At 39.0% G+C, this 223,579-nt stretch overlaps 2 protein-coding genes across 3 annotated transcripts; one reads left to right on the top strand and one right to left on the bottom strand.

Moving 5' to 3' along the window:
- The first annotated feature begins 1,115 nt into the window (after positions 1-1,115).
- BANK1 (B cell scaffold protein with ankyrin repeats 1) lies at positions 1,116-133,840 on the top strand. Its single transcript, XM_041424495.1, has 16 exons — positions 1,116-1,272; positions 18,872-19,270; positions 27,142-27,207; positions 38,250-38,398; positions 39,572-39,710; positions 42,277-42,419; positions 49,230-49,350; positions 56,842-57,038; positions 109,285-109,381; positions 110,875-111,165; positions 113,960-114,247; positions 123,787-123,855; positions 124,981-125,165; positions 126,880-126,943; positions 131,464-131,513; positions 133,456-133,840. The coding sequence occupies exons 1-15, from the start codon at positions 1,260-1,262 to the stop codon at positions 131,472-131,474; spliced, it is 2,232 nt and encodes a 743-aa protein (XP_041280429.1). The 5' UTR covers positions 1,116-1,259; the 3' UTR covers positions 131,475-131,513; positions 133,456-133,840.
- A 31,642-nt stretch (positions 133,841-165,482) lies between these two features.
- On the bottom strand, positions 165,483-189,289 carry SLC39A8 (solute carrier family 39 member 8). 2 transcript variants are annotated; one of them, XR_005954093.1, is made up of 9 exons: positions 189,021-189,289; positions 182,068-182,236; positions 177,848-178,017; positions 177,317-177,439; positions 176,135-176,302; positions 169,985-170,192; positions 169,290-169,474; positions 167,847-167,991; positions 166,429-166,553 (listed from the first exon to the last, which is right to left on the bottom strand). XR_005954093.1 is itself a non-coding variant. In XM_041424528.1 (8 exons), the coding sequence occupies exons 1-8, from the start codon at positions 189,195-189,197 to the stop codon at positions 166,407-166,409; spliced, it is 1,347 nt and encodes a 448-aa protein (XP_041280462.1). In that variant the 5' UTR covers positions 189,198-189,289; the 3' UTR covers positions 165,483-166,406. The 2 variants fall into 2 exon arrangements, 1 of the variants encoding a protein (XP_041280462.1); XM_041424528.1 differs by lacking the exon at positions 167,847-167,991 and having other exon boundaries at positions 165,483-166,553.
- Positions 189,290-223,579: the final 34,290 nt, after the last annotated feature.

Genomic DNA, 223,579 nt, shown 5'->3' on the forward strand with positions numbered 1-223,579 from the left:
TAATCAAAAAGTATCTACCTGTGTAATGATAGAAACAGGAACAGCTCAGAGGGCTCAGTTTTCCAAGTAATTGAGTTGGACACAGACCCTGCAATGTGCAAAGTCTTTACAGAAGTAGTTCCCTGACTGAAGTCCAGCCTCCTGCAATTTGTTCATGTTTGTAGTTGATTGCAAACCATGAAGGTTTTGTCACACTAAGACATCTATGAAGACTTCCTCTATGTGAATTTTCCTTCCTCTACTACTGCTTGAATTCATTCTGCAGCCTTTCTTTCAGTTCAGGCAGAGTCACTTCATTTTGGACACCTGCATTCCTGAACCTGGTACTTAACAAATTCACCTTTGAGATCTTTAAAACCTTCACCATGTTTCACTAAAATCAGCCCCAAAGCATTAAAGTTCAAGTAGGGAAGGAGAACACAGGAGTTTGGGCGGGCAAGAAGCATGCATTTCTGCACAAAGTGCTTTGAAAAGGTTTGCTTCCTTTGAAAACTTATTTCAGAAGGTTCTTTCAGTTTTTCTGTAATCCTGTTTTATGGGGAAACTCCAACTCCTTGTGGTGGGTCTGGCCTTTATTTTGAACTTGGTAGAGGCCACCTTGATTGATATGTCCTAAATTTGGTAGCCAGTGCAGCAGAGAGCTGACGTGTTTGCAGTGTCTCTCATGGGCTGCTTGTTTTGACATTTTTTTAGATTTTTTTTTACTCTGTGCCACTCCAAAAAATAAATACATGGCATAATATCGTGGAGGTGCTAATCATACCACACCAGAACACTTGATCGCTGCCGGACACCTCCCAGGTGCCTTCTGTCCCTGAGGGGCTTTTCTCCACCGCATGAGTGCGAGAGAAAACCGAATCCCAGCACTCTCGCACGGCTGGAAAGGCTCGACTCCCTCCTCGTTTTCTGCCCCCTACCCCGATCACCTCGACAGAGGGCTCTTAGGGCGGCTGGCCGGGTGTGGGTGTGTGTGTTCAGCGGAGGATATGGGTGGGGCCCAGGGGACAGCGGAGCCCCGCGGCCGCAGCAGCCGGGGAGGGCCCCGCGCTTCCGTCCCGGCGGCGGCGGCCGGGACAGATCCCTCGGGCCGGGACAGAGCCCTCGGGCCGGGACAGAGCCCTCAGGACGGGACAGCGCCCTCGGGCCGGGACAGCGCCCTCGGGCCGGGACAGATCCCTCGGGCTGGAACAGAGCCCTTGGGCCGGGACAGCGCCCTCTCGGGCTGGGCCTTTGGTCGGGACAGCGCAGGCAGCGGAGCCATGAGCCCGGCAGGTCGGTGCGGGGCGGGTTGCGAGGGCGGGGAGGTTCCCCCAGGGTGTTGCGTCCCGGTGCGGTGTTGGGGATGGAGACCTTGCCCTTGAAAGTCGCCCTCGAGAGCAAGCAGGCTCTTGTCTCTCTCTCTGATGCATCTCTTGCGGTGTCGCGGTACCAGCATAGCTTTGCTGAAGAGGAGGAGATGTAGCGCCAAGAAGTTGGGAAATTAAAGAGTAAAAGTTGTACGAGCGATATTAATTCGGTCCTACATGTGTACCTCCTCTGGGACAGTCTGAATTGGCTAATCATGTGTTGTGTCATTAATTAAAAATTGATCATCCTCTTGCAGTCTCTCAGCTCTCCATATGGGATCCAGCCTACAGCAAAACCATGCTAGACTTTGCACAGGAATATTAATTCCTTGTTTGTGCTTTTATTGGTGTTTATTGCAATATCTGGGTGCCTCAAAACTGTTGTCTATTTTGTTATTCTCTTGGCAGTGTTGGAACACATTATCCCATTGACGGGTGGAAAAATTTGATGAAAAGTTAAAATGACTTCTGAAGTCCTCATGTAAATCAGAGGCAGCCCTTAATCTGAATCAGAAACCTGTGACTCCATGTCCCTGTGTCCCAATCATGTTCCCTTATTCACAGAAATGCTGTCTATTTATGGCTCCCATTTTCTTCATGTGTCTTTGCAATGCTCAGCAACCCTTAAATCAAGCCAGTGATTGCCAAGCTGGGCACTCAATAAAAAGGAAATGAAAGACATGTAGCCAGATACAAGAGGTTTGACTGACTTACTTGCAGGGAGCTCAGCTTTATTTTTGTGATTCTTTTATTAGGTGGGACAATATTTTATCCTCATTTTCTGAATGAGGAATCGAGAAAGAGAAGTGTGAGGGCCTGAGTCTGCAAAGGTGACTCAATGCTTTGCTTTTCTGTTCTGATTCATCATTTTAAATGACCGCTTCCGATGTCAAGACAGGTTTTTTTGCCAAGTACTTTATATTTTCTATCATTTTATAACATCAGACTAACCACATTAGTTATTAGTTATCGAGTGCAGCTTTGTAATGACATTAGCCTTGCCAGCCATCTTTACCTACTACTCCCATTATACAGATAAAAACACCAGGAAAGAATGGCCGAGTGAATTTTCCAGCTGTTTTATAATAAGTTAGTTGTAGGTAAAATATCAAAACTTAGTACTGTTTTGCTTTCTGCCTAGGACTGGTGAAATGGGTGTGGTTATTGTACTGGTTGTTTTCTGTCTAGACCCAACATCCAGTATTGCAAGCTTCTTTAAAGAAGAAGGCTGCATATATGAGCAAAACTACATTTAATAGCATTTCCAAATATGCATATGCTATCCCAATTATTAGGCAAACTGATGTTTGTGGATGTGAACAGTCAGCAGGACAGTATTCTGATAATGACAGCAGTATGCTCAGTGATCATTCTGTATCAATGACAGGATACCATTGTGCATGACCTGGGGGCATATCTGGAGTCTGGATCTTGGTGAATAAAGGCAGTCAAATCCTGAGTATGCATGTGAAATAGCTGCAGTAATTGCTGAGTAAATATGTAAGAACACCAAAGCGGGATGGCTGCTCTCCCAGCTGCTCACAGCCAGTTCCACACATTGGCAGGGAAACAAGTAACAGCAGGCTCAACCAGCAGAGGATGCACTGGCCTTCTACTCTGCCATCATTTGTCTCTGTCGTTTTCTCATGTACTGCTCTGCCTCATCCACCTGTGACCTCCACGCACAAACCTCTCTCCTGCAGGTTTGCCGCAGCATCAAACCTTTATTTTATAGAAAAAGGTCTGTTGCATACAGAGGTGCTTAGAAGTCTGTTTTCTCCTGATGGAACTGCATCTGTGAGGTACTGAGGTTGCTTCAGGTGGATTGTCCAAGGCCTAGTCTAGCTCAAATGTAAAAGCTGTTTGGGATGCTTGATGGGACAGACAGGCTTGTTACTTGTTAGGACTCTGCAGAAGACTAACCTAGATGAATTCTATGCAAATTCCATTAAAGCTGCTCTAGCCAGTAGAGATAAAACATCTGTAATGCATGGTCTTTGATGAAATCTGCCTTAATTTGAGACAGGAGGCACTGACAGGATAACTTCCTTGCTATGCCGTGTTGGCGTAATCAACTCCTCTCTCCACTCAGGAATGTAATTACCTTCATTGAGATCTTTCCTTGTGTGTCCTTTACTTACACAGTGTACATTTTTGTACCTTCAGCTGTTTCTGGGTCAATGTTTATGTAAGTGGTGTTCTGGGAGGGAATCTAGACAGTGAACAGACACAAGTAATACTTGATTTTTGTTTTTCTCAAGAATTAGGGAGCACTTGAATTTTTAGTAGTAAATAGTGTTTCAGCTCCTTCACTTTTACGGAAAAAAAGAGTTCTCAGAAAATGATTTGATTCAAAATCCAAGAGGTCTAGTGGTGGCCTTTTGAAGCAGATTCAGTAATACCATCATAATAAGAATCTTAATATTCATATTCAATATTAATTATTAAGTAATGTTAATATTATTAATAATGTATTAGTAATTTGAGTATCAAAGAAGCCAGAACTGAAGTACCTCAAAGCTATAATTTGCCTTTGGAAGTGTTGGGATGCTCATTCAGATTCAAAAGTTGATCCTAACAAGCTGTGTTGCTTATGCTGATCTTCTCCCATCTCCCTTCTGTTGCAAGCAGCAATTACTGAAGTTTGCATAGAAGCAATTGATCACCCACATTTGAAAAACTGTAGCATTGGTACCACTGATGTTGTGATAAAGGTGAAAGAAAGCAGCAATCTCAGTTTCTTAAAAGAAGAACATTTGTGCCCAGGGACTCAAAACCCACAGTGTGACTCTTTCCCTGTCTGTGTACCTCTTGAAACTGGGTTTTGAGGATTTGATTAGTTTCTATACTCTTTTATTTGCTTGTAGGTAATAAAGAATGTTTTATATCCTCTAACAAGCTTAAGCGCCCCAATGCAAACAGCAGCAATAGCTTGTGATATAATTACATACCCCAGGGAAGTGATTTCTGACTATTGTTAAAAAAATTAAGTTGTCCTGACCTTTTTTATAAATCAAAATCCGACTACTGCAATGTGAACTGTGATGAAAAAAAACCCTGTGTTTTATTAAATGTAAACAAAAGTAGTAATTTCAGAATGGCATTGAAAATATTTTTTTGAAACCACTGTGAAGGAAGATAGGAAGGAAGCCATGAATGCCAAGATTTAAACTGGAGTCTGTTTCATCTAATGATATTGATGTTCACTTAGTGTTTATTGGCTCCCTGCATTGTAAAAAAGGAAGGCTGTGTATGAAGCCACAGTGTATAATTTATGCTATCACAGGCCTGGTAGTTAAAGCAAATTGGTCTTGCCATCCCCATCATTACTTTGTTTTTCAGTGTCTCTGTGAGCTTTTATGTACAGTTAGGTAAGAAAGAGTCCTATACTTGTTTGTCATGGAGACTGCTCAAGCAGCAGTACAGCTGAGTTTGGAAAGCACCCGTTTACATTTGGATCACATGCTTAACAGATGGAAAGGACTTGAAACTTCACACAGGTGTTTATAAATAGCTGCAGTCTGTGGCTAAGGTTCACTGCTGTTGCTTCTGTGTAAGAAATAAAGAATTCATGTAAGACCATGAAACTGAAATGCAGTGCTTTTGTCAAATTTCATAGTTTTTTCTCTGTACCTATTGGTAAACTTACTTCAAGTGAGTTACTTAATCTTGCAGGTTTTCATAGCTGAAAAAATGTATGGCTGTGTCTGGTCTTTCTGCTGGAGCGTACCACAGCTTCTGTCCAGCCCTGCATCCTTGGCTTTCCTTTCTGGAGAAACCAACATCAGAATAGAGTCTTTCCTGGTTGTCAGAGTTTTGCCCTGACACCAAGTTCAGGTGAAACTGAATAGAGCAGCTGGATCTAAGAGCTAACACCTGGTCCTAGATCCCCTACTCTAGATGTGCATGAAAGAATTTCCTTACAAGAAATGATGTCAGACTAAAATATAAACAACCTCCTGTCCCAGAACCTGTCACATGCAGTTCAATTCATGCCTAAATTATCTTTACCCTTCACATTTCTCAGCGTTGGGGACATGCATGTGTTGTGTCTCTCAAACAAAGCAAGGCATTTTCGTATCAAAATACAATGAAGTATATTTTGTAATGTAATGAAGGATATTTTCACTCACTGTTTGTTGTTATACTTGCTTCCAATTAAAAAGAAAAAAACAAAACCCAAACCCAAAAAGAAATACTAAATTTTTTAGTTGTTCTCTCTACAGGGTGATTGTTAAGTCATGAAGAATAAATAATTCAAGTTTGTTTACTGTCGTCAGTAAAAAGTGTTGTTTGTCTATTTGTTTTTAATATCAGATTAGAGGAACAATTGAAATAGTAAGCTTTATTTATTTTCAAGTGGAAAATACAAAAAATTCTAGAAGCTTTGGGAAAAACAGAACAATGAATAGAATGACATTTATGAATTAGACTTTTAAGAAATAAAGTAATATATGCTAAACATATTTTCATATAGTGTACCCTTCTGTTTTTCATAATTGTCATTTATTTGTGAAACATTTGCAGTTTAAATAGATGAAAGAAAAAAATTATGGTATGCCTGGAATGAACTGAACATGGACAATTTTAAGTCATTTGAAGACTGAAAGTAAAAGCCTTCATGTTAAGCAGTGCTGTGCCCTCTCTAAAAAATGAAAGGCTAAATACAGTACAGGCTTCAAAGCAGTTTATTGCTAATATGCTAGTGAGCATTAAATGAAAACAAGCAGTACTTTAATCAGAAGCCACAAGTGTGGTATTCCTCTGATTTATTAAAATTTGTGATTGAAAAGACTTGGACACTTGCTTTTTGTTCAATTATAATATGCATGGTGACAGAAATAAATTTCTTAAATGAACAAAACCATATTAATAGCAGAAACCAGATATCTTCTGAGTTTGATTAGGTTCCCTTTAAAAATATGAAATACTTGGGAAACTAGTAAATATGCAGTTTTCAGTATAAAGCCCTTCAAGAAGAAATTATTTTCCTAATGTAATTTATTAGTAAGATTTTTTTGCAATGTTTGCTATAGCATTCCTGTAACTCAGTTGTGACTGAACCATGTAGTGCTGGCCAGGAGTGTGTGCTGGGGCTGATGTATAAAAACTCCCAAGGAGGGGACCAGTGTATCTCATGTTGTACAAGCAGACTGTGTCTGCCTCGAACACCCTGTTCCCATTGTAAACTCAGTTTAGAGGAGCATTTTAAGAGGGGGGGGAAAGTCTTCTGAAAAATGACTATTTGATCATTATTTTTCAGCTGCCTTTTGTTTGAGAGAACTGAAATAAACAATTCATTTGAGTTATAGTCTCCATTCAAGTTTACTTCAAACTGAGGGAGGGTGGGAGCCCACATCCAGCAGGGGCAGGGGCAGGGGCTGGAGAGAGGCTGAGCGGGCCCTTCCAGGAATTGGTTAGGAAGGCATCTCAGGTATACAAAAGATGTGAAAGAAGGGATGAAGGAAAGGTAAAGGTACAGGCAAGGATAATGGCATAGTTTTTACAACCCTGATGGGAAAAAGTGCAGGGACCCCCAGGACCAAAGGATGGACATGGGAACTTCTCTGTCTAATGTGAATTTCATGCCAAAGGGAGAACAATTTTTCAAATGTTCTTCTGGTAAGTGGGAAAGATGAGCAGGTGGATTTTATTCAACCACTATTGGTGAATGTGTGTGTGTTTTATCTTCAGAGCTGCCTTTGCTTGCCCATTCTCTTCAAACACATTGTACAGGGTTGGGAGAGGCCAGGAAGAATGAGACATGGACAGTAAGTTGGCTTGTGTCCACTGAGCTGTTTTGTAGGTACACAGTTTGTGGTAAGTGGGTGGCTGAGCCTCATCCCCAGTGGGTGCAGCTGTGAGCAGCAGGTGAGCAGCATTGACAGCAATGAGCCATGGAGTGCCCAGGGGCACTGACCCATCACCAAAGGGAACAGAGGACACACAGGGGCACCGCATGGGCATGAGGGGGATAAAAGGCTGGGCTGAAGGACAAGAGGGGCAGATGGTTGAAGCCTTTTGAGGTGATGTTACTCTGTATGGGCAGAAGCCTTCTGATGTGGTATGATGTTATTCTGTATGGGTGAATGCTTAAAGCTTTCTGAAATTGTGTGGTGATATTCTGTGTATTGTGGCTATCTCAACTCTGATGTATGCTGTGATGTTCTTTTATACTTTTTCTCTGTGTAACAATATTTATTGCTTTTGTGTTTTGTTTTTTTTTTTGTTTTTGTTTTAATCCAGATTAAGACTCTGTACTAACTGGCTGTAGCGAAACTGAAGGGCTACCGTGAGCCAGGTGACTTCTCTGGCTTACTCAGATCCTGCTGCTGAGGAGCCAGCTGCTTGAGAAGATGATGATTAGAGGGACCAGGCTGGGAGGGAAGCTATGGGAGAGTCTCCTTTGCATCCCTCACCAGCTAGCCTGGTAATGATGTGGTGCAGGGTGCTGCAGGCTGCTCCCCACTGAGAGCTGGAGGGGCAGAACATCAGGAGTTGCTTGAGGTTACACAGGTTACTTGAGATCATTTGTCCTGACTTGAGGTCATTGGAGGCCCTGGTAGGGGACACTTGAGGTCATTTAGGCTGACTTGGACAGGAAGCCCTCGTAGCCCCTTTGGCCTTTACTCTTCATAATGCCCAACCAGGATGGCAGAAACAGCAGCCAGGACAGCTGGACACAGGTGGACCTAGCATACTTGGTCAAGGTCTCTAACACCCTGGAGATTTGGCCTTCTCAACTGGAAGAAAAGGATAGGAGACCTTGGCCATCAGTGGCCACAGCAAGGAGCTTCAGTGATTCATGGACTAATATGAGTTGTCATTGTCTACTTTTTTCCCTTTATTTACTTGCTACTCCTGGTGCAGGCACCAGATGTGCAAAAGTTGGGAGGGGCTGTTTCAAGTGTTCCTGGTTGTTAGGAAGGGTTAAATTAATAATATCTAGTGTTTATAAAGACAAATTGAGAAATAAGAAGAGGAGTGATTGACAAGAATTCTGCTGTCTTTATGAACAGTAGCTTTCCTTGATGGGTGAAGGTGTGGGTGTGAACATCTTCGAAATGGGTCTTGGTATCTCTACTGACTCTGGGCTGCAGGTTGGTTGCTGAGCCCAGGCAGCTTGGTCTGTGAAACAGACAGGGGTCTGCACAAGCCTGAGTTTGTGAACTCTGGGGTAAAGAACCTACTCTAGTAGGTTCAAGGAGGGATGTGTGGTGGGCAGTTTGGGAAGGCTGTACCTTCCTAGTGCCTCAGCCAATGGGGGAAGGAAGAGGGCAACATGCGGCCGGGAGTTTAGGATCAAAGGACGCTGTGCCTTCCAAAACCTCAAGAGACAACCCCGTGGGCATGTGGGCCAGAGGACTCTCTCCCTTGATTTACTTATTCCAATAGAGTTGCAGGACTCCTCTGTCTCCTTTTTGGACATAAACCTCTGGCATTTGTGGATATTCCTTACTTGAAGGAAGGCCTTCAAGTAAGCCAGATAGACCCCAACATCTTTATAAGTGTCTAAATGATTCTGGTGCTGTCCAGAAAGTAAAGTCTAGCAGTTCAATCTTACTTGAAGTATCTAAAGGTAATTTGCATTTCAAATTCATCTGAATCTTTTAAACAGTATTTTTTAAAGGTAAGCTGATATTTTGAGAACCTTATAAAGATTTAATCAAATAGTAGAAGTAGTCTTGCTTGGAAAGGATGTTCTGTAGTATCTGGAAAATCTAATAAAAATGCACAAAACTCAATATACCTTCTTTCTTCCATGCTCTGAGATGTCTATTTGTAGATATTTCACTGTCTCTGGTTGCTGTAGACTTCCTACCTCTAAACAAGGAAAACTAATTCCCCAGCTAGTGTGTCTCAGAATAACTGTAATCAACGAAGCCTTGTTGCTGTGCACTATCAAGGAAATTTTGCCAGTGTTTTTAATCAAAACTTTAAGGTTGTTATACCTGCATTCTAGTTTTAACACTGCAATCTTATCATTAAAGCTTTCAGATGTGTTTCTCTCCCATATCAATTCCATTCCCTGTTCAAGACTATTTCTAGCTATTTTAGAGGAGGCCAAATCTAATTTGGCCTTGAATGAAATAGTCTGTAATGATTGAATTGGAGAAAATGTATTTTCAGTGAAGTTTAGGCCAGATCCTACATTTAGCCATTTGGAAACAGAGGAATTTTCTGCTTAAAGGGTACATTCAGGACAGTTTCATTTTAATTTTCTGCTAGTGTTCTTGCCAAGCTATTGTCAGCTGGTTTTCTAAGAGAGTTTAAAAACAGCTATGTTTCATTGGCAAACTTACAGCCTGTATTTCAACACTGATGCTTATAGAATTGATTAAAATGGCAAACCATGTTTCTATATCTTAGCTTGTAAATATATAATGTATACCATAGTTTTTGTACTCCCACATGCTGTTAAGTCCATGCTCATTTTGAACGACATGTCTAATAATGAATAGCATTCATTTTGAACACAACCATGACTTAAATAACATAGTTAGAAGGCAGAACTATCCTTTCAAACTGTGACAACTCATTCATTGGATGTAACATATTGGAGACTTCTTTGAAAAGCTGGTTCTTTTTATCAGAAATCAAGGGTTGAACATTAACCTAAAATATTATAAAAGTCAATTACACTATTGCACCATGCAAGGTACATTGAAGAGAGTTTATTTTAGACATGGTCTGGTCCTATAGCCTTTGCAGGCAGTGCACGTGAGGGGTGATTCTAAAGATTTGAGGTGTTCGTGCAGTTGCAACAATAATCTGCAGTAAAGGGAAAAATGGAACATGGGCAGAATAAACTCCAGAGGAGGAAAATTAAAACTGCACATTGTTTTTCATACCTTTATCAAATATGCAAGTAGTTATTGCTGAGCAGGTAGCACTTGGTAGTGTGTTAAACTGTGGGATCCTGAGGAGTCTTACATTAGACACTAATGAAATACAAGTACAATGACCATGGTGACAGACCTATCACAACATCAACCTGTTTTAAGATTTTTCTTTTTCTGAATGCTCAAGAGGAAAGTAAATATTTAGTTATACAGATTTGGTCAAACAACAAGGGACTTGATGTAAAAAGCAGGATGCTTCATAATTCTTTGATCCTGGCCTGGCTACCTCAAGCTTCTGAGTTTTACTGTATTTGAACTACACAGGTTCTCTGACTGTAGTGAGATAAGGTTTAATTTGGTCTCAAAAGAGGTTCAGGAGTGATTTATTTTCACTTTCTTTTCTGTACTTTTCTAACTAGAAATGGATGATAGTGTGCTTGAAAAGGTGGAAGTACTGATGGGGTACTTTTCTTGAAGAGTACATAATTATGTGGACATACTTTTCCTGTTTCTGTCCCAGAGTGGGGCTATACTGCAAGGACAGCAATGTATGGCAGATATGTATGTATTGTATGGTAAATCTGTTTGCAAGAACCTCAACATATAGAACTGGTTTATTTCCAGGAAGCATCCTTGTGGTCTAAAGCAGTAGTAGTTACGCAAAAATCTTTCTGCAAGGTCTTCCCACTGGAAGAGGACCCAAAATTGTTATGCAGGTAACTCTGCAATTTGTTCTTATTTTAGGACCAGTAATTTTGAGAATTTATTTTGCAAGTTGGGGGGGAGGGGGGAAGATAATTGTGTGTGTAAACTTATACTGAAGACATATTCTTATTGGATATGTCTTCTGAATCTCATGCAAGCATTTGGGCATCACAGTCAATTTTCCAGGTGCATGATTAAATTTGTGAAGGCAGGCTGGCATTCATTTAACTAAGCTGTTTGCTTTACCTGATGGACAGAAATACAAGTAGTTTCTTATATAGCTGGTCTGTAGAATGTGTCTTAAGGCAGTAGAGAGGAAGCAGAGGTGGGTTTAATATAGAGAAGTCAGCCTTCCACTGAAGTTGTCCCTGAGTGTTTTATTTTTTCTTGGTTTTTAACTCACTGTTAGCTCTGTCATTGCTCATTTTGTGAAACGGCACATTTATGTAATGATTTTCTACTTCATTTACTTCCTTCTGTGTGCAGCATTAGCATGAATGCTGTTAAAAAGGTCAAAACAAAAATATAAAGTGGTTGTCCAACACTGATGAGAGATTTGTCTTGGATTGTTCTGTTCTTAGTGTTTGGGTGTTTTTAGTGACTGTCATGTATCTGTCAGAGAAGGAGGAAAGAAATGAGCTGAAACTGGAGGACAATTTCTTCTACAGCCTCGTAACTTCGACATGTTATACATCAAACAAAAACTGCTTCTCTCACATTTACTTAAATTTCTGGATGTATGCTCAAGTAAATGAGTTGCACTAAAGAATGGGTTTAAAATCAGACTGCAAAAGCAGGCGAAGATCAAGCAATCTAATTTGTGGGGTCTCAGAAGCCCTCCCTCTGTACTCTGACTTGTGGCAAAGGAAGCAGTAGGTTTAGGAGCTCAAAAAGTGTGGATGATACACTGGAACAGGTCCAGAGAAGCTGTTGATGCCCCATAAAAGGAAAGATTCAAGGTCAGGTTGGATAGGCCTCTGAACACCCTGGTCTAGTGGAAGGTGTCCCAGCCCATGGCAGGGGCTAGATATGAGATGGCCTTGAAGGGTCCTTCCAATCCAAACTGTTCTGTGACTGCTCTGAGAGAGTTCAGCCAGATTTCTACAGATTTCTAGTGTCAATGGTAATCTGTAATTTAGAAATTGTTGGGATGTCATCTATGGTTAATTCCATGTATTTGATCCCATTACAAATTCAGGGAACACAAATCTAAGCATAAATTGCAGTAAATTGAACTATTTATTGATAAACATTGCCTGGTGATCAGTGTCTGTCAAGTCCCAGGCATACAAATTGGGCTACTTAATGTGTAGGACATTTTTCTTGTTTTGTACATCAGTTGTCACTGTGTGATCTTCCCAGACCATAGCTGTTGGAATCACAGCAGGTCACCCAATATTTCTTGCAACATCGTGGATTTTTGTTTTGTTGTGTAAGCACTATTTTCTGAAATATATTCTCTTGTGATAGAGGTAAATGTTCTGAATTTCGTGAGAATGTTTTCCATAAATAATATTGCAGAACATGTATTCCATTCTTTTTTTCTTATTTTGAAAAAATTAAAGTTAAGCACTTGTGAGAAATTGAAATAACAAGGAAATCAAGGGAGCAGATGAAAAAAGCAAGAGAAGGCAAAAGAAAAATCCAATGTTTTGCTTTAAGTCAGTAGAGTTTAAATGTGATAAATCAGAAATAGCCTGTACTATGTCAGGCTAGAGCATCTAAAGGCATCCTGATAAGAGAAACACTGGCAATAAAAAAAAAAAAAAAATCAAAGAGGCTTCTTTGGTCTGCCCTAACAGGACATTTTGAAACTAAGGGTTTTTAAATATTTCATGTTTATAAAACCATGGTTATAGTACAAGGGAAATCTTCAACTGGTGGTTGCTTCTGGTAGTGCAAACTCAATACAGCTTCCTCAGGTTTTCCTGTGACTTTAAAGACTTGTTCAGGTTTTCATGTGACCTTAAGGACTTGTTCCATGGCAATCATAAAAAAGTAGCATGTTACTCCAGCTCTTCATGCTGTCATTATGGTATATTTCTTTTCATGATTTGTTCATGTCTAAATCATTTCTGAACTACCTGATTGTTTTGTGCTAAAACCTACTGAAGGTGCAATTTGCTCTCAAAGAAGTGACTGTAATGACAGGAGATTTTGCCTCTTTGCAATTGTGGTAGAGGAGGAGGTCTGCCTTGAAACAGAGAAATGGTTTCTGACCTCTATATCCCATGTTTGTGTTTAGCCTTGCTCATTAGAAATGAGAGCACCTGTCCATCCGTAGGTGTTCAGCTGAAAGGATTCACAGGACGGATCAGAGAGAAAGGCCTAAACCAGGAAATAAGGCCATATTGTTTGATGAGAAACAGATTTTTGGGCATGTTAGCTTTGTCATGTTTGATAGTCAGGAATCTTTCTGGTCTACCTGTGCCAGGTTGGTGCTGTGAAAGACAGCCCAGGATTTTTTTTTTTTTTTTTTTTTTGGTTCTGTGTTCCCATTGTTACTGTAGGGAAGATCAATGGAATTGCTTTACAGGGAAAACCAACTAGATCAAGGGTAAACTGATGCCATTGTACAAAAGTGATTTCTCTCTGTAGAACCTAATTTTACCCACTCCAGACCTCGCTAAGCTTAATAAGAAGAAGGGTGAGGTCATGAGGCTTGGTTTCATACAGATAGAGCAAGTATTTGTTTTCACATACAATTTAGCAATTACCAACAGAAGGTACATAAAAGATGAAAATGTTCTTATTACATGCTAGTTAAATAGGCATTTGAGAATAGAAGTGCAGCCACTGCTGGCTGATACAGTGAGGGCAGGAGTGCCCTTTGTTTTAGGATAATTGCTTTAATTGAAACAGGTGTACCACAGCACTACAGCAATTTTGCTACTTTGTGATCTCACTCTAAAGTTTACAAGTGTCTTTTATACTTTTCATTTCCTTTACTGCAACACCTCAGAGAAGCAACATGAACTGCTTTGAAAACATTTTCCATTATCTGTAAGTAGTTCTAAAGTGCTTTCTGTTGTCCTTCCTGCGTTGAATGCATTTTGGCTTGCTTCAGGGGATTTGCCTTGCAGAATTCCAGAAACCAAGGGCTGGAGTTACATTTTGAGACACATTTACTGGATGTGTGTGAGGTGTGCTGAGTGGGAAAATCGGTGCTTTCTGGATGGGTGAGGGGCAGTTTGTTATGCTAAGGCCACTCATTAGTGCTGAATTAAATGTTCTCGTTCTGTTTCCAAATGTTAGACTGCAGGGGTTGTTTGAAGCGCTAGTGAAACTTTTTCCAGTTTTTATCATGTCACTGTTAGTGATCAGGGCAAGCAGTGTGAAGAGATGAATGGTTGAATCTTTGTCAAAAGGTTGCAAAGGGGCCAAGAGACTAAAAATCTTTAGATTCTAAAGTCTTATTTGAACTAGTATGTATGCTTGTCATTCTCATCCCACATACAGCCCAGATGGAAATGAATCTTCTTGAGATTTGAAGAAATGTTTTCAAAATCTCTGAGCAAAGAGGGGAGTCTGGGTTATTTTTATGCTTCCTGATATTTCTCATGCTCCATTTTTTTGTGTCATGACCCTCATGACTATATCCATAGGTTCATCCTACATGGTGAAGTAGGTGAGTGCAGTCTACTTGTAAAGCCTTGTACTGCGTGCCTGGAAAAAAATATACTGCTTCTTTTTGTGTGAGTTCTTATCACAAAAAAAATGCTCATGATAATCCTGGAGAGTGTAGTCTGCTATTCACAAAAGAATTAAAGATGCAATGGATGTCATTCCATATCACTTATGTTGCCCAGATTTTTCATCAATATATTATGAGAAAGTGAGCAAGAGCTTCAGTGCCTTTCCACTTCTCCTTTGAGATATTTAACTACTGTACTTACTTTAACAAATTTTTCTGATAGACAGTAGTTCACTGTGTACTGACAGAGTTCATACATTTCTTTCCTTTTAAGATTGATATTAAAAAAATCAAACAACCTTCCATGCCCCAAGTAAGGACATCTGTGACAGGAAGAAATAAAAATGACAAACTTTATGCTTTGTCTATCAGGTGATCCTGTCCTTAACATAGGAGTGGAGAACAAGTTGAGAGGGTGTTCTCTTCACACAGGTATCAAAGGCTCATGGGATTGAGGTGAGGATTGTAAACAGACTTTCAATACATTTTTGTTAGGGCTGTCTGTGGAGGCTTGGTATGTGGTTAGAGGAGTTCATGGGCAGCTGAGTGAACAGCTTCCATCGTTAGGCTCCAGTACCCGAACTAGAAAAGGCTCTGGACAATCCTGAGAAATATGGTGAGCCATCTTTCCATTAAAACTTGGGTAAAAGTTCAAACCTGACTTTTTTTCACCAAAATGTCTTGAGGTAGTGGGACTGTAGAGCTAATTTTTAAACCCTATCCTAATTGTAATCAGCCTTACTAAAGTCAAACAAAATCTGTTAGTGCTGAATTATGGAAACAGCTGTAGTATAATCCAGGTCAAAGATACCTAGAAATTAAGCATTTCACCTACAAAGCTTTACAAAGTCCTACAAACCTAAAAAGCCTTTAAAAAGATAGGGAATGAGTTGACACCTGTGCAGTGTCATTCTGTAAGATGAGCGTTACCAAGTGCTTCTTGATTATTTCTAAGCACACAGAAATTATCTTTTATAAGACTGCAAGATTCATAAATTGAGGTCTGTTAAAGACCAGCTACTAGACCCCAATATTCAATTAGTTTCTTTTGCCTTCCTGGTGTGTTTGGGCCATTGCAGAGTTCTTGAGGTTTCCTTTAACTCTGTATTATATTTGTGCTTTTTTTCCCACTCTACTATATCTTATAATTATTGCCATAAAAGACATGTTCTTTTCCCCTATATGCAACTTGAATTATATTTCAAGTGCAGTAAATACAAAGAATTATTCAGTAAAAGATGAAAATAATGAAGGGGAAAAACTCTGGCTGAAAAGTTGAGCATTGTTACTGTATATTCAGTACTGTGTAGTGTTGCAGTAAAGCTAGACTTGATTTTTTTTTCTTTTGGATAAAAATAATACTGTTCTAAAGGCAAAGTTTTGGTGGGCTTTAATTTTCAAGTTGCCCAGAAATGCATCTTAGTAGAATCTCAAAAGGCAAAAACACTATCACAGAAAAAAGGTACTAGTACATAGTGGATTTTTGATAGAGAACATCATAGCTATTTGTAGCATAAACTTTGACTTTGCATTTCAATTCAGCCAAGCATTTCAAAATACAATATTTCACCTTTTAACACAATTTGAAGCAAGTAAGATGCAAGCCTTACATTCCTGCTTAATAATGAAGTTAACTCTTAATACAGAAGGCAAATCAATGTAGAAAAAAAAATGCAAGCTTATAATTCAAACCATACCCTTTTGGTTTCCCATAGGTAACTTAATAGCACTTGCTGCTTGCTTCAATAAACATTTAACCAAACTGCAGTATGAAAACTTTGGTCAACAGCATGGCTCTTCCCTCTGTATATAGATAGAAAAGACAAATTAAATAGGGGAAGCATATTGCATTAGAGCTTTATGAGATGTGTGCTGCAGAGCCTTTATTCCATCAAGTGTGGTGTTAGATATATTTCATTCCCCCTTTCTTATACAAATAAAGCTTTCTTTCTCATATATAATAATCAATATAGTTGAGAAGAAATGCAGTTGAGCCTTCAATAAACATCATAAAACCCCTTTCTCATTCCTGCTTAGCCAAGATCAAAGCTGCAGAGTGGTGCAGATAGTCCATATTGAAGTGGAATTACTTTGTTGTCTTTTTCCTTTCAATGCATGCTGTCTCACTTTTATCTTTAGAATTTCTTGAGTACTCAAGCCTTGTACTTTCCATTTGCACAGGGGTGAATGAATGTGAAATTCATTGTTTATGAGCTCATGTGCATACCCAAGGTTATTTTTTTCTTCTCATGCACTGTATGAAGGAATCCCTATGCAGTTCTGGTTTTCTCAGTATTTTGAGAAGGCAGGAGGGTTCACAAAAGTGCAGAAAAAAAAAAGGAAGAGTTCTAAAATGTCCCCATTGTAGTGGGAAGAGTATTAATCCCAGTTTACAAACTGTAGTGAAGGCAAGGCTAAGAGTACTTTGTGGTAATCTGAAGATTTTAGGGGACAGATTTCTGAGAGCAGAAGAACAGATGCTCCTTTAGGATTGCAGAAATATGAAATTATATTATGGCTGGAAGTTAGAACCAAGTAAATTCAAACAAAGTGTAAAGAATGAATTCTTAAATTTTCCTTATGGTGTAACTATTGTCTTTATATCCATATTTTTAAAGAACTGTTACAGTGCTTTTAGTTAATAGAGACTGAAAAATATTACCCTGCTTTAGTGTGCTGGCAAGAGTTGGTTCACTTGAAATATCATCATCTGCTACAATGTTGAGCGTGGCCCTTTATGATTTCCTGTGACAAAACTTTGTGAAAGGGTGAGCATTCACAAATCTTGTCAAGATGGCAACAGTCCTCCAAGCAATTTGTAGACATATAATGAACTCAAGAGACTAAAAGGTAGAATCCCTATTCTACAAGTTTCAATCAGCTTTTGCTGGGTAAACTTTGTTTCACGTATCTCCAGGGTAAAGAATGGATGAAAAAAAAGTGTAGAAATCATTTATTCTAAAAGAAAGGGAATACAGATAATTTATGTGTTAATTGAGGACTGAAGATACAGGTTCAGGTGTAGAAAAAGTTTCTCCTTTTATAAGTGGACTTATGTGGAATCCTTGACAAGTTTTTTATTCTCCTTAGCTACATCTGTACTGTGCTTCTGACAATGCATCCCACTGCCCACGTGGTTTGTGTGCCCCAGAAACATTTTAACTCTGGGTATGCTCTCCGTTTCCATGTCTCCTGATCCTCCCAGTGCAGCCACTGAGGCACTCAAAGGAGCTGTGGTGCACTGCAGGCAAGTGTCAGTCAGGCTGCCTGACCCTGACCAGGCAGACACCGTGAAGCACAGTGAAGGTCAAGTGCAGAAGCTGTATTTATTCCTCACATTGTTGCTCCATGGGGCTGTGATTTTGAACTACAGTGGGGCTACTAAGCTACCCTGGCTTGATGTAGATTATTATTGTGTTACTCATCAAATCAGTTTTCGATGGTTTCACACAACCATCAAATGACTGAGGTTGGATGGGACATCCAGGAGCTCTCCTGTACATGCAAAGCCAGGACTGTATCCAGGCATCTTTTGAGTAGTTCAAGGAGACAGTGTCCACACCCTTTCCAGGCAGCCTGTGCCAGTGCTCACACTAAAAAAAGGCATTTCCTGATGCTCAGAGGCAGCCTCCTGTGTTTCAGCTTGTGCCTGTTGCCTCTGTCTCAAACTGGCACCCTAGTAACTCTGTGGAAGAGTATTAGTTGTCATCATGTTTTACATCTTAAAGGGAAAGAACTGAAAAAATACAGTTCTAGATTTATTTTTGTCAGGTCTCAAGTAATTTTCTCAGAATAAGGACAATAAGGAAGGAGCACAAATTGCTATCCTAACACCATGCTGACAAAATATCTTCAACATACCAATTCATTTTCTAATGAAGTCAGATCATGTTCATGTGTTCAAATAGATATTCTTTACTTCTGTCATTAAAAACTAAGTGGTCCATTTTTAATACTATGGCCTATTTGTCAAGACTGTAGGAAGGAGCAGAATGTGTGAATGTGCTCTGCCTCCTACACTGCAGTTTCAATACTTATTCTGAAATATTAGTTATTCTAAACATAATATTCTGAGCTATTTTTCCAGTATTTCTGTGGACAATCTTCCTGCCTTGGTCTTAGAAATAATGAGATTGTAATTTCAAGATTATGAGCTGATTTCTGCTAAAGATAATTTCTTCAGCACCCTAAGTTTTTATTGGGAAAAAACAATCTGTCTTCTGATGTTTAAAATATATTTAAAACACACTTGAAAAATTTTTAAAATGTTTTCTTCTCTCTAGAAAATACAAAGGATCTCCTCGTGATATATGAACAAGAAGCAGAAGAGTGGGCTCTGTATTTAAAATCTCTTTTTGGACTCATAGTGAACAAAGAAGGCATCTTACTCTGCAACCTAGAAAATTCATCTTTCAAGCACCAGGAGCTACTCTGTTTACTCTCTTATAAATGTAAACTCCTGATACTGTCATGTGGACTTCTTAACTGCTTGAATCAAAAGAGAAGTTATATTCTGGAACAAGTTCTAAAACCTCCGGATAATGTGGTAATTCTGCTTTGTGGAGTGGAGAATTCAGAGATTCTTTATGAGATACTGACCTTAGCTGGAGGCAGCAAAGAGATTTCTACTGATCAGAAACCTGAGGAGTATGTTTCTGTTGTTAAAGAAATTATTCAACCAGGTAATGTACTACTGCTTGTTTGTAATCCTTCGGTCTCTTACATCCCCTCAGCCCTTCCTATTTAGCCAGGATTTTGTCCAGCAAGCAGAGTATTGTGCTTCTCTCTGTGTTGCATGCAAGGTGCCATTTTATTGGAATGGGAGCTTGTGCTTGAGAGACATCCTGATGGTCAGGTTTTTTGCTCAGAGCTTAACCTAGTTTTGGATACATGTGAACAACCAAGAATGTTCTTTTGAACACGGGGATAGAAAGACCCCAGCTGAATGAGCAACCTAGCTGCATGTCCCTGCTGCCTTGTGCTTAAGTAGGTAAGCTTAAGTATGCTGTGGGGCTTTAAAACTGCCCAGAATGTCTATACACAGCCTGCCTATATGAGATCAGTTCATTCAAAAGTACATTTTAGACTCCTTCTCCCCAACTACCTTCAATATTGAATAACATTTTCCTCACTACATATCTCAGACTTGACGATTTGGGCTCATTTGGTTATCTGTTTTGGTTTCAGAAGGTAATGTTTGCAATTTCTGTCTGTGTCCAATATGTAGCTTCAGACTGAAGCTTCTTGGCCATTTTTTAATGGGATGAAAACAGTGGGTCTATACTCTGTGTGTGTGTCTATATGTGGGAAGTAACTGTGCTTAGATACTATCAGTTGACACATGCACAGGAAATTGCAAACCTTTCTGCAGCAATAAACAGTTTCCTAGAAGACACAGGAAAATTATTTGGTTAGGTCAATGCATTCACAAGAATACTTATTATCTGTGCCCTTGGGACTTAAATGTAAAGCCAGATGTTTAGTAGGTGTTCAAATGATCTTTGCTTTGACAGTGACCAAAATCAGCAATTTAGGAGATTAGGAGAAAGCTGAATTAATGAACAGTTGTTGAAGGCCTCAGTCTCAGTGTGTACATCTGTACTGGGGGTGCATAGAGTGTGGCTGGGATCAGATGAGTTCAGTGGACTGAGCCAGATCCGGGACTGGAAGTGGTGGTGATGCCTGGTGCTTGTGGGCTAAGCCCTCCTCCACACTCTTAAGCTTAGAACTGCTCTGGCCCTGTTTTTTTGTGTACTGGTGTGCCCTGGCCACCAGCCAGGCCAGCTTAGATCAGTGCTTGATAGGAGACCTCTGCTCTGCTCTCTGTTGCACAGTGAAAGTGTTCCAAGTAAGAGATTTGCTTTCATCTGAGTGTTGATTTAAGATGGTTTGTCATTATTTACCTTTTCTTAAAGATAATGGTGTCTGTATATATGATATTCTTCTGTAGAATCCTGTTAATCTCTTAGCCTTTGTGATACCTGTGACAGGGATTTTGACAGACTGCACATCTGGGAAAGAAGTTTTTTCCCTTGTATTTGAAATTATTTGCTAATGCGTTGTTAAGTATAGAGAAGGATTATTTTTCCCTTGGAGCATTTTTTTTTATTGCCTTTCATTGGGACTAGACCCACAAGATTTCCCATTTCTCTTCATATGGATCATTGTCTTCAATCCCATTTGTTTCCAGTGCTCATCTCTAGACCCTTATATTCCTGATCTTTTAGAGATAGTAATGAAAACACTTTTGTGTATATTCTTTGTGGTTTTCAGTTCCTTTTTTTCCCCACTAAACTGTTAATTACTCTTAACTTATTCTCCCAAGCACTTGTAGCTTCTTGTCTCCTCAGTATTGACAAGAGCTCTCGCTCTAAAAGCTGAGTCTGAAAGCTCAATAACGTGCTTTAATTATAATGGCCATACCACATGCCTTCCACTGCAACTAAATCCTGTTAATCCCATTGAGATCCTAGGACTAATGGATGCCAGGGTTGAGGAGTGGCCCCTGGGCAGTTAGAACAGCTGAAGATGGATGCTAAATCAGGTTGTTATCTCACAGATGAACACTGTCCTGGAGAATGTTAACAATGGCATAGCATAGGTGCTAATAGTCACCAGCCTTCCACTACAGATTTCCCCATACTCAGGAAAGCTCGTAAGCAAGGTGAGTTCTTAGCTGTCTCTTCGCTCTGAGGTGCTATTCTCTTTGCACTATCCCTACAACCTGAGATGGAAGAAGTGCAAAATAAGTCTCGTTTTATATGTCCCTACAGTTATTTCACCTCCCAGACAGTGCTGGTTTCATCTTCTTGTCTGTTAAAACTTCCTTCTGGCTTTAAAGTAGTATATATGCCAAATATACTAAGCAAAATTGAAAACTAATTAAAATGTTGAGTAAAACTAAATGAAACAGAAGATGCAGGGGGTTTTTCGCTCAGCAGAGAGCTTGTTTGTAATGTGGTTCAAACACAATATCTGAATGGTTTGTTATGCCGTTTGAACATGTTCTTGGAGGAGTAAAGAGAGAACTAGGACATGGAGAGTGATCTTCCTAACATGCATTTTCAGGATGCTGACAGACTTTATTATATTCATCTTCTGCATGAAGCACACAAATATTTTTATTGTTGTTAAAAGATCCCTTTTGCAGGATTTGTTTGTAAAATATTTCACTGTTTGAAAATGCCACATTCAGATTCTGAGTTGGTTTTATGTTTTGTAGATCCTGTGCCTATTGCCATAAAAAAGATAACCCCCAGAGAAGAAGGAGAATGCTCAGAAGTTTTCTTTTTCTATGTTAACACCTAAGATGGCCCAGTGAGACTCTAGAAGTCTGACTTTTCTTTATCAACTTTCCCCCATATCGTTGAAAGCAGAATCAGGAAACATATTTTGCTTGCATCTGTCTTTTCTTTCTCCTGTGTCTTTCTACTACTTTGTCCTTGGTCTGCTGAACTATGTACCCTTTTTTTAGATGAAATTGACATATTTTCTATCTATTAATTCAGTATCCTGGGGTACTAAATATAGCTGGGGTTTTTCTGTTTAGTCTGGAAGACTTCAAATTCAGGCAAGCATGTGTTTATCTAAAGGATCTGTAGATAGATATTTGCATCTGTAGGTAGTTAACTTAGATCCTTAAATGTCCTCAATTTCTCCTGTAGCTGTCCTCAGTATTAATGGTGCAAAAAAGAGAACAGGTCTTATCTAAAGCAAATAATTTTCTGTGACACCGTTTCCAAAGTGTGCTGACACTTTTATTAGACTTTGGTGGGACTTCTTGGTACAACTCAGGAGTCATAAGTATCCATTAGTCTGTTTGTGGTTTTATTAGGTTTCATTTTTTAAAGCACCACAAAAGCAACTCTTATCGCTTCCACTTCCAGATTTTTTCCCCAAGCACTGATATCCCTTTTTTTTTCTTTTAATGCCAAAATATGAAGAGAATTTACTTCTGCAAAATTTGATAGTTGAGAACAGCACATCAAATCGATATGTATCCATTAATTATCTGCTATTTTATTAAAAATTGAGCAGTACATAAAGTAACATAACCCAACTAGAAAATGGTACCTAGAGTCTTTGACAGCAGGAAAGATTCTCAGAACAAATTTGTAACTTTTACCTGAGTCAGCAATATGCCATTAATTTCTGATTGTTTACCTAAAAGGTATTCCATGTATCTGCAGGCAGTTTTAATATTTTGCAACTAGTAGTATGGTATAGATGTGGACAAATGAGATACTAGCATAGGGTGTTTTTCTCTAATAAGTAAATGTGGAGAAAGCATGCTGGGAGTTAAAATAGGGATTCACTCAAGCAGATCTTCAGAGCACTTCAGATAGCGAGGGGCTAATTTCCATTGTGCAGACCACAGAAAAGAGGAAGAAATAATTATATTTTTATCATAACTTTTATGGTATCTGTTTCCTATTTCTTTTCTAGTGCGGTGGCATCAATTTTGTGATTTCGTATGACATTGAATACTGAAGTAATGTTTCACATTTTGACTCCACTGCTTTGCTTGTTCTCCTGTAAAATCCTCTTCACATTGATATTCTAATACAAGTAATGAATGCCAGTGGATTTCCTTAGGCTGGGAGGAAGCCTTGTGCTAATGAGCTAAACTCCTGATTTAAGTGGGAACTTTACCATTGGCTTCAGTGGGCAAGTGCTTCACATAAATTTTGACACTGACTTAGAGTCTATGAGAAAATTCAGCTCATGTCCTAAAAAGCCCCAAAGTTGAAGAAGAAAATTATTAGAATTTTTGGTCTTGTTTGTTTGTGAATACTAAATACTGTGTGTGTATGTGTGTGACCTCAGTCTTGGTTGTGAAGATTTCTCCCCTGAACATGCAAGACTGAGTAAATAGAGAGGAGTAGGTGGGTGGTTCTGGCCTTGTTCAGTGCTAGAAAAGGTTTCAGTAAATGAGACTACATGGTTGTGCCTCTGTTTACTCCTTCCCCAAAGCATTTACATTCAGGCAGTGCATACTACTGGGGTTTTAAGACAGTGATGTGATCTGCTTATTGCAGACCACTTCAAATGTCAATTAAATTTTTATTGAAATGAAAATAATCTGTGTGACTGTATCATAAGCACAAGAGCAGAAGGGACATTTTATTAGTTGGTGTGTGCTGCAGCACGCTCTCATTTCCATTCCAAAAATGAGTCTTTGAACTTCTCTGTGGGGACTGCTAAGATTACCAGAGTATTGCATCTTCCTGAGATGCTGTGCTTCCCCTTTCCACTCAGAAGGGATGCCAGTGCAGTGATGGGGGTTGGTAATGGCTGCCAACAAAAACCTGGTTTGTGTCACTAACTTCTTTCATCTGACATGAGATCCTGGCTATTACAAAGCAGAAGAGAGACTCAACTGATTGTCTGGAGGTGGCAACCCTGGATAAGATGTTGTGACTGTCATCACCTGTCACTTTAACTGTTTGACTGTTTTTCCTATTTATTCTCTTTTTTTCTGCAAAATTCAGGGAAGACTTTACTTGTTAGGATTTATTTGTGAGGTTTTTTAGGTTTCTTATCAGCTCATGTTCTAATCTATGTAGCTAGTCATGGTAACCTGTACCCTTGGATTCTGAAGTGTCATGTATGTGATGTTTTTTCCTCTTATTTTTGCCAATAATTGGATGAAAAGTTCTTACACCCAGAAAAGTAAGTGCACTGATATCTTAAAGTTTTTTAGTGTGTCTTTTTAGAATTTTTTTAGCAGCATTTAGGACAAACTCATTAAAATATTAGTTAATAATAGACATCAGATGACTGGAACATAAGCATTATTGCAACAGCATGTACTAGACATACTGCAATTTCATTTGTTTATTTAGTTTATAATTTTTTATTTTAAAAATAAATTAATGGCTTTATCATTTTTAGTCTGCTCTTCCAAGGTTTGAAATGGATATCAACCAAATTTGTATTGTTTATGGCCCAGTCATCAGTTAGAGTCACACAACTGCAATTAAATACTTTTTCAAGCTGACAAATAATTTAAGATTCCCAGCAAGTGTATTTGCAGGTAATGGTGCAAAATGGCTGTGTGACTCTGTAGTCTTATATGTACTTCATGTAATGTATTATTGAGTCTTGCACTGTGGTTACCAGTCAGAATTACTGAAAAATTATCATTGCAAGGCATCTAGAGAAGACCTCTGTAAGGGTACCCCTTGTATATCTTTTTGCACACAACTGTTGTTATAGCAAAATTGGTATTTGTAATTTCACCATAATGCTACTTCTGTTAGATTAGTGCCATCTTCTTGGAAATGGGATAAAATAAGGGGTGTTTTGCAGTCCAGACTAAAGAAATTGTCACTTATCCCTGAAAAAAAATTGCAGTATAACACCTATTTAAGTTCACAATAGAAAAAACAAAATCATATTTTGTTCTTGGTAGGTCCCTGAAAAGGCTGAGTCCAGAGCTTCATCCTGAAAATGTCAATACATGTATTGTCGCTGTCATGTTTTTTGAAAAATCTTTTTGCTGGGATTTTTTCTCCTGGGAAGCTGAGAAGCATCAGGGAGGAATGAAAACAATTATCTGATTGCTTCTCCTGTTTTTGCTGCTTTAGGATGTGGTTTGGAGATTGTTTACCAACTGGTCATTGTTTGATTGGTTTAATATGAATTGTTTTAACTTAATGGCCAATCACTGTCCAGCTGTGTCAAACTCTGGAGAAGAGTCAGGCGTTTTCATTATCATTCTTGTTAAGCCTTCTGTCTGTATCCTTTCTCTATTCTTTTAGTATAGTTTAGTATAGCATTTCTTTAATATTATATAACATCATAAAATAAATTAGCCTTCTAAGAACATGGAGTTGGATTTATCATTTTCCTCCTCTGTCCGGGGATCCCAGAAGCTACCATACAGGATCTTGCAGGGCACAGGCTGACAGAGCTGGCCTTGAGAAGAGGCAGGGAGAAGGGACTTTAAAAAAAAGTCATCAATGTCTATCAGTATCTGAAGGGAGAGTGTCAAGGGGATGGAGGCAGACTCAGTGATGCCAAGCAATAGGACAAGAAACAGCAAGCAGAAACTGATGTTCCACTTAAATGTGAGAAAGATTTCCAGTGAGGGAGACTCCACAACCTCTCTGGCTATCTTTTCCAGTGTTCAGTCACCTGTGTAGAGAAGTTGTTCTATCTTCTTCAAGTGGTGTCTGAATGCAGTCCTCTGCCGTGTGTTTCAGGATGATCCTGCTTGAGCAGGGGCATTTGGACCAGATGAGATGCAATGGTCCCTTCCAAGCAGACCTATTCAGTGATTGTGTTGGGTGCTGTTTAACATCTTTTGTCGTGGCATTGAGTACACCCTTAGCACGTTTGCTGCTGACACCAAGCTGTGTGGTGCAGTTGACACTCTGGAGGGAAGGGATGCCATTTGGAGGGACCTTGACAGGCTCGAGAAGTGTGCCCACACAAACCTTGTGAAGGCCAGAAGGCCAAGTGCAAGGTCCTGCACATGTCAGGGCAAACCCAAGCACAAACACAGTCTGGGTGGAGAATGGATTGAATTCAGCCCTGAGGACTTAGAGGTGGTGGTTGATGAGAAGATCAATATGTGCATTACGGCCTATTGCATCCTGGGCTGCAGCATGGGCAAGCTGGGTAAGGGAGGGGATTCTGCCCCTCTACTCTGGTGAGACCCCACCTGCAGTGCTGCATCCAGCTCTGGAAGCTCCCAACATATGAACAACATAGACCAGCTTGAGCAAGTCCAGAGGAGGCCATGAAGATGCTCAGAGTACTGTAGCACCCCTCCTGCAGACAGGCTGAAAGAGCTGGCATTGTCCAGCCCACAGCCTAGAAGGTTTTGGGGATGGGATAAGGGGGAATGGCTTTGGACTGGAGGAAGGTAGGCTTAAGTTTGATGTAGGGAAGAAGCTCCTTACAATGAGGATGGTGAGGCGCTGGAATGGACTGCTCAGAGAACCTGTAGGTGCACCATCCCTGGAAGTGTTTGAGGCCAGGTTGGATGAGGTTTGAGCAGTCTGATCTTTTGGAAGGTGTCTCTGCTCATGGCTAATGGGTTGGAGCTAAATGTTCCTCAAGGTCCTTTCGAACCCAAATCACTCTATGATTCTGTGATGCTGTTTGTAACCAGATCTATTGTATTATCAAACAGAGTGCTGTCTTGTCTTCCAAACTGAAATGTCTGTATCCATTTCAGTTTCTTGCTTTACTGCCCATGAGTCTATTCTTTCCTTACTCCCAACTCCTCTCCCATTGTTTGCTGAATTGACTTCCAGGGAAATGTCTTCCTCAAGAACACATTTCTCACCAGCTCTGGTCAATTGAAAAAAATTCAGTCATAGAGACGCTTACTGAAAAAGGATAAATACAGTTGCATCTAAAGATCTCTCACTTGTTCCTCTATAGTAGCCCTTGGATTTTTTCTAAGATTTCTTCTTTCTGTCTGCAGAAAAACAGCTCTAAATAGCTTTATCTCACATTCAAAATACATATAGGTTTTAATCTTTAAAAAAAAGTGGAAATCAGCGTGATGTTATCTTTCTTCTTTCTTATTTTTTCCTAGATAAACCATGGGATGAAAATCCTGGAGATTCTGTGTCTTACACCTATGAAGCAGTTCTTGCAGATGGTGAGTTGAATTCCTCTTGCATTTCAGAGAATAAAGCCTGAAAATTTTTCTGAAAATTAAATTTGTTCTTTTAGAAGAATGAATTCCCTTGTTAGACACAAAAGGCAATAACCATCCCTACCATAGCATACAGTTGTGTAGGGGAACATGTCTTGTTCTCAGACATCCACCCCCACATCAATACTCACACAATCTAGTGAGGTGTGAAAAGGGGAGGAGATACAACATGGTTGGGTTTTTTTTACTGTGATTTCAGTGTAGAAAAAAAAGACATGGAGAGCTTTCATTTCCTTTTCCCAGGATGAGGAATTTTGCTTCTAAGAAAGAGCTGATTTAAAATTTCATTTACATCAGTCCTACTCACATCTCATTTGCAGCATCATTCACTGACAGCCAGTGAGTGGCTAGGAGAAGATCTGCATCACAGCTTCAGCCCCTGTTGACATTTGCCATTTTGGTTTATTTGTAGCTGTGAAAGTTTATAAAGAGTTTTAGTAGGAATTACAGATTGGCAAAATCTTAACTTGCTTTTAGTAAAGAGCTACATATCATGTTTCCTGTCCTCAGTTCTTACTCGGAGAACTTTATTTCTGGGTTGACACTGATGCAAATTGGTTTAATAGCACCAGCATGCTTACCAATGGAAAGGGATGAGTAAGTTATTCCAGAACTCCTGGCATAGCAGTTTTGTGCTGCTGGACTTGGAGGTTAGTGGCTCTCTTTCCTACTCAATCCCCTTCCATATTCTGCTAAGGGTCACTCTGTGAGTCTATTGGCATCTTGGGTGTAATGGTGTGATCTCAGAAGCAGAAAGCTGCTGTAAAGCTGCTCTGGTTTATCCCTAGAGACCCATTGTCAAGGTTTCTATGGATGTTTGTTTTGGTCCTGTTTTGAATGTGCCGTGGCTCAGTGCACTGAAGAATTGTCTTGGTATGAAGAAGGCTTTCTGGCTTATCATCCAGGTGCCAAATAAGTTGACCCCACTATTTCTCTCATTCATCACTGTTATGTCCAAAAAATGAGACAGTAAAATAGGGAATGGTTAGAGAAAACAGAGTCCCAAGAAAAGAAAGGACTGAGGAGATGGTCCTCCAAGCTACTTCTGTTTTCTTATCGCTGCTTCAAGGGCAGCTTTAAGTCCAAGTTTACTGTCACCTGAATAGTTGATATTGAAATAAAGTGATTTGGGGACTTTCCAGCAAAGAAAGTCATGCATTAAAAGCAAAAGTTTTGCTTGAAATCTTTGCAGAAGTTCCCTGAACAGCCGATCTCGGTGAGCTTTTGGAAGTCATCCTGAAAGCACTGATTGCAGCCTTTGCTGGTTAACGATGTGTAGTTATTGCTAAGAGGACCAAAGGGATATCCATTGTGATGAGTGAAAGAGCCAGTTAGGAATGAGGGATTCCCTGTAATGGCATCCCAGTATGTGAGGTTATGGCTGACTCCCAGACAAGTGTAAGAAAGTGCGTGGCAACATTCCTTCGGTAGTGATGCAACAGGAACAGTTACCTGATACCACTGCAGAGCTTTGGAGGGAAAAGTAGCCCAAGAATTGGAACGATTGGAATTTCTGAGATTCACTGTGTCAGTCAAAGCCAAGAAAGATAAGATGGCAGCTGCAAATTAGCCAGTGTTTGTGCCCTCCAGAATGTGGGTGGATCTTCAGAAGTAAACAGACAGGGTTTGACTTTGGAGAAATTGTGAAGCAAGTGTATGCAGTGCTAAATTGAATGAAACACACACAACAGAAGTGTCAGGAGAAATTATAAACCAATAAAGGGTTTTTTCCAGAACCCTATAAATTCCCAAAAGAATGGTGCTTTAGGTGAGGTCTGAAGTGGATAGTGGCTTGCTGAAGTTTGTTTTGTAGATACAGGCATTGTACAAAAGAAAGGATACGCTGAAAGAAGGTGGAATTTTAGCTTGAACTGGAATGAAAGTTGAACAGAAGTGTAAATCTAAATGAGAAATCTAAAGCAACAAGGGAGGAAAGAACAGTGAGTAGATGACAGGACATATTAAAAACAAGATTACTAAAAAAAATGCTCCTATATTCATTAAAACAAAGACAGGGAATGAGCAAGGTGCTAACAATCAATAAGAAGTGATTGACTAAAGTGAATTGTGCAAGGCCTTGAGGAAAAAGGTCAGACAGCACATTGGAAAATGGAAAAACAATATGATCACTGAACTCCTTTGGGGAAATATGAGCTACAAGCAGATGTGAAAACAATTGATTTGCTGCTGAGTGAGGGAATAGATCCAGTTGTGGAATGCTAATGACCATAATATGAATATATGAGGACTCAGTCCTGTAGGTGATAAGAGAATAAATCAGCTCTTCAGCCACTCACAAAGGTTTTTATGTGTTTTCTTTATTTTTGATTTCTGTATAAGAAGAGGACTTGTTGTAATTACTACAGAGCCATATTTTGAAAATATCCCTTGTGGTTCCTCAGGAAATTTTCGGTTCCCCAAAGAATCATTATTTATAATTTGTACTAAGGTAGAAAAATGAAGGAGTTGTACTAGGATCTGGGTATACAGCCCTGTCACCACAATATTAAATATGAATGCATTATAGTGGAACTGCAAAATAGAGCTAAACTCAGAATTAAACTCAGATTTAGGTACCCATTAGGTGATACTCAGCTTCTGAAAAGGCTCCTCCCTGTCTGTGAAACAGCTTTGTTTTTTTTAACATTTGCCACTAAAGCTTTTATCCTAGCACCAATTAACTGAAGCAATTAGGGGTGGGCAAGTGGAGCACAAAAGGTAATATTAAAGGGTGATCGTTGTCTGCCTACTAAGTTTAACAGCAGACATGTTTTGGTCCTGCTCAGAGGTCTCATGAAGGTAAGATGTACGTGCATACATGTGCATCTGTATCCTTTACCAAACTAAACTAAAGGACAGACCAGCGTTTTTTAACAAAACAAATGGCATCCACTCTGCAGATAAAGAGCTCTGAGTACCTCTGCTATGCTATTCTTTTCCTATAATGTTATCTAAAGTCCTATTTTAATAAAATGTGTCTATTCTGTTGGATTAAAGTACATTGTCTTAGAAAATGAAGACCTCAGATTACCTTTTGATTCATAACTCTAACAAAAGGGAAATAGTCAGGAGCTAGAAAACAAGCATGGTTTTCAGATGTCTAAAAATATCACTCTTAATTGTGTTCCTAGGAAAGTGGTGTACCTTTTAGCCCACTTTAAGGGTCAATAGATTTTAGCTATTTAAAAATAAAGGTGGGAGTAAATTTCAAAGCAACCTGTCCCCAGTGAGTCAGTCCTGCTGACAAGTCTTTTTTTGTTGTTTTTTTTCCCCTTCTTTAATACCAAACATGTCTGGAGTGAGTCTTTCTGCTGGCAGCAGCTGTAGCAGCATGGCACAGGAGACATATGGTCTCTTAGACAAATCCCATGTGATTTAGAGCTGTACAGATCAAGAACGGCATCATAAATTTAATCCAGACATTGATAAGAGCCCTGTGCAGGTATTGGAGTTCTGCTGTCATCCTGAGACTAAGACTCCCTCTTTGGTCAATTACCTGCTGCAGTCCAAGCTGGCTTCTGTTACCAGATTGATTTAAGGGATGCTGTAACATGGAGTGTATTGTCTTGTGTCAGTACACATTTGGATATTATTAATGACATGTCTGAGCAGGGTGAAGGCTGAGAATGCTTTCTACCAGTGACTCTCCCTCCAGCCTCTCCCACTGCAGTTGCGAAAGGACTCCAGTTGTGTTAAACTTCATGACCTTCCATCCATGTCCTTTTTTGATGACTTTAAAGGATAGTCTTCATGAAGGGAATAGCTTCAAACATGGCCAAGAGAAAGCTTGGCTACTCAGTCCTTGAGAGTGATACCTGTAAAAACTTAAACACCTTTTCAGCTTGAATGTTATGCCTCCCTGAAGTATGTTTTGATTCTCAGACGCTCCTCTCTGTGTCCTTTTATACGTGTGTATACATTTCTAAATGTAGCAGTGTGCCACTTCTGTGTCCAAGCACAGAGTGCAGTTTGAGCCAGGCCAGTTATGGAAGAATTGAATTGGAGTTTAGAGATAAAGGAGCCACTTGGCAGCTGCAACTGGCCCCTTTGCAATAGTAAGGAATTTGCAGGAGGATTTTATCAGACTAACAAATTTTGGGGGTTTTACAATCCTGGATGCCTCTGCTATCAGTCCTTTTGTCTTCAGTGGTACTTTAAGTCAGTAGCAGGAGGATAGCCTGCTCAGTTGCAGCAGTACATCTCATTTTGGGCAATGTTTAGTGCTTTATAATCCTTCACTGAAACAGAGGTGAGAGGTGTGTGTGCTGGTAGCACAGAGAAATGGAACAAAAACACCCAAGTGTTCTTACTGTGGTAGAACTCCAGTAACTCTGAAGTGGATGGAAGGCCTCTCTAATAAATCGTTAGTCTTCAATAACTGAGAGCTTCTGGTACACACAGAGGGGCAGACTTCATATTGCTTTTCCTGGAGAAATATGCAGACTCCAGAAACTGGAAATAACAGGCTTGGGCTCCATCAACAGCTCTGCTCAGCACCCAAATGACCTCAGGCAGGTAGTTGTTATTTCCAAACTAATCTGTACGCCTAATAGAAACTTTTTGGGACAGTCTTGCTATGTGTCAAACTCATCAGAGTAGTCATGTTCCTAGTGCTGCTGGTGAAGCTGAAAGTCATGGATTTCATTGCAGAAAAAAATAATAGAATGAATTGATATGCAGTAAAAGATAAAATCCCAAGGAGCATCTAAATACATCCATCCTAGCTAAAGCACTGACAAAATCAAAAATGCCTTTCAAATCACAGACCAGCTAGAACCAGTTCATTGTTATAACCTTAGATTTCCCCTGAATATAGAGTTACAATCATATGAAAGTATATATTAAAAGAATTGCCTACATTTTCATGCAAGTTATTTCTTGAAGATTATTGATAAACTCATGATAAATAGCCTTTTGCAGTTTGGGGAATTATTTGAAGACAGGATCTTTTGTTTTTACTATCAGATCCAAAAAGGCTACACGTAATAAGACTTTCATATTCTCTTTAGATGCATGCATGATGACTCCATTAGGCTACATCAGAGTGATAAATTGTTGTGTACAAAAACATACCTGATAATAAAAGAACAGGTGAACATGTATCTCCAGAGCAAATCAGTCTTTGCCTACATGTGTATAGTAACTCAGAAAATAATACATGTGGGGGGTTTCAGGGATTGCTGTTATGAGAGAGAAATATATGTTGAAAACTACAGCACCATTGGTTGCTAAGATGACATAAACACCAACTTATATATAATTTCAGAAAAGGAAAAACTGTTCTTGATAGCTTTTAAAGGAGCTGTCAGTTTGATACTTATTTGCAAGAAAAGTTGTACACCATAAATAAAGTAATAGAAATGTTTTGGAGATGTGGGCAAAATAGGCCAACTTACGGAAAGCTACTGTTTTTGACAGAAGAACTCAACCATGCAGGAGAAATTGGGGCTGAGAATGCTTTTGAGAAAAACAAAAATAACTGTCAGTGTATTTGCAAAAGATAGTTCTCTCAACATAGAGAGAAGCATTATTTAAAGCTTGTTCATTGATAAATATGTTTATCTTGGTTTGGAATTTATTAGTCATAGAAAAAAAGATGAAAGAAATTAAGGCTGAAGTCTAATGTTTTTGTGTTTGAGTGTGTATTAATAATTTTCTGTGATTTTTAAAATCTTTCCATTCATTTTTTCATTGTAAAAGAAAACTTCAGCAGAGAAGAAAAGGGCATTTGCTTTGAAATAATACCTTAGAGTGTGCTTATGGAAAAATGAGTAAATTCCATATTTATGCAAGGAACACAGTCCCACTGAAGAAGGCCCAGTGTGATGAATGTTTTCTGCCTCCCTGTTTCTTGCAGCCTTTCTCAGGTAATTTATAGAGCAATTTGTGCAGTTAGAGGCTCCCTTTCAATCCTACTCTGCTGCACTCTCTGCTGAGCAGAGAGCATATACAGCATTTACAGATACCCACACTTTAGCATGATTATCTTTTAGAAATGTCTATGATAAACTTATGGTAGATTGCAAGAAGAACATGATGTGCATATGTCTTTTTTTTCCTGTTTTTTTTTCCCCATGTTACAGGAGGCTACTTTTTTTCCTGGATGGCTTTTCTTTAATCCATATTTCTGCTGGGCACTAACAGAACCATTTGACTTCAGGCTTCTGAAATTGCAAGTCACTTATACATGGGAACCTTTTCAGTTATACCTCACAGAACCCAGTGGCACCACCTCTGCCTTTACCTCATATTATGCTGGAGAGTGCACCTACCATACTATGCAGGGTGCCTCCTGGACTTAAAGGATCTGCTGTAATCCCCCTTTTTTTTAATCTTTGACACTGGAACACCCCGACTTTTCTTTCAGGTGGCAAGGTGGCCACATGTGGTAGATTACCTTCCCATTCCTTGTCATCTGCCTAACTTGATTTACCCGTATTTCTTATTCTCTTGTATGATGTGTGATCTTTGGCTAATTGAGGAACTCTTTTGTATTGCAGTTTTAGTTTTTCAGCTGGCATTGCTTTTGCAAAACTTGATAAAGAGCTGAAATTTGTAAAGCTAGCAGGCATTTTGCTTTTGTGAAACTAGCCTAATTTTGACAGAGAGATTCATTTCATGGGTAGCCTTAGAAAACACATAAATCTTTCATAAGTTTGTTTTCTGCTATTTTTAATGCCCTAAATCTGTCACATACATTGTTGACTCAAAACATGTAGCAACTACCAAGTAATCAAAGACAGAGAACACTTCTAATTCTCATGTAGGCTGCAGTAAGGTTAACTAAAGAGTGTGTGTGAAAGGTTAGAATTTGGGGGTGAGGGGGAAGTTAGATATGGCAGGAGAGTTGCTTAGAAGCTGTGGTGAAGCATTAGTTGTTGAATACACAGGAGACTTGAGATGCATTATGAAAATTTCTCTGATTATGTATGTAAAGGAATAGAATTTCAAAGTCCTGCCATGAATTTAGTTGAAAATGTTAAATTGAAAGCAATAATGTGTTCCAAAGGGTCTTATGTAAAAGATACCAAGTTGATGTATTGAAGGTACATGAATTAGGATAGAACACTGAGGTGAAATTGAAAACATCTGCACTGTCCCCAGAGTTACAGTAAATGTGTGTTATTTCAGTATTTAAAATTATCATAAATGTGAGATCAGTCCTTTCAATGTGGCCATCAGCAGCAGATATTTGTCAAAAGTAAGCCAACAAAAATAATCTGATAGCAATTAAGCGTTACCCTCTATAATAGATAATTCCCAGTAATTCTGCCCTGTTTACTTAAGGGAAGATTGTAATAGATTTTTCCTTTCTTTTTAGCTTCTGGCTCATAATGTTGTCTATGCATGATTGGATATTATTAATAATTTCTTGTACTTTGATCCTACAAGAAAGCATCCTGCTTTATTTATCAATTATTTTGTTACTGATACATTTTAGAAACCTCACTAATAGGTCACCATTATAGAAAACATTAAAAGAACCCATTCACCAAACAACAAATACCCTTTAACAAATCCTCTTCTTATGTAGTTCAGCATAATAATGATGTTCCTTTTATTTTTCTTTTAATATAATCTTCACCCTCAGCCCTAAATTCTGAATTTTTCTGAAAGCCTCAGGAGTTTGAACATCTGGCAACACCTTCTGTCTACATAAAATAAATATTGTGTGTTATTGCTCCATTTGTGTTACTACAGTCTCATTAGTGTAGTATTAATACCTTTATGAGCTAATTGTTTCAGTTAATGCCAACAAGCCAAGGCTTGCTTAACCTCTGGTGTATTGCTTGTTGACAAATTGACAAATAACATTTCATGTGGTTGTATCATGTTCTTCATTTTAGGACAGATTGTGTGCTTCTAGGAATTTGAGGGCTGGAGATGTTGGCTCCAAACTTTGGTGCCTATATTGCAGTGATAATATAGATCCCTGTGGTTCTTGGACTGTTGTAAATGGTTCATTGATTGTCAGGTAGACCTTACATTTAGTGAAAGAGGTCTTGCTTGATGGTTTTTTAGCCAATAAATGGATAGCCGCCTTCAAGTCAGCAGGGGAATGCTAATCCTCTTAAATATCCAAGTCTTTGATATAAGAGCCACGTTTATTAGTTGTCTGTTGTTGGGATAGCTGTGCTATCACAGTAGTGACTGGGTTGAAGTTCTGATATTGCATTTAGATGTCACTAGGCATAATAAAAATATTGAAATGCAATCATTAACGGGAAAAAATGTTATCCTAATTTAAACCAACTTGTTGCCAATAGGATTTATGTTCTCAGTAGACGAATTTTTGGCATTAAAAGGTGAAAGTGACTGCTATCATCTTTGATAAATAGAAATAAAGTAGTCATGAACTTTACATAGATTAGAATGCATCTACGTGATCCTTGAAGAACAATCACTGACAGATGGCTGACATCTGAGAATCTAATGCCTTCCACAGTTGTAATTCTTTCCTTTCACTTTGTCTATCTGATTGTGGAATGTTTCTTGTCTCTGTGAGACTCCTTTCCCTAAAGTGATGGAAAAAAAAATCAGAAGCAACATGTACCTCATATGAGTTACTTCTGAAGTGAATTCTATGTGTGTAAGATTTATGAGTAACTTAAAATGTGAGTACATTCCCAAAATATGTGCTGTGGGTGTATATAATCAGAGGATCATAGGAAGGTTTGGGTTGGACATGACCTTATGGACCATCTAGTTACAATCCCCTGGCCATAAACATCAACACTTTTTATCAGACTAGGTTGCTCAAAGCCCATCCAACCTGATCTTGAACACTGCCACGTGTGAGGCATCCACAACTGCTCTGGGCAACCTGTGCTGGTGTCTCATCACCCTCACTGTAAGGCATTTCTTCCTGATATATCTAATCTCTAGATCCCCCACTCCGAGTTTGGAGCTATTCCTCCTTATCCTATCCCTACATGTCCTTGTAAAAAGTCCCTCTCCATGTTTCCTGCAGGCCCTATTTTTAGGTACTGTAAGGCTGCTGTAAAATATCATAACTGTTTTCCTCAGTAAGAGTTCAGGCCTTCATTTTTTCTAAAGGGCAATGCTAAATAAAGTCTAGTTTTCACAATGATAATCAGAGAAATTATTGCACTTGTATTCTGAGCTGGATTAGTTAAACTTCATTGAACTGTGTATGGCTTCTCATTCAGAAACAGAATAGCCTTTGTTCAGTGTATCCTATTTAATTTTTAAAGTAAATTAAAGCAAATGGAATTAATGCTACTTTAGTAAAGTACATCTACATGCAGGTTCAGTGTAGTTTTCAATCTACACTGAATTCACAGCTTTAATTCAGAATTATTTTGCCTTAAAGGCATGAGAATGTAAGCAGGAGAAGGATGGGCAGTTTTTACTAGCCTGCTTAACTTAGATTGAACCTGCTTAACTTAGATCAGATGTTGAAGGAAACTTCAGCTTCTTTAAGGAGCTATGGACAGATTCTTCCCTCCCTCCCTCCTTTCCTCCCTCCCGTTAACAATTATGCATGATGCCTGGATAAAAAAGATTCTACAATAGGACGCCATGGCACAGCTGCATTTAGCAGACACATTTATTATGGTGGTACTTTGTTAAGGAAGGCAAGATTGGTAAGGCAAGGAAACATTCTGCATCAGATGAACTGGTGCATATGGAGGAAGTAAAGGCAAGGGAGAATTGAGAAAGCTAATTGTAGATTGCCAATACGGACACTGACTGGACAGTTTTCTGTGCCACTTAGAGCACTGTATGCTTTGTGTACCTCAGCCACTCGGGCACCTTTTCAAAGAAACACAGAGTGGCTGTGGTACTTCTTTGAGCAAAGCCAAATTGCTACTGTTCTGTATTCTGCCCATCACTAATTTATTTTAATATTCTGTATCCATTTAAGAGGAAAATATGTACCTCAAAAGTTCTTTGTATCCTTGAATGTAATTGACTGTGAGTCTTTCATAATTTACAGTAATACAAGACAGTGTGGATGTCTCTCAGGACATTGTCTCACCAGCCAGTCTAGATTTTTACACTCTAGGCTGCATGAAATGATATCAATAACCTAACAAAATTACTGCAGTATACTGACTAATCCTCTGTGATGAAGAGCTGCTGCAGTCCTTTGAGATGGGTGGCAGGAGCGTTTCACACAGGGTAATAGAGTGTCTGGAAAGGAGGAGTGATGATACAGCTGAGACATAGCAGGTAAACGATACCTTTGCTAAAACCCAGGCTTAGTCAGAGCTCTGTAGATGTGGTTAGTTGGCAGTTCTTTTTCATGATTAAAATTCTGCCATGTGGTTAAGGATTCACTATATTCACTAAAGGCTCTTGGGCATTTTCTGGTACAGGGAAACAGAAGAGAAACTGATTACAAGCTACCTGTATAACTGGCATAGCATTTCCAAACACAGATTAACCTATTTAAAAATGCATGGCTTCCACACATCCTTTTGTCCATTAAGGCAGGCAAAGGCCATGGAATCTGTGCCAAAGAAATCTGTGCCTCCCATCACAGGACCACGTTACAGGTATCACTGCTCTCATGTAAATGCTTCCTCTAGGCAGGCGGGTTGATGTTGTAAACATACAGCATGTGCTTATTTCCATATAAAGAAAGCAAGAGTGGTAAAAATCCTGTTTTATCCTAGTGTATGAGCATTCTGAGATGACAGAACTGGGTGATCTCCCTGACTTTGCTGTTCACAACCATTTCAGTCTAAAGGCTATGTCCCTTTTTGTTTTAGGAAGACAAAGCATATGTGCAGAGCCTGTTCCTGTAAATCAAGGCTGCAGGATCAAAACTTCAGAGGCAAGCTCTATATCAAAGGAGGACACACATTTACATTAAGAGAATTTTGCCAGGCTTTCATATGCTGTCCTTGGTGTGACTCCAAATCCCAGATGAGTAATACATTGGAAACCACATCATGGCCATGTTGGGTTGGTTTAGTATTATTAACAGTGTTCTCATTTCACATTATTTATTTCAGATCAGCAGACTATCTCTGATAAGAACTTGTCAGATGTCAGGGGAGCAACAGAAGAAACACATCTCACTTTTAAAACAGAGGTACTTTCTGAAATATTAGAATGTAATGAGCAGTCAGTATTGGTGCTTCCAAGAAGAATATCATGTGAGGTAAGACTTCTGGATGCTAAAATCTTTGGGATAACAGTTATTGTTCTTCTCCTCCTGCTGCTGCAATCTCATTCATACTGTATCTGCTGTTTATTTCCAGAATTGTCAAGCGACCAAAATGAGAGTGCACCTAGACTGCAGTAGGATTTTTTTGCCTTTGCATTGCATCCACACTGCAGTCGAGAGATTTGGAAGTAAAGTCATTTGGAGATAGCTCTATTAGAGTTATTTAGCAGCTTGAGCTGAAGTATTACTGTCATGTGAGCCTTATACTTCAGAGGGAGCAAATAATCAGGCACTTCTTGAGAGATGTGGAATTTGTCCTGGCAAGAATCCAGGATGGGTGTATGTGTACATGCATATGTGCCAATACCATGAATTACACAGGGCTTGTGTCAGCACAGACCTAGCTTGAGTTTAAATTAAATCAGAAATATTTATATGTGCATGTCTGCATGCATGTGCAGTAAACATAAATGTTCATCTGTGCTTTTAATCAGAGTGACTGTGAGGAACATGTGACAACATAAACAGAGGAAGTAAAAAATCCAGCAGTGCATTCCTTCATGTGAGTGGCCACGGTCAAATATGGAGGTTGCAGTGTGCATAGAATGTCACAGATTTTGTTAGCTGACTGTCTTTTAAAGATGATTTACACACATTATTTAATTACTGAGATCAGTACACTGCTAAGGGAGTGACTTTGCCTCTAGCTGAGGAAGTAGTGGAGGGCTATTGTCTCAGATCACCTGCTGCTTCTCTCTACTGTCACCTTACTGGAAGAGGTTAAGTGGGTCTAAAGTATTTTAGGCTATTCTTATTAGGATGGATGTCATTCTTCTAAACTACAGAGAGGCCTTAGAAAATGTAACAATTCACCTGCATATATATTTAAAATACTGTTTTAAGATACTCTTATGTAAGCTGAATTTAAAATCCTACGATAAATTTAAATCTTACGTTCTTGGGTCTTTCATGTAAGAAAGGAAACACTAAAGGAAAGTTCACAAAATACTAAAGGAAGCTGTGAGATACCATCATATTTTGGTAGTACAATTTTTTTTGCATGAAGCTGTTGGTGAAAGGAAGTTCTTTCAATACACTTTCAATATAATGTTGCACTTCCAATATAATTTTCTGAGGGACTAATGGGAACATATTTTAATTTTGTAGAACCCTGGTGAAATATTCATTCTGTTGAAAGAGGAAATAGGTGAAGAAACTCTTGAAATTGAATTCATAACAGATAATCAACAAATTAGAATGCAGACAGCCTCTTGGAACAAGAAGGTCAAATATGTGAAAGCCCTAGGTAAGAAAAATGTTCTTTACCTTTAAGAAAAACTAAAAAGCTTCAACTCCTTCACTTTTTCTGATAAGTAGTTTCCCTTTCTGCTGTTTTGTGGGTGTTTCCTGTAAATGAGTTTTGCACACTTAACTGTTAATAATGCAGAGAAGCAAAACCTTGTGATTTATGGGAACCTAGGTTCTATTAGATTGGTTTTCTGTGGTTAAATGGCAGGTGGCAGTCATAAAATGTCATTGATTAGTTACAGATTAATATTCTCCAAAATTACTGCCATAAAATGCAAACCTAATATTCTTTTCTCATTACTCTGTTACTAAATGTGTCATTTTATATTTAATGCAGTAAATCTGGTTGTTCTCCTCTCCATAACTCTTACTGATGCAGGAAAGAGTTTCTTTTCTCAGTTCACATTCATGTAGTTTCTCTGTATCACTCATCTTTACTAGTTCCTAATGTTTTTTTCTATTGCTCCATCTATAACTAGTTGATAACAACTAGTTATCAACTATTTAACAGTTTCTCTTAGAAGATCTGTGCAGATTTAAGGGGCACATCTCTCCCCATTCTTGATGCAAGTTAAGAATTAAAACATTTCTCACCTATGTCTTCAGAATATAGTTTGCTACTTGCCTGTGTGCTGTGAATTGCCAGAGGAACTTACATAATATTTTATTATAAAATTATTGCAATATGACCTTAGATAGGAGGAAATACTACAATAATAGGCTACAATTTTCCACTGTGGCTTCTTGGAACTATGTTTTCGTAATTCTGTGACCTGATGATTTCTGTGACTCGGCCCTGGTAAGACTGTCCCAGTTGCATGCTGTGTCCAGTTCTGGGCCCATGCTTTGAAAAAGACACTGAAGTACTGGATTGTGTCTAGAAAAGGACAGTGGAGCCGGGGAAGGGTCCAGAGAGTAACTCACATGAGGAGTGGCTGAAGGAGCTGGTGTTGTTCAGCCTGGCGTAAAGGCTGATGACTCTCTAAAACCTACCTGAATGGAGTCTGTGCCAGGGGGGATTTGATCTCTTCTCCCAGGCAATCTCTGACAGGGCAAGAGGACGTTGCCTCAAGCTATGCCAGAAGAGGTTCAGGTTGGACGTCAGGAGGAATTTATTCACAGAAACATTTGTTAAACATTGAAACAGGCTGCCCAGGTTGCTGGAGGAGTCACATCCCTGGAGGTGTTTGAGAAATGACTGCGTGTGGCATGTGTGCCATGGTCTTGTTGAGAGGCTGGTGGTCAGTCAGAAATTGAACTCAATGATCTTGGAGGATTTTCCAACCTAATTGATTTTGAGATTTTTGTCCTGAACACTGTCCTGAGATGATGGCCACGTATGGGCTGAGAGTTCTTTATCATTGTGACAGTGCAGAGAGTTTGTGTTTAGAAACTTGACTGGAAAGTACGTAACAAGCAGGGAACTTCCATCTGTAGCTGAATTTCAGAGAACAAAAGCTACACTCGTGCACAGATCTTAAAAGAGTCTTCCAAATTTTTTTTAATTTTTTTTGGTGAGAACACTGTTGATCACAAAAAAGGTTTCTGTAGCAGTTGAAGAAATAAAATGTGAAAAGTTAATGAAATATGAAAAAATTGTCAGAGAGCTGTAGCTAAGTTTAATTATGTTTCATATATCATTTGTATTGGATGTTTATTCTGTTTTAAAACCTGGAAAACTGGGAATCTGGAAGTATCCTGTTTCAGGTCCGTCTGATCTGATGTTATAGGAGAAATGCTGTGTTTTGTTGTTTTTTTTTGGTTTGTTTTTTTTTTTTTTTTAAAGCCCACCTTTGGGCAGTTTCCATTTAAATGATTTAATGTGATGTACTATTAGTCTAGTTTCTCTGGCCCTATTCTTCTTCTCCATTTCCAGAATTGCCCCTTTTTTCACTGTTTTGTGGGCAGAGTTAGTATTTTAAGAAGACTGTGCTAGTGTGGTCCAGCAGAATGCCTGGCACAACAAGCACTAATGGATTGGGAAATGTGCTCATAAAGTAGGCTTGTGCTGCACGCACAGAGCAAATCATGCTGCAGTAACAGACTACAAGTGCCTCTCTCCTTGGCTTTTGCGAGGTAAACAACTGGAATGGATTAATTATACTGCAATTTCTGCAGCCTAGCTCAAATACAATTTTGAGAATCTTGACTGCAATTAAGAGAAATGTTTCATAAGATGAATAGCGATTGCTGTATTTGTGATAAATGCACTTTTCCTTAACATGTAGGCATAAGGGAGCTGATTATAGGTCATCAGCCTATCAAAGGGCAATTGGAAATTTTAAGCATTCTGTTTTCATCTCCTTTCTAATGTGAAGCAATACAATAGCTTTGCTTTATACAGATTTAAAGATATGTATTTTCTTTTGTCAGCTTTCTGATGTTATACTGAAAGACCTGAATAAAAAACTGACTACACTGAATCATCTGTGAAATGCAAATCCAGTCAGATCATCAATTCTATGTTTTTCTGTGATATTTTCTGTTCTTTTACTCATTCCCTGAGATCTCTGGTCTGGACTGTAAAATTTTTTCAGCTGGTGTTCTGATTTGTGTTTTATAAGATTTTCCTGCTGGCCCTGTATATGTAAATGTCTACTGTGGGGGAGTCATTAAGAAGACAGCACAGATTGAATACTATACTGCACTAGAGGAAATTGAACCCATTTTAAAGAAAGTGGCTGACCCAATAGCTTTCACTTGTCAGGTAAGTTGACGTCTCAAATTTTAATTAAAGAAAAATAGACTGTAAGTGCCTAAATGAACTAAGAGAGAGTATGAAATCTTTTGATTGCACAGTAACTTGTAACGGCTCAGTACTGGGCTCAGGGTTAAGAAGCCTGCCTCTGAGATGTCTGGTGGTAATCAAGTCAGGCAAGAGAAAACAAATTTTTCAATGTTCTTTTTTGTTTAGAGAGTGATGTCAACATACTTTGTGCTGTATATGCCCAATGAACAACATACTGCACTCCAAAGATTGAAAATAAGAACAAATATTAGTGAAGTCCCTCTCCATTTAAAGTGTAATGTTTTGTATGTTCTGAAACCAATAGAAGCAAGTAATCTTAAACCACATTGTGTTTGGAGGGTTATTATTCATTCACCATCAAACCAAATTTTTCTGGCGCAGCTTGTATGGAAAGCCGTAGGTTGCTGTTCATTAGAATCCATTTACAGCTGCTGAATTCTCATTCATGTGATTTGCTGGTTGCCATGCAGATTCTTTGCGTATTTAGAAAAAATCAGGTTTTGAGCCATGTTTCAGTCTGCAGTGTTCTGCAGCATGTTCTTTCCCAGTGGCACATAAGAAATAACAGGAGAAGAAAGCATATTTTAAGAAAGAACAGAATCTCAAGTGTCATTTCTTGAATGGTGGGTAGCCCAAGCAGACCTTGCACGATATCTATATCATAATTGCAAAGCCAGATTGTGTTTCCAGTGCAGACAATCTCATTTTCCTGTGACAAATATACCTTATCCACCACCTAAGGCATTACACTCATAACAAAAGAATGAATAAAATATGATGTATTGCATTATTAGTGTTCTATTAAGGATGAGGCTAGATTCCTTCCAAGCACAAGTTACTTCTGTTCTAGGAAAACAGGCTGTTGCACAAGAAAAATAGTGCAACTCAAAGAACAAATGTGTTCTTAAATTCCTTATGGTATCCATCATTTTTTAGCCTGTATTTTGAAGTATATCTAAGTAAGCCTCTAACAGGTTTCATTTAAACCTCTATGCATAAGAAGTGTGCCATAATGATTTAAAAATTTATCATTAACATGGTACCCTAGATGCCTGCAACACACAAGATATTTCCACAGTTATTTGTGTTATTCAGGAGTTTGACCCTTTGTTTAACCAGCATGACTGATATTTATTAAAGCACATGCAATTCAAATCATATTCAAATGCAAACATAATTCTGTGCAGAGCAGTAGTGCACACCAGGAAATACAGCTGTAGTGCTATGAAATATGTTTAACATTTCCTCACCTTTACTCCTCTGAATAATAAGCAAGGGTTTAAATGAGGTGCTGATGCTATATGCTGTTATTTTTATTGTTTTGGTAACTTTAAAACTGATGTAAAAAAAGTGTTTTTAATTGGGGAGGCTCTACAGTCCACACAATGGCATGGCTGCTCTGCAAAGTGTACTAATGCTAATTCCTCTGTAAGTGTACCTATGTGTCTCATTTAATGGCACCTGCTGGGCCTCAGAATGCAGTACAATAACTACCTAGGTAGCTAAATTTTTCTGCAAACTTTTAAAATGAGCTCCTGATTTAATGTCAACAAGCTCCATCATAAAGATGCAATTTACTGAACATAATTTAACTTAATCTTTAAAATATGTTCACAAAAGGAAAAACAAAACAGACTTGATAGTAATTAGAATTCCCATCAAGAAGCAGCAGTAGTAGTAACTTCTGTTTAACCAGGATAATTAAAACCTTTGAGACTATCAACTTGTTTGCAAAAGTATCCTGGGGCAACAGTCATTTATCTATGCAAAGTAACAATCAAACACAATGGAAAACAAAACTGATATAAAATAGAAAAGCTTACAGCAATTATTGATCAAAGCAATATGACTCTGTGATTCAAGGGAAAGTTCAAGATTTTCACAAATAGTTGCAATCTGAGAAGTATCTCCTTATTAAAATTCTGTGGTGAAAGCAAATGGCTGCATTAGCTCATACCAAAGACCCTGTGCTTTGGTAAAATGTTTACATTATTTTCTGTATTGCCTTGCCAACCTTTCCAGCTCCTTTGAAATGCTCCACTTTGTCCCCCAATAAAGCCAAAGAGACAAACCCCATCAAATAGGATTACAGCTATCCATTCCTTTTAGTGATGGTCAGATGAACTGATGGATCTTAGTGGGAGACTATCAAAATATAGCACCACTGCATTTATGTATCTGTTTTTTGAAAGCAGTTAAAGATTGCCATTAGCTATGGTTTAGATTAAACATAATATAATATTTTTACAAATCATGGTTTTGGATAAAATTCTTTGCCACGTCTGAGAGATTGTAATTTTCTGTTCCAAATTTTTTCTGAATTTGAAAAGCATTTACCAACATCAGCAAGACATTTTAAACAACCAAATAAATATTTAAAATGTAATTGAATAAATAAATAAAATTAAATTAGTTTCTTTGCATGAGTTTTGAAAGAAAAAAACCTGAAATGTTAAAAGCAAGAAAAGTTGGGATCATAGTAACTGAATTGTAATCCTGAATGGATTTGCTATGAGAATATAGGAGGGTGAAAGTTGGCTAAAGGTCTTTTTTTTTTTTTGGTTCTCTCACTTTCACAATTCTGCATTCAAGAAACTCTCTTAGGGAGTTTATGTTCTTACAGTAACCTAATGTACAGAGTGATTTTAAGTTTTTTGTAATTCATAATTAAACTTTTTTATATTTCATGTTTTACTTTACATCAACTAATCATTTCAGCATTCCGCTGGTTTATATGCTGTATTGATTTTTCTCTCAGAGTTTCTACCAAATGGAAATATTGATTCAATTATTCAGTGTTGGGGTTTCCTGGCATAGATTTATTGGGTTTCAAAATTAAAAAAACAATTGAAGCTAAGGTCATATCCTTATTACTGAAGTTGGTAAGTTCATGTTAGCTTGAGTGAATTAGAATATCTAGAGAGATTGAGGTTGCTTTGGTTGGTTTGGTTGAATAATGTTCCTCTGATTGTGAGATACTTGGTATCTACTTATCTACTTGGTTTTTATCGTAATCATTAAATAGGATTCCAGTTACAGCTGATATTGGAAAAGAAGAATGAAAACAAACTGCAGCCTTCTCTATGAAAACTTGTAAAATAGCTATATTATTTATGTGGTGATATTTTGTATGCATATCTACCTTATCCCCAGAGATACTTCATTTGAAACTGTATTTAATATTTCAAACTTCTCAGCCACATCAACAGATGTTATTTTAAAATGCTTCTTTCTTTTCCTCTAGGTATGAAAGCTTTCCATTTTCTGTCAGTGGCTAAAATTGTCAGAAATGCCTGACTGGTTTTAAACCTAGCCTGTTCTCATTGGCAGAAGCAATCCAGACATGGAAGTGCATATAAAGTAGTGTCTGATGTGTAAGAACTAATGAAGAAGTTCATCTTTATGTAAATGTAACCTTGTTAGTACTGCCAGAGCCAGTGGAATATGCTAATTTAATGGCTGTGGATGCTGTGTTTCAGTGGCACACATTTTCATTACTTGGTTAGCAGTTATTAAAGAACGTAGCTAATCTCATTCACAAAAATATGTTGTGCTTGGTGGTCTCCTTTTTCAAGGATGCTTTTCGAAGTCCAGCTGTGATGGTCAGCATTTGGGGCTTTTCTTTTCACAGCTGTGTCCTGTTGCTTTGGAAAGGAGTGAGGGAATAGGGACAGTGCCTACAGCTGGAGAGGTGGTGCTGGGACAAGCAGTGAGGCTTGTGGAAGGATTTCCAGTACTGGACAGAGAAGTTGACTGTGCTTCAGAGAGTATGGGAAGAATTCTCTACAAACTCACTAGCTTAGTTCTGGGGGGCTGCAAGGACATAGAGGGAAACTAGCACGATTGTGTATTTTCTCCAGGGTTGAAAATCTTTATTTGGTCAAAAGGTGGGCTTTCTCAAACTCTGAGTCGCTCAGAGTTCCCTTGCAGGGTGCCTAACTTCAAGTTCAACTTTAAATACAGTTCTGCTTCTGTTGGCTTTGGTGAAGCTTCCCCAGGAACTTCAGGTTTGTAATGTTGGTGAGATTTCTTGGGAAGATTTCTTGGGCCTATGGGGATCTGTGTAGGGTATGTTAAAATACATAAACACAGCAGACTTTGAGTCTGTGAATGCTCTGAGGCAGAAATGGGCAGTAAAGTAAAAGAAGTAAAAGTCTCTAAACCAAATTGTTTCTTGAGGAGAGCCTCTTTATGATATAGAGCTGGATAATGCAGAGTGGCCCTATTCTTACTTCTGCTTTCCTCCTGTTTTAGTTGCTGTCTTCACATAGATGCTGGAACAGGCCCTCCTGTATGTGAGATAAGACATAGCTGCCTTTTTTTTATTATTATTATCTATTTTTTTCCCTTTTGTATCTTTGCTATAGAGTAGCACAAAAAAGCTCACCATTGCAGTTCAGTAAACAGCATAGCTTGTTAAATCATTACTTAAGCCCTCAGATTTTACATCCCAAGACTAAGAGGAAAAACAAGAAGTTGAGGTGGTGGAAAACTTGAAGCAAATTGCATGGTTAAATTTGCATAAGAAGTGCATTATTCCTGACTTGTAATTCATAGAAATGGATGGGCTGGTCGTTGGAGGGAAGGCCTGTTGAAGTATGAGAAATTTTGCTACAGGTTCCTGAAGCTCGTCTCTGCTCAAGAATTTGTTCCATCTTAGGTTGTAAAGCACTGGTTTATGCCATGTAAATTTGGTTGTCTGAGCATGAAGTAAGAGCTATGTGTTCTTAAGGCACTTCTTCCATAGGTTTCTGACTGAATAAAAGGGATGAGGAAGGGTTTTGGTCTAAGCTCCAATTACAGATTTGTAGGCAAGATGTCTCAGAATGCTTGCTGAAAAGAGACTGTGTGGTGCTTATGTCTCTTGGATATACAGTGCAGTCTGAAATTGCTCCTCTGGAATTTCAGGACAGAAGATAAGAGGCAGGAATTGTTGAGGAGGGTTTTGTTTGTTTGTTCATTTTCTTTTGAACAGGGAGGTTTAGATAGAGAGCACAATGTGTAGGGGGTATCCCTGCCATTTTAAATGGAGGTTAAAAATATTACTTCAAGCTTAGTTTGTCTAAAAGCCCACTTAATTCTTATTCTGTGCATAGTGGGGTATTTACTTCACAGTTGCTTCAGTGAGTACCAATGGTTTTGAACCTCTTTATTCATGACAGACGATCTGCCATGTACACTGATCTGAGCTAGTTCCTGTGTTGTTACTTGGTTTTGTTCTACTCTAGATTGAACTCTGTTAAGGTAATGTAGTGATAATGTATCTAAGACCTATCTGGAGAGAGAATAGTATGGTTTCCTAACTGAATTTTTATATTATTCCTCTTAATAACTTGTAAACGTAGTGTTGTTTTTCATGTTAATAGTTTGGCGGTTTTATAGATATTTTTTAAGGTTTTGCATATGCTTTCTGAATTTGCACGCTAAGTCTTGTGCTCAGGTTAGATTTTTATTCTAGAACAAGCCTCAAAGATCTTTTTTCCTAGGTGGAGTCTTAATGCTTATTTTTCCTTATTGAAGATTATTGCATGTATTCATAATTATTGAACAAAAAATACTGAGGATGTAGTGTGACAGCACAGAAATGAAGTGAATTATGAAAAGAAATGCAATGGTTTTTAAGTATCTTAATATTGGAAGGGCCAGGGTTAATTATGGGGAAATAAACAATCATATTGTTAGCTTCCTACCTACATAAATGTCTCTTCTAGTTCTTGGTAGGAGTTGGATGAAAATTATATCCTGCCTCTGCATTCAACGTTTTCTGATCACACCATACTTACTATTCTTATTCCCTTTTAACAGCCTTGGGAATTAAACTTCATGTTTCGTCAGTACACCCCCCCGTCATTTTCTCCTCAGCATGTCAGTCATAGACTTTCTTTTTAAATTCATATGCTAAGCATGTCTGAAGATGTTCCATTTTAGTCATCCCAGAATCACCTTGACCAGCAACAGTCCAGCTGTGGGGAGGCAAACTTTAACAGAAGGCTACTGACCCTGAGCAGAGCAAAGCAACTCTCGCTGAGATCTTCTCTGCTGTGGCTGAGCTCCTTTTGGTGCCCAGCAGCACAGACTGGAGTACACAGCTGTAGTACTTGGTGTAAAATGTCCTTACTCTTCAAGTGACTACTGACTACTCTCTGTAGCCAGGCTGCACTTGTCAGGCCAGGCAAACAAATATTTAATTCTGGCTGCCTTGAAAATGTTAGGGTAGATCTCGACTTTCTGTCCAGAAAGAGGCACTCAAAAATCTCCTGGCAGTTAGTGCAGATTTCCCTTGTCTAAAGACTGTGTGCTTAGTAGGCAGCTGATCTATCTGGTTGATATTAGTTTTTTGCTCTGGCAACAATGTTATGCCTTGGCTGATGAAATTGAAGCCATTTCCTACCTAGAGAAGTCTACAATCTTAATGTAATAGTTTTGGGTAACAGAGAGCTACTATAATCTTTAAACTCACCCTGAAATACTACTGTAGTACAACATAGATCTTCCTGTCCTTACACTTCATCCAGAAGTTAAGTCATGTCTGAACTTCATATATTATAATGCATGTTTATGTACAGTTGGATCATGTTGTCATAATTCTTTTGTATTAAAGTATCTCTTCTATAGTTTTCAAAAACTGTGCTTCTCTTACTGAAAGAGCGTTTGCCATAATACTGTTTTGAGTAATTTGATTCACCAGCATGCTGAGAATAAAGTTAAAAATACATATGCAGAAAATGCACTCATTTTTTTTCTGTTTTTTTTCTTTCTTTTAAATAGGCATTGAAATTTTCTTCTGTAGAGAAGGTAGACAATGTTCTGACTTCATTACTGAAAAGCAAAATATCTCCTTATGAATTCAGCCTACTCCAAAGTGAAGAAGAGCGACATCACCAAGCTGGTGAGTCACTTGTTCTATGTATTGATTTTTATTACTGATGCTATGGTTATTACTTATAAATGTTAATAAGACAGTCCTTAAGTATTGAAAGCCTCTAGTGAAATGGAAGAATCCACAATAAAGACAACATAAGCAGAAAAAAAATGGGAGAAATAATTCTGTAAATCATTACGTTGTGACTCAGTACTTTGTATTCATACTTCTCTGGATTTTTGATCAGCTTTGGATTAACTGTGAATTGACAGCTTTGCAGCTGAGCAAATTCATACTTACAGAGAAAATGATCTATAAGAGTCATGTGGCGATGCCTGTACATTATGTGTTTTTTACTAATTGCAGTTCTGCAGTTAGTAAAATTAGTTTAAACTGCTCTTTTTCCAAGTATGGGAGAAATCTGAACGTTTTCTCTATCTGAAAATAATGGATGGCTTTTGATCTTAGAACAGCAGTAAACTTCTCCAGTCACTTTTAATACCTATGCACTTAATGGTTTTCATTACTTCTGGCAAAAAGATAATTTTGTTATTTTTAATTTTTAAAAGAGGACATCCCAGTGAGTTTAAAATAGGGTATCTCTATAAAGTAGATACATTATATGCACGATTCAGTCATGCATCAACAGAAGCTGTTGTTAGTACCAAATGGAGGGCCCTGGTTAAATTCATTAGCCACTTACCAGGGATTCAAACTGGTCTGCAATAAACCAAGATTGTGGTTATTTAGCTTGTGTTTTGAAAGCATCATTATGATGTTATTTCGAATGTGTATTAAACCTCAGCTTTTTTAAGAAACTTTTGGGAAAAAATATTACTTAAGAAAATGTGTTTCCCTTTGTTTGTCTTTGCCCCCCATAAAAGTATCCCAAACAGCCACTAGACACGTCCTGTAGTGGATGAGAGGAGTGCAAGTTTTCAGCATGAGGTATAGGGAAGAGAAACTGTATTGTTGTACATGGATGCTTTATTTGAACATTCTTGCACATCAGGATGCAGCTGATAAATTGCTGCACTTGAAAGATCTCAATATGACCTCAAAATGAACCAAGAATGAAGAACTTATGATTAATTTATTGGATAACTAATGAATTACATAGTTTTTCTTCTCACAAATTGTGCAGCTGTGTGATTAAAAACTTGGGAGTGTAAAAGTAAATACAAAAGGCATATGATGTATTGAAATCAAAATGCATTATGATGCTTTTCTGTACAGACAGTGGTTTAGATCAAAATATCATGAGATGCAAGCTTGCTTACATAATTTTTAAGGCACCAATCCCATCCCCAAAATGGCTGTTCAACTTTTTTTTTAGTATGACAATGCAGTATTTGGGAGCAGTCAGTGTCTAGGTTGGTAATGTCAAGATAGGTGGCAAAGGTGCAAAAGGTTAACTCTGATACAGATGAGCCAGCTAAATGCAGACTGAGTAGAAACCACTGGAAAATGTTGTGTTTTACAAACGCATTAACTGGAGACAGAGCTGAGACTTGTCTGGGATTTTTAGTGGTGGTGTCATCTCTTGTGAAAGAATGTGACTAAAGGTGGAAATACTGTCTGAAAAATTGTACATTCCATACTGAATTGTTTTCAGGGTATATTGTGTGCACATTATTCTTTTATATTCTGGTAATAGAATCCAGTCAAAGCATACCAACAAATCCAAGCTCATATTTCAAAATCTTTATTAAGAAATACATTTCTTTTTGGAAAGCCCTGATTCTCAGACTCCTCAGATGTGGGAAATTTTCATGCATTGTTTCCTGACCAAGAAATAACAATTTACTTGAGGAAAACCTGCTTAATTTTCCAGTATTAATTTTCCCTTTTTACAAGTTATCTATTGCTATTTCTCTAATTAAACTCAACTACTGACGTTTATGAAAAGTCCTGAACTTGCTTTATACAAAACAGTGCTTTTTGTTGCCTTAAACTGCTAGCAACATTGCAAATTCTGTCCTGATTTCTGTAATTCTTTTTTCCAAGTTGAAACATCTATCCCAAAAGAAGAAATAGAATCTGGGTTTTTAGCTTCTAGCAGAATAATGGGGGGAGAGAGAAGGTACTGGTATTGGCACTGTAGAAGTCATCTTAGGTGCTATTTAAATTGCTAAGAAAAACAGCCATGTCCTGTTTCAATAATTTGGGAAATAAAAGAAGGATGTCTTACAAGATGTGCAGAAATATCACTGTAGGCTGCTCTGTTTCCTTACTTCAATTTTATGAAAATTCCCACAGGCTAAGACAGTGCTACGATGGAGTAATATTAGATTTTATGCTTTGTTTTATCGCTGAGGTTTTGTAGAATTCTCTGCAGAGAAGAGAAAGGAATGTGACAGGGCAGAACATACAAAAAACCCCCAGCAATACCTTGTGTATGTCAAAAAGAACTTTAATTAAAAGCAAGCACTGGCCTCAGTGTAAGTTGAAAGTTGAAGCCACCTTAAAGCACTTAATAATGTGCCACTTCAGGACTTTCCCTTTAACCTTTCCTTCCAGCTTGTGATCATCTGCTAACTAGTTCTTAGTGTAGGTGCCAAACAGGCACGGTTTTTCTCTGTTAGCATTCTCCATTAAAGGACTGATAATGAGTAAAAGCTACTTTACCCCTACTACACCCTTACTGCTTTTGCTCAGTTCTGTGTAGTTAGCTGAAAGGTACGAGTTGTTCCAGTTTCACAGCAAGCAAAATTTCCAGCAATTTTCACCAATTCAGTGTGACAAATTTGCAAGCTCAAGAATGGTATTTTCTGCCTGAAGCACATTGGCTTCCAAATAATTACAGCCTCTTCCTACTGTGTGTAATACAAAACTTTATTTGATGTGGTTAAACACGGTATGATGGAATTTTCTTTACAGCAGAACATCTAGTTTGTCTTAAGAGCTCAGCTCAATTTTGAGAATTGGCAATTAAAGAACAGTTATAGTCTAAAAAACAAACACAAATGGATCTTGTAATGGGCTTTTTGTACCTCTTATTTTGACAGCGGGACCCATAGTTGTCATTGATTTCTGCTGTAGAAGCTAGTGGAAGGAGAGAAGTTCCTCACAATTTCTTACTGGGAGGGATTCAAACAATTAGCAATGTCACTTTTCACAATGAGGGCAAAAAACAAAGACCAGCAAGCTTCAATTGTCTCTTTTGAGGTCGTTAACCATACTGTATTTCATAATTACATATGGATTTGGGGGAAGAATTTCTGAGAGGCCAAGTCCAAGGACATATTTTCCCTTCATTTCATGGGAGGCAAAGCTATTAGCTTATGTTACTTGCTAATTATTATTAGCAGAGAGTGACTACTGGTACCACAGCTGCATGCAGAAATGGTCACTGAAATGTTGCTGAGGTTGCTGAAACAACAGCAGCCTTCTCCACTGTCACTACTGCATTTACCAAGACAACAATTGTAGCAAGACTGGGAAAGTCTGGCCCTTGAAGATTGCATCCTACTTTGTGTGAGTGCAGAGTACTGCCAGTTGAGTGCCTGAAAATCAGAGTATTGAAAACTGTCTGAAGTTAGTGAGGCTCAGTCATCTGTGGGTCCTCACAATGAGTTTTTGCCTTGTGTCACAACTCCATGCCACCAGGCTTCAGGTTCAAGAGCAGAAGAGACTAAAACTGTCCATTTGAACCCCTCATTTCCTTTTTGCATTTTACATAGAAGATCTCACTATACCACCAGTATTGCTTTTAAAGATTTCCTGCCTTTGCAACTTACTTGCTAAGCAGTCTGATGATTACAGATACATAAAGAGTAAACAACTTTATCCAATGCCACAGTAGGAGTGTTGCTGTAAAATATAGGGCCAAGGAAAACTTAAGGCTCAGTGCTAAGTGAATGAACCCTGAATGTAATCCTATTAAGAAATTGATTACAAAAATCTGAAATGAAATTGCAAACAAGGTTCTCTGTATGACATATCTCATCTCATCCAGATTAAGAACCAGCTGAATCCTACAACCAATGTAGGGAAAAGCAATTGCAAAGCAAACAAAGACAACAAACTTTCTTTTTCCTGCTTACTACAAGGAGTAGTATTTTTTTAAAAGTGTCTTAGGAAATTGGTTTATAAATTTCTTTCTTTTTACCATCCTCTATGGCTGGCTAAGGTATTTCATTTGTTAATGATGTAGTTTCCTGTAATGTTCAAAGTATGCAAACATAGGAGTCCAGTTTGAATATCAAACTCAGCTGGGGAGGAGTTGAGTGGTGACCAGGAAAAACAGCTCAAGTGCAAGGAGCTGAAGGGATTTCGGAATACATCTGTTCTGTGTCGCTTTAAGAGTGCAGAAATGCATTCTAGGCAGGTATATACCTGCCTAGAGCAGGTTTATGAATACCACCTACTCTTCCTCTCTTTCTGTTGGTGAAGAAATCATAGCATCCAGTCCATTGGTAATACAGACTTGCCTTTCAGATTTGTAACCTTTTTTTTTGGCTTTCATTAGTATGAGTGGAAATTAATTTGGACCGTGTTATTAATACTGTGTTAAGGCTCTTTCTACTGACTATATTTGACCTTCTGGTATTGCCTAACAGGGTGCAAACTATTGAGTACCTATTGCAATGCTAGACATCTAAAAAACTAAATAGCAAAAACCACAAGTACTAAGACAAGCAATTTGAGCATTTGTGGAAGTTTTTTTTAAGTATTAGCTCAGGTTTGAACACTTTTTTATGACAATCCTATTTTTTCTTACATTTAGAAAAATCTAGACAAAAATAAGTCAAATGAATTTATTCTGGGCTAAAAATGATAGTTCTTCAAATGATAGAATCAAACTTAGTTTGTGAAATTTTAATTAAAATGTTGAGCAATATTGAGTAAAGAAGTTGCACAGCATGTACTTGTCTCAGAAACTTTAGCTGCTATGCAGTTTTAAGATTACCTATTGTAGCCCAAAGTATTTTAAAGCACACTGCAAATGCAAGGGAATATAAACTACAACACATACTCTTGTTGATGGAAGTTCAGCCTGCCAAGGTTTCTAAAACAAGTGTCTTGATTTACACAGGTGCTGTGTATTTACAGTTTCTTTATTAGATTTTTCTTTGCCTGGTGGAAATAAAAGTCAGGCAACACTAAATTTGTTTAAAAATCAGTTTAGGGTTGTTAATGGTATTTTGATTAAATTGTAGCCCACTCAAATACCTTCTGTCACAATAGTATTGGAGTGGGATAGTGCTGCACTTGTCCAAAATGCAGTCAAAATTATCCTAACACTTTTTTCTCAGTTAGTATTTAGCTATGCGTGTTTCAAGAGCTGCTCTTGTTCCTTATATTTAATGGTGGGGTGAGATTTTACTCTCTCCCATATTATGATTCTGCTGGGGGAAAAATGGTGGGCAGGGGAAGTACGCAAATGAGCCAAATTTCACTATGCAGAAGAATGTAAAACTTAGGAAGTTTGTTAAAGAATGGCAGTGAAGAGATTTCCATAACGAGTTATAACTTCTTCCAGCACACTATGGGCTGAAAATGTGCTGGATAACCTGCAGGACATCTGATGACAGGAGTATAAAATAAAACTCAAGAAAAATAGAAGAAACTGTGTAAATTCCTAAGCTGTAGTCCCGGATGGGAGATGTGTGGAAAGCGACTGTCTGGAGTTTAAAGGACCATGAAGTTACTGCAAAAATAGGCAGGCTGAGCATAAAGAAATTACCAGGACTAACTGGCATTCTTCAACAGCTCTGAAGGAATTTTGAAGTAGAAAATCTGGGTTTCTAACAATGCAATATTTCATTTTTTAGTACTAGGAGGTGTCAACAAACCAGGAGTTGATGCCCAAACCCAGCTTCTCAGGCAACCCTGTGACCTAGAAGCAGGTTAATGTAGTATCATATCTATAGGACAAACTAATAGAAGTGTTAATAAAATAAGTCTTCTGTAATGTGAAGTCTGGCTTTATGAGTTTCTTGTAGGTTTTTTACAAGTCAGTGAACCTGGTTAAGTCAGTAAATGACTGGTTACCCAGTAACTGACTGGGTATGGTTGGATAACTGACCAAAGCCAGGAGACAGGCAATTGGGAAGAATCTTTTTTTGCTGGTCATAAGAAGTGTTCAGCGTAGCAAGAAAAAAGATTAGTGGGGGTGGGGAATGAGAGATTTAGTAATTATGCAGTAAAATGTCAGATTATATTCATTACAGATGAAACTAAAGTAGTGCAAGTGAAGAAAAGCAGTCCTATGGTATCCTCCAAAATGAGAGGATTTGAGCTGGCTATTAGTGCTGAGGAATAAGACCACACAGTTCCATGAGAACATCAACTTGTTGCTAGGCAGCAGATCACAAAGCTAATGAAATACTAGGAATTATTAGAAAAGGAATAGAGAACAAAACAGGACATAATTATGGCAATGCATGAATTATATGGCTCATCCCAAAGTTGAGTATCATGTGCAACTCTTCTCCTGTCATCTCAAAATAGTTACAGAAAAGCTGGGAAAGGTTGAGGGGAGAGCAGTGTGTGTGGTAGAGTTGGTTCTCTACAGGACCCAATTAACTAGACTGGACCCCTTCAAGAAAGAAATTATGGGGATGAGTAGATCACTGGAATTGCATAGAGGGCAGACAGTGATGGAGAATAAGGTGAATAAAGGACTGACAGTTGAACCGTAGCAGAAGCCAGGCTCAAAGCAAACCAGGGGGAGCATTCCTTCATGCACTGGGTAGGAAGGATCCTCAGGGTGCAAAAAGTTGATGGTGCCTGGGGCAGGCTGGGTGCATGCTTGGGGAAGAGACACACTGCATGCTGATTTATAGACCAGCTGGTACACAGCCAACCACAAGTATTCAGGAAGTAGAGTGTGAATGCAGAGAGAAGTATATTTTATCATTGAAATCTTTTACTTTGCTGTTGCTTGTTTGGTTGTTGTATGTAACTTGTGGTCACTCATAGAGTTAAAACATAGGAGGATGCTGAAGTGATAAACTGGATGTCCCAGTTCTCCAGTGTAAAAATGGTTTTTGATGGAAATTAATATCATGTTACTTCTGATAAATCCTAAAAACTTCTATTTACTTAATCTTTAAATTCTCTAATTTTTCATTACAGGGATAAGCAAATTTTTCCAGGTGTCTGGAAGCCCTTTGAATTTTCATAATTTTTTTTTTAATATCAAAACATAACATCATGAACCTGTAAAAATATCCCACTCAAAAATATTCTACCTAAGCAAAAGCATGTCTTGGCTATAAAATTTTCTGCCCTTTGCAAGGAAGCTTATTTCTCAATAGAACTGAAGTGCTTTAAAATCCCTCTGTTAGGATAACAATGAGATTTCTCATTTACACCAAGGGCTCCTTTATTGATATGTGTGTAGGCACTGTAAAACTGTTAATTGAAAAAATAATTCTTTGGCTGTTAGTTCAACAGAGGGAGCTTGATAACTGTGATTCCACAGCACTGATATTCAAAAGACATTTATAGAAGAAGGTGTTCTATGAAAGCAGAACTTTTGTTTCTTAAGACTTTGTTTCCATTATACAGATAGCCATTTGGAAGAATTTCCTACCCTGCTTCACTGTGCAGCCAGATTTGGCTTGAAGAGACTTGCAGCATTTCTACTCAGTTGTCCTGGGGCCACACGGGCTTGCAAAATAACCAATAAACATGGAGATGATCCAGAAAGTATTGCAAAGAAGCACGGGCACAAGGAATTGAGAAAATTAATCCAAGAATTGTCAGTAAGTCCATGTGCTTTCCATGTGTCATCTACAGCCAGGAGGCTAAGATGTTGTATTACTGAAATCCCATAGCATCACTTTTTATAAAGACTTAATATGTTGTAGTCCTTCTGTCTGAAAATATTGTTGTACTCCTGTCTCAGAAGGAGGGGTCAAAATGGGGTACAGCCACTTTCTTTGTGCACTGATGGTGAAGATCAGAGGTTTTGCACTGCTTGAATCTTAGGCATATAATGGAAAGGAGAACAGTGAGCCAGAAGTGCCTTATGTGGCCTGGTTAGATCGGTGCTTTCAGCACCCAAATAATGGTTATATTGTAAGTAGTCTAGACCAGCTGTCTAGAGTAGGAACTAAAGACTGCTTTAAAGGTCACTTTAAAAGGGACTGTGAACTCTCTTAGCACTGCTGTTCTTCACCATTCAAAGATGAGTTCTTTCCCTGCCTTGGTTGTTCATGCCACTGTGAAGGAAGGGTAAATTTTATCACCTTTTGATGGAATAAGTATTTCTTCAGCTGGGTATGCAGGAGGGGTTTGGAGCAATAGTTGCCCTTCCACGTGAAAGATAATAGTAAAATAAGGGTCTCTCCATAGTTCTACCATGCAAATTATTGCAAATAAAACCTAACAGAATTGCAGTAAAAAAGCAATGTACTATAGTGATATTTGACAGCTTTAACCTATTTCAACTCTTTTTGTACTAACTGCAGTATGTAGAGATATGATAATTTTACAGTTTTTGATACTGCAATTGAGATCAAATTTAACTCAAGAAAATATGTTCCTTTATACCATCCAGCATAAAGCTGTCCATAAAACCATGCTGTCTTCCTGGATCACCATGTTAGTAATTTAACATTTAACAATTTCTAACTGCTTTAGTTGTCCCACAGTCATCCTTGCACTGGTCAGGAACCTCCTGCCAGTAGCAGTCTGATGTGTAAGGTCAGGCTTTTCAGATCTTGGAGTTTTCCAGTTTGGCTTGAAGAGAATGGGACTGTATTCCCTAACCTCCCACCTATTTGGCTAGGTGCTGTTTTTGTATGGTCAGATACTCTCAGTAAAATTGTGTGTAAAGGATTGGTAAGAACAGCAGAATATGAAAAAGGTGATACTTAATTCTTCATGAAATACCTTGATTTCTTTTCCAAGATGACCATATGAGCTGAAGGATGGAAACATGAATGAAAAACCATTTGGAAACATGGTTTCCATTGATAATTTTTCATGTTTAATGATAATGATTAATTCCATAGGACATCTGTTTTTTACACTAGTGTTGTTGAAACTCAATTTCTGATGTGTCTTTGTTGTGCACTCCACATGGAACTGGAAGTTTCAGAAAATAGGCACTTTTGTTTTTATACTGATGCACTCATACTCTGGTTTGGGGCTTCTTCAAGGGAAGACAAGCCTGCATGGTACAGGCAGACTAAGGTGATACACAGAGAGTACATTGCAATTCTACAGTCTTTTCACATTTTAATAGACCTTGTCAGTGATGGAAGGCAGTGCTTGTGAGGGTGATTTATTTCACTCTGAAAAGTGTGTAAAGTGTGTGCATACCTCTGGTTAGCTTTTCTTTATTAATAAGATTATTAATTGTCTTAATAAAGTCTAAGTATAAATTTGTCAGTATAAAACGTATTTAAAATGGCAGTTGAGCTCTACAATGTAATTTTTCATTAAAACACTTCTCTAATGGTACATGCCTGCTATTGTTTGCACATAAACAGTTAACAATAATTGTTCTCTGCTTTCCCAAGCATGAAAACATGTACCAGTATTGAAGTAAAAACTACTCTATGGACACTGTAAACAACTGTAGTCTGGATAAGATAGGTAGTTGTACTACCTGTTTTCAGCTGATTCAAATGGTGTCGCCTACTAATGCAACACAAGTAAAAATCTGTGTGCTTCAAGTCTGCCAAATGTGTAATATGATACTATAGAAATGTTAGCTCCAACCACTGGAAGAAAAATGGCTTATTTGTGTCCCCTGTAATAGTGCACTTAAGCAAAAACACTTACTGTACCTCTGTAATTGATGGGAATGCGGAAAAGAAATATTTGCATGGCTCTGAGCCAAAAAGAATTTAGTTTAACCATCTTCCTGGAACTTCCCATTACAGCTGTAGTGTTGATATTACTTATTAGTAAAATAGAGGCACTTTTGCATTTGGCAGCGCTGTTTTCAAAGTGTTACTTGTGTTTGGTTGTTCCTGTAAGGAATAGCCCCAAAATGCACATAGTAAATCGTTGCTTCTATCTTAAAGAGCAGTAGGGTTCCAGAGAAATGAATGCATTAAAACATACATTTGATTTTTCCAAAATCCTGCAAAGTGTCTTTCATTTGCTGGAGAAAAACAAACAAAACCCAAAAGAGTGATTTTGAGCTGGAGAATTCTTAGGGGAGTAAGAATTCCCAGAGATGATTAGAGAGAGAGCATCAAAAGATGAAGTGGCAACAACTCAGCTACTATTTCTACCTTCCAGCCCAGAGGGCTGTGCAGGGCTGTGCAGTCTTTTTGGTGTCTGCTGAGCAGATCAGTGCTCCGGGCTTTTATTTGCTGCTGCTTTGTTGCTAAGGCCCTCCAGCTTCCCTGTCCAGCAGGCTTAATGGAAAGGTGCTCAGGGCTCTGTTGGCAAAGGTGAGCCATGGGAGCTGGCTGGCTTTCACAGGGGCTCATCTGAATGGCCTAAGTGCCCTGTCCCTGTTTAAAGGGAAAACCTCTTTCTGCAGCTGGACACTGACAGTGTCAGTGTGGGGAGTGTTACAGCCACAGAAGACAGATCTGGAGTGCCTGATGGCTGTGCTGGGAGCTGATCTCCTGATGTGTCAGAGCAAAGCACAAGGGAAGGATCCCACATAACGGGGCATGTTCCTCAGCTGGATGAACGCACACAGAAGAGATTTTTCTGCTTTTAGTACCAATGTTAAGTGCAGTGCAGGGTCATTAAATGCTAAAACCTCACACCCATTGGGATCCTGTATATATCTGTGCTTCTACCATGGTAGTGTCTGCCTTCTCTGTCAGAATTTCTGCATTTCAGATGCTCCTTGAAAATGTCTGTTCTGGTACACTACAGTAGAATGACTTGTATTAAAAGTACTAAATTGGTGAAACTGTGCCTGAAAGAGTCTTCAGTGAGGATTATAGTGAAACCCAGTTTCAAATGTGCCCGCAGTTTAAGCAAATTGTAATTTTTTGCATTTTAGCACAAAGCCACCTCAATGGATATTCATTTCTAATTTCTGCATGTTTCATTATAGTTCAGATAAAGTAATTCCCTCTTCTGTAGCATAATAGAGGGACACACTTAACATTCTGCAATAACATCCTGAATTATTAGTATTTTGATTTTTATTCCTCTATACTTTCAAGTATTTGAATGTTTTCCACAGTTGCCTATAGGCTGAATTGTTTGAATCAAGTGTGTCTATTTAAAACTAATAAGAGACATTTGGTAGGAATACTGGCAGGAGTCCTTGTATTTGAGCCTTTGAGGCTCAGTTGATCCAGCTGATGGCTCAAATGCCAGTAGGAAATGCTTTCCATTAGCCATAGGTCAAAACATATTTGCAGTCAGCTGTTCCAGTACCTGTGACAGGTACTTGTAAAGTGACAGCAGTTCTCTGACATATCAGGGCTCTATTTTAGGTGTTTGCCTTCTGCATATGCTCGGTCTCTGAAAGCTGCTTTGACACAAACTTGTTCTTCTTGCCACCAGCTGTGGCTTTCTAAATCTGTGTAAAAATTCTACCTCCAGATTATAAAGAAATCTCTGAAATTATGTTCTTATCCAGCACACAAAGGAAGACTTTAAAAATAATGCTTAGAAATAATCTCTTATCTAGGTGAGTAAGGAGGGGAGTGTGTTTCAATTTGTGACCTGACCATTTAAAATTGGAGGTCACACTGGTAGCCAGTTTAGGCATTCGTGCTTTGGCACAGGAGTAATTCTTTGTTCCAGCACTTTGGGTTTCTAATTTCTCCTTTATTTTAATAAGAGCTGTGTAGCTGAATGTGTCATAGCCAGGAAGATTACTGTGTACCACTGTGGTATACATCACAAAAAAACCCCACAATTCATAAAGTGTTTTATTGGCTGGTTAATACAAATGCTTTCTGATTGCTGGCTTCAGCCTTTAAAGCAGATTCCTAGGGGTGGTATAAACTTTATTTAAATATAAAAATTGAAAGGCCATTTCTTGTTGTCACCACACATTTGAGACAACAAAACTTAATTTTTATTTTTAAAATACCTTCTGACATTTCAGAATTGGTTATCAGAAGTCTAAGGCAAAAAAGGCAGGTCAATTGACCTTTTTTTCACCTGCCCTGTTGCCAGGTCTGTAACAATTTGCAGCAGAACAGGAGACTGATAGAAGAATTTTCTTCCTCTGCCACTAGCAAAACTCTGTCTGGATTTCTTGTTTAACCTAATTTTCTGTCTGCCTGCTCATGGCGTCCCTTAGGCAGCTATTGAAAATATAATAGGTATTTAATTCTGTACATACTGGTGGAAATTCCTTTAGAACAGTGTAGATTGAGATTGCCCTGCATGGCTGTTCAGAAGCTTGTTTTCTTTCCAGAATGGAGAGTTACAGCAATTCTAACTCATCTGAGCTACGTCCTGCAAAGTCTAGACCCTCAGTTACTGAGTTCACTGCTGTTAGAAGTTCCCTCAGTAGCAGAGAGAAACACAATCTTACAGCTGGTCATAATTTTCACTCAGAGCCTGTTTTTTGGAAGATCTATGTTTTAGATAGCAGGGGAGGGAGGAAAGACATTTTTCTTCTTGAAATGCCAAGACATATTTTTATAAATCATAGCAAACTTAAAGGATGGGCAGAAATGTAGTTTGAGAAGTAATTCATCATTGTACACCTCTCCCCTTTCATCTCTTACTTTGAAGTGCATGGTTGAACCAGAATACAGAATCTCTTGAACTGTTTTCAGCTTGATGAAATAGAAAACAGTCTACAGTAACAGGGTGTTGTGGAAATTGAACATACTTTTTGTCTCAGTTGTTTCATGTGAAAAGAATCTTACTTGGCTTTGTAGTTACTATTGCCAAATGACAGGAAATCTTTAGATTGCAGGAATCCCTTCATCAAGGATTCTCATAATTTGCTAGGGAGTTCTAGAAGCTCTTTAGAAGTCAGCACTTTTTGAACACAGAAGTATTATTCTTCCATTTATTTTTAGCTTTGTATTTCTGTAGAAGGCTATGTAATGTGGCAGAGCTCCTCACCAAGAAAGAGATTTTTACGTCTGTTTGCAACATCCTCCTCAGCTATTAATTTTCTGCCAGGGAAGGGTCACATATAGAAAGATAAAGAATCTTAGATTAATCTGAATGCTGTCAATAGTTCTTTAATTACTTTAAATGCTATTGAAGTATTGCACCGGGCCATAGCTCATTGCTTTCAAATAGCTGGTGGACTATGTGACAGAGAAGAGGTTTAGTCTGGTTTCTGAAATTCCTTCTAATCTACCAGTGAGTCTTTGGTAAAGCCTGCTGGGTTTAATTCTTGCCACAATATTCTAGTGGCTCAGAAATGTCAATTGCCTGCATTCTTTGGTGCACTGGAAATTACCTAGCTGAAATTAATAACTGACTCACTGATACTCTTTAGTGAGTGGATAGTGACAAATTGAATTCTTCAAGAGAGGCTTGCTATTATCCAGTCTTGGTGTTTTATATTTAAGATTTGGTTTGGGGAATTTGTTTTACTAGGTGACAAGATTTTCTTCTTTTCTTTCTCATGTGTTCTCAGAGGGATGTGCTCCCTGTAATAAAAACTTGCTAGCATATGCTGCCTTCTGAGGTCAGGCAGTTTATGCTTTAGTGAAGAGATAAGACACAGACTGAACACAGAAAATTTTGGTTTCAAGGAGAAAAGACTAGATTTTTCATTTTGAAAAACCAGCCATTACACTACTACACACATTTTTTAATTTTCTATATTGATTTTTATTCAGGCAAGAACCTTGCACCTTAACTGTGATTACATCTCCTGTCAATAGCTATGCAATTGAGGGCAACCTTCTTGCAAAAAGAATGATAAGTGGAACTGCAGATATGGAAACCTTACTTTTGTATAAGATGCCTATTGAAATTTGTGTGTAATTTAGAATGACTGAGAATGTTTCTTCCAAAGAATTGTCTGGTATTTTGTGTCATCTTTTGCTATTCTGTAACTATAGCAGTGAGACAGTGGAAGTCAGTTATTTGCAATTCACTATTAGTAAAAGCTTTTATAATTTTTAATGGAAACTTGAATACTAATGGAATTTCACACAAAATGCTTGCGAATTAGAAGCAGAGAAAATGCAAAATGATTCCATGATGATACTTCAGTTCTTAAATAAAAGCTAAAATATGGATTTTTCACAGGTTGTTCTGACTTTGTTGGTGTGAGATCAGCAAATACACATGGCTAGGGGGACCATTTGGAAAGGTGGGATGGGGAGCGTCCCATTTTTCAGAAGTACTCTATAGGCTGAAAAGAACCATTCTTATAAGCTACCTGGATTATTAAGCTCTGAATTTGTTTGAACATCTAAAAACATTTGGCTAGGCTGTTTATGTTAATGAAAAATGTAAATGCAGTACTTTATAGGAAAGAGAGAAAATAAGTGACCATGTTATGTTGTTGTAGAAATCAGTAGCGTGCCTATGTCAAATCTGGCCTCTGCGTCTACAAACACATGTGGATGTGAATAAATTGAAGTAGATAAAGACTGTGCACTAGCTTGAGGATGTGCTAGAAAATGAGCTGCTCCTGCCTAACCTGTGTCATGGAAAGTGACCAAATTGGACATGAAATACTGTTGTGTATAAGGTGTCATTTTTCTATGCAGCTTGTTTAGAAACTGCTGAAGCTAGAAGCATAGGAGGCTTGTAAAAGGCTAGAGATTTCTGTGGATGTTGAGAAGTTTTAGTCACTCTGTAGTGTGTTTTCATCATGAGGGCATGAGTCCTCTACCCAAGTTGCATGAAGTTAAGCAAGAAATTTTCCCAAGGAGAAAAACCCCAAGGTTTTCTATTTTAACAGATGTTCCTTTCACCTTTCAATCAACCTTCCTGCACTGACGATATCACTAATTGTATTATTAGGTGGTGAGGTCTTCTTCCTTAAATACAGACATCTCAGAAGCCCTTACAATGCAAAGAAAAAAATGAAGTTGTATATAATTGTCTGCTAGCCCATTTACTGCAGAAGGAAGGATTGCTGGGCCATTTCAATGGAAAGTCTAGAAGCAAGTTTTAGGTCTTGCCTCTGTCAGTTGCAGCAGTTTGAAGGTATATTTGTGGCTCACATGAAGTAGGTTTACCTTTACATAGCATGTGCTGCCAGCCTGATTATCTGGAATCTGCCCTTTGGCTGCCTCCCAGTGATCTGTGAGGAATCAAACGTTGTCATATCTTGCAGGTTGTTGAGCACAAAGAAAGATAATGTATTAGCAGTGCCTTTCTCCAGCCCCTCAGAAGGGAAAAACACAGAATTAAAAAAAAAAAAAATGCAAATAAAAAAGACCACCACAGAGAGAAGAACAGTAATAAGGCTCTTTCAATTTCATTGGGGAAAATGAAGGAAGAGTAGGAGAGGTAAGGAACTGTTAAAATTGTTGTGGTAATTGCAATCTGCAAGCCAAAACCACCTACATTTTGAGTGACATTGTGAGGACTGAGGAAGTGTTTTGATCTTGGAGCCCTAAGAAAAACTAGGTGGAGAAGCAAGAATTAATGAGTAAAGTTAGGTAAGAGGCTTGCTGAGTCCTTAGCAATCAGAAGTTTCAGTGCTCTGCACAGAACTAATAGTGAGTTACCAGGCTTTTCTACAGCTGTAATTTGTTGCTTAATTAGAAAAATTGTCTTTGGGCTCTACATCAATAGGATGACCATTAGGGAAAGGCATTTCTCAAAGCTACCAAGCCCATTATATGGAAACTACCTAAGAAAATCCATTTCTGCCCTGCATAGTGTTAGTTCCGTTTAACACAGCCCTCCAAGGTCTCAATTTATAATTCTGTCTGAGGACCCTGCACAGAGGCGCACTCTTTATTTTGCCTTTGATTTTTCCTGTCCCTATATGTTTTACAATGAATTATTTAGTGTTCCATTGCCAGAACTATAGGGTGTCTGGTAATAATAATTATTGCTTCTGTTTAATGAGAGCTTAAAAATGTTTCCTGAGTTCCCACACCCTACCAAACTCAAAAGAACCTGCAGCAGTTGACATAAATATGTCTCCTTTTGTGGGGAAAAAGCCAATGTAACTGCTAATAGATTGCTTTATAATACAGGTTAAATAACCATCACAATCACTGTAGTTGAAATTTATGCTCTGTATGTAGCAGACATGGGCAGACCTCCTCAACCCCATGAGCCACATGCCAGAATCATCTTCACACATCAGAGTTTTGGGAGTCTTGGGCAGTTGTTAAAGGCTCCCCACAGCTCTCACTGTGAATGTGAGGCACATAACTGGATCTTAACACTCTGTGATGATGCCAAACTTCAGAGCCATGTTGGTGTGATTTTACTTGCTCCTGAGATTTCAGATTATTTTGCTGCTCCTGTATAGCCTTGGGATGTGACTTGGGAGCCAATATTTTGAAATATTAAAGAACTGCTTAGGACCTGCAGTTGGCTACCTGTGGCCTTCTGAATTCCAGCTGAGTTCATCTGCTGTTAATAAATACAACTTTCTAAGAAGTCCAAGAATAAAAGTAGGCAGAGATGGCTCCTGTCATATGGAAGACACTAGCAAGTCCTTCTTGGGCTGCAGAGGAAAACAGAAATTAGGATCTGTGCCACCATGGAAGTAATAGAGTAAGTCTGACTCCTAATTGGATCATTCAATCAAGCCTTCAAAGATTCTTTTTCATTAGATGTATTTTTAAAAAATGCTGCCAGTTGGGAGCCTGCACTGTCTTACATAAATGGGTCAAAGGATTAAACAAAAAGTTTCCATGGAGACTTTATATGACTGCAAGGTGCTTTTCAAATTAATTAAAGTCTTGTGTTGCAAGGAAAATGGTTTAAAGGTAACAAAATCTAGTACAGGTACATAGATCTGCAGTCAGTTTTGGCCACTGTGTCCCAAGGATACTTTTCATCACTGACAACACAATCAGTGAAGTTTTAACTGTAAAAGCTAGTTAATGTTATAGAATTCTTTCTTTTCTTCATAACAATTAAACAAGACAGATCCAGGTGCAAGGCTGAGTTTATAATGCACATACAGGACAAGAAAAAAACCCTTCTGGAAAATCCAGAACATATAATTTCAGAATTCTGAAAACAGTCATGATTAGGGAGAACTGTTCATATCATTTTTTTCTAGATTGTTAATTAAAGACTAGGGTTTTTATTTTTAAATTTTTTTCTTTTGTGCATATTAAATGCACCGATGTAATGCAGAAAGATATTTCCTACTAGGTTTTTAGTAAATAAAACAACAAAGAAGCAAACTTGTATATACAGTACATTGGAACTGCATTGTGTTCATTACAATTCAATCAACATTGAAATGTTAATTAAATATTGCTTATTTGTTTAGATAGTAACTGTAGATTAATCCACAGATTTTTCTGATTGCAGGAAGTTTTGTGTTAGATTCGTACAGAGATTTTTGTGATGGTCATATCAGTGTTATTGATTCTATTGGTACTCCACCAAGCTCATAACATGACAGTATAGAGGATAGAAATGTGGTTTCGAATAGCCCCTGAGTGAGTAAATATTTCCATGGTTATTGATGTCTTCAATTTTTTATCTCAGCATTGAGAGGAAACATATATGAACATCCCTATATCTAAATTGGTGTCAATAGTGTGATTTAACAAAATTATTCTAGTCTTTGGCTCATAAAATTTGCAATTCTGTTTTTAGCAAAACACTTTGTAATTCTAAAAATGTCCTTCATTTTATCCTTTGAGTGTTGCTTTAGATATAATATTCACCTATCAGTGTACCTTATATGTAAAAGTACATGGTGATCTTTCCTAGAGATCAGATACATGAAACTTTAAGCACTAAAATGCGATATTATGAATTTAAACTAGAATTATCTCACATTACAAAAATCTGCCAGTGTTTGTCATCCTGTAGATCAACAGTTAATTTCTGAACTGTATACTAAATTTTTATCCCAGCTCCTGTATCTTTTAAGCATTTCATGTTCAGAGTATACTAATTTTTTAAGATTAAAGTTAGGAGCTTATTTGGTAAATACACAAATTAGACAGATTAGACACCCTCTGTTCCTGTCACCTTTAATGTTCTGCAGAAATGACTGGAAATCTAAGTTCAGAAATCCCAACAAAATTGTTGCCCTTGACCCATTCAGATTGTATATTATGTCTGGGTGCAGAAGAAGGATAGAGACAAATTATTTGAATCACAAACTTAACATGTTATTCCACAATTTTGCTGTCTGTAGCTGCTGAGAGGAGTCAATGTCAGAGCAGTGCCTTCCTGTGTATTTGCAAGCCTCTGAGTCTGGATCTGCCTCACTGTTACTCCCGTCTCTGCTATTCTCTGAAACAGGGCAGAGCCATGAGGATCTAACATACCTGCCTCAATAAAATGTCATATCCTATTTGGACTTTTTAATCTATTTCACAATATAATCACATGTTTTGACAGGCTGCAGATTAGGAGTGAGATGCAATTTCGTTGTAGGTTTTTTCCCATTAACACTAGGATAATGTTTATTTTAGCATCATCCATAAGGACTTTATTCTATCCAAAAAACCCCAATACCAACAGCATTCAAAATAATAGTGATGTGCAGCTTTTTAATAGCGTTTGCAGGAGCACAAAATTCTGTGTCTCTTTGTGTCTCTTTTGTGATGGTGTTGTTACTTTCCCTTTTTCTATCTGTACATGTTGATTAGACATTGTGGCTGAGTGAGGTTGGTTAGTTTGAGATGGAAGAGGCCTAAATGTTGTCCAGAAAAAGTCTTTATGTTCTGGGAGAATCCTTTAATAGATAGCATAATATTTTCTTGAAAACCCAATTTTGTGAAAAGGCTAAATTCTTGCTCAGAGTGTCTCCTGAAGACACGTTTTGTATTTTGACAGTCCCTTTCTTCTGTCTTTTTACAATTTAACTTCATGCACTGGAAGCTGGTAAAAAAATTGTTAATGTGTCAGGCATCTTTCAACCAGCTTCTGTTTCAGGTTAGTCTTAGACTGTGCTTTGCACTCTGGCAGACTTGTTCAGTCTTTCAGACTACTCAGCAAATGGAGCATTAGACCTCTGAACCATCACAGGTTCAATCGATGCCACTAGGACTTTGGAATGGAGAAAATCTTCTTCAGAAAAGTTCCTCAGTCCTTCAGAAAAAAACTTCTTTCCCTTACCCTTTAATAGGAAAAGGGCCAAAGTAAAAAAAAAAAAAAAAAAAAAAGGGGGAAAGCAAAGGAATTATTAGGTCAGAGTTCTAAAATTATTTGCAAAGGATAGTACAGTGCTGAGCAGAAGGCTAAATGTAGATGTGACACTATCCATGGGCTGTGCCAGGACCCATGGAAGGAGGAGGAATCATTGCAGAAATCTAATCTGATTTCTATGCTATCAATCAATTATATTTCACAGAAGTAATGTATGCAAAATTTAGGTTGGTAATTGATAATTTTGTTTGCTTGAATAGTGATGGATGTGTGAGCATCTACCCAATTCTTTATAATTTTGGCAAGTGGCAGTGCTACAGTTTGCCTGTGAGCTTATGTTCTTTGGGCTGAGCAAGTAGATGATTCTGTCCCAGGAGACTTGGTAAAGAATCAAACCCCAGCTGAATACAAAGTTATCAAAGTAACTGAGTAATTTTTTTGTTACACTTAGTTGCTATTTTCATTGTAGACCATTGTTTTGATTATTTAAAGTATCTGTTCAGTTTATCAATTTATTCGCAACTACTGCATTTTGCTATGACTTTGTTCCATAGTTCCAAGCCCTCAATAAATTTGTGCTTTCACTAAAGCACATTTTAGGTGCTTTCACTGTCATTTCCTCTTTGCCACTTCTTGTCTCAGTCAAAATTATGTTCATCTTTCTCTTAATCAGGGTAGTGCAACACTTATTAAGAAAAGGATAAACACCTTTGGAGCTGTTAGATTTTATTTTCTGCACAGCAGTAATGGGGGAGGGTGTTTTCTAGGATTTGAGAAAAATAAAGGCAATACAAGGCTGGAACTTTTGTTGTATGTATGCATAGATTTTTTTATGTATGTGAGTTTTTTGTTATTGCTAGTTTTTGTTATTTTTTGTTATACCTAAGTTCTGTATGCTAATAAAATGGTGGCGTTTGTATAAGATGCTGTTGTATTATGTGTGACACGTGGATATGTTAAGAAGATGTAAAGTTATTTTCGTCTACTGTTAATTTTGTCTGACTTAGTAGTGCTGACTGGTGGAATTGGAACATGACAGAGCTGTTGGTCAGCCTTACATGTTCTTATTCCAGAAAGAGACATGTTTTACACCTTCATATCAGAAGAGTTTCTTTTAGTTTGAGATATGGATCTCGACTTATCTCTCTGTTCCTCTTTGTAACTCCTCTTAATGCCCTCAGTGGAGTTCACAGTACATCTAAATGATAATACCCTTGAAAAGTATCCCTGAAATAGTTTCTAGGTCTGGAAAAAAGGCAGCAAATCTGCCCTTTTGAAATGATGGGTTACACTGTCCAATACTGCTTGTACTGATTATCAGCACACAAAAAAGAGGAAAAGAAGGAATGGCTGGAGCAGAGGTTGGAGCATAACTTCACTTCACCTGATGTTTTCTGTGATAGAAAGCTGCAGTGATCTGCTCCAAGAACAAATATATTTCTGTGTGTTTGCCACACTTGGAGGAATATCAAGGCAGCCAGGGATTTGATGTTCAGATCACAGAGACTTGATAGTTTTTTGAACACAGAGCACTTCACCTAGACAGTTACCTAACTGCAGGGCAATGCAAGTTAGAGCATTATTTCTGAAGAGAAGGAATCTGTATAACACATGCCATGTCTGGCTGGCTGTGGAGAGAAAAGCAGACAATGCTCTGGGAAAACAGTGCAGCTATCCTAGAATAGGGGAGAGAAAAAAAAAAAAAAAAAGAGGGAGGGGTTCTGTGGTTAATAGTGATGTACAAAGAGTGATAGGAGCATTTTGTTCTGGTTTTGTATGGATGTTGTCAAAAATTTTTCAACTGAACACATTCTCCAAGTGAATCAATGTGTTTTTCAGTAAAATTACTGGAAAAATTAACCAGCTTCACATCAAATGAGACATAACTGGTATTTTCAGAATTAAAATTCAAGTCTTTCTTTCTTTTGAGTTCATGGGGAAAACAGCCTTCTTACCAGAAATTCTTGTTTCTTGTTGCAGACGCGCTTTTTTGATCATACTGATTTTCTGAGTGAAATACATTATTCTCTAGGTAAACAGCAGCTGTTCCACATACAGGTCTTGTGATTAAACTTCTGTATCTTCACATCCTCACTTAGCTAAATAAACATAATATCCTTAAGAAATTATCTCTGGTATGTTGAAGCTAGCAGTGCCAGTTGTTCCTGTCTGTGTGTATGTACCCTGTACGTGTCCTTTAAAGAAAACTTGAGCACTTACATGACAACAGAGAAAATTAATTTTATGCAGTACAGGTAAATCTGCAGTGTTAAAAGCTGGAGGACAGGAAGACATTATTTGGCAACCAGTATTTTGTAGGTGTTTCCAAATCTTAGTTCTGCTGTAAATCTAGTAGGTTGGAGATGGACAGCTTGAGATGAGTATAGCTAAAATTACTTAGGCAAGCATCTGGTTGCAGATCAAATATATTCAAAAAGGATACCTGTGCAGAAGAGCTCAGATAAATAAAGAGTTCCAAACTTCTTGGTGTGAAAGACTGAGGAAGTAAAAACTGTTTTTTTGCAGAAGTAAAATTCATTTTGAAACTTATGAAGTCTAGATAGACTTTTGCGTTTGTTTCTGTGTGTTTTGCCTGGTGCAGTTTCTCTTTGTGCATTTTCCTGCCACAAAATCTGTGGACATGTAAGTGGTTTAAGCACCTATAGAATTCTCATTCTACGAATTCCACTGTGTATTATAGTTATAGTTTGAAAACATTTTTTGGATTAATTATGTTAAGTGTACAGTCACAAAATTCACAACTTTATTACAGGAACAGAGTAACTTCAGTGACAACTGAGCTGTGTTACCTGTTCACTTGCAAGTAGATTATTTGTTATATATTCTGTAATTTACTATGTCTTTATCTAAAAGCAAAGAGTAGCTAGATCTAGGTGATGAAAAACAGTGGCAATCTAGATACAAAATATCAGAAGGAAGTACTTCTGAACAAAATTAGTCCTGGAATCTATATTTTGCATCTGGTGGAAACAACATGATAGGGCTCCTCCTTGGTTTTTGTACTTACGTGACCAGTAAAACGTAGTCAGTAGAGAAAGATTTGTGCTTTTTTTGGCTTCTGAGTCATGTCCAAAATTGATTTGCACATTACCTTGCTTCTTGTTTTCATAAGAAACTGTAGGCTGTTCTTCACAAAACTGGAGGAAGTGGCTGGTGTGTTGTCAAGTATGTAGTGAGCAGAGAGGGGTTTTTGAGAGGTGAGACTGCATATGAGGAGCTTGAGGAGAGGCTATCACTCTCCAGTCTCCATTCCACAACTGAGTTGTCTATGTGGGAAAAAGTAAGGCAAAGGAAAAGAATTTCTTTCCCTGCCACTTTTTCTGCTTTTCCCCACCACTCTTCCTTCTCTGGATGATTTTGAAGGATCCAGGGAGCAGCAGATTGTGCAAGTCTATTTCTGTGTTTGCAGTTCCCAAATCTTGCAGCATTATTGAGATGTTTTGATTGGGACTTTCTAAGTAGTGTTTACTGTAGCTGATGGCTCAGTCACAGCTGTTTCAGTAACTGTTACTGTATAATTTATACATTTCATACTAAACAGACAAATAAGTTTGGCAGGGATTCTTGCAGCAGGAGCTCAAGATTTGTAACTGGTGCAGTTACAAATCCCTCTCGCTCTGATGAAACTGCAGGATAAGGAAGGGGTTTTCACTTCAAGGAGCATTATGGTTTTCATTTCTGGTATTGTGAATTTGCCATGTCTCCTACCAATGGAGCAATGGAGGGAGGAGTCTCCCTGTCCTTTTCCTTCTTCAGTGTGAGGGGAGGAATGGTTTGCTATAGATCTGGGCACACCTATTCAGAGCAGATTTCCTTATGTTGTAGCAAACACTCAGAAAATCCTTCTTGTCTGGGATCACAGGAAAAGGCCAGCATTCAAACATGGAGAGAAATTTAAAGACTACCTACAGGCAGACCAGCAGAAATTTTACCACTCTCTTTTGATGCTGATGAATTGCATAACTGAATTTGTGATTTTTATACTGCAGCAGTTTGGAAACAGACTGATACACATTTACTGAGAATTTCAGAGTAATATAATGGAATTTGTTAGTATCAGAACTGCCGGGGCTTGTGCAGAAAGTTCTTTCTGGCTCCAGTTTTGCATGCTAGTATGTGTATTTTTAATTCAGTCTAGAGACCAGTGCCTATCTCATTTTGCCAATCTGATGTTTGCTAATCCATATTTGGGGCTTGGGATTCCCCACTCTGTTCTGGGTTACTCATTTCACGAACAGAGTTGAGTCATACTCTTCTTGTGAGTCTATTAAGACTCTTGGCACTAGAAATGGAACTAAATCACAGAGGAGTTTCTGCAGAACCTTATGATAAGAAGAATGCATACCGGTTGTCACTGATTCAATTGCTTGGGGAAATAGCTATATCACTTAATGGTTCAGAATTGAGGAGGCTGAGAGAAGAAGGAGCTTGACAGATGTGAATTTAAATTCAAATTATTGGGTTTTATCCTAGTGGTAAGAATTACTGGGTTTTAGTTCTGAACCCACAATAATTTTAACTAATATAGCACCATGTTATGGCCAGTCACTGGTAATATGCTCTAACATTAGTGATGGTGCTAATGTATTATCCTTATGCTTTATTATTCATCAAGTTAATCCCTTGGATATTTCTTTTAATTTAGTTTCCCTCACTCCTCGAGTTAGTCTGTCTTTAGCCTGTTGTATGCAGGAGATCTGCCTGCCATTAGCAAATTTTGCTGATTTCTCAGTTACAGAGAATCAGTTTATGCTTCTCCAGAAAGGCCTATGTAGTAGCAGAGAACTTCCTCTTTATAAGATACTTTTTAAGGAGATGTTAGACATTCAAACCTGCTACAGATGCATTTCTGAAAAGAAAAAAAAAAAAACAGTTTTTAGGAAGAAAAAAATTTGCCGTTGTTCTTTATGAAGTGCTTTGTGTTTTCTCCTTTTTAAATTTTTCTTTTCTCTCAGTGTTGCAGAAAATGCTGAAACACCAGAAATAGCTAGAACTTGATGCAAGCAGAGTAAGGCTTTCAGAGAGAGTGAAATATCCCATTATGGAGTCGCCAGCATTATTTGCTATGGCGCTTTCATGGCAGATTTTAGTAGTGACTCTCACTTACACCCATATAAGAAATTACAGCTGAGGCAAATGGGCTGGCAAGGAGTGTCTTCTCTATAAAGCCCTGTTATCTTTCTCTGCTGTGTAACAATATTTAACAAAATGTCTTTCTCTGGATTCTTTAATAATTGCTAGTTGAGCAACTTCACTCCTAGTTTCATATTCGTTCATTGAGACTTTTTTCCTGTTTAATTATTTGTCTTAAGCTGTGAGCAAAACAATGCAGGGCTTCAGTAAAGCCAATGCAAAGATAATGGTGAACTTGTAATGAATAGGAGAGCTCTCAGAGAACATGAGGGTGTTCTAATTTTTAAGTTACTCGGCATTTTTTTAAATACTCTTATTGATTAGGGCCTGGTTCATTCTTGAAGATTCTCTGTGTACTTACACATTCTTAAATGCTGTATTAGCTGTGATTTTGAAAATGGTTTCAGCTAAAAATATTTTATGCTGACTGTCAAAATACTGCTGGGGATGAATCTGATTTCACAGGACTTGATGATGTTTTCTAAGCAGGTGTTTCCAGATTTTACAATAGTGGTGATCTCAGCAGCACAGTCTGAACTGGTCCAAATATGTGGATGCCTTATTCAGATGGCTTATGTATGTGAGAAGTGGTTTTGTCAGAATGTCTCTAGCATGCTTGTTTGAGAGATGTGTATGACAGCAGCTCAGTATTCATAGCTGAAATATATTTTAGAGCAGAGATTTAATTTGATTTGATGAGTGGCAGAAGAGATCTGTCATCTTTTTTTTTTTTTTATCAGCAAGGATTTGTCTTCCCCTATCCCTGTATTTTTAAAATAATAGGAAAATAGGAGAATATTAATATTAAAACTTTTCTGACCAGAAAGTATTGTCATTTTACTTTTTAGCCTTAGTACTGATTTCACAGAACTTTATTCAAGCCATTTGTAATTATTTTCATTTTAATTTTTTATCACTTATTGAAAAGAATTGTCTGCTTTTTGTGACTCCTGCATTGACTAATTTGATCCTAATTATGGAATTAATACCAGTGATACAGTTCTTTTCATTCCATCAGGCAGGCTGAAAGATTGCAATTTTCTGCATTCTTCTTTTTCTTGTTTTAGTAAAGAAGAGCAGTTATCACATTTCTCCAATTTTTAGAAGTAAAAGGATTTCGCAGAATCTTTCAACATTAGCTGGAGTAATTTCTCCTTTGGAGATGAGGAAGTTCCTGACTTGAGTCAGAGGTTATCTGAATAATGAAACAGTTTCCTCTAACCTCGGCAGAAGCTGCAGTATGAAAAGAAAATTTTCATAATTCTAATGCATATAACAGAGTATTGGGGTGCAGCTAGAATCTTATTCTCTTTATTCATGTTTCATCTCATTAAATTGGACCTGTTCATACAGATATATCTGGGATTTTATCACAAATATTCTGTATAAATGGCTGAGTGGGTCGGCTTGTGTCATGTTTGCTCTGTATTGGTTACAGTACTGTAAGTAGTCATGCACAGAGATGGAGAGAGACGAGTTGTACTCCACTTTACTTCCTCTCACTACAAGGATACCAAAAGATAAGACTAGAGAAGTGATAGATAGTGACTAGATAAGACTAGACAGTGCTGTTGTACAAAGAGCACTTTTTTTTTCTGTTTCCTGAAAAAAGCTTGCTTTGGGGGCATTAGACTCAGGAGTATAAGGATGAGAAGTCAGATATTCTCCAGTGTTTGAAATCAGATACTGTGTCATTCAAAGCCACACATCCATTAGGCTACAGCATGGTTCTCCTGAACCTCGGTGGAAACACTAAGGCAGAGGTTTACTTGTGTGTCCTCTGGCCGTGGACTTGTGGGCTGCTCAGTTTGGATGACGCATTGAGCATCTTGAGGAGTGTGCAAGAAATCTTCCAGTTCACACAGGATGTGATTTTCTGGGAAACATATGCAATGTACCCTGAATGTGAAGGAGGAGACCTCACCCTTTCACCCAGTGGATATAAATCACAGACAACATTCATGTAAGGCAGTAACTTAGTGGTTATGTTGTGGAGGGGGTTTTTTGGTAGGACTAGGCAACCTTCATATTTGAAGTTCAGAGGAAACCGAGTTCATTATGTAAGTACCTGAATTGTTTATTAATCTTGTACTAATGCTGCTGTGCTAACCTTTCAGCTCTGGAACTGTATGTGCATCCAGTTTCAGTTGTGTCTTACAGAAATACCTGTGCTAGAACAGTGCTTCCCATAAGGCCTGCAGGTAGAAGGAGAAATTGCAGTGTTGCATAGGGATGATTTAAATTGCTGAAAGCATCACAGTCAGAGGTATTAGCAAAAGTGGTTTTAATGTGATGTTGTAGGAGTGTAGCTCAATGGCAAAGTTCCCCTTTACTGCACAGCACAAACATTTGAACAATGATTCAAAGCATAAATGAAAGTTACTATACTACAGGGCTATGTGTGATATTGGTCACTTAGCACTAATTTGGCATAGATAAAAGGTCTCTGTCTCTAGGACCAAACTTGAGAGGTGCCCCAGTTCAAGAAGAGATCATCACCATGCAGCCATGGCTGCCTAGCAGGGAGAGCCCAAGGAAGGCTCATTTTGGATAAACTCATTGCCTTTCAGTCAGATTACATGCAATGGGAAAGGTGTGTGTGTATGAGACTCCTTGTAACCCACAACTTCCTGTGCTTCTTGATACATGAGTCTTGGAAAAGTCACCTGCTATTCTTGTGTTACATGCATGGTCAGTGTTCCAAGCTCCTGTGTACTGATGGTCACAGTGTCACTCTGCTCCTTGATGTGTTTTCAGAGAACATATTGAAACTAGAAGAGTTCTTGGCCTGGCTACAGCTCAGGCCTTTACCAACGTGGTTTTTGGCTTGGTTAAGGTTTCAAGTGCATCTGTCACACAGGGTTTTGTGAACTAGTGTATTTATTCCCTTTCTCACCTCCTGAGTCCCATAGAGGACTGGGTAACTCCCAGCTGTGGCAGAAAGAATATCCTCAGAAGTTGGACAATACAGAAGACAAAAGTCAGGGCAGAAAGAAGCACCATAGCTGCTTTGGATATTTTCAGATTTCATTCCTCTGAAGTCTGAAAATGGATGCTGGCAGGGAGTTTCTTTCCTTCACTTTTGAGTTTGTAGGTGGAGAGGGAACAAATGATGGACAGCAGCAGCTCAAATCTCTGTTCTAGCTAAGCAGTACAGCACCATGCTGGGCACTCATTATCAGTGTTGACAGCATCAGAGATGGGGGTGGACAAATGAATCTAGAATAACATGTACATCACCAGGAGGATGTAGTCCAGCAAATGTGGGAGCTATTTCTGCTTTTTGAGATGCTAGCCAACTCCTTACTTTTAATTGAGATTGGCTGTTCATTACCCAAGGGGTTAAGCTGTTCTGTGTTCAAGCCATTCTTTTACACTACTGTAGGGGAGTAAATGTCTGTGTTGCACAGCATTTAATTTCCTTGCCTAATTAAACTAGAAGGAAAAGGAGTGCTGTTGTACAAAGAGTAAATTCCTCAGTGATTTACTTCATGTTAAGTAGATTTATATAGAAATCCATGGTATGAAGCTAAATGGTTTCTACCTGTAGTGCCATCTGTCTATATTAGCTATTCAGGTTAACAGAGATCAGCAGAAAGGTGGCAGCTAGAATTTATTTTAGCTTTTGTTCTTTGTATTACTTTTGCAGAACGCTGTCACCAGTTCAGTTACTTGATGTCTTTGTTGAATGTCTCAGTGAAAGGGCCAAAGCATGTTCTCTTTGGACTTCTGATCTGCAGTTTGCAGGCAGAACAGTGAGAAAAATCTGTAGTTTTTCTCTGACAGCTAAACAAGCAAATAAAACAACCTCAGCTGATTATTTACTGGCTCTATGATACATGCACTGGATGTTTTTTAGATGTGATGTTAATAAAGTCTACAGCTCTTTCATCAGGTAACCGTGAAAAAACTTGAAGATATTACAAGGAATGCTATATTGCTGTAATTAATTTTTATTAATATAAATTTGTATATATAGAGCAGCTTTTCAGAACATTATTTGCCTAGTAACTTGACTGAATGGAAAAATGCAGTCATAAAGCAGAATTTTAAGGAAAGACAGGAGGCAGCATTGAACTGAAGAAATCACCCTGTATGGACTCATGGATTCAAGAGCAGAAAACATGTTTCTGGTCTGTGACAGCATGTAGGGCTCTAGAGCTCTTGTCCATGATTAGGGATTTTAAGTAATATGTGTTAACATTATGGTTTATTTTCTACTCATTTCATTGAGTAGAAAATAAATCATCTCACTGTTCAGCCTGATATATGGCAGAAAAGGACTTTTTTCTTGTTTTGATTTTCTTGACAGCAAATCTGTGTACTTTTCTGAAATTTCTGAACTCTAAGAGGCTTTGGGGCCTCTGTTCACTTACACTTGCACACTCACTTCTGCTTATAAATGATTGGGGCGGGGGATTATTAAAAAAGTAGGGATAAATACAAATACATGGAACTTAGCCTCTAATGGACTTATGTTTACTAAACAAAAACAGAAAGTGCAAGGTTTCCTGCAATTCATGGGTGGGGGGAAGCAACTTGGAAAGAGTTTTGATACTTGCAGTATTTTAAACACATGGTAGAAGAGTGTGATGCATCCAAGCACAGCATTTATTGCTAATTATACAGTGATGTAGAAGTAAAAATCAATAGTGTCAAAATATGGATGGACTGCCATGCTCAGAGGAGTGTTCTACTCCTCTAAGATCATACTCAGATGACTTAGCTACAGAGTTGTTTGGACAGATGGTCCCCATGAATTATTCCAATAATGAATAGGTAAAAACTTCATTACAAGGGTTCTTCACTGAAGAACTCCAAGTGAAGCTCTGCACCTGAAAGGCACTTGTGTGCTTGTCTGTTCCCATTCATGTCTGGATGGAGGTGATTGGATCAAGACGATGATGTAGCTGCTGTTCAGAGTTTACTTGGTGTTAGAAAGCAATTGAATAAAGAGACTCACATTACCTCCACAAAGTACATTAAGAAAAAAGAGCACTGAAAAAGAGTCTGTCAAAGAGTAGTAGACTTAAGAGAATTCAAAGCATCAGTTGATAAGTTGGGTAAGAGAACAACATTTTAAGCATGTTTAAAAACTTTTGCATTTGGCCAAGGGAGTGAATGCAGCTTGCTAAAATTATCTTTTCTCTTTCAGAATACCCAAAACTACTTTCTGCTTCACAAAATGATGATATGATAATTGCAGAATTGTATTGCATCTGGCAAAGCTTATATCAGTTATACTAGTGTGCTTTAACATATTGAAAGTAATGTTCTTCAAATCAGAAAGGCATGAGTCAGATTCCAGGGTGATACATTTCACTTAGATACCATTGGGAATTAAATAGCAGGCTTGAGTTTGAGTTTAATTTTCTCTTCCATATATTTGAAAGGCTTGTGGGCACTGATTTTTATGCACTAACACAGAACAATAAGCTGGCTGCCAGAAAATGATAATACCTCCAGTTCACTGATCACTGAACTCTCAATATGTCATAGTTCTGTGTACAGGTTAAGGTTTCATTACGTAATTTAATTTTTTCAGCTTCTCATTGTGTGTCTAGTCTTTTTTTTTTTTTTTTTTTTTTTTTTTTTATATCAGCTGAATGGGTAAACTGGTAACAGTAAAAATATGAAGTTGACTGTAAACAACTCTAGCAAACCCAATGGTTCCCAAATACTGGCACTTTACTGTTTTCTTAAAGGTAACATATGAAAAGAAGAAAAAGTTAAAAGAATAGATCACTGGTTTGTAGAAGAATAATGTGTTGTAAAAATATAGGGAAAAAGGTATTAATATGCATAATATGAGTTCACCATTTGTCTGCTTTGTTCTTTTTTATATTTCTTCTGTGAGCTGTGTTCAAAAATACAAAATGGAGAGCTTGTAGTCATAATTCAACAAACTAAACATAACTTTAGAATTTAACCATTCACAGAACACTTTGGGTCTTTTCCCATAATCTGTGTTGAGGACTGATTCAAGAGCATTGCAGAGACTGCACATCCATTTGGCTGGATTTCCTGATGTTTATAGAGAATACTTTTGGCTGTATACATTAGGTAGCAGTGGGTGATCTGTGAATCACTCACTGCTACCGAATGCATACAGCCAAAAGGTCAAGGTCGAGGTGAACAATTTTTGCCAGTTTTCTATTTTTAATATTGTGCTGTGACTATTACTTTTCTTTGTAGTCTTTTGAAAGCTCTCAGTGTTGATGTGGCAGGTGAACATATTTGACAAGCACTCTGACTGTTCTACAGCTCTCTGATAGGAGAAGTAGTGATAAATTTGAGGTATTTCTCCATTGATAAATTAACTTCATTATTTAGGTTTTTACCTTTGCATGTTATTGAGGAGTGATCTTGTAAGTTTTACGTTTGTAGAATTTTGATGAAGGCTGTGTGGAAAAGAGCCTGTTGTGAAACTCCTGTGTGTTATGAACACAATCCTGCATTTGCTCCACTCAGTGTGAACTAGTAGTATCTTTTTTGGTGTTAGTTTCTTTGAATTGTTACAATCCCTTAGGCTACCAAAATATTTTAGGTGAAACTTATTTGAGAGGTATAACCAAGATTTAGATATTCAACATCCTTCTTCCACATAAGCACTAAATACTTGCTTAGTTTTCAATGGAGCTAGTTTCCCCTGTCAGGTATTTGCAGATTGCAGCTTTGTGACTTACTTTGGAATCTGAAAGACAGAAGAATAAAGTCTTGAGAGGTTCAAACAAATGTCTTAATGACATGGTCCAAAGATACGTATTGTACAAAAATAGCAAGTATTTGCAAGTGGATTTTCTCAGAATTGTTTCTTATTATTATTCTGTAGAATGGCAAATACTTTGACGGTGTTATATAATCTAAAAAAAAAAAAAAAGAATACTTTTTAAAAAATTATACCTTACGTGTTTTACACTTACTTTACAAACAGTTCTACTGTACAGTGCTTAGAAGAAAAGCAACTTCATTTTGGATTGACACGAGAAGAACAGGTTGAAAAATAAAAGTCATCTTTAGATCTTGTGCAAAGAAGGTATATATTAGACAAACAATGCTGACCTATCCAAAAATTATAATGCATCTACCTTTTTAATACACATAAAGTGCCAGTGTTGTGAATTAATTTGTTCAGTGCATGCTGAGTGATAGTTTCCCACATCAAAGTAAATCCAGAAGCCAGGTCTGAAGAAGTCGTCAGTGTTTTGACAGGCCTCTTTGTGCCTGGCTGCTGGGAGGAGTGCTGCAGCACACCCAACCAGTTGTGACAGAGGAGAGCTCATGTGGCATGCCTTGTTTGCCTTGATGGTGTGAGAAGTGTTTTCTCCTTTCATAAAATGCAGAGCTGAAGAAACAGGGAAAACGACCTACCACTCTTAACACTTTTACATGCAGAGAAGACTTACATCTCAAATTTTTATTGCTTAATGTCACCATATTTTAGACATCAGTTTGGGAAAAGAAATTTGAACAGCTGAGCTATACGATAGCTCAGGTATATGCAAAGGTAGCATAGCAAGAATGTAAGAAATTGGTTTTAGTCATGTTATTGTAATGTATTACCAGTGAATATGTATTTCTGGAATTTTATTGTGTTCAGCTGGAAATACATAATGGATGGTAGCCACTTTTATTGTTGTATTATGTGTATTTCCAAAGTGTCTTCAGGATGTCAGTACAAAGGCTTTTTTCTGATCATTTGTAATAGTTTACATAGATGATTTGGTAGTCCTGAAAAAATGCATGAGCATAATCTTTTCCATGCAATTTTAACCACAGCTATAAAAGCAAGCCTGGTCTTAAGTTTAGCCGTTCATTTCCAACTGACTATGATGAAAGGTTTAGCATTTGGTGCAAAGGAATTTAACTACCATTGCCTTGTAAAGGTGTTTGCTTTCTGAAGGCTTTGGAAGAAGAAATGGCAAGTGTGGAGCAGAGACCTTTGGGATTGTATTCCAGGGATGAATTCCCATGTGAGCTCATGCCCTGTTACTCAACACACAAGTTGTTCCATGTGAATGAGGAAAAAGCTTTGCTTGGAGTTTGACTATACCAGATAGCGGAAAGTTCGCTCCTCTTTCCAACTGTCTCTGTTCCATGTTATTTGAGGCCAGTTCTGGGGAAGGTTAGTTGCAGATTTAGTATTGGTGTAATTAACCTTGCCTTTAGTTTGGTTGTTAAACCTTTGGTTTAACAACCAAATCCATTTCCACTTAGTATGAATCATGTACAATAAAAAGGTCACATGCCTTACCTGGGACCAAGATGCACACACACAAAAAAGGACAATTGTTACTGCTTCCCTGACCCCTGGTCAATATAATCTCATTAAGGAAAGTTAAAATCAAATGTATTTACTGTACAATTTAACAGACAAAACAGAATATAGAATACATTTAAAGGAGTTATACTGAAATATGACCTTTTTCCAAGGTGTCTTTTTTTCTCTTTTGTGACCTGTGGGGAAAAGTACATCATAGTTTATGTTCATTGCTATTTGTTCATTGTTATTTCCTTAGAAATAATAAGGCACTTGTTTATTTGTATGTGATTCCTTATCTTGGTTTATTTCAAATTGACTCCTTTGATCATTAGATATTTCATAAAATGGGAAATAGGTCTATACAGTGTCCCCCCAGGATTACTCCAGTGGTATGAACTTTGAAAGTTTTCAGTGGAGCAAAATTTAGGCTCAAATGTTGAGCCTCTTCAGTGGTGATTAAAAATAGTATTTTGAGCTGTTTATTTGGTCTGAGTGGGTCAAAACCAAACACAATAGAAGGATGGTGTGACTAGAACTGATTTTGCACTTATCATGTGTGTGTGAAATAAGTATCTTAGGTAGGGATCAAGCTCTTCTGCTTCTTCAAGCTCTGAAGTGAGCAGTGTTGTGTGTAAATGGGTGATGAAAAGATAGTATTCATAAACACATACACAAAATAAGGGCCAAAAAAATGCACAGGTGCAGCTCATTTCCTCTTCTATGCCCTCTGAATGTTAGCTCAGCTCAACACTGCTTATCTCACATCTATTTTCAACTCAGCTCCTGTCCACTTACAGCAATACTTATTTAGCCCAATTATTTTCAGAAAAGTTGGTTTCACTTGGTCCTAAGCTTTCAGCAAAGTGTCTCAAAATAGGTGCAGCTTCAAAATCTAAGTCTTAAGTTACTGTGATTAAAGGCTAAGTTGATGTCAGAACAACTTTGCAATTGTAATGCTTCTGAAGTGATCTCCCATGTGACCCATGAGACTAACAGAAAAACTAGAGAAGAGTCAAATATTGACATTTCCAGGCCAAAGATTAATTTAGATGGCCAGATCTGTCAGGTGCTGTGATCACGGTGACTGTATATGTTGTCAGCCTGAAATGATATTTCCATCCTTAGATTGTTAAGCCTATCAGAAAATTGTGAAACAACTGGAAAGTTTTGAATAATCTGCTCCCAATTCTTACACAGTTACTTTATAGATTTGCGATCTTGGGAAATAATGCGGTGGGAAAAGTTAAGAGACTATAACATGTAATAATTTGGAATTAACGTTCAAAATCACTACCATTTTCAAGCCATGCAATTAAAAGATTTTTTTTTTGTTACACCCTTTTCCTGAAGAAACACTCCAGCCTAATTAATGGAAAGTCATACATTCATTTTTTCAGTTGCATGGACAAAAGTAGTTGTCAAGATTTGTACAAACATGTATTAACATGTCTGTTTTGAATGGGGACTGGCTCTGAAAGCCCATTTATTCATTTCACTCCTCACAATGCTCGTTCTTGCCTCTCTTGTGATGATTTCTGAGCTCACTGTATGTCCCAGTGCTTCACTTCATTGAAGCATGACAAAGACCCAGGTTTCTGATTTTCTCATGCAGGGAGCTCCTAGCTGTGAAATCCATTTGCTGATTGTTCTGCCCTCCAGGGCCAAACTGTAATAGGAGTATTCTCACTGGGTGTGATTTCACAACAAAATGCTAGACTAATGCAATGCTCTGTTCTAGTGGAATGATATTTAATATTGTTTTGGGTACTTCAGCAGAAAAATAAGCTGGGGACATACTAGCACCAAAACACAGCTGCAGTGCTCACCGTGTTTTTTACTAATGAGCTCATTGGCATTGTCTCACGGTCACAGCAGGTCTCACTGTGGCAGGTAATTGCTGGGGCTGATACCACAAAGTCTGGACAGTGCTATGAGAAAATGGAAACAGGATTGCCAGCTTCCACTGTGCTCATTTGCAACCTTTTGACTGGCAGGCGTGTTTTGATGTCTCACTCTCAAAACCTGGATTTGATGCAGGAAGCAGCTGGGCATGTTAAAGTTTCATAGCTTTCCATGTTTTCTGGAACAAAATAAATGGTGTCCCTTTAAATGAAGTTATGGTACCTTGCTTAATGTCAGCTCCAAAATGTTTGTTCCTGCAAAATGAGGAGACCTGATTCAGCAAAAGTCTCTGTCCCAGATTCATTGCAGTTCACTGCTGAAATTGAAAGCAAAGCATGCAAAATTCATAGGCTCCTGTCTAGCTGCATGCCGTGGGTTTGCAAAAGCATCTATGACTCTAAAAAGTGTTTTTGATGGGACTTGAATATTTAAGTTCTTTGAATGAGAGTGATTTTTAAAAACTTTCCCTGATTTCATCCCTATAGCTGAGCTGTAACCTTTGTATTCTTTTTAACTGATAGGCTGCCAATAAAAGTGAAATCAGAACCAATTACATGTTTTACCTTAAAAGGAGCTCCTAACTTTTCAGAGTGGAATTGATAGGAGAAGTCCATTGACCCTTACACACAGTGATGGCCATTGTGGTGGAGATATTCCTGACTTATTTCATTCAAATTTGTGGGGAAAATTTGGTCTATAGAGTTCTCTGCATTTTCTGGGTGTTGGAGGGTGAAGAAGCAGAAACTGATCCTGCCTGACAGCTCAGTGGTGCGAATCGTTAAGGACTGGTGTTGATTTCATTACAACTCTTTGGTCTGCAGTGAAATTGCTGCTCTGTAAATCAGCTGAGAGTTAGGCTGAAACAACCTAGGCGAGTTCAATACACAAGTTTTTCTTGACAATAAAAGTGAGTGCAGACTAACACAATATTTGTAGAGAAACATTGAAATTATGATTTGCCCTAATCATTACTACCATGAAAAAACTAAGATATCGATTCCAAGTATGAGCTAAGAGGCCAAATCAACGAAAATAATTCTGTTATTTGTTTATATCACCCCACATCATCCTATTGAAATAAAAAGTAGAGTTTTCTAAGGAGTGTGTGGCATAACACAATAGATTTGCTGCCCTGTATGATGAGAAAGTTTTCAGTTAGGTGAATTTTATTGACAAAAGACTGTCATGCTGACAAAAGTTATTCCATGATTTTATGACTTAGAAATAAGTTGCTTTATAATCCAGGTCCCAGAAAAATAATTTATTACATCTTTTGAGCAGGAATTTTTTATGTGGGTAGAACTGAAAAATGTTGTTTGCATTTTTATATTTTATAATTCAGAAAAAGTCACAGGGAATTTTATTACTTTTTTTTTGAAGTTCACATGAATAAAATACAGTTCTGTCAAGAGCTTTGCAATACTGTTGAGAAGAGGTTTTACATAAAGTAGTATTGTTACAGATCTTTTTATTGCTTGGTGGAATTTACTTAGGAAAGTCACATCTCTCAGGGCAGGATATTTGTGTCAGCTCAAGAGTTTATAGTTTATTTTGAAAAATGAGGTAGTATTACATGAGCACTGAGACAGATCTTTTAATTGATTTTTAATCACAGTAAAAACTGTGAATATAGGTAAAATTAGGATTTCTTCATCAGTCTTGGGGCAATACTGATGCAGTTTTGTCAGAATGCATGGTTTTGGAAGAACTTGCTTTACATGAGTAGTGTTTTTCAGCAATGCATCTGTAGGTGGGGGATGGAGAGGTATGTTGAGGGGCAGGGAGTGGGCAGGTGGGCATCAGCATCTCTCTGGTGCAGGAGCCAGGAAGCACTGGGTGAAACTGCCAAGAGTTGAGTTTAAAACATTGCTTTTCACAGAGCAGGTATTGTACTTCTGAAAATTATTCCCACAGGGTGTTGTGAATGCTCAGAGTTTAAAAGTGTGTCCCTTAGGTCAGTGGGAGGTTGGGTTAGTACTTGGAAGAGAAGGTCATGGTTGGTTAATAAGTAGAGGAAAACAGGAAATCTCTTGAGCTAAAAAAATAGTTCATACAGAGAGTATCAGAGGTGTTTGTGTCCTGCTGGAACTGGTTTGAACCAGTCTGTTTATTTTGGTTTTCTAATGGAATTAAATGTTCTAAGACAGTTTGTTTGCCCTGGGGTTCCAGATGAGTTGGTGAGTAGTAGTAGCATAAAGGTGAGTGGTACACAGGGGTCTAACAGGGCAGCACATGGGGGCTACACCAAGCTGTCACAAAAAGGACTTGCAACTGGAGCTTACTTATGACCAGCCCCTTCTGACACTGACCCTTGACTGACTGTTGGATGGAAAAAGAAAGTGGGTTCAGACTCACTAAGATGCTTTGTTTCTGATGCTCTAACAGCAGATTTTCCTGTACAGTTTTACCTTCATAAACGTGATTACTTGATCCTCAAACTAAAAAGAAGCAAAGACACTTAACAGCATTTAAATTTCAAAGAGCAGAGCAGAATTATGCCTCTTGTGAGATACTAGTTCAGTATTTACAGCAATATTGACAGACATCCAGAAATGAGTGCTAGCTGTGGATTTTCATAAAGTACTGTGTCTTTAACCACAGGTCTCCTGTGGTTAAAGTTTCTTCCTGCTTTTTCAGGTGACTGTGTAAATTCTCTAGCTGGGCCTGTTTTCTGTGTAGTTTAAGTTCTGAGGCTTTTCTGATTTCCATCTATACAGGAACAAATGGAAGATCATAACTTCATAGTCATTTTTTGATCAATAAATTTTGGTGCAACGTTTCACTTGCAACATCATCTTTTGAAATACATGGTTTATTATACATTACCATTGTTGTGATTTTAACTTTGCCATTATTTCTTCTTGTCTGCTGTTTTTATGGAACTGTCAGATCCGTAGATTAGAAGAGCCTATTGGCTGGAATCCTCCTATTAATCATGTTTTCCTACTTGTTTTATTGTTTCTGATAGTTTATAATGGAATTTATTGGTTTAGATCAGAAAACTTAATTGAGCTCACATCTTGTAGTATATGTCTTTCTTGTTAAGACTATATTAAAAATTATTCTCTCCTGAAGAAAATGTGTCCACCAAATTATGAACAATGAAGGCAATTAAAAGGGTTGCAAAAGTTGTCATTATCAGTAGATGACACAAGCTCTTTGGTGCAACATTACTGGTACAGGATTCCATTTTGAGCATGAAATGAGGGTTCTATCCTGTTGGATTGTTATTTGACAGAGGGGCTTTGTTCAGAGCCCAGAGCATTTTGCTTTAAAGAGCTGGTGGTGAAATAGTGCAGTACAGGTCTACACTTTATTGCTCCAAAGTAGGATGTGAGAGTGTGTGCTTCACACATACATGCACCTCTTAAGCTTTACAGTTTTCTTCAGCTGTTTGCTTTGGCAAAGCTGAATTGTATTGAGCTGTGTTGACTAGAAATTGCTTCAATCCATGAGAGAAATGGAAAATGCAGCTTCCTTTGCACATCAAAGTAGGCACAGAGGTAGCCAGAGTATTCTCTAGATAAAGTCACCTGGGAGCTACAATTTCATCTCTCTTAACCTCAAAATGGGAGAGTGGCATTTAGTTCCCCCCTCTTCTTTAACAGTCCCCAAATTGTTCCCTGTAGGGTTCAGTGTTTCATGTCTATCTCCCCTTACCTGGAGTTTGCTACTCTTCAGGTTTGGGGGTGGGGGGCGGCGGTTCTGTAGTGTTTTCAGGGAAATGAGGCAGTTTCATTTTGGGCAATTGAGACAAACCCCCTGCTCTATTTCCAGGCTTTGGGAGTGCTGGTGGTCAGGGAGAGCAGGATGGCTGTGGTTTGTACTGTGCTGCATGAGCTTTCCATGAGCTGGTTTAGATGTTTTTGTGCAGGAGTGATGCTCCATGTGGCTGCTTCACATTGATTTTGAAGATTTAAGTGGCCTTGATTGTAGACAAAGCAAGAGCTTAGTAGAGACAACTTTATATCAGATAATATTTGCAGTTTCTTTGAATATTGAAAAAAAGAGAGACTAGAAAATCTCTTGCCTTAACTAGGATGCCACTTTTCTTCCCAATACACTCAATTGATATTTTGGTAAGAGGGGACTCTGAGTGTGTGATATAGCTCAAAATGTAGGCTGAATGCAAACGTAATCTGAGATCAGAAGGGAAAGTGAACAGAACTTTGAAGCAACTTCAGTTGATCAAAATCTGTGAAAGTAAATGCAAGGCGTATGTTTGACTGCAGCTCTGAGACTAGTTGCCCCCAAGAAGATACACACACCAATATTTCATGGAGTTGTTGCATTTGTTTCTCTTTGTTTTCCCCTAATATAGAGTAATTCAGGATAAAAGTGCATTTTTCACATGGAACGAAAAATCTTACTGGCAATGTGAATGTCATTCCACTGGGTCAGAATTAGCAGTGTGTGTGTGTGTGTGTGTGTGTATGTATTAGGGGGTTAATGTAACCAGTCAAGAAAATAGGGATGCATTGGGACATTGGGTTATACAACCACTTGTAAAAGTTGCATTATGTATCTCAGTTTCAAAACACTTAAAATAACACTCTGAACAATACCAGTAGCCATCAATATAGTCCATTAAATCCCCTGAATAATAATTGGACTGTTAGTCAAGAGGTACGGAAGTAAGTGCACTGGTATTCTCAGTTTAATAAAAGTGTCAGACTCTCATAAGGCAGCTCCTCAGATGACATAAATTGGTTTCAGGACTCCAAATCGCTATCTGAGGATCTGCCCCACAGAATATAATACAGTCAAGGGTTGTGTGCACAGTCACAAACTTTCAACGTCTTTAAGCTATAATTGTTGCTTAGAGAGGGCTTTCTATTTTAGGTTTGTATAGTATCACTCCTTACTGTGTTAACTTCCAGCTTTCAGCATAAGAATTTATGGCAATAGTAAGGTCTCTTGTGAAACTTTTATCTCTTCTCAGTGAAAAGCCTTATGGTTTTTCCTTTTTTTTTTTAATTATTCTTTCTTATTTTTTATGCTCTATTGCAATTTCATTATTGTTTCTCAGTGCTAACTGAGGTAGGATTTTGAGAGGTGGAAGCAAAGGTAGAACAGAGACAATACAATGTGTTGAATGCCACAACAGAAATACAAAAATGAATTTGTTTTCAGAAGGACAGCAAACTTTACACTCAGTATAAGCTCATGAATAACACACACTTTGCTCCACCCTACTATCCTTTTTAATGTCATCACCTTGTTGGTAATCTTGAAGAATCCTAACAGCAATAAAAAGGAAAAAAAATACTCGCCTTGACCTAAATTCCCACCTGGCACACAGTTCCTGCTGATGGCAGTGGTGGTGTGCTTGGATGCACACAGTGCCTCATGGCCCTCTGCTTCTGGGTAATAAATGGTTTTCCAATCAACCTGCAGACCTCATTCCCTTCTGTGACTGTGGAGACATCAGTGACAAATGCATGGCTTCCAGAATAAGAGTCTCCTGTGAGACAGCATCTGAAAAATACATAAAGGCTGAATTTACAGGGCAGATGCCCTGCAGGGTGTGTGTCAGTCTGGGCTCCCAGGCAAGGACTCTGGAAGTTCTCTTGGTGGGAAATGCGGATGTACATGTGGGAAAGGAGAAATTGTGCTTGTTTGTCCCCTCTGTGGTCACTGGAAGTGGTCTAGACAGATGACAAAAACTGCTTTCCAGGCAAAAATGGCCTCTGGAACAGCAATCTTGAAACAATTTCACGTGCAAGTTTATTCTGTTGCCTTCCATAATTTTTAGCTATTTTAGATTGCTTTTGTGTATTTCTGTCAGCTAGATTATTTTTAACACTTTTAACCCTGTTGAGACCAGAGTTTTCATGCTTTTATTCACTGTCAAAAGTCTTTTATCTTGCAAAAACTTGCACTGTAAAATACAACAATATAAAACTATCTGTTGAAATTGAGGCTGTTGTCAACACTTTTTACAGTAAAGATAGTCATTTCTGAACCTTGCACTTAATATCATGGCTCAGCTTACTGCTAAATTAATTTTCTGACTCCTTTTAAGTTTTTTGTTGGGGTTTTTTTTTTTTTAAGAGCCTGTAATATTTTCTCCTAAATTGTCCACTAAATTAATCTCTTGTTGCTGTAGGAGTAACATCAAATTCCTGCTGAAGACAGTTGAAAAACCCCTATTAAATTATTTGGTAGACAGGGCAGAAGCAAGATTTTTGCTACAGATCTTTAACAAGCAACCTTCTGGTTTTGTTTTATAAGTTATTCCATGTGCTTAGTTGGGAAAAAAAAGGGTAACAATGTCCATGTGGTTAGGTGGAGAAAAGAAGGCACCGGCTTTGTGAGGAACGCCTGTTGGGTGGTGTATCTGCAAGGTAAACTGGCAGCCAGTGTTCTTGCCATCCCAAGCAAGTAAACAAAAAGGGAGGAATCCAAAACAAAAGCAGCTCTGCTTTTTGTATTGCAGTTGAAAAATTCAAGGCTGGATGTAGGGAGGAGTTTGAAAAATGTTTTGTCGCAGTCTGGAAATACTGACAGCCTCTCTAAGAGCAAAGACTGAGACACGAGCCTAGTACTCATCAAATCTCCTGTTGTAGACAGTTTTTGCCTTCAGGAATCAAGGAAGAGGAAAAAAAAATATCTAATTTGCTCTTAATTTCTTGATTCTCCACTTATGGATGCTCAGGGACTCTAAAATAATTCCGGAGAGATGAGGGAATTAGCGGGGCTTACAACTAATAACTGGGAAATAAGAATCAGGCTGTAACTGCAGGTTTTAGGGAAAAAAAGATCAGGGAACTTTGAAAGATGCTGTGTAGGAAGGCCAAATTGTAATGGATTTGAGTTCTGATGGAAACAACAGAACAAATCCATACATACAAGTCCTTCCATTTGCTGCAGCAAAGTACAGCTGGCATGAGTAGCTTCATGTAAAGCAGAAGTGCCTGCCCTGAGCATGTTCTCCAGGTTTGTCTCATGCTGTTAAAATGGGAGGGAGAGGGTGGGCTCTGGGTTCACTTGTTGTGCAGCATGGGACTTCAGTGCTGGAAAGAATCTACAACAAGCCTGTGAGCATGGAGCTTGGTTTGTTTCTTGGCAGTCTTTTGTTCCTATTATACTATTTGTACTATTATAACATTTACCAGGGAGAAGAGGGAGAGTATCTGCAATGCCAGGGAGAAAAAATAACAGGTCATTTTAACTACAGTGAACACGTATTTAGAGTGATATTTTACAAAAAGTTGGCTGTTGCCCCAGACAGATCATTTTTTGAGTCTGAAACACAGAGGAGTAGTAACTTAGCAACAGATCAGCTGGTGGGACTTGGCTGACCTAAGGAGGCTGATGGAAGAGTCCCCAGGTGAGGAGGAGGGGGTCATAAAACAAAACTGGTTGAAGTAGTGAGGTTTGGAGAGGAAAAGAAATGGAAACAGATTGCCTTTAAAAAAGGAAACTGGTGCCCCTTTCTCTAGAAAAGCTGTGTGTTGAACCTCTGACCTAGCCCCAAGGAATGCTGAAATATGGCAAGGAATTTGGAGTGCAGTAGGGCAGGCAAGCATCTGTTGTTTCACAGATATTTGTAATTTTTCTGTATTACTTCATGAGGTAAATAGTCTAAAAACCTTGAAGAATTTAGAGATTGTATGAACTTGAAATTGTCCCCTAATGCACAAGGTTGGAGCTTGTGACAAATTAATGGCTGAGGAATTTCAGAGTCTCAGGAGCCAGCCCTGCTCCTACAGCCCTTATACTGCAGTCCTGGGAAAGCTCTCATAACCAGTCTCTACCAAGCAGCAGCACCAGAGAAAGAAACTGGAGGTTTTGTAGGGATCTAAGAGATCAAACCAAGCAGCCTAAACATTGGGGGGCATCAAAGCAAATATGTGGCTATCTGGCACATCTAATTTATATGTGGATATAATTTAGACCATTAGCACCTTGTCTAAACAGCTAAGACCTCTAGTTTTCAGAAAAGGAGTAGAATTTGATTCTTCTTTTCTTTATTAAGTTGTGGGACTTTTCAATGCCACACATTTCAGCTTCAGCTTTTTTTAAAAATCATCTTAAAATATGATAGGAGAAGAAAAAAAATCCATTTTCTCACTGTATTTACAAGAACTGATTTTTATATATCTGCAGTGATAAAAATGCAGGGAGATGGTGTCCATATTCTGAGTCTGAGTAGAAGATAGCATGCTTTTCTTCACCACTGAAGCAATTTCCCAGTGATAATTCTTGGTTTTGGAAGAGGAAGTTTAAGTGGTGATGTTTGTGGTTGACAGGAGATAAAAATGGCATCAGTTCTCTGTGCAAAACTTGTTTGCTTCAGTGGGTGTTAGGGCATGGTTTGAGTACTTCTCTCTATTTGTAGGAAGTTGCCTCCTGGTGTTTATACCACTGCTCCTTTTGTTGGTAAAGGAAGGTCTGCTGCTACCTTTTATTTTGTGTGCACAGGATTGTTCTTCTGCATCAAACTCGGTCTGTACATCAGGATGGCTCCTCTACTGCTCACTGGACCTCACACAGGATTTTCTCATTTCTGGTCTTTCCAACTCTTTCCCAAGGGTCACAGCAGCTATCTCCAGATACTCTCAATGTCTTTTTTAACTTTTTGAACCCCACAAAAGAAACAAAAAGCTTGTCTTCAGCTTGGTCTGCAAAGTGTAAAGCACTGGAGATGGCTGTGCTGTTCCACTGATATTTAAGGAATTACTGCATTTTCAAAGTACTGCTTGTATCACAGGAACCCTTTACCTTCAGCCATGGATGCCACAAGTGTCATGAACATCCTGTATGTGTACAAACAAAGCTCTCTTTCCATATGAAGAACATGAATTATCTAACTTGCCATATTTGAGGGTTATCTTAAGACTGCCTGAAGGCATAATATTCTGACTATTATGTTGAAAAGCAACATAGCTTGGTTTGAATGTTATTTTTTCTTTCTGGATAAATTGCTTTCTCTTTTTAATGGTTCTCATTTTTGTCTCTCTGTTTCATTTTCTCTAGTTTTGGTGGGTATTTATATTTTTTCTGATGAATTTTTCACTGGTTTGGGAATTCTTTTTTTTTTTTCTCCCTTTCTTTTTTCCTGTTTTTCCATTTTCCAGTTTTTCCTTTTCTTCTTTCCTTTCTTATTTTTTGAAAATGCCTATTCCATATTGACTCCTGTGCTTAAAACATTGCAACAGCTGATAACAGTGACAGCTTTACTACTGAATGCAGAAAAGAATTGGGTTTATTGAAATATTTTTACCTTAATAACTCAGTGAAAACCTATTCACATAAACCCCACAGAGACTTTTCTGTGACTTGGGTATCCCACATGATGTGGTGATGCAGATGAACTTCTGTAATTACAGTGCATTAATACTGTGTGTTGATTTGGAGTATGCACAGTAATTAGGATGTGATATCTGTATTCACATGGATTAATTTGACAGAAAACTACACTGAAAAACACAATGTCTTTGAGAGACTGGCACCCTTGCTGGAAGCTTTTTGGAACAAAATGTTTACACAAAGAATTTCTCTGGCCTCTTTTTCTGTTCCGGCTATATAGGACATTGCTGTAAAATCTACTGGGCTGGTAAAGGATATTCTGGTACACTGGTTAGATAAGAGACCTTCAAGGCATTAAACATGAGACAGCTCATTCCCTCAAATTTCTTTCTGTTGGTCTTACTAGGTTTCTCCTAGTTATTTGCCTCCATTTTAGCACAATGGGTGCATAGCTTGGGTGTGAGTTTTGGGATACACAGTCCTGCACTGAGAACTGTGAGGACAAATTATTTTTTTCAGCTTCTCAAGCTGTTTGGAGGCAAAAGAGCCTCTTCTCAAGCCCTTTTTTGTGCCAATATTTGGAGTTCTGCAGAGCTCTAGTTTACTCTTCTTTTTTCTTATGTTATCAAAAGCAAGTTGGATGTTGCATATTTTTTTAACTCTGCATTTCCATCTTGAACATTGACAGTGTTTTATTATATAAGGCAATCAAAAAGTTAAACTGGTGAAGAAGGGAAATCTGAATATCCTGACTAGTTCAACAGCTGAACATGTAGAGCAAAATGAAGTGAAATATAAAAATATAAATAAAAATATAAATAGCTGTCCCTAAAGCTTCTAAATTGTGTATTTCACTGAATCAGGCTGAAGAGTCATAGTTGCTATTTTAGTGTGAAGACATGGGTTATGATGAAGAACACCATCATATTTCCTTAAATAATATCTTGAGGCAACATTTCCATCTCAGATGAGTTTTTTGTGTTTACTTTGGCAATTTCCTTGATATACTACAATGTACAAGGAGTTTTAAGTAAGAAAACTTCCTCTCCCTAGAAACATCTATGCCTTGTCACAGAAACAAGGCTGTCATTAATCTGTTAAGGTTTTAATTGAGTCAGTAAACAACCATCCTGAGTTTCTGCAGTGGAGGACTGCTGAAGTACAAAAACCTCAGTTCAGTCTCTTATGTGGAATCATTTGTTGGTGGACCCTGAGTTTGGTAGCGTGTGTTCATCTGTTCTCTCATCCTTCTCGTAAACATTTTGTTGCCTCTTCTGTTCTGTTCACTCACATCACAGACAAACCTAGGTCAGAGAGGACTCCATTGTTTCCAAAACTGTGCAGGAGAGAGGTTTTTTTTTTTTCCAACTTTGCCTTCTCTAACGGGAAGAGAAAATGACGTCAGGTGTGTGTCCCTTGGGCTATAGAGTCCCATTCTTTGATTTGATTTTTGCAGCATGCTGGCAGGTTATGAGTCATATACAGATCTTGGGAAGAACTTCCCAAGCAAGAGAATCTGCTTGTATGTCAGTGCTTTTCTCCTGTCTTCCAGGTGTGCCACATCACTGTCATCGTTAGTGAAATGGCTTTTAGCAAAGTGTCAAGATTTAACTTATTCCATTGCATCAGTCATACAAAGCACTTGTATGTCTGCAGAACATGCAGTTCTGAAGGGGAGACATCCCATTTGAACTGACAGCAAAGAAATTATTAAATCAGCTGGGGTGTGCTCAGTACTTGTGAGCTTGTTTTCCTTTATTAATCTAAACTCTCCTAAAGCACAAGAAAACAACTGCAACAGTCTCAACCAGCCCAGGGTAAGAAGTGTGAACAAATTGCCCATGGAACACTGAACTGCAGCTGTGGCCAAGGGTCAAAGCCCCAATCTCTCTTGCTGGGTGGGGTTTGCTGCTCGCTGGGTCAGCATGAGTTAGCACAGTGCAGCAAGACGCTGAATTCATGACTCAGGCCCCAAGGTCCTTGTTTATCTCTCAATCTGTACCTCTCTCTTCTGTCAGCAGAAGTAGAGACGGCCTGGAAATTGCAAGTTTCACATTAATCTCTGATGTGACTTCCTGTTTTTCAGGCATGTTTACATATTTTTAACCAGTTTGTTAAAGCAAGACGTTTGGTCATTTGTATTTGTCTTGCTTCTTAGGTCTCAAAACAAAGCCAAAAAAATTAGGTGTGTTTTTTTTGTTGTTGTTGTTGTTTGTTTGTTTGGTTGGTTTTTTCTTGGGTTCCTCAGCCCTCACCTATGCAACAATTCAACCAGCGCTCAGAGAACACAAACCTTTCAAGCATTTTAGACAGCAATAGGAGTCCCAATATGAAATACACTTGGGTCTTGCTGGTTTTCATATTCTTTAAACTGTAATTCCCCTGAAATAAGATTGTCTCTTCTTTATGGTTTCAGTAAAGATTTTGAATTTCAAAACATACTGAATTTTAAGGTTTCCTATTCACACTGCTCACTCATTCCTCCATAACCTGCAAAGTTCTGTCAATGTTCTGCAATTGCCTGCTGTGACAATAACCTCTCTTCAGCATTAGAGATTATTTTAAAATAAATCCACAATAAATCCAATTTCTAAACATCCTCAGCATCACACGATGCTGCATGAAGTTACACATACTGTGAGTTTGTTCAGTGAAATGTGAATATCCAAGATTTACCCATCACAGGAATTACATGACAGAGTGTAGATGCCTTATTAAATTTCCACAAAAGTGAATTTGGACTCTAACATAAAAAAAATAAAAAAAATAAAAAAAAAAAAATAAAATAAAAAATTTTTTTTAGGACACTAAGCAGTCAATTGTAAAACAATACCAGAGTGTTATGGGCAACAGGTAATAAACACAGTGCCATCTCTCTCTCTTTTTTTTTTTTTTTTTTTTTTTTTTTTTTTTTTTTTTTTTTTTTTTTAATTCCTGCTTGCCAAAGTAACCACATTTCATAGCAGGTCAATTGTGACAAGTGACCTTCAAGTGAGATACCAATAGTCCATTTGTAACTTTTTTTCTCCACAGACTCATATTTGTAGGTGCACTGTATAGATCTTTAGATTCAGACATTCTTCAGACATTCTTCCTCCGCTGTTACACATATTTAGGAAAAAAAAAATAGGTGACAGAGCTTCGTGTAAAATGTCACAGTCCTTTTGAGGCTGACACAAATTTTACTATATGCAGAGATCTGTTTCAAGAGTGTTGCCCAGCATGCAGATGCAGCAGAATATGCACAGCATGACTGGCAGAATAAAAGAATAAAAGGGGGAAGAATAAAATGGGATTCCTTTTGTAACTGGCTGCTACTCTTCCTCCATCTGCTGCTTGGGTCCTTACACCTCCCGAGTTCTTGTAAAGTTACCCAGTCTTCCCACTCAATAGCTACTTTCTCTGTGGTGCTGGGGGCAGAGAAGATGAAGGGGAATGAGTTAATTAAAAATTGCTGTACATCCTATTAGAAAAAAAATCAGAAATTTGCTTTAAAAATCAAAGCGAAATGGTAGAATCCAGCTGCTTCATAGTAACTCCAATACCTCAGCTTGCTTAAATTGCTTTTCTGTTATATAGTGTATTATTGATAGTGGTGGCTACAAAGTGTCTGAAAGAGAGATGGGAGCAGGAGAAAAGCCCAGTCCACTAATTCATTACATCCTGGTTCATTAGCATCTCATTTCACTCTAATGCAGAAGGTGTGTCTGCATGATGCAAGCTTGGCCCACTGCTGTAAATGATAAAGCTCAGTAACTACACTTCTGGATCCTGACTGTGGATTAGAAACACACAATGAACTGAGCAGGTAATTGCAGCAGACTAACTTTGCTGGTGTTAAATAAGAGCATGATGCTGTAGGAAACCCCACACTGAGTGTCAGATGTAGGTTGCTTTGCCCTTTTTCTCTCATGTTTTAGTCTTTTTCCACCTTGGCTCTTTTTGTCGTTTGCTCCTTTCTTGTCTTGAGAACTGAAAGTGCTTACAGAAAAGGTAATATCTGAGATCTGTATTCATGTCAAGGTATAGTCTTGTAGCAGCTGCCATTAAAATGGCTGTCAAATACAGTTTTAGTGAACTGTGCTTGCTAAGCATTTCCCAATCGTGATGTTACTAGCATAGAAGCAGGCTGATTACTCCAGTTTGATTGGCTCCCCCCACCCTAAATTGAGAAGAAAAACTGTTACTTCTTTGAACAGAAATTACATAGATCAGAAATTACACAGTTATTTGTATGTCTCTCTTGAAGCAGACGTAGGTCTCAATGCATATCATACCATCAAAAGGGATTTTTATGGCTTTTAGCAGGTACTCATTTACCTTCTGCAAGCAGCCACTAATTGTATTTGAGTCATTAGTCAGGGAATATATTTCTTTCAGATTTATGCAAAACACCTATATTTGTTTAGCCTTTCCTCAGGTTAGACAGATTTTGATATATAGCACACAATTCCTTGCATTTTGTTGTTCAACCCATATTTGTTCATGTAAAATTCTGAGAGGATACAATGCTGAATATATTAATCTGTCTGCTTTGGGGGATTACATGTAAAGCAGTTATAGTTCAAATCAAGCTGTGGTGAAGATGGAAGGAAGACAGCATGAGGTCAAGTAGGATGGTGTTGTCTAGGGGCAGAGACCCTGTAACAGAGCAGGTTTCACAAGTCTGTGTGATCCCAGGTACAAATGCCAGAGATTTACTCTCAGAAAAACTCCAATGAAACAGGTGACTGCTCACTGTTAGTTTGTTACTGTTCAGAAATCAAACAAAGCTAAGAGAACTGGGTGTTTTCCTTAAGATATGGGAGCATTTCAGAGAGAAATACCATATAAAATTATAACAAATAAACCTCTGTTTATTTCAATAGCATCTTCTGATAACTCATGTTTCATGTTGTATAATTTTTTGCTCAAACGTCAGGGGCTTCTCTTCATAACCAACAAGATGTTTAGAGAAATGGAGTGCCTCTCCTGTGAGGAAAGACTTGAGAATTGGGAATGTTCAGCCTGGAAAAGAGAAGGCTTTGAGGCAACCTAATTCTGGCCTTGCAGTGCCTGAAAGGAGTCTACAAGAAATCTAGAGAGCCTTCTTACAAGAGCATGTGGACAAGGGGAAATGGATTCAAACTGAAATAGGATAGGGTTAGATTAGATATTAGGAATAAATTCATTATTGTGAGAGTGGTGAGATACTGGAACAGGCTGCTCAGAGAAGTTGTGGATGCCTCATCCTTGGAAGTGTCCAAGGCAGGTTGTATGGGGCTCTGAGCAACCTGATCTAGCAGAAGGGATCCTTGCCCACAGCAAGAGGGATGATCTTTCAACCCCATCCATTCTGTGATTCTGCAGTGGGAATATTCAGGTGAAACACAAGGCGAATTTATATTACAAAACAGATTATTGAAAAGAATTCTATTTTGCTGAGTTGCAAGTACTTTTAGACTTTTTAAAAGAACCTTGGGATTCTTTTTCTCTATTGCTACCTTCTTTTCTCTGTTTTGGAGTCTGGGTGGTCAGAGGGCTTGTAGAAGTCAGGAGGATGAACTTCATATTGCTTGTGTGCTGTATGAAAAATGGATCCAAATAAGATTTGATTTCTGTCTCTTTTAGCTGTAAATGCAGGGTATATTTCTGAGACAACAGATACAGTTTGAATGTAAAATGTAAATGTAAATACACAGCCATTGAATATAAGCAGCTGTCACTAAAACATGTGAAATCAGCAAAGCACCTTAAAATGAAATAATTTGTCTGAACACTGTAGAGTAGAGTCACTGACCAAATGCATGAATTGTCTTTTTGGAAGAGAGAAAAGAGCTTTCACTTAAATTGATGTCCAGAGTTCTCAAAGTAGTTTGCTGGCTGTTACCAAGTCCTGAAACTTGCTTACAGAATGAAAAAATTGTCATATCTGTTTTAGGAAAAAAAGAGGTAAACTCTCAGGTGGAACCTGTCATCTCATTTGCTTTATTTAACAACAGTATCACTTCAGCTCATAAATTGCAAGATGTACCTGAAGTGAAATGCAGAATGGCCAGAGTACTAGTGGAAAATTTATAATAGTTGAATCTGAAAGCAAATGCATGCACCATGTGTAGATCAATTTAGAGTCAAGCAAAAATAAGAGAAGCATCATACTTGGATTTGAAGACTAAATTCTGCAGAGGCTAATTATTTATCTGATTGACTAAGGGTGTAATTTACGTGATATCTGTTGCAGAGGGGAAAAGGTTACCTTTTTTTAATGTTTCTTACATTTACCTTTTACATTTTTCCTGCTTTTGTTGATTATTAAGTGCCTGATATTACCATGTGCTGTAGCAGTGTTTTCCCACAGAGTGCTTCACTAGATAATTTTTGCTGGTTCTGTCTATGGTCTATGTTTTAATAGACATGGTTGAATGCAGTACAGGTAATAACTGCTATTTCAAATGCTTTTCTCATTCTTTAGCTTTGTTATTGTTTAGGAATGCAAAGATTTTAAGAACTTTATAAGAACCATATCTCTGACTATTCTTAGCACATGTATGTAGAACACATTCTAGAAATACCATGGTATTTCAGATTTGGACACTTTATCCTATTCCCCTTTAATTCAATATATTTTTTAAAGTTGCCTAGATAGAGAAAAGATCCTGCTAATTTCTATAAAAGAAGAAAAATTTCTGACTGTTTACCAAGATTCAGGGCAGAAGAGCAGAATCTCAGAAGTCACCAGAGAACGTAGAAATTTCTGTTACTTAATTTTGAATTGCAATATTGTGACTCTTGGCATCTGAAATATAGTTCTCATGCAAAATACAGCAGCTGTTTAAATGTTAGGGTAGCACTCTGCAGTGTGCATACATGGAATACAGGATAGAAAATGAGGAATGATGATGTGTTAGTGCTGGAGAGCCTGAGACTAGCGATAAATCATAAATGTTCTGCCAGGAGCATCTCTGCAGCTTAGAGCTTAGAGTGCAGTCCATGACATCCTTGTCAGTAATCTGAAGCACAGATTTGAGACAAACAGTACTGAATGTTCTTTTCCTCAGCCAGACCATGTTTTCCTCATTACATGAAAAGGAGCTGAAAGTTGCCTGGACTGTGATCACATTCAATGCATTTCCTCAGTGCCTTCTGAATCCTATTCCCTTTCTTCCAGAGAGTCACTGATTCTTTCAGGAGCCCAAAACCTTGCTAAATGCCATTTTTTTTACTCTTCTTACTTAAGCATCAGCTATTCTGTTGTGCTAATCTTAAGCCTTCCACAAGTGTTGCTCTGCCACTTGCCCATTATACTTTCCAGTGTTTTTCTGTCTAGCTGTTATTCACTCTGCAGTATTTGAAATATTTCACACTAGTGGATAATATTATGGTCATCCAAAATGTATTTATGCTTTACAAAGGCAAAATTCCTACCTGCTCATATAATTTGCTAAGAGAATCGAAGAGATTTGCAGAGCCAATGACTTTTGCTTGTTTTGGATTTTTAAAAAAAAAAGCTTTCATGTGTGCCATCTAGAAGAAACAAAAGCAGAAATAAACAGGTATGAGATGTAAAATTGTTGTATTTCCTTTCAGTCAGTCCCTTAATTAATCAACCTCCTCTTCCACTTCCAGGGACCTGAGCATCTATGAATTCTCCTGCAGCTGAGAGTGTATCAGCACTACAGGCAGTGCTCACCAGCAGAAAACTGCCACTTGAAATTAGTATTTTAATGAACTGATCTCAGCAAATGTAAAGCAAAATCTCCCAGGCGTTAAAGAAATAAGTGGAGGGAAAAATAATAGCTGTGAATTTCACCAGGCAGGTGCTGGTTTGGCAAAGGAGTGGAGCTGGTTCAGGTTTTGGTCCCACAAGCTGCCCACAGCTCTTAGGGGCAGGGCCCAGTGGGACTTAGCAGTGTTAGTTTTGTGGCTGGACTTGATGATCTTGGAGGTCTTTTCCAACCTAAATGATTCTGTGATTCTCTCTCTGCTACTGCTGGATCTGCTAAGGGAGTGGCAATTTAGAAACTCCACTGAGTTCAAACAGTGTAATCACAGTCATCAAGTGAAAGAGAAGCTCTCTGGAGAATGGTTATTGTTTTGCCCAGGAAAAAAAAATCAGAAAAGCAAGAAAAAATTCTTACCCTTCTAGAATGAAAAATTAACCTGTGTGAGAGATAGGAGTGCTTTTGTGGAGTTTGCAATGATTACACAGCCTGTCAAACAGTAGTGGATATTTTTTTCAGCAGAATCAGTACTATACAACATTTGAAAGTCTTTCAAAAAACTGTGTGGTTGTGTGAAAAGTGAAGTAACAAGAATTGTCATTAAAGGAGAAATGAGCTAAAATGAGTCTGAGGAGAAATTTTATTTTTGAATGTTCAGAAGAAAAATCCCTTGATACTCAGTAGCTAGATTAGAGAACAGCATAAATGCACAGAAGAGGGAAAGTGAGCACAAATGCTTCAAATGCAGACTGCAGCAATTTGATTTTTAAGAACATATTTTTGTATATACCAGTAAATTTAGTTGTGTGATGAGAAGTCTCCTTTTGTTTCTCTTGCAGTAAATATTTCTCTTTCACAGCCATAGTCATGAAGGCTATATAATAATAAGTGAACAGTTATCAACACACCAAGCCTTTACTTACTCTGGGTCTTTTTTGTATATTTGTTTCCCAGTGGCTGTGAATTCCTACAAAGAGAGGGCTTTTTTTTTTCCTTCCCCCAGAAACTCACTGAAAAGTAGGAGTTAACAAAGTTGCAGAAAGTTTGCTATGATTTGATAGACAAGCATACAAACTAAGTGTGAAATTGCACCAAATAATGTTGCAAGTAGGGATGAGTTCAAGGATGCTGGCTGATATCTACTGATACAGTGCAGTAGATCTGCTTGTAATGAAGTTAAAGTAAACATGCAAATGAAATGGTTTAATAAGGGAGCCCAGAATGAAATTATTTAAGATTACAATAGATAATTCCAAGTGAAACAATTTATTTTGCTGTTATTCAAATCTCTGAGACCAAAGTTAGGTATTCATTGATGTTTAATTTGCTTAGTTTCTTAATATAGTACAAAGACTTTGTTTCAGTCATACTTTTGCTCCAGACTGATCACAAAATCATTAGATTTTGGCAGTGGAGCATTTTCTTTCTCATTTATTCTACGTAATCTCTTTTTTTGGTAGTTATGGACATTTCATGTACCTTTACCATAATGTAATGGGAACTCTAGAATTTTGTTATCTTTCAGTATTGCAGAAAACATGGTAGCAGTTGAGACTTGGGACAAATTTTATGCAGAGGGAATTTTACAAATTACTGTGAATGCCACAGTATTATTTTTACTGTCTTTCTTGGTTTTGTACTGTATTTAGTATGTGTTTTTTAAGCTCTAATTTGTTAGGATTAGTGTAATCAGCACGTAACTATGCTTGTCCACCAGGTCATGTGATACTCTTGATTTGAATTAACATGAAAAAAAGTAGAAAGTGTTGGGTTAAACTGAAACCCATACAGGTAAAAGAAGCAATTATGCACGCACATATGACCCCAAAAAAGAAATTTGGGGAAGATAATGCTGCAGTTTTGCACAGCAGGAACACGCCTTTGAAGGATTCAAAAATCTTGTGTCTTACTTAGGTAGAATCAGGAATTCTAACGATCATCTAGTCCACCCCATCATTTTACACTAGATTATGTTGCTTAAAGCCCTCTCCATCCTGACCTTGAACACTTAAAATTGTTGGAATTTAAAGACCTAATGGATGTATGTCAAAGGCAGAAGGGGATAGGGGTAATATATATTTAAGATTCAACAACACTACTGTGTTTATTATGTCCAGACATCTAATAAAAAGCCACATGGTGTAACACCTGTGTAAGCAGGGCATGAGAGGTTTGCAATAAATTGTATTGCCTGCTACTCTGAGAAGTCGTCCTGAGTAACAGATCAGTCATTGCCTTTTGTTCCTAGAATGAGCAGCTTTATTCAAAATCAGTTACTGATGTTAAATACCTGTTCTTTTTGTAGTCTAACTTCTGTGGCACACACGACAAGTCGGTTGCCTCTTGCCCAGCTGGCTAATGGATGTTAGAGACACTGTGAGATCTGACATGTGGTGTTGGTACTGCGAGGCCTCAATAAGGCACAGTAAACTGAAGGGAAATCATGGGAAACAACATTGAAAGGCATCAGTGAGACAACTCCCAGGCACTTCTAGTGCCCTCACACCTTTCCTGTGAACAAGCAGAGCAGGGAAGGGTGTTCTAATTAATTTCTGGGAGCTGGAAGCGCTGCTGTGTCTGGCTCAGCAGTGCTGCATGTGCAGCTCCTGGGCACAGCCTGAGGTGTGCAGGTGCGTGCGGGGCTGAGGCTCTGCCTTCTCTCCTGCGGTGAAGCACAGAGCAGAGCTGAGACCCAGCTGGGCAGCAGGGTGGAGCACACAGGGCTGGCTCAGCCGTGCTTCCTCAGAGGGCAGACTGCTTTGCACATCAGCTTGCTCTGACACACGGGGAGCAAGCAGATGGCAGCAGCAGTTTTGGCTGGAAGGGTAATGTATGCCATTCATTTTCTAAGACGAGTCTTTCTTGGGTCAGGCGGGTGAGTTCAAGTGTTTCAAGGGCTGGATTCAGCCCCTGGGCTGGGCAGCCCACACTGCTTTAAATCCCTGTTTGCTTCAGTATTACATGGCAGAACGTGTGCAGGAAAGCTTCTTTCCACCACTGTTCTTCCCACCTGCCCGGCTTTACAACCGGGCTGGTTTTTGTCTTGGGTTATAACACTGTATTGAATGGTTCATTGCCCTCATGCTTTAGGGTTTCCTCATGGTTTTTTGCAAGCCTGAGTTATCAAGCAAGCTAATAGGGTACTACTAAAGGTGTTTGATATTAATAAAGCTAATGAACAACCATGTTGGAGCTGTCCTCATGCATGTGATCAATTTTATGAAGCTCACGTTTTCAGTCATTTCTCCAGGTGCTCATACAGGACCCTGGGAAAAATGAGTCATAAATACTTAAACACTTCCAGTACTTTGATAAATATTTTACATTGTAGAATATGTGAATATTCGTAATTAATGCAGACTTGAGAGTTACAAAAATTTTTATAACCAGCATAGCTGGTCACTAGTCTCAGGAATGCAGTTGGAACTGAACAAAATAAAAGTTCCAACTTTTGCCAAATTGCCTGCTTGCAGTTCATGAAGACCTGAGAGTGCAAAGTATTTCTTATGGTATACTAGTTCTGACCTCTGCATTCTGGAAAGCTCTGGCAGGACAGTGATAATGAGCATAATGTAGGCTACAGTGAGGGTGAGAGAAAAGGAGCAAAAACTGTGAAAGTAGATGCCCAATGGAAACACATCTCTTTTGCTTCAGTTGCTGCACTGAGTCTAAGCAGACAGTGCTGGCAGGTCTGAGGAGTGGTACGAGCAAATCAGCTGGGGCTGGGGGAAAAAAAATCCAACTGCTGTGTTTCAGTCCTGTTTCTCTGAAAGCAAGAACATGAGAAAGCAAATCTGGTACACCTATGACAAAGAAATGGCGGAAACGTCCAGACACGGAAAACAATTTCTTCTGTTTTGAGGTGCTGAAATTACTTATCCTATTTACATCCCTTTATTTTCTGTGCATAAATTCACTCCTGGTGGAAGGACATTTCAGTGTGTTTGTTTACCAGCATGTAGGCTTTCACTGAGATCCAGGTTACCAGCATCTGCTTGGAAAGGAATACAGCAACAGACATAATCCAAAAAGTTTTTAATTGCATTGATAAGGTTTTGACTTTTTAAATTAAGGAAATGGCGAGAGGGCTCTTTTCTGTGTAAACAAAGAAGAGGAGATCATTGAAGTTGTCCAGACAAGGTAACCTTGGTGAGAGCAGTCTGAAATATGTTATTGTATCTAGTTTCTATGACAGGAATGAAAAATAACAACATAATAGCAGCATTTAAAAAAAAAAAAAAAAAAAAAAAGGCATATCCAAGTCCATACTTACTTCATTTTGAGAGATAGAATTGTAGCATAGACACTTAAGAATAATGTAAGAAAGACCAAGGCACAAAATTGAATGGAACTAACAAGAAATCAAAAGTAATAAGAAATGTTTTTTAAGGGTATTTTTCAACAATTCATTGTGAAAATAGAAAGTCTTATTAATTAGTATCATCCTGGTTCTTGTACTACTCAGTACCCTATTAGCAATTTAAATAATAGAAAGATTTTCAAATTCCTTCCAAGTCCATTATCCAGCATAGTGATTTATGAATAGACACACTCTTAATACAGTTACATGAAATTTTGAAGTGTTTGCAGTTCACATCAACTTATAAGTTTTCAAAGCTGTTGATTTTACTGTCCAAAGAGGACTGTTTGCCTCACTGAGATATGCACTGAAGAGAAAAAAAACAAAAAGTGCTGAAATAAAAAATGCAAATGAGACCATCTCCTCTTGGTTTTCTTCTCTAATGATATTTAGAGAAAATACTTAGTTTCTTTAGGATGCCCTGACTCCAAATACATAGATATCTACATACTGCTCAGTTGGTATGAGATACTTCTAGAAGCACTGCTGTGCTTGGATCTTGGCTCTGTGTGCTCTTGCAGCCTTTCTAGCAAGCCCATATAGACTGTGGTAGCTTTAACCAGCATTTGACAACTTGTTTCTTAAAATCCCAGGAGGATCAGGGCTCCATATCAGCAGAGGGACAGGGCAGCTGCTGGAATCTTTCGGACTGGTGTGTCTCAAGGAAGTCACATGGTAGAAATTGGTGTTTCCTGGTGATCAACACAGGTTCAGCTCCAGGTGGCTGGCAGTGACTTGAATGTTATCTTGTTGCTTAAGAGTCAGAAGAGGATGCCTAAAACTGTGCCTGTAAGACAGCCGTGCTGTAGTTGTCCTCTGCTCTGAAATGCTGAGCTACAGAGCAGTGGGAGACAGACAAATGAGCAATGCATTTCTTGGCAGAACTGCAAACTTTGAGTGTTGGGAGTGGGATAAGAAGGAATGTTGTGGTGGCATGTTATAAACAAATTAGGCAACCAGATTTGTCTCAGCCTTGGAAGAACAGGCCTTAGTGTGACTGGAGGGTATTTTTGGGATGTCTACTTGCAAACCTGAATTCTATCCAACAGGCAGCTGGAAATGCCCTTGAATCCAGAAGATCAAGCTGCCCTACACAAATCAGAAGTTCTTACTTTGTTTCTAGAAATATAATAGTATGGATATATTTTAGATATAGACATTTATATGTTATACATAAAGGCTAATGTGAGCTGTGATTGATATATTTACCTGTGAGTAACTGTTTATAAATGAAGTGCTGATGTCCAGATTCTTCTCACTCTTGCCATAACTTGATGTAACATCACTGTTGGGTTAGATTCCTCTGAATTCTTTAATGTTTCACTGCTCACTATACAATAAGGTAAATGCACATAATTTCAATAGTGTCAGCCCCTGCCAGCATGGATGACTGTCTCAGTTTAAAACAAGTGAAAAATCTTTCAAACGTGTGCCTTACAAAGATGGTTCTTCAGAAAAGCATTGTAAAAAATGCTGACAAGTAATTTTCCTAATGAATTCCTGAGTAAGGTACTGAGATAAATCAGTTCTGGCTTTGTGTAAGAGGAACAGTTTTGAAGCTATTAAAAAACTTTACCTTTTTGAAAGTCAATAATCAAGACGGTTAAAATACATGAGACAGAAAATTAGGTATCTACATTTTGACTTTGAGAGGTGGCATTTAATCTTAGGACTTGAAGCAATTTCAGTCTCTCAGAGGACTTTCGATGCATGCCAGCACTCCTGTAGCATCCTGAAATAAGGGAATTATTTTGCTAACTCATAAACTAGTTTCGAACATTCAGAGCACTTTTCCATAGTTCTTTGTAAGCAGTCTTGTGCTGAAAGCAACTTCTTTTTTTTTTTTGTTTTTTTTTTTTGTTTGTTTTTTGTTTTTTTTTTTTGTTTTTTTGTTTGTTTGTTTTTGTTTTTGTTTTTTGGTTTGTTTTTTTTTTTTTTTTTGTAATGCTGGTTTACAGTTGAGCTAGTTCTTCCTTTGGAAGGTGATTTTGACATCCATAAGAAATCTCTAAAGTAAATCAAAGATCCATTTTCAGCCAAGCAGGCTTAAACAACTTGGAAGTTCTGCTGTGCTACTACATTCAAGTTACATGACCCAGCCCATATAAAAGACACTTCAAACTTAAAAATCAATGAGCATTCATTCAGGGCATCATGGCAAGGTTTGCAAGCTGAGCCGTGGCATTATTTCAATTAGTTATGTTGATTTGCATTCTCAAATAAGGACACTTTCCACTTTGGAGACACTGCACGATTTTCAGCTGCATGGTGTCAACATGCCCAGTGCCAGAGGACACTTTTGTCAATAATTTATTTATTATACAGAATTTTTTCCTAGTGTAAACATATTTAGTTAAAGACTGTTTCCATCTGTTCAGCTTTTCTGTATCTCACAGGTCCAGGAGACTTTTAGAAAGTGTAGTCAGGGGCTAAACTTCTGAATTGCATCCTGAATTCCCTACAACTCAGCATTATCAGCAGAGCAGCTATAAACTAGCAGGACAGCCGACCTCCAGTCTTCTGAAACATTCAAATTTCACCTTGAAAGAATTTCCTGGGTGTGGTACCCCAGTGTTATAGCAGAAGAACTTAATATATCTAGATCTCTCCTTGCCTGGTTTCTTCTACACACATCTTCTCTTCACAGGAAACATATCAAAGTCCTTTTTTACTCCCACAATGTATGCTTACATTTAGCACATGCAGGCCTAAATCTTTTGAAAATAAATTTTCTGAAAAGCCCTAAGTTCAGGGCTTTTGAGAGGTATCCTGTTCCTGTGAAGCATAAAGGAACTACATAAATAATAGGGAAGTTCAAGAAAAACAAGATTCTCTTTCTGATGCACACATTATACAGGCACAGGAGCAGACATGAATCCTCTGTTGTTGGAGGTCAGTATAGCGCTGCAAAGATCCAGGAGTGTTTGTAAAGCAGCAAAGCAAGCCAGGGAAGCACCTGTTGCACAGTCTGGTGACTGCAGTGTCTTGAGACTGGCATTCAGGAGATGACTGTGTAAAACAGTAGCAGGGAAGAAGGTATTCTCAGTTCCCCAGAAAAACCTGCTATTTCTCAAAATATTTTCCTCTTTTATGCACTGAGAACTCTGTCCCTGGGCAATGGCTGTAGGTGCCAGGAGGCAGCAGGATACTCTGAACAAACTTCTTCAGGCATGAGCTCCTGAGAGTCATTTTGTGTGCCATGCAGAAGCGTGTAACTGCTTATCACTTCTTCCTCTTGACTTCATTGTCCACTGTTCTGCTTGTGACTGACCTTGCAGTCTGGATGATATATGGACCGTGCTGTTTCCCTACCTTCTTTGAGGGTGGTGTATTCAAACCCCTGGAGTTAGGATTTTATGATTCAAAACTCCTGATTAATTATTGAGGGCTTCGTTGTGTCTATAGAGGATAGTTTCGTATCATACTTACACAAGAATCAAGGTCCTGCTGGGTTTCTTTAAAAAAACTGACTCTTTTTGAAATTCCAATTGTTTCTGAAAATCACCAATTAACAAATACGTGTTCTGTATTCTAGACAGCAGAACTGTCTGTAGTTGTGTTACAGGTTTGCTTTTCACTGCAGAAGTTTGAGGAAATACACTGAATGTTTTAGAGAACCCGTTGTTCTGACCCTCCTTGGGCTAATTTTGCATCACGCTGTGTGAACGTAACAGCTTTCTAGAGGAACAAAACACCACTCTGCCACATTTGGTCACTGAGGTAGAACTCCAAACATGCTTTGCAGGCCCATTTCTGGTTTCTCCGTGCACACGTGGCTTTTGGTAAAAACCACTGTTTGTAATGAGCTCCCCAGAGATTTCTTGCACCCTTGAGCTCTGCAGTCATGCCCTGTGGACTTCATGTTTCTCTGTTGCTAATCTTTCTCTTAATCTTTGAGTGCTGCAGAGTTGGGAACTGTCTGGACAGCCCAGCAAAGCACTAGGGAAAGTTAATTAGCTTAAATCCTTTCTGTGCAGACTTGGTGTTTCGTGTCAGAACATGGTGTCTTTTCACTGTATCCAGAGATACACAGTCCTTTTGCCTGCAGTGTGTATACCACTACATAGCTGCAAATGCATGATGTTTCTGTCTTCACTCTCCTCCTAGCAGAATGTTGTATATTATATCAATGGCAAAATGTGAAGGCAGGAGATGGTGCTACTAAAACAAATATTCTCTTTTTTTTTTTTTCTTTCTAGAACTATGCAGCAAGTGATTTCACTAATTGCAAGGAGGAAGTGGAAGACCGCGACCCTTATGAGCTTATGTTGGGCTCAGAAGCTCCACCAGCTGTGGGTAAGTCATGTTAGACAGCTTTGTTGGTACTGCTCAAATGAATGTACCATGTGCAGTGTCACATCAGTGAGTTCATGGGCAGAGAGGGCAAGTTACTCTGACACTTTCAATTTCCACATGTTACTGCAACTTCCAGGGAGGGCAGATGTCCTAAAAGGAAAAGGCAGCTGAGGGATTCAGTTGGGATAACAAAGTTCTTGCTCATTAAGAGAGACCTCAGTGCAACTGCCCCTCCTTTTAAACTCTGTAAATTTGTGATCTCACTCTGAACCTAGAAAGCTGCAGAATTCTCCAAGCTCTCAGAGAAGAACCTTCATAAAAAGGGAGGCACTGCCTACAGGTGCAGTCAAGTTCTATGTGGAGGCAGATAGTTGACATTTTGCAGCTTGATGTTCTTACTTCCAAGCATAGATTGGTGACAAGCCTGTTGATGATCTCTGTGGTCGTATGCATTCCCCTTGAAAACTGCAAAGCTGCCTGTTTGCATTTACCAATGGCATATATTTTTGCATATATCTTACAGTATCATGGAACTGTGAGACTAAGTTTAGTCCTCTTTTTATCTTGTTGACAATTTTATTTTTTCAATTGTCTCATACATATGAAAAGGACGTTTCTTACTTGCTAAGTTCAAACTGGTTGCTTTAGCACATCGAGGTAGATGACAGACACTGAAAAAACAGGTTTGCTCTGATAAAATTTTCGCTATCTCTGTCACATTGTATATGGGAACACCTCAAGGTGAGCACCTGGAAAAAGAGCATGAATTGTACCACACTAGCCAGGTAAATGCCCTAACTTCCCATTTGAATCAGTGGTGAAAGGCAGGCTTCACCAAAGGATAACTCAGCATGGAACCCTACCTCGGTAAGATCTGCTGACAGATTGTGTAGTTTAGTCTGTTATCTTACTGAGGTTGACTACTAAAATTTTGATGGTGTACCTAGTGATTAAAATGTACACTTCAATGTCCCTCCACTTTGTTCTTGTTCTGTGGGTCACTAGAGACAGAAGAGCTCTGTTTCCACAAGACTACAGTCATGTCTCCCATGGACAATGCCTATTTCATTTTAGAGAGATTCAAATCAGCACCCAAATCCCATTGTACAAAAAGCAGTAACACAGATGTGTGAGCTAGGCTTTATTTTGAAAAGTGTTGCACTGTGCTGCTTTGAAAGTCAGGTAATAGAAATTCTGGAGGCAGGGAAGGTGTGTGTGATTTCAATCTGACAGCCGCTCTAGAAAAGTTTAACATTGCACACACGAAGATGGTGTGTATCAGAGTAGCAAGATACAACGAAAACTTCCACTGTTGATTTAGTAAATATTTAAAAAGCTCTTCACTGATGGTATGAATTTGACAGCTTTCCTGCTGTATCACTTCATAAAAGTTTTATTAGCTATTGTGTTGCTTCTGTAGGAATCCTTGAAACAAGAAGTGCTTCCAGATGGCAAATTTTTAAATGAAATAATGCTTTCTTTAATATTAAAAGCCAAGCAGAACTCAAGAGATCAATATGCAATTGGATTGAGATGCCGACAAGAAGTTGAGGTGGATGAGGAAAAGAAGGATGATCTGAAAGACAGCAGAGAGGAGACAGAGGATGAAGAAGAGGAGGATTCATACAGCCATCACAACAGTCCTGGCAGTTTGTATGTCAATGTAAGGGATGAGCTCAAAGAGAGCAGGAGAGATTACTTTTTCTGCAAGAGGCCACCCCCTCCTCCCCCTCGAAATCTGCCTGGGATGCAAAGACAGGACAATCTGCATCTCTCATCACAAGGTACGATCTTGGGAGGAGAGTAACCCTGGGTACAAACACGTGCAAGGGCAGACGGTGTGCTGCTGCAGAGATTGGTTTGATCACTTCTAGCAGTGGCTGGGCAGGACAGCCCTAATGCTACAAAGCATATGAGGCCCTAACTCTGCAAAACAAGCATCTGCATGTGACCTTTGCCACATCAAAATACTCATGACCAGGTTTGTCAGGTAATACTGTGGTGTGGGCTGCTGGGTTCAGATTTTCCTCACTCCACCTATCTCAGAGAGCTGCCAAATAGTGTATGGTGCACTAGATTTATGAGAGAGGCTTGAAACAAAGATGAAGCCTGTATTTTTGTCAAGTTGACTTCATTATTTACCATTTTAAAACATTAAATGTTATTGTGATTTTATATAAAAATATTTAATTATATTATATTTATTGTACAGCTTGAAGTTTCACAGGTAGAATTAACAGAAAATGGCCACACAGAGAGAACTAACAGCATCTTAATACATTTTAGCCAATGTTGTAGTTGTATAGAAGTAAAAAGTTATATTGCAGATTGAAATGAAAGGCAAAAATTCTGACAAATCCTTTTCCTTTTTTTTTCCTTTTTTTAATACATCTGCCCCAGAGTAAAAAGCTAAATTTTTGTGTTGTGGTTTGATTAAAGTGATGAGAAACTCAAAGTAGTATTGCATCTGTTTCAGGAGGGATGATCATCAATTTTTCTCATTGAAAACAACAGCGTTGCAAAATAATTCTAGCTTAAATACCAGTTTTAAATAGTTGCATAGGGAAAAAAAAAAACCCTTCTTATTTGTTATAGACAATGCTGATAAGTGTGCACACAAATTGCTTTTCAGCTTCTCCACAGCTTATTACTGTTAACTCTGTTTTCAAATGTGGTGTAACCTATTAGAGTCTTAAATTTCCATCACCAAGCACCCTGATGTTCACATAATTAGGCAAAAATAGCTTGCTATAGGTAGGGTTTTATCCTGTGTTCTACTGTGCAGGAAAGGAATAGCTATAGGTAGAAAGTCATAAGTGAATTCTAAGAGAAAGAGGGGCAGCATAAAATTAACATTAAAGGTGAATCTGTATGTGTGTATAAATGAGGGATCAGTTTTGGCACACAGGATTTGTTGGTGTAGGTTTGTTATAAATGCCTGTTTGGAGTAGTTCTTATACAGCTACATCACCACAGTAATGACCCTCTCTGCCAAATGCTCTCTGTCTGCATGTGGGTACCAGCAGAGGAAGTTTCCTGGTGTCCTGTGCCAACTGCTGTGCTGGTAAAGCAGAGTTCATCTGAATGCTCCTGTGGGAATAGCTCATTTAAAATGTGCTCTGAATTATTCTGTGTTTAGCTGTGGTTTCCTCACTGACAAATGGAGTGTCAGAATTCCTCCAGCTGAGGACGATGCTTCCTTTCAAAGAGGAGCTGTAATGAGTTACTGCTACATATTTTCAGCAAGCTGCTTGCTTTAGAAATTGCTGTGGAGTACTTCCGAGGCCCTTCTTCTTCAAGTTTGTGCTTTGGCAGTGGCCTGAGAGTGCCCCCTGTGGGAGTTGAAAGAAAGAATGTCCTACAGAGAAAGAAACAGAACTCATGTAGTGATCTGGAAACAAAATATTATTCATATTATATACAGCAGGTGTATTGATACCACTTGTGGTTTTAAAACATATATCTTAGCCAGAATGCATGTTAATAGTACATGCTATTATTAATACATCCCATTAACAAATATATCCCACTTAAAAAGGTTGTTTAGCCCCTCTGAACCCAATAAACAGGTAATTCTTTAAATAGCAGCCAAAGGATTGAAAACACCAGTAGTGACCCCAGCCGAGTTTAGCAGATACACATAGGTACAGGCAGTAAATTACAGCACAAGGGAAACATGAGTCAGTACAAGGATTCCAGGCAACAGGTCTACTGTTTTTGTAGGAAAGATGGGTAATCATGCCAAGGAAGTTATAAACATTTATGGGAACACCAGCCTCAGTGACAGCTCCTAACTCTTACCAGTTTGTGGGTGTTTTAAGACAAATAAATCAAAACAAACCCAGGTATCAGGAAACCAACAATGCCTTTAATGCTGTAAAGCAGCAAGAGAAAAGCAAGTTCTGAGTAGTTATATTATCAAGTATATGAGGTATAGGGAATACAGAGAGACGTGGAAGTTTTTGCAGGGGAGAGAGGGTTGGATAGTCTTAGCATAGATTGTAAGAGGTCATACATTTTACCTACATTGTAAATGGCTTTTCAATTTCTGTTTCACCAGGGCTTACAGTAGATCTGTAAAGCCCTCAAAACCCTGTGGGATACTGAAGAGGTAGGAAACACAAAATCCAGCATTTCCTAAATTAAGTTTCAATTCTTATGTCATTTTTTGCAACAGGTAATAAACAGCATGACTTTGCAGAATGCCAAGGGCCACAGGTACCTCTTACTTGGCTTAACCATGAGTTACATGTTAGTTACATGTTGGTGTAACTCTCATGAGAGCAACTGGGCACTCAGTGTTTCTGCAAATAAATCCCTTTATTTTGTGGCTAATAGCTTAGCATCTACATTTGATAATCTGGTGTGAACTCATGAGGAAGCCCTGAAGTTGGAATTATTCCTTTGGGACATCCTCTCTACTGAGTTAGATGATCAGAAGCCTCTGAAAATGAGTGTGCTGTAGTTTAGAAGTGAAATGAGGTCTCTGAGCTACTTTAGGAAGCTCTAAACCTTTAAGATAAATCATCATCTCCTCTCTTTATCCTGTATATGCAACACAGTACTTTCCTTTTTCAGAGAGAACTTTTGTGATGGACAGGAGTAAAAGAGAGCAGGGTGATGGACTCAGAACCGCCTGCTGTGGAGAAGACCAGGGATCCTGTGAGGAGGACAGCGAGGAGGAGCACCCCTACATTTGTGTGGCACAGGATGAATGTGTGTACGACCTCATCCTGGGGCAGGAGGAGCAGGAGGAGGAGAAAAGGAAGCACTGCAGGTCCTTTATCATGAACAGGCCGCCAGCCCCTGCGCCCCGGCCCGTGTGCTCGCTGGTCAGGGAGGAGAACACGCCCTACATTGTACAAGGTTGGTGCTGCTGCCACATAAATATTTTCTGGGAGAATGTAGACTCTTGTCTTGGTCTCTTCTCTTTGAGCAGTAACATTTCCTAAAAGACTAAGATCCCTGTTCAGCTGCCTCCAAACCAACACGTTGTTTGTTTCAGTCAACCTACTCTCACCCTTCAAATGAGCTGAGAACATCTCTGAATAATTTTCAGTTTGCATCAGAGTAAGTATCACAGTTTTTATTTAGCTTTTAAAAAATTATGACAATATGATAGAAAATGAAGAATCGCTGGGCTAGCTGTGAGTGTGTATGTTACAGCAATGTAGAATGTGCTATTTGAATTGCCTTTCTTTCCAGTTTCTTTATCAAATGGTTTTACTTTAGGCTGAAATCTCTCTCTTAGATTTTTTTTTTCTTCTGATAAAAAGAATGACCTTTTCTGGAAGAAAAGCCTGTATGAGGATTCCTCTTTCAAATACATTTTCTCCAATTTGAGATGCTAGGAATGGGCATTTCTACATAGGATCATTATATTTCTTGAAGGAAAAATTATGTCTTTTTACCACTTCTATGAAAACTGGGAAACTCTTTTGAGCTATTTCATGGAAATACAAGACCAGAAGGGATTTCAGATGTCTTAGTAATTCAATTCAGACTGAAACCAAATTTGAAAGTAGCAAAAGGAATTCAGTGGATATACTGCAGAGATCTCTGTGTAAGTCCCAAAATCCATCCTGCCTGCATCCCCAGCCTCTTCTACAGAAGCCTGCCAATTGAGAAAAATAGATGGTAAAAAAATAGGCTGTCAAAGGACACCATTAGGTTGCTTACCTCATGCTTTACATGTTTTACACTGGAACAGAATTAATACTGCCCAAAACATCTTACCAAATACAGAGTAGCACCTCCTCTTTCATGCCTATCTCAGGCAGTGGTTTCTTTTATTATTCCTAGATAGCTCTCTTCCTCCAGCCTGTGTAACTCCAGGTTAGGGCCAGAATGCATGGGCTAATGCTCTTTCTTCAGCATATTCAGGAGGTACAAGTATGAATCATTAAAGTGTAATCCAAGAATGGATGGGCACAGGGGGCCTGTTACAGCTACAGAAGTCATGAAATGGCTGCTTCTACTGAGGTTACTAGAGCAGTGTCACAAATCTTGGTCCACCATCATCATAGACAGACCACTGACTTGGGAACCCTTAGTGGAGATGTTTTATTTGGGAGATTGCTTTTACTGTCTTTTATTGTACTGCAGTGCTTCTGCTTTGTTTATTGACTAAGGTAGATGCTATCAGAGGAGCTGCTCTGATGAGGCTATGGTTCCCCATGTGTATGTATTCATATGTACACACACACCAGTTTTTTACCTTTGCTTTCATAAGGATGTAGTGGTAGACAGATTATTCTCCAGTAGTTCTGTGAAATCAGCCTCTGACTCATGTTCATTTGCTTACACAATTCATGAGGAAAAATGGAAACACTTCAAGAAAGCTTCAGCTGACCACTCAGGTCTCTGTTTTCCTACCTATCCTGCTGGTTCCAGACCTAGAATGTCCATTTTTGTCCAGGGATTCCTGAGATAGCTAGTGAAATTTTAGACAGAAGGGACATATCTTCAACTGAAAGATTTTTTCTTCCTGCTTGGATTGGCAGTGTTTTTCCTCTGCATTGGTTAAAAAGTTCTCTCTCTAGTCCAGCAACATCCCAATTTCCAATTTATTATTTTAGGACTGCTTATATTTGATTAAAAAAAAAAGATTGTTTCATCAGTATGAACAAGGAAACTTCATTCCAGTTCATCATTAAAACCTGCGGGTGTCTGCAGCCCTTCCTTTATAATTTAAACAGTGTGAAATACTCTAGTTATTGATATACACATTTTTCATCCAGCAAATAAGTTGGTTATGGTTTTGGGGTTTGTTTTCGTCTATTATATTAAAAAGAGCATTGCAGATACTGCAAAGTCAAATAAACAAAAGTTAGAATTAAGGTAGTTTTACCCTTTCTCCCTGCCAGGAACATTTCAATACAGTAATAAGTAGGTAGCCATATGCAGCTATTTATCTCAGATATTTTCTTTCATTTCATCTAGTGTTTAAAGTGGGTGAGCATAAAAATCTTTAGTGTTTTTCATTCTCGTTTTGTTTAAAATATAATTCATGCCTGCTCTGAGGCTCCATGTGTTGTTTCAAACCCTCCTATTACAAACCCTTTGATTCTGCATCCACTGAGTTTTGGGATGCCCAGTATGAAGTAACTAAGATTCTTGAGGTGAACAAAATTACACAACACTTTACTCATTCAAAGCAGAGACACCGTTGATTTCAGTGGCCACTAAGAGTTCTCTGAATTTCAAATTAAATCCTTAGTGTGTCTGGTCAGTACTCTGACATCAGGCATTGCAAGCTGGATTGCTGCCTTAAATGAATTGTCTCACCTTTTGCCAGGGCTTTGTTGGCAGAGCAACTTGTAGTTGCTTAACTGAGCCATCCTTCCCTCCTCTGTATTCACTTTTTGTTTGCTAAATACTTTTTAATTTCTAAAGCAAATTATTTGATATCCCTGTAAGAAACAGATTGCCTTCTCTGCACAATTCTGGTTATCTTCAGAGCTGTTCCCTTCTGGCATTCAGTAAGACACAGGTACTCTGGAAAACAGAACGGAGAGCCATGCACAGAGAGAGACTGTGTAAAGGCTGCACATTTGCTCACAGATGGATCCCCATGTACTTTTGGAGTTCATGGAAAGTGTCATGCCCCAAGGATGGCAGAGGCTGGTGTGATTATGCCATGCAGATATGCAAGAGGAGCATTTTTTTCTTGTACTTTATGTACCCATAGATGGGCTCATTTATTTGGTGGGGGGTAATAAGCACTGCATAGCAGAAATGCCTTTTGCCTCCTGGATTGCGTGCAGGTGACTCTTTTAAATTTATTTTTATATCCATCTGGAGAAATCAAATGGCTGAATTTCCATGAGTGTTTTCACCGCACATTGCATGAAGGCCATGTCATGACAAAAGAGTGATGTCACCTTTAAGCAAAAGTGGTGGTGCTTCCATGAGAATAGCAACCAAGAAGAAAGCAAGCAAATAGTTTTCTTTGTGATAAGCAGCTTTCAAATACATGGAATATCAAGTTTACACTGGGCAGAAAGCCTCCTCCCTGTACATTACCCCACTTGGTGTTCTGCAGAACAGGACAGGGAAACTGTTGATCTGTAGAAAGCAAACATGGACAAGAGTCACTTTCAGAGCAAGATCTACACTTCAAAACCTAGGCAGTAAACAGCCAGTGATGCAAGTTGTTGCAACTGAACTACCACAATTCACAGTTTGAGCATCTGCCTTGAATTTGCTGACACATAAATTCTGGGAAACATGGGGGAGTTGAAAGATTTAAAACATAAATGTTCTAATTGCTTTTACTCAGTTTCATTTATTATACTTTCAAATTTTAATGAACATTCAAACTGCTGTATTGAACACTGGTAAACAGACTGCATTATTAACAGAGAGTAGATTTGTTCTTTAATTTAGTCCACTGCAAGAATTTTATCTTGTGTGTAAAAGGCTCATCAACCAGTGGAGCTGCAAATGGATGCCAAGTAGCTCATTGTCCAGATGGTGTGCACTCTTACTGTGCTCCCTTACCATTCCTTAGGTGCTTAGTATTCCTCTGAAGGTTATTTCAGTGTTTTGTTCAATTGTCTGCTGCCAAAACAACTGTTAAATAAACATCTGAAGGTGTTGTGTTTTCAGTTTAGAGTGCAATTTTTAATGTTCCCTGTTGACACCAAGTTTGATTGAGCTAGAAACCAAAGTCCTCTGTGTAGTTGTAGGACAGATGCATGAGTTTCTGCAATGCCCCTGCCATTTCTGAAGCCTGACCTACTAGGACTCCCTCAGGGTTAAGGATTACATTACTGTCCTGGTTTAGTCATTTACCTCTCATCACAGACCATTAATATGAAAGGGTTTCTCTGCAGCAAGGATACCTGCCCTACAACAGCATAAATTTCCAATGCTATAGCCTTTATTTATTTGCAAACCTCTCACAAATCCATGAAGAAATGCATTTTCCCTCCTGTGCAGTGAAAACATTTTGCTATTTAAAGATAGCTGTCTGTGGGACTTCACCGTAGGTTTAAAAATTAGAAATGGAAAAATATATTTTCCAGTTACTATTCCAGTGGAGAATATCATTCTCATTGCTCATCAGAATCATAGGGTATGCAGAAGAAGTAGCATCCAGTGGATATTTTTAGAGAAGCAGAATATCTCACCTACAGAATAGACAGCATAAACCCACCGAAGTGAATAAATAAAATCCAGAACAGAACTGTTAGTGTCATGGAAACTTATCAGGCTGATTACTGGGAAATACAATGATCATACCCTGAGTCAGTAATTCTTATTAAGCCAATTGTTTAAATGCTCTAAAGCAGGGGTTTCCAAAGTGAAGCCTCAGAGGCCATGCAAATTGCAAAACATTTATGTCCCACAGAGGAATTTTGTAGTATTCTCCTACAGTGAGAATAAAGTACTGCACTGCAGATGAATTTCATTATGTATTCCTAACTTAAGGGTGTTTTTCCATGAATTAAATACTAGGAAGCACTGTTTGGCTGGCAGTTAGACTCTTTTCACAGACCTGGTTGGGAGTGATATACCAGCTTCACCGAACTGTCTTCATTCAGTCAGATTTTTTGCTATCTGAACTTTGGTAGATTGAAACAAGTACTGAATAAGGTGCAGAGAGAGAAAAATATTTGTGGGATGCTGTCTGGCTGCAAACCAAACTGTTCCAAATAGCATATTTGTAGTAAAAACATGTATAGAGTCCTTCCCCTTTTGCTTGTCTCTGCTCAAGAAAAATGGGACTAAATAAGTATATTCAGGTTTTACAACCTGGAGCAAATACTCCTTGAGTATGTCACTAAAGTCCTCCAGCTTCCATGGTGCACTAAGTTAAAATTCTCACAAGAGCAGAGATGTGAGATCTGTTTTCATTGTGTGTGGTACTGGGGTACACAGAACATTGACACCACCCTCTGAGCAGCTCCTTAAAGTAACCACTGGTGCCTCTTCTACTCACTCACTCACTCACTCACTCACTCACTCACTCTTCTGTAAGAAGGGGGTTCTGGTATTGTCTTTATTAACTTGCTTCAATGTAGGGGAGTCATCTCTGTAGAGTCTCCTGAGGTCCTTCTGTGACCAAAGTTGCTGGGATTTTAACAGATTTGAGCTCATATTTGTCAGACTCAGAATCTCACTGCAAACTGTGAAGGGAATTGCTGGTGAGCGTATGCTTATTTTGTGATTAATATTTTCACATCGTCATTACACTGTAATTCCTTTTAAAATCATTTTGCTTTTTGGTCTGAGAAAATGGAGTGGTTCATTCTCAGCCAACTAAAGAGCAGTGGGAGGCTGGCAATAGCCTGTAAAATTGGGATGACTGGATGTAATGCTCTCACTGAAAGCCCTGGCAACATCAAGGAGCAACATGGCAAGTTGGTATTTCTGCAAGGGCACTTGGCATCCTCTAGTCTTTATTCTGATAAAATGGCTGTTGTGCGTTCTCAAAAATGTCTTGAGTGTCAGGCTGCCCATTTAGGCCTGATCAGAATTCCTGTACCAGCGTATTTGTGGTCACTCATTTTCCTGCACTGAGGCACTTAAAACTGCTCAGTCTTTTTCCCTTTGCCTCGTCATGGTGTAGGTGTACCCAGACACCGATGCTGCATTTGTTACCTTGCCCCATACAGCCAACCCTTCTCCACGATGCCTGGACCTACCTAGGTCAGATTCTTGAGCCATGATTATATGCTTCTAATCCATGCCCATCTGCCTTGCCTTGTGAAAAGAGAAAAGTCTATTTAGAAGGTCGCATTTCCTTAGTTGATTTCATGTTATGAGTCACTGGAAGTTTTTGTTTTCATTTGGGATATGTGAAATATTTTGTATAAATTTTGGGAGTCGTTGTTCATCATCTCTTACAAAACTTACTGGTTAGAATTGCATTGATGACCTCTCTTGAGTCCTCATGCTGAGTGATGTTCGGTGTGTTAGCAAACAAATCAGACAAAAGGATAATAGATCTAAAAAGATGTGAACAAACATCTGCAGAGTTCTCTTCTCCTGAATAATAAGCATCATTCTACTGTATTCCTTCCTTAGCATTCTCTGTGTATTTGTCATCTCTTGCTGTGCTACATCTAATTTACAATCCAATCCTTACCAGAAAAAAAGAACTTGGAGGTTTTATTTGCCTAGGTGCTATACATACACAGTTTAAATGTTAAAGTGTTTAAACAATGTGGAAAAAATTGAATGGACAAAGGCAAGAGTCTCTCCCTGCAAAATATCCTAAACAGCAATTCACCCCTCCTTCTCCATTCTTCCATTAATCACGAATTAATTACATGACAATTCTAAAATGAATGAAGCAAAAACCTACAAAGAACAAGGAGGCAGCTTGCAAACCCACTGTAATTTGCAACTGAGTTTGTGTTACTAAGTGCAACCCTAGTGTACTAATTAATTTGAATTATCACTTAGCCATGTGTTCATATAAAGATTTTGTTTCCCTGTATTTAAATTTTGAATGTTTCCTAAGGAAAACAGTAATAGATAATTTTGTTTGGAACATCAGCTCAATGAAGCTGATGAATAAATGCATCTTGAATTTCCTAAGCAAGCTGAATTCAAAATAGTGATATTTATTGAAAGATTTTTTAATCACTGTCTTTTCTCCTTTTTGTTTGTCCTACTGAAAGCGTCAAGTAAGTAGGTATTAGGTATGATTAGCTCATATGTTCTTTCAGAGGGTAGGTCCATCGGTCCAGCTTTGAATCACTAGTGTATGGTGGAAACTCTAGAGGTAACGTTGCCAATTCAACGAATCAGGCAACAACCCTCATAGTTTAGATGAGTAAAGTAAAATATAAATTAGAAACCATATCTTCGTTGATCATTGCCTCTTAGCTTATGAGTTCTTCTCTCCCATGATCTAACTCTTCCCGTGTTTTGATTTCCTGTGTTTCTTAATTATGTTGCTAACCAATTTTTGAAATGTCATAGTGCGTCTGTGGCTCCTTAACATTACAGCTTTGTGTTAGAAATTCGATTAATTCTGAAAATCAAATTCCTGTCCATTTTGTCAACCTGCAACTGTTATAAAAACTTTCATTCTTTTTTGCTAGACCCTTCATACTCACCACAATTTCTGGCAGTTTGTTACTATAAAATGGTCTTCTTAGTTCAGAATTATACACAAAAGACTTAGATTTCAAATTTTTCTAACCCTTTTGTGGTGCTAAGCATGAAAATATTAAGCAAATTTCAAGCCTCATAGCATTATTTATCTGCATATGCAGACAGCCTGAAACAACATCTTTATAGTTAGTCTGAGATAAAACAGGCAATTCAGAGTTCTTGGATCCCACTCACTTTCCAACATTAGGAAATTTTCCACTCACTTCATTACATTAGGAATTTTCCCAGAGTTTTGCATATTTGCCTCAAAATTTGTATTTTGCCCCACTTCTTAAATGTTGCTTTCTGGTTTCATGTCCTATTAGAATAATTACAGTAATTTAATTCTCTCTGAGTTTGCTTTGCTGGAAGAATATTGGGGTCACATTACATTCCTAAAGAGAGGTCTTACTGCCTGAGACATAAAAATGTATTTAGGGCTTGCAAAGAACTGCATCTGTATCCTGTAGCAGCTGAAGAGAGGAGAGGGAATGAAGTGGATTTACCTGTTAGTTCTCTCAGCCTCTTTTAATTCTGAGAAACTGCAACAGAAGTTTGTTGTAGACAAAAACTAAATGGCATGTACAGGGTCAGGACATTTAATAAGTAGATTTTGACTGGTAGTTTAGCCAGTCACAACATGAGTAAAAATCCAAAAGGATTCGCTTTCTCATCCTACAGATGTTACTGAAGGGTCCACAGTAAGTATGATAGAAGTGCTGAAACATTTTAATCAGATTATCTGTGCTAGAGAGGCCCAGAAAATAAAAAAAATATATATCCTTACTTGAAGGAATTTGACATTCTGACACTTAAAAAATTTGCTGTATCAATATCGCTTTACTGAAGGACTATTTCATTTATCTTCCATTAAAAAAATAATGGAATATATCACTGTGCAAGATTACCTGTTACTTTTATTTCCCTGCTGTGTTCAAGTAGTTCATAAGTAATTGAAATGTGGGAATGAAAGGGTGAATTGCCAGAGTTCTCCCTAAACTTATGGCACAGTTATACAGTGGAGTCTTCCTGCCTTTCCAGGCATTCCAGAAGCAGGCGTTTGTTTTCACTGACCTCACCCACACTGAATACTTGCTGCCAACTAAAATCATTTCAGCAAGATGCAGAACATAAAGTGATTTTAACAATTTTACTTTTCACTGGAAGAGTAATTCCATTTCTGATTACTCCAACACTGCAAAACTCAGCAGAAATTTCAAAGCCTATCAATTAAAGTGCTTTCCAATCAGGCACATTGTTGAGTATGTCCCTTCTCCTCCTTATGCAGTAAAATTCAGGCTGCCTGCATTACCTCTGTGCTCTCATTACTTTAATTTCATCTTTAAAAGGAGAATACTGTTTCAAGTAGAGAAGAAAACACTGCAAATATACTTTGTAGGATTCTTTAATAATTACAGAGAAAAGTGTTTAAAAAGTTGAAATATATCAGTGTTTGGCTGAGCTAGGGATATAAGTGAGAGAATGCCTACGCTGCTGCTTCAGCAGAGCTCCCTTGGCCTGGGCCTTGGTCCCCAGGAAAATATTTGCTCCATTGAATTGGCACATTTGCTGCATTGCAGTGATGACAGAGGATTACTTAATTGGCAGGAATTATTCTAGGTTCTAGAATGTCAGTTTGTTTAGTGAAAATCAGAACTGAGACTTGAGAGAAAGCTACTGCCACACAGGCTATGTCAGAAACTGAGCAATTCCCACCTTCTGGGTGTTACATATGCTGCCAGCAAAAGTTTGAGTGCTGCATTTCAGGGTGTATCCAGGCTGGCTGTACTCTGGGCACTTCACAGGAGTGGGAATGATGGGCTGCTCTAACAGAGGGGTTGTGCTTTGCTGTTTCTAGTGCTTGAATAAAGTACACACAAATATACACACACTCTTTTCAGCAGTGTCACTATTGTCACCTGGTACTATTGGGATTTTTCTGCCTTAGCTTTCCCCATAAAATAAGGAACAGGCTACAGTGTGTGTACCAGCTGCAGAACTCTGCAATCCTACTGTTTCTTCCAGACACGTAATATGCTAGTGTGATAAATCCTTTTAATTTTCTTCAAAGTGTCTTGTAATGGTTTCTGTAACATCAGTAATCCTGCCATTCTGTGCAACTGAACATTTTTTCAAGTAATTAACGTTAGACTGACAAGTGGATTGAAAAATACTCTTAGACTAGAACAAAAAATATATTCCAGCCTGCTTTTATGAGTCTCCTTCCTTCATTGAGAATGTAATGGTTTTTATTGCCATTTTTCAACTTCCTTATATTCCTAATTTTGTTGCAGTGTTTCGGCAAAAGGCCTGTGGAGTGACCAGTGACAACAGCAGGACATACTGTGAGGCCAGGAATCCTGGTACAGAATTTAATTTAGCTCTTTAACTGCCATGATATTTTTCAGTAGAGCTAGCAGAGTTTTGCTGTGACTTGATTTTGGGTGATTTAGCATCTGTTTTGTCACCTACAATTTATATCCTCAATGGTATTGCAACATTAAGAGATCAGATTAAAGAAAGAAGACTAAAAGTTATAGTCTTGTAGGAAAGATTTGTAGAGTGAGAATTACTTTGCACTTCTCTTTTTCCCTTCATGATTGTGATTTTAAAGCCAAGACAAGGAAGGACAGGAGGGCTCAGCTGTGCAGTAATTCCAGCCATGGAAAGACAGAAGTGGGGGGAGCAATAGTTCTCTCCTGGGTACCCCAAAATGCATGTAAAGTTGATTACTTGTGCCAGTCCAGTTGTTATTTGAGTTGTAGCACATTACAATGTTGCTGCTATAGTTTCCATTTATGGTGCCGCTTTGACCAATCCTTCCTTGCTTGGAATGAAGATACTGGTGCATGGTGGAACAGAAAAACTGACCCAAATCATATTGATGGATTAAACTTTTATCCTGGCCACACTCCCCATGCAGTGCAACATGTGCAACAGCCCCACAGAGGGCTCAGAGCCCCCATTCCATGGCTGCTCATGTGTTCTGGATCAGCCATTCCAGTATCAGTATCCTGGGGAGAGGCAGTGCTACACCTCCCTGGAGCAAGCTGTCACTCTGATAACACACATCTCCCTTCAGCTGTGCACTCTGTCATAATCTCCAGGAACACTGGGCTGCAGTGTTTTCTTGTTATTAAATGTATTTAATAATCTATTTCCTTCCTTGGAGGAAGGCAATCTTTTGAAATTTCAAGATGCTTGCTGACCAAATTTTATCCACAACTTTTGAGATATATAATTTATGACATTGAAGAAGAAAGGGTAAAAAGGTGGATATTTTACACAGCAACCATTTCCTTTAAAATGTCAGTATTGTAACTGTAGTGCTAGAAGGAAATTATTTTATGAAGCAACACTAATGGAGAATCCATGGACCAGGGCAGTAGTAATGAAACAAATGTTTGGGATGCTGCTCTGCTGCCCAAGAGTAATGGGAGAATCCTCACTGATTTATTGCATTTCTCACTTTGTACATTTTGTTGTAGAAGCACACAGAGGCCACACTGAGACAGTAACTTACAGCACTGTGGTACACAAGATCCCTCCTGAACAGGAGGAACTCATCCACTTGCAGAAACAGGTGAAAAAGGGGGCAATTTCTGTGGATGAAGCCCTTGACAGATTTAAACAGTGGCAGAACAAAAAACAGAGGCTACCATCCACTCAACAGGTATGAGTTTGAAATTTGTTCCTTGATAGAAATCTTGTTCAGATGTTCTAAAAGCAAGTTCTTGTGTTTTGGTGCCTGCATATGAGGTCAAAAGTAATAATCATTATTATTTATTATGATTATTATTAATTATGATTATTATTATTATGATTTATTATGATTATTATTATTTGTTATTTGTATGCAAATCAGCTCCCAAGAAGCTTGCTGGTTATGGTTCTGAATCGTCTAGATACACGTTCCCACTGTTGTTTGAGAGGTTTTCTGAGTTTGGTTTAAGTCCAGAGTTAAATGGTGCTGGTCTCCTAAGACTTTTGTTTTAAACTGTTGGGTGATGTGCATCTTTCATGAAACCACAAACCTTATGTCACCAAACAAACCAAATGTGCTACTGAGCAGTCTCAGCTAACAAAACTTGACTATATCAAAACTATACATTTATTCTAGCAATTACAAAATATTAACTTACAGCAGGCTTTATGCCTGTCTGAAAGGGTTGAATATACTTAGTGAAATCCAGAATTGCTGGCAGTGCTCTACAGCTCTTTGTATTCAATGTATGGAGTAAATTGAGAGGCACAAAAACTGGATTTACAAAAGCCCACACACTGAGACACTGAAAGAACTGCATCAAAGCTGCAAGTCATGGAGAGGAGATTTATTAATGACTTCTAAAAAGACACATGGAGGAAGAGGTTATGCCCTCGTTTTATATGAGGTCATGCATTAATAAAAATAATTTCTTGTTGTCCTTTAGGTCATTTAGTAGAAAGAGGAAAAACAAAGCTAGTCTGCTGTTTTTCAGAGTGAAAGAGCTATCAGATGCTGCCAGCAAGGGGAGTGCTCTTTGTATTTGCATCTCTTGAAAATCTGAGCTTTGTCATCACAGTGGAACACTTAACAGCAAAAGTGCAGGAGCCTGGAACAGTTTGAGGGCCCTTTCCCAAGCTGGGCACCAGCAGCACAGCACTAGGATGCCACCTTCCAAATCCATCTGCAGCCAAGCATGCAGAAGAATTGCTGCTATTGCTCTCAGTCAGGGGCATTTCTTGTGGAGGAAGATCATATCTAATCTGTACCCTGATAGCAGCACCAAGTTATAAGTCTTTTTTTTCTTGGTGAATTATAAGATGCCCATATTTCAAGGAAGAATTACTTGGCCTGTTTTCAGTGCTTCAGGAAAAAAGCTTCTTTGTAGTGATGGTTTTTACCCTGCATTGCATGTCTGACTTCTCTTTGGTTTTGCTCCATGGAAAAGTCTTTTCTTCTTAGTGCTCTATAAACATCGTGAACTGACTTCATGCTGTCACTGCAGTTTTTTGTCCTTTACTTGGATTTTTGAGGAAAAATTGCTTTTCAAAACAAAACAAAAAAACCAAAACCAAACCAAACCAAACAAACAAACAAAAAAACCAGCCACTACCCCAAACAAGCAGAAAAGAACACCCAATACTCTATAATTTAATACCAGAATCATTTTAACTTACTGCTGGTGGGGATAACTCCACAAGAGTCTTAGGTAAAAATGCTAAAATTAGCATCATAAACATTTTTCATTCTTTTAAAATTATTTTCCATGAGAGAGATGCCTAGTGTTCAGAATGCTAAAGAATTCAGCTCTTTATAGTGTCTTACTATTTCTACAGCAAGCTTGCATTACAGATTTCTGCTGCTGGTTTTATGCTTGGTTTTTTTTGTTTTTTTTTACTTAAAGGAAAAAGTTCATCACCTGAGATACACCACAATCAGAAACAGACAAGAAAATGAACACCTGAATGGTAAGTTTTACTTTTTCTACCTTTAAGGACTCTGAAGCCTTGAACTGTAAGTTTAGAGCAGAGGTCTGATCCAAACCCTTTTGGATCGGACATTGAATTTGTGATGAACATATTCTGTATCTGACCACATTTATTTTAGCATAATCAGGCCTTCAGCAGTGTCAAGATTTCAGCCCAAAGATGAACTCACTGTGAGTTAATGGGCCAGAAAATTTACCAAGTCTCTGTGGCTCAGCTTTTCTGTAGCCTGTTTCCTACTGCATCATCAGAATTTGGGTAGATGGCTTCTTCAAAACAATTTGCTTGATGACTTCAATATTTTATTTGCAAACCAGCCATCAATTTGCAAGTTTTTGATAAACTTTCTACTGCTACAGCAGTTTTTGTGAGTATTGTGGTCATTGTTTAAAACTGTACCACTGGTAATTTAAGATGCTTTTTTCCTTTTTGGGAGAAAAAAGGGATTTTTGGGATTGCCCTGTGCAGGGTCAGGAGCCAGACTCTATGATGATTGTGGGTGCCTTCCAATTCAGAATATTCTATGACTCTTTGTGACTGAATGTCATCTACAATAGTATCAATGTAATCTATACAATAGTATAAAGTATCTGCTTTTTCTGCAAATGGTTTTCTCTTGGTGTTACAAAAAGAATCTATCAGAGGATATTGGTTTTAGGCCTTTGACTTCTTGTAAACTTCAGTATATATGCTAAATGGAAAATTGGCGTTTTTTTTCACATTGGACTTAGCACCATTTGTATATCTCTATTTTAAATTATCACCTAAATGCATTATTTCCTTACTGCAAGAGAAAAAGTACTGCTTTCATTATTCTCTTAGCACTGTATTTATGTGAACTTGTAAGGTACTGTAATTAATTAAGGGAAATTCCTGCTGGCCCAGCAGCAGCTTTGCAGGCCTGATATTTCAGCTGTAATATCTTCTGTGGCTGGTAGGGAGGCAGTGTCCTGAGCAAGAGCCTTCACAAGGTGCTCAGAGCCTGAGGGTTTGGGATCACTGCAGCTCATGAGAAGACGAGGGTGACTCTTGGGAAGTTTTTGTCTGTAGGGAAGGGTTTCATTTTAAGGCCACAGCAGGAGTCCTGCCTCTGTATCTGTCCTGCTTCTCCAGAGTTCATTATTGAATCATACCAGAAGAAATGTAGTATCAACACCAGAATTGTTAATTTTGTGGAATTATCCAGTAACTCAGATAATGATCACTATATTCCCTTCTGATCCTGACCTCACTGCCCTCTCCTACACTGTCATAGAGCTTGTGATGCATATAAATCAGCAGCTTTGCACTGCAGAAGTGGTAAGAATCATTATGTCCAACAACAGAAACCAAATATTTCAATGCTTGAAAAAAAGGACTTCGTCTAGAACTGAAAGCATATCAATGGCAAGAGTAAACAAGGATTGCAGAGGGAAGATGTCTGTGTCCAGACATAAATTCTCTGAAACAAAAATGATAATCACCACCTCTCTCCTTTGAAATTCCTAAGGAAAGCAGACCAGAGAGACATTTTGTTTCACATGTCATTTAGAAAAGTGGTATGTGTGAATGTCAGCAGTCCTCAGATTTACTCTAAGAATGCTAGTTTATACATGTAGATATAGACTCTCCTTGCTGTACCTTAAAAACATGGGCCTCCTTCTCTAGACTCCATGTTTGAAATCAGGGTTTGGATAGTCTTTTTCATAGACAGTTTTTGAAGTCTTGCTTGAGGATTTAAAGAGATCACATCTGAAGTCTGTTAGAAAAAGAATTTGATTTGATTTTAATGAGAAAGGAAAATATCTCCTAGAAACTAGTATGGAACATAATTTTCAGTTTCTTGATAAGTTTGGTCTTGCTTCCACCATAATGAAGTTATTAATGAGAGTGGCACTCATTTCGGCCTTCCATTATAACATTTGATGCTATCTCAAAGTTCATGTCTCATTTTGTGACAGTTTAGTATAGGACTGAATAATACCCTAAAAAAAAAACCCAAAAAACTACAAAGCAAAAGGTTCTGCCACTCCATGGAACATTGTTTCAAGAACAACTAAATAAGGCCTAGGGATGTAGAATGTTCATTTGTAGAAAGTACAGGCAGGGACAATGCTTTAGCTCAATACTGTATAATAAATACCTGGTCTGGCATGTAGACATTGATAGTATCTTTTTTTTTTTTTTTCCCAAGATGTTAGCCCACAGACCAAAACCACAAAAACAAATATCTTAAATAAAATCTCAGGGAACTACATAGAAGATTTCTGAACAAAGGCTCCACTTTTAAATCTGAGTAGCCCAGATTTTTCAGGGTGCACCACCAAAGTACTGAACTAGAAGGAGCCTATTGCCTGTGGGAAACTTTATCTTTGAGCAAGGCTCCTTAAGCTTAGATAAGGCTGGAGAGTCTTGAGTTTGTGCATGTCCACCAACAGAACAAATGGCAGCAGCTGAGACACTATTTAGGCAAGGATTACTAGACAAATTTCCTTTAAAGTCTTAAAAAAACAACACAGCTTTCATGTGTATCCCACATACTTACTTCCTAACACATGGGAATATTTCAAAACCTGTGTGATGCCTACCTACATCACTGGGTGTTTGAATTATCTATGTGAATCTCAGCCATTTCTGAACATGGAATTTCAAAATCTGCCTACTATTGCAGTTACATTATGGCACCTTGTGTGTCACATCCCACAGATTTAGTCATCCAGCCCCTAAAAATATGTACAAGCTTGCAGAAACTACATAAGATAGTTTGATTTGCTTGTTGTTAGCTATCCCCTCACAGCTAATCTCTGTAGAACCTTGAACTTGTTTGTTAGGGAGGGAAGTGCCAGGTTCCTCACCAGAACTAGGAATGACTGATGCTCTGGTCTCCAGGCTTGGCATAGCAGCAAGAGCTGACTGTTAGGTGTCCCTGCTTCATTGCTAGGTAATGAGCAAGGCAGAGGCCACAGGGGACAATCTATAACTCAGCTGGACTTCAGGAGACAAATACTGCATTAAGCAAATGTTAAGCTTGATTTATTATTATTGGTGGTGGTGTTACTACAACTGTTATTATTTCAATGCCAGCAACTTCTATAATGGTTGAAGGTAGGTCTTGGAAAAATGTTAGATGTTTTAGTAGTCTTCGAGTGACAAATATACCCGTGGGGAAAATGAGCAATTCAGTCTTTGTTTCATCTGTTCAGTCTTGGCCTCCCTGGCAAGACTAGCAAGGTAAGTGGCCTGCTGTGGAGAGGTCAAAGCTTTTTCCACAGGCTACTCAGCTGCAAGCATTTATTTCTGAGTTGTTAAAATCAGTAGGTACTGACACTGAAAATGGCCTTCCTATCAAGAAGGGCAACTTTACTAGCTGTTGCTGTAGACATTTTAATACTGACCAGCTCCTGTAAGGTCCTGTAAGTACCAGGTAATCCACTGCACTAAAGGCATCCTCCACAGAATTGGTGGCCACATTTTGATTTCCAAATCTGTAGATGCCCAGTTTGCTGCCAAAGACCAAATCTCTTTCCCATCTTCATCCAAAAAACACCCAGAAGAGCACTATGAACATTCTACAAACTGGCAGGTTATTGATTACATTTGCTATCCAAAATGTCTGGCTGCATTCCCCAGCCCTCATCAGTGCCTTGTTTTTAGTCCAAGTTGCTAACAGATTGCTTATTCATCAGTTGATGCCTCTCCAGCTTGCAGGTTGTGTCTAAGTAGAGTTCCCTGAAAACTATGAAAACACCTCTTTGTTTGAGGACAACCACCAATTTCTGTTTTCTCTGCCAAGTTGACAGGAAGATGAACAAAGACCCTAATTTTGGAATTTTGGCATTTGGATTCACAGGCACTAAAGCTTCTTTAGTCAGCTTAGCAAAGTTGAAATAACATGGGATCCTGAAGCACATACAATCTTTTGTGTGTTTGGACAGTGAGGAAGTAAGAGAAAAGCTGCTTTTTTCTCCATGGCTTCAAGAGTATTGCAGTCAGGACTTCTAGTCTTGAAAATACTTACTCGTTGTTAGTTTACAATACTGTCCATTGGACTTTGAAGGAACATCTTTAGCCTGGCTTATTTCCAAATTCTTGAGCTTTGCATGATGCTCAAAGTTTAAATCTAGAAAATAACAAAAATCAGTTTCCTGCCTATTTGTCACCAAGTCCGGTCTTCATGAGGCAAGCTCACAGTCCCACTGCTGACAGGAGTTCAAGACAATGAATATCCATGGATCTCTCACCTCTCCTAATTGTCACCAAGAGAGACCAGCCTTGCTGTTGGGAGTAAGATTTGTACAAAACCCACCTCATGTCATTCTCCCACACAACAACTGCTTATTTCTGTGAGTGTCTCTTGCTCCCCTGCTCCCAGGGACATGTGTTGTCTTCATGTTTGCAGTAAAGCACATAAAGGTGACTCATTGTAGGAATGTGTTTTCTGAATTATTCAACTTTGAAAGATATTTTGCACAAGCTTAACTTATTGATTTCAATGATTATTGATTGCATCTTTTTCTTTTTAGTCTACAACTAGGAGCCCCCCAGACAAGGAACAGATGCTTAATTACCCAAGGTAAGAGCAGGTATGGAGATGCACACACACATGGAAACAAACACTTGTGGATGTACTTTCCATCAGAGTGCATTTGTGTAACAGGAGGGTGGAAGACCATCTCAGACAGAGGCTCTGATTTCATAAGAATAAACCATTATCATCACACAGTCTGGTTTGTACTAGAGCTTCTTTTTTTATCAGCTATCAACCTATTCTTGTTTAGTGCAGGGCAGATTAGCAAGCAGTGAGGCACTGAGCTCACCTGTGGGTGCAGCTGAAGAGAGTTCCTGCCAGGTATTGCCACTAAGGCAGGGTGTGCACCTAAAAGCTGTATCAAAATCAAGTCCTGCATCCTGATTTCACAAGCAGGATCAAACATACTGAATAAAGTTGAAAACCATAGACACAACTATGTGTTCAGACTAAACACAAGACCAATGCTCATTTCAGTACTGGGAAGCTTAGAGGTGATAGTACTGTCTCCAAAAACAGCAGAATTTTCCAGTGGTGCTAATGAGTTTCTTGGGTTTGGGGCATCTAATGACCTCTGGAATAGCTGAGGGTTTTAATTATTACTATCTGCTACCTGTGTGCTTCCATTTATATCTCATTATATTACTATTATAGTAATAGTAATATAATGATCTTAATATATATTAAGATGTTGTTATAGCATTAATATTTTTGTTATTATGTAATATTATTAACATTATGAAGTAATATTAGCTCACAGTAGTAAACTAATAAAATTTATTCCTGAAGACAACTGTAATTTTAAAGGGTTTGTTAGCCTTTAAAATGAGGCTAAGTTTAGCCTTGTTTTTTTAGCGAAGTTACTGTGATTCAGTTTGCCTCTCCAGCTTTCCCAAGTGAGGGGGGTGCAGTGTGGTACTGTTGTTTTTTTTTAACTGGAAAATGAATTATCTTCAGTGGGGTCTCTTCTACCACCCTATTCTCATGTAAAGGAGAGGGAAGTTGCTTCTTGCAAGAACTGTGTGTCCCTCTCTCTCATTTCTGGAGCCAACTGCTCACTGGAGTGCAGTGTCCACACCATAAAACAACAGCTACCTCCTCTGCTGCTGCTTATCCTCTGAATCCCTTCCTCACATCCCCCCTCTTCAAAAGTTCTCATAAGAACAAAAAAAAGAATCTTATGGCTTGAGCTGAAAATGGAAAACTATTGCTCCTTCTTCAAGAGGCAGCTTAACTCCTACATGGGCATTCCTAATGGAGCTGTTTCCTGGAGTGGAGATGAAGTCACCTGCACTTAATGAGTAAAAATTTGAATTGAATTTTACAGGCTCTGAGGCTGGACAAAACTATTACAAAAAACTGGATAATATCAGAGATGCTTACAAATTCCAAATTGCTAAAGTAAGATGAATCATGCAAAGGGGAGAGGGGGAATTACCCCTGGGATCAAAATAGGTGATTTCTGTCACTTTAAGAAAATAATGATGTGGGAGGGAGATGAAGTAGATGTGGGAGAACTTGCAAATACAGTTTATCCAGAACATTCAATAAATTCTGTTTGTGAATTATCCACATCAAACTGCAAGGTTCTCCTCCTCTGCAAACTATAGCATCTCCATAGTTTTCTTGCTGTTTTCTGTCTTCAGATTAAAAAATAAGTGGTTTCTTTGAACCAAAGACTAATTTCAGGGAGATTTTTGAGTGTTACAAAAAATTGCAGATAAACATTCGAGACCAACCTTTCTATTGCTCATGTTTTAACTCTCCAGATGGTTGAGTTTTCAAATCCAGTGCAAAGTTCTTAGCTAAGAATCACATTTTCCTCACACAAGGTGGGAGGAGGATAAGGCAGTTGATATTCAGCTGGGGGACCTGAAGGAACAGAATGGTTTTGATTCTCTCATACTCATTTCAACAAATACAGTTTGATCTGTTCTAAACAAACCTGACCAATTGAATAACAGGCACTTTTCATCATTACCTGCAGTGTGACTCTCCAGCCAGCTGCACATCAGTTTCCTCTGCTTGGCATCCCACAGATGTTCCAGCTGTGCCCCGACAGCCTCAGGCTCCAGCCCATGCTTCTGTGACACCGCCATGGATTCACTGCTGCACTTCCTTGGATCCTCGTGCCAGGGACAGCTCTGGAAGAAGACCAGTATCACTAAAGCAAATTAGCAAGGTTTCTTGTAAAGTCATCACTGAATTTTACACTTTTTTCTTTGCTTTTTCTTTTTCCAAGATGACAGCTGACAATTTATATAAAGATGTATTGCATGCTTTGGTTAATAATTTTTGAAGTCATTTCAGTTTTTCCATTGTGCTTGATAAGTTGTTTAAAAGTAGATTTTATGCACAAAAGAGAAAGATTGTAAAAGGCTATAAAGATTATTAAGTGAAAGTAAATAAAATGTAGCTTTTGCTTTTTGTTGAAACATTTTTATATTAACTGTATAAAAATCTGTCTTTTCTAGGAATAATTGTATTTAATCATCAGTTTAAATAATTGTACTCACATGAAAGCTAATTTCTTCAGCCAAACTATGTAAACCAGTACTAATTACTTACTAATGCATTAAAGTGATTCCAAGAATTTGGTTTACAAGGAAATTATGTTTTGTTTAGTAAGTTGACTAAGGTAAATTACATCCAGAACAAAACCAAATTACTTTCTATGCATTAACACAGCAACAGTCAAGGAATAAATATGGTTAATGGGTATAATGGTCTGCATTCCCATAGCATTATTCTACAAAATGTATGTGAGCATGCCATGATACAAGAGTATACAAGATGACTTGCCCTATTTCATGCACAAAAACAAGAAAAAAAATCTCCTTAATATAAATACGTTTTCCTCCTGAACTACATGTTACAGTGACACCCAAATTTGGAAGAGGGGAGTGGATTTGAAGTTCAAGCCCTCAAGGCTCCTATTATTTTTCCAATCCCAATAAATTATTGTGCTAAATGAACTATTAGGAATAAAAAAAAGCCAAAAAGCCAATGTTCAAATTTTAAAATGGTGACAGAATCTCAAAAGCATATAGGTTTAGACTAATTAAAAGTCTATTTTCTGTTTTAAATGGGTTGATTAAACATTTTCAGTAAATTATTAGTTCTCTGGGGAAAACCTGCATTTCTGTTAGAAACACTCCCAACAAATACTGCAGATGTATTGTTATGAAGTTGTAAATATTCAGTGACTGCTGTATTAGTGTGGCTTTGTCTACCATACACAAAAAAAAGCCCTGAGATGTGTAATGTATTCCAGAGCTGGAAATACAGTAAGTGTCTGGGAAATGAGGGCCATGAGGCTGTCAGGCTTTATAGGGGAAAAGCAGGGATGTTTTAAGACTTACCTGGTTACATGGAAACGGGAGTGGGGAGAATTATTTGGAAATCTAAAGGAATATAAGCTGTTATTTCCCCCTTAAGAGGGCCTTCTTTCTCCCCTCAATAATATTTATATTATATATATATATAATTTATATTCTTACAAACCTAGCTAGTCAGTGTATCCCCTGGCAAGCATTCCTGAGCTGACAACATATAGATGGAGAAGTAAATGCAAAAAATGAAAAGGTTCTTCATGTTGGTACCTGCTGTCTTTTCTGCCATTTGTTGCTTGTTTCTGTAGCAGAGGAGATGAAGGGAGGAGGTCAGTCCTCCCAAAGCTCCAGCAGGATCTGTCTGGATGCTGTCTGTGCTGCCAGGGGAGAGGCTGTGGCCCAGAGGCTCCTGTGCTCCAGTGAGAGGGCACCTGGGCAGTGCAGAGAGTTGTGGTCAATGGTTAAAAACACAAAACTGGAAATTTGCAGAAATAAAGCACAGACAGTTACATCAAAGAAACAGTATGGTTTTTCCTGGGGAAAAATAGTGTAACAATACAGCAACACTGCCAAACACACAAAGCAGAAGCCTGAGAGTAGCTCCCCTCAGGAAATAGTTCACTCTGTGTGCATACATGTATTTGCATCTCTAATGTGACGCTCCACAGTTTCCAGCCCAGGAGAATTTAGGATTACCCATAACAACGCAGCAACTCCTGTTCTCTGCCTCATCCAAGCCCTGCTCTAGGCATCCCAAGCTTTGGGCAGCCCTGTTAACAAAAAGCAAGAGTATTTTCAGCTCTACTACAGAGTGCAGTGCAGTCTCAAAAGGATGCAGGACAGCAATAGGGGAGACATGCAGTTGTCACTTCAATGAATAAATACTTCTGCTGCACCACAGATTTGCATGGTTCATCACTCTGGTCTCCTCTGACTCTTGATATCATAATGTAGAACACCAAAAACCCAAACCAAACAAAATACTCCCCACCAAAACCCAGGTTGACTCTTGCCAGTCTACAAAATCTTCCTGAAAACTGTGTGTCATCCATAAAAATGCAATTTCTATGGTATTAAATTCCACAATGGCTAAGCAACAAGTTGAAAACAGGGCTTTTGTTCATTTGGGTTTTGTTTACACACACAGAATTCCCACCCACCCATACTTTGAGGCAGCCAGCCAAGACCCAGAGGAGAAATGAAGGGATGGATGCCTCTTTTTTCCTTCCCAAAGGGAATTTATTCATCTCAGCGTAGTTAACTATGTTCAAGCTACAAGTAAAATCATTACACTTCTGCAAAAAAAATAGCATCTGTTCCCCACCCCTCTCATATTCAGTATTTACAGTCGGTTTGCTGCTGCAGGATTTCCACAGCTTTCCTCAAGGGGTGCCACTGAACTTCAGATTTATTTCTAAGGGAAGTCCTGAAGTTTTGCTAACCAATGTGCTTCACTAACAGGGAACATCAGCAACTGCCTGTTAGGCAGTGCATGAACAATTAAGTAAATCACAGGAGCCTGAGAGCCTAACTGAGGCAAGATCTCTGCTGTAGGTACTCTAAAATATTAGCTAAAATATTGGTTTAATTTATAAAATATTAGTTTCATTTCATTAGTAAGCTAGAGGATTCAGTGGCCAACCCATCAGCAATAACACCACTCCACACTTCCAGCTGGCAACTTGTGTTCTATTAAACTTGAACCAATAACTCATTGAAAAATAAATACTTTTAACACAGTGGCATCCAAAAGAAAGAAAAACAATGCAGAGAGACGCACAGTGACTGCAGTTATCAGCAAGTTTGATGTGCCAGGGGCCCCATTACAGGAGAGGTTTCAGTGAGTCAGCAGTGCTCCAAGATTGCCCACTTTTGCTGGGGTAGCTCACCTCCATCTGGATGTAGCCTGTGGTCCATGAAGGGATGGCACGGCCTCGCTGGATTTTCACCCTATGAAAAAATACTCATAGAATTTCAACACCAGTGTAAGCTGCAGCAGGCTGAGAATAAATATCAAGTCCTACCTTCATTTCACTAAAGAAGCTGCAATCCGTGCAGGAATGTAAATGGTGCTGAAGAGAGATTTCAGCCTTCACAGGAAACATCTACAGTGAGAAGAGCAGGAGCAAAATGACAAGAATTGTCCTGGCAGTGCTCGGGGTGGGAGGTGAATAACAAAGAGGAGGCAGAGCCATGTAGACTGACTGCTCATCCCCTTCATTTACTGTAACCAGCTTTCTTCCTGACAAACTTCAGAGCCATAATTCAGTAATGCTGGAGTGAGTCATTCCAGAAACAGGCCCCAAGACAAGCCATCAACAGGCAAGGTGGAGGGACACACTCACCCACTCTAGACACACTGGGATGCAGTAGCTGAAATTAAGAACTGCATCAAGAGAGCAGGGAAGAGTTTAATGGAGGCAGAAAGTGGTCCCAGGAAAGCAGCAGTCAGTTTATGCCAGACTCCTAGAACAAGAAATCAGAAGACCTATACCAGCAGCACTGTCAGTTCTCAACAGTAATTTCAAAGGCTTGGATCAGCCTCTCCTTACAGGAAAAAAACAAAACAAAAACAAAAACAAAACAAAAAAAACAAAAAAAAAAAAAAAAAAAAAAAAAAACAAACCAGGAATAAAGCACTCAGGTTTCAGCTCAGTTCTGCAAAGACCTTCCATACACACAGAGAGGAGGGGTCCCACAGAGGTGAAGTATCCATTGAGGTGCCCAACACTGTAAAAAACACACAAATAAAGAGCAAGCCCTGCTCCATGCAAGTGACATACAATATTAAATGTTCACCAGAAAAAGCTTACTGTTCCCATCTACACAGAGAATGCGCCTAGTCTGGTTAAATAAACACAAAAAGCAGCATTTTTAATCAGTCAGCATTAAAGTCCATCAGTTGTAATGCTAAAATACCTCATTATGAATCAGTGTTTTCAGTCCTGGCAGAAGACTAACCAGCAGATTTCACCCCAGAGCACTAACTTACGAGGCTTGGTTGGCTTACAGCAACTCTTCAGAAAGAAACTCTGGATCCAGTGTGCTTCAAGGCAAGACACACAGGTCTGACAATTATCTGAAGGACTTTTTCCTGGCGTGGATTTGGGTAATTCGGCCACCTTCTCTGGTACTTACAATACTTTCCTTTGCTAGATTAAGTGCTGCTATCAGAAGTATATAAAGATATAAAGTATAAAGAAGTATATAAAGATATTTATAGATAAACTAAAAAAAAACCCAAACAAATGGAGATCACCAAGCAGACTTGTTAAACTTTGCTGTAGTTTTTGAGGTTATCATAAGCAGTTCTACCTGCAAGGCGTGGGCTGGCACAGGCCTTTGCTGTTTATTGCACCACAGGAACACCCACGTGGCCTCAGGCTGGAGATGAGGATCCCACAGACATCATATAAATTATATACAGCTTAGATTTCAGTCACACTCAGAAAATGAGAGTCAGGCACCACAAGGCAGCAGTAAGTAACTGAACATACAGCTTATGGCAGGTGACCTCATCCCTCTCATTTTTCCATGTTCGTGGGTTTATATGTCCTTTTCCACCCAAAGCTGATATCTGACTAGGCATCAGAATCTAGACAAAAACCTAGAATCAAATCCTAGACAAGCAAATGCCAGCAGCTGCCAGCCACCAAACAGAGCCCACTTCAGCTGCCACTCTCCCAAGTCATAGTTCTGGCTCACAGCACAAAGGAGGCATGGAGAGACACAGAGGAGATGGAGTAGGAAAGGATTAGGCAAGGGGTGAATTGCACCATTACCACAAGAGGGAAGCCTTCATTTAAGTTTAAAACTCCATCACAGACAATACAGTCAAGAACTTACATTAGTTTTCTATTTTAGGGTGGATTCAGTGAATCTATAACCACAGGAAGCAACAAACAAACTTCCTGATGCTGCCCCTACTGATCAATTACCTTTGGAGCCAAGCAAGCTTCCTCACTAAAACAAAATAAAGGAAGAGAAAAAGTATAAAATATTTTTTAAGTCACTTTTTCCAGCCCTAACACACTAAAAATTTTGGGATTGATATTACTACACAATGGCACATAGGTACCACAAACTGCAGTGCATGTTTTATCTTACACAATTCCCACTGCCTTCCTGTTCAAGAGTTTCAATCTCACTTAATGGATCAGGCCCAACAGTGATACAAATGCTCTGGTAAGGAAGAATGACCAAAAAGTGGTGAGACCAAAACAAGTGAGAAAATTCTACTCATCTCTACAGAGGATTCTTCTCTTCTAAATCCATCGAGTGAGTTTTAAGTTGCCGTTACGCCATACCTGACTGGCCTCAGTTTATTGAGAAGAGGCTAAAATCACCCTAACTCCTGTGGGAAAGTACTGAAGTGTTTTTATCTCTCAGTATCAGACACCTGTGGTAATTCCAGAAACAAGAGAAAGAAAGAAGTGGAGGCATTCCTCTCTGATAATTTCACTGAGCATTGTCACATCATTTCTTATTTTCTCCTGCCCACCTAAAACAGAGATTTACAAGATGTGAGCACACTGTAAAAGGAGTCTGAGGGAAAGATATGTCAGAACACTTCTCAGGCAGGATTATTTATTTTCTGGATACTTTTTGTCAATATCTCCTCCTACGTGAGCTTGAACACTGAACTCAATTGCCATCACTCAGTTATGTGTTCCCTCAATTTTTATGGGTTTGTTTATTTGTTTTGCTCAAGTGTCATTAACCAGATCTTTCATTCTATTTCTGACTGGAGATCTGAACACAGTTCTTATTTATTTTACCAGCCTTACATATTGGATGTCAGATTTGTGCCTAATTGTATGCCTTGCAAGATAAACAGAATTGTACACTGGAGGCATTTCAGAGTGAAAACACTAACTGCTTGCAAAATTAAGCTGAGATCAGGATGCTAACGAAATCAGCTCCCCAGAGCATGGGTCAGCTTCCCAAAAGAGTCCTTGAGAAAGCTACACTTCTGCTGGTGCTTGAAACAGAATTACTTCCTATAGTCCAGTGCTGAAAAAAAACACAATTTTACCTTGTAAAACTCATAATTTAGAGGTTTTATGATACTGCTGAAGAAAAGCAGAAAATTAACCTGCACAGCCTCTCTGATCACTGTGCAACTGAAGTCAAAGCAAAGTTCTAACAAATTCTGTATTATTACAGCAAGCTCCACTTCTCCAAGCTAATTTAAACAGCCCCTTTATGTTTCAGCAAAATACTGGAAAAAATGGTAGTGGAGTTCCTGAGGAAGCACATGGCTTGAATTGCACGTGTAAGAATGTGGGCATATTCTGGGACAGCAACAACAGGGTGAAAATAAACTGTTTTGCCTCGGGAGACTGGTTTAGTTCACTTACAAGGTTTTTAACTCTAAGCTTACAGAGTAAGCCCCAGTGAAGAGTTGTATTAACAGGCAGCTGACAGAAGGCATTTGAGATATCGCTCCATTTTCCACAGAATACCACATTTACATAAACCAAAACCAAAGTGAATGAGATTAGATAGGGCTGGAACAAGTTATGCACTACAGGAAAGCATCTAAGTCCCCTAGTTCAAAGGAAGTCACACAACAATAATGTTTGTTTCTCTCCTGCTCAACCTCACTCAAGCACTTTCTGCATCTGCAGGAGCAGCTGAGCCTCGCACGCCCTCCTCCCTCCATTCCCTCCCATCTCAGCTTGCTGCATGCCTCGAGGAAGAAAAGCTGAGAGATATCCACCCACACGCTTCTTACGTCTCCCTTCTGCTTGGTTTCCTTCCCAAAGGCCAAAAAGGACAGGCTTTTTCCCCATGGCATGCCAGCCAACCCTTCTGCAACCACACAGAAATTTCCTTTTTCATTCTTCCTTAAACTTCTGCAAGCCAGCTACAGCCAAACCACAACATAGTCCAGAGAGAAACCAGCTCAATGGTGGGAAACACACTTTTTTTTTTCCTCCCCATGAATAAGTCACAGATAGCATCAAACTGAACGGACTAATGAAACATCCTCATGTCTGTTTTACTTCACTGAGCTAATCTATTTGCTAAACACTTTGGGTTTTAGGATATCAGAAAATCCCATAGTCAGTTGCTTGCTCAGTCTCACACAGCCAAGCTCTCCTTATCTAGCAGCTTTCCATGGAGCATGAAGTTAAGCAAGACTCCCTGCACTCACCACAGAAGCTGCAGTTTATTTATTCAGGAAATTTAAGTACGTTTTTAAGAACACTGGCAACCAGGGCATTTTTCCCATTCCTAAAGGAGGCATAGAAGCAAAAATTTGTCCAAGACAAAACCACATTGTATTCCAACAGCTGGGGGAGTAAAGACCCCTCCATTCTCTTCTTGCTTGTATACCTCATTGTGAAGAACACATTAAAGTGGTGGGTGAGCTGATTCCAAGCCTTCTCTTTCCACCCACAGCTTTTATTGCAGTTGCCTCTGCTCAATCATTCATTCATGCTCCCTCAGCCACTCACCCACATCTATTCCTTGCTGACAGCCCAGATGCACACACACATTCCCCAATTACAAGAATGGCTTCTCTGTTCCAGTGCTGACAGAGCAAGAGAAGCAGTGGGGAGAGAAGGCTCTGGAAGGCCTCAGGATGGACCATCCCAGGTCTGCAGCACACACACAAGTGCCAGTGCTCAAGCTCACTCTTGTAAAGCCACTGAAACAGCCTCCAAGAGACTCTTTGCAAGATCAAATTGTTGCTGATTTTAGATGCAGAGGCAGCGCTGTTAACCATCAGTCATGGAAAGGAGTGTTTTTAAAGGAACTGAAGGCAGGTGAAATTGAAGAGCTTGAAGAGCTCAGCCTTAACAGCCACAGAAAAGCCAGAAAATCTCCCTGTTACAGTCCCTCAGTTGCAGGTGACCCTGCTCATCTTGTCACTGGACACTACTGAAAGCATTTTTCCCCACCCTCTTGACACCCACCCTCGAGATATTTGTATGCATTGATAGGATCCCCTCAGTCTTCTCTTCTCCAGGCTGAGCAAGCCCTGCTCCCTCAGCCTTTCCTCATAAGTGATGCTCCTAATTCTAATCAGTCATGTGATGCGTCACATCCTAACAAAGAGTCATTACTGAAGAAATTCAGTACAACAAAAATTTAGGAGAGAAAGCATTCATCTTCTACAGACACCATCAGAACTGTGACACCCAGGCACATCAGGCCTGCTCTTTTCTGTCTCATGGTTTTTTAGCAGCATTTTCCCCCTTTTCCCTCAGGGTTCAAGGCAAGCCTCAGGACAGTACAGTTGTGCCTCACACAGCAAAGAATGCAGCCCACCCAGCAGTGAGCCACAAGAACAATCCTGCTAGGAGTATTTCAAGTTCTCAGGGACCCTCCTGATGAACCCGAGCATTACCAGCACAACATGATGTATGCAATAGCAAAGGAAAGACGTGATGGGGCACAGACAAGGAGCGTAATAGCAGGAATGGCATAATTCCCATACTTTATCTTCATTATTTGACAGTTCACAATCTCTTCAGGATGAAACCCACAATCTTATCAGCTGATGTGCCCAGCTGATTGCAGTGACACACACTACATTAAATTCTCCAGCAACCAGAGTGTAATAGCCCTCATTGCCGCGACAGATTGAAAGTGCCATTTTAAATCTATTTGATTTTCTCAGTAGATATGGGTTTCTGATGAATCATTATGTCTCAGTGTAGCAGAGGGGATGGGTTCCAACCCAGCTAGATAACCAGCAGTGAAAACAAAAGATTTTTAGCAACATGAAATGCAAAGCATGGAAGAATAATGATCAAATGAAGGCTTTCAACCCTGAATGAATGAAAACAAGTTTCTAAATTATACAGAGCATTAAATAAGTATGCCAATTTCAAATGTGGTGACTGCCTGCTAGGACTGTATCCCAACATTTACTCTCACTTTTAAAGAAATGAGGAGAGAAGTGAAGGATAATGCTGTAGCTGTTCCAGCCCCAGCTGATATTTGGGCAGCAAGGTGCGTTGTCTGAGCACAGCAGCTACTGTGTGTAGCTAAAGTCTACTCTGGGATTGCAAGATGCCACCTGGATTTTTTCAGGGGGGCCACAGCCAGTGTGACTGTCACCACACTGCCACAGGGGCTTTGTGCCTGGGAGCAGCACTCTCCCAAGGACTGAGAATGGCAGGCTCAGAGACTCACCCCAAATCCAAGCACTGCACATGAAGACACCTCTGCCCTCTAACCTGAATGCTTTGGCATCACAGCCCCAATTCCAGCCCTCTGAGGCATTGAACTCCAGCTGTACTGCAGGAAGGACTGAACACCCACATCCCACTGAAGGGATGAAACACCCACAAGCTCAGATCTCGGAAGCTGACCATCATCAGACCTACAGCCATTTGGGAATCGGCCCTCTCAGGTCTCTTCAGTAAGCAGCTGTTTTAGACTTCTGAAAAGCATAGAGCTGCTCAAATAGAGAGCCTCTATCTGCAGGTTACAGCATGTGCTAGATGTCTTGCCAAGGACAGAGAATACCAGAAAGCTTGAACCAAAAGTTAAAAGCTTCATTTTATGATTATTCTACCTTGAATTGTTTACCAGTTGCTGAAACGTGTGGCACCTTTTCAGCTCAACACAGCTGGCTGTGTTGCAAGGATCACAGAATAAGTTGAGTTGGAAGGGACCCACAAGGATCAAGTCCAGCTCCTGGCACTGCACAGCACATCCCCAAGAGTCACACCCCGTGCCTGAGAGCATTGTCCAAACACTTCTTGAACTCTGTCAGGCTGGTGCTGTGACCACTGCCTTGGGGAGCCTGTTCCAGTTCTCAAACACTGTCTGGGTGAAGAACCTTTTCCTGACATCCAACCTAAACCTCCCCTGACACAACTCTCATGTGCCCTGTCACTGAGGACCACAGAGAATAGATCAGTGCCTGCTCTCCATTTCCCCTCATGAGGATGTTGAAGACCACAAGGAAGTTTTCCCTCAGTCTTCCCCAGGCTGAGGAGACCAAGTGACCTCCTCATACAGCTTCCCCTCCAGAAGCTTCACCAGGCTCATGGCCCTTCTTTGGATGCTCTCCAATAGTTTAATATCTTTTTTATATTGTGACACCCAAAACTGCACACAATATTTGAGCTGAGGCCACTCCAGTGCAGAGCGGAGTGGGACAATCCCATCTCTCACCCGGCTGGTGATGCTGTGCCTGATCCCACGCAGGACAAGGGTGGCTCTCCTGGCTGGATGGCCAAATTCATATTACCCACATCCACTGCAAGCCTCCTGGAGTTGAACTTTTCACTGTGAAAGGCATCTAGCAAATAGAAGACATTTCTGAGAAGCAGCAGGGGAAGATAGTAATGGGGAGAGCACTCTTCAGATGGTTTAAGATATTTAAATAAATGAGGCTTAAAAGCCATTCATTTTGAAACTACCCTTGCCAGTGATTAACATGTTGTAACAACTCAGCCTGGTGTTAATCTCTGTGGACAGACAAAAAACCATTAGCCTAGACTGTTTGTTCATAATTTTTAAACTGAAAATTCATAAGATGCTTTGGGATGCAGCAACCTCTAGAGGACCTCTGTAAATTAATTTTTTTCCAAATATCCACAACCTAAGGAGAGAGGGCTTTAAATTAGTACCTTGCATTAGATGAAACAGATTCTCATTGTGTTCACTGCAAAATGTGAATTAACAGAGGAACATCAGCAGCTGTGCTAGCAAATTATTTTATAAAAAATCATTTTGTTAGGAGCAGCATTGCTTTCTCTCTCCTACATTCACACAACTGCATTTTAGTAAAACCAGCAGAGCCTTGCCTCATCTGAGGAGCCTGTCCTTTTGAAGGCCATGCTGTATCAGGGTAATTCAGACATCTGCAAGCTTCAGGCAGGAGCTTGGGAGGAATGGAGGGAGGAGGGAGTTTGAAAGTTTGGGGTTTTTAAAGCACCAACAGATGAGGAAGTGGAGTACTTCAGCAGTGGGAGCAAACAATGGATGATGCCAGAAATTCTCCCTGTCTTAAGGGCAGTAAACTAAAGCCCCAAAAATACTTAAGTTATAGAGAAATGGAGAAGGCTTAACTCAGCAGCTATAACTGCACTTGTCAGTCCCAACACTAGATGTTAAAGCATAATTTATGATTAACATTTCAGCTGATACATTCTTTGTTAGCCTCAGTATTCATCCAGATAATATATCTGCTCAACATTCTTTCATAATTTTGGCAAATTGGTTTTGATCAATGGCATTCTTGCTGACAGCCCACTTCTTAATTGGCATTGCAGCATAGCTTCAGCTTCTTGTCAGGCTTGGGATGGAGAGCTCCTTCAGCTGCAGCTCTTGTGCAAAGCGCTCACAAAGCCTGCCTCCAATGCCAAATGAAGCCGCCTGCTTGTCCAGGTCCCACCTGCAGAGAGTGGCTGACACACATTTAACTCATCACCCCATGGACATGGGCAGAGCCATCTAGGCTATGTGGGGCAGCCTGGGAGTGCTGATTCCAGAGACTCAACAAGCTCATCTAACTTCTGACCAGCTGTGATGTGTTGATAACCAAGTCACACAGCAAGCCTGGAAGAAAGATCCTGACAAGCTCCAGGGCTGAAGTGACAAGGCAGCAAAATTCCAGGCCGAGTTCACATTCTGAAATCAGGTGCATTGTTGTTTCCACTATGAGTGAACCATAGATTCCCCAGGAGCTGGATGGGTAACTTGGAAGAAATACTTTGCAATCACTTTAAGTAGATCAATTCAGAGAGGGTCTGCTGAATCTGCAATTGTTGCTAAAACATCAACAAAAACCTTACACTGAAGTAAGAAAATGATGGAGGATAAAGCTAAAAACACATTGTTATTTATAGGGGGAAAAAAAAAATTGTTTCCTCTTTGGACAACACTGTTGAAGCCACCTCCACATACGGAGTTAAAAATCTGTTGTTCTTTTCCATGTCTTTCATGTGCAAATGACTTGCACGATGGGCAGATGTGAAAGACTGGGAAGGGTTTGCTACCCTTAAAATCAGAAAGTCAAGTGAGAAAGAATAACACCAGAATAAATCTAAAGATACAGAAAGTATTAACTTGACACGCCTATCACCTATAACTTCAAAATACAGAAGAGTGAGCCCAAAAGGCAAGCTTGATAGAAAGAAAATATGTAGAAATTAGTCACTGCAAATGTTGCTAAAAATACAGCTGACTCCAGGAATTCATCAATCTGAAAGCATATTTGACATGCATACATAGCAGGAATTACACATTCATAAACATACCTCAGGACATGCCTCAGCCACTGGACCTGGGGAAAAAGAAATTCACCTCTAATGACTGTTGATACCTATCTGCATCACAGTTCTTATGTTCCTGTCTATTCTTCAAAGCAAGCATGGGATCGAGCCTATGGTTATTCACCCCACCTCACAGAATGCTAATTCCCAGCTATCAGAAGGAAAAAGCCACTTATCTCAGTAGCAGGGGCTGCTGTACTCTGCTCTCATTTTAGTCTGGAACCAGATGTACACAAGAAAACAACTGTAAGGAAGGAATTCCAAATCTTGTTTAAATTCAACCAGAGGATTATTTATGATGTACATGATGTTTCAGCCTGATTTTTCAAAGATGGGGAAACAGCATTTGTAGACTAAACTAAAATTAGAAAGAAAGGAAAAAAGAATGCAAGAAGAAAGTATCAAATGAATACTACAAGCCCTGGTACCAAATGCAAACATTCAGATGCTGTTTTGAAACCCACTGGAAGGTCAGGAGTAGCAAGGGACTTTGTCACCAGGTATCAGTGATGCTGGGAGAGGCATCTTGAAACCAGCAGGAGCTTAAGCTCTCCTCCTGCCCCTGCTGAATCAGCAAAAGAAAACCAGCACTGCGGTGGCAGTGATTCACAGAGGGCTCCAGGATGCCCTGCTCCACCCTTTGGAAAGAATGGATCAGCTACTCATGTCTCAACAACAATCAAAGCAACTTCAGGAAAGCCAGAGAAAAGGCTTAGCAGAGCAGCACCGGCAGCTCCCACTGAAAAGAAGTGCCGATTTGCAAGGCTACCTGCCCATTTCACTGGATGCTTTATTGGTCAGAATATGCCTACGTTGGAATTTCTTTGCCATTTAATTTTATGGGTCATGCCCCAGAAGAAAACAGAACCGGGAAATTATTGCAGTGAAGTAAATTAATTAATTACAAGGAGTACCAGTTAAGCATTAAGACTTTTGTTTCTTCTGACTCGATGCATTTGTTGAGCAATGCACTCACACTCAGCCCTTCCTACCTGCTCCTCAGCACTATAAAACCTCGTGAGGCTGTCCTCATGCCAGCTCTCCTTAGAGCTACACAAGTTTGGAAAAGCAATATTTACTGTAGGGTAAAAAACCCCACAGCTGTGGTTGACAGATGTTCTTTTTGTTTTGACGTACTTCATCTAAATCCTTCTTCCTCCACTAAAACAAAATGAAACATATTGTTTGCACCTCAAGAATAAAAGACAGCTCCAGATGTTTGTCCTTTATGAAAAAAAACCTGCCATTTCCCTCCCCTTCAACTGCTATCAGAGCTTTACTATGATTTGGGGTATTTAATGATCATGCTTGGAGATACATACACAAGTAGTTGACTTACCTTCTAAGTAACCCATTATGCATTTGGTTTGTGTAATTTGTTGCAATAGGGAGGCATTGAAGAAATTCACTGTTTTACTCTACGTCTCCAAATCATGCCTGCTTTGCCAAGAGGCCAACAAAATCCCCAATAGGAAGTTTGGACAGATGAGTAAAACTTACCCTCTTTATAACAGAGAATCTGGCTGCTTGTGCACAAAAATGCTACACTGCTTGTGTAAAAGTGCTTCCAGTAAGAGTTGATGTGATTCATACCCATATTAGTACCCTTTGACAAAAGGGGTTTTTTTTAATTATGCAATATGTATTTGCACAAAAGTGAAGATCTGCTCATACCATTTTTTTTTCATGCACAAATATTTAACTATCTCATCCCCAAACTCTTCATTTGTTGGGTTTTATTGAGCTTTTCCAACTAGATTAGTCTTGGCATACCTGCAAGCCCTGCTTTTTCATTTCAAACCTGATGTTACATTTGTTCTTCCTATGTTACAATGGAGTACTGCAAACATGCTTTTCTTTTGAAAAATTTTGCCAAGCATCAGCCAGTGCACACATGGAAGTGTTTACCTGGAGCCTTAATACCAACTGTCCCCATCTTACACTTGGAATATTCATTTGTAGTTGTACAGACTGGCATAACAACATGGCTGTTTAATTTTAGTGCTGTATATGAACAGGAAGATATTTTTCTCTTTTTTTTTTTTTTTTAATGAAGATGACAAGTTGGAGGCATCTGCCTAATTACACTGGCAATTATCTATTTCAGCACAGGGACAAGCTCAAAAGGGCATGGTCCTACCTGATTTTATCTGGTTTAGAGGTTGCTTTTTTACCTAAGCAAGTGACAAAAGTCTCAGCATCATCCTGCAAGTGACGCAAGTGCTCGATAAAAGCCAGTCATTTATCCCATGCAAGGGCCACTGCTGGGATCAGACTCCACTAGACAGAGCTGTACTTCCAGGTGGTGACTGCCAGTGCCTAAAGCAGTTTACAAGGGAGAAGGGAGGTGTTATCTCTGTATTCACACAGCGGCCTTCAGGAAAAGGTAACATGAGAACACTGCATTTATTTATTTATTTATATTTTATATTTTATTTATATTAACTAGAACACAGACTTTGTCTGCAAATGTAGGTGCAAACTCTCACAATATATTACAAGCTTCATTAGTTAGAGGCTTAAATACATTTTTAATATTTATTTAGTTTTGCTACTAGTTGTCTTATTTTCTTTCACCTCAAAGTAAGAAGAAAGATCACTTCAGGTTTAAAATCAAGCACGCCTTATGACCCATTAGGAGCAATGTCAAACTCTCCAGGCTGGAAGAATAACTGACAGCAAACTTTATTCAGTATAAAAATCCCTTTCTGGAAAACAGAAAAATGCCTGCACTGTATGAATATTTCTGAATATTGTTTGAGATTACAGCCTGTAGACCAGAGTGCAAGCTACCTCTCTTTTAGATTCACAGCCCCTCAGCCAAAGCCGTGGCACTCGATCTGTGCCAGCTCTTACCCAGCAGCAGCTGAGGAACAAGTGATCTTTCATTTGCCAAGCAGTAAAACCCACACAGAATAATTACTGAGCAACAGCCAACGTGCTGTAAATCAAAAGTTGTTGCAGAGCCACCCTCTCAGAGGCAGGAAATTTTCTGGTTGTGTTTCAGAGGTCTAGACTAGTCTGAATTTGGAGGAGCCCACGTGATGGTACAAGCACAGGGCTCAAAGAATGTGCCTTCTCCCTGCTTGCTAGGCACCCCAGGTGAACAGGAAGTTGGAATGAATGGTCCTAAATTGTATTAAACCTCACTGCTCTTAGTAGCTCCCAGGCATTTAAGAAAAATGTTGAGCTCTCGAGCAAACAGATTTTCCCTTCTCCCCTTATGGTTTTCAAAGCCTGTGCTAGTGACAGCAGAAGATGCTGGGAAAGAGCAGGAAAAAGCTGGGAGAAACAATAGTAGGCACAGTGGGAAGTGGATGGCACAGGACAAGGCAGCTCCCAGGCAAGTCCTCTTTTCCAGGATCTTCACTTCCTTGTGAGCTTATGGCACTAAAGGCCAGTGAAAACAGAAGCATCCCACTAGACTGCAGACTAGGACCCTGCTACCTACACAGCTCTGCTGCAAGGCTGACATGGAATAAACCTTATTCCACAATCTACCCCAAGCAACATGAGCCACAGCATTTAGCATCCTTCCAAAAAGTATGGCCATCCAGTAGAAGACAGTGCTTTGAACAGTAACTAAACTCACATGGATGGCCCCAGGACTGTGACAGAATAGCCAATTCCCCAGTGGCATGGCACTTGGGATGGGTTCAGCAGGTTTGCTCATTGCTGCCCACATCCATCCCAGGGAAGAGCTCGGGCCTGTCTGGGGTGACACACCTCCCCAGCCCTCCCCACACAGCCAAGTACAAGTTATGTGATGCCTCTAATTATATCTGGCTTTTAACAAGGACCTGTTAAGACAGAGTCCCCATGCCAAACTTTCTTATCAAGAAAGATGCTCTACTTGATAAATTATTGTGTTCAGACCACTTAGAAATTGGAGAGGTACTTCATATTTACAGTTTAAAGAGATTCTATCACCACAGGGTCTAAGTCACTCCAGGCAGGCATAGTAAGGTGGCCACTGAACCCATTCCTGTGGCAGTCAAAATGTCTAAATGTCTCTGGTATGAACCACACAGAGGCCACTGCTGCCATAAAAATCCGTACTGTTTGTTCAACAGCCTTCATGTAAATCTTCCATAAAGGATGGAAGACAATTGCCTGCCAGAAGTTGTCCATCACCTCTTCACTCTGATCTGCACAACAGAACTTCTCCATCTAATAGCTGTAAAGGAAATAAACCCATAACTGATAGTAAACTAAAATCTTCAACAACTCCATTATATTTTTTCCAGGGAATGGCTTCACTTTGGTGTTTAAAAACTACCTGTGACTGAAAATGCCACTGTTCCAGATAAACCAGTATTACTTTTCAGAGATTTATTAAACTTCAGTCTAATGAAACTGAACTCATTGACACTGCTTTTCAGTGAGCCAAATTATTCCAAAAATTCATCTGTCTGTAACAAGCACTGACTAATGCCCTCTCAGTACAAAACACAAGCTAACTTGCAACAGATGTTACTTTAAAATCTCTTCTAATTGTGGCCAGCTCAAGAATATTGAGATCAATGCACAGCATGTGCAGGCTCAGAGTGCTGATCCACTCAGCCCTTTCTAAGTTCCATCTTGGTACTGCACACACACACACACGTGGCACACATTCACCCTGGAGCTTTTATCCACTAAAATCAAAGAGCATTCCTCCTTGCACTTATTATTTAATTGGCCAAATATGTGCAAGCGTATGAAAAAAGTTTATAGACCACACCAGCTTTAAATACAATTAATTAAGATGGTTTGGGGTCACTTAATCAGGACATGCAACTATTTGCACAGTTAGCATTGCTTTTAAGAGCAATTGTTCCATATTTCTCTTAAGAGTAATAAATTACAAGGTTCTTTCCTTGCCTTTGTAATCCAATTTCTTATTTTATCTCTTGACTTTTATTCTCTCTCCCACATGTTCCTCCCCTAATTACAATTTCAAACATTAGGGGAAAAAACTGTCACAATGAATCAGATGGTTAGTCCATGAGGTGTGATAATCTATTTTATACTGATGTCAGACTGGCAAATCACTTGGAAAGAACACTGCACTGCAAGTCAGCTGAAAAGAAATTCTCATAAGCTTTTTCAATAGTCAGTTGCTTTGGTTGGTTCCATAGTGGATTTAACCAGTGCAAACCACAGGAAAGCCAAAGAGACAGACTGCAGCAGTTGCAACACTTGGGTTTAAAATAGGTGTAATTTCCTATAGAAAAGGCACAGCAAATGGGTCTGCAAAACATATTTACACACAAAATTCAACTTTCCACCAAGGCAAGGTACTTCCCCTGTAGCATACTCTTCTGTATGCTCAGGAAGACACAAGAAATATAATTAATTTATGCATCTGTCCTACCAGGAAATGTTAATCCCTTAAGAATCACATTTACACTATCTTTTCAACTGTCTGCTTTTCAAGCAACAATATCTCCTCACACTGCTGGGGTGGGAGAAGCTAAGCAACAGAGTTAAGGTAACCTAAAGGTCAGCAAGTTCTGCCTGAAGTCACAAGTAGTGCCAGGTTTGATTTACTCTTAGGCTGAAAAACCTCCCAGTTCCAAGTTTGCAAGCTTTGAGTTAGAGTAACTGGCCAGAAACTTCAGTTTAAATCTACTTCAATGTTATCCAGTTTCAATAGCTTCCCCATAAGATTCCCAGAGCTACAGTTTTCAGATTGGTCCCTGGTGTGTTCCATGGAGGAGTAAGAACTACAGCCTGTAAAATTGGCTCTGCAGTAACTCTCCCTTCAGTGTCCGCCTTCATGCAAACTGGGTATTCCACATGGTTTTTTGAAAGGTAAATGCACATGTGAGAACCCTGAAATGAATAAGAGAACAAAGACAGAGATAAGAACTCCCGTGGAGATGCAGTTAAGACAAATACTGGGTCTCACAGATAATTTGGCAGTCTCTTCTAAACATCCTGTTGGGTACTCAGTGTGATCTCTAGAGAAGGTTTTAGATAAATTAGGCCTTAGTGCAGCATCAGGAAAAGCACCTGCAATCAGCAAGGTGTTTCCACTCACCTCCATGAGAGCAAAATGAATTTTGAATAAGCCCTCTTGTTTATCATACAGGCTGTTTACTTATTTAAAAGACTGCTCTCTCCTTCCTGCCTCGGCAGGTACTCAGCAATTGCTGAGCTCCTTTAAAACAGTTGGAATATTTGAAGCATGAATCAGAAGGTAATACTGCATATAGTGTTTTGTTAGGTATTTTATGATAGATTACACTCATTAAACCTGTGATTACTGTTTGTATTTATTGTGTTCCAAGGAAGGATTACAAAACCAGTCCTACAGACCTGCTAGAAGGCTTAATTGCACATTTGCTGTATTTGCACGAGAAATTAAAAAGCAAAAGTTATATTCTTTAGGCAAAATTAAAGTTTGCCCACATATATAATTTCTTTTTTCTAGTTGCTGGATTTCCCCATACTTTATTGTAGAGTCCTGACATATAAAAGGCTCTATTTCTATACTCTACATGATGCTTCAGGGATTAGAAAAGGAGAAATAAATGCAGTTGCATAAAGCTTAAAATTATTCACAGCAGTAATAGTTACTGGTAGTGAGACCTTAAATTATTTGAGCTGTCTTTTTTCATTTATCGATAGACTTGTGCTCAAAGTCCAATTGGATATTTTTCCTAAATCCCCAAAGTGTTGCACAGAATTATTTGTCTCCAATTAAATTAAAAAAAAATTAAAGCTGCTTGTTATCATATGAAAAACTTACAGGTCATGGCAGGATGGGGGTTGGAGAAAAGGATGAGAGAAGGAATACATTATAAAAAAACCCCACCAAACCCAGCCTTTTCTCCAGTAGCTAACAATGTGTCTTTTACATGTCAGTAAGATTCAGGCATTGTCAGATTTCATCCTTTGGTGCTGTTTATTCATCCCTTCAAAGGGATTTGACTTTGTTTCAGCCTCCAGCTGTGACCTCTGATATAACTGGAAGAAAACCACTTCAGATTTGCAACAGATTTTAAGCTTTTCTCCCTAGCACAGAGATCTTTCTATTTCATATGACAAGCATGGAACTGATCAATACAAGATAGGTAGGGACCTATAAGACTCCACTGAAGGGAGCTCTTTAGCAAAAACACTTGGAACACCATCACTTTTCCCTCATCAACTAACAGCCCTAAAGCCATGCTCCAAGGAAATGGCACAGAGATGTTTCCAGGGAATATACATGAGCAACACCAAACTCAAGTCTTCATAAACTGTGCAGTATGCATGCCCTAAACATCTGCAGTCTACCAAATACAAAAGTATTTTGCACACAACATGTTTAGCCATTGTTTGAATTGCTGGCAGACTCCCTGTCAAAACTCTGAAAGGTGGGTGCAAATTTTAACAACTAATCCACTTTCAGTTAATTCCAAAGGGTATTTTTCAAGAAGGTATTAACAGGAACTCATCACACCTGTGAAGATAATCAATGTCTTTTTCTGTTTGTGACTTCACCAAGAATTGGGGTGATGCAATTGACAGTGTTAACCCTTCACCAATACAGGCAGTATTTATAGGAGGGATCCTGCACAAATCCTCAGAACTGCTTTGAGCTCAAGGTGGATTTCAGCCAGGTGAGGAGCCCTCTCTCCCCTCAGCCCATATTATGCAGTTTCATAATCAATGTTACTTTTCTGTAAGAAAAACCGCCCCATACAGAATCCAAAATGCACAAACATTACAGACATGAACCAGGTATTTTCAGTGGCAATTCTCGCACAGAATCATTAGCCGAGTTGCCAGCAGCACTAAAGGCAATAAAAACACTACAGCTATTACAAAAGCAGCAACTGATCTGTAATACAGACAAGCATTATTCTTTGTTCTCAACAAAGATGAGAATATTGCAAAGAAAATGGAATTTGAGGCTAGGAAACGAGTTTCTCCAGCCACTGTATCAGTCACCAAGATCAGAAAGGCTTCACTCACAGTTGATAATAGCTCTTTTCCTCTTGACATTTCTTGGAAACTACAACTAAATGGCCAACTGTGGGAGGAAAAATAAATTCCCTGTATTGTTCAGTATTTCCTATATTACTGAGCTGATATCTCATGAGCAAGGAATTTTTACCTTTATAGAATCCATCCAAGTTTTACAAAACCATACTGAAAGTCCTATTTCTGAGTTTGCCATCATAAACATAATTTACATTTCCTTTCTTTCCTTCTTATTACTAGGTCGAAGGGAGCACTAAGTCAGGACTTGTCTTAAAAAACACCCCTTGATTTTTGTGAAGAATGTGTGTGCGAACCTGTCCAGCAGCAGTTTTAGGAAAGACACCTCAAATAGAAGAAATCTTCAAGATGCTCCAGTAATTCCTCTTCCCATACTACAAACAAGAACTTTGACAGCTTCAGGTGGCACAAGGAACTCACAGCACTTGCAGTACTATTTCCTGACACAAATGTTGCCATGATGGATGAAGTTTTTTATCTTAATTTCAGGCAAAAAGTACATCATTCAATTTTAAGAGTAAACAGGTAAGAATGGCACTGGTGATTTAACCAAAACTTTTTGCACCAACACTGAGATCAAACAGCTCCCCCAAAGGGAACAGACTAATAAATAGTCAAAATCCCCAGTTTGTTTTACCAAAGGGGCAAGTGACATCAGACACTCAAGGATACCTGAATGTAAAGTTACAGTGCATATGTCTGCAACAAGAGACTTGCCATTCCAATTTCCTTTGCTCCTATTTATTTTGCAAATGTTCAGTACAGCTCTGGAAGATTTTTGTAATATGAAAAAGAAAGTGAGGTTGCAGTATTTATTTTTCCATGCTTAAGTACAACAATTATGTAACAGTGCTGAGTTTGAACATATCCTCAGCCCCTTTTGCAGGAAAGCACAGTTGCACCCTGTTGCTAAGGCAGGACAGAGAAGTTGCCATTTCTTGCCCAGAAAAAAGCCTAAGCAAGCATCAGCAAACTGGCAATCAAATCTAGCTCTGCTTTGAGCTTCCAGACTCCAAACTCTCTCTCCAGCTTGCTGTCCCCACAATCACCTGCTGTATCCTTTAAACAGCTCTGAGCTCTCAGCTGGGAGCAGTATGGTGTAATGTCATCTGCTTTATTTCAGTCCAGGCTGCCTGTTCATGTTCTTCATCAAAAATATCCCAGCGCACACATCTTTGCTGGGATCTGAGCTTTCTGGTTTATTCCACAGCTCAACCATTCCTGCCTGTCCACTTCTGTCTGACTCAGCACTCATTTCCCCACACCTGCAATCCCTCTCTAGCCTTCAGCACCTTGGCTCAGGACTTCGAAGCTGTTCTGACCCACAGCCCACACAGGCAGGTTGTGCTGCCAAGGGCCTGGCTAGTCTCGTTATCCCAGTCTGCAGGAACAGAGAGCCACTCTTGGATTGGCTTCCAACTTTCTTTAACTAGAAAGGGCAAAACCAAGGTCTCATCTACTCAATGAAAAGGAAGTGTTCAAGGAAGCAAACAAAGTGCCATAAAGGATATACCCTATGTAATCTTAAAAGTCTTATGGGAATTATATTGATCCCAGCTCTCAAGTTAAGTCCGTGTATTTTTGATGAAAGGAGAGTTTTACTTGGCTGGATTCAGCTGTGAAATATATGGTCTTGCTAAAAAGGAACATTAGCTCATTTACCTTGACCATGATATGAACCAAACCATCAATCTGGACTTGGATCTAGATAGACCGGACATCTTTCCAATTTTGCAAAGCCAGTCAGGACTCCTGCATTTGTCCATTCAGGTTAAGAGAGGTTCTATGTTCTTTATCTCTTCTTTGAAAGAATAAAAAGAGTTTTAAAATTCAGCCTACACTAAGCAGTTTACTTTCATGCCACCTTGTCATCTTGGGTCTCAGTGTCTGGAATAGAAAAGACCCTTTAGTTAGTTTGCCAGACAAATAAATGGTAATAGCAGCAGTCAGCCATGCTAAATCCTACTCCTGGGGGGAAAACCCAGGATCTGGCTGCAGCTAATCACCACAGTAACAAATATTGAGTTCTGACTTTCAGAACTGTGCTGCATCTGTGAGGGCGAATTTCCTGCCTGAGGGAAAGCCATAAGAAGTCAGGTTGAAGACAGGGTTTTGATACCAAGTAGTAGAAACACAGAAGGGCAGAACTGTGAGAGTACTCAGTATCCTTTATAGTACCTCTTCTTCCTGCTGGCTTCCAGCATCTCACAAATTGTTTTGCCATTCTCAAGTCTGTACAAAGAGGGCTAAAAATTTTATATCTTTTTAATAACCTGAGCAACTTCCCTGAAACTTGCCTGCTGAGAAGACAGAAGCAAAACCTTGTTTTGCCTCCAAGGTTTGAAGCACTTTGGCTGGATTTGTGTATTTTTTGAAGAACGGACAGCAAGTAGGACTCCTGCCACTGTTATGACTGTCAAACTGCCACCCCAGGAACTGGCCTCAGCGATGTCAGGCCTAGGGTCAAAAGCAGATCTGAGGCAAGTTGACACTGACATGCTTTTATTTCTGTGGCAATAGCAGAGTGGCAGCTTGGTCTCACACAAGATGGCTATCCATTTTCTAAAGTGTTTTATAAACATTAATAGTTTTCAATGCTCTAAACTGATACACAGGATGGACCATTGTTCCATTATTGCCATTTCAGGGAGGCAGAGGAAAATTAAGGGAGATGACAGACTTAAGTGTTCTACACAAAACCACAGCAGTGCCTGAACTCAGACCCAACTTGTAAACCTTTGCGTGAAAGTCAGCAAATGTGCAGGTGGGATCACATGCCAAGGACTCACCAGTGTGATTTGGGACTATTGTAGCCAAGTTTGTATTGACTTATACCCTATTTAACCAGATACTGGTTGCATTACCACATGAATAGTTAGCCTTGTTATAGGCACATGCTGCTGCAGACCCAGGAAATTTGGGCACCTCTGTACTATTTTCCCCAGGCTTTCACTAAAGAATTACTACAAACCAAGCTGAATGCTTCTTTATCCACAGTGTCAGCAAGTTGCAGGGTCTTACTCCTCTTTGATGTCTTATTTTCCAGAGGTGAAAACAGAAAACATTTTAAATCAGTAGATTTAAATATTACATGTGATTTTCTGCACTACAGCCACTATAACATACCTATTTAGGAATTTTACTCATACCATTCCTGAAGTGGCAGATTTTCAGCTTACAGACCAAAAACACAAGGAGAGAGCTATCAAGTCCTTGCTTCTCTCATCTTAAATACAGTATCTTCCTTACTATTAATTCTTTTTGTTAATTAGTTTTCAGCTATTTGCTGCTCCCCCCCACCCCAGCCAACAGCGAACAGAGAAGAAGTGATAGAAGTTTTCTCCTAAACCTCTCTCCAGGCAATTACATTCATATCCATTAAAGTTAAGCAAATACACTAACATTTAAAAGGGTTTTGACTGTTTAAGCTAGCAGGCACCCTTGAATGTCCCTAGACTCCAGTGGTTTCATTCCCCATAGTAAACTCTCAGCAACTCAAAAGGTTATCACCCTCATGACAGAATCACAGAAACAGCCAGGTGGAAAAGACCTCCAAAATCAAGTCCAACTCTTGACCAATCACCACCATTTCAACTAGACCATAGCAGTAAGTGCCACATCCAGTCATTTTGTCAACATCTCCAGGGATGGTGACTCCACCATCTTCCTGGGCAGTCCATCCCAATCATTCCAATGTTTAACAACACTTTCTGTGAAGGAATTCCTTCTGTTGTCCAGCCTGAGCCTCCTCTAGCACAGCTTGAGACTATGTCCTTTCATCCTGTCACTGGCAGCCGACCAATCCAGCCTGTCTAGATCTCTCTGCAGCATTAAGGGGGAAAAAACCAACACACATACACACCAAAAAAAAAAAAAAAAACAAAAAAAAAACCAGCAAGCCACATAAAAGAAAAGCAATGACATCTTCATAAAACTTTGTTATGCTCAAATTAAAGCAACCAAAAACTCATTAACCGTTCTCAGAAATCACAGTTCACACACTCTTAAAAATAACAAGCCCCAAAAAAGAACAAAGATAGGAAATTACAAACTATAAACACATTGCTTTTAATTAGCCCAGACAGAGGAGCATAGCAACACCACTATTTCACTTACCCCATTCCTGGTGCAGCTCCAGTGGCAGGCATGTTGTGTTAACCCTGCCTACCCTGCTGAGCAACCCTCTGGCATCAGCACAGCCACGGCAAGCAGGGCAACAAACTTGGATTCAGGTACTCAGCGTCATCTTGGACTCAGCTGGACACTGATACACAGCTGAACATGTGGACCTGGAGAAATACAGGTCACCTGCAGCTACTTCCCCTGTCATAATTTGTATGGTGTTCCCAAATTATACCCCACAGCAAACACGTAACTTCCAGCTCTTTGTGCAACAACGTTGTATAAAGGCTTTGTTTCAGGATTCCCTTGGAAGCACTACATGCAGCAGTTACTACTCGAATATACATACAGTTGCTCCTGGAGAAACTTGCCACTAGTCCCTTTGCCTTATGCTTCCCTTGGGTTTTCCACATGCTGGGCTGGAGCACAGCTCTGTAGCCAGCATCCTCAGCATTTCAGAAAAGCAGCAGCAGCACCCAGTGCATGTTCAAAAAGGCAAAGAACAGCACAGCTCCACACCAACCACAATGGCAGAGGCTCTCCAGGTTCCCTGCCTCATGGTTTTCCAGCAACACTACCTTCTTACCTTCTCCTCAGCTCAAATCTACACAGAAGTCCAAAGCAGTTCAAACTCCTCTCCAAGGTCTTCTATTGTGAAGCAGATTCCAGTCACTTTCTTTCCAAAGCCAGGTGTTCTGCTTTCTCAAAAGCCTTCAGGTAGCAAAGTCTCTCTTTGGCTCACATTTAATCCCAACAGAAGCATGAGCAGCAGCAAGATGCCAGTAAAACCCAGGAGGAACCATCTGTTCTATTTCAAACATCCTTAAGAGTCCTTCTTTAATCCATTTGTGGCGCATCTCATCAAATTTTTTTTAAGTTTTACAGAAAATTGTTTCCTGGCCCTGCAAAAAGCCTCACTCTACCCTGCTAGAGAAGTTGTGAAGTCAACTACCACAGCTAATGGCTTCATGCAGCACCTGGGCTGGGGCATGGCCTGGCATGTGCTGCCTTCCCCAGCACTGGGAGCCTCTTTTATTAGGGTGCTGGTCCCACCTGCAGCCCACACCACAGCACGGACGCAGGGACTTACCTCACCTTGCTGATGTATCCCACATGGTAAGTCTTTCATGTGCCCAACCCAAGTCTTTCCCACACAACAGGGAATCTTTTATGCTACCGTCTTTCAAAATTTTACAGGAGCATGTCCTTCAAATCCATGTGGGGCTACCAGAAATCAGAGGGTAGGCATGACAAGCTGCAGTCACCTACCTATTCTACTCACCCTTTTCCAGTCTATATAAAGCATCAGCAGTTTTCCCATTTGCCTCTTCCCAAGACATCATTCCACACATTACCCAGCCCTGCATTCTCAGTATTCCTGCCCCCATATCTTCCAGCTGACTCTTCTTAAGAAGCACTTCCCTCCTCTCAGAAGCACACTGCCAGGCCCAAGCTTTTCCTTCTCTTCATTATTTGGTTTCTCAAGAGCTGGCAGCCTCGTTTTCAGCCATAGGATCATTTAGGATGGAAAAGACCTCTAAGGCTGTCAAGTCCAACCATTCACCTCACTGCCAAGTTCACCACTAAACCATGTCCCTAAGTATCTCCTCCTCAATTCCCCTCACAGCAGCAGCAGTAGGTGCTGTGCCATTCCCTTCCCATACTGACATTCCATCTTCTTCCCATCCTTGTACCCAGTGCTGGGGAATTCACCTTTCAGACTCTGGCTTGATCCTGTTATTGCCAGGAGCCACATTACGATTCCTGTTTATACAGTGATTCTCAGATGGTCAGCTGAGCAGACTTCTCCCTCCTTTGCCCTCAGTGAAGACTGAACAGTGCCCAGAGGAGCTAGTGCCTTCCATATGTTCCCATCCTTGACAGAGTTTTTTAAAAAAAACTGGTTATTCTTGTTTAAATCATAAAACTACAACATTTTGTAACTTTAAAAAGTAAGTGATTGTTCACTACACAAGGGGAAAGCTCTCTTTGAACCATCTTTCACTTCACAATCTAGAAATCACAGTGTGTCCATGACACTAATTACAGCATTAAGTGTAGAATTCAATTAATGTAAATAAAAGTAATTACAATAATTATTGCTACTGTGGTGCAATTATATTACTAATTGTGCCCTCTCAAATTATGATCACCCTGACTTGCATTTCTGGTATCAGCTATGTCTTTATATACTGCCTGCCTCCCTTCCCTTTCAAAGGGAGAAAGACCAAGGAATTTCCTTCCTCATGCACAGCATTCCATCACCTACCAGCAATCTAACCAAGCTCTCCTGCTCTGACCTGCTAGTACAGATATAATAACATTAGTTTAGATGTTCAGGAGACAAATAGAGTAGATACAGCTGGGGACAAAGCAGAAATTGTGTCTCACAGAATGCCTTCTACCATGCAGTTATGGATCAATTTTTTCTACCAATACCAGTATTTTCAAGTTTCTTGTAAACCACAAACTGGGATGCAGCTTTACTTTGAAAATACAGAAGAATAATGTTTTCTGAACCCTCTAGGCTGGAACTCTGCAGGTATTTCACACCCACACAGCACAAGTAATTACCAGTCAAATGTGGTTACAGCTCCAATTATTGCTCTATAACTATGTTTGTACCTATGTTTGTGCCTAAATCACAAGGCAAATATGCTCTGGAGAGGAAATCACAGTCTCGGGTACACCAGTTGCCTGAAGCAAACAGTTACACATCTACCCTTGCTAGGAAGCCACTTTCTTTCCAGAGGAAATAAGAGTGGACACAGAAGATGAGAGGGTGGAGTAAGGGATGTTACTTACGTGGGTGACATCTCAACACAGCATCGTGACGTGTCTGGACACCCACTGAGCTGACAGCTAAGAAGTGCTCTGAAGGTGCACTGCTGAGATCTGCCTTATAAATAGACTGAAACCTCTCTGTTGTGTCCTACTCTGTGAGCTTTCTCCCCAGCATGGCTAAGCAGTCAAGGAAACAGGATGTTAGTCAAGAAGTGAGGCTACAACCCAGCAGCAAGTGATCAAAAAGTCTTCAAGAACTGATGACATACAAAGTGTTGTAGAGAGCACACTGAACCAGTGTAACATTATGGTGTTCTAAGTGCCAGTGATGCCTAGAGAGGCTGCCTGGAACCCAGGCTGGATAGAGTGAAAAGAATAAAGTAGGTATTTATTAAAAGGCCTTCAAAGGATACACCTTGGGCAGTACAAGAGCCCGGCCTTGGCTCTACCCAAGATAGATGCAAGATAGATGACCAGTCATGAGTTTTCACACTTTTTGGTCTATTTACATATTGGGGTTAATTTTCCAATTACAGCTTCAGGTTATGAAGTCCCATCGTCCCAGATTGCTCTCCTTAATTCGCCCTTGTTTACACTTTTGGGCCCAAAGCTGCAACACTGTCCTTGGTTCTCAGGCTGGAAAAAATTGTTTTGTCTAACTAAACTGTGTAAAGAACTCACTCTTTATATAGAAGTTCAGAGTTACACACTAAGGCAGAATCTGAAAAATAGGAAAGCTAAAACTTAAGAAATCACCAAGGGTTATCACTTTTCAGATGAAATATAAAATGCAGGTTCTGCTTGCTGTGACCATTGTTAGCTTTTCAAAAGTCAGAAGCTATACTTTCAGTGCAGCAAAAGAGAGCAAAAGATCCTTATATCATCCATTTTTGCTGTTTAGTGGAATTGTTTCATACTAACTTGTAGCTGCATTCTATGATTAAAAAAAAAAAAAAAGCCAAAAAGATGAACATGCAAAACTAAAGAGTAAGGATGTTGGTCTATGGCAGTTTTTATCCCAAAGATGTTAGAATACAGTCATGATAGAATAATTTTTTAGTTGTAAATATACATTTAAGACAGAAAATCCTGTGCCTAAAATTCACCATGCAAATATATACTTTTACCACTTCATGGAAGTACACCATCACTGTGTCACAAACAGCTGCTGTAATTTTGTGACAAAGTAGAGCTTTCTTATTAGGACTGACTGCATGGCTGTCCTTCTTCCTGCACACATTGAAAATGAGCACACACTGCTGGGTTTACCCAAGCCTGTACAGATCCCTCCCAACACAGCCCTTCACCCAGGGACAACCCATTCCACCCCTCAAGAAAGAAGTCACACACATTGCAAGCCCAATTGTACCATGTAGGTTCCTAAGCTCACAAAACCATCTTGGCAGAAGGCAATTCAAATATAAAATATTGTGTGTACGATCATATAGAGAAATCACTCTATGCTGCCTGCATACCCAAGTTCTCCCTGAAGTATAGAAGAAATCTTTTACAAATACTTCAGTGAACAAGGCCCTTTGTTGTTATCAAAGGAAGTCATTCATTTAAGCTGCTATGTGATTTTTTCTTTATGGTAAGACAAGCAATCATAGGATTTGCTATGACTGGAAGAGCAATAAAAATAATAATTAGAAAAGGAGTAATTTTTATGGGTTTATTTTTGAAAAATAAAAAAGGGTCAGGGAACCTCGTCTAAATAGTTGCCAATTCATAAAAGCTGTGTCTTTGATTTCTCTAATATACCAATGAAATGAAAAGTTAATGAAACTCAGCTGAAAGAGGACAATTCCTCTGTTTCCACAGAGAAATATGTTCTTTAATACATCATCATTCATCATGACAGAAGAGTTTTTTTGCACTTGGGTCTGCTGTTTGTAAAAGGAGTTTTAAAATCACATCATAACTTACTTCTAATGAACACTTACCTATTTGAAATCACTACTAAGATTTTCTCAAGCAAAAGGGCACCTGTATTATTTTACTAATAGCTTATTAAAATGGTCAAGATCTTCCTGTAGAATAGAAGTTATTCAAAATAAGTGAGGTAAAGAGACACTGTGATAAACCTTACCAGAGCTAATTTCAGTATATGAAAACCTGAGAAATAATTTCAACTTCTTCTTAACATCACACACAAATAGGATTCTCTCAAAGAAAAATGTTCTAAAATAAGTTGTCATTCCAAGAACAAAAAAATTTACAAATCGGTGACATAGCAATTTTTTTTTGTCTTACAGAAACAACTTGGAAATTATTTACCTTTCTCCAGTCAGTTTTTTTTATTGTTGTGTTTACTGTGAGACAAGCACTTTATTAGCTTTTACCCATGAACTGGAGAAGTGCATTTTAAGCGCAGTTTATATCTCCTTTAGGCCAATGCCATCAAAGCCATTTTGTATTCTCTAGCTAACTAAATCTGCTTGACTCATATAATCTTGTTTCATGTTTCTTCTAATTAGATTGGTGTTTTCACTCTTCAGCACTAGAGAAATGCCTGCTGCACATCATCTTCTCAAGAACCAGCCCAGCCAGAGACAAGTGCTGCTGTTTCTCCAACTGAATAAGGCTAGCTGGATATAAATACATTTTCTTCTTGTCTTTGATTGTCTATACCACTACTGTTCTACATAAGAAGATATCTGGTACAATAGCTAAATGCTTTTATTGAACAGGATTACAAGTTATTATTTTTTTCATTTTAATAACTCAGGCATTGCCAAGAAAAACTCTGTAAAACACCAAGAGGCTAATTTTGGCAACTTCATGGGTCTCATTGTGATTTAAAGGACCAAAGAAAGCCAGAAAGCAGGAGGCAATGAACAGCTATCCATGGAGAGGGTCAAGGCAGAATGTTTACGGTTTTTGTCCTTAGAGTCAGGAACTATTATTTCTCTAAAGGAAATCAAATTTGGATCCTATGAATCCTTTAGAGTGCTTTCATCCAGAGCAGCAGTTAATAGCTGTATTATGGAGAATTACATCACTGCATAAATTCAAGCTACATCTTCCTTGCAGTTCACTGCCTGTCACATTCTGTATCTCCTATTTGTACCTCAATCCTTACTGTAGAACTTACCTTTTAAATGGAAGAAGATGCAGAAACTGTGGAAAGTATTTAAACTAGAACAAAGCATTATGATCATAATATCAACTACAACATATGTAATTACATTACCTTCTTCAAAAGCACTGTAATAAGGAAAACCAAACAAAAAGGAGACCATATATTGGGTACAAAGGAAGTGTAGTATGGATTAAACCCTAAAAATAGAATGCAACCTTGCCTTTGACAGGTACATTATGTCTACTGCTAGTAGATTTATGGCTTTCTCTCTAGTCTTCATTCCAGCTACCTTTGTCAGCTTGACACACCTGTACATTTTGAGCTGAACTGCAAGATAAGGAGAGGAGTTTCTTCTCAGATTGTAGAGAGACAACTTGTGCATCAAGTGTAAGAGCTGTTAAGGCAACTACAGCATTCCTGGAAAGGATGGGGAAAGGATCCCTTGAAAGGATTCTTGACTTTTATTTATAGTAAAATAAAAGTCAAGAACTACAATAGGAATTTGGTATGTATGCAAATATGAAATTATTTGCTGGCACCTACCAATCCAAAGAGTAACAGCCTGCAGAAGGAAATTCAAGTCAGTGCCCTGCTCTGCAAATCTTGGAAATCATAGGGAGTCCTAGAATTGGAATAGATGTATTTTACATGTACTAGACAAGGATATACAGACAAACAGGCTCTTACAGAAATCAAAAAGCTTTCTTATGTGCTCAATATCCCACTAGCAGAAAAGGCAATTTGGTTCGTGACTCAAACACTATACTTAAAATCAGACTTTGTTCCATCTCTAGTCTGCTCTGTGACCTAAAAGTAGGTTATTCCAATGATTTGCTTGTCTCAGTTTTTCCTCCTTAATGAATTAACAAACACCAAGTCTCCTTTGCAAATATTTGGATTTAAAGGTGAAAAGTACAATTCAGGCATATTATTAAAATAATCTGAAGAACTAGGAATGGTCACATTATTTCAGGAAGTCTATGAACATTCATAGTTACTATAACACATTATTGTCATGCACAAAAGCAACATTTACAAACAGCTTATATCCAAGAAATCAACAAAGAAAGAATTAAAGGAAAGACATGGTGGACTCTTCTTCACAGAAATTTAGAGAGCACAAAATGACTAATGAATGTTTTTTTTTCCATATAGCAAGTATCATTGGCTACTATATTTACATTTTAACACTTACAACATATTTTAAAGTATTATTTACAACTTCTGTGCAGTTTGCCTTAAAGCTTTTATTAAACAGACACTTAGATAAGTTATTTTATTCTAAGGCAATTACAGATCTGTGATTGAAATTGAATGTATTTTTTTATTAATTTCTTTGTGCTCATCTTACAACATATTAGTAATGAGTAGATGAATTGCTTATTTTAAAAGAACTCATAAATATATATATAAGCATGATTTTAGAAAGTTCACACGCAACAGATTGTGGTAAGAATTTTATTTATATTTTATTACCATTTCATTCCACCAAACTGCACACAAATAATTCGAATTATGAAGAAAGCATACCGGAATGTTGATTTTTAGCACTTTTTTTCCATACATTCTCCTTTGTAACACTAAAGAACTGATTTTTAAAGGGGTTATATAGGAAACTTAAGTATAAAACTTTATTATTTTCATAGAATACACAATACTTGAACATTTTTAAAGCACTCAATGTTTCTAAAATATTATGGAGTTGATAAACAGTCATAAATTTAACAAAGGTTCCCTCTAATTAAAAAAAGTGGTTCTCAAAATAAATCAACAATTCCCTAGTGCACTTATAAAGAGAAAAGATCAAAAGCAGGAATTGGCATCTTTCCTTCCAGTGTTAATTAGTAATTAAAAATCTTAGCTTCATTAGTACCTACTCTGAAATGGTTTGATTTTTTCTTTCTTTTTTTTGGTGGGGAATGAAGATGTTACACAGACAAATCCTGCAAGAAAACTCATAAAAATTAACCAGTTTTGAAACTGTTTGCCTTCATCACAATTAAAAAACTATATGAAACTGTATTATTTTCTTTTAAATACACATCTTCCTTGTAGACCTCAGCTTTCAGTTGGTCTGGAGTTGTGTGTAGCTGCATGTACTGCATAATTCTACTGGCCAAGTAACACCCTTCCTCCATGACAGTTCATCTACGTCTGATAATTTTAAGTAGAAATAAAAATATTAGCGTAATTTTTTTGGCATCACACAGAACTGACAGCTCCTACTATTTGGTTCAACTGCAAGTCCTAAAGAAGAATTTCATGTTGCTGGGGCAAGAGGGACAGGACGGGCCTTGCCACCATTTCAAAACTGAGTAGAATAAATGAATGTCCCTGTATGGATTTCAAGTGTCTTCCATTTGCAATTTGCTTGATGTCTCCAATCCTGATTCCGTTCTCACAGCTCGATGTTCCCTGCATACAGGGTAATCAGCAGGATAGCAGTAAACCCCGTTAGCAAACCAGCATTCTGAATAAGGAAAAATGTCAGATCCGTCTTTCTTCCTGTCACTTTCTCCCGCAGCATATCATTCATCTCTGGGAACTGAAAAAAGGGATATTTTTAGGGAAGTATTGCCATCTCGTGGTAGCATGCTTAATTTAAAGCATTAAGAACTGAACCATATTGCTACTTTGGACTGAATATTAGAACTAACTGGGGGTGAAGGCAGTCACAGGAAAATATCACCCTAATTACCCTGAAAAACCACTCCACCAGGGATGGTAAGATGAAATGGTGTTTTGCTCCTCTCTCCTGTGGCTTAATCTGGTTGTGTCTCATGCAAATTTTCCCTTTCTGATTCCAGCAGCCTCAGAGGTTCCAATTGTTTGTCCATGTGTTGCTAAGAGCAGCTGCCCGTGTATTGCTAAATGTTTTGTTTCTTCCTTCACTGGTCTAAAGAGAAATCCTTGTTTGGGAAACAGAAGATTAGGATTCTTCTTCTTTATCTAAAGGAGAATGAAGTGAAGATGAAAGCATGGGCAACTCCTCAGAAATCAGAAACTTTCACATGTGGGAGGGTCTGGTGGGCTCGCCAGGTCAAGCAAGGAAGAAGAGGAAGGCTACTGGTGTGAAACTGGTGGTAACAGATGCAATATGACATTATAGTGTCATCCACTAAAGGATTCCATTAAATCCATTAAATCCATTAAAGGATTCTTCATTCCATAATATACATCTTAATGGTTAACACAAGAGCAAAGGGTGACTGATCCACTGCTAACTGCAGAAACCAAGATACTGCCTCTGGAGCCAGTGGAGGCGATGGCAGAAGAGCACAGGTATGAAGTTCCCTGCATGGGATGATTCAGAGTTATGTGTTTGCTGCAGGTAAAGTCAGCTACAGTGGCTTTTGAGAAATAAGCCTTAAAGTATTCTCCTGTTCTGCTGAGAACAGCATAACCAGAATACAATGAAGACAGTTTATTTCAGCCCTAGTTAGGAAGCCTTCAGGCTGGGTAACTCCAAAACTGTATCTTTCTTTGATATCTATCATATCTATCTATCTATCTATCTATCTATCTCTCACAATACAAAAACAGCTATTGAAGGTAATGCAATTCTTGAAGAGCAGGTTAAGGTTAGTGGGAAGAGCCCAAAGCTTCCCAGAAATGGTTCCAGAGCTCCGTCACACTCTTGCACAACAGGACAAAACCAGATTAACTTCATGCCATACAGTAAGGCTCATTTGTGCACACACCTCAGCGTACATTCCCACCTGCCCACAGCCTCCCCACTCAGTGATCCTACTGGCAGAGGTTGGACTATGCCAATACTGGCAGAAAAAAGAACAGCAAAAAGAAAAGGAGGAAGGTATGACATTCCAGTTAATCCTACCTGCTTCTGGACAAGCAAACCAGAAGTGTGTGAAAATCGTAAGAAAGTGGAAAGCCAGATCTCTGTACAGAGCACTTCAATACCCTATTTCAGACTTTTCAAGGGGAAGAAAAATTCAGATAGGTAACTGATACAATCCAAAAACCTATAAAAAGAAAGAGAGGAGGGTACAGGGAGAGAGACAGATAGAGAGGAACAGAGAGAACAGAACAACAGATACAAAGAAAAGAAAGTTACCTACTTTGATGGATTTAACAATAAACTTGAGTCACTATAAATTTATGCCATGAATTTTACACATCAGATTTCAGTGCATTGCTATTCATTATATGAGTGAAGCTAAACAAAAAGCATTAGCAATTAAGGTAGTGAAAGCTTATAAAATAAACTACTTATATTGTTTATAACTCTAACAACATATTAAATCCTATACTATTACCTAAACTATAACATATTTAATGAAATAGTCACTATAAATATATGACAGCTCCTAAATGCACATGGAACCAAACTGGGGTCTCAAACCTTTTCAGATTTGGGCCTCACTCTTCCAGTTCTGCACTCAAATGGATTCTCATGTGGCAGATGCAAACACCTTTGCACCTGTTGCAGCTGTTCTTACAACACTGACTTAAACATAATAAAACTCTTGAAAGATCTCTCTTGTTTTGAGACAAAACATCATCATAAGAGGAAACTATGGAACATTGCTATGTGCCTGTGAATCCAATGTCTAAATACGATCTGGATTTTAGCACAATTTCTTTTCCTTATATCTTCTAGCACACTTTGAAAAAGAAACGGTAGACAGACTATTTTGAATAGAACTGAGCAAATTTTTTTGTCTGAGCCACGAAAATGAGGCTGGCACTCTTTGGTTTAAATCAGGACAGAATTTAAATCAAGTTTTTCATTATCACTGTGGTTACACAACACCTTTCATTCAACTCAAAACTTAATATTTAACTTTATTCTGTTTACCTTTCTTGTTTTTCTTTCACAACATGGTTTAAATAGACAAACAAACCTTTTAAAATAATAAGGTCAAATAAGGTGACAATTTAAAATGCTGAAACAAAGTGTTTATACCCTTTTTACTCTTTGATTAAACCAGGCCAAATTCATTAAAGGCTTGTCTCTGCCTAAAACCCCTTTTCAATAATCATATGATGAGGTGAAAGGCTTTAGTGTTTCATGAATAAACATAACTTGTTATGGATAGGTGAGGCTTTATAAAGCCTTACCTATCAGTAACAATAACTATCTGTGCACCTCCTGTAAGGGTTTAAGTGATTATATTCTATTATTATTAACATTATTTTTATTATTGTCACTGGTCACTGGCATGAGAAGGAGAAAACACTAAATTCTACTAGAGAGATTAATGGAGTATATGGCTTTTTTGCAGAGAAATACATAACTGAAAATGAAATAATATCTCACCATGTCTGCCAGAGAGATGTACAGGAACATTCCACCAGCTATAGCAAAGATGATGTTAGGAGCAAAGTTGTTGCCTACTAATATTCCAAAGGCCAACCCAATGTAACAGGAACATGCAGATAGGAAATTGAAAAACAGAGCCTGCCGCGTACTCATTCCTGCATTAAGCAAGATGACAAAATCCCCTAAAAGAATAAAAAAAGAGAAAACCATCTTCAGAAAATTATATTGTGGTTGTTTTCTGATGTCAAAGGAAGTCTGAAGACATTATTTGTATACACATTATAACCCTGTGTTGTTTTTCTTCATTCAAACAGGTGATGAGGATTTCCCTTCAATACTAAGGAAACTGAAATATTCTAAATAAATAGTGATACAAGATTGAGCTAAGAGCACAGGAACACACAACTACCTATGATGATTTTTGTGGTTTAAATTAATTAATACAACACCATATGAATCATATATAAACAGGATAATTAGTGCCTGTCCAATATATGCTCCCAGCTTCCGCCCACCTGCACTTGGGAACTTCCTGTGCCAGATGTGTGTTTTGGTGCTTGGTAACTTTTTGATGAATATTTTTTCTATTAATTTGTCTAAACTTTCTTTCAACCTCTGCCAACTTTACGCCAACACAACCACCTACAACAGTGATTTCCACAGCAAACAACATGTGCAATGAAGTTTCTTACCCAGTTCATGAGGAAACTCTTCACACAAGATGGCTATGGAGGTACTGAGCCCTTGAAGCAGAGACAAAGTGAAAGAAGCCCCAATAGCCAAGCCATCTATGAAATTATGTACAGCATCACTCAGTGTCACCATCCAAGCAATGGTCCCAATCTTGGACAGTGGACGCCCCTTAAGACACTTGCATAAGCTACTTTGGGTGGCTTCTTCCTGAAAAAAAAATAAATAAATAAAACAATTGCACTAAACACTGAATAAAGTCAATGAATCATACTTCTGTTTTTAAATGAATGCCAAGTATAAACTCAAGCACTGCTGCATAGCATAGAGACCAAATTGCTTTGTCCAAGAAGCAAATGGCACAACAGAAGCATCAAATGTTTTCTGTTTCAGCAAGGTGATGTGCGGGACCCAAGCACCCTTCTGACTGTGAAGTGTCACCTGGATGTCCTTCAGCTGAAAGACAAAGCAATTTAGGCCACAGTGGTCTGAATGTCTCTCTGAAGTCTCTGCAGATAAAGATGGTCCCAAGCTTCCTCTGCCACCTCTACATAAGAATGTATAGTCAGAAGGATCTGATCTCAGTGACTGATAGCATCTGTATTTAAAACAACTGGCACCACGTCATGGTCTCAGAGACACACTCAGCTACCACAGTAACAGAATTCTAACTAAATGATCTATATGACATGTCTATGCTGTAGAATGTGTCTATAGTTTAGACATATTCAGATATCCCATCAAGTTTATTTCTAATTTTGGGCAATGATAATCAAGTCCAGCGATTCAAATAGTTTCTACAAAGTGAATGTTTAATAAAAACAGCAGTGGCTAAATTTGACTGCACAATTAAAGGCTCAGAGCATAAAATCAACAGGCTAATATAAAACTGCAATGCCCATACCCGCCAGGGATCTCACTAATTCTCCCCAGAAGTGGAAGTAATTTATACATGCAGTGCCATGAAATTATGAAAAACCTGAACACGTATAAAAGGAACTGCCATTTTTACTGCAAGCATAAACTAAACTCCCCTAAAAGTTGCTGGTGATCCACTTAATGAATTTCTATACACACATACTGTATTTACAGAATACTTGCAAGCATTATAGTATTTCCCCCATTAAAAAAAATGTTTATAAAGCATTAACTAGTGCTTACTTACTGGAATATATAAGCAGTAATAGGAATATATAAGCAGTAATATATACATCTGTATGCCTACAGACACACAGAGCACAGAATCACAGATTAGTTAAGGTTGGAAGAGACCACAGTGGCTCATCTGGTCCAACATCCCTCCTCAAGCACATGGCACAGGATTGCATCTAGGCAGTTCTTGGACGTGTCTAGTGAGAAAGACTCCACAACCTCTCTGGGCAATCTCCTGCAGAGCCGTTTTCCAACAGATCAGCCCCCAGCCTGTGCTGGTGCCTGGGGTTATTCCTTCCCACGTGCAGGACCTTGCATTTGCCTTTGCTGGATTTCAGGAGGTTCTGCTCTGCCCATCTCTCCAACCTGTTGAGGTCCTTCTGAAGGGCTGCACAGCCCTGTGGGGTATTGGCCAGTCCTCACAATCCTCCAGATTCGTGTCATCAGTGAACTGCTCAGGAGAAAAGAAGTTCACCAAGTCCTTGATGAAAAGGGCCCAGTACTGAACCTTGGGGAACACCAGTAGTGACAGGCCTCCAATTACACCCTGACCCACTGAGATCTGCCACTCAGCCAGTTCTCAATAAATGTCACTGTCCACTCATCCATTCCACACTTCCTGAGTTTGCCTGTGAGGATGTTGTGAGAGACACTGTCAAAAGCACTGTTTAAGTTAAGGCAGGCAATACCCACTGCTCTCCCCTCAACCACAAACATCTCCACTTCTTGAAGCAGAAGGATATAGAGAAACATCACCTTCTCCTTAGGAGAAGGCCAAAGACCATTCCAAGTAATTTTCTTTAGTTACTACAAACATTGTTGCAAATTGATTTCATTTTGCCATATGCAAATGCTACCAGGCAAACTAAATTTTTAACTCAAGGAAATAAAATGATGAATAAATCCTTACAAAATCTTTACAGACAGAGCTATAAGGTCTGCCGCATTATTTGCTCACAGGCCTCTTATCTGACTACATTCTTGTATTTAGGAGCTGCCCTGGGACAGGACAAAAGTTCAGATCAGGAATTTCTGAGTCAGGTGCCTATTGCGCTGCCTGAAACTCATAGACAATAAAGCCTTGGCTGAGTAGTGCCAAAACCACCACAAAGCAGCTTGCATTCAGTTAACAGGAAGTTCTGAAATTACACTTTTATGATGCAAAAACGAGCAATGGTATCAAAAAGTCAGGAGTTTCCCTGCTGATTCAAACACATAGATTTTAGATTTGTACTACATGCTTGCCTTCAGTTTCTGAAGGCTTTCCTATCAACATTTCCTCTAACACAAGCAGTGCCAATCATTTTTTTGAGATTATTATTTTGTACCTGTACTATTTCTGCTTGAGATAGGATCACTTACAAGTAATAGATCTCTCTCTTAATCCATGAAGACAAGCTGAAAGTCATTTTAAGAAAGAAGTATTACAAAGTAAGCCACACAAAATACAGGAATATAAGAAAACCCAAATACAATTAGCAAAGTTCTTCCACCAATTCATCCAGTTTCCTGAGATAAAGACCCGTACTCTATATTTTTCTGTTCCCTGGTGATCTTCCTTCAAGTTGACTACAAACTGGAGGAAGCATTGTTTTGTACATCATCCTGATTTCTGCTTAAAGCACATCATCTTTGTTGCACGTTTCTAGCTTCACTGAAGAAAATTACTTTGATCTATTGCACACATTTTCTTTTTAAATAATTCACATGTTTTTTCCTCCAAAAAGAAAATTTTAAATAGTTGCAATTAATTTAGGGTACCAGTATTGATTTACTTCTAAAAATTACTTTATTGATCCAAACTTCCAAAATGCAGAAACAACTGTAGTTTATAAACTAGGAATCAGTTTCTGAGACACCTTTGTTTTATATCTATACCTGTATTTATATATATATGTGGCTATCTGCCATTTACATTTACTGTGTTGCTCTGAAGTATCATAATTCCTACATGTAATCCTCTTTAAATAATGTCTTGACAACTTCTCTAAATTATATAAAGTACAGTGAAATTGCCTTTCTGGATTTACATTCTGAAGTTTACTAGATCATATATCCAGTAGAAGTAGGTGTAATACATATTCTTCATGTTTAAGCTAAAGCAGACTACTGACAAAATACCCTACAAACACATAGGATTCCAAAGCAAAAAATTAGCAATGTCTGTCTCCTCTGGACTACTTCCATTTTGTCATGGTAGTTTAGCTTACATCAAAAGATATGCCAGCTAAGGAGATCTGTAATACCCAGCTGGACTACCAGGTTTAAGTTTTATTAATTATTAGTGCAGTTATACATAATTTGTATCTCCACAGTTTATGGTAAACCAAAGACATCCCTGGTATTTATGCTCTTCTAAACACAGGGGGCTTTTTAAAAAGTAATGGCCTCTCCTTCATTCTGAAACTTAAGAAATTATACAGAGACTCTCTTATTTTATCCTATGATATCTCAGATTACTATTGCTGTTTGCAACGCATGTCTGATTCCCTCAGACATGAACCAGACATGTCCTCTGGAAGAGCCCACAGGACCAAGAAGAAATCCTGACACTGCCACCAGGCAATACATAAAAGCACTGTAAAGTTTTGTTATACAACTCTAACAATGTGCACTCAAGAACACAGACGTTTCAGCAATCTGTCTCTGAAATAACTTTCCTTCAAAGTTTCTGCTGTCAAGCCATATTTCAATGCATAGTAGATACAAACTCTGAGTAGAGCACAAAGGTTTCCAAGGTTGCACTTACTGCTGCAAGTGAAAACAGAAAGTAGGTGACTAATTAAACATTTACTCTGACAGTCAATTTCTTCTGGCCTTAAGGGAGAGAATATAGCTGGATCCCCATGGCTGAAAACAGTTACCACACCTTGGCACAATCAGGCTTCAAATTTCCTCTTTAAAGCCTTCATTTTGACTTCTGACTACTCTGTATTTGCTCTCTTTAACAAGATGTTGATTATGAGGACACAATAAAATTCTCTTGGGTACACATTAGCTTATGCCACATAGTTTTGCCTTAAATAGTACATTCTTGTAAAGCTGAATGCATCCCTACCCTCCTGTCATTACCCTAACTGCCCAAAGCACCTCGGCCACATTGGCCCCCACCTGACCTGGCCCTTTGAACCTCACTGGAGGAGGACAAGAGCAATGATGGCTTTTTTGTTGCTACACAGTATCATAGAACCATTAGGTTGACCTCTAAACTCGAGTCCAACCATTAACCTAATTAACCAAGTCCACCACTAATCCATATCCCTAAGCAGCACCTCTATGCACCTTTTAAACACCTCCAGAGATGCTGATTCCACCACTTCCCCAGGCAATCTGTTCCAGGGCTTGACAACCATTTCCCTGAAGAACTTTATCCTAATATCCAACCTAAACCGCCCCTGGCACAACTTGAGGCTGTTTCCTCTTGTCCTGTCCTTACTATTGGAAAGAAGACACCAACCCCAAGTGGTACAACCTCCTTTCAGACAGTTGTAGACACTGATAGGGTTCCCCCCAAGCCTCTTTACTCCAGGCTAAACAATCCCAGCTCTTTCAGCTGCTCCTCATAGGGCTCATGCTCCAACTCTTTCAGCAGCTTTGTTGCCCTACTTTGGACATGCTCCAGCACCTCAAGGTCTTTCTTGTAGTGAGGGACCCGAAACTGAGCACAGGATTCAAAGTGCAGCCTCAGCAGTGCCACAGGGGAATGATCACCTCCCCAGTCCTGCTGGCTGCATTGTTTCTGTCTCCACAGAGAGCAGAGGCTTCTTTTACTTCTTTTATAAATCTACAAAAAAAACCCCTTAGGGACACTCGTAACACTAATTGCCTCCTGATGCCAACGTAATTTTAATAATTAAGTATGTTTCTTCTAGTTTTTAAGATGTTCAGTATCCACCACACTTCACCATATTTCTAGGGTAAGAACAAGTACAATTTTGGTGTTTTAAACTTGCGTGCATCAAATGTCCTGTGAGCCTGCAGAGTCAATGCAGAACTCCCAGATTTTTTCTTGTTTGTTAGGGACTGCCTCTGGCTTGCTCTCCTGCTTGCTCCTCTCTGCTCCCCACAACTTACTTAACTGGATAATAAAATAATAAAAATGGATAATATAATAATAAACTGGATAATATAATAATAAAAATGGATGGCAAACCACAAATCTCTTATATGGAAAAAGTCTGCCTTAAGACATCTAAAAATTTTACTATGTGTTTTTAATTTTTTTTAATAAGGCACAGTACTGGTCCTCCCTGCACAATATTGCTCCTCTCTACACAAGGAATAAAACTAAAGAAGCACAAAACTTTCTCTTCCTACTTCCATTTTCTTCTCAGACAGGAGGAAGTTGTATTTGCAGTATGAAAACAAACACAAAGAAACATAGAGAGCAAATCTGAAAGATAATAATACTTAAACCAGGAGGAGTGGCTTTTGTCCCAACATATTACCTCTGTGATTCCCACAGTACCCAAATACACTGTGTTATCACAAGCAGTGCTCACTATATACTGCCTGAAAGTTACTGTACTAGCTTTTCTCTTTAATCATTGATTTTGTAGAGCCAGGCTCTCACACTGAACACCTTTACGCATTCAGGAACAAAATACAGATCATTTTGTATGATCAAGATTATCACACCAGTAAAATACACCATTACACCACACTCTTTAAGCAAAACAGTAACAACAATACAACCAAAATTAGCCAAATAAAAATTTTTGAATTTTACAAATTCAAATCTGATTAGATACATCTCTCTGTCCAACCCACTCCAACACTGATACAACATAGCCCTTTCTGTTGGCTACAAATTGAGTACCTGATTCAGCTTTTTCAAGCTTGCCCCAAAACCCTGTATTTTTTCATAGGGTTCAACCAAATTATAAGCTGTAAGTCTACAAAAACTTGACAAAAGTAATAAAAATTCATATTAACTCTCCTCTCAGATATGCTTATATAATTGGCAGGGAAAAAATAAATAAATAGACACATTTTCATACCTGTGCTGAGATCACACTGATGCTGTCAAAACCCAGATTTCCATTGCTCTCTATGACAGCTGAATTTGCATAACATGTGCCCCCATTGCTGGATGGTGGTGGTTTGGGTGAGTTAGTCTTATCCTGAGAATGATTCTCTTCTCCATTTTCAAAGTAGTTGTGGCCAGTCTAGGTGAAAAATAAACAAGTAGGTAGCTAATTAAAACAAAAGCAAAATAAAAATGTAAGAAATAAAGACAAAAAAGAAGAGGTGGGTGGGAGATCATAGTCATGCTGCCTTGCTTTCCACACCAAGTGATTGCTGAAATGAGCAGCAGTGAACATTTAATTTTTTTAATTAACTCCAAACATATCTAAGTTCCTAACTTATCTCTTACTTTTAGCTAATCCAAAAACATGGGAGACTTTTAATTTCCATACCTTTATGTAGAACCTCCCAAGCCAACCTGACCAAAAGTGACCAACATTTGCTGGTTATTCATGGTCGCTTATCAAATAGAGCTCATTAGCCTTTGTTTGTTACATAATTAAAGAAAAGCAAATTCATTTTCTCTATTTCTAGCTATTGCAAATGAGGGACAGTTGATCATCACAATTTTCAGTATCAGCAACACTCAAGTGAGCACACAGAAGACAAGTACTCTGACACAGGGATAGAAAGCAGAGCCCTGGGCAAGAGGAGACAACTGCACTGTTCACTGAGCAGGTCTGTGTACCAGAGCTTGGGGAAACACAGAGCTGAATTTACTGAACACCAGTCAGCTGCACTTTGCAGATGACCAAGAAGGTGTATTTGTCACACTGATTTCTCCTGCCCAAGAGGATCACCATGGGCAGACTTCATTCTCTCCACCTCTGATATATTTCCATGTTTTTCTGATGCATTTAGCTACCACAGCAACAACTTGGCTGTGGAGAGCAACCGGAGTATATACTAAAGAGAGCAGACCACACTCACATCTGGATTCCATTCCCAGAGCTGCTTGTAACTCCCTCAAAAAAGAGAGATTTCTTGCCCTATTCATATGGGTTTTAAACAGATACATCAGAATACAGAGTAAGGCTGAATTCCTCAGGTAAAATAGGAAAAAAGCCCCCGTTTTATCCATCTAGCAAGTATCTCACAAAATATGACAGGTACTTTAAGGATAGGCTCATTCAGTTAGTGATAGGTTTCATTACCTTGTTATAGAGCTTTAGTATCACTTTAAGAATCCTTTCCACAAAGAAGAGAATATAGAATCCACCAAACACAGCAATAGCTTTCTCAACATAGTTATCTACTTTTGGATCAAATCCAAATGCCTAACAGTGAAGAAAAAAAGCAATGCAAATTAGTCTGTAATCTTAGCACATCTCCAGAAAAACAAACAAGCATCACACTACACAGATACCCCTCTATTAGAAAAACTGTCTTTATACCAACCTTCAGTTTCCATGAGCAGAAATTGTAAAATATTCTGATCTCATTACATTTTTTAAACTTGGACAATATGTTAATAGTGTAGCCTATTAAATTTCAATACAACTTTATCCAATGTATTTCTCTTTTTGTTTAGAGGCAGAATAGCCCTTGGTCCCTCCCAATGAACAACAAGACATAGATCTTTAGAAACTAGTATGCAAACCTATAATGATATATATCATTATATTATCAAATAATATAATGATATATGTCATTATTATTATCAAATAATGATTCCCCTTGCTTACCTCTGGAATGAGCTGGAAAATTGCATTAGAAAAGAGAGTACCAATGGCCAAGCCCACAAAGTAAGTTAAAACCTTGGGGAAATACGACTTCTTTAAGAGAGGAGTTAAAATCAATCCCAGAAGTGATGCCAAGTTAATGACAGACACAGCCAGGAACCCAAATCCCCAAACTGTGGATAAAGAAAAGAGAAATACAAAATATTTTAGTGAATACACTTCAGTCTGCTTGTGATTTCTCTAATTGCTAAATTGGTATGGAATTGGTAAAAGAGTAACTCCTTGGTTGAAATTAAAACTCACAAATATGAAATTCTTAAAATGCATAGGCAGTTAAGATGCATATCTGCAGAAAGGAAATACCTGAAAACACTTTCTGGAACAACCATATTAAAAATGGAAACCATGCTAGTAGAATATATGGGCTGGCCTAACTGCTGGGAATATAGATGAGCTCTGTCTACAGTCAATGAAGAGTAAAAATTAAGGCTTAGGCCAATAGTTGAAGCAGCTATAGCACAGAGAAAAGACAAAACTTCTTACTAGTTCCAGAGTCAGATCCAATTGACATTTACTTCTAAGAAACTCCATGACAAAAAGACTGTTGTCTTGGCTGTACCAGATATAAAAATCCTTCCTGATAAAGGATGACTCCTTCAAATCACCTGAGGTGATATCTCAGTTCCTAAACCTCCTCCCTCCTCCTGCCATTCAAAGAAATTCTGCTGGCTGAAAATGCTGCCCATCACTGTTTATCAACAGGTGAGGTCATAGCTGATAGTTGAGATAATTACAATAGAGAAATGAAAGTGCGAAAAAAAAGAGGTTCTAGGTTCAAAAAGAAGGACATGTGATTTAAGTATGCAATGGAAAAAACCTTTCCTAAGAATCAGTAAATGCAGCAGGGTTTAGCATAATTTTGTTTCCTTCACTGTAAGCATAATCTCAGATATTTAGTGTTCAGGCACCAGGACTCACACAAACCTGTACCATAATTATTCTGGAGCCTGAATTACAGGTTGAAGAGGTGTGGTTGCTGCTACTCGTAAGCACTTACAAAGTGGTGCATCTGTAGATAACATTTTTTTCCCCAGTGACATCTCAAATTCCTATGAGTACAGAGAAAAACTTTAGAAGTTGTACTAAAGAGGTCTACAAGGGTGCCCCAAACGATGCCACAGAACTACGAAGTAATCCAAACAGACAGAGAGTTTGTCTTTAAAAATTAACCACAAAAAATAATCAATGCCAACACAATATTGCTGAGATGAGAACAGTTTCATATAATCCAGAAAGTTGCATCATTATAAGCTTGTACGTATGTAGGGAAGTCAGCACAAATTCCTGTCTGCATAGCAGAAACTAACAGATCAGATTATGGTCTGCCATTATTTCCTGGGACACAACTAGCAAACACACTAAACTAAATTCCTCACCTGCAGCTGGGATGGCTCTACTCCGTACAGTGTCACAATGTTTTTATAAAATGAATTTCATACTATGTCAAGAACAGAAAGCATTAGAAACATCCAAAGCATTTGCAGATGTATCAATGCCAATTACAACACTCATTTGCCAATTTTGAGAGAATTACACAGAGAGAGGGAAAAACACACAACTAGATATGGGTAGATTCACTAAATTACATAGATTCATTTTAATTAAACTAAATGACAATTAAGATTGCAACTATATTGTTGAAATTAAATTTATAATAAACAAGTTTCCAGTGTCATCATGAGTCAGAAAACACTAAGTTTGGGATTACTAGAGAAGTACAAGAGTCTTTCAGTTTAGTGCATGGACTTCTACCCATATTCTGTGCAAAAATGTACATTTTAAACTGAGCTGAAAAAATTCCAAGACAACCAATGTTGCTGAAGCTCCTGCATTAAGGACTGTATTTCACAATATTATGTGCCTTAAAATGGTTTTATTCATTAGGACTCCACCCATACTAGTGTTTTTGTGAGCCCACACACCTCAGAAAGCTGGGTGGCCTGACTTTATGTACCAGAGCAGGGCACTCAGGTGCAGTGCTAATTCTTCCCTTGAGACTGATGGCTCAGTCAATTTTTGCTAACTACTATTACTCTTTCTGTCTCTAAACTGTAGCCCCAATAAAGAGACAGCCAAGATACCCAAATGCACAAGAAACCCAAAAAATAAAACTGCAGGAGTGCAAGTAAGATGCCCTCCTTAGAACACTGCTGTCCAGCAGTGTTCCTTGTAAGAACAGGCAGGCTCAGGCTCTTCCTTTACCTTGTCCTAGGATGAAGAGGAAGTAAGTGCATGAATACCTTTCTGAAGAAGTCAAGCAGAGAACACAGGAAATGTTTGTCTTGGACATGAGGAATGTCACTGGGCAGTTTCAGCTGTTTGATGCATCTCTATACACCTCCTATTATCTTTCAGAGAAGCAAGCAAGGGGAGGAGCTGAGTGTGGCCAAAGATCAGATAGTTTTACAAATCCCAGGACAAAAGACATTAACATTTGTTGCCTTCCAACTTCTACTCTGCTTGGGCATCACTTATTTTTTATTCTGAATATATGTTCCTAAAGCTCATTGGACTGGTTTCTTCTGCACATCTTGTCCATTAGTACTTTGGAAGACTTGTTAATGGAGTGAGCGTCCCTGGGCAGAAAATTCACATAGGCACAGCTGAAAACAGGCATGGAGGATTTTGCTCCATGGGCAGTAATTGAAATCATCTGGGCTCAACACTACTGACAGATGCACTTTGTGATGGGGTGGGGTGCAAAAATCAACAGCTGCATTGAGCACTGGGCCTTCCCAGGAATCAATTTTCAAACAGGTACCACTGTATGTTACAGTGGTTTAAAATGCCCTAACCATGGGCCTTGCAGATTTCTTGTGCTGCAGCCAAGGGAGGGGCAAGGAGAAGGCTGCCTTGCTTATCTGGCTATTGGACATTGCTTCTGAGCTGGACATTGCTTCTGAGCTGGCCAGATAAAAGAAAAGCAAGAGGGATGGTCTAAGTAGCTTAGGAGGTTAACTGTAGGTAAGGATTCCATGTTCAACCTACTTAACCAGCACCTCCTCCCAAAGAAAGAAAAAAAAAAGAGAACAGACCCTACTCTCCAATGCAGATCTTATGGTCCTCTTGGTAATATATGTCTCCATACCATACAAGCAATCTAGAGCAGTCATGCTAAATTGGTGCCATGGTTTCAGTCACTGATTACTCAATTAGAATTCTAATCTTTCACTGACACAGCAAAACACAGCTATGTTTTAGGAATTATCTCTAATTCTTACTAAAGATGATCACCTATATGAATCAGCATGTTATTAATACTAGCATTTCTAAAGTGACAAAAAGCACTTCTGTATCTCTTCTTATGAATACTGACATTAGGCAGTATTAGTCCAACATCTTAACTTTTAACATTAATTTGGATGATTTCCTTGGAACAATAAGTTCATTTGGAATACTGACTCAAATGAATTACATTTGATCCTTTTTAGTGCAACAAGTGATTTCTTTAATCAGATAAATGTTCCCTGTCTAATGCTTTTTACTGCACTGCATAGTTCTGTGCACAATAAACATAGAAATAAGAGTGAAAAAAAGAGGAAGGAAGATGACTAGGGCTACTTAACCATGTAACAATCTTCCTCATGGAGGGGTCATCACAGAAGATGACATGAAAGCAGGAGTCAGAATTTGGAAAGAATATGAGTATTTTTCCTCAGTAAACCAGTCACTGGCTTACCTGACAGTCCCCCTGCAAATAACTCCACCCCAATGTATCCCAAGTAATTCCAACTTAACCTGCCTCCACACACGCAGCTCCCACAAAGTTTAATTTCCCATTGCAAACCACCTGCACAAACTTCCCTTCTGTACACTCATCTTTTCTTCTATTAACCAGCTGTAAGTACGAGTCCTTATGTTTCGAGGCACAAACCATTATCCAAGTAAAACAAGTCAGAAAGACTCTTTCTTAAGTGGGCAAAATATTCCATAATTTTCTAGTCAGTTCTTTCACCTTTCTTACAGCATTTTAAATAGATCACTGTCAAGAGACACCAATTTTGTTTGGATAGTCTGCTGACCTAAAACAGCAGTTTATGTTCCCAGCTTGGAAACATATCTTCCCAAACAAGACATTCCTGTTATTTATAGATAAATGCTTACTGTTCCTCTAAGAAAACCCCACTCCAGTCACAGCTTTATTGCAAGTAATAGTAACTAACCTTGCAAAGAATGTGGTTTAGATGTGTCCACAAAGCTTTCCTGAGGATCACATGGGTGAAAAATTAGCTGTTGCAAAACTGCAGGACATATTGTAGAGAAGCTGGAATTTGATATGTGACTGTCGTTCGGTATCCCATGCAAAGAAAAGATTTCTTCACTAGTCAAGCACTGAAATCAAAAGGGATGTTGACAACTTAACACATTAATGCAAACCAAAAAATAAGACATACAGTGAGAAATCCGAGAATTTCAACATGGAAGTACTGTAATGAATTTTCAGGGAAGTCTACACAATGTACATTGTGCACGAAAATACTGTGATTGCTTGATGTGAAGCAGAAATGATTCAAAGTACTTTAAGTTAGATAAATCACAAATCAATATACCACTTTTTTAGGAGATATTTAGAGATCTTTTGCCCTGAGAACTCAAACAGATAAACCTCACAATATATTTGCAAAAATAGCTTCAAAGTACTTAAAACCTAATGTAATTACAAAATAATTAAATTTAAGAGCAGACTAGATACAGTTAAAATCTCAGTAACAGAGTATGCCAGAAAAGGACTGGTAATTCAGTGACAGCTTGTTCATGTAAGTGACCACTTGTCCTTTACAACAACACTTCTTATTTATCTCCCCAAATTAACTCCTTAAAATGGTCTAAAGCCAAACATTTTTCATTTGTCTTACAGCAATAACTCTTAAGGGCAAACATTGTCTTGTAAAACCATGAGATCAAGTCCTCCTGCTTGGGATCTTCACTTTGCCTTTAGCACAGGACATAACAGTGTCTGATGGATCAACAAATAAATGTACTTGGCAGTGCTAAACCAGGCCAGGGGCAAGGCAAGGCTGGCTCCTGTGTTTGTGATTTTCAACCAAAAAGATAAAATACAAACCACAAAGTATCACAAAAGATACATCTACAGAAAAAAAAAGACTTTTTTTTATGTGAAACGTTCCAAACTGCTGAAATCTTTGATCTAACACTTTCAGTTCATTTACATTCTTTATTTCCTACAATGATAAGGGAAAGCGTTCTTTTTCTGGGTGTACACAATAGCCTTGTGCAGTTATTGCTGCACAACAAACACATACCAGGGTTGAGTCTCAAGACCAAAAAAAATCAAATGTTTTCTTCTATTTGAGACATCAATTCCAGCATAACTCTCCCTGTAACAAATCTCAGTATGACTGCAAGCTGAGACCACTGGAAGCCTTAGCAAAATAAACACAAATGGTCACTCCCTGCTCTTCTCAGTTTTACCAGCCTTCAGATTACACAGCACGTCTCCAATAATTCAACATTATTATTTATAAGGCAATTAACTCCTAGAGATAAGCCAGAGAGATTGCAAGTCATTTATTTCATCAGAGCTGCTTCCACTTCTGTTAATAAATATTTTTGTTACTGTCCGAAAGGTGAAAGGCATGCACTCACCACCAGAATGTGACTCTCTTTGATTTGCTGGGAGGAAGAGAATATGCAGGCCAATTCAAATGACTTTAGCTAAATTAAACCCAGGATGTTCCCATCCTTCCTCTTTAACTCTGCCAGTCTAGCAGAGTACTCAGGCACATGCTTGAACTTAAACCTAAGTGCAAATTTTGTTAAGCCCGTGAGACCCTAAAGACTCAAATATACAGAAGCCAAGTGCATACAATTTCATCTTTCAATGCCAGGGTAATGTCAAAGAAGTATCACTATGAAATAAATACAGCTTATAACAGAAGGTAGTTTTTTGCTTTAAAACATGTTGCTCCATTTAACCTACATGAAAGTAGAGAATAAAGAAATCATCACTGAAGATACAGTCTTTAATAGGCCAATACACAAACCACTGGAGCTTTCTAAACTGGTTATGTGTCTAATCATTCTACTCTTAACTCTGCATTTTGGAATAATACAAAATACATGGCTAATATGCCCACAGCAAAACAAAGGGAGGAAAGTTGTGGTCTACAGGAATAGTTCCTGTATGGTGCTCATTACCACCTCACAGAGCCATTTCTGGACATCTGTGGTTAGAAAAATGAGCCAGTAAGAGCTGAGAATTTACACCATAACTATCTCTGAAAGAAATTTTCTTTAACTATTTCATTTCTAAAATACAGAATAGAGTATTAACACTTTAAAATACTGATACATTAGTATTAACATTCATTCACAAAAACCCAAACAATGTTTTAGGTAGGAAAACAGATAATGGAGTCAAACTAAATGAGACACAGCATAAATTAATACACCTGACAACTGTAACCTTGCCTACACACAAACATGGAGGTGAGAAATACCATCATAGAAAAGCTCTTTCATGTGAAATTGAGAAACAGCATTGTATTTAATTACTATTATTATTTTGATCAGGGACAAACCCAGAGGATAATGATTCTTATAAATGATTCATTGTTATAAGTCACCTCATACTCTCAGTAAACTCCTACATACAACCAAGAGCTAAAAAGCAAGCTTGCATGAGTTCACCAGCACAATTAAAGGATTAATTAAAAGACTGAATCTTTTTAAAGCCTTGGACTGCAGCAAGGCATGTTTTGCACACTGCTAAACTCACCATTTATCTTTTCAGGATAAATAAATACATTAAAACAGCCACACTGCTGTAAAAACATAAGATATTTACTTTGTAAAACTGATGGACCGTCTCATCAGAGAGAAAATTTAGCCTCATGGAACAGGGGACTGAAAATGATGTCCTGAGTCACCAAACCTGCTGTTGTGTCTGTCCCCTGCTGTGCACCAAGAACTTATCACAGTGATAAGGTGAGAGGATTTCCTGTAACGTGACTGTACTGAGTGTTTAGTAAAAAATTGCAAAAAATATATAACAAAACCGATCATCCCAGAACTGTTAAAAAGTAACTTTAAAAACGCTTTCATCAAAACTGGGGAGGAACTGAATCATGGATTTTACACAGTTACAGAATACTGAGACTTAAAAAAATTAAACTATCAACTAGGTTATTCAAACAGATGTTTACTTTTACCGAGGTAAGCCTCTCCCAAAAACAATCAAACAATATGGGGTTCCTCTAACTGGAGAAATTAACAAGAAATGCCATGGTAATAACCACCTTTTAAAGGCATCAGTCCCTTCTATGACCTTCTGCTGTGTTCTTATTGTTGCTCTACCTCTTTTATCTGTAGCATTCCACATGTGAAGCACTAAAATACTGAACAGCATCCTGCACTGCAATTTCTAGATGTTGCCAGATTAAATACCAGCCCAGCCCACCCCAGGGCTGAGCAGTGGGTCCCACAGTAGCAACAGCAAACAATAAATGCAGTGAATGCGTATTTAACAAGGCTTCTTTTCCCTGCCTTTTTTTTTTTTTTTTTTAACTTAGTCTGAGCACAGATAAGACAAAATAGAGACATGCAGCTGCACCTTCCTCAACTCACTTGCAAGAAATGAAAGTATCTAGTGCTGATGTGGTAACCCCTTTGTGTCACTTAGGACAGGTGAAAACTGGATGATGCAGATGACCATTCCTTCAATAAGCAGCACTCCATGAGAAAGAGTCAGATGGAGCTGCTCAAATGCACTCGTGTGCTTTAGGGATTTCACACACCCCAGGACATGTGCAAGGCAGCTGTCCATGCTGGGAGCTGAGAACTGTCCACAAATACTGAAATTTACTGAAAATATTGTAGAAATAAGACACTTCAAGGGTACCACAGCCTATTTAGCATCTCACTGGCCAGGCAACATCAGGTCATGGTGTCGGATCAAGACCCTAACTCTGTCACTCTTGTCTCCATTCTTTCAAAAGGACAAGTTGTAACTAGTGAAAAACTAACCAAAAAATCCTCAAATCAAAAAATAAACTAGCCTGGTTCTAGTCTAGCTACTAAACTTACTAGATTTTGACTCATCCTGAGATAAAAGGTAATTATATCTGATAACAAATATTAATTTTTTAAAAATTTAATTTTATCAAAATGTTTTGTTTAAAAAATAAAATGCATTACATTAAAACACAGTACTCAGATATTCCATCTAGACTGGCACAAATACAGATTTAGGAAAGCCAAAGAAGGAAATAGGAGCATGATTTTAGCACCTACCAATTACATCAAAGCACTAAAAAAAGGTGGCATTAAGAAGCCTTCTTTCCAATGCCCACTTACCTTCCAGGCATTTTTTGACCAAACATTTTGAGCATGTCATTTAGTCCTTTGGCACACACATGTATGGCTGCCATACGACAATGAATTCAGTGATAGAGGATCAAGTATGGTTTCATGGTTTTTACATCTTGCTAATAATGTAAAATGCAGAGCAAGTAACAAGCCATCATCTCAATTAGACTGCAATTGCTAATTTTATCCTTGTTAGTAGGACTAAAATGTGTGGCAATTCCACAGTAAAATGTGAAAAAAACAGCACTGCTCAGTATTTGTGCTTGCTCAATTACCACTTATTTCTCTGACAATGCCTTTTAGCTTACATATTAAGAAAATGAAGTAACAGAAAAATTGAAGAGCGAAGAAAATATAAACACAAAATAAAAATAATTATAAAAGTGCATGATAAAGCAAAAAGAGACCAAAAGCAGAAGAACTTGGTGACAGCTAAATCCAAAATTCAAAAAGGGTGCTCAAAAGATCCAGGTTTTTCTTCTACATTAAAAAATCAGCATCTCTGCAGACATCATAGGACACAAGTTACCACAAACACCTACACAAGTATACACTTAAACACTATCACCAACAAATTAAATAATTTTTTACTCTCTCTTTTCTTTTCAAGGCAACCTGGTATCAAAGGAAAACAGAAATCAATCAATCTTCTTTTGGCTTACACACCCAGACTTTTAATCTTTAAGAAAATGGATGAGCTTCTTGTGGATCTTTTAATGAGATTAATAGGCTTACCAAAACAGTTGTGAATGAGACATTAAAACTAAACACTAACACTGGGATAACATTACAGAGACTGTTCCTTCCTGGTGCTGTATCACCTGTCCCTTACAGAGCAGCTCTCCACCAAAAATTCCTTCAGGCTTGGGATGAGGGACTCTCTGAAGAGCAGGGGTATGTTATCTTGATTCCAAGAAAGGCCTGGGAGTCATCCCCCTAGGTCTGGACACAGAAGTTAAGAACTGAAAGTCTAAGATAAACCTGCCCTCCTACAGTCAGGCACTTATGCAGCCTGAATGGATTCAGACGCCTTGAGGAAGACCTGAATGACTCTCCAGAGTTATTCACTTTCCTCTGTCGAGAATTAGTAGAGCTTAGGCCCCTGATGCCTTCCAACACCCAAACTTGTATCAGGCCACTTCATGTTTCTGTCATAACCAGCAGGTGCTGAATTATCAGCTTGTAAGCACAAAGACTCCCAGTGTATAAAAACAGTCACATGGGATTTAAGTGGTGTGAGTATGCATCTGCATGTGCCACCTGCCCAAAGTCATGGACATACCTGACATCCATAAGGGATCAAAATGCATTTGCTTTAATGGTTCAAGCTGATAGAGCAGCCATAAGGCAAATTTAGGAAAGAATGCAAGTAACTCAGCAAAAAAGTAGTTTTCATTTCAAAAATCATTTCAGTATGATAACCTAGATATTATTCAACATGAACATAATTAGAACAGGCCTGTAAAAAAAAATGTTTCAGTTAAACATCAAGATACTTATGAGGAGCATGCATTTATAGTAATAAGAAAGAGCATTACATTTTTTTTCCCTTCTGTAGCCTGTGTACGAGAGCTACGTGCTTTTGCAGACGGAAAACCTGAAGGACTGAAGAATCTACTCATTTCTATGCCCTTTTAAAGAAAGCTGCTTTTCATAGCCATACTCAACACTGCTAACTTGTAGTTAGCATGTGTGGCTGAGAATGTTTATATTTGTAACACGCTGAGTTGGAACAGTGACCAGTTTGTGAGATTTGAAAGCAGCGACTCCTGCAAACATTGCTATGCTTATAGTGAATACTACCTTGATTTCAGGGCAATTAAGTCCCAATTAAACCTTTCTGAAACAAAGAGAGCTTTTTCAAGTTTGTCTCCTTCACAGAAAAAGCAGAAGAGCTACTACTCCATGTTAAAAAACAATTCTCAAGGCCCCTAGAGCCATCTCTCTTCTGTTTCTTAGGGAGTGGAATCAAACCAGAGAAAACAGTCCTTCAGCTTTCCTTTCATTTTTGTGACTAACTTTGTGCCTCTGATTTCTGAGCATATGGAAATCACCACCAACCTCAAAATTTTCCTTCAAGGAAACAAATTCAGTCCAGGATGGTCCCGGTAAATGAAATTACACAGATTTTAAAAGTAGCAGAGAGATCTGAGTTTCTTATGGTGACACTAAACAGAGCACAAATGTTTTAAAGAGAAGTAATATTCCAGTGATATCCAGTCAGTAAATTAAACATCAGTTTAAAAAGCTTTTGGTAGATTAATCGATGGGTGCACTCAACCTAAGTAAAAGACGCGAAAATTTCTGAAAAAGTTTCTTTATACAAGCAGACCTGTTTGTATAATCGAGTTTTTGCTGTCTCACGACAACTGTATTTCAACAGTTCCTGAAGATTTGCTTATTCAGCTCTCGGAGGGAAACACTACTGGCCCTCATACACTCCGCGCTGTTGGACAGATGCTATTTAACCGGGAAAAGACACTTTAAGAGCCGAGCAGCGAGGACGCAGAGCCAATCCCGGGGCAGCCCGCGCCGCAGCAGCTCCCTGAGGCGCGGCAGCTTCTCCCGTGCCTCAAGCGGCTCTCCCCGGCGCGCCGGTACCTCTGCCGAGCCCCGAGCGCCAGCAGACATTTGCTCCCTCCCTCCTTCCCTCCCTCCTTCCCGGCTTCGCCGTGAGGAAGCACGAGGGTGGCGAGACTTAAGACACTCCGGAGCTGCCCAGCCGGCCCGGCGCCCTCGCTCCGGGACGTTTCCAGCCCGGCCGCGGCCGCGGTGGCGGTGCCGGTACCTGGTTGTGGTGCAGGTGGGCGAGCGGCAGCGCCGAGCCCAGGGCGGGCGCGGCGCCCAGGCGCTGCAGCAGCGCGGAGAGCTGCCCCGCCGACAGGCTGTGGTTGGCCCCGAAGACGCGCAGCACATCGTCGGCGAAGCTCGTCGAGTTGGCCGGCCCCGGGAGCTGCCCCTCCATCCCGGCGGGACGCGGCGAGTGTGGCGGATAGCGCAGCCCCGCCGCGCCGCCCTCACCCCTGCCCACGGGCTCCGCGGGGCGGGAGCGGGGCCCGCCCGCCCGGCCCCTCCCCGGGGGGCGTACTGGGGACGCGGGGCGGGCGGCGGCGCCGCGGAGCTCCCGGCGGGGTACGGAGCCGCCGCTCGGTCCCCGCAGCGCCGTCGGGCCGGGCCGGGCCGGACCGCTCACCGAGCGCCGGCTGAGCCCCGCCGTCCGGGGGCTGAGGGCAGCCGCGGGCTCCCCGCCACCCTGTGCCACCACAGAAGGTGGCGCGGGGCCGTCCGAGACCGGCAACTGGGGAGGATGCAAAACTCCCGGTTGCCACCAGCCCCGGTCCAGTGGCCAAGAGTCACTCAACCATCAGGGTCATTGCCCCCGCTGCGGTTCCCAGACGTAGCCCCAGCTTGCCCGTCTGCCCCACGCCCAGCCCTGACCCTCGGGATGGCAGAAGGGATAACGCAGGCCAAGGTCCAGGCCCAGCCAGGCACGCAGGTACGGCCTGCCGTACACACCTCACCGGCACTATCTCCTGAGCCGAGGCTCCTGGACCTTGGAATGAGTCCTTCGGTTGGCAGCCACTTAGGCAACCTGCTCCTCTCAGCCCCCCTCCCTCCCACAGGCTGACACATGGATTTGTGTCTAGTCTACCTTTCTAGGCAGGATTAATGCACTAAAAAGCCTGTGATTTCATGAATGCTTTTTAACAGAGAAAATTGTGACTGGTCACAGGTGTATTCCTGGGGGCTATTGCTCAAGTGGTTTAGATAAAAATGCTCATGCTGCAGAACAGCAGCCCCAGCTCAGCAAAGATCTGTACTGTGAAGTTATCCTGTAACTGCCTTTTACAAAATTTCTTACATGTCCATGTAGTGGACAGAGACAGCATGATGTTTTTAAAGAGTCTGGTTTTTGGGGTTTTTTTAAAGATTCTCATTTAGATCACTGTAGAACTATGCTGAATTACATGAGCTAAGGCACAGTTCCAGATTCCAAATTTTCTGAAATCAAAATTTTGTATTGTCTGTGCCAAGTAGTCCAGGTAACAGCTCTATGAAGGACGCATGGTTAAAAAGATACTTCATGAGCAACAGAACTGATTTAGATAAATCCTTCATTAAAAACTTCATTCCACAATGCACAAAGCATCCAGCAGGAAAAAAAAAAAATGCCTGCAGCATAACCTACTACTGGGCAGTGGGGAAGAAAATCTAGAGAGCTACAATAACATTAATTCTAATAATGAAAAACCTGTCACTGTTTCTGAATTAAAGCCTGAATCACTGATATACTTTTACACTTCCATCTTACTTGGTTGGTGGCAGCTAAAACATTCTGGGCACAGCTCAGCTACGTGTTGTTCCAAATGTCCCTATCTGTACTGGTTCTACCACCAGCTGAGGCTGAAGATGCTCCACCCTACCCACTTCTCTATTTGTATGTGCATTTTGGCTCTCTTCCAGAGAAATCAACACAACATTCTCTTGCTGCTAAGGGAAGTGCAACATTCATCGGGCAGCTATGTTCTTAGCAAAACTGGCACCTCCTATAGTTTCTTCTTCAGTGTCTCTCTAAACAGCTGTTACAGCTCTAGTAACAGTTGATTATTGCATTCATTCTGAAATTTTAAAATTTTAGATTTCAAAAGTGCCTTATAACCAGCAGGTCAATTGGAAGTAACCTGGCTATAAGAGGTAAATCAAAACAGGTTGCATCAAGATTTGTCAGTGCTCTGTTGTGTGAAGCCAAAGAGTTCATCTGAAAATTCTTTAATATTTCCTTTTTCAGCAGAAATACAAAAGATCATTTAAATCAGTATAATTAAACTTATATTTGCATTCATTCTTAGGCCCATGTTGGCATAATGCTGAAAAGTTCAAGGAATTCCTGGATAATTCCATTAAGATTTATTGTTTGCTGGCAATCCTTGGCAGAATGAAAATCCTGCTTTATTTCTGAGACGCAGCCAAATTTTTTCCTCAAGAAGTGATGCATTCATACAGCTCTAGTTTAAAAGAAATACAAAGTTTCTAAACCATCTGTCACTGAGAAAGCCTGCAAGAACTAGAAGGGCCCACTAACAGTAAGACAACAGGTCATGTACCTTTCAAACTGTATGCACAGCACTTGAAGAATAACTCCAGCTTTTGTGTACATTTTTGTGATGTACAGACCTAATCAGAAAGACAGATCTTTGTTATGTCAAGTCTGATAAATCTTGGGCAAACACTAACAGAGCCAAATTCTCCTTCTAAACAGAAAGAACAATGTGTTTGTACAACTGCAAACCAGGTATTGCCCCACAGTACTTCACGGTCCTGATTCACTATTGTTTCGTTCCTGTTTTTCTTACACCTGTGGGATGTTGCTGTTACATTTAAACTACCACAAAGTGCCAGGGCAACAGATGGTGACTGGCAGTGGGCAAGATGACAAATTAATCAGCTTCCCCAGTTTTATACAGGGCCAAAACCTCTCTGAGGTGGGTATCTTGTAAGAAATTCACTGAAGCTGTAGCTAATTACATCAAAGCATGATGTGTAATCATACTTGTTATTTTCTTACCACAAAGTCAGAAGAACCCTGTTTATTGTCATTCAAACTACTGAAAAAAATCTATTTGAAAATAGAAATCATATTATTTACCTGCTGTCAGTTGGAAGGTAAAATAGACACACCCATTCTCTGCAGTAACATTTTCACCTTTTTTCATTCAACTCTTATTTGAATTAACTATTTAAATAGGATTTAAAACTTACATCCTGTAACTAAACATCCTTGAATGAAATGGCATATAGCAATGGATATTTTGGGGAAAGTACCCAGGTAGATAAGACTGAAAACCTTTTTCACATATTTCTCTAAATAATTATCTTCACTGGGGTGAGTGAATTCCCAGCAGTTCCATTTGTTCATTTTTAACTTGACCAGAGAGACTCAAACTCTCAGAGCCACTATACTTTAACTTTCAAAGACTCACAGTCATGAAATACAGATCAACAGTATGCTAAGATAGATATTCCAGTATTGCCAGCTCAGGAATCTTGCAGTTCTCCTCAGTTATATGCTCTTCTAAATACCCAAAGGGAATTCTGAGATCAGAGCTCTAGAAACACAGTCCAAGTGTACTGTGAATACTCAAAACCACCAAAGCCAAACAAAAAACACTATTTGGCTTAAAATTCTTAACATATAAAAAGCCTGAATCTCATTGATCTGCAGATCTTGACTCATTTTTGGAAGCTTGGGTACATGGGCTGGCACTAGAAAGGCATTCTTACAGATCATAGTAGAAAAGTTTCTGAAGGTAGAGAATTAGAAAGGATCTTTACTTTGAAGCACAAAATACCTCGTACTGTACCACTTTCAAAGGAAAAGTGGGATCTGAACTTTCACAAAATAGACTCTAATTCAAATCATTAATTAGTTAATTACAAGCTCCTGGGGTACAATATGGACCTTGAGGTACGAGAGGTATAATGGCATTGCTATGGTAAATCAGTCATAACCTGCTTCTTTCCTTAGGCTGCACTATGGGTATCATTTCTGTGCTGCTCACTACCATGACCAGTTTGGCTCCCATAAGAGGTAAACAAGCAAGATTTCAACCAGCAAGAGGTATTACTTGTTCTACAACCTACACTAGCCAGTTCATTAGCTCTCTCTGTGAAACTGTAAAATACAGTTTCTGATAAGAAACAGGATACATTTGCTCCTTACAACTAATTACTGTTTTAAAAAAATCTTTAAAAATAAAACTTCTGTAATAAAATAACTTACCACTGTTTACATTTTCAGTTATAGAGATATTTAGGGATATTCAACCACAAGGATAAGAATTGTCTTTAATAGAGATATGCAGATGAAATTATCTTCAGCTCATAGCTGCTCATTAGAAAACTAAGCCTGTAAAATTCCACTGAAATTCTAGAAATATTATCTGTACTCACCTCTTTAGCATAGGGTCAAGATTACTTAGACCCTATTGCTACAGTCAAGGCTTAAACATGTTTGGAGTCTGAAGTTTTAACCTAGGGCCATCTCTGATTTTCAGCTAGTAAACAGACATCTCACTCCCAAAGCCAGAAGCAGTAGGGCTACAGCTTTGGATGGTATGAAGTGAGATAGTGCCTGGAGAGCTGAGCCAGCCTTTAGCAGCTGTGGGTCATGACTCAAAGCCCCCTAGATAGGTGTGCAGAGAGCTAGGAAGTAATAAACTGTCTTCAAAATATTCACCATGAAGATGAACACTGCTCATTTTGCCTTGCATTGCTCAAATAATCTTTACCAAAGAGTAATCTTCTGAAAAAAATACAGTCTTCTGAAATTATGGGGCTGAAAAAAAGCAAAAAGACACTACACATTTTTATCAGTTAAACTGCATCTTGTAAGAAAAGGGAAGTTCAACAGTTTGGAGTTCTTTTTCAAACCTTATTTTAAACCATACCATTATAGAAAAGAATTTTTACATTTACAAATTCAAAGTGAAACCTTTCAGCCTAGTGTCCCTAAGTCTTGCAAACACACTTTTAAATTTAAATTTTCTATTGTTCTAAAATTAGCTTTGGCAACTTGAAAGCCTCAAAACCACTGATGGAACAATGCATGTTTTGTAGGAACATGCCTGCCAGTGACCTCTTACCTGCCAGTGACCTTTAAATCCACCAGAGGACCCCAGGGGATGGTCGGTACATGACTGAAAGTTACAAGCTCAGGTTCTACTGACATATCTGCACTGAATTGTATGTATCTGAAGAACAAGGGTTACCCAGAATAAAGGAGAAGCAGCCATTTGTCAATATTAGTTGGATGAGATAAGCGCAGCGGTGGCAGCAGGACGCCTGAGACACAACGTGCTGGTGTTGTCTTTCACAGGCTGCGCTCCGCAGGGATCAAGATGACCCCTGTGAGACTGCAAACCAGCTGCAGGACTCCTCTAGGCTTTTCCCTCATAATCCAGTAGGATGAAAGAGTAAGTAGAATTTCTGGGGAGAGGCCAGAGCAGCCTTTCCAGCTCCCATCACAGGATCCAGGCAGAAAATAATTGTTTGGAACACTTTTCTAGATAAGTGGCCTTCAATACGTCAGTCCCTCCCTTTGTTTCTCAGAAATACAGCTGCTAAACGTGCTTGAAATAGCAAATTACTGAAAACATGAACAAAGAGCTCTGAGTTCATGTCAGTATGCTTAGCACATCTACAGAATAGGTGCTATACCAGTCCCTGGGATTGGCAACTGTGCATTGAACCCAACTTAAATTTTCAATAAACACTAAAATGAGAGGCAGAAAAGGGGCTACAAAGGTACAGGATATTTTACTTCAGAGGAAAACCACAATTGCAGCTCAAACCTTCCTATTTTGGGATGCATAGAGCATCAGGTTCTTCAGTCACTTCTCTTCTACACAATTAACACTAACATTTCAAAAGTAGCAGATACTACTCCAAGCCTGCATGAGTTCTTAAGTACTGTCACCATGCCAGCTTTTAATTCAGGATATACCTGAACTGTGGTGCTTTAACCTATACAAATAATAGCCCACAAATGACAAAGTACCTAAATTTGAGATACAGCTTTTAATCAAGTATTAGTTCAGGCATTTTGGAGCTATTACTTGAACACAGAAAACATCTCAGTTTTAACTCCATCCTGAGTGTACTTTTTTTATCTAACTGCAGCTATCTGCAAATAATCAAAGTCACCTTCACTTCAAAGATATTTAGTATCATTCTGCTGCAAGACCAGCAACATCATCACAGTGGAGGACCATTTCACAAAACATTACTGTGCATAAGCAAACAAAAATAAGAGAGGTGTTTAGCATATTCTACCACTAAGCAATTTATAGGAAATTCTTTAACATATGCAGACAGGTACAAGGACACCTGTAGGCTACACTCAGCACTTGAATCCTAGGTTCTGAAGGGTCTAGTAAAGAAAGAAGAAAAGATGATTATATTCAGGGTTATCATAATTGGAATCTGCACATTTTCCAGAAGTTATCTTAGGAATATGAAAGCTATTAATAACTTATGCATGTCAAGGATTTTCAGAATGCTTTTCCCTTAAAGTAAAATGTAGACAATTCAGTAAAACAGAGAGCTATTATTGTTTTGCTGTTCTCTACACTTTCACAAAAGTCATGGACACATCTGTCTTCAGGGATTTAACTGAGATGATGCTTATGTGCTAAAAATCATGGAGGGAAACAAGCCCTGCCAGAAGGGTAATCCTGACTAGGTATTCCTTCAGCAATTTTTTTTAGAGCTGAAGCACCAGACAAATACTTATTTTGGTTACATGTGTAAATCAATAAATAAATTCAACTTACGTAACAGCATGTTCTACAGCTCAGTAGAATTTATGGGGACAAGAGCCCCACTGTGAAGGTTCTTCACCTGCAGAAGGAAGCAATACTTCTAGCAAGCAGCTGTTCATCAATGTTCATTCACTGTTTCTTCCTTTCTGTCCCCAACAAATTCCCTAGCAAGTAGAATATTTCAGCCATTTCATCTACCACAGTGCCCTGTTTTCCAAGATATGTCACACTGTTGAGCAAAGTATGAGAGGATATGCAAAATTCATACATTCCCCTGGCATTCTCACTTAGCAGTAAAGGAAAGTTGTGCATGTGTACAGTGGCATTTCAGCATTATTCTGCAACAGCAAGAGCAAAATGAAGTATAAAAGTCTGAACCTTCTCTCACTGGTACACAAAGTTACAAAATGTTAATGGAGTAGTTATTCCTGACAAGCAGGTGTTTAATGTGTATCTAGATAGACAATTTTCAGATTTGAGTGCTTACTGTTTATGTAAGAATTTGTAATGCCATTTTTAATTGGCATGGCACTCACATTTTAAGAGTTTTATTTAGTGATGGAGTTGGATTTTACAGTGTGAGTGTGTGTGTGTGTGTGTCTGTGTGTGTGTGTGTGTGTGTGTGTGTGCTTTCAGGTATTTTTGGGAGTGGGATTTGCTGAGGAAAACCATTTATAAGTGACAGCAGATTATCATATCCAGCTGTTTTGGCTTTAAAACCTTGCATTCTCTTTTAGGCCTAACATGATTAAAACCTGCTGAGGCAGGAGTACAGCCAGCTCTGCTGAGTAGTCTTTATACACAATGTGTACAGAAGGCCAAGGTTGGAGTCATGAATGTGGCAGAGCACTGATATTAGAGGAGTTGTGAGTTTACAGAAACAAAAAGGTTCTATGACTAAAAAGATATCCTAAAAAAAAAGTTTTGGAAGATGTATATTAACATGTCATCCGGTCAGAGTACTAAAAACAACCTCTAAAGAACCACCACCTTTGTTTACCACAACTCAAACATGGAAGTGTGTGACTGAAACCTCAAAAAGTAATTTTAAAAGTGAGGAAGAAACTCCAAATAAACAAAAAAACACCCCAGCCTTCCGACGTGTATTTACTACCAGTTGTGGAAAGCTGTGGAAAGTGTTAAATTGCTTAAAGGATAACACAGTACAAACATTTGATAAAGAATACCTCCTGAATAAGTAACAGATTAAAAAAGTTACAGATTCACAACTGCAGGTCCCACTAAAAAGATTTTAAAAATAAAATCAGAGTACTAGTTCAATACCATTAAATAAGGAAGCTGCTTGTAGAAGTGTTCAATTACTTTTCAGCTCAATTCCCACACTGGATTCTAAAGATCCTAACCTTTTAATGCTGCAGAGGATTTACACAATTAACACTTTGAAAGGTCTTTCAAGATTAAATACGCTACAATTAAGTCATTTGTGTCCATTTGTGCTCTTCAAGTATAAATCACAGTAGAATCTCTCTGGCAAAAGATAACAGAGGATGAAGTAGAATCACAATTTATGTCAAAAATTGAGAGTCTCAGTCTCTATTTGCTTGGCCAACAAAAGGAGTTCCCTCAAGCAAGCCTAAAAAGGAGAAAAGAAACATAAAAGAGTTCAGGTCAGCTCATTCCCTTTTTTGTGAGCTTGTGAAGCTAGTCAGTGGACGCTAGTTTCTAAGCTCTAGGCTGTAGAAACAGATAAGATAAAATAATTAAAATAATTATAAAATATTAAAATAATATTAAATAATTGCTACAGATTAAGAAGAGACCTGTCTATATCCATTTGTATAGCTGTCAGAGTGTACCAACATGAACAGATTATAAACTTATTCAAAAGTAATTCTCATTTTTAGCAGAACTGAAAAGCTTTGCAAGAAAATGCTTATAACTGTAAGAGAACCAATTGAAAAAGTGGCCTTAAGCTACTGCCTAGAAATGGTTCATTTTGGGGTGAGTGCAGACCACCACAGGACAGAAGAGCACACCACAACCAGTGAGAAAGCTTCATAAGTAAGCAATTATCAGTCTAGTTCTCAACACCACGAGTTGTTGAGATTCCTAGCATAGCTGGTAGTGGTTAATTATGATCCCTTAGGAAAGAAAGATTCACCATCTAATCCCTGTAAATAGTCACAGTTCAGTCCTCACTAAAGAGCAAGAAAGCAATAGTTTAATAGCACTAAGCACCTCAAGTGTAACATCCATCTGAGAATCTCGAGAACACTGAATTTGATGAGCTCATCTTCTCAAGACCTGTGAGTGAAGGAAACACTGCATGAGTTTGTCCTAACTGGCAAACCTACAAATAGTGTAGTTCAGTGACTTAAATGCAAACAAGTGCATGGAATCCACTTTTTTAGCTCTTAATGCACATCACCCCCTGATGCTCTACAGAGCAAGTCTTCTGCAAACACTTCAACAAGGACAAGGCTGTGTATAGGATTAAATGCCTAAACAAGAGAAGCAGAAGGTGTCAGCTCCAAATTTGACAGATATGTTAAACATTTTACCAACATTTTTTTTTTTAAGTAAATACACCTCAGGACACAGAAAATAACAGTATTTAAGGAAATGCTGTAATTGTGCTGTTTGGGAGTGAAGAAGCAAAGTTAAACATTGGTTCAAAATAACATGGGAGAAGCACTTCTATTTCCAGCAACACATTACTGAACTGTGGAAAGAGATGGCCCTCCCTAAAGGATCCAAACTCTTAGGTGATCTCTTTAGTAAGAAAAGCATTAATCACTAACACCTGCGAGATAAAGGACAGGCAAATGATTTCATGTGTGGCAAAGATGCCATGTCACTGAAATATCTGTCATCAGTGAAATACCTGCCATCAGGTCAAGTGCAAACTGCCAGGAGGTCAGACAAGTTTTCTCCCAAAGACCAGCTGAGGTAGAGCATTTAAACATGATCTTTTTGTCGTACAGTCCAGAAGGAATAGGAAGGGGAGTATTTGGAAAGCATCAAGTAACTATTGGGGGAGGGAGGGCCAGGAAGTGAGCACTGAATCTGTAACTATATTGGCAGAAGAATCCAACATTAAATAAAGGATAGCAAACGTGCCCCTGCACTTTAATCTTTCCATGCTTTTGACATTGCCGACATACATATGACAGTAAGAAACATAACAATCCCAAGTCCTGGCTTAACCACCTACACAGTGTCTGAGAAATCTGAAGCCATCTCACACAGACTGATAACATCAGAAGCTGTCAGAAATGGAAGTGTTTAAGAGAGAAGAACCAGCCAATTTATTCCTGCAGTGCCCAGTGCAGGTGATTACATCTCAGGCCTTGTAAGCTCAGCAGCAGTTACTACCTTGCTCTGCTCCGATGCCTAGAGAACATTATTATGAACAAATTCATTTCTGTGTATAGATCTTCCAGCACTTTGAACAGTATTGCTAAAGTATCCCATACTACAGCACTCAAGACCCAACAACACACACAGGTTTTACACAGCAACATTTTAGGAATTTCTAAGACCTAAAGCTTGAAAGTGCCATGCAACATCAAACGTGCTGCATCCTGTGAGTATTTTATGGCATTCTAGGGGTTGTTTTTATGGAAATGTTTCAATTTTTTGTTGAGATAAATAATAATGCTTGCTTTATCTTTTAGTTATTAAATGTACATCATAAATTCAAAATGGATTTTCCTGTAGCCATTTGGTTGACTGAAAATAACATCAGTAAAATAAGTAATTCAGTGATGAGTATACATACCTTTATTTATGGAGAAGAGGTTCTGCCACAGTCAGCCAATACACATTGTGACTATGTACTCAAACACTTCTCAATGCTTCCATCTTCTCAGACATGCTATTTTCTTACTGTTTATAAAGCAAACCTCTCCCCTCTGTGTCCTTCACTTGACTTGGTAATATGAGAGTGTTTGAAATTTGAACAAAACCTCCTTGTCTTGGGAGTACAAGGGGTGGAGGAAGATGCAGTTGGAGCAATAGGTAGTTCTCAGAGCCTTACACCACCCCCCTTTGATAAAAGCCAAAGGACTACACCACTGAAGAGGCCATTTCAGGGCAACTGTTCCTGAGTCACTTGTCTCCAGCTCCTTCTCCATACTTTATTATGGAGTTTTCTGGCAAGTGGACTTTAAACTGAAAGTTGCTTTACTGTTTTTATTTTTTTCAAAATAATGGAACAACGCAATGACTGACACCTGCCCTAACATTACCCATATTAAATGGAGATTTAATGGTGCCAGACAAAGGCTGTACACATACACAAGTTGCCTTTTGTTTTTTTTTATTTATAGGATTTGATTTATGAAATACCTGGCAAGGATAAGGTCCTATTACACCAACTGGAAGCAGATAGGGGGTGATCATAGTACCATACTGAAGGAGAAATATCTCCAGCTCCTGCTGCAAGATTCAGGGAATAAATAACTTAATGTTTCCTATGAATTCATTCCCATACTCCAGTATGTGAAAACAACTGTCAACACTCAAGAAAGATTGTGTTAAACAGCTGAAACACTCTCAAATGATTTATCCAAAATAAATTTCCACCAGAAAGCTACCACAAATATGTATTCATCTGAACTCTTAAAAATGAACAACTGCTCTGGTTTTAAAGCCATTTCACATTCTTGAATTGAAACTTCAGAATTCACATTATTTTAATTTAATATGACTAAGTACTACTATGTTTAACACTGAACAGAACTAAGGCTTTGCATTACTAAAACTAACAACAACAAAAAAAACCCTCTTCCTATCTTATGAAGAGCCAGGATTTTGTAGCTTATCTCACAGGGAAAGGACTGCACAAGGATAAGGTACTCACTCTCTCCTCTGAAGTTTGTAAGGAGAAATAAAATTGTTTAGATAACAAAGCAACAGAGCTGCTGTGTAAGTCCTAAATCAGTTCCATCATTTCTCACAGATGCACAAACACAGCAAGCAGGCATGGATCTGGACAGCAGAGCAGTCACAGAGGGCTGTTAGAAGACAAAAGGATGGAGAGCAACCTCAGAGAAAAATCCCAACAGGAGATGGGATAATCAAGTGTGCTGCTGAGCAGGAAACTGAGGTTAGCCTGAGCAAGTCAGTGTGGTGTTACCTTAAAAAAATACTTGCTTTCTATAAAGTTGTACAAAATCAAATTCCTTTCATGCAGTAACAGCTCATGACTACACTGCATTTTTATTTTCTTCTATATGATTAAAGTACTGACTTGCTTCTTTAGGGCATTTACCATGTTACATGGCTCAGCTCCTGCCAAGAAGATGAGATTCACAGCTGTCCTCTTGGCCTGCCCCCACCCCTGAATCCCAACACCCTGTGGATCAACAGCAGGGGTCATGTCCCTGCAGTGTGTCCTGCTCTGACAGGTGCTGGCATTTGGCAGCATTCCCAGCAAGCAGGCAGTTATCAGACAGGAAGATTTGGCTGCAAGTCAGAAAGCCAAGCTCATGGAAAGCATGGAAAGATACAGAGGATACAAAGGAGGGACAGACAGCATAGTTTAGAGCAGCCAAAGACTGCTCTAAACTATGCTGAACACCAGCAGTTGCAGGCACTTTTTCAGAAACTAGAACACCAACAAGAAAAAATAATTTGAAATAAGGCACAGACAAATATTTACCAGAAAATTTAGAGGATGTCTCTCAGCGCTTCATCATCTTCCGGCTCACGACACACAAAATTATTTGAGGTATATATATATCATGCTGTCTGGTTCAGTTGCAGCTTCAGATGTGGCTTGAAGGAGTTTACCAACTGTTTTTCCTCCAAATGAAGTCTAGCCTCTCCATTCTCCAACATCAGATACCATCCCTCCACTGTCTTCTGGATTGCAAGGGCTGTTCTGCTTCCACTGTTTAATAACTGTGATCCTACAGCTTTAGTGCTGTACTAACAGGTAGGACTCCCTTTAATCTGCTAAAGACGTTCTACTTGCACTGAGCTTGTTTTCAGTTCAGTGTGTTTAAATGCCAAGAATTCCTCTGCAAGCAGCACATAGAGCAGAAGGGCAAGTTATTTTCCCTTTTCCCTCCCTCTCCCTGATCACACATTTCCAAAACATCAGCACAAGAGCAGTATTCAATTAGTAAGTCTCAGCTAAACTTTATAAGAAAGGATTGTTGTCAATTAAAATTGTTTTGAACCTCAGCTTACTAAACTAATGTTCTTAATTACACATTAGCAGCGCTGCTCAAAGCATGGTTACCTAATCAGGGAAAGAGGTAATGAGAAATTACTTCATGTCTTCTCAGCCAACTTCATCTACTTTTAGCACACCACCTTCCCCTGCAAGGATGCCATTCCTGCTTATTTACCTTACACTAAACAGTTACATCGCCTGGAGACCTATGCATGTAACCTACCAAACCAGAGACTGATAATCCATAAAAATCTATTTTTAAAATCTGCTTTAAAAATATCACGATGCTGTCATCCTACCTCAAGCTGCAGTTTTGTCTTTTTGGGCGGGGTTTTACCATAGAAAATGGGCATTGTAATGACATGGCACCCTGCTGTCAGGAAAAGCATTTTATACTTCTTAGGTTGGAACCACACTAGATTATTAGCACCTAACTGAAAATTCTAAGGTTTATCAAAGAAGAACATTTTTGTCCTTCTAATTCATATAGATCAACATGGATACTTTTCTTCCAAAACTGACATGCACTTTGCGCAAATGCTTAAACTACACAAGGTTTAGAACAGTATAGACATGGGACTTCTTGACTTGTACAACCTGAGTATGTCACTCCTGAGTTACTTTAAAGGCACAGAACTGTAAAAGAAATCAGGGTAAACACAGACAATTTGGTAGGATTTGAAATATTTGTCCTTAGCTACGCAAATTAAAGTCACAACTTATAACAATCACCAAGGCCTTTTATCAATGTATATTTGATGTATTTTCAAGACAGTTTGTCAAACATTGATGGACTCATTCATAAAACTTAAAATTTGTTATGGATGTTAATGAAGTCTATCCTCACGATAAAAAGATGAAGTACATTCTGGAAAATTGATCTTTTTTACAGTATAGATACCAAATAGATATAGATAGGGGTTTTTTTAAATACACTGAAAACTGTTACTCAACACTTGCTGGGCAAAGAGCTAATACATCTCATTCATACATAGCACACCTTCTAACCCACAGAAGCTATCCTTAATTAAAGTGTAACCATACTACAAAGTTGCATTAGAATCCAGGATCTGAAAGCCTTCAAATGTGAGACATTAGTTTATTTTTAGTGCAGTCTACAGGAATCATTTTAAGAAGTTCATGCCAGCCTGGACTCTAAAAGCATATGGACACCATGCAGAGAATTACTCATGCCAATGTGTTAGTGAAAAAATATATACATCTAAAACGCCTTGGGGAAGGACTGGCAGGGTAGACAAGGCCTTTGCATTGCCGTTTTATGCCATATCAGACACAATTAAGAATGCACATGAGTGCTAGCATTGAAGTAGAAGCACAAAGGCAACCATATTTGCTAAGAATCCAAGGACGTAATAAAAGAATTCAGCTACAAAGCCTGATCTGAGTTTCTGCCCCACCAACAATGTGTCTTTCAGTCACTTACAGGGAACACCCAGTACATCAGCCTTTCACCAGGTACTTATTAAGGAGCCATTAATTACCATGTCTCCAAGTGCTAGAGTATTTTGGTTCCCTCTGCTCTGAAACAAGAACTGCTGTTCTTGATAAACCAGACTGTAACTGATCCTCTGGCTTTATGCCTGACTGTATATTTGTTTTAGTGATATAATCTGACTGTGCTGGATGTTTTAGAAGAAACATGCTGTTAAAAGGACAATTTGAAACTTTTTTATTTATTTGCACAACTGAAAACAGGCCTTGTCCCTGTTGCAGCTTCTCTGCACAAACAGTAACTCCAGGGGAGAAATAAATTATTTCCATATTAAAATCAGGCTTTTCAGTTTTGTTGTGAAGATTTACTTGAGAAATGAGACAGTGTGATGTGGTTCCTTGAGTCTAGTTCCCAGCACCCTTTTTTTTCAGCCCATCTCCTTCTCCTGGCACCTGTTCTGCATCCTTTTCCAAGTTAAACAGGGTTTCTAATCCATAACCTCATCAGCTCTTCTCTTCTACTGCTGTTTCAGTCCTCCAGCTCCTGCTAAAGGCACTGAGACCAAACTGACAACCCAAGCTGACTCAGTCTACAATTTCTCAGGTGTCCTTAAGCCATGCTCCTCATTCCAGAAGCCAGTAAAGATATGCCAGGACTTGTGCATGTGGGCTCCAAGTCACAACCGCCTCACCTATGACACAATTATGTCTCAATCACTCAGAGATACTTTAAAGATTGCATAAATATAAAAACTTCCAGACACATTTTATGAATTCCTAAGTTTAGAAATCATTCCTTCTAGGTTAAAGTAACTGGACCTGAGATTTGGCTTCTGGATATACCTATATACCTACTGTGGCATATAGCATTGCAGGCTTATATAAGAATTTAGCAGTTCATTTTTATGCTGTCATCAGCCATTCTGTCACTACAGAACTGCACTCAAATTAAACCTTGGTGGAAATTTAGCTGCAGAGCAGTACCATTCTGAGGGGAGGGGGATGTTTTGAGGCTTTTTTGTAAGTGACTATGACAATTAGTCAGAACAATATATTATACAGACATATAGAACACTACTTTTCTGTATGTCATGCTGTTGACAAAGTAGGCAACTAACTACAAAACACATAGGGAAGTAGGCAGGGACCAAATCACCAAGTTTGGTTTCAGATCTTTCATTTACAGGAAGAGAGAGAAATTCATATACTTCATACCTCAGCACTGTCTTCCTACCCTGAAGGGTCAGGCTGTGCTCCTGAGATTATACCATAGGGTCACAATGCACTTGTCTGCAAACACAATAAAACTTTTTTTTTCCTCTTCCCAATATCTAGATATTGCAAGCAATATTTCCCTTAACTAGAGAATAGCTACTTAAAAGCAAATATTATCAGATCAACTGCTAAGTACCAGTAAAGACACAAGAGGACAGACAGAACAAACCAGTTCTTTTGTGCAGTCAACAAAAAAGCTGCAATTACTGGTAAGAGGCTTTCCAAACAACTTCACTGCTTCACTGAAGAGGGTCACCATTACCAGAAGCTTAGAGGCCTGGCTTCTTTATTACCTATCTCTCCCAGTTCAAGGATTGATCCTTAAATCATCCTGCTAACCCCGTTGGCCTAGATTCAGAATACTGGATTCCAATGTCTGATTTTCCTCTAATCCTGCCATAAAGGACCAGAAAGCTTTCCAGTCTTTAAACTGGGGAAGGAAAGAAATGCATGTTCTTAAACCTAGAAAGCAGCATCAGTGAAGTAGCAGCAAGAAGTAAGAGAGGTCTTGACCTGTATCTCTCTTTTTCTGCTACCACTGATACTCTCCCTCAAGCCTTCTACTTCTTCAAGTCTCAGATGCATCTAAGCTGACCTAGTTTTGGAAACCAACAGGAAATTCAGTAACAAAGCCACCTAATGTGCTGTGAGGCACACAGCTGGCTCCTTTAACAGCTGAAACAGTAAACAGCAAAGTTTTTTTCTCAAATAACTAGACTACTTTGTTGTGTCTTCCCAGCTGGGAAATGCAATCAAATAGCTATGAGAAAGTTCAGAAGTTTAGATTGAGATTCCACTAAGTATTTAGAGTTTGTTGATTGACATGCAAACATAAAGAATGTTTTTAGTACAAAACCCTCAAGAACAGTAAACCCTCACAATCCCATAAATTAGCAGAGATTACACATGAGGTCATAGGGAAAGATTTTGTACTATTACATTACGTTATTTTTACCTAGACATGTATTTGAATGACCTTCATTCCTGTTTTCTTTCTCAATACTCTGAAAAGTACAAGCAGCACTAATTTATGCCTGCTTGTGAAACTAATGGTTTGACTAGGAAGATGGCAGAAAAACAGCTTCCTCCACTAGAGTTCTTCAACCTGCTCAAATGTGAGTCTGTTCGATGACCAAAGTAGCCATCTTGTCCAACAGTGGCCTTTAACAGGACATGTAATCACGGTATTCTGAAATGTGAACTGGGAAGACACTTGGCAAGAAGAGGTCTCTTTTGTTCACCTTGAACTTGAAAGAAAGACTAAGTGAATGCACAACATAAATAATAAAAAAATTGCAATCAATTAATTTATAAGATTATTTTGACGTGCTTGTAATAGAAACATAACAAAACATGCAATTTTTAAGAAGACGATTGAAAACTGGACTATCAGACCTTTGCTCTTAATAACAAGTCCATTGTTACACACACGCCTGTACTTAGCAACTTCTGAAGTTTCACTGATGTTTATAAACAAAATTGGGAGCAAATCCAAGTCTATGCAATATACTCTGAAAATATCACTGCTATGAGCAATACTACTTCTGTTATTGTTTATTCATCACATCTTTTCCACCCCTCTGGGAATTTTTGCATTGTTTTTTTTTATACCAGCAGTGTTATATTCTGCTTCCTATAAAGCACAGTACAATTGAATCCAATCAGCCATATATATCTAATTTCTTCTTCTTTCTGTAAGTGAAATAGTTTGGTTTCTGTTCACAATGCAGTTTTCAAGAAACTGCTTTATCTAAAAACATGGAAGGTCTTCAGCTAAGCCAGTCTTTGGCTATGTTAGCAAATTTTAAAATTTTTCAAGCTTCCTACTTTATTAACCAGTTAAGCAAAGACATCTGCAGAATATACAGTCAATCTAGATAGACTAGATTTTAAAATACAGTCATTACCAAAAAACCCCCACCAACCTTTGACGGTCATTAGTGTGGTTCAGAGTTTATTGCTTGGGATTCTTGAATAGATATTCAATAGATATTGCAGAGGAAGTAGTATTCAAGTAGCTAACTTACACTGAAAATTCAGTATCAAATATCTTGATTGTCCCTAAAGTTAGATGTAATTCTTTAAAAACAAGGTTGAAGATTAATGTTTTAATTGTGGTAATGCCATGTGTTCCAAGATTGTTAGGTTTTGCAGAGATCACTCAAAAACATATTTACCACTCCCTTACAGTAACCCTAGCAATATACTCAAGTGCTTATACCACACTGGGGATTTTAGCAAACTTCAGGTGAAAGACACTTCTTTATACTTGCTGGAAATAAGGAAAATACTTAGGAGATAGGAAATACTTTGAATAATTATCATTTCTGCTGAGGGTGTTCTCAGGCTGTATTTATTTTACCATTGTTTTACTGACTGAAAGTGCTTTACCTTCCACATCTCACGGCAGCATGCCCATGTTTTTTTCTTTTAACCAACCATAAGAAATTCATCATAGAAGCATGGAATGGTTTGGGTTGGGAGGGTCCTTAAAGCTTATCTTGCTCTAACCCCTCTGCCATGGGTGGGGACACCTTCAACTAGACCAGGTTGCTTAAAGCTGTCCTCTGATAGCAAAATGTAAACCCCAGACTACAACCCCAGTGTGCTAAAAGCTGGACAGGGCAAGGCCAGCCCCTACCCCAGAAATCACATTCGAGTCACAGCTGCACTTGCAATGTAAAAATACCCCCTAACATCAGCACACCCTTGCCTGACTCATCCCATACAGACTCCAGATTCTGGTCTCAGTCTTTAGAGCCACCAGCAGCAGTCGTGAGCAGGCACAGAGGGCTCTGGCTGATAAGGAGGCACGATGAGATAACAGCAGCAGTCCCCTGGCCCAGCTCTTTATCTTGCCCCCCAACACCCTACCCTTATGCAGAGGGCTGAGCTCCTCACAAAACAGCAACGTGAGCTACTGCAGTTCACAGGCAGCCTGTGAAAATAAATCAGCACCACTTTTCATTTACTTTACTTGTGTCCAGCTCTAACTTCCAATGAGTCCTGTATCACTCCACAATACCAGAGGAACAAATATGTCTTTTTTTATCCATTAGACACAATCCTAAAAATACAATCACTTGCAGCCATTCAGTTAGGAGACATTCAGATGACTGCAGTTCAGAGAGGATCCCTGAGTCCAAGCACTGTGCTAACACTCCTTTGCAAAGAGAGAACACCACTAACAACTTAGTACCACTACTTGCTCACTTCCCAGTATCCACTTGGAACTGTGACATTCCTGAAGTGTTTGCAGGTATTACCTACTGCTGTGAAAGCTTGCAGAGGGTGAGTGGATGCCTCAAGTATTTGGCTTTCACCCACCCAGGAAATAAAATAAATGAGATATGAACTGAAGCCTTGCTGGGAATTTTTACTTTTGTCATATGTTTGGCCTTTTTTTTTTTTAAATCATCCTCCTGAGATGGAAAGATTTGGTTTATGTGTCACATATTTTCCAAATATACAAGAAAACTTCTCAGAAAAAAAGCCTGTGGACTACAATGACTCTCCTAAATGAATGCAAGGTCCCTTGCGGAAGATTCCTATTTATGGTAAAATTTAGTCCAACATTTCTGGAGTTTCTTAAAAAAGTACAAAGCTCCTGTTGTATCACACATATAGTAATTGTATTCTGTTATTTATGTCCTAAAAATGAAGAAAATTGAGGAAGCCCTCAATGTTACCCCACAGCCCTGCCCTGGTTTAAGTGCTTTAGCCAATTGTCCGCATAAAACTTTTCCACTAAGAGAAGACTCTTTATAACTTCTGCAGTTAATCTAAGTCAATGTGGGTAACCATGGTGAAACTACACCAGTTCCACTGGTTTACAGCAAATTCAGGTTTTGAAGCACACTGAAAGAGGGGAAATACCTCATACTTTCTTTCCTAAGTAACTCATCTGGGCTGAAGGAGTAACATTTATTTTTAGTAGAATCCTCTTTATGATGTAGATCTGGGAATGGCATTAATGCATACTCCTCTGTAAAAGGCTGCTAGCCTGTAACCTATTATCACAGAATCACAGAATCATTAAGGTTGGAAAAAACCCTCATAATCACAGAGTCCAACCTTCGACCAACCACCACCCTGCAGCACAAAAGTGCCAGGTCAAGTTACTTCCAGCACACCTCCAGGGACAGTGATTCCACCCCCTCCCAGGGCAATCTGTTCCAAAGCCTGACCACCCTTTCAGTGAAAACATTTCTTCCTGATGTCCAACCTGAACCTCCTCTGGCATGGTGTGAGGCCATTTCCTCTCATCCTGTCACTGGCTGCCTGCAAGAAGAGGCTGATGCCCACCTGGCTACAACCTCCTTTCAGGAAGTTGTAGAGAGTGATAAGATCTCTTCTGAGCCTCCTTTTCTTCATTATAATTATAATACACTAAAATTAAAGACAATGGAGTCTGAGTGTGAAATATTTGCTGTATCAGTAATAGCAAAGGTGTGGCAGGTGCCATTTCCAGGTGTCTAACAGTTCTACCTGAAATGTCTAACAAAGAATAAACGAAGAATATATGTCTAATGAAGAACATAAAATGCAATGGTATTAGAAGTCTGATTCTATTTGATTCTTCTCAAATGTCAAAATATGAAGTCATTAAATTACACTGTATTTGTCAATTTTGGCAGGAACTACTGCCACTCAAAGGACACAGTGATGCTCTACAGAGGAAGGGGAACAATGTGGCATTGCCATGTGCAGGTCTCAGTGATAGAGGGTCTGATAGGCACAAGTCACACTCTGCCTTGCCACCAATCACAGAAGCTTTCTATCACTGAAGACACCTTTAAAAATAAGTAGGGCTTTAATGGATGTTAAAAAAAAAAAAAAAAAAAACAACTATTTTGCTGAGATTTAAGCTTTCTGAAAGAGCTATTTGACTTTTCACTCAGCAGAGAAAACAGTGATATGGCAAGGGCAAGACTATTTTTTAGATACAACTGATGCAATAAAATGTCCTCGCTGACTTACGCACAGTATGAAACACCTAAATCCAGTCTCCTGAAATTATTTTTCATTCATTTGGCATCATAAGAATTCCAAAAGCATTCTTGGTTTCACTGTCTTCTAGAAATCATTTGTCAATCGATAGAAACACAAGAGATCTTAGACACTTCAGACACCATCAAAAACTGTAACAGGTTTTTAACAGTAATGCCTTCCTTTCCAAGAAAAGCATGTCAGTCTCGTTCCCCCTTCACTGCTTGTCAGTGAAATAAATATGTTTCAAGCAGAGAACAGAAAGCTCTTAACTCTCTACAGTGTCTGGGTGTGGTTACTATCACTACTCCTACAGATTGCTCTTCTTTATCTTACTGTCCATTCAGATGGGGTTACTACTGGTCTCTTCACATACTGGTGAAAAACAGACCTAAATAAAAAGATCACACAATTAAAAAAGGCAATTCTCCAGCATGGGAGAGAAATACCAATTTTATCTCAGGTTATATAATTGGACACTGATTAAAGAACAAATCTGCAATGAAATTCAGGTGTCTCATACTCCTTAAACTCTAACAGGAACCATGTCTAAGCCCTCTTTTTGGCCTTGGGCTGCAGACTCCAGGTCACACAGACTGTCCCAGACTTAGGAGCTGAGCTATCCAAATCCTTCTCTAGCACATTAGCCTCATAGAATCATCCCTGTCTTTCTCTGTATAACCACAACCATTATTTCATTGCCATAAAAGGAGGATAGAGACATGGGCTGGATCCATTCCTGCAGCAACCCAAAACTAATATGACATTTTCTAATTTTCTGACTTCCTAACAAATCCAGAGCCACAAGACATTCAGCCCCACCTGTTGCTACCAGTATTGCTCATAATTTCTTTAATTTCTTCCATCCACAAGCCTGCAGTCACAAACCTGCAGCATGTGTTTCTAGATGATGGCCACAGCCGCTGCTGCCAACATTGTCCTGTTGATTTACTTTTGATTTCCAAACTGTATGCTCAAATTACATGTAATGCTTTCTTCATTTTGCAAAAAAAAAAAAAATATAAATATATATACATATATATATGTATATATACACAAGTAATCATTGTCCAAACCCAGTGACAAATTCAAGCCTAAAAGACCAATTAGGCCCATGTGAGTTGGATTTGATTGATTTCTGTCTTTAAGACACTGAAATGAAAGCTATAGTGTGACAATAAACTTTTTAAAAGGGTGAAGCTGGAGCTCTTATAATTAATAGAAAACTAGCCTGTACCTTTTATAGGTGGCTATTAAATGGAATTAAGCATGCTACTACTATAGCCTAAAGCCTGAAAAACTCACAGACTGTTAAATACATGTTTAATTAAAAAGTTTTTCAAGAAGTTAGTAGCCTAAAGCCTGAAAAACAACTCACAGACTGTTAAATACATGTTTAATTAAAAAGTTTTTCAAGAAGTTACATTTGGTATCAGATTACCAACGAAACATAGGTCCAAGAGCATGTGTTACTTCCAGTACAGGGTGATACAAACACCTGACCACATCTGCACCATGTTGGCTGGTTAAAGATGAGGGTGAGGGGGAAAATAAAAAATGCAGCTGGTCTGAGTGGGTTTCAATATCTTCTTCTCCATAAAGACGAGCGAGTTTCCCAAAAGATATGCTATTTTCTGCCCTTTTTTTAGAGTAAGTCCTTTGAAATCCTGCTGTCATCCTCTAGAAGATAATGGAGCAGGGGGAGAAGAAAAACCCCGTCTTTTACTGACAGTAACAGGGCCCTTGAACAAAGAGCACAGCTTTACATTCCCACTCTTAGCAATTTTTTTTTCATGATCTATTAGAAGTACTTCTGGTTCATCTCTTGCTTCAATCTTTTGCTCCTTCAGAGTAAGGAAGATCAGGGACAGCTACTGCAGAGCTGATCATGATCCTTTTTCAAGCTTTTTGAAACCCTCATGCTATTTCTCTCGAAGCCATTTTTCAGAAAGTCTGTAGGTGGCAGTAGCTATACAGTTATTTATTTTCCTGGTTCCTTCTTGCAAACACTTCTTTCTGCTAAAAAAAGCCTTTCTTCCTTTTTTGTGAAACTGGTCGTGGGAGGACAGTCAGAATCAAGACCAAACAAAAAAAGAAAAAAAAAAGTTCCCCCTCTGGTTGTCAAAATTCTAGGACGCAAAATGTGCTAATTTCAAAGATTCCTCTTCCCCTTCCCAAACTAAATCAGGTTCCTAGTCTAAGAGGGCATATTGATGGGAAGTAAGGGAGATGTGTCATAATCTTTTCAGGACATAATTTATGGTTGGATTTTTGATAGTTATACAAAAATATAGTTATTTTGATGTCTAAAACCAATACTGTACAGTTTTCCTCTACACCATCTGACTTTGTAATTTTTTTAATATTTGCTAAGTAGCAAGGGTTAAAACAGGCATTTTTTTAACCAAAAAAAAAAAAAATCACTTAAAACCTTTAAAGTCACTTTCATGGATTGTGATTCCACATTTAGGACAAAAACAGTGAGAAGCCCAGTTTAGTGGTAAGGACACTAGAAATAGGAGGTTGATTCTCTGCTGAGTTACCCAGGTTTGCAGTGGTTACCACAAGGATGGAGCTAGTAAGATACAACTAAACTTATATAAAATCCTTTATATTTCGCTTAATGAGTTTAATAGACTTAAGGTGCACTTTTTTACATATAGTTCTATAAAGAACATTATGGTTGTGGTATCAGGGACAGCTACAAGGATGTCAGCATGTGGGTAGTCAGCATATCCTTATTCCATGTACCAACACTTGTACTTTATCCAAATACACTGTAACTACCTTTATCTATATGATACCATCTTTTTTATTGCTCCCACTCCAAGCCACTGTTCACTGAATGAGCAATCACACATTGTTCTATTTTCCTTGTTCTACCTCTATGTATTCCCATGCCTTTTTCAGTGAAATGTATTAGAATTTGGGCTGAAGGAAGTATTGATTGTCCATAGCTTGCTCTCTATTTTTTTTTTCTGATTTATGTTCCTCAACTCTACAATAAACAAAAAACCCCAAATACTAGCATTATTAGATACAACCTTGCAATCACCTTTTGAGCTGGCACTCCCCTACCAAACAGAGTATGAGGTCAAGGCACAGAGAGGTTGAAAGCTGCAGCCCAGCTGAATGAACCTCTAATCCTACACCAGTGAACTGCTTCCCTTCCCTTTCTCCCACACATACACACTATGCTCTTGTCTAAATATTTGAAGATGCTTTTTCAGTGTTAGTTAGACTTGGTACTACTGTCTGCTATGAAGACACCATTGATTTATTAAGAGTTGGAACTAATCCTGAGGGCAGTGTTTTGGGGATCATTTTGCTGTTAAAACTAGTTTTATATTAAAACACAAGAAAAAGCAATGCAGCAAATAAAAATAACCTGCCCTTGTCATAAATAAAACAACAATGGTGTATCCATACTGGCAGTAATTATATGGTTTGCATCAAATTGAATTGTAATGAACCCTGCAGAAACTGTAGAAACTATACAACAAATTACACACAAGTCAAATCAGTGAATTGCAGCTCTCATAAGCCTAAGGAATTTCATGTTCTATAAAAATAACTAAAGTTATGGAGTAATTTTAGGTCTCTTAACAACATTATGTCCATTTGAAAAGAATACACTGATTTTTTACAAATCAGTGGAAAGAGGTGAATTTAGTTGTAAGAGTTTTAAACTAATAGCTCTGTTGCCTTCATCTTCTTAAAGTAAAGCTTTAGGAGTATAAGCTTCATAAAGAAACACAATGGTACAACTGTGATTCACTGCCCAGTTTGTGGATGGTGGATCACATCCTATGGTGTCCTGACCCCACACCAACAGAAGGATCAAAATCTGTCAGCTTCTGTTTCTGTGGGAAGGAAGAGCTTTGGCAGGTCCTCTGTTGAAGCAACTGGAGGGCAAGGATCCTTATGGATTGTAGGGCATGCACTTGCTATAACACTACATTTTCACATGACCACTTCCCAAAGCCTTTCAAACTTTCCTTCTGACGTCACTTTCTCAGCTGGATGTGGAAACTAGCTCTGCAAATCTGATTAGCACTACATATAGTACCAGGCACATTTCAGAAAATCCCATATGGAAGTTCTGCTTTCTGGTTTTCTACATCAGAGTCTAAATTTGATGCCCTGTGTCACTGTGACCCATTTTACCACAAGAATCAGTTCCTCTCTAGAATTTTTCAAAAGCCTGTCCATATAGCTGGAAACAAGACCCCTGCCTTTGATCCTACAAAAAACTCATAACACAGTCTTTTCCAGACTTTCAGAGTCTGTCTGCCTTGACAAGCAGACCATTACCTCAGTCTCCCTCACACTGTTCCTGCTATCACTAAATATCCTTTCAGGCTCACTTAGCTCAACTGCTCTGCTCATTTTCTGTGTAGAGGATTTCCTTGGACGCAAGCTGGTGGTGCTTGTCATCCGTATTTCTGGTGAATCCTGTTGAGACACAACTAAAACCCCTCACAGGGCACAGATGTTGTCTTCTAGGAGCCAGGCTCACAATTTAGTGTTCTCTCCACAGCACATAGCCCTAAATCCCTCAGGAGCTTAAACACATTCCTTCCCACAGAATCACAAAGTACACAAGTTCTTCAGAAACAGAATGGCTCTGAAAAAGATTTCTCATCACAGCACACTTTTTCTCTGAAAAGAAAGAGGCATTTACAGTTACCCAGGGAAAAAAAAAAAAAAAAAAAAAAAAAAAAAAGGAAGGGGAAAAAAAGGGTGCACAGCCCATAAATCAAAGAACCTTTATCCAGACTCACCCTGTTGTTAATTTCCACATATAATGAAGAAAAAAAACCCAGATATTTTCTGTTATTACTATCCTCCTGATATACCAGACAGTGTAACCGCTAGAGAACAAATTTTCGAGTCCTGTTACAGCTCTTCAGGCTTTTTGTCATATGACAGAAGTAGCCTCCTACCAGGTGATGAGATAGATTTTCACTAGGTGATCTGAGTGCCAGTATGCCTTTACTGATATCCCCAGTCTGCTTACTGCTAATCTGCTATATGTTTAGAAAGGTATTATTTTAAGAGTAATTTCCTTAGCTTAATGACCTTCTGCTGGTACTAGGATTCTTTGACATCTACTTCTTCCACGGAAAACCTTCATGCAGTGACAGGCACAGTACTGTACCCAGGTGTCTGTTTAACATCATGGATTAGGTGGAAATCCAGTGGGGATTTTTCTGTTTGTTCTGTGTCAAGTTTGTCTTCTTTCTTGTATGGCCAAGACAGACACTGATGAATACTGACTCCACTTACTCAGAATTTCCCTCTCTATTTTTTCCCTCTGGTCTCTGTTGAACAAGTTTAGATGTAGGAAGTCTGACATGCTGCCTAGGTTTTTTCAGATCTACTTCAGCAAGTCTGGAGATTCCAGAGCTGCTGTTCACAGCTCAGAAATACTTACCTAACAAATTAATATCTGATGTGACTATTACCAAATTTGGAAATTCTGGTGATTGTTCAAATTGCTGAATGCCTTTTAAGGTTGATTTTCAAAGCACAGTATGCCTATTTCTTCTACAGATATCAGGGCAGGACTGTGTTTTGGGTGGTCTCTGCTAATGAGATGTTGCTTTTATATATGTGCCACTCATTTCCATTGTGTCGGTTCTCTAATGCATCTTTCAAGCATTTCCATGCAAATCAAAGAAAAAAAGATTAAAACTCAAAATCAACGAGGGCTTTCCTTTCTAGAAATGGCCAGTGATAATCTGGCAAAGTATTCTGTTGATGACACACTTTCTACAGAGAGTTTAGTTCAGGCCCTTATAGCAGTCCTGGCACAGAAGCACATGCAGGATTTAAAAGGAGTCAGAACTGATTTTTTAATGTTTTTTTCATGTTGATATGGCTTTGATATACACATGGAAAAAGAGGCAGTTTGCATAGCTATTAGAAGAACTCAACAACAAGCATAATAAAATGCAATAGCTGTTTTTTCTGTTAAGGGGTCAGGTGACGAAACAGAAACACTTGTGGTTGGTTTTGGCCCCTGGTTAAAGAACTGTAACAGGTTTGGGCATGCACTGCATGGCTTCTCTACTGGAATCTCTGACCTGTTCAGTTAAAGACATGAATCACAGTCTGAGAAACACGGCAGGAATCCTCAGAAAACCAGGAGGCTCCTGAGAGTTTGAGATGGCAGCATCCTCATTTGCAGTGCTGCTTGACTATTTCATGATTTTACAGTACTTTATGACAAGTAAGGAAACGTGTGTATTCCTCATATTGTGGGGAGAGATCACCAATGACTTGAGAAATACTTCTGTTCTAAAAGGGGTGAGGAGGAGGAGAATTCTTCAATTTCAGTAATATCAAAGACCTAATAAATGCCTGAGATGCAATAGTGCCTGACAGTTTCAGGTCATATTGGATGAAAGTTAGTGGGGATAGACATTTTACACAGTTTCTTGTGATAAAAGGCATCAAGAGTTTATAGCTTGGTAGTCCACTTTTCAGATTTACCTTCCTGCTCAACAGTTTTGCTTCAGCTTGTGCTGTTCTTGAGCAGAGCATGTTCTAGAAAGGAAATCAATAGTTCAATTTTCAGGAAGACTGTTTTTTTCAGCTAGAGATGCTGCTTATGTGACTTTGTCACACAAAACATCGATAAAGTTTGAAAGATGAGTCATACATACTTTGATTAAAACTGGCCCTATCTCTTCCACTTTCAAGTTTAGGTAAGACTTGTTTCAAGGTTTTAAAGCTGCTCTCCTTAAAGGCACAGCTTAGTGAAATTATTGGCAGATCAGGAGACTGACCAGTGGCAGCTACTCACTATGAGTGTTTCATGCAACCAGAAAAATCACACTACTGCATGCCAGTGGAGAATCAAAATAAGCCTCTGCTATCCAAGTGAACAAAATCAGGATTTGGAGACTTGTTTGCAAAATGGAAATAACTTAAGGGTTACATGCAATACTAAATAGGAATTGGTCACTATTACCTTTATTACAGCTCTTCCCTCTCCCTCCAGCCTTTAACATGTGGTCACATTGCTCTTCCCTGAAGTTACACTCAAAGATAACATAGAGAGCCCCATTCTGAGACTTTTGCTCCAACCACAAGTTTGTCTTCATATTATGAATGGGGCTGATTATTCTTCTAGCACTACTAAACCATAAATGGGAGCTTCTTATTAAGAGGAGATTATATTCCATTTATAATTTTAGAAAAACTTCTTCTGTGTGAAAGTTGCTACTCCAGGGCACCTGTATCAAGCTGAATTGTTAGGATAAGGCTGCTCTAGAGAAGAACTGCACACTAAAAAGGCTGCTTTCTACAGGGCCTTCATTAATCTCCTGGCAAAAACTGGGAGGATTATAACAAACAGGCAGGTAACTGCTGGAAGGGACAGCATCAGATCCTTAATCCTGACCAAGGTCTCCTCTTCCATGCTAGAGTTCCTTGTCACATCACATAATCCAAACTATTTACAGGTAGTCAGTGTTCCTCATTTTCTAGGTGCTTAAGACATTGAAGTCTGATCACAGAAGTACTAAAATCACTCACATCTGCAAATGAAGTCAACAGGGGTAATTGTTTTGAAAATAGCAAGTACTATACCAGCGTGTCCAACCCTTCTAGTCAGGCAGGTCCTGTAGTATCATGCAATGACAAATCGCTTTCTTCTAATGGCACAACCACCTCCCCCAAGTATTCTCATGGGATGGGACAGGACACAGTGAGCCTCAGAGCCAAGTGTTATGGTGGTCATGTTAACCTATGCAGCGACAAAATCTGTGAGGAAAATCAGTCTCTGTGTTTCAAATTCATCCTACCTTTCATCTCTTCAATCTTCATTTCTTTGGGCTTTTGTTCCCTATCCTTAGAGCAAGAACAGCATTTTTGTCACAAGAACATCATTCTAACCTGTCTGCAGCACTGTCAGAATTCCAGCTGGACCTCCCCAGAAGCACTCATAAAGTCACCATGACACACACCTTTACTTTCTTGCAGAGCAACACACACCTTGCAAAGCTAAATGCTGCCTCAAGAAAATACGACAGTTTTGCAGATGTCCTACTACTTGCAGCCAGGTGAGCCCACTGTCAGAACGCTTTCCAAGTCTGTGGAGAAGGCAGGGATCCTCCCTCAGCCGCCAGCCCTACACCCAGGTAGGTCAACAAGAGTTTGCTGTTGATGTGAACACAAGCAGCACAGTTCTCACTATGCTATCAAAGGGAGTGTCTTGGGCGCAGCCAATTGTTGGCAGCACAATGCTTAGAGCTGGGAAGAGCTGTTGTAAATACACCCAAGGGCTTAAACCGTAGTCTCATATTCTTATTTGGACGTCTAGGTAAACAGCAACATTTGAAGACTTTGCAATTCCATTTCCCTGCCCTCAGGTGAGAAAGTCACGTGCACTTTCAGGTCAGGTCTCAGCAGGGCAGAGACCCTGAGCCCATACAAGTTCACACACTGAATGTTTGAAGCATTGTGTGGCATTCCTCAGCCTTGAAAGCAAGGCAGGCCATGGAAGCATGACAACATCCGAGACAATGGGCTCGGGAACAACAGCAGAATCACATGGTCATACCACTCCCAGCTTTGGTGCTGGGATCTTTATCTACAGCTTAAAAGTTTCTGCACTGTGCTCTTTCACCAGGGAAAGAATCAAAGACTGTCCCGCTATCAGCCAGGCTTCCGCTTCCAAACAGTAAATCACAAAGGGAACTGAGAAAGAAACCAGAATAAGGAGAACACCCTGCTTCCTCCACCTACTTCTTGTGTAGAGTAAAAAACAGATTGAGGTCCCTCTCCGCTCCTGACACCCTGCTCTAGCACAGGGTTCTTTCTGTCATTACACTGCATACTGTCTTGCTTTTCATCAGCCTCTTGCATCTTATCACAAGCTTAGGTAGCGCCTGAATTGTTTCTGGTGTTGCAGCTTTAAATCTAGAATAATTTGCTAAAAAAAAATTTCAAACCCTCATAGTTTTGGGAAAAAGGTTAAAAAAACATGAACTTTTGAGAAATCAAATCTATTTGACAGAGATTGCCTAGGAGACAATATTTTTTTTGTGCCCGCCAAATAATCCTTTTATAATCTTGTATTTTTTGGAAGGCTGGATCCATTACACTAGTGATTTGTCTCAGTTCACCACTCACTGTAGTTAATCCCCCATGGTTACAAAATTATAAAGTCCTCTAAGCTCACAGGATTTGCCTAAAGAGAATCACATCAGTTTAAAAAATACCTTTTGAACATTGACACTTTCAACTTTTTTAAACATAAGGTTTAAGTTTTCATCAAAAACTGAGAAAAAAACTAGCCATATCCAGATATTCCAGGACTGGACTTTCAAGAAGAATATCATTACTTGCTGTAAAAGCTTAAAACTTGAAACAGAAACAGCTTGGGAAATAAGAACTTCTACCAACAATTGAGTGGAAGACTTAAATTAATCACTGCATGAGTTCAAATAGCAGTGAATGTCACTTTCTGTTTCATAATCTGTTTTCCATTATATATTTAGATGTTGAAATTTCTGTGGCAGAAGAAATCCCTTCCCTATATATTTGTACAGTGCTTTGCCATCTGGAATTTTCCTTGAGCTGCAGCAATAAAACAGCAGCAATACAAATCAAGTTAGCTAAATTCCACCTTCTATACTGTGTTAACATTGGTCCTACTCTGTACACCTGACCCAAAATGACCTCATAAATTGAACTGAGCAAGTATTTAATGAAAGTGGCAAAAGAAAGTGGCAAAGACACAAACAGCTGCTTTTGTTTGCATTAGCTAACTGGGTGAAACCCTGCTGACAATCTAAAGCCACAGTTATGAAACAGGAAGAACATATATCCCTTGGGAAAACAACTAGGCCCCTGAACTGGGTTCTGATGGATGTAATCAGATAGAAGTTAAAAGTACATATCATTCAGATATGCAAAATACTATGAAGAGAACCCAATCATCTGATATATTAAATACTGACTAGAGCACAGGACATTAATCATAACATGGGGAGGTGGGAAGAGAAGGGAGTGCATGCAGTGGACTAGTAAGAACCTGCTGCCACTGAACTCAAATGGCAAAAACCCATCCCTCTAGCTTCATTGGCTGGCCAAGGTGTTTTATAGCTGAGTAGCAGATGAGTGAATCACTCACAACCTGAATCAGGCTCAGATTCTGGGGAACTGACTGGCAGCTCGTTAGATTTATTACCAGACAGCACAGCTCCTGACTGTAACAGCACTTGCTGGAGCAGTTTGCTTTGGGCTCTAAGCTGCATGAATGTTGCTACAGTGCTACACTAATGGCTCTCTGAATGGTTTCTACAAACACAACCACTTCTATTCTGTCAATACATGCACTTACTGTTGTACAGTGTTACACTGCTTGGCTGCTAAGCAGGACCAGCCTAGGCAACACTTTTGGAACAGAATATGTGTTCTGCATGAACACATATTCTGATGAGCTGGTGAGCTCACAACTTCTCACAGGGGTCTGGGTAGCTCCACTGAGAGCTCTGTGAACTTGCAGCAAGTTCACAGAGAATCTATAAACCACCATTTTTGGTGTAATTGAGAGGTTTGGGGTGAAACTCTCCTTACTATCCACCGGTGCAAAAGAGAAGGAAGAAGGCCTAGCATTACACAGACAAACTGAGGGAAGGCTAGGCTAACCATTCCAAAAGTTATATACATCAAATTGCCTTCTCTGCTTGGTTCTTTCAATGTCTTTTAGGAAGTGATACCCTATACTTTATGACAGCTATAAGTAAATGTTGAGCAGGGTTCCCTTTCTTGTTTACTTCCAGCTCTCTCCAAAGGTTCCCTTTTCTCTGTTAATTATACCCATCAGCCATGTGTCTACAGCTTCGTGGTTCTCTTACTTAAGTCTACTAAATTAACTCCCCTGCACCTGCCCCCCAACTGTTTTTGTTGCTGAAAACTCCTGCTTCAGCCCTGGCAGTCTTACCCAAAACAACAGAAATTTAGTCTTTCAGCAAAGTTACACACCTGAACCACAGTGGGGTAACATGAGATCCCATGTCTGATTTGTGGCTCCGGAAGAAGAAAGCAAGAGGTGCATTTGGGATGTGGCCCTGTAATTACAGGAGACACCACACTGTTCAGAGCCTTGCAGGCTGTTGCTGTGTCCATCTAAATCTGATTAAATAGATGAACTGAGGGCAGTTCATCATCCACGAAAAACAACAGGGATGATAGGAAGTGCTTTTCATGAATGCTGCAACCTGGGGATTCAGCAGCGTCATTGAACTCTACACCCTGCTAGCTGCAGTTCAAATGGTTGGCTTTGCACATGTACTTTGGCTATTTAGAATGTTTTTTTTTAAATATAGTTTCTATTGTCAACTTCATTAGGGCTTCATACATATTGTCAGAATGATGACACCATCTTAAGAATACAACTTTTTTTTTTTTTTAAACATATTTTCTTCCTGTGATAGTGGTGGATTCAAGCTATAGCAGACAATGGCAATGCCAACAGCAGATAGTGGCTAAACACTGACAACCTCTGTGAGACTGGAGCGTGTTAAGATGATCACTGGCCACTACGTAAGGCAAATCAGTTTTTAAGTTAGAACTTCTGGATTATCTGGATGAGAAAGAAACAATGGATTGACCAGAAATAGATTTGGATAGTATGGCATAGTAGTTCCATAAAGATGGGCAGTTGAAAGCTTTAAAAGGAAGTGTGTCTCAATAGCTATTTTAGACTTTCCCTTATCTTTTCCTGCTTTAGCCTCAAACCTGCTACGTCAAACGGAATGAAAAGAGCCTATCCTGATTCCAATACATACGTCAGAAACAGGAGACAAATAATGTAAGAAACGTTCATGAATTTTTCCAATCCAGGCATATCAATTGAAGTAAAGATTGATTATTTTAAAAATCTCTGCTTGTCTTAGATGTTTATCTATCATTAGTTACAGGATGAAAAAACACTGGCCAAAGATTTCTGACTTTGGAAAGAGATCTGTACATCTGTATTCCCAGAGCAAACCTAGCAGAGAAGAGACTCAGCTTCTAAACTGCATCTGGATATCAGGAAACTTAAATGCACCCCACCTGACTGAGGTGAAGCAGCCTGGTTAAGTGTACAGCCAGAAAGCTGAGGTGAAGCAGCCTGGTTAAGTGTACAGCCAGAAAGCTGAGGTGAAGCAGCCTGGTTAAGTGTACGGCCAGAAAGCCTCACCTTCAGTGCGCCTGCCCAGCTACCAGAGACACGGCTGCAAGCATTTCACAAAGCTCTCCTCAGCACAACAGCAGGCATTTACTCCTTTGTGTTCAGGTCTGATCACCTGCTCTTCATCTCTGGGCTGACCGGGTACTGAAGATTGTCCAGGTACTGAAGTAGCAGGATGGCAATAGTGGAAACCAGTGTTATTCAGGAAATAGGCAGCACTTTGTCACTGCAAACCACTGAGCAGGTATTATCTGCCTGATTTCCTCAGTGGTTGGAACGGGATTTTTTGGCCCTTCAAGTGGGAATCCTGTGCTATAGAGAAGTACATTTATCTAGAGTGTCCTGTAAAGATAATTTTGCCAAACTGTGAGCTTACAGCCTGGCACTACTGCGGGTGTCAGTGGAAATGACATTTCAGTTACGGTATTAAGCTCTAAAAAAGGCAAATTTATGCTTTGAATACAATTGAGAAGAGAATTTTATTGTAAAACCTAGATCTTTGTGGAAGCTGCTTAAGATTTCACAGGGAAAGCTGAGCCTGAGTACTTGAATACATGTCCATTAAAATAAATCCACCAGGTAAGTCTCCTTAAGTTTTGGAACTTATCCACCTTGTCTGATTTCCTGGTACTTGTTCATACAGGTTTTGCCCTGTGAGCACACCTTTGATTAGCTATGACATGGCACCTTTCCTTTCAAATGAATCTTATTTTGAAACTTCTTTGTATTTAAAATCCATCTAGACTTCCTCCATCAAGGGCTTTGGGACACAACTCTTTCCTTGCTTGTTCTATTAATTCAGTGTATTTTCTTCCATTTAAAAAAAATTAATATTGGGTCTTGAATGTCCGGGAATATCCCCATATAATAAGGGAAACACGTTTTACTTGGAAATGCTGAGTCATTCTCAACTCCCAGTTTGTACTGGGAAGAGAATGGGGGAGTGCATTTTTGGAATTGCATCACAGAGCCTGAGTGGCAATCCAAAAAAAGGAAATTACTCTCTATTCATACATATTTATGCATAACATGTAGGAAATGTCATTTCTCAAGAAAGCGGAGAAAAACCTTCGCATTTCTGAGCTCTCTCTTTTGCACTCTCAGCGCTCATTTTAAATAGCATCTCTCTGCTCCAACCCAGAGATGTGGCACAAAATGTAACATCTGAACCTACTCCCTTTCTGGTAAAAACACCCCTTTAATTTTGTTCCAGTCAACAGGTGGCTTATTATTTGACTCTAGTCCTTTTGAACATATTTTTGCTCTAGGTTACAATTCCTTGCTTCAACACACAAAAAAAGCAACAGTCCTCGGTTCCTTTATATGTTTGGGGGGTTTTAAATCCTTCTTTTGAATTATGATTTTTCTTTGTCTCATTCGTGAAGCCCCATGTTATGTGGCCTTAGCATAACAAAACTCCCCAGAGGCGTGCTGCTGACTTTCTGTGCAAACGCACATTCGGCGAGCTATGCTGGATGCTCATTTGAGGCACTCGTCACCCTTTGCAAACCAGACGTTTAAGATTCAGCATAAAGATATTCGAACTTGTTTTACATAGTATTTGTGCCAGTTAAATGTGGCACTAGCTGCATTTAACTGGCACAGTTAAATGTGGCACTAGCTGACTTGATTCAGCCTTGATTAAATGTGTCTGGGAGACTTAATGTGCTACAAACCTGGATTCTGGTATTAAAAAGCATGTTATTGATGGCTGGCACTGTTCAACAGAAGCCAAATTACCTGGGAGCCTGCTCTGTCAGAAACTGTGTAAATCTACACAAAAATGGTGCTGTGCAGCCTGTGCTCCCCGCTCGGTGATGTTGTCAGGCATCGCCGGTAAGAATCGGTAAATTTCCTTCCATGAAGTGCCAGCGAAACCAGCCAGCAGCCGGGCACTGCATCAGGGGGGTTAAATTCACTCTGTGCAGAGTCTCTCTCCCCTTCCCAACTTTGTCAAAAAAACTCTGGCAGCC

This window comes from Onychostruthus taczanowskii, unplaced genomic scaffold (genome assembly GCF_017590055.1).
Source record: "Onychostruthus taczanowskii isolate IOZ18803 unplaced genomic scaffold, ASM1759005v1 scaffold82, whole genome shotgun sequence".
NCBI classification, from domain to species: domain Eukaryota; kingdom Metazoa; phylum Chordata; class Aves; order Passeriformes; family Passeridae; genus Onychostruthus; species Onychostruthus taczanowskii.

Coding starts and splice junctions, on each gene's coding strand:
- BANK1 (XM_041424495.1), top strand. Junction 27,208..38,249: donor TGAAGCAGTTCTTGCAGATG/GTGAGTTGAATT, acceptor TATTTATTTCAG/ATCAGCAGACTATCTCTGAT. Junction 49,351..56,841: donor AGAGCGACATCACCAAGCTG/GTGAGTCACTTG, acceptor TCCATTATACAG/ATAGCCATTTGGAAGAATTT.
- SLC39A8 (XM_041424528.1), bottom strand. CDS start 189,197: ATGGAGGGGCAGCTCCCGGGGCCGGCCAACTCGACGAGCTTCGCCGAC. Junction 176,303..177,316: donor TACTAAAGCTCTATAACAAG/GTAATGAAACCT, acceptor TTTTTCACCTAG/ACTGGCCACAACTACTTTGA. Junction 169,475..169,984: donor AGAGTTTCCTCATGAACTGG/GTAAGAAACTTC, acceptor TTATTCTTTTAG/GGGATTTTGTCATCTTGCTT.